Source organism: Sus scrofa, chromosome 1 (genome assembly GCF_054392235.1).
Source record: "Sus scrofa isolate SSC_HxYL_T2T_F1_AM1 chromosome 1, Sscrofa_HxYL_maternal_Yorkshire_Landrace_v2.0, whole genome shotgun sequence".
NCBI lineage: Eukaryota > Metazoa > Chordata > Mammalia > Artiodactyla > Suidae > Sus > Sus scrofa.
Window position 1 is genome coordinate 198,288,706 of NC_139383.1, and position 288,358 is coordinate 198,577,063.

Sequence of the window (288,358 nt, forward strand, 5' to 3'; positions counted from 1 at the left end):
TTTTTGTCTTTTTAGAGCCGTACTCACACCATACGGAAATTCCCAGGCTAGGGGTTGACTCTGAGCTACATTAGCCAGCCTACACCACAGCCACAGCCAAGTCGGATCCCAGTGCCTGAAATGTACACTGCAGTTTAGGGCAACAGGGGATCCCTAACCCACTGAGCGAGGCCAGGGATCAAACCCGCCTCCTCATGGATACTAGTCAGGTTCATTAGAGTAAGCCACAATGGGAACTCCACAATCAGGTTTTAACAATAGCGCAAGCTCCCAAAGAGAAGACAGTTATAGGAAGAAACATACAGTACTCAAGAAAACAATGACCTATGTATAACTTACACCTGCCTACTCTTCACGGGTGAAGGCCTGGCCTGCTTCTCAACCCCAATGGAAGTCACAGCAGAGATGATCACCTTGCTTTGCAAATGCTAGTAATATCGGTAAATTGCTAACTAACCAGCCAACCAAAAAAGATAAATCTAGGTCTTACCTGGCTTATGCCTTCTCTTGGGCTTAGTATAAAAATCCAAACTCGGGTATTTGGGAGGAAGTCTTACCTCCTTTCTCCCTGTCTGCTGAATAAGTCAAATATTAGAAAAGCACCTAGACTAGCATCATGGGTCTCAGTTGATTTTGCTCTGGAACCTTTGGCTCTCAAGTCCGGACCATCAAATTAATGTTTGTTTTTTTTTTCCACGTTAAATTATGCTTATCATTACTTCAACAAGCCTCCTTCCTTCTGCTATTGAGCTCAGGTTGGGAACTGTGGACAGCTGGGTTCTTCTAGGAGATAAAGCTAAGGAGGTTGGAGAGTATGGACTAGGGCCCAGGTGCTCGGTGGGCAGAAGTCTGAGCTAGAAATTGCCCACCATTGAGATATGACTGAAATTTACAGCTGGGGAAACTGAGGCCTAAGGAGGATCAGTTCCCTAGCTGGCCAGATTGCTGACATACTGGGATCTGCCCAATTAGGTGTCGTAAGCAGAGGCACTGGGGCAAGTTTGGGTTAGGGGTTCAGAATTTGGAGTGCGACCGATCTGGGTTCGAACAAATCTAGCCCTGTTACTCTGTTATCTGCAAGGCTCCCACACACCTCTCTGACCGTCGGTTTCCTACTCTACGCGCCAGCCTCAGTGCAAGGCGTCGACGCGCCGCTGCTCACGCCGGCAGCCAGGCGCCCGTGAAGCTCCGAGGACGCTATGGGCACCGCGCCCACGCCCCCTGCTGGCGGGTTGGGCTTCCCGCGCTCGTGGTTCCGCGCTCAACGCTCAGCTTGTGGGACTGCCCGCGGCCGGATGCCCGGCGTCCGCACTGTCCTCGGCCTTCTGGCAGCCCTGACAGCCTGTGGCGCCGTGGCCTTCTTTGGCTACTGCGTCTACTTCGACCGGAAGCGGCGTGGCGACCCCGCGTTCAAGCGCCGCCTGCGGGAAAGTGAGTGCGACGGCGGCGGGGCGCGGCGGGGCCGACCCGGCCCATGGGGCGAGGACGGGGCGCGGGGGGGGATGCCGCCGCCGAGGGCCCCGCGGGGCGCACGCCGGCGTCGGGACCACCGACCAGCACGTGCGGCGTTGTGTTTGCAGAAAGAAGAGCCCAGCAACAGAAGGCTGAGGGACGAGGCGCCCAGGTGAAGTGCTTTAGCGACGCCGAGGTGGCGTTACAGTGAGTAGCCTCCCGCCGGTGCGGGTCCTCGCTGGGCCCCAGGCCCCGTACCTCTTCCTGCGCAGCCATTTCTTAGCGCCTCTGCCTGCCCTCAGTCCGCTGCCTTTTGGCCTGGGTTGAGCTTCCGAAAGGAAGGGAAGGAAGGAAGAACCATTCTGGGGTCATAAAAAGGCAGCAGTACAGTAAACGTGGTAGAAAAAGGCGTTTCTTTTAGTTTATAACAAAGAAGAAAGAGGAGACTTTGCCCTCTCTGAGCAACACCTGACACTTGGGAACCCAGGCAAGAATTTGAGTCTTTGTTTTGTTTTGTTTTTTTGGCTTTGTATGGTTGGTGAGGCATATGGAAATTCTCAGGCTCGGGGTTGAATAGGCGCAGCAGGCGCTGACCTACGCCACAGCCATATCAACGCTGTATCCTTAACCCACTGAGAGAGGCCAGGGATCAAACCCACATTCTCATGGATACTAGTCGGGTTGGTTACTTCTGGGGCAGGTGGGAAACCCCGAGTGATCGGTTTTGAAGATAATCACAGCTAACTCTTTTCATCTCTTATACACGGTGTTCTTAGGTTCTTCTGTGACTTTTCATTCATTCTGTCAGTCCAGGCCCATTGGAGCGCCTGCTGTGTATAAGGCCTTGTTCTAGGTGGGACAGAGGTTAGCAGTGGGCGGAGACTAGCTCCCATCAACAGGAGGAGCATGGACGGGGCAGAAGTTCACAATCAGGGCAGGATTATCATATATTACCATGTTCTATTTACCTACTACCTACTAAGTAGGACGGGACCACGCTCTGTCCTCGCCCCATGGGTAGTAGCTGCTACCTGCTGCTTTAGTGCCTTAAAACAATATCTCTTTTGCTCCTGAATCTGCAGTTGCAGCAGGGCTGGGTGGGAATACCACCTTTCTGCTCCACTCAGCTTCGGCTAGGTTGGCCCCAGGGCGTGGTGCGGGGTCTTCGGAAAGCTCACTTCCTTACACTTGGGGCAGTTACTGCTGGCTGTTCCACTTAGCTGGGACTATTGGACAGAACACCTACACATGTCCTCTCCATGCGGCATGGTCTTGCTCACAGTATGGATCACGCAGGGCAAGCAAGTGTATATAATCAAGTGGTGTGTGTTTATGTGTATACACAGTTGACCCTTGAACAAAGTGGGTGGGGGTGGGGTTGGGGCAACAACCCTTCTCCCAGTCAGAAATCCGAATATAACTTTATAGTTGGCCGGCGCCTATCTGTGGCTCCAAATCTGAGGATTCAACCAACAGCAGATCATGCAGCACTGTAGTGTCTATTTATTTTTCTTTTTTGGCTGTCCATGGCATATGGAGTTCCCCGGCTAGGGATCAAATCCCACCCTCAGTTGCTGTATCCTTTAACCCGCTATGCCAGGGCAGGGCTTGAATCCCATTCTGACACAGTGGGAGCTCCAATAGTGCCTGTTTATTGAAAACAATCCCCTGTATAAGTGGACCTGGCCAGTTCAAACTCCTGTTACTCAAGGGTCAGTTGTAATATACATATGTTTCAGAGAGAGAGAGAGAACAGTGGGAGCATGCCAGGCGGTGCCACTTCTGCGGCATTGAGGCCCACTTAGTTCCTCAAGGGGAGAGGAAGTAGACTCCAGCTCTTTTTTTTTTTTTTTTTTTTTTTTTTTGTCTTTTTAGGGCTGCACCCACAGCATATGGAGGTTCCCAGGCTTAGGATCAAATCAGAGCTACAGCTGCGGGCCTACAGCTGCCAGCCTATGCCAGATTCGAGCCGAATCCATGACCTATACCACAGTTCATGGCATCGCCGGATCCTTAACCCACTGAGTGAGGCCAGGGCTTGAACCTGCAACCTCATGGTTCCTAGTCGGATTCGGTTCCGTTGTGCCATGACAGGAACTCTGACTCCAGCTCTTCATAGAGGTGTCTAGGTTCTGGAAGTGCATGTGGGGTTGGGACTATTACTGTGGCCGTCTTTGGAACATGCAGTTCTTTAAAGAAGGGTTTGGAAAAGAAGTGGTATTGAACTGAGTGTGGGAAGATGTAAATTTGGGTCCTGGTTTCAGGGGAGATAACATTCAGGATGAAGGGAAATGTAAGTTATATAAAGGTGCAAAAAGGGATCTGCCAGGCCTTTTCAGTAAATCATTATCACAATGGGGGATAGTAGGAAGGAAGGTTGGAGAGCTAAGTAGGGGTTGCTTAGGGAAGGCTTTAAAGGCCAAATTAAGGAATTCAGATTCAGTGGGGGAATTACTGAAGAGCTGGTCAGGAATCCTTTTTAAAAAGAAGGAAAGAAAAAACCTTTGTAGATTAGATCAGGCAGGCGTGTGCTAGATGGACTGGAGGAAAAGAAAGTCATTACAGCTGTGCAGGTGAGAAGTAATCAAAGTCCTTATTTGCAGTGATGGCACTGGCAACTGGTGATGAGAGATGTGAGATGAATTGTCCAGAGAGCATGATTAGATTAAAGGGTCATGGAGAACAGGAGTCAGAGATTTCTGGGGAGTCTCTTAGAAAAGATACAGTTTGACATGGTTAAGAAAGCAGGATAGGAGTTCCTGTCATGGTGCAGTAGAAATGAATCCGACTAGGAACCATGAGGTTGCGGGTTTGATCCCTGCCTTGCTCAGTGGGTTAATGATCTGGCATTGTCATGAGCTGTGGTGTGGGTCACAGACACGATTCGGATTTGGCATTGCTGTGGCTGTGGTGTAGGCTGGCAGCTGAAGCTCCAATTCGCTCCTAAGCCTGGAAACCTCCATATGCTGTGGGTTTGGCCCTAAAAAACAAAAAAAGAAAAGAAAAAAAAAAAAGAAAAGAAAAAAAAAAAATGAGAGTGGAGATGGGGCACTTTCTGTGGGGGCATAGTCCTTCTCCTTCACTGCCCTTGTCCGTGGTTGCTGTTACCTCATCTGTTTGCATGATTATTTGATAGATGCTTTCTGTTTATTAGCATCAGCTCCATGAGAGCAGACCTCATCTGTGTTTTTATTCTTCATTGTCTCTCCAAAGCCTAGAACAGTGTCTGGTACATGGTAGGTCCCCAGCACATATTTGTTGAATATTGTTGTTTATTGTAGGCAGAGAGAAACAGCTTGTGCAGAGGCACAGACCACAGAATTGCCATATTCAAAGCGTCATGGCCACAGAGATAGCTGAGTTGTGGTTTGGTGCCTTATTGTGGAGGGCTTTGAATGCCAAATCAAAATGGTTTGATATTTTTCTGTCAGTTATGGTGACTTTATTTCAGAAAATGAAGCTAATATATTTATTTTTTGGAGTATGGAGTGGAGGAGGGAAGTCAAAGATAGGAAAAACAGTGGCAGTCCAGATGGGAAATAATGAAGCTGTGAATTATTTCAATTGAGGAAGAGGCAGAAGCAGGAATTTTTCAAATTTCTTTTATATAATCCTCATAACAACTCTGTTCTTCTAGTTTTCTAGATGAATAAAGCAAAGGCGCTGAGAGATGTCTCACCCCATCTCTTATAGGATCTTTCTTCCTCCTCAATCCGTGTCCTTTTTGTTTCCCAAAGTTTGGTCTGTGGTCATTCTGCACTAGATTTACCTGGGGCATTTGTTAAAATATAGATTATTTGACCCAAGGACCAGCTATTATGATTTAGGAGCTCAGAGGTAGCCCACGGGTTTGGGGCAGTGATTCTCAGACTTGAGGATTTATAAAAGCATCTGAGGAGCTTCAGATTCCTCGACTGCAGCGGTTTGGGTAGCAAGGAGGTGCAGTGGATTAAAGGATCCGGCATTGCCTCAGCTTCAGCTTGGATTCAGTCCCTGGCCTGGGAACTTCCATATGCTGCAGGTGTGGCCATAAAAATTTTCTTTTGGCAGATTCCTGGGCTGTACTCATAGAGATTGATTTAGAAGGTCTGGGTGGAGCCCAAGAAAACTGCAGTTGTAATGGCTTCTTTGTGAAACACTGCTCTCAGATTCTGCATAATTCCTCTTCTCTCTGGAAACTCCTTCCTTTCTCCATAAGCGATCTCAGATGTGCTGCTGTAGACCCGGAGCCCCAGTTTTGCCTGCCTGCCTGCCAGAGTCTGCAGCCTAGATGCTCTGTTGGCACCTCAACTGTGTGTGTTCAGAAGTCAATTCATCATCATGTGAGCCCTTGCCACTGCTCCTCCACTGTTTCCTTGTGATGCTGCTGCTATTGCTAGCCTTCCTGCTTTGACTGTGACTCATCTGGCTTCAGTATCAACCTCATCTTCCACAATCAATCCCCAATTCTTATTTTTCTGTTCTCTATCTCATTTCCTATTCCCTTTCTATTTCCATTGCTCCTGTACTACTTCAGGCTTTTATTATCTTTCACCCAGGAAATTGAAATAATTTCCTGACTTGTCTCTCTGCCTCTCTTTTTATACTGTCAGAGTAAATTCCTTCTAAACCTCAGCTCTGTATATATAACTCATTGCAGTAGCTCCTTACTCTGCACATGAAAGACTAAGAAGCTTGGGTGCCTTATATATTGACAGCCTTATTTTCCTAAGGGTTAGAAATAATACATGGAAAGTTATCAATGTATAACTGGCCTTCGGTAATCAATAATTATTATTGTTACTCTATCCACTGTGTCATAATCCAGCTATACAGAATCACATGATATTTTCCCTGCCATTTTGCATTACTTGTCCTCTTCATCAGACTTTCACTGAGGTTCTCATCTCAAGTGCTTTTTTTTTTTTTTTTTGCTTTTTTTAGGGCCGCATCCATGGCATATAGAAGTTCCCAGGCTAGGGGTTGAATCAGAGCTACAGCTGCTGGCTTACACAACAGCTCATAGCAATGCCAAATCCTTAACCCACTGAGTGAGGCCAGGGATCGAACCTGCATCCTCATGGATCCTAGTCGGGTTCACTAACTGCTAAGCCACGAAGGGAACTGCCTTCAAGTGCTATCTTTTCTGAGCTTTCCTTGACCTCCCACATAGATGGAATGTCTCTGTACTTTGAGCCCTAGAAGACGTTGTATTTCATTGTTAATGTATTATTGATTTTGGAGTTCCCATCGTGGCTCAGTGGTTAACAAATCCAACTAGAAACCATGAGGTTGTGGGTTTGATCCCTGGCCTCGCTTAGTGGGTTAACGCAGGCTGGCGGATGTTGGATGTGCTGGTTTAATAAGGTATCATCCAGGAAGGCAATTAGATGTGCATGGTGATGTCATGGCCAGTGCCTGCTGTGTAATTTTTTGTTGTTGTCTGAAATTGTAACTCTGTTTTTTTTAATTTTGTTTTTTTTATAGTTGATTTACTATATTGTGCTAAAGTGACTTAGTTATACATATATGTACATTTTTAAAAACATTCTTTTCCATCATGGTCTATCTCAGGAGATTGGATTTAGTTCCCAGTGCTATACAACGGGATGTTGTTTATCCATTCTAAATGTAACTCCATTTTAAGAAATTATTAATATTATTATTTTCCTTTTTGGCTGCCCTGCAGCATATGGAGTTCCTGGGTCAGGGATCAGATCCAAGTCAAAATTGCAGCATAAGCCACAGCTGCAGCAACACCCGATGCTTAACCCACTGTACCAGGCCAGGGATCGAACCTGTGTCCCAGTGCTCCCAGTATGCCTCCAATCCTGTTGCGCCCCAGTGAGAACTCCAAGAAATTACGTTAAGTGTTATAAAGAACAATTGCATTTGACATACTTTTTTTTTTTGAGATTGGAGTCAAGAAAAATTTATTACAGAATCAGCCAAGCAAGGAGAATGGGCAACTTGAGCTGAGAAAGACCCCCAGGAGTTCCTGTTGTAGCACAATGGAAACAAATCCGACTAGTATCCATGAGGATGTGGGTTCAATCCCTGGCCTCACTCAGTGGGTTAAGGATCCGGTGTCACTGTGACCTGGGTGTAGGTCCCAGATTCAGCTTGGATCCCATGTTGCTGTGGCTGTGGTGTAGGCCTGTAGCTGTAGTTCCCATTCAGCCTCAGCCTGGGAACTTCCATATGCCCTGGGTGCAGCCCTAAAAAGCCATAAAAATCAAAAAACAAAAAACCCACCAAGCCCCAAATAAAACAACCAAAAAAAAAAAAAAAAAGGGAAAAATAAAGAGACCCCCCAAATGCCACGTCACACTTTGGATTTCAGGACTAGATTAAAAATGTGCTTTTTTTTTTTTTTTTTTTTCTTTTTCTTTTTCCGGGCTGCACCTGTGGGATATGGAAGTTCTGGGGCCAGGGGTCATATCGGAGCTACAGCTGAGGACTGTACCATACCTACAGCAACACTGGATCCAAGCCACATCTGGGACCTATGCAGCAGCCTGTGGCAATGCCAGACCCTTAGCCAGGGATGGAACTTGCATCCACAGAGTCACAGAGACAATGTTGGGTCCTTAACTTGCTGAGCCTCAGTGGGAACTCTTCAAAATGTGCTTTTAAAATAAAAGTTAAATACTTTTGGTCAGTAACCATATGCCTTATATTCATTACTTATTTAAATATTCTGTGACTCTTTTAGTTGTGGGATCCAGCAAAGAATGAAAAATTACAAGAACTTTTTCTGCAAGAGGTACAAATGGGAGAATTTTGGTTGTCCAGAGGTAAGAATGTAAACATTATTTTGTAAGCAGTTATTTATGGTAATTTGAGAAATATTTATGGGTTGGTATTTGTATGTCATATAACTAGCTGGATGTATTAAACAACTTGCTTCAGTTAAAGAGAATCTTTCCCAGCATTTTCACTTCATCACACTGTCCAGCTCCACTATGTTATAATGTTTGGGTTCATGTTGCAGTCTTGGCAGTGGGCAGATGGAAAAGCAAAGACAAATGCAAGAACACCTCATTTATTATCAGATAAAGTTCTAACTAAATGAGTTTCCCAAGTAAATGATGTATGATTCAAAACTTAAAAAAATTTAACTGCTTTATGAAAATTTTGCTGCCTTAATGTATTCTTAATAAAAGAATTACTTTTTTTGGGGGGGGGGCTACACTCATGGCATGTGGAAGTTCCCAGGCTAGGGATTAAACCTATGCTACATCAACAACCTGAGATGCTGCAGTGACAATGTCAAATCCTTAAAACACCGTACTGCAAGGGAAATCCAATAATTACTTGTTTTTGATGGTAAAATTATTATGAATGACCATTCTTAGATTGTAGCTAATATAGTGATACCTGTGAGGGCACCTTGCACTTAATGGCCATGAACTGTATTTTGAATTATAATTTATCCCCACCTAACTCCAGATAAATTTGAGGAAACTGTGGAGTTCCATGGTGGCTCAGAGGGTTAAGGATCCAATGTTGTTACTAGTATGGTTCAGGTTTGCTCCCTGGTCCTGGAACTTTTTCATGCTGTGGGTGTGGCCAGAAGAAAAAAAAAAAAAGACTTGAGGAAAATTCACATTATTTGTAGGTGAAATGATGGTAGATAATATAAAAATGGAACCTTTCAGCCTTAACATTTTTTGAGTGTAAATATGGAGTAGAAGATTATGGATTATAAATAAAAAGAAAAATAATTTATTACATTTTATTTTTAGGTGCTATCATATAAATAGTATAGTTAGAGGTGGATATGTTACAAATATTGAGATGATGAAAACAAAAACTGTAAACTTGAGTTCAAAAATCTTTATTTCTAAGACAATAACATTATTTTTGTGACCCCCCCCCCCAAATTAGCACTTTTAGGGTTATATACTTCACTGTATTTTACTTCTAATGCAGTTCTTATCTTGGCTGCTTATTCTTTAAATCCCCACCAAACCCCAGACCAATTAAATAAGAATCCCTGGGGTGGGACCTAGGCATCAGTATTCTTTAAACCTCTGTAGGTTGTTACAATACACTAGTTGAGAACCAGTGTTCTGATGGAATAGTTTTTCACCCGGTTTTCTCTAATCTCCACTCCCTTTTGCAACCACCCCTATTTTCACTACTTTGCTGCCAGGTAGCCCTCTCAATTGTTTGTGGCTATATAACCAGGAGGACCAAAGAGCCAAAAAATTTTATAGAAATTTCTGACAAGCTGATTTGATTTATTGGTTGGTTGACCCAATTAACCAAATTGATTATTGTGTTTGGGTCACATTAGTACCATCAGCTTAAAAGCAGGCACTATTATATATTTTTCTTTCTTTGAAAGGTTTTATACAAAGTGTTTTTTCCTATTTATGTTAAATATGTCAAAATCTCATCTATTATTGGATACACCTGAAGAGAGGCAGCACACTGTAGTCACAGGGTTTAGAAAATTAGGTTCTATTACTAATTCAGGCCTTTTTGCTGCACCTGGGAGCATGTAGAAATTCCTGGGCCAGGGATCAAACCTGTGCCACAGCAGGGGCAATGCCAGATCCTTAACCTGCTAAGCCACAGAATTAGGAACTCCTAATTCTAGCATTTTAATTACCTTTGAAACCTCAAATTATTTCACTGATCTTTGCCTCTGTTTCCTAAAATCAGGTAGTGAGACTAAGCGATACCATGTTTTAGCTTAAATAGAAAGTCCATTGTTAATTTCCACTCTTCATGTTATCATCCTAAACTCAAAACCACTTAGAAATCTAAGTTCATAAATCTCTTTTCTTCCCCTGGATATGTAATTCATGTTGCACTAAATCTTGATTCATTTCTTTGATAATACAGTCTATTTTTAAAATCTCATTAAACTAAAACACCAAGACGTTTCATAACCTTTTTAAAAAACTCAATCCCTCCCTCTTGCATACCCACATTGCAGAACATGAGCATTTCCAATGCAGAGTGCACTTTTAAATAGTAATTTGGGGGCATTCCTGTGGTGGCTCAGCAGTGAGAAACCCGACTAGTATCCATGAGGACATGGATCCAATCCCTGGCCTCCACCAGTGGGTTAAGAATCTGGCATTGCCAAGAGCTATGGTGTGGGTCAGACGCGGCTTGGATCCCTCGTTGCTGTGGCTGTGGTGTAGGCTGGCAGCTGCAGCTCCAACTTGATCCCTAGCCTGAGAACTTCCATATACCATGGGTTCGGCCCTAAAAAGACAAAAGAAAAAAGCAATTAGGGTCACAAAGTTGTTCTCATTGCAATTTGACCACAATGAATCTAATTGGCAGCTCAAAAATTTCCCCTTTATACTCTTTACTCTTTTTGAGACTTGTCTAGTCTAGTTTTAAAAGCTTGTGTAGTTTTAATGCTTGGTGCTTTCTTGGTAATTTGTAGAATGTACATTTTGAAGAACTTTAAAATTTTGTTGTAAACTTTATGTTTCAGGAGAACATCAAATGGGGGTTGAACACCTCAGCAATGCCCTTTTGGTGTGTGGCCAACCACAGGAACTTCTGAAAGTTTTCAAACACACACTTCCTCCCAAGGTATTTGAGATGCTGTTGCACAAAATTCCCCTTATTTGCCAGGTAAGCAAATACTTAATTATCTTTTGTGAAATGAACACAGTAAATAAACATGTTGGGCTTGATTACAAAAAAGAGCAAAGTATGTGTGTGAATGGCCCAAAGTTTCAAATGAGTAAAGTCTCTGAATTTTTGTTTGCTTTTCATAAGATTAAGCTTATTCTTTCATGTTCCTTTGACTGTAATTGTATATTTTGTTGGGTATTAGGCATGTCTCAACATTTCAACTTTAAAGATAGCATTGTTATCATTTATCTCTGTACTTTGAAAGATATCAAAACTATTGATTGCAATGTCAACAGAGGCTTATAAGTTAAATGGTATTATTAAATGATCTACTGGCTTAAAAATCAGATGTAACACAGAAAAATATAAATCATCAAAGTAGAATAACACTTCTACTTTCCAATAATGTGATAAAACATAGAAATCACTTTGGTAAATTTAAACACATAGGCCAGTTAGTATTCTCTTAAGTACAAGTTAGATTGGTAAATATAAGTGGACTGATACCTATTAATAAACTGGCTTGTGAGTATATTTCATTTGATACCAAACTGCTGGGTGTACTTACGCATCAACTAGAATTTCGTGCTGGGACAAGGGCTTGGATTTGTTTTAGAATTCACTTAGCTATAAGACACTACTTTGGTTTACTTTTTATTACATTGGTCACATGCAGTGGCTGAGAATATACCGTATATTATTGGTTTAACTTGGAATCATTCATGTTGGATTCTCAGCTTTTGAACAACACAGTCTCCACTAAAGCACAATAATCAGCTCTTAAACATTCGCAAGCTAGTCTCAGATGGGATGTTTCCTGAAGATACATGAAATTGTAGCTAGGACAAAAATGTGTAGTGCTCACCCTGACACAGGAAGGGAGCCAAGAAAAGGATTGTGCATTGAAATGATTAGCAAGTAACTATTTTATGTATTTACCAGCAATTTGAGGCAGATATGAATGAGCAGGAATGCTTGGAGGATGATCCTGATTGAAAATCACTTCGTGTCCACAGTCCAGTCATAATACCCATGGTACTATATAAACAGCTGTTCAGTGATATTTCCATTTATTTCACTTTTAGCAATAAAAATTTTTTTCTATCTCATACATGATTGAACACATATTTTGCTTTAAAATTAACAGTCACGTCAAAGAAACAATGGTTTATTTTTTCTAATCAAGTGACCAAGCTGCTGAATCTTAAGGCCTCAACAAGTGTTGTATCTCACTACTTTTACTGAACAATAAGACCTTCTATTTTGATTATTTCCGGTAAATAGCAATTATGTTTCTCCAGTGGTTTCCATTTGCTGTTTATGACAGATGGCTTAACATGGTAGATGCTGCTTTCAGGGGATTCTATCAGGTGAATCCTCATTTCCAGTGCAACAGCTTTTGTCACTTTTCATCAAAAGTCCATCCATCAGGACTTCTTTATCGTGGTTGACCAAGGAGTCCTGCTTTGGCAGCCAGGGCTTCATTTTGCTGAATATGATATTCCTGAAATCTCATGGATATTCGCTGAGTCATTTTTAAATATTTCTGTAAGCAATGTTCTGAACAGGTGTTCTAGGAATAAAAAGATCCAAGAGGCAACATAAAAATATTAATTTTAAAAATGCATGTATTCAAAAAGAATAACCAGTGGTTACTTTTCTTTGAATGTATCTGAGAATTAAATGGTGTTAATGAGTAGCATGTGATCATAGCTTTCAATTGTTAATAGATTTTTTGCAGTCATGTTTCAATATTAACTGAAATCCCACATGTTCATCTCTTATTCCAATTGTTAAAATGTAGGCCCAGTAGCAGGTTTGTGCCTTTTTAATAAGAAACTCCACTCTCAACACTCTAATTTCAACTTTTTACTTTTTTGTCTTTTTAGGGCCGCACCCATGGCATATGGAGGTTCCCAGGCTAGGGGTCAAATCGGAGCTATAGCTGCCAGCCTATGCCAGAGCCACAGCAATGCCAGATCCAAGCCACGTCTGTGACCTATACCACAGCTCACGGCAACACCGGATCCTTAACCCACTGAGCGAGGCCAGGGATCAAAAACCCATGTCCTCATGGATACTAGTCGGGTTTGTTAACCACTGAGCCATGATGGGAACTCCAACAAAACTTATTGATTATCAGTTATATGTTAAGTTCTTGGCATGAATGTTTATTAGTACCTTATACAGGAGGAAGTTTATGTCACTTTTAGCCAATATGTAAATGTTTTAAAGAAGATATTAAAAGTGAAAACTTATAGTGGGTTTTTTTTGGAGTCTACCCAATATGAGCCACCAGATTCAAGCTCTTTTTCCAGAATTAATCTGAGCTCTCAGGGTCAGATAGGAAAGTCATGTCAAGTTTCTCTAGCCTGGCCATCTTGACCAAAAGCTAATTATTAAGAATCTTTAAGGAATTCTCATTGTGGCTCAGTGGTAACAAACAAATAGTATCTATGAGGATGCTGGTTTGGTCCCTGACCTCGCTTATGTGGGTTAAAGATCCGGCATTGCCCTAAGTTGTGGTGTAGGTCATAGACATGGCTTGGGTCCCACATTGCTGTGGCGTAGGCTGTCAGCTGCAGCTCCAGTTCAGCCCCTGGCCTGGGAACTTCTATGTGCCTCGGGTGAGACTCTTTAAAAAAAAAAAAAAAACAAAACTTTGCTAACAGAACAATATATTCAGCAAGTCCTAGACATATTGTCTAAAAAAGTCTGCCATAGTTCAATGTAGCTCTCATATTAAATTTGGCATAATTAAACTCAATGTCATAATTAAACTCAATGAGTCCTTGGCTGCTTCATGTCCTCTGAGCAATGGAACATACAAAAGGTAGGCTAAGTTCCTATAATAATTAGAAACAAGCAAAATGCTTAGGAGGATCCAATTTATATTATTTATGATGAGCTTAGAGAATCTGAATAGGCAACACTCTTCATACCTCTTCAGGTTTTACTTCTCTTGTTGTGAAGTCTTTAACACAGTCCAAAAAGCAGGTTTCTGTAAGTTTATTGTAGGTTCCAAGAAATTCCTTAAACTACAAACAAATGAGAAGGTCCTTTAACATATGATTTTCAAAACAAAGATGTTTTAATTACTGATGTATTCAGGCAAAACATCCTATAATATTTGAACTCAAAAATTCTTTTGCAAGCTTGAATGGATATGTAGTATGATGTGCATAATATGGCCTACAAAGTATAGTCAGATTTTGTAGCTGAATGTCTGTTCTTTCCTGGATTATCTTTCAAATTACCTGAAAAATAAACATGTTTCATATCATTTATTATTCATTTGTAGAAATGAAATATAGTTATTTTGGGAGATCACTGATAAGTTGTATTCAGTAGTACCTTAAATTTTTTTCAAAATCGTTTTTCCCTTAATTATAATACCTTACCTGTTTTATCTGATCAGATTCTGGTATTTGTGTAGCCATATTCTTTTGGTACGTTTATAAGTCACCTGATTTAAAAGTAAAAAGTTTGTCAGTATGTATTCAAATGTTTTTAGCTGAAGAGTTAGGTAATCAAAACAAGAACAGATTATGAAAATAGAATTGAAACAAGTCTACCTGAAATTATTATTCTCATATTTTATAAATTTCTAACTGATAATGTAATTATATGCCACCATCCAATCTCCCAGCTCATTAATAAGAACATTATGGTTTAGAATTAGATTTTTTAGATAGACCCCAAAGCCCTGTCTATCTAAATCTCCAATTATAAGACAGTTTGCTCTGTTACCTTGCAAAGCCGCATGTTAAAGCCCCATTTATAGTAGGTTTTATGGGAAAGAGATCGCTGGTATCTTTCTAAAAGTACTTAAATAAACTATTTCACTGGTTGCTAGCAATGTAGACCTGTTCTACTAAAGATCATTTTACTATCTCTAGTAAATGAAAAGGCTTTAGTCATTAACAAACACCATCCATTTATAAATCAACAGTGCTAATGAGTCAGAGCTCTAAAACACTCTAAAAGGAAGTTACAGAAGTTTATGTTCTACAGTTCAAAATGGGTAATCACAGAGACTTCCCAAAAGCTTCTGAATATATGACATTTGCAATCTAACTTGGGGACAATAGAGAAATAAAGATAAGGGAGTCAAAAGGCCTTTCTGAATTACTGCAATTTCCACATATCCTAAATGGGGGACCCAGGCTCAGTTAATTCTGATATAAGAATGGATCACATTTTTTACTTATTCCATCCTGGTTAATTCTAAAATGAACATCTTTCTATAAAAGGTCTGCATAAAACAAACCTGTTTAAAATAGAAATTAAACATATAAAAGGAAGAATAAGCAAATGCTAATCATGTATACTGTAGACTAACAGAATTTCTATGCATTTTATTTAGCTTTCCTTGAGTTTCATAAGTGGATGTGTATATCATTTCTTATTAGCTCATCAATTATTATTTAAAGTGACTGGAAAAGCACAAAATTTTCATAAAGTTTATGTGGAGATTAAGTAGGAAATTCAAGTTTAGGGCAAAGTGTATGTATGCCGTTATCATAAAAAATTAATTCTTACTTTGATTAACAAATACAATCAATGGTAATTCTGTTCCAGCACTCTCAACCATGTATACACCCTTCCCTCTTCCTTCCCTCTTTTTTTTTTTTTTGGCTGCACCTGTGGCACATGGAAGTTCCTGGGCCAGGGATCAAATCCAAGGTGCAGCTGTGACCTGCGCCACAGCTGTGCAATACCAGATCCTTAACCTACTGTGCTGAGCCAGGGATCAAACCCATGTTGCCACAGAGACAACGTCAGATCCTTAACCTGATGTGCCACAGCAGGAATTCTCTCTCCCCCCCCTCTTTTGCCCTTACCCTGTATGTTCATGAATATTACTGTCATTTAAGAAATTTTTTTCCACATGCAAGGGACAGCACCAGTTCTTTTCTATTTGCTATCCTAGTCTCATGCCAAATGTGTAACTGTCCATACATCAGACAATCTTTGATTTAGTAGTAACAGGTTATAAACTGTCTTTTCTACTAAAACTTCTCTATCTGCTACAAACAATGCACTAGAGGTTTTAGATCAGGCCAACATTCAGGCAACTAGTGTTCCATAACAAACACCTAAATAACTACAAAGTTAACAAGAATGCTTCTTTTCTTTTCTTTAGGGCTGCACCTGCAGCATTTGGAGACTTCCAGGCTAGGAGTCTAAATGGAGCTACAGCTGCTGGCCATGGCCACAGTCACAGCCACAGCCACAGCAACACAGGATCCCAGCCACGTCTGCGACCTACATCACAGCTCATGGCAACACTGGATCCTTAACCCACTGAGCCAGGCCAGGGATTGAACCTGCAACCTCATGGTTCCTAGAGTTGGATTTGTTTCTGCTGCACCACAATGAGAACTCCCAACAGGAATGCTCTTTATTGCTATTTTATTTTTCAGCTTTATAAATTATATATATATATATTTTAACCAGATAAACCACCTGAAAAATACCAGGGAAGTTCCTGTTGTGGTTCAGCAGAAACGAATCCAACCAGCATCCATGGGGACGCAGGTTCGATCCCTGGCCTTGCTCAGTGGGTCAAGGACCCGGCGATGCTATGAGCTGTGGTGTGGATTGCAGATGCGGCTCGGATCTGGCATTTCTGTGGCTATGGTGTAGACTGGCGGCTACAGCTCCAATGCGACCCCTAGCCTGGGAACTTCCATATGCTGTACTTGCAGCCCTAAAAACCAAACCAAACCAAACCAAACCAAGCCAAACCAAACCAAACCAAACCAAGAATTAACTGAAGGTCACAAATTTTCAGGAATTGCTGTTGCCTATCATCACTGGTATGTTCCAGGTAAGGTATTTTGATTATAGTTACTCTTAGCTCACTTAAGTCATGAAACACTGATTCCCATACCCTTTTAACTACTGAACTGCATAGACGTGCAAACCGAATTATTGCATCGTTAGTATCAACTTCAGACATGTATAATTTGAGGTTATTAGCAGTTACTGTCCTGTTAGATATGGGTAGGTAGGGATAGATTTCATTCAGTAAACATTTATTTACTGTACCAAGTACTGTGCTAGTTATGATACCAGCCATACTTCTGAGGTAAGATATATTTTTGTGGCTGTTATAAAATACCACTAACTAGTCAAAAAAGTAGGATTCTCTAAGTACATCGTACAGAGAGGCTTAGGACTTGTGTTTCTGTGAAGATGGGGTAGATGTCCTTTTCCCTGTTCCTCTCATTAATTACAACTAAACCCCTGGACAATACACATAAGACAAACCTAAGACTAAAAAGTAGAGAGAAGAAAGTATACTAGCTAGGGCTCTTGAAACCTAAGAAACAACACAGTGGTGAATTCTCTTCCATTTTTGGTTCTCATATATCACAAGCTTGGAGCTGAAGAAGGTGGCAATCTGCAAATGCTCGGTGGGGGGCACTGAAAAAAAAAAAAGCCCCCCCCCCCCCCCCCCCGCTCTCTCTAGCTTATAGGAAAGGTGAAGCCTGTAAGACTTTTAGGCTGTAATTGCTGTACTCCAGGAAAATACAGAAAAAAACTGGCTCTAATCCCCATCCACATCAGCATAAGCCAGGTTGACTTTCATCCTCTCTTGACAGCAAGGAGACACTCTATCTCCCACTCCAGAGTAGTGTCAGAGAAGGGTGATTAGGGAGCAGAGACTTTAAATATTACTGGGCAATAATAAGAACCCCTCCTCAAGTATCAATGTAAATTACATGGGGGCCTGGACCTCCAGCTCAGTTATCAGCAAAGAAGAAATTTCTCCCTCCCCTCTGGGGTGATATCAAAGGAGGCCTAGTTGAGATGCAATACTTGCATACTGCCTCATGGTAATGAGGCCACATACCCTCCCTGTGGTGTCAGTGGAGGCCATGTGGGGAGCAGTAATGAGGCACTCCAGTCTTTTGGAGTGCCTTATTGGGAGATACCAATGAAGGCCTAGTAGAGAGCCCTAACCTCTACTCTCACCCAGTAGAAATGAACATCCTCCCAACACCCCCCCCCCCAATCAAGCAACAGACTGAGGAACCTGGGCTTCTAAGAATCTCATCTGGCAGCAATGAGGTGCCCCCCTCCTCTAATGGAGCAGTGTTAAAAGAAGCCAGCTAGGGAGTTCCTGTCGTGGCACAGTGGTTAATGAATCCGACTAGGAACCATGAGGTTGTGGGTTTGGTCCCTGCCCTTGCTCAGTGGGTTAATGATCCGGCGTTGCCGTGAGCTGTGGTGTAGGTTGCTGGCGCGGCTTGGATCCCGCGTTGCTGTGGCTCTGGCGTAGGCCAGTGGCTACAGCTCTGATTTGACCCCTAGCCTGGGAACCTCCATATGCCGAGGGAGCGGCCCAAGAAATAGCAAAGAAAAGACAAAAAAAAAAAAAAAAGAAGCCAGCTAGAAGAGAAAGTTTAAATAAGATCTGGAGTCTCATAACACAGGATGCAAAACATCTAGATTAAAAAACAAAAACAGGAGTTCCTGTTGTGGCGCAACAGAAATGAATCTGACTAGTATCTATGAGAATGTCAGTTCAACCTATGGCCTCACTCAGTGGGTCATGGATCTGGCATTGTCATGAGCTATGGTGTAGGTCACAGATGTGGCTTGGATCCCATGTTGCTGTGGCTGTGGTATAGGCTGGCAGCTGTAGCTTGGATTTGACCCCTAGCCTGGGAACCTCCATATGCTGCAGGTGCAGCCCTAAGAAGCAAAAAACAAAAACAAACTCATACTAAGAACTAAGATCTCATGAGTTCCCGTCGTGGCGCAGTGGTTAACGAATCCGACTAGGAACCATGAGGTTGCAGGTTCAGTCCCTGCCCTTGCTCAGTGGGTTAACGATCCGGCGTTGCCGTGAGCTGTGGTGTAGGTTGCAGACGCGGCTCGGATCCTGCGTTGCTGTGCCTCTGGCGTAGGCTGGTGGCTACAGCTCCGATTCAACCCCTAGCCTGGGAACCTCCATATGCCGCGGGAGTGGTCCAAGAAATAGCAACAACAACAACAAAAGACAAAAAGACAAAAAGACAAAAAAAAAAAAAAAAAAAAAAGACAAAAAAAAAAAAAAGAACTAAGATCTCAAACAAAAAAGTTGTTCAACACTGAGATGGCAGATTTAGAATTATCTGACAAAGATTTTAAAAAATTGTGATTATAAAAAAAACTTCAATGAGCAATTGTTTGAAACAAAATGAAAAAAATATATAAAGTCTTAGCAAAGAAATAGAAGATATCAAGAACTAAATGGAAATTTTAAGAAGTGAAAAATAGAAAAAATAAGCTCAATAAACAAAATCAACAGCAGAACAGAGGAAGCTGTGAACTGGAAATTAAAAAATATAATTATTCAATCTGAATAACAGAAAAAGAAAATAAAAAAAGGACAAGTACCAGGGGTCTGTATTACTATAACAAAAGATCTAACTTTAAAAAAAATTTTTTTTTTAAATTTTAGGGTTTCACCCATGGCATATGGAAGTTCCCAGGCCAGGGATTGAATCCAAGCCACAGCTGAGGCAATTCCAGATCCTTAAAGGAGCCACTGCAGACAGAATCTTAATCCATTGCACCACAGCAGGAACTCCATAACATTTGTTTTATTAGAGTCCTGGAAGAAGAGAAAGGACAGTGCTGTTAAAGTACTAGAAGAAATAATCGCTGAAAACTCCCCAAATTTGGCAAGAGAAAAGCTCACAGACTCAAGACTGAATTGAATTCCAAAGAGCATAAACACAAATCTGCATCAAGATATGGCATAGTCAACATCTAAAAGACAAAAAAATTTTGAAAGCTACAAAAGAAAAAGCAACACCTTATCTATAGGAGAAAAACAATTAGGACAGCAGATTTCTCATCAGTCAACTCAGAAACCACTATCTAGCAAAAAAATTCTTCAAGAATGAAGATGAAATGAAGACATTGTCAAGTGAAGAAAAACTAAGAGAATCTGTTGCCAGCAGAGCTAAAATAAAGGATTAAAGTTCTAAGCAGAATGAAAATGATAAAAGGGGACTTGGAACATCAAGAAGGAACAACAGAGTAATAAAAACTCTAAGTAGGTACAGTATACTTTCCTTTCAAGTTTCCTAAATTATGTTTGACAGTTGAAGAAAAAATTATAAAATTGTCTAATGTGGTTCTAAATGTATGTTATAAATGGGCAAGGTAAAGGGAGGCAAGGCTTCCACATTTCACTGAAACTGGTAATATGCTGACACCATTAGGCTGATAAGCTTTGTATATAACATGTAATACCTAGAGCAACCACCAAAAAAGATACATAAAGAGATACACTCAAAAACAGATTAATTAATCCAAATGGAATTCCAAGAAATATTCAAATAATCCTCAGGAAGGCAAGAAAAAAGAAACAAAACCTGAACAGAAGACAAAAAATAAAACAGAACATCTGGAGTTCCTGCTGTTGTGCAATGGGATTGGTAGTGTCTTGGGAGCAGTGGGACACAGGTTTGATCCCCCACCTGGCACAGTGGGTTAAGGATCTGGCATTGCTACAGCTTTGGTTTATACTGCAACTATGGCTTGGATCTGATCCCTGGCCCAAGGAACTCTGTATGTTGCAGAGTGCCAAAAAAAAAAAAAAGCACATCTAAGCCTTGATAAACAATTACATTATATATAATTGGTCTAAATAATCAATTAAAAGAAAGACTGGCAGAGTGAATTAAAGAAATAATGAAGTATATGTTGATAATTGTCTCTAAGAAACTACAAATACAATGATATAGACAGGTTGAAAACAAAAGGATGGAAAAAGATTTACCATGCAAATGTCAATCTAAATAGTAGACATATTAATATCAGACTAAGCAGGAGTTCCCATCGTGGCTCAGTAGTTAATGAATCTGACTAGGAACCATGAGGTTTCGGGTTCAATCCTTGACCTTGCTCAGTGGGTTAAGGATCCCGTTGCCATGAGCTGTGGTGTAGGTCGCAGATGTGGCTCGGATCCCACGTTGCTGTGGCTCTGGCATAGGCCAGTAGTTACAGCTCCGATTAGACCCCTAGCCTGGGAACCTCCATATGCCGTGGGAGTGGCCCCAGAAAAGGCAAAAAAAAAAAAAAAAAAAAAAGACTTCAGAGCAAAAGAATTATCAGAGACAGAAAAGGACATTAAGGGTCAACCCATCAAGATGACACAGTACATTTAAATAAGTGTGCATGAAAAACAGCTGAAAAATACGTAAAGAGAACTGGAAGGAGAAAAAGACAAATATAGTTAAGAGACTTAAACATCCCTCTCTAAACAATTGATAGAACCACTCAAAGAAAATTCACAGGATATAGAAAAACACCATCAACTAACAGGATAAAATCTATATTTATAGAACATTTCACCCAATACCACAGAATACACATTTTTTATCAAGTGCTCATGGAACACATACCAAGATAAACCATATCCTGGGTCATAAACTAGCCTTAATAAATTTAAAAAAACTGAAATCATACAGAGTCTGTTCTCAGATCACAGTGGAATGAAACTAGAAGTCAGTAACAGGTAAGAGGAAAATCAAAACATACTGAAAATAAACAATATACTTGTAGATAACCTATGAATCAAAGAGGAAATCTCAAGGAAATTTTTTTTTTTTTTTTTTTGTCTTTTAGGGCCTTACTGGCGGCATTTGGAGGTTCCCAGGCTAGGGGTCGAGTTGGAGCTGTAGCCACTGGCCTACACCAGAGCCAAAGCAATAAAGGATGTGAGCTGTGTCTGCGACCTACACCACAGCTCAAGGCAACTCCAGGTCCTTAACCGACTGAGTGAGGCCAGGGATCAAACCCGAGTCCTCATGGATGCCAGTCGGGTTTGTTAACCACTAAGCAACGACGGGAACTCCATGGGAAATTTTTAAAAAAATCACTGAACTGAATGAAACTAAAAATAGAGCATATTAAAATTTGTGTGACACAGCTAAAAACTGGTACCAAGAGGAAAATTTTATAGTATTAAATGCATACATTAAAAAGGAAATGTCTCAATCTATGTTTTTTTTTTTTTTTTTTTTTAACCTCAGGAACCTAGAAAAAGAGCAAAACAAACCCACCCAAAGCATGTAGAAGGAAATGATAACAAAGTCAACTAAAATAAACACAGAAAAGCAGCAGACCAAAAACAAACAAACAAAAAAAATCAATGAAACAAAGAGCTGGTTCTCTGAAAAGACTATAACAGACAAATCTCTGGCCTGATTAACATCGGAAAAAAGAAGTCACTAATTATCATCAAGAATAAAACGGGGGAAATCCCATCGTGGCTGAGTGGTTAATGAATCCTACTAGGAACCATGAGGTTGCAGGTTCGATCCCTGGCCTTGCTCAGTGGGTTAAGGATCAGTGTTGCCATGAACTGTGGTGTAGGTTGCAGACGTGGCTCGGATCCCGAGTTGCTGTGGCTCTGGCATAGGCTGGCAGCTACAGCTCCGATGAGACCCCCTAGCCTGGGAACCTCCATATGCTGTGGGTGTGGCCCTAGAAAAGACAAAAAAAAAAAAAAAAAGAAAGAAAGAAAAAAAAAAGAATAAAACAGGATATAGTACTGTAGACGCTGCAGTTAAAAGGTTAATGTTGTGGCTCAGTTGGTTAAGGATCTGGCATTGTCACAAGCTGTAGGCTAGGTCACAGATGTAGCTCAGATCCTGTGTTGCCATGGCTGTGGTGTAGGCCTGCAGCTGCAGCTCCAATTCAATCCCTAGCCTGGGAACTTCTATATGCTGCAGATATGGCCATTAAAAAAAAAAAAAGGAAAATAGAACTAAGAACAACCCTCTCTCTATCTCTCTCTCTCTCTATATATATAACATCATATAACAACTTACTCATGAGTTTCATGTTATAACAAGAAAACTACAGAAAAACATCTTCATGAAATAGACATAAAAATCCTTAACAAAATAATAGCAAATATAATTCAGCAATATATAAAAAGAACTATACACCTTGAAAAAGTACGGTTCATACTAGAGGTATAAGGCTAGATCAGCATTTGAAATCAATAAACATAATCCATCATATTAATAGCCTAAAAAATAAAAATCATTATACCAATTGATGCAGAAAAAGCACTTGACAAAATCATTCATGGTTAAAAAAAAAACACACACACAAAAAACTACTCTGAAAATTAGGGAGAGGAGAACTTCAACTTGGTAATAAACACCTACAAAAAACCCTACTCTATATAGCTGATGGTGAAAGACTGAGTACTTTCCCCTCTGTGAGTAAGGCCAGATGTCTGCTTTTACTGTTTTTACTTGACATACTGCTCGAAGTTCTACCCAGGGCATTAAGGCAAGAAAAGGAATTAAGACACATAGACATATGGGAAGGAAATAAAACTCTCCCTCTTTGCAGATGACACGATTATGAGGGTAGAAAATCCCAAAGAACCTACAAAGAAACCCAGAGAGAGAGATGGGAGCTCAGCAAGGTCACAGGATACAAAAGAAACATGCAAAAATCAAATGTATTTGTATACTTTCAGTGAACAAATGAATACTGAAATTTAAAAATCCAATACCATTTATAATCACTTAATAAAAAAGACTTAGGGTAAATCTAACAAAGCCTGTATATAGGACTTGTATACTGAACACTACAAAATGCTGATGAAAGAAATCAATGGCCTAAATAAATGGAGAGAGACAGTGTGCTCATGGACTGGAAGATTCAGCATAGTAATTTTACCAAAATTGATATATAGGTTTAATGCAATTCCTATTGAGTTCCCAAGTAAGATTTCTTATAGAAAAGATTATTTTAAAATTTAGATGGAAAACAAATGGACTTAATACAAATTGGAAAAAAGAGTAATAATGGGGAATCAGTCTACCTGATTTCAAGACTTATTACATAGCTGTAGTAATCAATATTGTATGGTATTGGTAGAAAAGCAGACACACAGATCAACAGAACAGGATTGAGACCTCAGAAATAAAGTCACATAAATATGCCCAACCGATTTTTGGTAAGAGTAAAAAGCAGTTAAATAAAGACAAGCTTTTTCAACAAATGGTGCTGAAATAACTGTACATCCACAGGATTTAACTTCAAAATAAGTCTTTCACTTTATATAGAAATTACCTCAAAATGGATCTGGGACTTAAATGTAGAACATAAAACTTCTGGAAGAATAGAAAATCTGTGGGCTTTAGGGCAAAGGGTTCTTAGACTTGGCATCAAAAGCAAACTCTGTATCTGACAAAGAACTAATACTCAGACAATATAGAGAAGTCTGCAGACTCTACCGTAAAAACAAATTACCCAACTAGAAAACGGGCAAAAGACATAAGACACTTCACCAAGAGGCTATACAGATAGCAGACATGCACATGAAAAGATGTTCAACATCATTAGCCATTAGGAAAACAAAACCACAATGATACGCCTTACACACGTATCAGAATGGCTAAATTAAAAAAATACAGTGACAATGCCAAAATGCTGGTGAAAATGAGGAAAAACTGGATCACTCAGATATTCCCAGTAGTAGCATATAGCCCCGATAAACAGTTTGACAGTATGTTAAAAATTAAATATACAACTACCATATGACCCAGCAATTACATTCCTGGGTATTTTTTTTTTTTTTTTTTTTTGTCATTTTTTTGCTATTTCTTGGGCCGCTCCTGCAGCATGTGGAGGTTCCCAGGCTAGGGGTCGAATCGGAGCTGTAGCCACTGGCCTACACCAGAGCCACAGCAACACAGGATCCGAGCTGCGTCTGCAACCTACACCACAGCTCATGGCAACGCCGGATCGTTAACCCACTGAGCAAGGGCAGGGACCGAACCTGCAACCTCATGGTTCCTAGTCGGATTCGTTAACCGCTGCGTCATGACGGGAACTCCCCTGGGTATTTTTTTCACTGAGAAATGAAAACTTATGTTCACACATAAAAACCTGTACACGAATATTAATAGAAACTTTATTCATAATGGTCAAAAACTGGAAGTAATCCAGAAGTTCTTGAACAGGTTAATGATTAAACAAACTGGTACACCCATACTATAGACTACTACTCAGCAATAAAAAGGAATGAGATACAGATGCATGCAACAACCTGGATGAAACTCTAGAGAATTATGCTGAGTGAAAAAAGCCAATCCCGATTCCATTTATATAACATTTTTTTGGTCTCTTTAGGGCTGTACCCGCAGCATATGGAGGTTCCCAGGCTAGGGGCTGAATTAGAGCTGTAGCTGCTGGCCTACGCCACAGCAATACCAGATCCAAGCCATATCTGCAACCTACACCACAGATCATGGCAATGCTGGATCCTTAACCTACTGAGTGAGGCCAGGGATTGAACCTGTGTCCTCATGGATGCTGGTAAGATTTGTTTCCCCTGAGCTACGATGGTAACTCCTATATAACATTCTTGAAATGACAAAATTACAGAAATGCAGAACTTATTACTGGCTGCCAAAGTCAAGGAAAGGGTGGGGGAGAAGGGAAGTAGGTGTTACTATAAAAAGGCAACATGAGACTTTGAAATGGATATGTTCTATATCTTGACTGTATCAATATCAGTATCCTGGCTATGATATTGTATTATGGTTTTGTAAGATGTTACCATTGTGGAAATCTAGGTAATGGCACAAGGGAACTCTTTTTTCTTACAACTGCATATAAAACTACAATAATCTCAAAAAGTTTGAGCTTGTCCAGCTTTTTAATCCCTGCCAAAGAATAAGATAGTGTGTAGTGTGGTAAATGTTAGCAAATGTTCAGAACTAGAGTTTTTTTGGCTTCTTACTCAGAAAACAGCCTGTAAAGATCTAAGAATGGTAAGATAACTTTGTGGAAATAGTTTTTAAATGAAACTTTTGTTTTGTGGGAACTCAAAAAAAATACCAGGGCAATAAAACAAGAATTAAAGGAACTTGGTTTATCAAGAGCCATCTAGATGTTGGGGTTCCTGTTGTGGCACAGTGGAAAGGAATCTTGACTAGTAACCATGAGGTTGTGGGTTCGATCCCTGACCTCACTCAGTGGGTTAAGGATCCGATGTTGCCATGAGCTGTGGTGTAGGTTGCAGATGTGGCTCGAATACAGCCAGCAGCTGCAGCTCCAATTTGACCCCTAGCCTGCGAACCTCCATGTGCCCTAAGTGCGGCCCCAAAAAGCAAAAAAGAAGAGGCATCTAGGTGAAGGTACAAAAGGTTAGCCAAAGACCCTGAGTCTTCTGAATTGCTAAGCTGTACTTGCTGTACAAGAGAACATGCAACAAACTGGATTTTTTACAAGTCTCACCAAAAAAGAAAGACCTAATTTCCTTTGGTACAAAACCTTAGAAATTTACATGTTTGATAGTTATAATGCCAAATTAGTTTCTTTTTCCTATTCCTATCCTGGTATTTCTTCAGGTTAAAATTCACATAAAGTAAGAATTCACAAATATGACTTTTTAAAGCAGAAGTCAGAGAGGCAGGAAGTATGAAATCTTTAAATGTTTAAGTTTCAGAGACTTGTAACACCGTGCTGACTCTAGGTCACTTCTCCCTTGGTATACAACTCAGAATGACCAAGGATAACTGTTAAGTCTTTGACAGGATATGGATGAAGAGCACCCCCAAATGTCTGAATGAATTTTCTTGGAACTCACTTTAAATACATAGTCCTTAACAACATATTTCCTCATGAAGTTTATCATAAGAGTAATATAATCTATTTCTTGAGAATTTGGAAAATAAAAAGAAGTAATTTTACTACTCAAAGTCCACTGTATTAACAGTATGATTTCCTTTTCTCTACAGTCATCATTCAGTTAGATTATTTTTTTCAAATATCTTCCCAGACCCCTAACTGAATTCAAGAGCTAGGAGTCAGCAGTTTTCTTAAGTCTGTCTATATCTCCAAAGCTCTTCTCATTAGCCACCAATATCAAGATCATGGTATACTTAATTGTAGGCAGTCATTCCTAGAAAATATTGAAGATGACTGGATAAGTGATTTTCAAATTTACTTGCTAGTTTGGGTCTTCTAAGTCTTCCAGCATTCTATTTTGCAGTTATTTAATCATTAGTTATGCTGACTAACAAACTACCGGATAGTAAGAACAGGAAGAAGCAATGTGACTGCCCTTTTATTTGATCCTAATTTCCACATATTACAAACAAATGTTTGTTATTACAGAGGCAAATATCCAATCGGGGGATACCTTCTGGTTATATTTCTGAAACCTGGAGAGGGAGGCATGAGATAGAGAGTTTTGGAATCTCTGTTTTGAGTCTTAAAAATGATTACAGCAATGCTAGGTAATTTTTGCATCAGACACAATCTTTCATAAAACCAGGGAACTTAAGAGTAAAGAGATAAACCAGCTGTAATGGAAAAAAATAAAAATCATCATAAAAAAAAGAGTAAGCAGAGATGTTAGTCATCAAACTCAAACCTTTTCTGATGCATGAGTTTCCTTTCTGTTCTGGAAAAGTAGTTGTCGAACCTTTGCTTCAGTGTTTTTTCCAGTGAGGCCCGATTTCTTACCTGAAAAATGTGGGGATTATAATATGACTGCTAAGACCCCTTAAAGTTTATTTGAGGAAATCTAAACCTCTGCTGGCCAAATCATGTTTTGAAAACCTCTTTTCAATAAGTGAAATTAGTTCCTTCAGTCTATTCTGAGGTTACAATTCTGTGGCATGTGTTGCTTATGTATTAAAAATACTTCATAACTTAATATCCTTATCTTTCTAGGTAATGTGCCTATGTTTTGGTGAACACTCAAGGACAAACAATTCTCAGAAATATCTGAGCATTAAAAAAATTTTAAACTAATCAGGATGTGATGGGGCGGGGGCGGGGGGGGGGTGTCAGAGAATACCCTCCATTTTTTAGAATCATACAGATTTGTACCAGATCTGGAGCCAAATTTCTAATTCTGTTCAGATTTAGTTTTCAAGAATTGATTCTTCTGATGTCTTTGGCCACCAAAATTGATTCTGATTTTAGCATGACTAGTACTGGTAATTGGTAATCTTGTGATTCAGGCAAGGGTCATGAATGGATGATAAATCTACTGGGTCATAGGTTGTTGGGGAACAGGATATATCCATTGTCTCAAAGCACTGAACACAGGTTATTTATTGCAAAAAGATCTCTTTACATTGGGAAGATCTGTCAGTCACCACCTTAACCGAAGTGGTACCACCTATGTGGTATTCTTGCCAAAAATGTTTGATGTGACTCTGATCATGAGGGAATAATTAGGAACATCCACATTGTGGGGCAATTTGTACAATAACTAGACTGGTCTTTTCTAAAAACTGAAGTCATAAAGAAAACAGTGGAGTTCCCTTCATGGCTCAGAAGCTAACGAACCTGACTAGCATCCATGAGGATGCAGGTTTGATCCCTGGCCTCGCTCAGTGGGTTAAGGACCGGCATTGCCATGAGCTGTGGTGTAGGTCACAGATTCGGCTCAAATCCCGTGTGTTGCTGTGGCTGTGGCGTAGACCGGCAGCTGTAGCTCTGATTTGACCCCTAGCCTGGGAACCTCCATATGCCTTGGGTGTGGCCCTAAAAAGCCAGAAAAAAAAAAAAAAAAAAAAACAACAACCCAGATAAAGGCTATTCTAGATTACAAGACTAAAAATTATGATAACATAGTTGTTGAAGTTTGATTGGATTATGAATCAAAACATTTTTGAGTTAAAATTAAAGACATTTTTGGGATAAGTGAAGAAATATGAATATGTTATCTACTTAGGTGTGATAAGTCACACTGTGGCTATGTAATAGTATATACTTAAGGAGATACATGCTGAAGAAATTAGTGTTGAAGGTGATGTCTGCAACTTGTAAATGGTTCAGCAAAAAAACCTCCAACTGTTTGTCTATTTATGTATATATAGAGACATGAGAGTGGGAAAGAGAAAGCAAACAAGTAAAAATGTTAACAAAAGAGAGATGAAACAATCTTGTGAACCATGTTTTTTGTTCTAGGGCTATTTGTTCTTTGTTAGGTCAGATGTCTAAACTGATCTGAACTAATTTGTCAGATTGATGTAGAACATCGCATGTCCCTTTACTTTTTAATTATTTATGTATTTGTTTTTGGCCACATGAGCGGCATGTGGAAATTCCTGGGCCAGGGATCAAACCTGTGCCACAGAAGTGACTCATGACACAGCAGTGCATGTCCTTTTACTTTAGGTTATTTGCAGCAGGTTTAGGAAATTGTGCATGATTTAACTGGCAACCCTAATTCATCTTACTATTAATCAGAGCAAAAAAAATTTTTGAAGGATTACCACATACTACCCTCTGGTTTAAAGAATGGCTTCAAGGACAAAGGATGGGACTATGGGCACTGGACTAGATCCTCAAGGCCTAAAGGATGAGCCTATGAGCACTGGACTAGATGGGGGCAAGACTACTTGGGTTTAAACCCCTGCTCTTATATTAAGAGGTTTTAAGATCCAGATCAACTCATTTATTCAAGTCATCTTAATGAGTTTCTACACCTATGAGCACACTTTAGAGAAGGGAAAGATAACTTTATTTCACACCCAAGTTTCATCTAGAGAATAAGGGAGATAAATCATCTCCAAAGTCTCTTACAACTGACACTATCATTTTCCTTTTAATACATGTAAATTATAAAACAAGCTGTGAACAAATAGGTACCACCTGAAAGCCTGATAATGAAGGAAATGTAACTGAAATTAATTACAGAAACTCATTAAGATTTAAAGGGTTCTCCAAGGCTGAGCCCTTAAGGTCCCTTTTAATTCTAAGACTACTTTTTTCAAAGTAGGCAGCTGAGATCTAAGAATAAAATTTGTTACTTAACTTTTCATCAGATTACATTTTTTGATTAGTCTTTTAAAAAGCCTTTAGTAATGCATAAAAGGAAACGTTTAAGTAATGCATCCTCAAAAATTAGCAGATGAGATGAGGTGTGTTGGCCCTGGTATTCTGTCTAGAGAGAATTTTTTTTTCGGCTCAAGGTCACGGCTTACAGACTAATTCACTATCCCAAGACAAGACCACCCGACTCCCCAAACTCGGGTTGAAGGTGGCTCAGGGCCTTGAATTCCGACCCTAGCCCCAGTGACGCTGGATTTGGAGGCAGGTCCCACACCCGCTCAGGAGATGCACTGCCAGGCTCAGCAGCACCCCCCCTCCCCCAAGGTCCCAAGTACACGCGGCGGCCTCCTTCAGAGACCCTGTCGCCTTTCCGGAGCATAGCCTGCCGCCCCCCCGCCTGGGAACCCGGGACTCTGTGGGCAGAGAAAAGAGACCATACTTGAGCACAGGCTCTCGCACACGACACCAGAACGAGGCTGGGGGGTTGCGCTGCCAGTCGAGTCTGGGGGCGGAGGGTCGGGGTCAGGGCGGGCGCCGCAGCCGCTGGATGAAAGAGAACACGTGGGAATGGCGATGTCAAATAACTCTTATACCTTTCGTCGCTGATTCGTTATAATGCCGGAAACGCTAGAGGGAAAAGCCGATATCATAAGTGAATTTTAAAATCTCCTGAGAATTGATTTTTTTGATTGCTTAGACAAATTCTCAATTTCTGACTTTCTCGCCAATATTAACACGAATCTGTCGAAGTTCTTTATAAAACTAATTTACTTAATCCCGCTCTCTAACGGTCTCCTGGAGCTACACTGTAAACTGTCCCTAATAAACGAGAGTGATATTACTTAGCTAGGTCCGGAGCTCTGCGGGTTTCGGATGACTCTTTCTCTTGGGTGTTATTCAGTGTTTAAGTCTTGTGGGGCGGTGTGCTGCTTTTAATAAAACAAAACAAATTCATACCCGCTTTAAGCCTTTTATGTTGGGAGTTTGTTTCCACCCGGAGAGGGACGGATGAGCACCGGAGCGCGTTTAGCCTTTTGGTTGGATGTTTTGGACGGTTTTTTTAAAGGCGCGCAGGCGTGTTGTGTCTCAAGGGCGGGTTTAAAGGGAGGTGGGTGTTGACCCGCGGGCAACTGCAGCTCTCGTCAGAATGGACCTGTGGCCCCGCAGTTGCTGAGCGTTCGGGAGACGCAGAGGGGTGAATTTAGGTGTCTGTTGGTTGCTTCTGGAGGGGTGTGTAAGACTCTTTTGCTGAAGAAAGCTATTAAGCTTCTTATGTGGGTTATTTTGGAAAAAATAGCATTTCAGTTTTACCTGCTTGACTCCCACTTATCACATTTTAACTCCGCCTACACGTCTCTCGGTTTGCACCTTTGGGAGTGGTCTGTGTTGTTCTTATTGCTTATGCGGCCATTCTCTTGTCATCCTCACTTAGATTCATTTGGCATGGTGCATTGATAGACTGAGTGCGATTAATGGGTAAATATGTTCTAGTCATCTCTAATCCAGGATTAAATACCAAATTGAAATTTCTAGCTTTGTAGATTGTCTGTTTAGACATTGTTTTGTTTAAAAGTTGATGATTGCATGTTTCAAAATCCCTTGAAATTCACATTTTTCATCCTATTCTCTCCCTCATTTCTTCTCCCCTACCCTTGACCCCCAAGCCCTGAAAGCAGTGAAAAGTTTGTTCTGAAGTTTTATGGACCCAGAAGAAAATCTGTTCGGAACTGTGAAACTAGTTTTGTAACAAGTAACATGAAAGGCTCTGAGTTTAGCCTGGAAAAGAAAAAAAAGGTGAAAATACCAGCGAGGAGACTTCGTGAGGTAGTTTCTTCAAGTCAAGGAGATAATTTGGCTTTGCTGAAAGATAAGTTGTCCTGTGTTCCTCCAGTATTATCTGCAAATAAATGTCTTCCTGTTAGAACAGGGAAGAGCTCGAATGGAACCTTACCTGGTATGTGATTCTAAATAGTTTTCAACTTTTGTATCTCTTTAGTCTTTATTTTCATTTCGTTGTTTTGTATTTCAAAATTCAGAGGGTTTTTAATGTTTAAATTCTTAAACATAAGATCGGTCTAGTTTGTACAGTGGTTTGAAAAGTGACCCCTTTCCCTGGGAAAATGACAGGCACAGACAGTCTACCTAGAATAATATTGAATAGACGGGATGAATAAAACATTTTGTATTTTTTCTCCACTTTTTTTTTGCACACTGTTCTTGTTCACATCTGTGGTGAACACACTTAGAGTGATGTGCTTACTTTTCACCAATAGGGCTTACTTTTTCCCTTCTGTTTGGATCATGATATCAAGTTTAGCAGAGCAGAAAAGCACAATTTCTGCTTTTTGATGGCTTCCATGTTCCAATTCACTTAACTTGTCTGGAGCTTGCTGAAGGTGAAGATATCTTTTGCTTTACTGGTAATCAAATCAATGTATGTGCAAAACCAAAAAATAAAAATGCAGCTTTTATAATGCTGCTTTTTGGAGGTACAGCATGACATAAGCCTGCCGTTAAATCAGACTTTTATATTATGTGCATGTTTTATTCCTGGCAAATGATTGTACCCATAGTTTGTCCAAATCCAATAGTGTAATGATCTATCTTATACCATTTTATACTTATCTCACTTGTCAGTTCTGCCCTATTTTCCAGAATATTGATGTAAAAACAAACCTTAAAGATATATTAATGTACATTTTAAGATTTTTGCATGAAAAATGGCTTCTAGTTTAAGTCTTGCATGAAGTTTATAGTTCTTGAATCATGCCTGTACAGCTTCTAACAGTAATATTCTGATTTAAAAATCACTAAAATTGATTCCTTTATTTTATTAGGTTCATCAGACTTAACTTCTGTCAGAAATTGTCAGCAGCCTCCATTAGAAAATTCCACTGTGTCAGAAAATGTAAGCAAAATAATTCCTTTTTTTTTTTTTTTTTTTTTTTTTTTTTTTGTCTTTTTGCCTTTTCTAGGGCCACTCTGGCGGCATATGGATGTTCCCAGGCTAGGGGTCTAATTGGAACTGTAGCCACCGGCCTACACCAGAGCTACAACAATGCAGGATCTGAGCTGTGTCTGCAACCTACACCACAGCTCACGGCAGCGCCGGATCCTTAACCCACTCAGCAAGGGCAGGGACCGAACCCGCAACCTCATGGTTCCTAGTCAGATTCGTCAACCACTGAGCCATGACGGGAACTCCCAGCAAAATTATGTTAAAATTTTAAGTATTGTCAAAAATTTTTTTAAAAACTTTGTTTCATTAGCCACAGGCCTTGTTTTTATTTTAATTTCACTTACCAAAGAAATGTTTTTACATACTGTTAGGTAAAGGTAAAGGAATTGTAACAAAATAATTTTTAAAAAGTCAGGTGTGAAAAATATATTATTTAGACTATTCTGAAGTCTTTTGTGTGTGTTGTGTTTTTGGTTTTTTTTTTTTTTTTTTTTTTTTGCTTTTTAGAGCTGCATCCATGGCATATGGAAGTTTTCAGGCTAGGGGTTGAATCGGAGCTGCAGCTGCCAGCCTACACCACAGCCATAGCAATGCTGGATCTGAGCCAAGTCTGCAGCCTACACCAAAGCTCATGGTAACGCCAGATCCTTAATCCGCTGAGTGAGGCTAGGGATTGAATTTGCATCCTTTTGGATGCTAGTTGGGTTCTTTACTACTGAGTCACAATGAGAATTCCTTTTTTTTTTTTTTTTTTTTTTTTGATGACCACATCCGTGGCTTATGGAAGTTCCTGGGCCAGGGATTGAATCCGAAACACAGTTGCAACTTACATGTCAGCTGTGGCAACACCAGATCCTTACTCTATTGGGCCAGGCTGGGGATTGAACCCAAGTCCTCATGGATACTATTTGGGTTCATTACTGCTGAGCCACGATGGGAACGCCTCTAGTCAGATTCTTAAGCCACTGCCCCACAATGGGAATTCCATGTGCTTTTTTTCTTCTCTTTTTTTTTTTTTTTTGAGGGGTCTTTAAGAATAATATGAAATTCTCATCTTAGATTTTTTTATTTATAATGCTGAAAATATTTGATTATAGGTAATGTTTTGGTCGTGCAATCTAATTATACTTTGACCCCTTATAATAATGTTGACCTAAATATTGTCAATTTAACAAGTAACCCAAAAATGATACTGAAACTACTTATAAACATTGTCAAAAACACACAATAAAAATGTATAATTGTGTGCTGTACTTGGTTCCTGAATAAAAGCCTAGTCTTTGGGTTGGTGTTTGTTTCTTTTTTGAGCAGGCTTTAATGATTAATGTATTTGAATTCCATTATCTAAATAAGTTTCCAGTTGTATGGATATGCTTTTATTGTATAATTGAAGATAAAAGGGTGATCTTTGGAAGATCATCAGGCAGGATTCCATTAGATTTATTATGGGCTTACAGCTTGTTTTGTGTAGAATTGCCTACTGTAAAATATACCTGCACAGCAAACCTAGTTCATTATTGTTTTACCCTGCACAAACTGAAATCTCTCTGCATTATGTTTTTATTTCATAAATGAGTGCTAAGATTATAGTGTGTATTAACTTGACCCTGCTTTTTTTTTTTTTTTTTTTTTTGTCTTTTTGCCATTTCTTGGGCCGCTCCTGCGGCATATGGAGGTTCCCAGGCTAGGGGTCGAATTGGAGCTGTAGCCACCGGCCTACGCCAGAGCCACAGCAACGCGGGATCCGAGCCGCGTCAGTGACCTACACCACAGCTCATGGCAACGCTGAATCGTTAACCCACTGAGCAAGGGCAGGGATTGAACCCCCAACCTCATGATTCTTAGTCGGGATTCGTTAACCACTGCGCCACGACGGGAACTCCGACCCTGCTATTTTAATGAGAAAATTGAAGGAGTTTGTGCCTGATATGCTCACATTTTTAAGCTTATTTGTATTTGCTCCTATTCATACCTATTTCTCTCTATTACTGGAAGATGAGATATACCTTGTCCTATTTGGGGCAGATCCTTACACATGTGCAGAAATAAAACAAAAGCTTTAAAAAACTTCATTGTAAAAAATACAAAAAGAAAAAGGAAAAACAAAATTCCACAACTAAAGTCAACTGTTAACATTTTGAGTTTTTTTTTTTTTTTCCTATGTGTATATGTATTTTATGAAGTAGGACCATACTGTTTTGTTTTGTTTTTCTTTTTCAGCCACACTTGAGGCATATGGAAGTTCCCTGGTCAGGGATGGAATTTGAGCCACAGCTGCAAAATGCTGGATCCTCAATCCACTGCCCCTGACTGGGGATCTAGTAGGTGCCTCCACAGAGACAAGACAGAACATTAACCCACTGTGCTGCAGCAGGGACTCTCATACTGTTTTATAACTAAGTAGTATTAAGGTTATCTTTGCATGTAATTGATTTTTTTTTTTCCCCTGGGAACTTTTAATAGGTTCACAGAATTTCAGTGTATGTTTGTGCCACAGTTTATTTGTTCATATTCCTATCATTTGACATAAACATTCTTTTCCCCCAATTTTTGATAATATATACAACCAGGTGATAAACATTCTGGCATATTTTCCAGGCCATTTCCTTAGATTAATTTCTAGGTGTAAAGTTATTAGATAAAAGATATACATACTTTTTTGCAATGTTTCTAAATTGCCTCCATAAAAACTGTATCAATAATATATTTTCTCTAGCAAGATCATGAGTAGAATATAGTGGAATTATTTTTCCCCATCTTTATTTACATGGAGCCGTTGAAGTTAAAAAACTACCATTTTGATAGGTGAAAAAAGCATCTCATTGTTTTATTTTGTATTATTAGTGAAGGGGAAGTTTTTTTCATGTACTGAGACCACATTATGGCTCAGTAACAAAGAATACTGTGATTAATTTGTGATGTTGTGCCATGCATTGGCCATACTTACGAACTTCATTCAACTCACAGTGAATCACACTTTCACATTTAACTATAGCCACTGAGATGTTACATGAGTTGCTCTGCTGAAAGTAGCAAGTCAGGATTTTTTTTTTTTCATTATAGCTGGTTTACAGTGTTTTGTCAATTTTGTACTGTACAGAAGGTGACCCAGTTACATATACATGTATACATTGTTTTTTCTCACATTATCATGCTCCATCATAAGTGACTAGATATATCTCAGATATATTCCCAGTGCTATACAACAGGATCTCATTGCTTATCCATTCCAAAGGCAATAGTTTGTATCTATTAACCCCAAATTCCCGATACATCCCACTTCCTCTCCCACCCCTTTGGCAACAACAAATCTGTTCTCTATGTCCATGATTTTCTTTTCTTTCTCTCTCTCTCTCTCTCTCTCTCTCTTTTTGGCTTTTTAAGCCTGCATCTGCAGCATATGGAGGTTGCCAGGCTAGGGGTCTAATCGGAGCTACAGCGGCTGGCCTATGTCACAGCCACAGCAATGTAGGATCTGAGCCATGTCTGTGACCAACAACCACAGCTCACAGAAATGCCGGATCCTTAACCCACTGACTGAGGCCAGGGATCGAACCTGAAACCTCTTGGTTTCTAGTCAATTTTGTTTTTGCTGAGCTGTGATGGGAACTCCTCCTGATTTTCTTTTTGGTGGAAAGGTTCATTTGTGCCGTATATTAGATTCCAGATATAAGTGATATTCTATCATATTTGTCTTTCTTTTCTGACTTCACTTAGTATGAGAGTCTCTAGTTCCATTCATGTTGCTGCAAATGGCATTATTTTGTTCTTTTTTATGGCTGAGTAGTATTCCATTGTGTATATATACCACATCTTCTTAATCCATTCATCTGTCAGTAGACATTTAGGTTGTTTCCATGTCTTGGCTATGATGAATAGTGTTGCAGGGAACATGTGGGTGCATATGTCTTTTTCAAGGAAAGTTTTGTCCAGATATATGCCCAAGAGTGGGATTGCTGGGTCATGTGGTAGTTCTATGTATAGTTTTCTAAGCTACCTCCATACTGTTTTCCATAGTGGTTGTACTTCAAGTCGGGATTTGAGTCTGAATTTCCAGACCATAGTTGCCTGCTCATTCATTTACCCATTCATTCACTCCTTTGACAGCTCATTACTCATTCATTAAATCTTTGAGTAGCTTCAAGATACCTAATTATTGTAGTGATGATGGGAATTAAGTATATAAAAGCACACAGTCCTGAACTCCCAGGATGCAGTCGTCACAAAGCTAGTAAACGGTACCTGGTAAATAATAAGTCATAAAGTTTATTAGCCTCTCATTTCTTCCTTTTATGTCCTAAAGCGTTTTTCTAAAGATGTTGCAGTGCAAGGGTTACCTTTGGATAAAACAGAAGAGAACAACAGACAAGGTAAAAGGGCAGATTTGATTTTTTTGTGTGTGATAAAATATATGTAACATAAAATTTACCATTTTTAAATGTACATTTCTGTGGAATTAGGTACATTCACATCGTGCAGCCACAGAACTCCATCTCCAGAACTTTTCGTCTTCTACAGCTGAAACACTGAACATCAAATACTGACTCTTTTTCCTTCTCTCACCATTCTACTTTCTATCTTTATAAATTTCAGTATGCCTCATTTATATGGAATCATACAATGTTTGTCCTTTTGTGATTGAGTCATTTCATTTAGCATATTGTCGTGGTTCATTTATTTTTTTAATTTTTGTGCTTTTCGTTGTTTTGTTTTGTTTTGTTTTGTTTGGTATTTTTAGGGCTGCCCACCTGGCATGTGGAGATTCCCAGGCTAGGGGTCAAGTCGGAGCTCTAGTCACTGGCCTATACCACAGCCACAGCAACGTGGGATCTGAGCTGTCTGACCTATACCACAGCTCATGGCAATGATGGATCCTTTAACCCACTGAGCAAGGTCAAGGATTGAAGCTGCATCCTCAAGGATGCTAGTCAGATTTGTTTCCACTGAGCCACAGTGGGAACTCCTGTTTTTTTTTTTTTTTTTCCTTTTTTTTCTTTTTTTTTAAGGACTGCACCTTTGGCATAGTTCCCAGGCTAGGGGTCAAATTGGAGCTATAGCTGCTGGCCTATGCTACAGCCACAGCAACATGGGATCCTTTAACCCACTGAGCGAGGCCAGGAATTGGACCTGCATCTTCATGGATCCTAGTTGGGTTCCTTAACTGCTGAGCCATGAAGGGAACTCCAGTTCATGGTTCATTTATCTTGTAACATGTCAGAATTTTCTTGTTAAGGATAGAATTTTGGTTTTTTTGACATTCACTGTTTTTTTTTTTTTTTAGGTATTTATTAAATAGCATTATAATTTTTTCTTGTTTTCATTTTAAATTAGTTTTTCCTTCCAAATTAAGCTACTAAATGACTCTCTAAAGTCCAGAAAATGGTTTGTATTGGTAGTTTTATTGCCAACCTATTTTGTAGGTTTGCTTTTATTTTTGTATTAAAGTATAGTTGATTTGTAATGTTCTGTCAAATTCTGCTGTATAGCAAAGTGACCCAGTCATACACATACACACACATACATATTATTTTTCTTGTATTATTTCCATCTTGTTCTATCACGAGTGATTGGATATAGTTCCCTGTGCTATATAGCAGGATGTAGGTTTGCTTTTAGATTTATAAATGATGAATTTAAGTTCTGAATAGTCTTTTGTAAGATAACAGATTAAAAATATGATTTTAAAATAGCTAATGACTTTTTTTTTTTTTTTTTTTTTGGTCTTTTTAGGGCTGCACCCATGGCATATGGAAGTTCCCAAGCTAGGAGCTGAATTGGAGCTGCAGCTACTGGCCTATGCCACAGCCACAGCAATACCAGATCTGAGCCACATTTGTGACCTATACCACAGCTCATGGCAATGCCGGATCCTTAACCCACTGAGCAAGGCCTCGTATTGAACTCTCATCCTCATAGATACCATGTGTGTTCTTAGCCTGCTGAGCCGCAAGGGGGAACTCCTTAATAACATTTTAAAAGTAGTTGGTTTTATTTTCATCTAAGTGGTTTTCTTTCTCTCTTTCTTTTCTTTTTTTTTTTTTTTTTGTCTGTCTTTTATCTTTTTAGGGCCGAACCCGCAGCATATGGAGGTTCCCAGACTAGGGGTCTAATTGGAGCTATAGCCGCCGGCCTACACCATAGTCACAGCAACACCAGACCCGAGCTGCGTCTGCAACCTTCATCACAGCTCATGGCAGCTCCAGATCCTTAACCCACTGAGCGAGGCCAGGGATCGAACCTGAAACCTCATGGATACTAGTTGGATTCGTTAGCCACTGAGCTATGATGGGAACTCCAAAGCGGTTTTCTCTTTAGAGTTGAACAAATGTCTAATTTGGCCCCAAGGTTTTTACACAATTTTTCTCCTATAGTTGAGGGTTATGACTATTATTGTTCAATCACTTAATTTGTTCCTTGCTATTTAAAATTGAGAAATCAATTGCTGAATTCCCAAACATTTTTTTTTTTTTGGTTAAGTTTTTTTTAAAAAAAATAGCTTATTAAAATTTAATATATTTTCAGTAACCTAAAGTATATTTTTGGTCTTGATTTTGCAGCAAATGACATCTTTATTTCTCAGTATACCATGGGACAGAAAGATGCTTTAAGAGCAGTTTTAAAGCAAAAGTCAGTTTCATTTACAGAAAATAGGTGAGCCATTTCTTGTGTTTCTATATGGTTTTCTAAAATCAACTTCATTTATGCTTTGGACCTAGGAAAAAGTTTCTTTTCAATGTGTGAGATATGTATTGTGTGATAATATGTATAAAACATCTTTCATGCTGCTGGGTACATATAAAATACTCCATAGCTGTTAACAATTGTTATAGAAGAGGTACTGTTCTAAGCACTTTATGTGCATTAACTCATTTAATTTTCTCAAAACACAATGAAATAGATTCTGTTTTTGTTCTAATTTTGCAGAATCCCCATTTCATAGATGAGGAAACTGAGGCACAGAGGGATTGATTTTTCCCAAAGTCATTTAGCAAGTATTCATTGGGCTGGGATCAGACAGTCTGTCTTCAGAGCTCTCTCTCTTAGTCACTTCTGTATACTACTGAAGGCAGTGGTCAGGTAGTTCCAAATTATCATATTTATTATTTTTTATCAAAGGACATTTAGACTTTTTCTGGTTAAGACTTGAAAAAGGGACAAGCTTAGCATCTGGATGGAGTGAAGGGAAACCATGGTTACTACTCTATTTAAATGTTCCCTCTTAACTTTATCTTAGATGTCAATGAAATATAAAACCAACCCCTTGACTGTAGCACCATGATAAGCATGAAACAATGCATCACTGAAGGCATTTTTTAAAAATTCATTAGTGGGGATGGAATGAGATATGTATTCTTAGGCTAAATGTGTTCCACTCCTGCACCAGAGCAGCCTGGGAGGCCCTTAGAAAATAGGAAAAATTTAAACATACTTTTGAACTATTTTATTCAAAAAAGAAATTTTATATTACTTTGTAAATAGAAAATCTATTTCTAATAATAAAATTAAAAGAAATATACAACTGTTAAAGTTTATTCCTTTTTTACCTGTAGTTATCCATGGTATACACATTATACTCTGGGAAACACTAACAAAATAAATACTACCTCTAAACCACAAGCATGTGATCTGAGCCATCCAGAGTTTTACACCTAGTTGTTTGGCCTAATTGTATTTTCCCTTTTACGTTTGTTCAGCCTCCAATTCCCAATATGTGGGTATAATGTTTAGGAGGGGAATTTGGATGGTAAGTTGTATTCTGGGGTTTGTAAATATATAAGAAAAGGCAAAAGTAGGGACCCGAGGGGGTGGTGTAGTTTCTCAAATTCTACTTGAACTAAAAATTGCAGATTACATCTGACTCATTTGGACAGTAAGTGGTTACCACTTCTCTCCGCTGACCCCCAGTAGAAGTGGCAACTTGAATTTACAATAGGCACTTTATTAACTTGCCTTCAAGTCAGAACTCTGAACTGAAACCTGTCAGACTTCTCAGAACTCTCATATCTGAGAAGCAGAAGATACTCATAAACAAGTGGACAGTGAGAGGTAACTGTGAATACTGCCCCTTTTATCTATTCATAGTTAATCTCTCCCCATTCCAGGATGAATGAATGGAATAAAAAAAAAATTACCAAGGGCCTCTGAGAAGGTCTTTGCAAATGTAGAGAATAATAATTGAGTCAGAACTATAAAAATGACTTTCATGTTGGGTTAAAAGACAGTCTAATTATGTCTCAAGAGTTATACTCCTTGTAGTCAGTGTCACTTGATCTGTTGTGTTTTTTTTTTTTTTTTTTTTTTTTTTTTGAGAATCGTAGATGGAATTTGGCCAAGTGATTCTGAAATTTACTTGGAAGGATACACAGTTGAGAATACATACACATACTGTTAAGAATAGATGCATGTAGAATGCACATAGTTGAGAATAACTGATTTTAGAAAAACAAGAACAGAATGATGGAGAACTTGCTCTGATACTATAATATGCCATAAAACTGTATTGAATGGTACTGGACTGGAGCCTTTAAAGAATTAAGAGTAGGTCTAGAGGGTCTAGAATAAGGGTAGAATATTCCTTACTTGTGGCTGGAGAGGTAAGCAATGGGCAAGGTTATAAACTACTTGAAAGAAGTTTAGATTTAAGAAGAAATGGCAAATCATTTAACAGTTTTAAAGTATGATATATATTTCTTAAAATGCTTACTTAGGTAGATAAAAATTGCATTGGAAGAGCACTGGATTGGAGGCCAAGAAACCAATTGGCTATAAATTTTTCAGGGATCTTTTTAAGAGATGAATTATATTGGTTCTGGGTACACTGGGGAGTGGTGGAATGAGTGTGGAAATCATGCTAGATTGGAGAGGAGCAGACAGATTTGGAAGATGTTTTGGAGATAGAATTGGCAGGAATTGATGATTAGGTGTGAGAGTGTGGAAGAAGCTAAGGGTGAATCCCCAATTCATTGGCTTTTATAAATGAATAATCATTGGCAGTATTCACTGAGAAGGGCATTCTTTGGGGAATAAATTTCATTTTGGACATAGGCAAGGGTTTGAAGTACCTAGGAGACATCTAGGTAAAAAAAAATCCAATAGGAAATCCAATATAAAGGTCAAATTCACAGGAGTTCCTGTAGTGGTGCAGCAGAATGAATCTGACTAGGATCCATGAGGATGCAGGTTCAATCCTTGGCCTTGCTCAGTGGGTTAAGGATCCAGCATTGCTGTAAGTTGTGGTGTAGGTCACAGATACAGCCTGGATCCCACGTTGCTGTGGTAGTAGTGTAGGCCTGCAGCTGTTGCTCCAGTTGGACCCCTACCCTGGGGACTTCCATATGACTTGGGTGCAGCCCTAAAAAGCAAAAAAAAAAAAAAAAAAAAAAAAAAAAGGTCAATTTCACAAAAGGGGTCTAAGCTAGAAATCCAGAGGTAGACGTCATCAGCATGTAGGTGGTAGTCTAAACTCTAGAAATGGTTGAAGTGACTCAGGTGAGAGTGAAAAGAAAGGTAGCATAGGGAAGGGCTCTGAGAAGAGCAGATATTTAAGAGATGTGCAGAGAAAGCAATGTGGTTTCTAAATGCTACTCAGAAAGTTTATCCAGAAATGTAGGCGAGTGTGGTGTTCACAAAGCCAAGGGGAATGAGCCTCTAAGTTTGTAGCTGCTCAGAGGTAATGAAAGATAAGGAGTAAAAGGGGTCCATTGAATTGGGCAAGAAGTATTGGTAGCCTTCAGTTTCAGCGCAGTTTCAGTGATTGAGATAGATGCCAGATTCAGAGGATTTAGGAATAAAGAAAAAAGTTCTAGAAAAAGTAATAATTTCTTCTGAGTGGGAGAGTTTTGTGCATTTTTCTTCTGGTTCTTTACACTTAGAAGTTCTTTACATTTGCTACATTGAGCATTTATGAATTTGATAATTTATTAAAGCCTGTAAAGAAGTTGGTGTCTAGACTTTGTAATGTTATTTTTCTTGTTGGTCAATTTAGTGTATCAGTGTGGTATGAGAGATCTTAAAGGACAAGTCACATTCAGACTACAGACAGGAATTCTAGAAGGTAGGGATTGTCTGAATTATATTTTCTTAGTATACCACTCAGTCAATTACATATATTGAGCAGCTACTATGAGCTCTTTCTGAGTTTCTATTTGAAAAAATAGTCCCCTGCCCTCACTCACCACCTCAAGTTGCCGAGAGCTTAGTTGAGAGGAGAATATGTACGTTTATGAAGGAATGTGTGATTTGAACTGAGAGGAAACACTCGATATATTATTAAACTGTTTTCTACAGACATTTAAACTGATTATCAAGCCTCAGTTGTGTGGTATAGCCAGTAAATGCAAAAGGGATTCATGAAGTGAGAGATGAAGAGGAAATGTTAAAAGAACCGGCTTATTAGAAAAGATAAGGCTTGTGTTGGATCTTAAGAAGAAGGATAGAGTAAGTTGGTTTTAGAAGATTGAGAGAATAGTGTGAGAAAAAGCATGGAGTCAGCTGTGGAAGTGGTGTGTGAACTGAGAGCAGTGTGACTCAGGAGAGAGGTGGTTTCCTGAGCGAACAGCAAGTACAGTATGTATGGGAGCCAGGGGAAGGGCTAGAGGATGGAGTGTGAGGAAGGCCAGACGGAAGAAATTAGCCTAGTCACTTGTCTCTATAAGGAACAATTTTAGATTTTTGAATGGTGGAAAAATGTGTGTGAGAAAAAATGTGAGAAGTTTTTAAGCAAGTAGAAACTGGAAGAGTGAAATAGTTGGCAAGAGATAATGAAGTTTTAGTCCTAGAGGGGGAGACGTATGAAGGGAGAAGTCTAGTCTGAGAGAGAAAGCTTGGTGTCCTGCGGAGATCTCAGGGAATGATCCTGACTCTGCTACTTACTAATTCTGTGGCTTTGATCAAGCAAATCCCATTGCCTCTGTGGACCTCACTTTCTTCATCTGCAAAATGAGGACATTAGGTAAGATGGTCAGTTGGCTTCCTCCTGCCTCTGTAATTCTATGACATCGTTCCTGTGATTGTGATGAAATAATTGACAAAACTGGTGACTGAGTTGGGTGTGAGAAGGTGAATGGAGGATAGAGAAGTTAAGATAACTTCAAAATGTGGAGAATAAGAGAAAAATGATGCTTTTAGTAGAAATGAGGCAACATCAAGGAGGAATAAGTTTAAGAGCGCTGTACCTTCTTTAAAAATCAAAAGGAAATTTAGCAACTGGAGGTAGAACTCATTCCTGCTGAGTTGACTTAGTCTTACCTAGTGACGCCTCAATTTTGTCAATGTTTCCTTTCATTGATTTCTTTCAGGGCAAATACAGAGCAAAATTGATCAGTCCTTTTTTCTCCAAGTATTTAGTTAAGTATGCTGTATTGCTCTCTCTTTGTTTGGTGAACCTGCAGCATGTAGAAGTTGGATCCCTGACCTGCTGTTCCATAAGGGAACTCCTGTATCTCATTTTTAATTCAAACTGCTCAGTAGCATTTTTGTGCCTATTTTGATAAAGTAGGTGACATTTATTAAATCTAAATGAGCTAGAATTTAATAAATTCTTTTCAGTAGTTTTAACATCCCTCTTGGGTTGTCTTCCTTCGGGAGTAAAACTAAATTTTTAGAGCCTTTTCTGCATGTTTTAGATGTTAGTACTTTTTTTTTTTTTTGCTTTTTAGGGCTGCACATGTGGCATATGAAAGTTCCTAGGCTAGGGGTTGGTTGAATCAGAGCTGCAACTGGTGGTCTACACCACAGCCACAGCAATGCCAGATCTGAGCCGCATCTGTGACCTACACCATAGTTCATGGCAACACCGGATCCTTAACCCACTGAGTCCAGGGATTGAACACCGGATCTTTAACCCACTAAGTGAGTCCAGGGATTGAACGTGCCTCTTCACGAATGCTAGTCAAGTTCGTTACCATGGAGCCACAGTGGGAACTTCCTAAATTTGTACTTCTTGACTATAAATCATAGAAATTATGCTCATGTCTTTTGCATGTGTGCTGAGTCATATTTTTTGAAGTATTGCTGTCTTCAGGGAATTATCTTTTTATTTTTTTAGTGTTTAGTGACCTGAGCCTTAATAGATTTTGTTAACCAAGTGACCGATAAGCTGCTGATAGTGAAAAACAGGGATTTAATTTTTTTAAAAATCAAGAAAACTCACCTGCAGCAGATTACCACTTGTAGTTATTTCTTTTAATGTTCAGTGTAGCTTAACTGAATAGATTTTTATTCCTTGTTTATTTACAGAGCTCAAAGCATGCCTGTTTTTAAGGAAGTAAAGGTACAGCTTTTAGAAGATGCCAGCACAGAAAAGGATGCTGTTACTCAGGAGAATAGAACTTCACCCAGTGGCATTGATTCAGCTACAACTGTGGCTGCAGCGACTGCTGCTGCCATTGCAACAGCAGCTCCACTGATAAAAGTATGTTTCTCCCCAGATAGTCTGATAACTACTTTGTAAAATGTAAAAATGTTTATTAGAAACCGATTCTGTAGTTGTTGTGTCCAGCCAGGAACATTTTCATTGCTCTCCATGGTTGTGTATTATTTCTCAGAAGTTATGAGAATTATGCCTCATCAATGTCTTAGTGCTAGAAAACCCAGGGCTTTCCCAGCTTTAGCACTGAAAATATCTTATCCTGGGAACTCCTCAGTCCTGGGCAACTTGGGACGACTGTCATCTTTATTTTAAAGCCAAAATGGATCATAGAGACCACCTATGCCAGACCCTTCAGTTTGCAAATGAGAAAATTGAGAAACAGGTTCGGGTCAACATAAGGTCTTAGAGCTAATAGGTTGAAGAGCCAGGACTGCCAATCTAGTTCAGCCTTAGATTAGTGAAGTCTTGAAAGGTACTTTGTTTTGCTCTTTTTAAGTTCCATATAAATATTTTCAGTTTCCATTAAGTGCTTAATTTCCAGTAAAGAAAAATTCTATGTGATCAATTTGTCATTTTTTTTATGAGTAAGAAGATCTATTCAAGGATAACTATCTTCTGCCTTTTATTTCTTTTTAATACAAAAAATAAAGGCATAAAATCATCAGAAATTTAAAGGGTAAAAGCTTTGGTTTGATCACTTCTCAATACTAGTCACTGTATATAACCTTTATAGTAATTGAGTGTATTTCTGTTATCTGGATATTTTTATTGTTTTAGGTGCAGAGTGATTTGGAAGCAAAGGTCAATTCTGTTACAGAGTTACTCAATAAATTACAGGAGACTGATAAACAGTTACAACGTGTTACAGAGCAGCAGACAAGCATTCAGAGTAAACAAGAGAAACTACACTGTCATGATCATGAAAAGCAAATGAGTGTGTTTATGGAACAGCACATTAGGCATCTCGAAAAATTACAGCAGCAACAAATAGATATTCAGGTATCTGTAATAAAGTCAGCACACATCCCACGACATTTTGTCTTGGATCTCTAACCTTAAATTCATTGATTATTGCAGTAGCTCATTAGATTGTAATAGTCTTAGTTCTCAAATAACAGTTTGCTTGTTCATTATTCTTCCCCTCTATGTGGAGAACTGCACATTCTAGTTCAAATGTCTAGTTCTGTGAAATTTCTCCTTATAATTGATTTTTCCTTCTTTTGTAGTATTTCTGTTAATACCATATTTTGTTTTCCCTTTTTTGGCTGCCCCTTGGCATATGGAGTTCCCCGGCCGGGGATCATCTCCGAGCAGTAGTTATAACCTAAGCCACAGCTGTGGCAACGCCAGATCCTTAACCCACTGTGCTGGGTCAGGGATGGAGCCTTTGTCCCAGGGCTCCCAGGGCTCCTAAGACTCCACTTATCCTGTTGCACCGCAGCAGGAACTCGCATACCATTTTTAAAGGACTTACATTGCATTGCACCTATTTGTTTACATTGGTGCTTCTTAGCTGGGGAATGTACATCAGAATCACTTGGAGAGCTTTATCAAAATACACATGCTTGTACCTCTCTGAGACATGCAATCTGAGACACGAGATTCTGAGACAGCAGGTCCGAGATGGGGCCTGGGATCCTTGAAAGCTCTCTAATGACTCTGATGCACATTCATGGATGAGAACAACCTCATATATGCATTTATGTCTACATTTACTTAATTCAAAAGAATGAGTATTTTTAGTGCTTTTTGCACATGAGGCCATGGGCTATTATAAAAAGAAGAGTTATCCCACAAGGAGCTAATAGTATGTATAGTTTCTTATTCATTTTGGAATTTCCAGGCCCTGGGATACTACCTAGCATGCAGGTACTCAGTAAACGGTTCTTTTTTTTTTTTTTGGAATGAGTGAATGACCAGCATTGTAAATGCATTGGTTTTAATTTACTTCTTTTCCCCTAATTGGCATGCAATTTAAAAACTTTTAAAAATTAAATTAAAATATAACATTTAGAAGAATATATAAAATAAGCTTATTATAACTCAATATAAGGTGATAAAGTGAACACTATAAAGTGGCCTGTAATTTTCAAGACTTCTTAATAGAGCTTGTCTTGAACTTTTCATGTGGTTCAGACATTATTTTTATTGGAATGATCATGGGCATATAAAATAATGTTTTGGTAAGGCTAAAATTGAGTGTGTAGCATGTTATCTGGAGAGAGGCTAGGAATGGGCCTATTAGAGTGCTGGTCCCCAGTCTACAGATAATTTTATTTCTCTGAAGCTTCATTTTTTAAATTATTTATTAAAAATAATTTTTTTTTGGTTGCACCCATGGCATGTGCATGTTCCCAGGCCAGGGATCAAACCTGCGCCATAGCAGCGATCTGAGCCACATCAGTGACAATGCTGGATCCTTAACTGCTAGGCCACCAGGGAACTCCTTGAGCCTTCATTATTTACCTAGAAAATATTTTATTTTTTTGCTGAGTATGAAATGAGATGACATATTTGAAAACACATAGATATTTTTTCAGATAGTCCTAACTGTCTATCTGCTATTCATTTATCCTTCAATAAATAAACCTGTTATTTAACTTTCTGCTTTTGGAATGATGGAATCTTTGCTAATTCAGACATCTTACTTAAAAAGCTTATAATTAGAGAGATGTGAAGATTCAGTGACATACTAGGTATTTTAGTAGTTCAGTTAATACCTGATGAAACAGTGTTCTTTGGGAGTTCCCATTGTGAGTCAACAGGTTAAGAACCCAACATGATATCTGTAAGGATTTGGGGTTGAACCCTGGCCTTGCTCAGTGGGTTAAGGATCCAGCCACAAGCTATGGCATAGGTTGCAGATGTGGCTCAGACCTGGCATTGCTGTGGCTATGGCATAGGCTGGCAACTGAAGCTCTAATTCGACCCCTAGCCTAGGAACTTCCATATACCATGGGTTCAGCCCTAAAAAGAAAAAAGGAAAAAAAAATTCTAAAAGGGGAGTTCCCTGGTAAGCTAGCTGGTTAAGGATCTGGCATTGTCTCTGCTATAGTTTGGGTTACTGCTGGGGCGCAGGTTTGATCCTTGGCCTGGGAACTTCCGAATGCTGCTGGTACAGCCAAAAACAGACAGACAAACAGAAAACAAAAACTCTCTTCTTTTTAAAAACCAGTCTTGGAGTTCCTGTCGTGGCGCAGTGGTTAGCGAATCCGACTAGGAACCATGAGGTTGCGGGTTTGGTCCCTGCCCTTGCTCAGTGGGTTAACGATCCGGTGTTGCCGTGAGCTGTGGTGTAGATTGCAGACACGGCTCGGATCCCGCGTTGCTGTGGCTCTGGCGTAGGCTGGTGGCTACAGCTCCAATTAGACCCCTAGCCTGGGAACCTCCATATGCCGCGGGAGCGGCCCAAGAAATAGCAAAACAAAACAAAACAAAAAAAAACACCAGTCTTATAAGATACACTTTTCACTTATTTTAATAAATAGTGCTAAAAAGTAGTCATTACAGTGTCCATCTAAATATAAATGAATATATTACTGCTGCTACTAAGCATGGCTACTATTTTATTTGGGTGCTTACTATCAGTGTTTTTTGAACTTTGATTAAAATGAAATCTTACCATCCAGGATGTAACAGATGAGATGTTTTGGCTTAAGTAGAAGTCTAGGGCTAGGTCCCTTCCTCCTGGTCCTTTCTTAGCTAGCTTCAGTGTCTCTTGAGCCATCTCTGAGGTTAAAAGGAAGAAATGAAGGTTTAGAATAAATTAATTGATCAAGGCCACACCACAGAGCCAAGCAGTCTTTGTGATACCGTGTCCTTCCCTCTGCATTGCTGCTGCAGTGGATAATTGCAAGTAAAGTATGTATTTTCATTGTTTATTGAATTTAATAGATTGTTTACAAGTCCCCTAATAAATTTCAGTGTATTTTGTCATCTAATACATTTGAGTTGATATTTGAAATTAACAAAGTAATTTTATGTTTCCTAGACTCATTTCATTAGTGCTGCACTCAAGACTAGTAGTTTTCAGCCTATTACTGGGCCTCCTTCTAGATCAGTAGAAGAGTATTCTGTAAAACCAGACCATGTGAATTTTGGTAGCTGTAATCTATCTTCAGATAACACCTTTGCTTCCAAACAAGGTAAAAAATGTAGTTCTCTATGAATAAAAAATGCCAGATATGAATGTTTTTTATAGTGTATAAGGTGAAAACTTATTTTACTAGGCTATAGAAGGCTAAGTCTTTGTTTTATAACACTAGGGTTTTTTTAGGTCAAAAAATTTCTAGGTAATTTTGAAACTTGTTCACTCAAGTTTTGGATTATGCCCTACTGAGTGGTTTTAATTAAGTTTCATAAATTGTCAGAAGCACTTTTATGTAAAGGTTTTACTTCTCTAGCATCAGAAATGCTTGTTATCAATTCGCTGATTCTCTGACAAACTGCATATTTACAGCTTTTCTCGATATCATCAGGAGAGAAATCACCTGAATACAATTATAAACATTTCTAAATATTTTCAAAGTAGTAGTAATGCAAATCTATTTTAATGGAATTTTAAAAATATTTTTATATAATAATAAAAGAATACATAGCTTATTTAAACCTTTAGAATTTAAACTGCCTCAATAAATTTGTCTCCAAATTATTGATATTTGAATGGTGAACTGATGAAAATCAAGAGCCCATATCCCTTTAATGATATACAGATTCACGTGGTAAAATATTCCCGATATTTGACTTGTTAGAATACAGTTTTTGTTTTTTGTTTTTTTTTGGTCTTATAGGGCTGCACCCATGGCGTATGGAGGTTCCCAGGCTAGAGGTCCAATTGGAGCTACAGCTGCAGCCTACGCCAGAGCCACAGTAATGTAGGATCTGAGCTGGGTCTGCAACCTACACCACAGCTCACGGCAATGCCAGGTCCTTAACCACTGAGCGAGGCCAGGGATCTAACCCCCAACCTCATGGTTCCTATTTGGATTAGTTTCCATTGTGCCACAATGGGAACTCCTGACTTGTTAGAATGTTGTTATGGGGAGTTCCTGTTGTGGTGCAGCAGAAATGAAACCGACTGGTACCCATGAGGATGTGGGTTCCAATCCCTGGCCTTGCTCAGTGGGTCAGGGATCTGGCGTTGCCATGAGCTGTGGTGTAGGTCATAGATGAAGCTTGGATCCTGTGTTGCTGTGGCTGTGGTGTAGGCGCAGCTGTAGCTCTGAATTGACCCCTGGCCTGGGAACTTCCATATGCTGCACCTTTGGCCTGAAAAAGCAAAAAAAATAAAAAAGAAGAAGAACATTGTCGTGTTCCAGATATATTAAAGATTCCTTATACTTGCAAGGTGCTTTGCCTTCCACAACAAATGATTGAGCCTTACAAAACTGCTAGGAAGTAATGTGAGTCAGTTTTTTAAGTTGTAAAGGGAGGAAGATGAAGCACAGAAAGGCTGTGACTGCCTGCTGAAGGTCACCTGGCTTGAGAGTGAGTGTCAGAGCTATAGCCAGAACTCAGGTTTCTGCGCTCACAGTTTAATGTATCTTGTACTAATGAAGTGAGATTTCTGTTTTCAATCTTTTATTAAATGATTCTGGGGAAACCAGTATGACCAGCCATGTGCTTTCAGTAGAAGTGCACACTTGGTTCATGCTCAATTCTGGAGAATTACTTGCTCCTAATTTTTTTCCGTTTTGCTTTGGTTTGGTTTTTGGGGATTTCTTTTTTTTTGCTTTTTAGGGCTGCACCTTCAACATGTGGAAGTTCTTAGGCTAGGGGTCGAATTGGAGCTGTAGCTGCTGGCCTACACCACAGCCACATCAATGCAGAATCTGAGCTGCCTCTGTGACCTGCACCACAGCTCACAACAGCACTGGATCCTTAACCCACTGAGCGAGGCCAGGGATCGAACTTGTATCCTCATGGATGCTAGTCGGGCTTGTTACCGCTGAGCTACAATGGGAACTTCCCCAATTTTTTTTCTTTTGACTTGAGTTTTAAAGGAAAGACTTTTTTTGGTTGTATACTGAACTTGTTTCCTTGTGTATTTTAGTGACAGTAACAGAAATAAAAGAAAAAAATGACTAAATTAAAAATTCAACAAATTAAATTTTATTTTTCTGTGCTTTTTCTTGAGCATATATCGTTTTTATGTACTCATCATTACAAATAGAATTTCATGTGCTTTTTACTAACATATCAGGTTTTTCCCTTGTTTTACATAATTTTCTTCATAATTTTTTTAGTGACTGAATAACTTCTTCACAATTTGCTTGACAATTATCTTTGGATACTCAGGCAGTTTTTAGGTTTTTTTTCTTTATAAATAATACTATTTTGAAAATCATTATATATTTGATGTTTTCTTTATTTCCTTCGGATAAATTCCCCAAGAGTAAGATGACTACATCAATGTATATAAATTTTTTTTTTTTTTTTTGTCTTTGCCATTTCTTGGGCCGCTTTTGCGGCATATGGAGGTTCCCAGGCTAGGGGTCTAATCGGAGCCGTAGCCACCAGCCTACGCCAGAGCCACAGCAACACCGGATCCGAGCCGCGTCTGCAACTTACACCACAGCTCACCACAACACCAGATACTTAACCCACTGAGCAAGACCAGGGACCGAATCCTCAACCTCAAGGTTCCAAGTCGGATTCGTTAACCACTTCGCCACGATGGGAACTCCTAAATTTTTTTTTTTAACGGCAGCACCCACAGCATATGGAAGTTCTTGGGCCAGGGATTGCATATGAGCTACAGGTGGGACTTACCCCACAGCTGTGGCAATGCCAGATCCTTTAATCCACTGCACTGGGCCAGGGATCCAACCCATGCCTCTCCAATGACCTAAGCCACTGCAGTTGGATTTTTAATCCACTGTGCCACAGCAGAAACGCCTCAATGTATATAAAATATTTCAGACTTGCTAATCTTAGTGCCATATGGTGTCATGAGTTTTCATTGACATGAGCAGTGTCTGGCTATGCCATTTTCACCACAGCTTAGATAGTACTGAATATTGTCATTTTTTTTTCTTATTAGCTATAAGTATAAAGTATTTATCATCTATTTCTTTTGATTTCTAGTGAGGATGAAATTATTTTCTATGTATTTGTCAATGATTTGTGTATCCTATATAATTTTGGTTTGATTTTAAAATACAAAGAAGAGTAATATTACAGTTAAAAAAATTTTAAAAAGTCAGTTAAACTTATTATTTTCTTTATTTCTGTTGAAGCACCTTCAAGAGAGGTTGAAGATATGAATTTTGATAAACAAAAATCTCCTTTGGAGACACCAACACCTCGTAGATTTGCTCCTGTACCTGTTTCAAAGGATGATAAAATATCAAAGAGGGAAAATCCTATGGAAGAAAAAGAAAATATGGAGATGTCACATCATACAGGTAATAAACCAGTTATAATTAGCACCCACTACTTTTATAGACCTAGCTCAAGTTAGGAACAGATTTCCACACTCATAGTTTATAATTCTCTAACTGAAGTGGGTTTCTTTTTTTTAATATTTTTCTTTAAATGATATTTACTGGGCAAATTAATCATCTTTAGATTCTTTGTAGAAGGAATTGGAGATAATCCTTTATAATCTATCTTCTACAGGCTCTCACTTAAACCTTTAATGAAAAAAATTTTGTTATTAAGAAGTAAAAAATAATGCTTTGTTGAGAGTAAGGCTGATAGTGTTACTTATGTTGTTTTTAGGTTTGAATTTTAGTAATAAAACTCAGAGCAATTTAACTTAAAAAAATTTTGTTTTGCTTTTTTTACGGCCACTTCTGCAGCATATAGTGGTTCCTGGGCTAGGGATCAAATTGGAGCTGCAGCTGCCGGCCTGTGCTAGCTACAGCAACGCCAGATCTGAGACTCATCTGTGACCTATGCTGCAGCTTGGGGCATCACCAGATCCTTAACCCACTGAGAGAGGCCAGGGATCAAACCCTCATCCTCATGGATACTAGTTGGAGTCCCACTAAGCCACAATGAAACTCTTAACCTTTATTATCATGTTCAGTTGGAAAAAGTGTTATTAACTTTTTTTTTGTTGTTGTCTTTCTGCCTTTTCTGGGGCCGCTCCCTCTGCATATGGAGGTTCCCAGGCTAGGGGTCTAATCGGAGCTGTAGCTGCCAGCCTTCACCACAGCCATAGCAACACGGGATCTGAGCCGCGTCTGCAACCTACACCACAGCTCACAGCAACGCTGGGTCCTTAACCCACTGAGAGAGGCAAGGGATTGAACCCGCAACCTCATGGTTCCAAGTCGGATTCATTAACCACTGAGCAACTATGGGAACTCCATTAACTTTTATAGAAGTGACAGGAAATAATTACTTGCTAAAGACCCTTAAAATATAGCCTTTCTAATAAAAGTAAGTACAAATGTTAAATATAAGCTTTTAATTTTTTTTTTTTTTTGTCTTTTCTAGGGCCACACCTGAGGCATATGGAGGTTCCCAGGCTAGTGGTCTAATGGGAGCTGTAGCTGCTGGCCTACGCCACAGCAATGCAGTATCTGAGCCACGTCTGTGGCCTACACCATAGCTCATGGCAGTGCCAGATCCTTAACCCACTGAGCAAGGCCAGGGATTGAACTCTCAACCTCATGGTTCCTAGTCGGATTCATTAACCACTGAGCCATGACGGGAACTCCTAAGCTTTTAATTTTGGAATAATTTAAATGCATTCAGGTTTTGTCTTGGACATATTTAAAGAGACTTGAGAAATTTAAAAGGTAATCTTTAATAAACAAGTCAACCTCACCAAAAAAAAAAAAAAAAGGTTATTATGTAGTCTCATTAAAGATGAGGCCAAAGGGAAGATTCAGCCAATAATTGTTGGGAAAAAATAGTAAATCTCTCTTTAACTATTTATAAAAATAGTTCCATTTACTGGGTTTTGTAATGATGTTACACTTCTAGGAGTTCCCGTCATGGCGCAGCCGAAATGAATCTGACTAGGATCCATGAGGTTGCAGGTTCCATCCCTGGCCTTGCTCAGTGGCTTAAGGATCCAGCGTTGCTGTGAGCTGTGGTGTAGAGTGCAGACGTGGCTCAGATCTGGCTGGCATTGCTATGGCTGTGGCATAGGCTGGCAGCTGTAGCTCCAATTAGACCCATAGCGTGAGAACTTCCATATGCCTTGGGTGTGACTCTAAAATAGCAAGACAAAACAAAACAAAAACAAATTCTTTTTTTCTCTGATGGAAAAAATTCAGGCCTAAACTTTTACAAGTATAGTTTTCATGAGTTATAAATACTTAGTTTTATTTGATGGATGTATTTATAATCTATATCGTAGAGTGAATCAAGTAGATCATCACTATAAGAAACTAATTTAGTACAAACATGAGATATTTAAGAGCGAAATGAATTAGTACTTGAAAAATGAGATTGTATTTCTTCTATTGTAGGAAATATAAGACTCTTGGAACAAATTTTGAACAACCCTGATTCTTTGACAAGAATAAGTGAATCTTCAGGTAAAACCCCACTAACTAGGTCCAAACTAGGATGGCAACCTGAGAGGAGAAACAGGTAAAAACAAGGACTGGCTTAAAAGCTAGATGGAAAGAGCTTTGTTTATATTTCTAAAATATCTTGAAGAATTCCAATAAATTTATAGCATTGCTTTAAAAAATTATCTTAGGTTTAGTTATTATTTTCTATTGCTAATATATATATTATATATCTTTCCTCTTTTCTATAATTATAAAATGAATATCTAGTTTTCTCAAAATGCAGATTATTAATTTCTCTTCATTTCTGAAGAAATGATACTTGGGATTTGCTTCAATAATAATCCATTGCAGGATAGGGGAACCCATGTTGGAGGTATAAATGAAATGATGATAGACATGGGTTAATGATGTTGTAGTTAAATAAGAGTATATGGGGGTCATTATACTATTCTTCTTTCTTTTGTGTTTATTTGAAACTTTATATTATAAAAGGTTTTTGTAAAAGTCAGATTAACCTAGGCCAATATAATTTTATTTTTCTTGAAGTCATGAAAACTACAATAATAAAAACTAAATAAGTTACATTTTGGGTAATGTAATAAGAAATGTACAATACTGCAAAATAATGCCATTTGCAGCAACATGGGTGGAACTAGAGACTCTCATATTAAGTGAAGTAAGTCAGAAAGAGAAACAAATACCATATGATTTCACTTGTATCTGGAATCTAATATATGGCACAAATGAACCTTTCTACAGAAAAGAAAATCATGGACCTGGAGAACAGGCTTATTGTTGCCAAGAGGGGGTGGGGGAAGTGGGATAGACTGGGAATTTGGGGTTAATAAATGCAAACTATTGCCTTTGGAATGGATAAGCAATGAGATCCTGCTGTATAGCACTGGGAACTATGTCTGGTCACTTGTGATGGAGCATGATAATGTGGGAGAAAAGAATGTATACATGTATGTGTGACTGGGTCACCATACTGTATAGTAGAAAATTGACAGAATACTGTAAACCAGCTATGATGGAAAAAATAAAAATCATTATAAAAAAAGAGAAATGTACAGTTTTGGTCTATTACATTTAATGTAATTACTGATACTACATGTTCTATATCTTCATTTGTTTTTCTTTATTCTACTATTCCTCCAGAATGCCTTTTTTTAGATCGAGTAGGAATTTTCTAGTGTAACATTTTAATTCCCTTGTTGCTTCTTTTACTATATTTTTGAGTTATTTTCTCAGTGATTGCCCTAGGTATTACAATTAACATCTTAATTTAAAACAATCAAGTTAGTGATTGACACTGGTTTGATTTCTATAGAATTCAAAAACTTTGCTCCAGTGTATGTTGATTCACTCCCCCTTTCTTTCTGCTATTGTTGTCATACAAATTACATCTTTATATGTTAAAAGCTCATCTGTACAACCTGATAATTATTGCTTTATGCTGTTGTCTTTTCAATCGGTAGAAGAAGAGTTATAAACAAAAATGTGTTTTAATACTGTCTTTTATATTTACCTATATAGTTAACCTTTACCAGTACTCTTTATTTCTTCCCGTGGATTTAGGTTAGAGTGTAGTATTCTTTTATTTGACTCTGAGGGACTCCTTTTAGTATTTACTTTAGGGTAGATCTTCTGGTGATGAGTTTTGTTTACCTGGGAACATCTTATTTTCTATTTTTGAAGGGTAGTTTTGCTGAATGTTGAATTTTTGGTTGATACTTTTTCTTTTAGTGCTTTGACTATATCATTTCACTGCTTTCTGGACTCCATGGTTTCTGATAAGAAGTGAGCTGTTAATCTAACTGAGGAAACTCGGTATATGATTGGTCATTTTTTTCTTGCTGCCTTCAGGCTTCTTACCTTTCAGCTTTTGACTGTTTGACTGTGATATATCTAAGTGTGGCTCTCTTTCAGTTTATCCTCTTTAGACTTTGTTGAGCTTCTTGGATGAGTTGATTGATATTCATTAAATTGGGGAAGTTTTTGACTGTTATTTCATTTTCTTTCTTTACATTTATTTATTTATTTATTTACTTACTTTTATAGGGCTGCACTCACAGCATGTGGAAGTTCCTGGGCCCGGGGTCAAATCAGAGTTGTAGCTGCCAGCCTACACCACAGCCACAGAAACACCAGAACCAATCTGTGTCTGCAACCTACACTGCAACTCATAGCAATGCCAGATCCCTTTTTTTTTTTTTTTTTTTTTTTGCCTTTTCTAGGGCCGCTTCCGTGGCATATGGAGATTCCCAGGCTAGGGGTCTAATCGGAGCCATAGCCACTGGCCTATGCCAGAACCACAGCTACTCAGGATCCAAGCTGCGTCTGCAACCTACACCACAGCTCACGGCAACGCCAGATCCTTAACCCACTGAGCAAGGCCAGGGATCGAACCTGCAACCTCATGGTTCCTAGCCGGATTCGTTAACCAACGTGCCACGACGGGAACTCCAATGCCAGATCCTTAAGCGCACTGAGTGAAGCCAGGGGTCAAACCCACATCCCTATGGATACTAGTCAGATTCATTACTGCTGAGCCACAGGAACTCCTGACTTACTTCCTTACACAGTTAAATAGTACACATGACCCTTATCTTCTCTACTGAGGCTATTTGTTTGTTGGTATGCTTGATGGTGTCCCACAGGTCTCTGAGGCTTTTCATTTTGTTTTAATTCTTTCCGTCTCTTTCTCAAACTGGATAATCTCAATGAATCTATCTTTAAATTTCTGATTCTGGGAGTTCCCATTGTGGCAACAGTGGAAACAACCTGACTAGTATCCATGAGGATGCGAATTTGATCCCTGGCCTTGCTCAGTGGGTCAAGGATCTGGTGTTGCTGTGAGCTGGTGTGGGTTGCAGACGCAGCTTCCATCCTATGTTGCTGTGGCTGTGGTGTAGGCTGGCAGCTGTAGCTCCAATTGGACCCCTAGCCTGGAAACTTCCATATGCTGTGGGCACAGTACTAAAAAAAAAAAATTGCTGATTCTTTCTTCTGCCAGTTTGAATATGCTGTTTAGCCCCTGTGGCGAATTTTACATTTCAGTTAATGTAGTTTTCAATTCCAGAATTTCTCTTTTTAAAAAATTAGTTTTAACTTTATTGATATTCTCTATTTGGTGAGACTTCATTCTTATACTTTAATTGTAATAGCTAATTTATGGGCTTTGTCTAGTAAGTCAGATACTTGGAGTGTCTCAAGGACAGTTTCTGTTGCCTATGCTTTTTCTGTGTCTAATCTGTACTTTCCTATTTCTTTGTGTGTCTCAGAACATTTTGTTGAAAATTAGACATTTTATTTTTAATTTCTTTTTTTTTTTTTACAGCTGCACCTGTAGCATATAGAAGTTCTCAGGCTAGGGGTTGAATCAGAGCTGCAGCTGCAGGTCTATGCAACAGCCGCAATAATGCGGGATCCAAGCCACGTCTGTGACCTATGCCATAGCTGCATACTTAACTCACTGAATGAGACCAGGGATTGAACCCACATCCTCATGGAGGCTACATCATGTCCTTAATCCACTGAGCCACAATGGGAACTCCTGGACACTTTATTTTATTTTTTTTCTTTTTTGGCTGCACCCACAGCATGTGGAACTTCCCAGGCCAGGGATCAAATCTGATTTGCAGCTGCAACCTGTGCCACAGCTTTGGCAACATGGGATCCTTAAGCCACTATGCTGGACTGGATATTGAATCTGCACTGCTGCAGAGACAATGCTGGACCCCTAACACGCTGCTGGACATTTTAAATGATATAATGTGCCAGTACTGGAAATCATATTCTTCCAACAGGGTTTGTTATTGATGTTTGTTGTTGTTCTTCTTGTAACTTTGTTTATAGTGATTTTCCTGGACTAATTCTGTAATTTGTATTTTTTATCATGTACAGCAAATCTAATTGGTTATCTAAGTCTGCTACTGATTGGGAAGAGATTTCTTTAACTGTTTCAAATGAATAAGACTCCCTCTCTTTGCCAAGAGACTGTGTGTGTGTGGGGGGGGGGGCACAGTTTCAGTGCTCTGCCAGTTTATAAACATCTCTTTTTTTTTTTTTTTTGCCATTTCTTGGGCCGCTTCCACGGCATATGGAGGTTCCCAGGCTAGGGGTCGAATCGGAGCTGTAGCTGCCAGCCTACACCAGAGCCACAGCAACGCAGGATCCGAGCCGAGTCTGCAATCTACACCACAGCTCACGGCAACGCCGGATCGTTAACCCACTGAGCAAGGGCAGGGATCGAACCCGCAACCTCATGGTTCCTAGTTGGATTCGTTAACCACTGCGCCACGACGGGAACTCCTATAAACCTTTCTTAACCTTAACTTACCATTTGCACAGAGCCCAAGGTCAGCTAGATGGGAGAGATTATATCCTTCTTAGGTTGGTCTTGTACATGAGCACAGCTTTATACATGCACATGACTTTCTAGATTCCCAGTAACATGTTGGAGCTTTTCAAAACTCCACCATGGACATCTCATTCCCGAGGTTTTCAGTTTATTGGCCATCCTCCTGTTTGCCTCAACTGATATGACCATCTCAGGCAGCAAAGATGTTAAATAATTGCCATTGTTTTTGAAAAATGATCTAGGTGTGGGGTTTCTCACTGAGCTAGCTCTGAGTCAGGCATAAAGAGAAACTTTGTCAATGGGACATTTTGAGGCTCTCTAAACTTGTTTTTCCTTTGTTAGTGGTCGTAAGGCTGTTTGTTGGTTTTCAAAGCTACCACAGAGTTGGGGAAAGAGCTCTGGAAATAGGACAAGTTTAAAATGCCCTAAAACTTGCTCTTCTTATCATTCATTTTCTTAATTCAGTGTTCCTTGGAGTGTGCAAGATTTTGTTTAATTTCCAGAGTTCTGAAAAAGCTGATTTGACCAGGTTTGCTAGTGTTCTCTTTGCTTTTATGCAGGAGTGGATTTTTAGAGGTTCTTACTCCTCTATTCTAGAAGTGCTTTGCATGTTAGCTTCTTCAAAGCAAAACTTTTCCTCTCTTTTCATACTTTTCCTAAACCAGTCTGGCCAGGGTAATTTTGCTTCTTGTAATTTTTGGTATTTCATATGTTTAATTACTTAACTGGTTAATTCCGCTGTACAATTTTAATAAGACATCATTCAGAATTCATATAACTCAGAATGTATCAAAGATTTACATAATCAAATATTTACTGAATTTATGACAATTTAGAAAATTTTATTTTTAAATCTTTTACAGCATTGATACTCTATCCACTCAAAGATTTCCTTCTTATGAAGAACTAGGAAGAGCTAAAGTGACCATGCAGAAGTCTGATGATATTCTTCATGATCTTGGCCAAAACAAGAAAGAAACAAATGGCATACTTCAGGTAAGGTGGGAGCAAGATGTTAAAGTTATTGATTAGTAAAGGTAAAAATTACAAAGAAATTAAAAAGTTATCAAGACAGAAAACAAAAGGAAGGATGAAGACAATGCACTGAAAAAGGCATGTCAGCCCAACCTGATGCCCTTACAAAACTTTTTCAAAAGCCCTTACCAAGTGATTTCTACCTGCTGCTATTTGGCTGAGACTGAATCACATGGCCACCTGTAGCTCTCCAGCTTCTACTGGAGAGGAAGGAAGGCTGAGGGAGAACTATGAATGGCCCTCATTTATCCAGTTCACATTGTCCACTCTGCTTACCTAGAGCCAACTTGCCCTCGTTATGTTTTAATATTCTTCACCAGATACAGCTTTTATTGGCCACTGAATTGCTGTGAACTTAATAGCCCTAGTTCACTAAACATTCATATTAGTTCTTCTAAATGGAAAGAAACTTTAATTGCCAAGAATTTTTTTTTGTTTTTTAGTGGCTGTACCTGCTACATATGGAAGTTCCTGGGCTAGGGGTCGAATTGGAGCTTCAGCTGAGGCCTACGCCATAAACCCCATCAACTTTGGATATGTGACCTATGATGCAGCTTGCATCAGTATTGGATCCTTAACCCACTGAGGGAGCCAAGGATTGACCCCACGTCCTCATGGAAATAATCTCTGGTCCTTAACCCCCTGAACCACAGTGGGAACTCTGTCAGGTGTTCTTTTAAATCTCTTCAGTTTGACATATTGATTCTTTAGATTGTATTGGCATAGTGTGTGCCCCAACTATAATAATAGCTCTTTTTTGGATTTAAATAATTAATATGAGTTTTACATGGTAATATTTTTACCCTTTTATATTTTAAGCCAAAAGAATCTCAGATTGTATCAAGACTTGCTGACTTACCACAGAATTCCATAAAGCTTCAAACAACCAGTACAAGATCTGTACTAAAAGATGCTGAGAAGATTTTGAGGGGGGTACAAAATAATAAAAAAGTACTTGAAGAAAACCTGGAAGCTATTATTCGAGCAAAGGATGGAGCTGCCATGTATTCCTTTATCAATGCCCTGTCTACCAACAGGTAGGACAGGGTGTTGACATCCCAGGGTTTTTTATGAAACTGGCAGGTTACAGGCTCTCAATTTTTTTCTTAACACTTTGTTTAATGTATTTTAACATCTAGAAAAATTCTTCATTGCTTTTAACAATGTAGACTCCAAAGCTAGAATTTGTATATACACACATTGCTATTATTTTCATAGATGTCAATTTTCCCTTTAATTTTTTTTCTCGTTTTGGTAAATATTTTCTATGATTAGCATGTCCTTTTCAAACATCCTTCAAACATTTAATGAAACTAATAACATTGGTTTTTCCTTTTCAGATGAAAGGATAATGTGCTACACAGTAGATTTAAAACCAAGCAAGAGATCTGTTATTAGGATATGTAATATTAATTTAATAAAATTATTTTTTCTCTTTTTAGAGAGATACCAGAAAAGATTCGGATCAGAAAGACAGTAGATGACTGGATTAAAACTATTTCTGCAGAAATTCAAGTAGGTATTGGAAAAAACCAATTAAGCCAATTCTCAGTAGTTAATATTGATTCCAGTTTATAAGTATAATATTTATCCTCAAAATTTATAAATCTACTTAATGATTTTTTTTTTTTTTTGGCTGTACCCATAGCATGCAGAAGTTCCTGGACCAGGGATTGAACCTCTGCCATACTGCAACCAGAGCCACAGTAGTAACATGCCAGATCCATAACTTGCTGAGCCTTGAGAGAATTCCTCACTCATGATTCTTAATTTCACTCTGTCATCCTTTACATTTACTTAAAAATAAGTTTCATATTACTTAACAAGTGCGTTGTCTCATAAATTATATTATGGCTCTTTTCTGGCAAATTGTGAACAATAACTAAAATACGAGTAAGTTGAATCAATTTCAGATGGAAAAACCACCACTTTCTCACCTCTACACAGTTCACGGTGTATCTTCAGACATTAGCTTTGCAAAAATCCAGGAGAGTTAATATTAGGGGATCAGTAATTTAAAGGAAACTTTTAAAATTCTGTGTATTAGAAGAAGCAAAGCTAAACAAAGTCACTCATTTTTATGGGGTGCAATGTGTTTTTTTCCTGACTGTAAGATAAGTGTATATGCTTACAGTGGTAGCAAGATGAAGTGTCAGTTCAGTTTCCACAGCAGTAAACACTAAAATATACTTCTAAACACTGTTGTTTTAAGAATATATATCTGTAATGTGGTTATAAAGAATTATGTGAGCTATTATATGAAACACTAGAAGAAAAGTTGAGCTAAGAATAAAAAGACTTGGAGTTCATAATCTGGTTCTACAGACAACTAGCAATGTATGTTACTTTGTAACTGTGGATTCCATGCAAAATATGTTTGTTTAAACCTTCAAGTAGGGGAGTTCCCATCATTGCGCGGCAGGAACAAATCAAACTAGAAACCATGAGGTTGCGGGTTTGATCCCTGGTCCCGCTCAGTGGGCTAAGGATCCAGCATTGCCGTGAGCTGTGGTGTAGATCACAGAGGCAGCTCGGATCCTGTGTTGCTGTGGCTGTGGCGTAGGCCAATAGCTGTAGCTCAGTTTAGACCCCTAGCCTGGGCACCTCCATATGCCACGCGTATGGCCCTAAAAAGCGGAAAAAGAAACAAAAAAAAAACAAACAAAAAAACCAACAAAAAACCTTCAGGTAGGGAGTTCCTGTCATGGCTCAGTGGTTAATGAGCCCGACTAGTATCCATGAGGACTCGGTTTTGATCCCTGGCCTCACTTGGTGGCTATACCATTGCTGTGGCTGTGGTATAGGCTGGCAGCTGTGGCTCTTATTCAACTCCTAGCCTGGGAACCTCCATATGCCGTAACCCTAAAAAGACAAAAGATAAAAAATAAATTAAATAAATAAATAACCCTTCAGGTACCTTTAATTTATACATATTTATCTCAGAGATTTATTACAAGATTGTTTACTTTTTGGAAACTATTTTTTTGAACAGTTACTATCTTCATATAGTTAAACATCAAAAAGTATAAAAAGGTTTATAATGAAAAAATTGCCCTTCTACCTCTGAACCCCATCTACTATTTCTCATTCTCTCTTCTCCATGAAACGTCATTGTTTTATTTATTTATTTATTTATTTTGTCTTTTTAGGGCCACACCCATGACACATGGAGGTTCCCAGGCTAGGGGTCGAGTCGGAGCTGCAGTTGCTGGCCTGCACCACAGCCACAGCATGTGGGATCCGAGCCACATCTGTGACCTACACCACAGCTCATGGCAACGCTGGGTCCTTAACTCACTGAACAAGGCCAGGGATCAAACTCACGTCCTCATGGATACTAGTTGGCTTCCTTAGCCACTGTGCTGGTTTGATGAGAACTCCAAAACGCCATTGTTTTAATTTTTTTCTTTATTTTACAAAGAATTTTTATTCATATGTAAACTAATATAATTTAGAAAGCATTTAAAACTGCTAAATTTTATGTCTGTAACAGCAGAAAATAATTCCTAGATCTTTTGATATGCAAGCATTGCTGCTTGGATAGATTTTAAGTAATTCTGATTTTGGTTGTGTTAAGGATGAACTGGCAAGAAAAGATTATCAACAAAAGAAATTTGATCAAAAGAATCAAAGGACCAAGAGAACTCAGAATATGAGCAAAGATATTAAAACAAACACACAAGGTAAAACTGTAAATAATTCTTTATTTCCGAGAAGACATTCTCAAAGGCCAAAAGAGGAGTGTTTTAGAAATCCACCTACAAGGAGCATGGCTGCTTCAAGCTTACCGAAAGAGAGAAAAGAAGTAAGATCTGAATTAGATTTTGTGACGTAAATGTTGTAATTGGTTGTTTTTTAAAGATATAAATAATGAAATGACTATGCAAATGTTTTAAAAATATGAATGACGATACAGATGTAAACCGTCTTTAAACTGTTGATATTCAGGGGTTTGGATATCCATTGTTGGAAATCACTGTACAAAATACACAGTTCCTTCTGAGATTTCACACTTATAGTATTTCAGTCAGGTATATGGAGTCATTTAGTCCAAAAATTAGGTTCTCTAGTTCATGGTATTCAAAATTGTATTTCATTTTTTTTTTCTTGATCTGTGGTATACGGAAATTCCCAGGCCAGGGATTGAGTCTGAGCCACAGCTGTGACTGACACCACAGCTGCATCAAGGCCAGATCCTTAACGCACTGCGCCACAGCAGGAACTCCTGTATTTCATCTGTGTGTGTGTATGTGGCTTGTTTGTTTTCCATTTTAACAAATACGTGTTTACTGCCTAGTGATTTCGAGGGAGGCCTGGTACTCTACGTTACAGAGAGAATTTTTTGGCTTCTCAAAGCTGTAACTTAATGCCTAGCGTAGATTGTTGAATAGATTAATAAAGCGTCTAATTCAGTGCTTAGCACTTAGTGGATGCTCAATAAATTCTGCCTTTCTGTGGCATTTAGATTATGATTGAAGCTGAGATCAGGAATGTAGAAAATTATTTAAGCACTTAGTTTATGTTATTTCATTGTACTTGAAAGTACTAAACACGTAAAACGTGTTTAAACCTTTTTGGTGCTGAAAATATGCTGAGTTGTAAGAACCTTCATGTTTCTTGGGTGGATGATTTTTTTGTATTTAATTTTGAAAACTAAAAAATATTCTTTTGAAAACTGTAAAACTTTAAAACCATAGTTTTTTGTATTTAATTTTGAAAACTATAAAACTTTAAAACTATAGTTTGAGAACTATCGGCAGAAGTTAAGAGCCATTTAAAATAGAGAACTTTCTCAACCTTAGCATTCTTTTTTTTTTTTTGGCCACGCCCACAGCATGTGGATATTCCTGGGCCAAGGATCGAACCTGCATCACAGCAGCAACCTAAACTGCTGCAGTGACAATGCCAGATCCTTAACCCCTGTGCCACAAGAGAACTCCTATGATCATTCTTAATGTTGTACTTATGCTGGCAAAAGGAGGCTTTAGAAAAATGAGATAAGTGTTTGGTGACTGTTTTGATGCTGAATTGAATAATTTTCTGTACTTAGGGACTTTTGAAAGCAACCACAGAGGTACAAGACAACGATTATACATTACAAATTTATGGAAAACCAGTTTATCAGGGTCACCGCAGCACTCTTAAAAAAGGACCATATCTCAGATTTAATTCTCCATCTCCTAAGTTCAGACCGCAGAGACCAAAAGTAATAGAACGAGTTAAAGGTAAGGAATCTCATTTTTTTTGGTGTGTGGTAAACTGCATTTTTTATGATAGTAGTTTAATATATAAAGTTTAATTTTAGTTTTTTTTTTTTAAGTGCTGCTATTTATTTATTTATTTATTTATTTATTTATTTTTGTCTTTTTTAGGGCCGCACCCATGGCATATGGAGATTCCCAGGCTAGGGGTTGAATCGGAGCTGTAGCCACTGGTTATGTCAGAGCCACAGCAACGCAGGATCTGAGCCGAATCTGTGACCTACACAGCTCATGGCAACACCGGATCCTTAACCTGCGAGGCCAGGGATTGAACCCACAACCTCTTGGTTCCTAGTCGAATTCGTTAACCACTGAGCCATGACAGAAACTCCTAATTTTAGTTTTTTATTTATTATTTATAAATACAGTTCAAGTTATATAATGCTTAAGAATGGAAAAACATTTCCTTCTAGGAGAGTAGGGAAAAGCAGACCAGATTCAAGATAGGAATAAGTGGGGAAAAATATAGTATTAGATGCTATATTCAGATAAAGCATGATAAAATTTATGAGATGATGCATTTTAAGCAGTTTAAATTATAATCTTGAGAAAGTAGACATTTCCTTGCAGACCTTGGTCCATCATGGTTATTTATAAACAGAAAGATAAACCATGTACTGTACGTTATCATAAAAGTGCTTATGGAAATTGGACCTGTGCCAGTTGCTTTAGTTTTCCTTTCCTAAAGTTAGGTGATCTTATGGGGTATTGGATTATCTAGAAATCATACTGATTTTTATTTTAGTAAGCTTATGGATGATATTTACCTAAAGTTTCCTCATTTCTTGGAGCTTGCTGTTAACTTACAATTGAGGTTTAGAAAGCCTTTGCAAAAGATAACTCAAAGTTTTAAAATGCTTTCAAATCCAAAAATCTCTTTATTAAGCAACCTTTTATTAAGCAAACCCTTTTTATTGGTAGAAGTGCTTGAGAACCTGTAGACATAGGCTCTTCCTTGGGCCTTGGAACCTGCTATTTCCTTTGCCCGGAGGGCTTTTCCCTCAGACACTTGCATGGCACACTCATTTTTTTTTTTTTTTTTTTTTTTTTTTGGTCTTTTTAGGGCCACACCCGTGGCATATGGAAGTTCCCAGGCTAGGGGTTGAATCAGAGATAATAGCTGCTGGCCTGCACTACAGCCACAGCAATACCGGATCTGAGCCTTGCCTGCGAACTACACCACAGTTCACAGCAATGTCAGATCCTTAACCCACTGATTGAGGTCTGGGATCAAACCTGCATCTTCATGGATACTAGTCAGGTTCTTAACTTGAACTCCTCACTCACTTCTTTTGATCTCTGCCCTCAGAGTTAGCTTCTCAGAAAGGTCTACCTTGACCACAACAATACCAGATCTGAGCCTTGTCTGCGAACTATACCACAGTTCACTGCAATGTCAGATCCTTAACCCACTGATTGAGGCCTGGGATCAAACCTGCATCTTCATGGATACTAGTCAGGTTCTTAATAGGAACTCCTCACTCACTTCTTTTGATCTCTGCCCTCAGAGTTAGCTTCTCAGAAAGGTCTACTTGACCATCCTGTCCAAAATATTACCACCTCGTCCTCCTTAACCCCTTGTTCTGCCTTATTGTTCTTCATAGCACTTTTCACTATTTGATGTTATGTTTTTATTTGTTTGATTTTTTTCCCCTTACTAGACTGTAAGCTGTGTGAGTATAGTTGGTTTATTGTATTATATTTCCCGCATCTGGAATGATGCCTAATGCATTTTTTTTCTTTGCTTTTTAGGGCCGCATCCACAGCTTATGGAAGTTCCCAGACTAGGGATCAAATCGGAGCTACAGCTGCTGGCCTACGATCCGAGACGTTTCTGCTACCTACACCATAGCTCATGGCAATGCTGGATCCTTAACCCACAGGGATTGAACCCGAAACCTCATGGTTCTTAGTTGGATTCATTTCTGCTGCACCACAATTCAAACACCTGCCTAAAACATTTTAAATGCTGATAAAGTGTATTTTAAATAGACATTTAAGAAAAATTCTTTCAGCTGAGTGAATGAATATTTGAGAACAGGATGAAAAAACATAAATGTGGTGCTAAAATTTTTCTTCCTGTCTAGATTTATAAAATTATATGTAAACTATATTTAAAAGTCTAGATTTATAAAATTACATATTAAAAGTGAGAATGTAGTAATATCAGTAATTTATTTAGAAGAGATTTTAGTTTCTTTTCCTTTACACTTTTACTTTTATTCACTTTTCTTAGATTCCATAGAAATTTATGTACTTCTCTAAGGAGATAGATAATCAGAAAAATTCTCAACTTTTTTTTCCTGCACTCACAGCAGGTGGAAGTTCCTGGGCTAGGGATTGAGCCCTCACTATAGCAGTGACCCCAGCTGCTACAGTGACAATGCCAGATCCTTAATCCACTCCACCACAAGGGAACTCCCAAAATATCCAGTTTTTAAAAAATTCAGGATTTAATGTCTATATTTACTTCACAAGAATTAAAAAAAATGCATGATGATAGTAACTTCTGTAAGACTTTTGGTAAGTATAGAATTTGATTGCTGTACATAATTTCAAAAGATAAAGGTTATTGGTTTTTCATAATAATGAGAAGATGAAAAAAAATTTAATTCCAAAAATGATCATTAACTTTTTTATAACTACAGGGAAAAAATGTAATGAGTTAAAGAATACATTCTGAGTATCTTTTTTTTTGTCTTTGTAGGGCTGCACCCACGGCATATGGAGGTTTCCAGGCTAGGAGTCAAATCAGAGGGGTAGCTGCTGGCCTATGTCACATCCACAGCAACGCCAGATCCGAGCCTCATAGTCAACCTACATCACAGCTCATGGCAATGCCAGATTCTTAACCCACTGAGCAAGGCCAGGGATTGAACCCAAGTCCTCGTGGATAGTAGTCTGGTTCGTTAACTGCTGAGCCATGGCAGGAACTCTTCTGAGTATCTTTTAAATCTTCAACATTTTTTTCTAAGTCATTTTATTTTTTTCTATCGTAGTAGTCGCGCAAGTTGTTACATCTTTTCAGAGGTTAAGAAACAATGGCCTGGGAGTTCCCTTCGTGGCTGGGTGGTTAACGAACCTAACTAGATCCATGAGGATGAGGGTTCCATCCCCAGCCTCGCTCAGCGGGTTAAGGATCCCGCTTTGCTGTGAGCTGTGGTGTAGGTTGCAGACGCAGCTTGGATCCCGAGTTGCTGTGGCTGTTGTGTAGGTCGGCAGCTGCAGCTCCAATTTGACCCCTAGCCTGGGAACTTCCATATGCCTCAGGGGCAGCCGCCCCCCGCCCCCAAAATAGCAGAAACCATGGACTGCAGGTCAGCTGCCTATTTTTGTAAAGGAAGCTATATTGTAAGATAGCTATGCTCATAAATTTATGTATTGTCTATGAGTGCTTTCATGCTACAGCAGCAGAGTTGAGATGTTGCCAGTGAGACCACATGGCCCATGAGGCTAAAATATTTACTATCTGGCCACTTAAAAAAAAGTTTGCCACCTCCTGGTTTACATGTTCTATTTTGGGGCCTTGTAACCTTATGTAGAATGAGATCATTCTGTAAAGAAGAGTTTCTATATTTCTAGATGACTGGATAGTAAATGTTCAAACAATATTTAAAAATATCTTCCATTGATGCTTATTATAGGCACTAAAGTAAAGTCAATAAGAACACAAACTGACTTTTATGCAACAAAACCTACAAAGGTGGATTCTAAACTGCAACATTCCATTACTACGCTGTCTCCTGGTGATCAGCAGTATTTGTTCAGCCCAAGCAGGGAAATGCCTACTTTTTCGGGTACATTGGAAGGTCATCTAATTCCTATGGCGATTCTTTTAGGTAAGACCCAACAGAATAATGGGTAAATTTTAAAATTCTGATCAGAACTTACAAAATGGGACTGATAAAATAGTCACCCACCATTTCCTTCCTGTGTTGCTTGTATTTGTGGCTAGGGCCTCAAAATGTGTCTTACTCTGTGTAGTAGCAGTCTCTGAAATGATGGGTTCCTGTTCCTGCTATAGTTTCACTTACAGGAAACATTCTCTTGGTATTTTACAATGTATTACCATAAATGAAATGAAATTAAAATAATGTTTAGATGTCATAGACATTGATAATAATGAAAGAATTCAAGGATTTTGATTGGTTTAATATCATTGTGTCTTAGGAAAAGTACTTTAGAGTACTTTTTATGTACTTTTGAACTAGGCTGTGATAAATGAAAATTGCAGAGTTGTGTGTTCTAAGTCAATAATTTGGTTATTTACTTTGGTTATATACTTATTTAAAGTCTCTCAGATCCATCATTGTAAAAATGGAACAAATTATTTTTGCTCTCACACTAGCTCTTCAAATCTAGTTGGCTGTTTTTTCTTTTAGTGTCTTTGCTATTCTTCCTTAATTTTGATGAATTATTTATGAACAATTTTCAACATAAAAGAATTTGTAATTTTTGATATTTTGGGTTAATGGCATGACTACTTGGAAGCTAATGTCTATTCAAACATACCTTCTACTAAAATAGTAGCTAATACTTACAAAGTCCTTACTGTATTCCAGGTACAGATATAAGTGCTTTATATATGTTAACTTATTCAATCCACCCTATAAAACACATGGTAATGTACCAGTTTTATATTTTTATTTATTTATTTATTTTTTATTTATTTGCTTTTTCTAGGGCCACTCCCACAGCACATGGAGGTTCCCAGGCTAGGGGTCTAATCCAAGCTGTAGCTGCTGGCCTACGCCAGGGCCACAGCAACGCAGGATCCGAGCCGTGTCTTTGACCTATACCATGGCTCATGGCAACACCGGATACTTAACCCACTGAGCGAGGCCAGGGATTGAACCCGCAACTTCATGGTTCCCAGTTGGATTCGCTAACCACTGAGCCACAATGGGAACTCCAGTTTTATAGATGAAGAAACTGATGCATAGAGGAGTTCAGTAATTTGTCAAAGCCCACATAGCTAGAATGGAGCCAAGATTCAAACCCAGGCACTATGGTGTTCGAGTCTGTGCTTTTAATGAGTGCAAAAATACTGTCCCTCTTTTTTTTCTTTGCTTTTTTAGGGCTGCACCGTTGGCATATGGAGGGTCCCAGGCTTGGGGTCGAATTGGAGCTACAGCTGCTGGCCTATGCCACAGTCACAGCAGCGTTAGATCTGAGCCGCATCTGCAACCTACACCATAGCTCATGGCAATGACGGATCCCTAACCCATTGAGTAAGGCCAGGGATCAAACTCCCGACCTCATGGTTCTAGTCAGATTCATTTCTGCTGCGCTCTGATGGGAACTCCAGTACTGTCTCTCTTTACTTTGAAATACAGGAAATAAGTGGACTTTTGAAGTGAAAGGTAACAAAATTTCAACAGCTATGATAATTACCAAATAGTTGGCCTACATGCCATTTATTGGTAGTTAAACACTAATATTTTGTAGTTGGCTTTATTTCTGTCCGTTGCTGCTCTATGAAGATTTGAGTACTTCATAGAATATATATTATAATGCAGTACACTTTAGTCTTGGCTTTAGTCTACACTAACAAACTATTATGACCTTTGGCAAATTAGGTTGTTTCTGAACTTCTGTTTCCTCAATTGTAGAATGTGAATAATAATACTTCATAGGCTTTTTTAAAATTTATTTTTATTTTTTGTTTTTTAAGGGCCTGTGACATATGAAAGTTCGACCCCAGGCTAGGGGTCGAATTACAGCTACAGCTACTGGCCTACACCACAGCCACGCGGGATCTGAGCAGTGTCTATGACCTACACCGAAGCTCACAGCAACGCCCAATCCTTAACCCACTTTGTGAGGCCAGGGATCAAACCTGTGTTCTCATGGGTGTTAGTTGGATTTGTTACCACTGAGCCACAGTGGGACCCCCTTCATAGGCTTATTTAAAGAAGCGTTTAGTACGTATGAGTGCTTCATAAATGTTAGTTGCTGATAAAAGGATGACATGATGAGTATGATGACGGTGGTTAGGTGATTACAGAGGGAAAGGTGATTACAGATGGTGCTTTCCTTTCATATGAGAATTTAGCCTTAAAAATCCAGGTTGTTGAGTATTAAATTTTTTTCTTTATTTCTGATGCCTGACTCCTTTTCTCCCTGCAATTTTTTTTAGGACAAACCCAAAGTAATAGTGATTCCATGCCACCTGCTGGAGTAATTATAAACAAGCCACACCCTATAACAGTGACTACTTCTATTCCACCATCACTTCGAAAAACAGAAACCAGAGTAAAGAAACCTAACATAGCAGTTGTAGAAATGAAGTCAGAAAAAAAGGATCCTCCTCAGCTTACTGTACAGGTATGCCAGTGTGCAGAAACAGAAAAATTAAAGGAAAAAAATCTCTCACTTAACTTTAAGCACTTAAAATCTATTATGGTCCTTCATGAAAAGTTTGCTTTCATGATGGGTCTTTTGTTCTTTAAAACTGTCATGTTAATGTGGTATCACTACCCTTGTTCTGCATGGTTTGATCTACCTTTCCAAAGGCAGTGACTGATAGCCAGGTGACTCAGTGGCGTTCCAAGAGGAGCAATTGAACAGTATGTTATAATTAACTTAAAAAAATGCAGTGTGTTTGCTGTAATTAATACTTTAACCTTTACACAAACATATATAAAAGAACTTGAATGAAAAGAGAACTTATATGTAAGCTTAAATATTCAGGTTGTCAGTTCTTCCTTGGTGTATAATTTAAATGAAATTATATTAAAAAATAAAAGCATTGATTTTTATTTTAACTTAAACTTTATGATCATTTTGATATTTGAAAGAAAAAAAGAAGTTCCCATTGAGGCACAGTGGAAATGAATCCGACTAATATCCATGAGGATGTGGGTTTAATCCCTGGCCTTGCTCAGTGGGTTAAGGATACGGCCATTGCCATGAGTTGTGGTGTAGGTCACAAATGTGCCTCAGATTCTTCATTGCTGTGTCCATGGTGTGGGCTGGTAGCTGCAGCTCTGATTCGACCCCTAACCTGGTGAGGCCCAAAACAAAAAGCAGGGGGAGGGGGAGGGAGTGGGATGGACTAGGAGTTTGGGGTTAGTAGATGCAAACTATTGCATTTGGAGTAAATAATGAGATCCTGCTGTACAGCACAGGGAACTATATCTAGTAGTCACTTGTGATGGAAAATGATGGAGGATAATGTGAGAAAAAGAATGCATATGTATGTGTGACTGGGTCACTTTGCTGTACAGCAGAAATTGACAGAATATAAATCAACTATAATGGAAAAGTTAAAAACCAAAAATAAATAAATAAATTAATTAAAAATTTAAAAAAATAGAGAAAAGGGGTTTAGAAAAGTTAAATTGTTTTGGTAGTGGTCCTATTTCATAAATAGCCTTGGTTATTTAAAGAATGTAATATGTGATGGATACTTCATTAGTCAGTGGGAAATGGGATTCTTATTTTTTTGCCTTTTTAGGGCCACAGTACTGGCATAGTTTCTAAGCTATGGGTCGAATAGGAGCTACAGCTGCTGGCCTACACCACAGCCACAGCAATATCAGATCCGAGCCGCCAACACTGGATCCTCAACCCACTGAGCAGGTTGGATTCCAGTTGGATTTGTTACAGCAGAGCCACAGCAGGAACTCCTGGAAATAGTATTCTTATAAATGAAGTAATCTATCTTATAATTGGTTAGTGTGGAAAATAGATCAGTTTTAGACTCTTAAGTTTTTCTGTGTAGAAAATGAGCTCCACATAGGGGATAGGCTAAAGTACAGCTACAGAGTATAAAAACATAGAAGAATTAGAAAATAATTGCATGTAATCCTTATCAGAATTGAAGCTAAGCCTGGATATGAGAGAAGAAAACTTAAATATGATAGAAAAATAGATTTGAATATATAGAATCTAAAACTTATACACAAAAAATTCCTAAATAAAAAGGAAAACATTACAGTGAGAAAGTATTATTGTTGTTTCTCATATGTAGAAAGATTTAATTTTTAAATATAAAACCCACCGTAAATAAATAAGAAAACATAAGGACAAGTCCAGAAATATTCGAAGAACATGAATAAGACTCTATAGAGGAGGAAATAGAGTTTACAAGTAAGCAAATTGAATACTTGAAATCTTGCTAGTTATCAAGATAATGCAAATTAAAGTAATAGTATACCTCCATTTAGAAACTTATTGCTAAAATGCTTCTACTATGTAATTTGGGTGAAGGTTGGGTAAAACTTATGATTATGCTTTTGATGATGGAAATAGAGCTCTTTTGGACTGCATTTTGGCAGAAATTATCAAGAATCTTAAATATTTATGCTTAAAGAAGTTCATCTAATATTTGGCTATCCAGCATAATGAAATAATTCAAAGTTCAGGGAAAAAGGCTCTACACATATGTGAAATGTTTGGGAGTGATATATATTTGTCTATATTTATCTAATAGTGAATATATTAGAGATATCCTAAATGTTTATCAATGGGAAATGATTAAATAATTAAGGCATGTATATTTCTTGAAATACTGTGCAGTCATTTAAAATATAAATATGAAGTCTATGTGGAAGCATAATGTGATGTTTTTGACCTAGTTACAATTATAATCAGGAATGAAATTATTTCAGATTTTAGCTACACATAGTGGATGGTAAAAAGATAAAAGCAATAGTGAAAGTGAAGTTATCTTAAGATAACAGGATTCTTGGAGTTCCCATTGTGGCTTAGCTGTTAATGAACCCAACTGTCATCCATGAGGACATGAGTTTGACCCCTGGCCTCATTCAGTGGGTTAAGTGCCATGAGCTGTAGTGTAGGTCAGAGATGTGGTTCGGATCTGGCGTTGCTGTTGCTGTGGCGTAAGCTGGTGGTTACAGCTCCAATTGTACCCCTAGTCTGGGAACCTCTATATGCCTAAAAAGACAAATAAAAAAAAAGGTAGTAGGATTCTTTGTGTTTCCCCTTTTTAAAAGTTATTTTAAAAATATTTTATTAATTTTTATTTTGTACTATTTATTTATTTATTTTTATTCTTTTCTTTTTAGGGCCACACCTGTGGCATATGGAAGTTCCTAGTGAGTTGAATCAGAGCTGCAGCTGCTGGCCTATGCCACAGCCACAGCAATGCCAGATCTGAGCTGCATCTGTGACCTACTCCGTGCTCATGGAAACTCTGGGTCCTTAACCCACTGAATGGGGCCAGGGATTGAATTTGCATCCTCATGGATACTAGTCAGGTTCTTAACCCGCTGAGCCACAACAGAAACTCCTGTATTTCCCCTTTAAATTTTCCTCATTTTGTAAAATATGTAGAATATGTAAAATTTAAATTTGTTATCCTTTGACTTCACAATAAGAAGTTAAATATTTTATCAGTATATAGATTCACAAATATTTGAGTCAAAATGATAAGCTGAAAGCTGGATGTTGTTTTCTGCTTAGGTACTACCCAGCGTAGATATTGACAGCATTTCAAATGGTAGTGTGGACATCGGTCTGTCTCCGTCTAGTCTCAAAGAAGCCTCTCCTCCTCTGAAAACCTGGATACAGGTATTGCTCAGAAATGTATCATATAGCTTTGAGCAGTGTCTGACTATAGATTTTAACTAATGTTTTCCATGAAAGTCTTCCATTATAATTATAAGCTATTACAGTAATTTAGGTTTTAAGGAGAAGATTGAAAACAAATCTGAAATTGCTTATGGATTTTAGAAAAAAGTGTTTTAGATCTTTACATATGTAAACATTCTAAAAGTGATAATCCTTAGTGTAACTTTTTGGTAACTTAAGTTCTAAGACTTACATGTGAAGAAAGAATTTCTGTCTCTTTGGAGAAGAATCTTTTAATTTAAATGGGAATTAAATTATAGTTTTCCTAAGTGTGCATTTTATAGTGATGATTGGAGTTCATGATTTGGGATGTTACTCTGTCACCATACTATTTTTTTTTTTTTTTTTTTTTTTTTTTTAGGGCCTCACTCACAGCATATGGAAGTTCCCAGGTAGGGGTCAAATTTGAGCTACAGCTGCCGGCCTACGCCGCAGCAGTGCAGGATCCAATCCACGTCTGCGACCTACACCACAGCTCATGGCAACACCTGATCCTTAACCCATTGAGGGAGGCTAGGGATCAAACTCACAACCTCCTGGTTCCCAGTCAGATTCGTTTCTGCTGTGCCATGATGGGAACTCCTGTCACCATACTATTGACGTGATGCAAAAATATGTTTATTCCTAGTATTTATTTGCTGCCTGTGACTGAATTACAAAATTATGTCTTTACTACACAGCAAAATAATACTGTTAACTTTTCCCCAGGTTTCATCTATTGTAAGCAAATTTGGTTATTGAGGCTACAGTTTTTTTTGTTTTTTTTTGTTTTTTTTTTGTTTTTTTTTTGTCTTTTTGCGTTTTTTAGAGCCACTTCCTGCAGCATATGGAGGTTCCCAGTCTAGGGGTCTAATCAGAGCTGTAGCCGCTGGCCTATGCCAGAGCCACAGCGACGCGGGATCTGAGCCGCGTCTGCGACCTACACCACAGCTCATGGCAATACCAGATCCTTAACCCACTGAGCAAGGCCAGGGACCGAACCCGCAACCTCATGGTTCCTAGTTGGATTCGTTAACTACTGTGCCATGATGGGAACTCTGAGGCTATAGTTTTAAGGAGAGGAAGAGCATCAATTTTTCACATTCAGAAATAGTAAAGTAGAATTGACGCTGAATGGCATTTGTGCCTAATTTTATTTTTTCATCAATACTTTTTTAACTAGAAGTTTATTAAAGCATATTTGATTAAAAATAGTAATTTTTTAGACTCTATCATTCTGCTTTCAAGAATTATCTATTGTGGTTTTTGGTGACTAGATTATATATAGTAAGTCATAGAGGCTAAATTTGTAGAATAATTATTTTGCTTATCACTAAATTGATTCTGTATCTGCCGTTTCTTGAGTTTGTATATGTGTAAACTTATATATATATATATATATAAGTTTATATATGTATAAGTTATATATATATATATATATATATATATATAAACACTTTTCTTTATCTGTACCATAGAGAAATCACAATCATATCAACTTGAACAGTTGTCTTAAGTAACATTTTTGGTAGAATTCTTGATAGAAAAACTGTTACTTAATTTTTTTTGTCTTTTTTAGGGCCCCACCATGGCATATGGAAATTCCCAGCCTAGGGGTCGAATCAGAGCCATAGCTGCTGGCCTACACCACACCCACAGCAACGCCAGATCCGAGCTGTGTCTGTGACCTATACCACAGCTCACAGCAACGCCAGACCCTTAACCCACTGAGTGAGGCCAGGGATTAAATCTCTGTCCTCATAGATCCTACTCAGATTCGTTTCCACTGAGCCATGACGGAAACTCCCTAATACTTAATTTCTTATAGCTATTGAAATAACTTAATGGCTTGGGGACTGGATTGAATTTCATTTACTAGTCAAATCAATTTCGAACAAGATATTAAAATAAAAAATGGGGGTATTTAATAATAAGCTTATGCTATGGGTGGTATTATGATAAATTATATATATGATAAAAAGATACTAACCAAAACAAAAACTTTCTGAAAATGCTTTCCTTAGACTCCAGAATTCATGAAGGCAGATGAAGAGGTAAAGTTCCCAGGAACTAACTTTGATGAAGTAATCGATATCATACAGGTAACAAAGCTTAGCAACCATGAGAATTTATTTTTCTACTAGTATTTTTCATGTGATTTGACCATTTTTTTAAAGACTTTATTTTTTTTGGAGGAGTTTAGGTTCACAGCAAAATAGAGAGGAAGGCGTAGAAACTTCCTGTATGTTTCCTATCCCAACACATACATAGGCTCCCTTATTATCAATCTACTCCAACAGTTCAAATTTGTTAAAGTTGATGTACCTACAGTGACACGTCATAATCAAAGTCCATAGATGTCCATAGGCTTCATTCTTGTTCTTATACATTCTGTGGGTTCGGAAAATTTATTCATCATTATACTATCATGCAGAGTATTTTCTCTGCCCTAAAATCGTGTGTTCTGATGATTCATCCTTCCCCCACCCACCCCAGTAGCATATGGAGGTTCCTAGGCTAGTGGTCGAATCGGATCCATAGCCTCTGCCTATACCGCAGCACAGCAACGCCAGATCTAAGCAACGTCTGCAACCTACACCACAGCTCACGGCAACCCTGGATCTTTAACCCACTGAGTGAGACCAGGAATCAAATCTGCGTCCTCATGGATACTAATCAGATTTGTTTCTGCTGAGCCATGATGGGAACTCCTTGGGTTGTTTTATTATTGAGTTTTAAGAGGTTTTTGTATATTTTGGACATCTTTTGTCAAATGTATCTTTTGCAAATATTTTCTCTCAAGCTGTGGCTTATATTCTAGTTCTCTTGACATTGCTTTATATAGAGCAGAAGTTTTTAGTTTGAATAAAGTCCAGCTTACCAGTTAGTTTTTTTATGGGTCATGCCTTTGGGCCCTGTGTGTGTGTGTGTGTGTGTGTGTTCCAACAAAACTTTATTTATAAAAACAAGCAGAGGTCTGGATTTGGTCTGTGGAGTATAGTTTGCTGACCCCCTGCTATAATTCACCGGACCCCTGCTTGGGCAGGTCTGAGCAGCCTTTAGGACTGGCCATCCTCCCTAAACTCTGGACCTGCAGTAGCCGTCCCAGATTCCCCAATAGCCTGGCTATCCATTATTGCAGAGAAGAGAGTTTGTATGAGGGGAGAGGAAGCAGATGTTTCCTGAACTTAGTCTCCACCCCCACCCTGGAATCACTTCACCTTTAATTTAATTAAACATGATCAGGTACCTCCCCAGAGAACACGTGTTCATGGCTCCATAAATTGCCCAGGTAGGCCACTTACTTACAGAGATGAACATGGAGTGATCTATCTACAGGGAGTCTTGTGAGTCTAGACAACAAGATGGAACCCTGGGGAGGGGCCACAGGGCTTAGGATCAGGCTGCAATGGGAAAAAATGGTTTCAAGTCTCAAAGCTGCTGTCACTTACTATTCAAATGTCCTTCTGTCCCTTTGGTCCTGTATCTAAAAAGTCATTGCCATAGCCAAAGACATCTATGTTTTCTCCTATGTTCTAGGAGTTTTATAGTTTTTCATTTTATATTTAGATCTGTGGTCCATTTTGAGTTAATTTTTTATGAAGGCTCTATGTCTAAATTATTTTTTTTGCCTGTGAATGTTGAGTGTAACACCATTTGTTGAAAAGACATATATTTGTTCTATTTTATCGTCTTGGTTCCTTTGCTATATTCATATGGATCTGTTTCTGGGTTCTTTATTCTGATCCATTGATTTATTTGTTTTCTACCAAAAGCACACTGTCTTGATTACTGCTGCTTTACAGTAAGTTTTGAAGTAGGATAGTATCAGTTCTCTAACTTTTTACTTCTTAAGTACTGTATTTAGCTATTTTGAGTCTTTTGCCTCTTCATATAAATTTCAAAATAAGTAATGTAACTTGAGATTTTTATTGGACTTGAACTCTATAGATCAATTTGGGAAGAACTGACATCTTGACATTATTGGGTCTTCCTCTCCATGAATGTGGACTATCTCTTCATTTATTTAGTTCTTTATTTCATTCACTAGAATTTTGTAGTTGTCTTCTTATAGATCATGTACATGTTTTGTTAGATTTATACCTAAGTATTTCATTTGGAGGGGAGTGCTAATGTAAATGGTATTGTGTTTCTAACTTTAGATTCTGTTTGTTCATTGTGGGTATATAGGAAAGTGATAGACTTTTGTATGTTTAACTTTGTGTCCTGCAACCTTACCATAATCGCTTATTAGTTCCAGAAGTCTTTTTGTTGATAGTTTTTCAGATTTTCTACATAGGCAATCATGTTATCTGCAAACAAAGACAGTTTTCTTCTCTGTTCCCAATCTGTGTACCTTTAATTTTCTTTTCTTGTCTAATTACATCAAGGATGTCCGGTACCTGTTGAAAAGGAATGGTAAGGGGACATCCTTGCCTTGTTCCTGATGGTTGAGTATCTTTTGACCATTATGTTATATTGTTTTAAGAAACCTCCTTTTACTTTTCAGTTCATTATATATTTATTTTAAAATTACAAGGTTGTTATTCTATACTACAGAATTACCTTCTGTATCACCTAGCTGCCTCCATGAATCTTAACAATTGTTAGCTGTTTCCCACCTGTGTCTCATTTCTCCTGCTTCCTACTTCCTTTTTCCTTTTTGTTTCCTTTGGTTTCCCTGTCTCCAATCTGTCCTTCATTCTGTCATTTTTCTTTTCATTTCTGGATTATTAGCAAGGTCACCAGTTAGTTTGTATTGAGAAAAAAAGTTGTGAGGGGTCTAAAATCCAAGAATCCAAGGGAAGAGCCCATATAGCAGGAACAGTTACAGAAATAAACAGGAACAGTTACAGAAATAGGAAGTAAAATGTAAAGGATGGGAGAAAAGATCATAGAACCTAAGACTACTTGAGTAATGATGTGTCAGAGACTTTAAAGAAGACATTTGTTCATGTTTATTAGACTTTCAGAACTAAGACCAGTTTTGTTAATTGTAAAATAAAACCCTGTTTTAAATATTAAGAGATATTCAGTATTTTAGTGTTAGTTTCTCACTGGTATGTCTTCTCAATGTGAGCTCCACATGAATGTTTTGAAGGCAGTTATTTATCTTTATATTCCTAGTGCCTAGGCAACTGTTTGTTCAGTATACAAGTGAAAGAGACATTGTAGAAATTGCAGAGAATTTGGAGTTCAAAGAGAAGTGTTTGTACCTTTCCTCTGCCATTTAACAGCTGTGGACTTCATTTTTCAATGGGGGAATATTATTGAGTTAACATTTTTAAAGAGCCGTAACTTTTTTTGGGATACATATTGGATTATTTATAGATAAAATGATATAATAGTTGTGGTTTATTTCAGAATGGTATGTAAAGGGAAAAGTGGATGGGAGAAGCATAGACACAAAGTTCATTAGGAGTTGATAATTGTTAAAGCTGGGGAACGGTTAAGTGGGATTCTTGAAATTTATGTATAACAGATAAAGTGCATGAGTACAATTTTGTTTACTTTTAAACATGTATGATATTTTTCATAATAAAAAAGTTTAAAATTTCCAGAATAATTCTTTTGATCGTGATGTGATGGTACAAATAAAATATAGGATGACCTAACTGCATATTTAAATGTAAAGTATATGTTCTCTAAGAGTAAGTAGTGGTTCTTGGAAATGTTAGTTTTACTATGATAAAAAATTTCTAGAGCGAAATGTTAAGACTGTTTTATGTAGGAATAGCCAAATTTTCTTGTTTGTTTTGGGACTTTAAAATTAATATGGGCTTTTAAGAGACAAAATAATTGTGTAATTAAGGTTTCTTCAATGTCATTTATGTGGCAAATGTGTACGTTATAAGTAATGTGGTACCACTTTACTGAGAAAATGCTATTGATTAATTTAGAAGTGTTGGTTAATTCACTTCCCTGCCTGTACATGGCATGCAGTAAGTATTGAAGAGATACATAAATATAATAGTTTTGTTTTTATTATTACCAGGAAGAGGAACAATGTGATGAAATTCCAGAATACTCTGAACCAATTCTGGAGTTTAACAGAAGTGTTAAAGTTGTTTCTACAAAATATAATGGCCCTCCATTTCCACCGGTTGCTTCTACTGTTCAGCCCACTGCTGATGTTCTGGATAAAGTAATTCAGAGAAAAGAAACATTGGAAAATAGCTTAATTCAGTGGTGAGTTTACAGTGGTGTTGGGTTGAGCAGCATTATATTAGCAAGTATGAACAGCACATATCAAGTTTTCGTTGAAAATCTTCCTTGTCTCCTTAATGTTTATTCAGTTTTTCCTTTGCAGTGGTCACTGCATGCTGTCTAATGTCATGCTGAGGGTCTTAACTAACTGTTGGAGTTAGTTGTTTCTATCCTTGAATATTTGCATATAGGCTGTCTGTTGTTGAGTTACAGAAGCCTTAAAAATGTACATGTTCTTTCATCCAAGTGGTTCACTTTCAAAATTTATCGTAAGGAAATAATCAGTTCTGCTGCCAGGCCCTAGGACACTTAGCACTTAGAGCACTTACTACAAACAAGGCACACTCTGCTGTTTGTTGCTTATTTAAATTTATGAACTCTATTTTTATACCTATTTGTACCTGTGAGAAACCTTGAGGAAGTTATGGAATAAGTTAAACTGAATTTTAATACAGTGGTCAAGAATGGGTTTAGAAGAATATTTAATGATGTGGAAAGATATTAATAACATACGGGTGCATAAATGAAGCAGGATACTAATGATGCAACCACAGTTTAGAGGAATTCACTCAAAAATAAATATGCATGGGGAAAACTAATATCAAATGTGCATGTTGAAAAATAATATCAAATTGTCAACTGTGTTTATTCCTGGATCTGAGATTGTGAGTGAACCTTATCTATTTTTTTAACTTTTGTGTATGCTCTGGCTTTTCTACAATGAATGTCTGTTACTTGTATCATAATAACTAAGAAGCCTGTTAGCTTCTCTAAAGAAATGTACAGAAGCAGTCTTCTATCATGTTTCCCTTCCTTTTCCTCTTCCCCTCCCCTTCCTAAAAATGACCTTGAAAATAAATGTTCTTTTCCTTTTTAGAGGAAAGCTACCTGTATTGCCTGTATTGCAGGCTGTATATTTATTTCCTTGAAGAGGAGGGAGTTCTTTTCCAGCTCGGATCTTGTAGGGTTTTATATGCACTTTCAGAGTAGGGAACCCAGAATTTTAGGCACGTAATATGCTAGGTAATCATTGACCTAAACCTTATCTTGAATTTAGGAGGTCTGTTAAAACTTTTCATTAAACTGATCTGAAATATTTAATTTGATATAATAAACTATCTCCCACATGGTGATTCTGTTTCATGTGCTTTATTTTGCTAGGAGATATATTTGAATTTTTTCTTCTCTCCAGATTCACCTTTCAGAATGACTGCTTTCACCTATAAATGTTTGTGTCCATGGATAATGTTATTTTTTAAGGGTGGTATTTCTAACCATTTATAAATTTCAACTAAATTTAGGGATCCTTAACTTTTTCCCCAGGGTAGAACAAGAAATAATGTCAAGAATGATTTCTAGGCTCCTTCCAGTCCAACAACAGGCCACAGCTAATGTCAGTGTATCAGTTAGTGAGGCCAGCGAGCCATCAACTTCTGACATTGGTAAGTGAAATGGAATCTTTTTGCTTTTCTTTTTCTTTCTTTCTTTCTTTTTTTTTTTTTCCTTTGGCCTTCCCTGTAGCATGTGGAAATTCCTGGGCCAGAGACTGAACCTGCACCACAGACGTGACCCTAGCTTCTTGCAGTGACAACACGGGTCCTTAACCCACTGTGCCAAAGGGAACACCTAGCTTTTCTTGTTATTAAAAGGCAACACCTTCAGGTTGTTGTGGATTCATATATTCTAGAGGTCACATAATCTTCAGTTGACAAAATGTAAAAGTCCTCTTTCTTTCAGTGTCATTTCCCAGTTCTCTGTAGTGGAATTTAGTTCTCCCTCACCCCCTTATCCACACTGCAACATTCAGATCATTCTACCAGCTTCTATCCCTCCCACCCCAAATCTCTCCATTATATCCTATAATACTTTGTGTGTGTAGGTGTGTGTATCTTTGTTATAGTAACTATCAAATTGTATTGTGATTGGTTTGCATATTTATTCTCACTCACTAGATTGTAAATTACTCGCAAGTAAAGATGTTTCTCCTTTAGAGCCTAGCCTTTGACTGACACCTAGTAAGAATTCTCACTGAATGGATAGACAAGCCTCTTTCTTTCTGTAGCTCACACCATTCTTTCTCCTTCTTTCTCCTCTTTCTCTTCTCTCCCTCCTCCCTTCTTCTTCCCCCTTTTTCTCCATTAGTTTTTTGAGGTATAATTTACTTACCATAAGATCCACCAGTTCTATATCTACAGTTTGACCAATTTTGTTAAACACAACTACACATTAGCCACACATTCATGATACAGAGAAACATTTCCTTCATCCCGAAAAGTTCCCTCATGCACTTTGCAGTCGATCTCTAATCCCTTCCGTGCCTGCTAGGCCCTTACAACCACTGATCTATCACTGAATTTTTGCCTTTTCTAGAATTTCACATATATGTTATCATGTAATATGTAGTCTTTTGTTTCTGGCTTCCTTTATTTAGCATAATGCTTTGACAATCATGTTGTTGCATATAGTAAGTAATACATTGTACAGAAATACCATAATTTGTTAATCCATTTACCAGTTCATGGGCATTTGTAGTCCTAGTTTTTGGCTATTATAGATAAAGCAGTTCTGGAGTTCCTGATGTGGTGCAGTGGAAATGAACCTGACTAGTATCCATGAGGATGGGGGTTCCATCTCTGGCCTCACTCAGTGGGTTAAGCATCAAGTATTGCCATGAGCTGTGGTGTAGGTCACAGGCTGGCTCAGATCCCATGTTGCTGTGGCTGTGGCCAGCATCTCCGGCTCCAATTGGACCCCTAGCCTAGGAACTTCCAAATGCCATGGGTGTGGCCCTAAAAAGCAAAATAAGTGAATAAATAAAGCAGTGCCATGAATATTCGCAAATAGATCTTTTACACAAATCTTTTTATTTCTCTTTGTCATATGGTAAGTAGATATTTAGCTTTATGAGACTGCTGGAAAAATAAAGAAATCCTCTGGTCCTAAATATAATAGCTTCATATAAATAAAATTGTAAAATACCTATAAAAAAAGAGACTGCTAAATGTTTCCAAAGTGGCTGTTCTGTTTTGCATTCCAGTCAGCAGTGAATAAGAGTTCCAGCTATTTACACATCCTCACTAGTGCTTGGTGTTGTCAGTGTTTTCAGTTATAGCTATTCTGTAAAGCATGTGGAGACATCTCATTGTGGTTTTTATTTGCATTTTCCTGGTGACTAATAATGTTATGCAATTTTTCATGTGTTTATTTGCCATTTGTATGTTTACTTTGGTCAAGTATCTTTTAAACTCTTGTTCAGTTTTTAATTGGGGTTTGTTGTCTTACTGTTACTGAGTTCTTTATTCTGGATACAAGTCCTTTATTGTATATGTTTTGCAGATATGTTATCCTGGTTTGTATCTTACCTTTTTGTTTTTTCAGCATTATCTTTTTAAGACCAAAGATTAACTTTGATGCAGTTTTATCAATTTTTCTTTTATAGCTTATGGTTTTTTGGGTATACTATTTAAGAACTCTTTGCCTGACTCCAGATCATTAAGATTTTCTTCTATGTTTTCTTCTACAAGACTCTGGTTTTAGACTATACATTTAGGTCTATGGAATGTTTTGAGGTAAATTTTATAAATGATGTGAAGTAAGGATCAAGTTTTGTTTTGTTTTTTGTTTTTAGTTTTTTTTGTTGTTGTTGTTCTGTGGCTATTCATTTGTGCTCGTATTATTTGTTGCAAAGATTTTCCTTTTTCCTACTGAACTGCCTTGACACCTTTGTTGAAAATCAATTGGCTATACATTTGTGGATCTGTTTCTGGATTTGCTATTGATCCCATTGTTCTACAAGTCTATCTTTACACCAATACCACATTTCTTTTTTTTTTTTTTAATTTTTTTATATTTAGGGCCATACCTGAGGCATATGGAGGTTCCCAGACTAGGGTTCTAATTGGAGCTACAGCTGCCGGCCTATGCCACAGCCACAGCAGCATAAGATCTGATCTGTGTCTGCGACCTACACCACAGCTCATGGCAATGCTGGATTCTTCACCCACTGGGCAAGGCCAGGGATCAAACCAGCAACCTCATGGTTCCTAGTCGGATTTGTTTCTGCTGCACCATGATGGGAGCTCCCAATACCACATTTCTTTTTTCTTTTTTTTCCTTTTTTTTGTCTTTTTGCCTTTTCTAGGGCTGCTCCCGCGGCATATTAAGGTTTCCAGGCTAGGGGTCTAATTGGAGCTGTAGCCACCGGCCTACGCCAGAGCCACAGCAATGCAGGGTCCGAGCCATGTCTGTGACCTATACCATAGCTCACGGCAACGCCGGATCCTTAACCCACTGAGCCACGATGAGAGCTCCAATACTACATTTCTTAATTACTATAATTTAAAAATAAATCTTAAAATTGGAATGTAAGTTCTCCATCTTTTTTTTTTTTAATATTCCTTATGTGTCATTCTTCTGTTTTCTCCCTTCTTTCCAGCCCAGAATAATCTTCTTCCTTCCTAAGCTACCTCTTAGCAACCTAAATCCTAGACAATAGAGTCTATATTTACTGCTTTTATTTTCTCATTGGTCACTTTCTCTTTAGTTCTTGTGAATTGGCTTTCTTCTTCCCTCTCCCTCATGAAGCTCCTCTCTCCTTTTTTATTTTTCAAATCCTTGTTCTCTTATATGGCTATAGTATGGAGAATTGACTGCCTCTAGTTCTTAAATGTTCTACTGGTTTTGGTGTCTTAGAATTCATTCTGTTGTTTGTCCATTTATCTTTTTAATTTCTTTTTTAAAAAAGATTTTTAGTTTTTCCATTGTAGTTGGTTCATAGTGTTCTGTTGTTTTTCTACCGTACATATATACATTCTTTTTCTCACATTATCCTCCATCATGCTCCATCATAAGTGACTAGATATAGTTCCCAGTGCTATACAGCAGGATCTCATTGCTTATCCATTCCAAAGGCAATAGTTTGCATCTGTTAACCCCAGATTCCCAGTCCCTCCCAGTCCCTCCCCTCCCCCTTAGCAACCTCAAGTCTGTTCTCCAAGTCCATGATTTTCTTTTCTGTGGAAAGGTTCATTTGTGCCATATATTAGATTCCAGATATAAGTGGTATCATGTATTTGTCTTTCTCTTTCTGACTTACTTCACTTAGTATGAAAGTCTCTAGGTCCATCTATGTTGCTGCAAATGCCATTATTTTGTTTTTTTTTTATGACTGAGTAGTATTCTATTGTGTATATATACATCTTCTTAATCCATTCATCTGTCAATGGACATTTAGGTTGTTTCATGTCTTGGCTGTTTTGAATAGTGTTGCCATGAACATACAGGTTTATGTGTCTTTTCCAAGGAAAGTTTTGTCCAGATACATGCCCAAGAGTGGGATTGCTGGATCATATGGTAGATCTAAATTGAGTTTTCTGAGGTACCTCCATACTGTTTTCCACAGGGGTTGTACCAATTTACATTCCCACCAATAGCGTAGGAGGGTACCCTTTTCTCCACACCTTCTCCAGCATTTGTTATTTGTTGACTTATTAATGATGCCCCTTCTGACTGGTGTGAGGTTGTATCTCATAGTAGTTTTGATTTGCATTTCTCTAATGATCAGTGATGTTGAGCATTTTTTCATGTGCTTTTTGGCCATCTGTATATCTTTGGGGAAATGTCTATTCAGGTTTTTGGCCATTTTTCAATTGGGTTGTTGGTTTTTTTGCTGTTGAGTTGTGTAAGTTGTTTGTATATTTTAGAGATTAAGCCCTTGTCAGTTGCATCATTTGAAACTATTTTCTCCCCTTCTACAAGTTTTTTTTTTTTTTTTTTTTTTTTAATGGTTTCCTTTGCTGTGCAAAGGCTCGCCAGTTTGATTAGGTCCCACTGGTTTATTTTTGCTTTAATATCTATTGCCTTGGGAGACTGACCTGAGAAAACATTTGTAAAGTTGATGTCAGAAAATGTTTTGCCTGTGTTCTCTTCTAAGAGTTTGATGGTGTCTTGTCTTACATTTAAGTCTTCAAGACATTTTGAGTTTATTTTTGTGCATGGTGTGAGGGTATGTTCCAGTTTCATTGATTTACATGCAACTGTCCAGTTTTCCCATCAATACTTGCCAAAAAGACTATCTTTTTCTCATTTTACATTCTTACCTCCTTTGTTGAAGATTGACCATAGGTGTCTGGGTTTATTTAATTTCTTTAAGACTTCATTTACTTATCTTTTTTTTGAAAAAAGATTAATTGAATAAAAATTCAATTTGAATAAAAATTTTCTCCAAGTTCCTGTGTTCTGCCCTATTTCTTTTCTGTTTTTTTTTTTTTTTTTTTTTTTTTTTTTTTAGTCTCTTCTTGGCATTAGTTATCCAGAGTGACCCATCTAGGCTTTACTTACAGTTTTACCTGTTGATGCAGTTTTACTTGATGTTCCACTGGCATACCAAACTTGACGGGTCCAAAATGCTCATTTTTCTAGCCAAACTTGCCCCTCCTTTGTTTCTGTTAATGTTATCACTATTTTCCAAGTTCCCAGTCTCCAAAGCCTTGGAGTTATTATTGCTTGTTCTTCTCTACTTTCTTTGGCCTTCCTCAGTGCACACCCAGCCACATCCTATGTCCTGGCTCCGTGAAATTTATTCTTGCATTTGACTAATTCTTCCTATTAAGTGTAATTCAAATGCCTCTTCCACTGCTACTATCCCAGGTTTTCTTTAATCATCTTATTTTTAAAGGAAGGAATAAAATTATGAACAAAGTTACTAGGGATTGTTTTGTTTTGTTTTGTTTTTTAAGATTAGTGCTGCTTTAATGATAAAATCATTTTGCTATTTTAGAAGACACTTTTTGGAAGAAGGCATCTAGGAATACAACCCAAAAGAAAATCAAAACCAGTTCATCTAGATAATTGCTCTGAGAATTTTCAAACTCTGTTGAAAAAGCCACAGGTAGAAAACATCAGCCAAAATGAAACAGAAGAAAAAGAATGGGGAGCTAAAAAGACCACCAAAGACCATGAAATGTGCCTTGGAGAAAGAAATAGTTGGACCTCTGTAGCTTTTGGTCAGAATTCTAGTTGTGGAGGTGGTATTCAGCAGTCCCAAGACAAGAGCAGTGTAGGAAAGTACTGTAGGAGTCACAGAAACAAACAGATGTCTCCAAAGATTTGTCTGGTTTATGATGAATGCTGTCCAAACTGCCAGATGCTTTTTCCCTCATTGCTAGGTCAGATACCTCCATGGCATGTTTTGGAGTGTCTGGACTCTCTGCCAGTATCTGTCAGCATGAAGCAGGGCTAGTAATAGTCCTCTTAGCAGTTCTTCACATTGGTCAGGTGGTGGTTTTAGCGAGACTCATTCAGGCTTTGTAGCCTCAAGAAAAGATGATCTAATATAGAAGATATTTAGATCCTGTTCTCTTCTCTTTAAAAGCATGTGTGTTTACTTTTGTTTTGCTTATGTCTGGGTAGAACTTTTGGGCTTTATAACAGAAATGTTCTGATTTTTAGTCATGCCTAAACAATGAATTATGGGAACTAAAAAGGAGACATATTGACATGTACTGTTGAATATAAATTTGGGATCGTGATGGTCTTTGCTTTGGTAGCTCCAAAGCAAATCGTTGTTACTTCTCTCTCAGCAGGTGATTCCAAGACACCTGTACCCACCTTCTAGGGAAATGTGAATGATGCCGCTATAGTTGTACTAGTTAAGGAATACTTTTGGGAGAGGTCACATCTCCATAAAGTTGTATAGATCACTGCTTTCATGTTTTCCACATGGAGCTTTAGAAGTTAGCCACTTTAAGCCTAATAAAGACTATTTAGGAAGTGTTACTGAATTTTATATATGTTCGTACAAGTAAAAAGTACAGCTCATTTGGAAAATTAACATACCTGTAGAGCTGCTGATATCAAGCCCCTAAACCACTATAAAAGTTTGAGGAGGACTAGCCTGTAAAGTTATAACTGATATATCTGAAAATAGAAGGAAAGAAGGTTTGTCTGCATATTTATGAAGAAGCTGCCATTTCTCTAAAATGCCCCCACAGCCCTTGTGTCTCTGTGTTTTACCAAGATCTGTCACATATTTTCCTGGTGCCCTACTTACGGAGGTGTGGATTGTTTTAATGAAATCATTTAATGTAGATGCAAATCCTTTCTAACACTCAGTTCTGTAGTGGTAGGAAAGAGGACGTATAAGTAAATTTTCATCCGGGTGTTTTTCTCCTTCCCTTTTTAGTTTGTTAAGAGAGGATGTTCATTATGTGAGTTAACCATCTTCTTCTCTTTCATAATATTAAAGTAGATTTTGTATTTTCATTTTATTCCTCCTCACATCATCTTATATACATTATTCACATCTCTAAAATTTTAAGAATTAAGGCTCAGAATACAGGTACGTTTCTTGCACACTTATTCTGAAGTTCTTTTATTTTTTAGTGGAAGGAACAAGCAGTGGTGCCCTCCAGCTTTTTGTTGATGCCGGGATTCCTGTGAATTCAGACATGATTAGGCATTTTGTGAATGAAGCTCTTGCTGAGACCATTGCTGTTATGCTGGGTGATGGAGAAGCAAAGAAGCAAGGTCCTGTTGTTACAAGTATTTCTGGGGATGTTTCAACAGCACACTTGCCGGTAGGTGTGATTCTCCTTTATGACTTGGAGTCCTGGGGAATTTTTGATAATTTTATTAAAGAACAGTAAAATAGACCAATTTTAAGTTGGATCATAGATCATAGTTTGTGGTGGAGATTGGTTTCTTGTAGCTATCATTTTAGTAACAATGCCTCCAGCATTTTATTTAAAAAACGTAAAAACCTATAGAAAATTTAAAGTATGATGCAATGAACATTTGTGTGTGCTTTACTTATACTTACCAATGGATAACATTTCGGCACATTTTCTTTATCTGTCTTTACATGTTATATATTGTATGTTCTTTAAAAATCATTTGAAAATTGCAGATATCATGGCACTTCTGAAAGCATCAGCAGAAAAAAAATATCATTAACAGGATCTCCTAAGAATAAGATTCTTTCTTACATAACCAATATGCAATCGTTACACTTCCTAATATTGACATGTTCCCTTTAACAGTGGTGTTAACAGCATATAACATGGAGTCCATATTCATTTTTTTTTCTTTTTTAGGGCTGCACCTGCGGCATATGGAAGTTCCCAGGCTAGGGGTCTAATTGGAGCTGTAGCTGCTGGCCTACGCCACAGCCACAGCAACTGCCAGATCTGAGCCACATCTGCAACCTACACCACAGCTCACCATAACACCGGATTCTTAACCCACTGAGCGAGGCCAGGGATCGAACCTGCAACCTCATGGTTCCTATTCAGTTCGTTTCTGCTGTGCCATGACGAGAACTCCTAGAATCCATACGTGAATTTCCCGTTGTTCAAAAAATATGCTTATAGCTTTTATTTTTATTGTTTTTCTTTTTTTGTTGCTCCTCGTCATATGGAGTTCCCTGGCCAGGGATCATTAGATCCAAGCCACAGTTGTGACCTGTGCCACAGGTTTGGCAACACTGGATCTTTTACCCCACTGTGCTGGGTGAGGGATCAAACCTGCATCCTGGCACTTCAGAGGTACTGCTGATCCTGTTGTGCCACAGTGGGAACCCCGGATTTTTTTTTTTTTTTTTCTTTTTAGGGCCACACCTGAGGCATGTGGAAGTTCCCAGGCTAGGGGTCGAATCCGAGCTGCATTTGCATCCTACACTGCAGCTTATGGCAGTGCTGGATCCTTTATCCTTATCTGCAGAATTGTCATGGCTTTTTTTTTAACCTTTTGCTCTTTGAAATATATTTTAGTTTAGTTTAGTCTCTTTAGGGCTGCACCCGCAGCACATGGAGATTCCCAGGCTAAGGGTTAAATCAGAGCTGTAGACACTGGCCTAAACCACAGCCACAGCAATACCAGATCTGAGCCACATCTGTGATCTATACCACAACTCACAGCAATGCCGGATCCTTAACCCCCTGAGCAAGGCCAGGGATGGAATCTGCGTCCTCATGGGTGCTACTCAGATTCGTTTCTGCTGAGCCATGATGGGAACGCCTAAGATATATTTTAAAGTTAGTTTTCAAGTTCTATAAAATATTTTGTTGGGGATTTTTTGGAAGTTAATTCCATCTTGATTGGCTTAATTTTGGGAGAATTGACATCTTTGAGATACAGTATCTTGTGAGCCATCACATAAGGTTTTGTAAAAGATTCAATTAGATAATATATGAAAGAGCTTAATCCAGTGCCTGGAACTTGGTAAATACTCAATAACTATTGTTTCATTATTACCCATTTAAGACTAGTAGAATACCTTTAATTTCTATCATGATGTTGAGTCAGAAGCCTTATATTTGAAAACAGCACTCTTATGCTATAGCTTTATGGAGTCAAGAAGGAAAAAACATATGGTGTATTTCTTTCATTTAAAAAAATAACCTGGGAGTTCCTGTTGTGGCTCAGGGGTTAATGAATCTGACTAGGAACCATGAGGTTGTGGGTTTGATCCCTGGCCTTGCTCAGTGAGTTGAGGATCTGGCGTTGTTGTGGCTGTGCAGTAGGCTGCAGCTACAGCTCTGATTTAACCCCTAGCCTGGGGACTTCCATATGCCATGGGTGTGGTTCTTTAAAAAAAAGAAAAAAATTTAAAAAACAAAGCTGACAATATGTTATTTATTAAGCAGTTCTGTAGAATTTCCGATATACTTAATGATTTTTAATTTGTATATCAATTTGCAACTCATACTACAATGTAAAGGCTAATCATCCTACTGTAAAAATGTTTTAGAGAAGAAAAAGTCAAATAGAAAAGTAGGCAAGAGACATGTCCAGAAAGTTCACACATGAAAAGGAAATACAGTTGGCCCACATACATACAAAATAAGGTGGTCAGTCTCACTGATAATAAAAAAAAAAAAAAAAAAAAATCACTGAAATTCCTTTTTTACAGCTCCAGTTGGTAAAGCCTTAAAAGCTTGATTAATGCCATTGTTCAGCAAACCTTTGAGAAATGAGAATTCTCATACCTTCTGATGTTAGTGTAAAATAATACAACCTTGTAGAGGGAAATTTGTATTCAAATTAAGAATGCAATTAGTGGACTTCCCATCGTGGCACAGCAGAAATGAATCCAACTAGGAACCATGAGGTTGTGGGTTTGATCCCTGGCCTTGCTCAGTGGATTAAGGATCTGGTGTTGCTGTGAGCTGTGGTGTAGTTCGCAGAAGTGGCTCGAATCTGGCGTTGTTGTGGCTGTAGTGTAGCTCCGATTCGACCCCTAGCCTGGGAACCTCCATATGCCTCGGTTTGGGCCCTAAACAGCAAACAAACAAAACAAAATAACTCAAAGTGAGCAGTCATAAGTTTTGAAAAAAATAAAGAATGCAATTAGCCCTTTAACCAAGCAGTTCCACTTCTGGGAATTTATGCCATAGATAACCTATACATATGTGAAATGACTTAAGTCTCAAAACTAAAAATAGAACTACCATATGACCCAGGAATTCCTATCCTTGGTATATATCAAAAAACCCCAAAAACACTAATTTGAAAAGATATATGCACTCCAGTGTTCATAGCATCTTTATTTATAATTGCAAAGATATGGAAGCAACCTAAGTGTCCATCAACAGATGAATGGATAAGGAAAATGTGTTGAGTGTATATTTCATTATCTATAATGGAATATTACCCAGCTATAAAAAAGGATGAAAATTTGCCATTTGCAGTGACATGGATGGACCTAAAGATTATCATAGTAAGTGAAGTAAGTCAGACAAAGTTAAATATCATATAATATTTATCATGTTTATCATATATCAATGATACCATATTTATCATGATATCATTTATATGTGGAATCTAAAAAGATAAAAATGAACTTATTTACAAAGCAGAAACAGAGTCACAGAAAACTCATGGTTGCCAAAGGGGAAAGGCAGGGGAAGGATAAATTAGGAGTTTGGAATTAGCAGATACAAACTACATATATAAAATAGACTTATAAATACTTATAAATATATATATATAGGTATGCTTATGTATAAGTATATATAAATATACATATATATGTAAAAGTATATATAGGTATGTGTATGTAAGTATATATATTTTTATATGTGAGTATAGTATAACTGAATCACTTTGCTATACATCTTAAACTATAGCAAAACATTGTAAACCAACTATATTTAAATAAAATAAAATAAAATCAACATAAAAAATTTTAAGTGGGAATATAGCCAGTATTTTGTAGTTACTGTAAACTAAGTATGACCTTTAAAAATTATATAAACATTAAAAAGTAGAATATTTTAGACATAATAAAAGAAATGATTTAGGATTATATTTGATAATTCTGTAAGGGAACTAGGTAGATAGGACATGGGTAGGATCATTATCATCCTTTTGAATTTGTAATCATTCGAGTTACCTATTTAGATTGACTTTATTCATTTATTTCTTCTCTAGTACCTTCTATCTCCACATTGTCTTCATTTCATTTCCCCTACTTTTTCTTATCCTTTCATTGCTTTTCATAAACTTTGTTCTTTTGATATCTGGTCAATTATAAAATGCTTTCTTTCTGTACATGGTCTACCCAGCTTGTATTTGGATTTGATCTTCAGCTGTGTCTGTTTAATCTTCCTCTCTAAATTAGATAAGGGAGGCTTAGATTTCTTAGGGGCCTAGTTCAGAGGCAGAGCTGTTTCAATTGCCTGAGGCTTTCTGCAGGCTGGTCTTTAGTCTAGTGGCCAGAAGTTTAAGATCCAGGGTCTAGAGTGCTCCATTTTCCCCATATTAATCCATTTGAATTTTATGCAACCCTGAATAACATCATTTTATTTTTTAAATTACCTTTATTTGGAGATTATAAGTGCCATTTATCTTGTTTTATTTATTTTAGGCAAGAGCATGTACCCCGTTGCCTACCCCACAGCCAACTCCTCCTTGCTCACCTTCACCACTTCCTAAAGAGTGTGTGTTGGTAAAGACTCCAGATTCTTCTCCCTGTGTTTCAGATCATGATGTAGCTTTACCCGTGAAAGAAATATTTGCTGAAGAAGGTAGAAACCTTATTTCTCTAACTCAGTTTTAATTTTAGCAACTTTTAAATACAATATCATGGCTTGTTTTATAAGATGCTTTGCAGATTAATATACACATACCTGTTGCTTACTAGTTTTTAGTAAATCATTTTTTCTTGAAAGCAAACTAAGCAATTGGTTGCCACTTTTATTTATTTATTTTTGTCTTTTTGCCATTTCTTGGGCCGCTCCCACAGCATATGGAGGTTCCCAGGCTAGGGGTCTAATCGGAGCTGTAGCTGCAGGCCTACGCCAGAGCCACAGCAATGCGGGATCCGAGCTGCGTCTGCGACCTACACCACAGCTCACGGCAACGCCGGATCGGTAACCCACTGAGCAAGGGCAGGGACTGAACCCACAACCTCATGGTTCCTAATCGGATTCGTTAACCACTGCACCACGACGGGAACTCCGGTTGCCACTTTTTTAAAGTATATAATCTAGTAGACATTTAGACTTTTTCAAGTTCATGGTGATGTTGAAAGTGATAAATCTTTTCAAGATTATTTTCTTGTACTTTACTAAGTTAATTTGGAAATGTTCCCATCAATGGCCATCATCATTATTATTAGTTATTATTGCCATTATTTGTATGCCAAAATGTTAAGGGATAAATAAAACAACATATCTTGCCTTCCTGTGGACTTCTTACTGACTGTTTTTTCTTTTAAAAAACACCTTTAGGAAATGATATGCCTGGCATCACACTCGTTAATACCCCAGCAGTTACCCCAGCGACTACCCCTCCTCCTGCAGCAGTTCTTACCCCAACTTTGTCAGAGACTTCCATTGATCAGTTGAAGATATCAAGCCCTGAGCTGCCCAAGCCATGGGGTGACAGAGACCTGCCACTGGAAGAAGAGAATCCCAGCTCTCTTCAAGAAGAGCTTCATCCGAGAGCTATGTAAATGATAATACATTCACTCTTAGTAACTGTACATTTCATCTTCTGTTGACTTAGGTGACCCATTGAAAACATCAGAAATGACAAACGAAGGTTCATAAACCACAAGCTATTCTATACTTTAGTTGGAATAAACTTCATAAATTTTAAATTAAAAAAAATTTTACCAAATTTATTTATACCTTTAGTTCTCTCTTTTTAAAACAAAACTTTTTGGGAAACATTAAGATAAAGATATCTCTAACATTGTTTTTGGGTTTGTTGTTTTTTTTTTTGACCGCACCTGCGGTGTGCAGAAGTTTCCAGGCCAGGGATTGAACCTGAACCACAGCCGTGACAATACTGAATCCTTAACTGCTAGGTCACCTTGGAATTCTCTATGATGTTTTTAATAAAATTAGAAGAATGATTTTTCCCCCACTGTGAATCTTCATTTACTGTGATCAGTTAACTTTTATGTGGTCAAAGATCCCCATGTAGATTTATTTTAGGGATGATAAAACTTTCAAGATGCTCTGTGATTAAAACATGAAGATAATTTTGGAAAAATGTCTTGGTTAATTATATGGGGCATATTATAGAAATATATAAATTTATATATCAGAATAGAAATATGTCTAAAGGAAATGTAGTACTTTGAATCTATTTTTATTTTTAATTTTTTTTTTTTGTCATTTTGCTATTTCTTTGGGCCACTCCCGCGGCATATGGAGGTTCCCAGGCTAGGGGTCGAATCGGAGCTGTAGCCCCCGGCCTACTCCAGAGCCACAGCAACGCGGGATCCGAGCCGCGTCTGCGACCTACACCACAGCTCATGGCAGCGCCGGATTGTTAACCCACTAAGCAAGGGCAGGGACTGAACCCGCAACCTCATGTTTGCTAGTCGTGTTCGTTAACCACTGCGCCACGACGGGAACTCCATGAATCTATTTTTATATAAAAATTAATATAGGCCTTCACTGACCTAATAAGTTCAAAATATGTCTTTTTCTTAGTGTAATGTCTGTGGCCAAGGATGAAGAACCTGAGAGCATGGGTGTCCCTGTTCAGCCTCCACCTCCAGAGCCAGTTCCCGTTATGGCGCTTCCCACTGGCACTAAGGCTCCTGCCCCCACACAGATGCCAAGTTTGGATTCATCAACAACGGAGAGCACCTTTAGCATCACTGTCACGGAAACTGAACCTATAGATAGACTCCTCTCTGAAGGAGAGATTTTATTGAACTGTGGTCAAAAAGTGGTTCCTAAGAGTAAGTTAACATGCCTCAATTGATTTTACTGGTTAGATTATCATAATTCCTACGTAATTCTCTTCTAACATGTTTTTACTTAAATTTTCAAGATTTAACATGGTATAATAGAAAGAAGATGAACTCTGTGCAAGTTAACTTTCCTAGGCCTTAACCTCAGAAAGTAAAATATCCCCTATAAATCTCTAGAAATAATGTTACTCTTAATAGTTTGGGGTATACCCTTCTAGTCTTTTTTTTCCCGTGCATATGTAGATACCTAAATATATTTGTATGTGTGTATATTTTTACCTTTAAAAATGGGGTCATACAATACATATGGTTTTGAAACTTGAATTTTTTAACCTTAAATATGTTGTAGACATTTTTCTGTATCAATACATACAGTCCTACCTCTTTTTTTCAGTACCTGGGTAGTCTGTAAAAACAGTGCCATAGTGATAGGCATTTAGGTTGTCTTCAGTATTTTCAAACTGTACATAACTCTCCGCTGACCATCCTTGCGTGTATGGGCGTGTGCACATGCACACATACATGTATATATCTTTGTGAGCTTATATAACTGATAACTTTCTTTTTTTTTTTTTTGCTTTTTAGGGCCACACTCATGGCACATGGAGGTTCCCAGGCTAGGGGTCGAATCAGAGCTACAGCTGCCAGCCTACACCACAGCTACAGCAATGCCAGATCCTTAACCTGCTGAGTGAGGCCAGGGCCAGGGATGGAACCTGTAACCTCATGGTTCCTAGTCAGATTCCTTTCTGCTCTGCCACGGCGGGAACTCCTAATTGATAACTTTCATAGAGTGCATGCCTAGAAGTGGAATTGTTGAGTCAGAGTATGCACTTTTAAAATAGCAATACATTGCAAACATGCTCTCCTAAAGATGACTCAATTTTAAATTTTAATCAGTTTTTAATTATATCTGTAGTATATAGGAGTACCTCTTTTTCAATTTCATGGTTATGGTTGGTGTTTATAGCTCTTTCTAATTTCTCACAAGCTGGTGAGTGAAACAAAAATCTCACCTTTGTTATAAAATGCACTTTAAAAACAACTGGTGAAATTGAATAGCATATGAAGATATGTGAGCTTTGCCAGTATTTTTATTGTATAAATTTGAAAGTCATGTTCTATGGCTTTATGGTCAGATTATTTGCTAAATTTATTTCTTCTTTTTTCTAAATTTTTGTATTTTAATTTCTAGTTTTAGGAGATGAAGGATTGTATATGACAAACCTAAATGATAGCTTATCCAGTACTCTGCAGGATGCTCTTGAAATGGTAAGAAATGATTGACTTCACATTGAATTCTGACATGAAGAATATCTTGATGAACTTCTTGCCACCAATTAGGGTTTTTTCTCAAATATTTGAATTAATAGTCATAAAATTTTCTCTTCTTTTTTTCTTTTTAGGGCCGAACCTGCGGCATATAGAAGTTCCCAGACTGGGGGTTGAATCAGAGCTACAGCTGCTGGCCTATGCCACAGCCACGCAACGCAGGATCCAAGCTGCGTCTACGACCTATACCATGGCTCACGGCAACGCCAGTCCTTAACCCACTGAGCGAGGCCAGGGATTGAACCCACAAACTTGTGGTTCCTAGTCGGATTAATTTCCGCTGAGCCGCGATGGGAACTCCCATAAATTTTTTTTTTTTTTTTGCGTCTCTCCATGCTTAAGTTTTATTTATTTATTTTTTATTTTCCCAGTACATTGTTTTTTTCTACTGTACAGCATGGTGACCCAGTTACATATACATGTATACATCTTTTTTCTCACATTATCATTCTCCATCATAAGTGACTAGACGTAGTTCCTAGTGCTACACAGCAGGATCTCATTGTTAATCCATTCCAAAGGCAATAGTTTGCATCTATTAACCCCAGATGTTTTCCCATACAATTTAATGAAATATCTGTGAAGGAATTTAAGGTTTCTTGCACATCTTATCACATTTGCACATTTTATTATCATAATTGTGGGAATTAATAGATAATTATTATTAACCTCTGTGGCTCTAGCAGTTGAAAAATGCAGTTGATATAATTAGGTAATGAAAATCTAATTCAAAATGTAATTGTAATGTATACATGTAAGGATAACCTGACCCCCTTGCTGTACAGTGGGAAAATTAAAAAAATTATATAAATAAATAAAAAAAAAAGAAAATCTAATTCAGTGAAAGTTGTTACCTGGATACGTTGGTTTTACAACGTTTTAGGCGGGACATTCACTGTTGAAACCAACTGTCTTATAATACATTTAAAAAATTTTCCCCAACCATAATTATAATTCTTATGCTAAAAAATAATTGAACTTAGTGGCTTTAAAAAATACTGAAGTAGGACCCAGGAGTCCTACTTATAGTAATAACTCTTCCTAGTTATTATCTAACTTTATGGAGAAAAAATTGATGTTTAAAAATATTACATATTTTAACATATATAATACATTATATATATATAAATATCATACAGAAATTATAATAGGAGTTTTCTTTTGAAAACTAAGGAATAGAAATCTTTATTTATTTATTTATTTATTTATTTATTTATTTTTCCTGCTTACAGCATGGAAATCTTCACTTTTTTTATATTTTCAAACAACCTAGGCAAGAAAAGGTGGCTCTACTCAACTTGGTCTGCAATTATCCATAGCCTTTGCTAAACACTGCTATTATTGTTGCTGTTAAAAAAAAAATCTTATTTGATAATTTTTGACATATGCGTATATCTGTAAAGTCATTACCACAACTAATGTAATGAACATATTCTGTATCCACTCCCAAAAGTTTCCTCAGGCCTTTTGTAATCCCTCCTTCTTGTCTCTTATTCCTCTCATCCCCCATACCTCTCCAGCAATCACTCATCTACTTTCTGTTACTGTAGATTAGTGCATTTTTTAGATTTATATGAATGGAATCATGTGGCATGTATTCCTTTTTTTTTTTGCCTAATTGCTTTAATTCAGTGTAATTACTTTGAGATTTGTCTGTGTTATAGTTTGTGTCATGGTTCCTTCCTTTTTTATTGCTGAGTAGTATTGTACTGTATGGATGTACCACTGTTTGTCCATTCACCTGTTGATGGACATTTGGGTTTATTCCAGTTTGGAGCTATTAGAAATAAAGCCGCTAGTTCCCGTCGTGGCTCAATGGTTAACAAATCTGACTAGGAACCCTGAGGTTGTGGGTTTGATCCCTGGCCCGGCTCAGTGGGTTAAGGATCCAGCATTGCTGTGAGCTGTGGTGTAGGTTGAGAACGCAGCTCGGATCTGGCATTGCTGTGGCTATGGTGTAGGCCAGCAGCTACAGCTCTGATTTGGACCCCTGGCCTGGGAACCTACATATGCCTCCAGTGTGGCCCTAGAAAAGACAAAAAAAGAAAAAGAAAAAAAAGAAATAAAGCTGCTGTAAGCATTTGTGTACAAGTCTTTGAATGGATATATGCTTTCATTTCTCTCTGGAAAATACTTAGGAGTTGAATAGATGGAAAATATGGTAGTTATATGTTAATCTTTGAGAAAAACTATCTAATTTGACCTGTCAAAATTGTAGACTTTTCCTAGCTATGTTTTATATTACTATAAATATTTTTAAGCTTTGCTCAGTTAAGTACTTAGAGACAGTTTTACCCTTTTGACTTGTTTTTAAGGTTTGTTAGGCAAGACTAGAACAGTACTATGGAGAGAAGACCCTTCTATGTACTCCATCCAGGGCCTCATTAATAAGGTTTTCCAGCCTGGTTAGTGGGCCAACCATTATCTAGGCTCTGTGTGAGCATCAGGCACTGTTTTACCCAGTCCCTTCTCAGGTGCTTGTTCCTCCAGCTTCCTGTAATCGTCTCAGATGCGTCTGCTGATCAGTACTCAGCTTAACACCTAAAGGGGTCTTCTTTATTTATTTATTTGTTTTGTCTTTTTGTCTTTTTAGGGCCACACACGTGGCATATGGAGGTTCCCAGGCTAGGGGTCTAATTGGAGCTGTAGCCACCAGCCTTCGCCAGAGCCACAGCAACGTGGGATCTGAGCCGCATCTGCGACCTACACCACAGCTCACAGCAACACCGGATGGACAACCCACTGTTCGAGGCCACGGATTGAACCTGCAACCTCATGGTTCCTAGTCAGACTTGTTAACCACTGAGCAACGACAGGAACTCCAAGGGGTCTTCTTTAGATCTCCAGAGTTTACTCCCTTTGCAGCTTTCACTTTTCTAGCTGTTTGTTTTAGGAACTCTAGCTATCTTTTCCTCCCTGGAGTTTCAGCTCCAGCTTCTCAGGTCAGGGGTCCACGGAGCCCTGCTTAGGCTTTCCCTCCTGTGTCACTGCCTGGAAACTCTCACAGGCAGCCGGTTGGAGCATAGGGTTCTCCTGATTTGTTTTCCGTCTCTCAGGAATCACTGTCTTTTGTTACCTGATGCTCCATACCTCAGAATGCAGTTTTTCACATGCTGTGTCCATTTTTTAGCTGTTTAAGGGGTTGGGCATATCTGGTCCTTATTACTCCATCCTGACTAGAAGTAGAAGTCTAGCTGCTTTTTTTTTTTTTTTTTGGTTTTTAGGGCTGTAGACGCAGCATATGGAAGTTCCCAGGCTAAGGGTCTAATCAGAGCTACAGCAGCTGGCCTATACTACAGCCACAGCAATGCGGTATCCGAGCCAGGTCTTCGACCTACACCACAGCTCATGGCAACGCTGCATCCTTAACCCACTGAACAAGGCTGGGGATCGAACCAGCAACATCATGGTTCCTAGTTGGATTCATTTCTGCTGCGCCACGATAGGAACTCCTCTAGATGCCTTTTTACCTTCCCACTTGTATCATTATATATGATCATGATGATGACAGAAAGATTAGTATATTTTTGAAACATGTCCTTCTTTCCCCTTACAACTGTAATGTAAGAAATTTCTTTAAAGCAGCCTATTCAAGTGATGTAAACTACAACAGTGTATTAAATTCACCAGTGGAATTTTCAAAAGATATGCGTCCTGGCCCACCCTCTGATATATTGATTCAGTAGGTCATGAGGATTTTTTATGTGTGTGTATAGGTTAGAAGCCTAGATCTGAATATTTTGAAATAGCTTCCAGGGCTTCTGATATGATTGATCCTTTGTTAAAAATATGTGGGAGTTCCCGCTGCGGTGCAGTGGAAACAAATCCGACTAGTATCCAAGAGGATTCGAGTTTGATCCCCAGCCTTGCTCACTGGGTCAGGGATCTGGCATTGCCATGAGCTGTGGTGTAGGTCGCAGACGCAGCTCAGATCCCATGTTGCTGTGGCTGTGGCGTAGGTTAGCAGCTGCAGCTCCAGCTCTACCCCTAGCCTGGAAACTTCCATATGCCATGGGTGCAGCCCTGAAAAGAAAAAAAAAATGTGACTACTCTTCATTTTACTTCGAACTGAATAATGTTAAATGACTTGTTTTTGCCATATAGCTATGTAGTGACATATTCACAACACTTTTTATACAGATACATGATACTTTTGCCTCTCATTTTAAGCTGTCAGCTTAAGCTAATAACTATAAATTTTGAGCTCTAATAAGAGCTGTATGAATCCTAAAGCTTGAGTTGCAAGGACCTGGGTATGTGTTGCAGACACTTGTCAAATCCGAAAGCTTTGAAGGCTAGGTATCAATTTATGCTATTAAAGACACAATGGTGTACAGATGCCAAGTGTGGAGGTTTGTATATTCAAGTAATAAAATTTGTTAAAGCAATTTGCTTTATTATGTGTAGAAAGATGAGCTAATTAATGAAGGAGAGTTTTGATAAGATTTTAATGGAGCGGTTACTTTTCTAACAGTAATTATTTGTGCCAAGTAATTGATTGAGTCTGTTATAAAGAGGGTAGAAACCACTTTTATAAAATAATATGGGGGAAGCATAAATGAGAAGTCTTTGTTACACTAACATTTGGCCTACTTAATATGTCATGGCATTTTTTTTTTTTTTTCTTTTTAGGGCCGAACCTGGAGCATATGGAAGTTCCCAGGCTAGGGGTCAAATTGGAGCTGTAGTTGCCGACCTGCACCGCAGCCACATCAATGCTAGATCTGAGCCACATCTGTGACCTACACCACAGCAATGCCAGATCCTTAACCCCTTGAGCGAGGCCAGTGATCAAACCTGTGTCTACATGGATACTAGTCTGGTTTGTTTCCACTGAGCCATGATGGGAACTCCTCATTATGGCATTTTTATCCATTGTTAGAACTTTATCATGGTGCCAAAGCACATTTATTTAGAGTAAACAGCTAAACTGAACCACGACTAAATGATAACATCTTTCTTTTTCTTCATTTGAAACTAAACTTTAATATTGGTATTTTTGCTAAGCCTCCCTCAGATATGCTACGAATTCATGATAAAGTCACATGCAGATGTGTAATCTTGAAAAATAGAATAACTTTTAAGTCGTGGACCAGTAGGCATTTCTCTATATATACCTGGGGAATGAAGACTTGTACTCCAGAGTTAATAAACTTTATTTTGTTACACATGAGATATTTAAGTAAAAATATTATTAATGGAATTTAAAATCATGTTAAGGAGTTTATGTCATGGCTCAGTGGTTAACGAATCCGACTAGGAACCATGAGGTCATGGGTTTGATCCCCGGCCTTGCTCAGTGAGTTAAGGATCCAGCATTGCCGTGAGCTGTGGTGTAGGTTGCAGACACGGCTTGGATCTGGCATTGCTTTGGCTGTGGCATAGGCTGGCAGCTACAGCTCCGATTAGACCCCTAGCCTGGGAACCTGCATATGCCACAGGTGTAGCCCAAGAAGAGGCAAAAAGACAAAAAATAAAATAAAAATTAAAAAAGTAAAATCATGTTAAGACTTGTATTTATAAGGACATCCACTTTTCTGGCTCTGCAGCCCACACTATCCTTCATTTTTGGACTGGTCTATTTTAAGTCACTAAGCTGGATCTTCTGGTGAGGGCTTTCAGTATCTGCTCCTTAGCAAGTACTGGAGGTCAGCACAAAGCAAAGTGACAATTAAAGGTCTTTAGGTGCCACCACATGTTTCTGCAGTTTTCATTTTTGTCTGTGGTCCAGGCTGCATCACTGCTACAGCGCTTTGCCCCCATTGCCACACTGTGGTGCCGCTTTGTACACTGTATAAACACAAAGCAAGAAATTGTGTGAGCGGAAAACTTGATGACACTAGAAAACATTTATGAATCATTGAAACTCAATTGCATGGAACAGTGGGTCCAATTTTCATAAGCTTTTATAATAAATTTCCAGGCAAAATATAACCAAATTATTTTATACTGTTGTTTATATTGAGGCAAACACAAAGGATTTTTAGTATAGTCGAATGGAAAAGAGAACTAAATGAAAATAAAGTGTTCATCTTCTTTCTGTAAAGTGCTAATATGACCATTTTCATGATGACTGTTAAGTTTTTTGTTTTTGTTTTTTTTTGTCTTTTTAGGACCGCACCCTCGGCATACGGAGATTCCTGGGCTAGGGGTCTAATCAGAGCTGTAGCCACTGGCCTACACCACAGCCACAGCAACTCGGGATCCAAGCCACGTCTACGGCCTACAGCACAGCTCACAGTAACGCCGGATCCTTAACCCACTGAGCAAGGCCAGGGGTTGAACCCGAAACCTCATGGTTCCTAGTCGGATTTGGATTTGTTAACCACTGAGCCATGACAGGAACGCCGATGACTGTTAAGTTTTATTCATCATAAATTATGAGGAATGTAATCATTTGATAGATTAATTTTTTCTTTATTATAGTAATTACCTTTATTTTTTTTTAGGAAGATGATCCTCCCAGTGAAGGACAAGTGACTAGGATGTCCTATAGAAAAATTCACGCAGATGCAATTCTTTCTCTTCGTGCTAAACAAAACCAGGAATCATTAGTTCAACAGCAAGCTGCCTGTCATTCAGAGGTACTTTTTAATCTTAGAATTTTTCTGTTATACCTAAATACAGGAAAAAGATAGCAAAAGTATTCCTACTTTTTTTTTTTTTAAAGCATGCTACTACTTCACCTTATTCAGGAATCAGCCTTATGGTAACTGTAACCTGGAAACACAGAGTTATGAGTTTACAGCTAAAAGGAATTTAGGCCATGTGTTCTGATCTTCTTATTCTACAGATAGAAAGAACTGAAGCCCTTTTAAATGGTTTGTGAAGGTCATCCATTCATCTTTTTTTTTTTCTTTCTGCAACCATTAACTGAGTGTCTACTGTATGCCAGACACAACCTCAGAAAAGATACAAATATGAATTAGGGAGGATCCCTGCCTTTAAGCAGTTACAGTCATGTAGGAAGAAAAAAGCTTAAACAATTGCTCTACCATGCAGTAACTGATCAGACAGCTGTATTTATGTGTATATGAGCACGGAGGAAGGAAAACTCCACTTGAAGTTGGATGACATTTGTATAGGATATGATATTGATGTGGGTCTTTAAAAATCCAATAGAATTTTTTTAGGCAGCAGTGAAGGAGAAAGACATTTCAGAAGCAGAGATAGCACATGTTAAGGGGTAAGAGCCAAGAATGATTAGGGCTGTTTAGAAAGTGTGCAAAGTCTCAGTGTGGCTAGAGCTTTAGGTAAAGAGATAAGTCTGAAAAAGTAGATTGAACCAAATGATCATAAAGAACTCTAGGCCATGGTAGGGTTTGGGCACTGTGAAGCCCCTTAGGAAGAAGTTTTTTTGAGAGGTTTTGTATTCCTGTCCTGGCATGAGGAGGCAGGGAGACAGAAAAGGAATGAGTGCCCATGGGTTCCTAGTCAGATGTCACCTGTAGCTTTTCACCCCAGTTAGGCCTTCATGCCCCTGGTGGTGCTTGGGGTACTAGTGTCTGCAGCCCAGATTGTTGCCAAAATCTTTATGGTTAAGGGGCAAGCAGTGATGATCTCAAGTTAATAAGGGAAAGGGAATGACAGCAGCATTTTGCTCCAGTCATTCTCACTAAACCTGTTCCCGCCCCCTTCCCTTCAGGATGCAGTCTCTTTCTTCCCACACACACCAGGGTAAGTTATCAGTCAGTCTTTCCCAGGGTTTTTTCACAATTTTATTTCGTTCTTAGAAGCCATGATTTCGTCTCACTTCTGTAGTTACTCCAGCATTGATTTAGGGATAGGAAGCTGGTGGCCTTTGTTAGTGTGTCACCTTGGCTAGACCTGAAGCCCAGAAGTTGGAAGTTTATCCTTTCCAGGTCTTTTTCTAAGCATCTAAGCATTTGCATGTATTTGTGTGTGTGTGTGTGTGAGTGTGTGTATTTGTGTGTGCTCATGTATGGATAATTTTTGAGGTATATGTATGTGTTATTCTGCAGTGTGATTTTTTAAATTTATATATAAATCCTAAAGGTATACCATATCCTTTTTTAATCTTATCAAGTACTCTACCCTAGTTTATTCTGTCGAGTGATTTTTAAATTGGTTTCAATTCTTCTCTATTTACACTATAATAATAAAATCCTTTTTTGCATTATGAGGAATTGCCTCTCTATGTAGGATAATGAGAAGTGGAATTACTCAAAAGGCACAAGCATTTATAATTTAAATAGTTACTAATAAATTGCTCTCCAAGTATATGAGACTCCTTTCCAATACCATGCATATTTTTAATCCCAAATTTTTGCCAGTCTGATTAAACAGTGACATTTAGCATGTTATCATATGTTTACAGAATTATTAAATGTTTGCGATAAGAACTACTTATAATGACACATCTGTAAGTTAAAATATTGCTTTGGTAAGAAAATAGTAGCCATCCTTTGTGCTTAAAACTCTGCCCAGAAGGAGCTTTGGATCAATAAGAGTTGTCTGATGGCAAAACTGCAATTGGTACCTTTATGTGGGTGGACTAGGTGTACTACTATAGGTTATAGGCTTAGAACTGACATGAGTCTGAGCTTTGAGTATAATAGGAAAATGATAAATACTTAGAAGTATGAGAGCATTTTGTGAATAGGGAAGCTAAATTTTCAGGAGGGTCATTGAGTATTAAGATGTTCAATAGTTCAGCAGTTACAAGAACCCCAGAAAATTGGTTCATAATGGAGAAGGAACTGCATATTACACAACATTGTACATGGTAGTGGCAGAGTAATAGAGGCCCTGTTAAATAGTTCTAATTAATTTTTAAGGAACCTGAAGCTGCCATCGTTCTAAACATTGCCCGAGAGACTCCAAGGGTTTTATATTCATTGCAGAACAGTCAAAGGATGTTGAGCAATTGATATTCTTAAAGAAAAGTCAGATTAGGGAATAAGAGGAGATACAAATCTATAGAGGATAATTAGGGCAAATTATAGAAAATCTTGAGTGCTGAGCTAAGAAGTTTTATTTTGTAGTCAATAGAGTCATCAAAGATGTTTCAGCAGTCATTTCTTCAATATTCAAGTAAAAAAACACTCTTGGTTGAATTAAACTCCTTTTAACTAAAAAACTTGAGAGCTTTCATATATTGGAATTTTTGTTCAGTTCTTGATTAGTAAACTCATTAATTAGAATATCTTCAAGTCACAAAATGTGCTAGTGATTAGGGCCTACAATTTTTTATGCAGAAAAAAATAGAACTCGTCAGTTTTTAAGTTTTTGTGTCATACATTTGGTAAAGAAACATATTTGTACTTTTTGTACATTGTTTTTTCCTTTTATGGCCACATCTGCGGCATATGGAAGTTCCTGGGCTAGGGGTCAAATTGGAGCTGTAGCTGAGGCTTACGCTATAGCTTGTGGCAGCGCCGGGTCCATAAGCCACTGAGCGAGGCCAGGGATTGAACCCTCATCCTCATGGATACTGTGTTGGGTTCTTAACCCGCTGAGTCACAATGAGAACTCCAGCATTTTCAATAAGTTATTTATTATAAAATTCACACTAATACTTTTAGCCAGTTTGCATTCATGAAGAACAAGGAGTGAATTTTCTATTCTTCTGATTTTAAGTTGTTTGAACAGTGTATAATGTGTGACAGCATGTGGTGTTTTAAATAATAAAATTTTTCTGATGTGTATTATTGCTGTCTAATTTGGAGGTTGAAAAAAAACAGATAATGGGTATTTAACTTCATGAGAAATAAGGAGTTAAAAACAGAGCTTATTGGCGTTCCGTTGTGCCGCACTGGTTAACGAACCCAACTAGTATCTGCAAGGACGTGGGTTCAATCCCTGGCCTTTCTCAGTGGTTTAAGGATCCGGTATTGCCTTGAGCTGTGGTGTAGGTCGCAGGTGTGGCTCGGATCTGGCATTGCCGTGGCTGTGGTGTAGGCCAGCAACTACAGCTCTGACTTCACCCCTGGCCTGGGAACCTTATGCTGTGGGCGCTGCCCGGAAAAGACAAAATAAATAAAAACAAAGCTGATCACTTAGACATATTTTTTCTTTGTTTGTTTGTTTTGCTTTTTAGGGCCGCACCCACGGCATATGGAGGTTCCCAGGCCAGGGGTTGAATCGATTGAGAGCTACAGTTGCTGGCCTATACCACAGCCATAGCAATGCGTGTGCATCTGTGACCTACACCACAGCTCAGGGCAACGCCGGATCCTTAACCCACTGAGCCACAGCAGGAACTCCCCACTTAGACATCTTAAACTCACTGTCCTGTAGTATGTATGTGGCGTAATAAGCACTTTCTGAAATCCCTTTCAAGCAATCGAGTGGTCTGCATCACAATATATTTGACAAATATTTCTTGCTCTGACTCATTTTAATGTAATATTTGTGACAATGGTTTCTACTTCTTGCAGAACTTAGAAAACAGTGTTGATGAACTTAGTGGAGGACAAAGGCCCAGTCTGACAGCAGAGAACATCTTACTGGGACATTCTGCCTATACGCAGGAGCCTGTGGCTAACACAGAGTCTTCAGATCAAAAATGTGCTCCTAAGCCATTATCTCAACAGTGTGACACAGTTACAGGTATACACCAAAATACTGCTTCTTGATGTCAGAATATTCACTTTGAATCCCATCACACTTTCTTTGTACTGTTTCCACACTGAATTCTTTATTGTTTTGTGTTGTTATACTCTTACGGTAGTGTTCCTAATCTGAATTAAGAAAAGCATAACTAGGAGTTCCCATTGTGGTGCAGAGGAAATGAATCTGACTAGTAACCATGAGGATGCAGGTTTGATCTCTGCCGTGAGCTGTGGTGTAGGTTGCAGATGTGGCTCGGATCCCGAATTGCTGTGGTTATGGCGTAGGCTGGTGGCTATAGCCCCGATTTGACCCTTAGCCTGGGAACTTCCATATGACTTGGGTGTGGCCCTAAAAAGCAAAAAAAAAAAAAAAAAAAAAAAAAAAAAGTGTAACTATTTTCAGGTAGGGACTTGCCTAATTTCCTTATTAAAAGGAGTGTAATACCTTTTTCAATGATTTATATAGCAGTATTTCCCCAAATGTGATGTAATAGTGTTGGCACATGAATCACTGGGTGGTGCATGAGATAATTTTGGTAATGTGCGTTATGTCTACTTAGAAATTTTTAAGAGTGATGTATTTGTTTTAATATATGATAGAAAAATATAACTAGCACATCAAAACTATGATATAATAGATCTTATGTAGAACAAGTTTAAATAAGGCAACATTGTAGAAGTTCACCCTGTACGAATTTCTGACTCAGTGTCCATGCACTCTGGACTACTTTGAAACTTTATTAAGTAAACTTTCTCCTGTAACACTTTGGCAATAAGAGTAGAATAGAGAACATCAATTTTATCTTATGTAGTTGATTCTTAGTATATGCAGTATACATGTCCTGTAGAGTCAGCAGAAACACTAAATTAGCAAATGCTGAACCCCTTCTTCTAGGGGAAATAATAGGGTTAGGTTACTATGAGCCTCCGATGTTGTATACATTTTTTTTAAATTTATTTTTATTTTTTAAGTTTTTTTTATTATAGTTGATTTACAATGTTCTGTCAGTTTCTGCTGTACAGCAGAGTGACCCAGTCTATCTGTATGTACACACACACACATATATACATTCTTTTCCTCAACTATTATCCTCTATCATGTTCCATACTGTTAAATACATTTTTGACAGGTGATCAGTACATAGCCTTATTTTATGTATGTTTCTACTTAAATACACTTATTTAATATATATTAGTGATTCATTAATATTGAACTCACAGCCAATAGCACTGTAACTCATTCCTGCAGGAAGCTTATCTAATACATGTATTTTTTCTGTAAGGCCCATCACAGCCTTCTTGCACTTAGGGTTACTAGAAAGACGTTTGGGGGCCATTTTAAACAGTAAAACCACCAACAAAATATACAAAAATGTGAAAAATATGTCACTAAATAGACAGCAAAAAAGAACATTTGTTCACAGTATAAGAACTGATAAGAAAGCAGAGTAGCACTGTGTTCAGCCTCACTTGCTGAAGTGTGTGTAGCGTGATTCGGGTTTTCATTGCTCTGCACATGTCTACAAGTGACTGAACGTGCTGGGAGTATTTTGAGGTTAAAAATAAATTTCCTCAAGGAGGTGAATTTGCAAAAAAAGAATCTTCAAATTAAGGAAAATCAACAATATTCTCATTTATTTATTTTCCCCCTCATGCTTATGACTGCATTCTCTTAAATGAAAGAACTTCTGGAGATATGCAGATTTCCCAGAAACCAGAAAAGGGGATGCCTGAATTTTAGAAAAGCATTGGTGTAGAGTATTCAGTGCTAGTTTTTTTTCCCCCCATGGCTGCGTCTGCGGCAAATGGAAGTTCCTGGGCTGAGGACTGAATCCAAACTGTAGCTGTGACCTGAGCTGCTGCAGTAGGATTCTTTTTTTTGGGTCTTTTTGCTATTTCTTTGGGCCGCTCTTGCAGCATATGGAGGTTCCCAGGCTAGGGGTCGAATTGGAGCTGTAGCCACTGGCCTACGCCAGAGCCACAGCAACGCAGGATCTGAGCCGCGTCTGCAACCTACACCACAGCTCACGGCAGCGCCGGATCGTTAACCCACTGAGCAAGGACAGGGACCGAACCCGCAACCTCATGGTTCCTAGTCGGATTTGTTAACCACTGCGCCATGACGGGAACTCCTGCAGTAGGATTCTTAACCCACTGTGCCACATCCTCATGTCAGTTTTATATTGAGCAAACACCTTGTATCATTCAGAACTGAGAGAAATTCAAGACTGAGTTTTCTATAGCAATAAATGTAAAGTAATATTTGAATTTGTTCTCATTTTATGTGCATAAGAGTATTAAATTTTTTACATTCTTTTAAATTATGATTCAAAGTGGCATAAAATGTGACTTTTGTTTCTTTGTCAACTGTGCAGACTGCAATTACATAGAATTGACACTAGATGGCTCTTGCAGATCACTTGAGAGCTGCTTGGTACTTGGGAACAAGGAGGTACTTACTTGTTAGAAGTGAAATCCGTGAGGATACATCCTGTTCAGCTCCCCCTTATACCCTGGTAGCACCTAGCAGATTACCTATGGGTATAGTGCATTTTTAGTTGTAGGTAAATTGTAGATATTTATTTTGTTCAATTAGAAAAAACAATAAGTAATGTGGCATAAGATTGAGTATATAGATGAGTCAGTATAAGAGAATGTCTAGGAGTTTGAGCTTTTGGAGTTTCAGGAATCACTTCCAGCTCTGTATATTTGGGCAAATAATTTAATCTTTTTGAGCCCAAGTTAATTCATCTATGAAGTGGGGATGATATTTGTGTATTAGTTATCTTTTGCTCTGTAGCAAATTACCTCCCAATTTTTAAAATTATTATTATTTTAATAGGTTTACCGCAAAATTTAACAGCTGAAGATAGCAAACATTTATTGTCTCACATAGTTTTGCAAAGTCGTGAATCTAGGAGTGGCGTATCTGCATGGTTCTCAGGATCTCTTGAGGGTGTAGTCAAGCTGTTGGTGAGGCTTTGGTCATCTGAAAGCTTTAACTAGGGTTGGAGGAGCTGCTTTCCAGGCTCACTCACATGGTTGATGGCAAGATGCCTCAGTTCCTTACTACATGAACCTTCCTATACAGCTGCTCATGACACGAAAGCTGACTATTCCCAGAGTGGATGACCTGAGAGAAAGTGAGCAACCAAGATGGAAACCACAGTGTCTTTCATAACCTAATTTTAGATGTGACATGTCATTTCTTCTGCCACATTCTGTTGATAACACAGACCTATCCTGGAATAATATAATAGGGGATTACAGAAAGGTGCGACTGCCAGGACTCATGTATTAGGGGTCATTGTAGAGGTTTGTTACCACAAAAACATCTACTTCATAAGGTTATTAGGGATAACAATCCATGTAAAGTAGTTAGTAGGTGACAATGCATGTAAAATAGTTAGCACTTAGCTTGATACATGACGACTGTTACTCTTTTTAGTAATGCTTGGCGTATGTAAAAATATCTTTTCAAATGTATTTAATAGAACCAGAGACTATGCACAGTTGCCTAAAAGGACGGTGCTAGAGTGAACTAGCTTGTTCCTCTTGTTTTAAATATCCTGTTACGTTATGGTTACTGTCGAAGAATGAAATCCATGTATCATTACTTTTGCTATTGGCTAATCTCAGGCCTTTCCTGTTGATTTTTAATAACTTCGTTTACAAAGGCTCCCATCTTATTATGTTGCCTGTCTGTATCCCTGCTCACTTGCAGAAAGTGTCCTACTTGGCAACCTATAGCCCCCTACCACTGTTTCTAATTCTGAGGCTCTCAAGTTGGATTGAGTAACAAAAAGATGCTAAATAGGCTTTGAAGAATTGTCTTGAGAATCCTAAAATGTAAACTGGAATTTTGAACAAACTGTGAGGACCCTGGGACTTAACTACCAATTAGAACTCTTCATTTTCTTAGCAAACTTACATTGAATACCTCATGTGTACCTGCTGCCATATTAGTACTGTATCAGAGTCCTGAGATAAGAGATGGTAGACATCTGCCCTCAAGGGAGTTTACAGATTTGTGTAGGAGAAATAAGATAACAATTATAATATTGTGTGATTAGTGCAACAGCGCAGACTGCTGTAGGAGCACGGAGGAAAAATAGCCCACACATGACGGCTCAGAGAAGGTTTCCCACACGAGCCAATGTGAAACTGAATCTCAGAGGAATTAGCCAAATGATGAAGTGTGATATGCATGTTCCATTTTGTTCATTTACCTATTCAGAAAAGATTTTTTTGAGTGCTTATTTCTGCTCTAAGTTCATTCTAGGTAAAAGGAATATAAAACCTGGTAAGGCCCTATCCATAATGAGTTTTTTTCTCTAGTAGAGGTAGTAAATGACAAGGCAAAAACATGTGGTAAATTATTACAGTTATTGTGAGGAAGTCCATGTAGGGTGGGAGTACAGGTCAAGTGTATCTGGGGAGGGCAGTCAAGAAAGACTTCATATGTGGGGAGCTTACTTGAAATGAATTCTCAATGATGAATAGATGATGGTGGAGTTCCTGTCGTGGCTCAGTGTCTAACAAATCTGACTAGGAACCATGAGGTTGTGGGTTCAATCCCTGGCCTCACTCAGTGGGTTAAGGAGCCAGCATTGCCATGAGCTGTGGTGTAGGGTCACAGATGCAGCTCAGATCCCAAGTTGCTGTGGCTCTGGCATAGGCTGGTGGCTACAGCTCTGAATAGACCGCTAGCCTAGGACCCTCTAAATGCTGCGGGTGTGGCCCTAGAAAAGGCAAAAAGACAAAAAAAAAAAAAAAAAGAAAGACAAAAAAAGATGATGACCCTGTAGTAAGTGTAGGAGAAACCTTCCAGGCAGAATATGCAGTGAGACAAGGGGATGGCCAGACAGTGATACTTAAGCAGGGACATGTAAGTACTTTATCAGTGAATTAGATCTTGGGATGCAATGAGATTGGGAGAGTAAGCAGAAACCATGTGAATATGGATGATAATACCAAGCTGTTTTTGGATTTACTGGAAGACAGCAGAGGTCCATTTGTGTGCAAAATAGAAAAGAATTCCAATCTTATTTTGTATTTATTCCCTTGGAAAATTCAGTCTCGAGTTTCTCTAAATTCTGAATGTTTTGTGATATTCACAGATTCCCTTAAGGATTACATATAAATTGGAGTTCCTGTTGTGGCTCAGTGGTTAACGAACCCTACTAGTGTCCATGAGGATGCAGGTTTGATCCCTGGCCTTGCTCAGTGGGTTAAGGATCTGGTGTTGCCATGAGCTGTGGTGTAGGTTGCAGATGTGGATCAGATCTTGCGTTGCTGTGGCTGTGGTGTAGGCCAGCAACTGTAGTTCCTATTCAACCCCTAGCCTGGGAACCTCCATATGCCGAGGGTGCAGCCCTAAAAAAAAGAAAAAAAATTTTTGCATAAATGAGCCATATGATCATGTTTACTTTTTATTTGGCAAGCTCATGTGAGGTGCACTGTGATGGACAGATTGAAAGGATTAAGACTGGGAGCAAGGAGCCTCCAGCTTTTATATAGTTATTAAAGCAAACCTGGTGAGACATTATTCACTAGTGAGAATATATAAAAAGGGAGATTTGAGAGACATTTAAGGAGAATGGGCAAGACTTAGTTTCAATATAAGAGGTGCAAAAGAAGAGAAGGTCTAAGAAATCTCCAGGTTTCTGGCTAGAATGATTAGATGGACGGTATTTGCATTCACTGAGAGAGAGAGGGAATGTGGAGGAAAGACAGAATTAGGAGGAAATAAGAATGAGTGGGGTTTTATCCATGTGGAATTTGAGGTACCTTTGGGTTTCATCCAAATGGAATAATTTATTGGACTTTAAAGAACCAAAGCTGCTGCTGGCACCGGCCATTCATGGGGACTTAATCTTCTCTGAAAGTCTACTATGATTGCTTTTTCATAGCAATAAGATTCTAGAAAAGTAAAATTAGGGATTTCATATTTCAAGCATTAAATTTGACTTGAATGGAATAATACTTTAAGCATCCCTCTTAAACAGAGGGCTCACTAATGTACATTATACTCAATGAATGTACCTTTTAGAAGTTACACAGCAAATTGAAATGTTGTTTGATTGCTGTCATGGAATCTTCTCCTGACCCCTTAGCATTAGGTTAGATGCCGTCAGATACACTCTCTCTGTGTATTCCTGTACTGTCTCCTGCCTGATGTTGCCCTGATCATACTGGTTTGTAATCTCACTTGAGAGTGGAGACTGTATCTTGTTCACTGTCATATCCCTGTCATCCAGCAGAGTATGTAGCATGGTTGGTAAATACACGTTAAATGATAGGGTGTAGTATGAGCTGAAACCTATTAGGCACTTTTAATGGTTTGGGGAGCTGTTTGATTATATACTTCCTTTGTTTCTACGTTTAATTTTTTTTCTTCTTTTATCACAATCACCTTGTGTCTTTTAAATTTTTTTCTTTTACGTAAAAATAAAATGTGATTGTATTATGAATTACTTTAAATTATGGGTTCTTTTTTGGGGATGCTCTCCATCTACCCCTCCTCCTCACATTTTCTCCTATCCCATTTTATGCCTTACCTCAGGTAACTTATGTTAAGATTCTGATATGTAACCTTCTTGGTTTTTTCACTTATGCATATAATTATATGCATGCATACATACAGTAACATAATTGGTACACATGATGTGTGTGTATTTGTTGTGATTTTGCAAGTTGGGATCATATCCATGCACACTTGCCTGTGGTTTTTTTTTTTTTTTTTTTTTCATCTGGTAAACCCTGTGGAAATTACTCCAGGTCAAATAGTATTCCTTAAATTCATTCTTTATATTGACTGTATAAGACCTTTTAATGTGGATTACCAATAATTTATCAGTTGTTGCTCTATTGATGGGTATTTACTTTATTTTCATTCCCCCCCCCATTGTAAACAGTGCTAGAGCAGAAATGTCTGACTACTTGTAAGCTTGTTGGATATTTGAATTTGCTCTTCTGTGAGTTACCTACGGAAGTTACTTTGTAAGAGCTCGTTCTGCATTTTATTTTACTTTATTTTATTTTTTGCTTTTTTTTTTTTTTTTTTTTTTTTTTTTTTAGGGCTGCACCTACAGCATATGGAGATTCCCAGGCTAGGGGTCGAATTGGAGCTGTAGCTCCAATTTAGTACAAATTTATACTAAATATGAACTCGTAAAAAGAATTCAGGAGACTACAGGTACAAACTTGTGCTGGAGAAACCTAACCATGCGATGAAAACACAGGAGTTATTTATAAAAGATGTAAATAACTATATAAAAATTTTTAAAAATTATATGGAAAGAATATAAATAATGCCAATGTACGAAGTACAAATTTGGAAAAAGAAATTTGCAATACAGATGACAGAAAATATCTAAAATACAGAAAGAGGAGTTCCCGTTGTGGCTCAGCAGAAATGAATCTGACTAGGAACTGTGAGGTTGTGGGTTTGATCCCTGGCCTCTCTCAGTGGGTTAAGGATCTGGTGTTGCCATGAGCTGTGGTATAAGTCGCTGCTGTGGTGTAAGTCGCAGACGCGGCTTGGATCTGGTGTTGCTGTGGTTCTGACGTAGGCTGGCAGCAGCAGCTCCAATTAGACCCCTAGCCTGGGAACCTCCGTATGCCGAGGGTGTGGCCCTGGAAAAAGACAATAAATAAATAAATAAATTTTCATTGAGGTAGGAATTTTTTTTCCGTATTTTTTATTCTAAATATAACCTACACCACAGCTCATGGCAACGCTGGATCCTTAACCCACTGAGCGAGTCCAGTGGTTCCTAGTCAGATTCATTTCCACTGCACCATAATGGGAACTCTAGAATTCTATACCTTTCTTAATAATTTTATTTTTTTATTTTTATTTTTTTTGTCTTTTTGCCATTTTTGTCTTAATAATTTTATTGTTCTGGTCACTATAATAAAAGATTATTTTTCCATTTCTAGGTGCATATTGCATAATATAGAGAAAAGACAATGATTTTTATATATTTTTCTGCTATCTAATCTTATAACCAAGTTCTCTTATTCTAGTAAAATTCTTTTCCCTCACTCTAGTGACTCTTGGGTTTTCTATAATCAGCCAGAAAAGTTTTTAATCTCTTCCCTTTCAACATTATATATGTGAATTCTTTTATCTTAATTCATTTGCCAGTCTTAAGAAAATGTTGGAAAAATGACATAGGAATAGCCATATCAGAGTATAAAGAGGCTAATGTAAGGCTTGGAACAATAGTTGCTCTATGGATATTATTACTATTATTTAAATTAATCTTATATTATGCTAGATAATTAAATGAGGGTGAAACGTAATAATTTTGAGGAATTGTTTTGTACAGATCAAATACTGCAAAGATAAAACTTAAAGTCAACGTATGTATTCTGTATTACGCAAAATCTACCTAAAACATAGATTAACATAAAAAAATCAGAGGGTGATTATTTGCTATATCTAAGAAATTGTCAACAGATTACCTATAATTGGAAAACATCTGTGGGGTCTTTAGAATATCATTTCATTTAAAACAATTTTGTTTATGTATAATGCTTCAGGTCTATTTCTTTTGATTAAAACGAAGTAGACTATACTGTGCTGTATTTACAAGGGGACCATTAATTAGGAAAAACAGAATTTTCTTAGAAATAATTTAGCAAAAACGTGAAAAAAGGAACATTGACTAGGTGTTGAAAGATGAGTATTTTAACTCCTTTGCTTACCCGGTACTCTAATTTTTGGACAGTTAACTTCCCTGAGCCTTAGCTTTGTCAGGGAAAGACAGTTTTTAATAAAGCTGTCTGATCATCCTACCTTACAGAATGATTGTGAGATTCAGATTAATGAGCTAAATTATGTACAAGTGCCTGGAGTACAAAGCACAATATAAATGTGCAGTGATATTATTATTAAATATTTATCTCTGCTTATTGTCTTCTTTTTATTGATTTAATTGAAATGTCATTTGAATGAGGAAAAGTGGCGCTTGATCGTTCGAAGAAAAATGTCTACAGAATGTGCTAAACAATACCAACATTCTCTAATCAGGAGATTTCCCCTTGCTTTAAGATTACCTTATAAACAGAAAGTATTCTCTTGACTTTTATTGATTGAAAAGGTAAACTGGAATATTAGGAGTTGGTGTGTAGGCGTGGGTGTTGGGTGTGAACTGTAGGAACAACTCGTTGATTGCAACCTTAGGAGTAGTCCACAGATTTATTTGAACAAAAGTACTTTTTACAGTCTCTTTGAGCTTTTGGTTTTAATTGCAATGAAGCCTTGGTGACAGTGTTTTCTGTTTAAGTACTTCTAATTCTGCAGGTGAGAAATATTAATTTTAGTCAATTTTTCTTTTTCTAAGAAATTATTTTAACTTTTTGTTACATATTTGATAACAGGTGGTGTTTATGAAGATTCTTGTGCTAGTCATGGTCCAATGAGTTTGGAAGAATTGGAGTTACAGCCACATCCTCATGTTGCTCTTCCCAAAACGCTACTGACAGCACAAGAAAATGATGTTAAATTATCAGTAGCAGCTACAGATTTTCCTCAGGTACCCAGTTAATAGCACTTGTCCTTTACCTAAATCAGAATGGTAACAGTATTGCCTTAGCATAGTTCACTGTCAAGATCACAGTCTTTAGAGTCAGCCTCAAATCATGCCTCCTTTTTTTGCTAGTCAAGTCTGGCTGTAAATCTTTTTTTTTTTTTTTTTTGTCTTTTCTAGGGCCAAACCCACGGCATATGGAGGTTCCCAGGCTAGGGGTCTAATTGGAGCTTTAGTCGCTGGCTTGCACCACAGCCACAGCAATGTGGGATCCGAGCTGCATCTGTGACCTACACCACAGCTCACAGCAACACCAGATCCTTAACCCACTGAGCGAGGCCAGGGATCAAACTTGCAACCTCACGGTTCCTAGTTGGATTTGTTTCTGCTGTGCCATGATGGGAACTCCTTTTTTTTTTTAATCATAAGATATTTTATCCTGAGTTAAGCCAATGGCCTGTGCAAGCTTGTGTACTGAAAAAATAGGTTAATTACTCACCAAGATGTTAAAAAAAAATGCTCATGTTATTAATTACAGTTTTTTATCTGTGTAATAGCAGTACATTTCTCACTGTGGCTTACTTCATTCAATAAATAGTCATGGTATAGTATGGTGTAGCACTGCATAGTGTTGAGGATGAAAGCCAAAAAAAATATAAAATGAAGACTGTTTATGGAACACACCATTAGGTAGGGTTCAGTATTGATAACCTGTGACCAAGGAAAGATCAGGGAAAAACCAGTAATGAATAAATATCTGTTCATAACTTCTGTAATAAAAGAAAAATTGTTTGTGACCTTGGGATAGGGAAAAATGATACTACTAGCACAATCCATGAAAGAAAAAATTAATAAACTGGTCTTATCAAAAATAACTTCTACTCTTCAAGACACTATTAAAAGGAAGAAAAGACAAGTTGTAGATTGGGAGAAGATAATGGCAAATCACTTATCTGTTAAAAGGCTTATATCCAGAATATATAAGGAACTCGCAGAATTCAGTATTAAGAAAACAACCCGATTAAAAATGGATAAAATCTTTGGACAGATGCCTTACCCAAGGAAGATATACTAATGGTAAATAAGCATGTGAAAAGGTTTTCAGCATCAGTATCATTAGGAAAATGCCAATTAAAACCACAAGGCAATACTACATACCCATTAAAACATCTAAAATTAAAAAGACTTAGTTTTGGCAAGGGTACGGAGCACTTAAAGTCTCATATCCTGCTGGTTGGAAATGTAAGATGATTTCAGCCACTTTGGAAAGCAGTCTGGCAGTTTCTTAAAAAAGTATGTACCTACCATTTGACCCAGACATTTCACTCCTAGTTATTTATTTACCCAAGAAAAACTAAAACATATGTCTATGCAAAGACTTGCACATGAATGTTCATAGCAGCTTTATTTGTTGTAGCCCCAAACTGGAAACAACATAAATGTCTGTCAGTTGTTGGATGTACAACTTGAGGCATGTCTATAAAATGGAATACTCCTTAGCAGTCAAAAGCCATGGACTACTGATACATATAATAAAATGGATGATTCTCACAAAAGTTATGTGGAGGGAAAAAAGCCAGACCTCCCTCCCCCCCTCCCCTAAAAAGAGTGCATACTTCATGATTTCACTTATATAAAATTCTAGAAAATGCAAACTGTAATTATAGGAGGGATTAAGAAAAGGTTATGAGAAAACCTTTGAGATTGTCTTGATTTTGATGATTGCTTCATGAACATATATGTATGTCAAAACTTAGCAAATAATACACTTTAAATATATGTACATTGTTGTCTGTCAATTATATATCATTTAAGATACTTAAAGAGTAAAAGAGGTGTTCCCATAGTGGCTCAGTGAAAATGAACCCAGATGGTATCATACATAAGGATGCGTGTTCGATCCCCAGTCCTCTCAGTGGGTTAAGGCTCTGGCATGCCATGAGCTGAGGTATGGGTCCCAGGTGCAGCTCGGAGCTGGTGCGTTGCTGTGGCTGTGGTGTAGGCCAGCAGCTGCGGTGCTGATTCAACCCCTAGCCTGGGAACTTCCATATGTTGCACCTGTGACCCTAAAATAAATAAGAAAGATTACTCTCCTTTAATATTGGCCTGTTTTAAAGCAAAACTGCAAAGTGTTACCAGAAGAACAGCTTCAGAAAAAATTCCTTTGTTGGGAGTTCCCATTGTGGCTCAGCAGTAAGAAACCTGACTAATATCCATGAGGACACAGGTTTGATCTCTGGCTTCTATCAGTGGGTTAAGGATCTGGCACTGCTGTGAACTGTGGTTAGGTTGCAGACACGGCTGAGATCCCGAGTTTCTGTGGCTGTGGTGTAGGCCTGCAGCTGTAGCTCCGATTCGACCCCTAGCCTGGGAACTTCCATGTACTGCGGGTGCAGCCCTAAAAAGACCAAAGGGGGAAAAAAAATTCCTTTGTTAACAAGGAAATATGGTTAATAATAGCAATAGCACAAACTGTTTATAGTGCTTACTCTGCCAGATGCTGTTCTAAGTTTATTACATATTTAACTCATTTACTCCTTAAAACAACTTAATTGAAGTAGCTACTGTTTCCATTTTATGAATGAGGAAATTGAGGTATTGGGGGGTTATGTAACCTACCCCAGGTCAAAGCTAGATAATGTCTTAGCCAGATTTGAATACAGGCAGTTTAGCTTCATAACATAAAACAGCTCTTAATCCCTGTCATTAAGCAAGGGAACCTATAGAAAGGTTCTAAGTTGAAGCAGCCCAAGATGGTCATAATACCTATCTTAGAAATAAACACCGAATAATATTTCCTTCAGGGCAGAAACCTATGTGACTAATGGCTATAAACTTAGAAGACCAGAGTTAAGGCTAGTTGTTACTATTGCAGTCTAAAGCTGCTTATTGTTATCTGTAGATAAATAGGGACCTGCCGGAACTGGTTACACCTGAGTCTATGTGGAGTGGGTTTCAGATTCTTCCCTGAGTATCTGTTGATAAGAGTTCAGAGGTACCATTTTAAGTTCCTTTTAAAGCAAATATGATAACTGTTATCAGAGACTCATTCATAATTAGACTCACAAAACAGGAAAGGGAAGAAAGACAATGGCTAAAGTCCTCATAATTTGTAATGTATGATTGTGAAGGAATTTGTGACTACTGTGAATTTCAAATATGGTTAAAGTATGGGTGAGGAAGAGATGATGGGGCTTGTGGTAGAGTATACATTTCTTGAATGGCAAAGGAGGATAACAATACCTACTCAACACTTGTGAGAATTAAATGATGTTACTATATATAAAAGCTCTTTGAAAATTGCAGTACATTATGCAAATTTTCATTTTATGCAAAAATGGTTATATGAGAGTGCTTACTGCCTAAAATTAAGTTTTTATCCTGTCTAAATCCATCATGTGTATATCTGGAATAGTTGATTTATAAGTAGCTCTGAATTCTCTAGTAAAAATGGAAATGATTTGATTATTTGAAATCTGTATATATTACTCAAATCTTTCAAAAAAAATTTTATTTGCAGTATTTTTTCTTTAGTAATATATACTCCTTTGCCCATTTGGTAATTAGGGGGTATGCATAATATTCAAATTTTATGTACTAAAACAATTTAATTGCTCAAATCTTTATAAAGTAACTAAAAATAATATTATGACTTCATTTCTTAAATTCTTTAGTACCAACAAAAGGAAGATCAAGATGTTAAGCAAGTTGAACACAAGCCTGTTCAAAGTCGTTTAATACATGTAAGAAGTAAATCTGACATTTCACTTCAGCCACAACAAAGTAAGATTTGTTTTCTTGCAATATTGTAATAGTTTGATATTTGTAATATTGAATAAATATATAATGGGAATTTTTACTTTTTTAAAGACTTGTTTTTATGTAAAGTATAATCAGTTTGATACTTGTGATATTGAACAAATATGTAATACTTATATTTTATAAGGCAAGACGTTTTCTTATAAAATGTAATAGTTTGATACTTGTCCTAATATTGAACAAATATATTCTTTACTTCTCTTAAGTCTTATTCTTGTCTCTAAGTTGTTTTCCCTCATTTAATCCATTCAGATAAAGAATCTGGCATGATATTTGAGTATTTATTTGTTATTTTTACCAATAAACACTATATCTAATGAATTTTAAAAACTCTCAGGTAGTATTTTTCTCTCAGTCTTACATTTTGGTTCTTGTATAATTGAATGTCAGTGTATTTTTATCTATATAGAAGTCTGAATCTGTATCATAGCTGTCTATTTTAAATTATAATATGATAAAGGCAGTAGTTATGGCTGTTAAGGTGCTTTGTATAGACTGTTTCTGTTGTGTGGTGACTTGATCAATAAGTACAACCCCAAACCCAAAGGATTCTCATGTTAAATGTTATTAAATGAGTGAACTTTACTGATTATCAAAATCGTGTGGTTGAACAGTAATGCTACAGTCAGCATCACAGCATTTTGGTGTTGTCTTTGTGTTTCTGCAAGGCTGTTAGCCATGTGCTTCTTTTGCTTTCTTGCTTCTTAGTTATTTAAATTTATATAACCTAAATTCTGAAATTTGACAGTAGAAATGAATATATCTTCTGTTTAAAAACTTTCTATCTACAGTCCAGGTAGAAGTATTATGACTATTTTGAGTAATGAAATGTTTTTCTTTGCTTTTATAATTGTGTTTTTTATCTCCTGTATTGAATGCCAATATAATTGCATGTGTAACTAAGCATTTGGCAGTTTGAGGATCTGAATGAGGAAGTGCTTAAGACTATGCTATATGAGATTTAGGTTTTTACTTTTCTTCTTGTTTTCTGTTCCTCTCTTGCCCTCCTGACCTTTTTTTTTTTTTTTTAACCTAATGAATTGGTACAATAGGGTTAATACTGTATTTTGGAATCCTATGGAAAGTTGCCTGTAAAGCTTTTCTCATTATATTTAAAAATTATTCATGACAGTGTATAGATAAGAGCAAATGAATCTTCCTATGATAATATAGGACTGAGTTGATGTCCTTCTACTAAGTACAGTTACCATTCATAGTCACTGTCAATGACTGTATATTTAATGTAATTTTTTAAAATTATAATTTCTTAAAATTATAAATGAATTTTGTTTTCTTGGAGAATGCTACTATATATGATGAAATGAGACATTGTTTTCAGTTTCACCTCATGAATGTCTGACCACAAGACGGCAATAATTAAATTTTTGTTGACTAACAATATCATGAAATAAAATCCAATTAACAGTTAATGTCAATAAAAATAATAAAAATGAAATCAACATGTTAGCTAGTAAGAGGAAATTTTACTTAGAATTTGGAACAATTGTATTTAATATGTGGAAAATTTTAATTTTTTTTATTTTAAATGATTTTTATTTCTTCCATTATAACTGCTTTAGTGTTTTGTCAGTTTTCTATTATACAACAAGGTGACCCAGTCACACATACAAATACCATTCTTTTTCTCACATTATCCTCCATCATGCTCCATCTTAATTGACTAGATAATAGTTCCCAATGCTATACAGCAGGATCTCATTGCTTATCCATTCCAAAGGCAACAGTTTGCATCTGTTAACCCCAAATTTCCAGTCCAGCCCACTCCCTCCCCGCCCCGCCTTGGCAACCACAAGTCCATTCTCTAAGTCTATGATTTTCTTTTCTATGGAAAGGTTCATTTGGGTCGTATTTTAGATAATATGTGGAAAATTTTTTTGTCTTTTGTCTTTTTTGTTGTTGTTTTGTTGTTGTTGTTTTTGTTGCTATTTCTTGGGCTGCTCCCGCGGCATATGGAGGTTCCCAGGCTAGGGGTTGAATCGGAGCTGTAGCCACCGGCCTATGCCAGAGCCACAGCAACGCGGGATCCGAGCCGCGTCAGTGACCTACACCACAGCTCACGGCAACGCCGGATCCTTAACCCATTGAGCAAGGCCAGGGACCGAACCCGCAACCTCATGGTTCCTAGTCGGATTCGTTAACCACCGCGCCACGACGGGAACTCCATATGTGGAAAATTTTACATCTAATATAGAAGTTAGGGGAGCAGACCTATGTCAGTTTGACCAAGACAAATAGAATATTTTAAATAGAAGCCAAATGTTTCACTCTATAATTGATACATATCTCTATACTGAGTATTTTTTGAATGAATATGATTGCCTTGGCACATACAGTCAGTTATAATTTTTTTCCCATAAATTTTGTAGGTTTTATTTTTTTCTCTGTTGAAACTCTGCTACATTGACAAATGTTTCAGAGAATAGTAGAGTTAGAGTGCCAAAATAATCCTCTAGGACTTTCAGGACCTTAAAGAAATTCAGTCCTATCTCTTATAGGCAAAGGCCATGAAGATAATGAAGGAAATTCACCTTATCTCAAGGGAATCAATAGTACATCTTTCTGACAGATAAGAATGTTTGAACCTCAAATTATGCCTGTTTCGGGAAAAAGTATGGTGTATTTCACTTTGAAATGCAATGTGTATATGTGTATATGAAGTGTATATGTGTATATGAAGAAAAGTCAAGCAGTTGACTTGCAGTGTATATAAAGAAATCAAGCAATTGACTAGCAGTGGCAGAGGTTTCAGTGACATCCATTAAAAGTTGTCTGAAAATACGGTAGGTCATATATTCTAGCACTATGCTTTTGGGAAATCTGTAGTCCTTGTCTCCCTGCCTCTCCCCTTGATTATTACTTTCAGATTTTGATATGAAATAATTGATTGTTCTGACAGTTGTTATCCTTGGAGTCTAAGAGTAAAACTCTTTCTTTTGGTATTGAATTCATTGCATATATTTTTGACCACATGATACCACTTATCTATGTCAAGATTAATGTCTAATAGTTTTATAGTGAAAGCAACTTTCAAGTGTTTTAATGAGTCATTTTAATTTTTTCCCTTTTACTGTGTAAGATAACTTTCTTCAATATATAAATGAGACTAATTTTAAATCCATTTATTTATTATGAACTGAGGAACAATTAAATTCTATAAAGTGATGTATTAAAATAGTTCACTTTAAAAAATATTTTTCTTCTTTCATTTCTCTCTTAAAATTTTAAGGCCCTACACTGTAAACCAGCTATGGTGGAAAAAAAATAAAAATCATTATATTAAAAAAAATTTTTAAGACCCTTATAATAAGGAATAACTAGAAAGTCAAACGTGCTCTATTATAATTAATGGGAAAAAGTTAGAATATATGTTTTATGGTTAAATGCTAGGACAGATTAGTTGTCAAAGTTGTTTGAAAATCACAGCACTTTTCAGTTTTCTTATTTGTGGATGACATGTTGCTTGGGAAGTATTTATCAAAGTGCTAAAAGTAATTAATGTAAATGCAATAATTTATCAAAAGCAAGTTATGTTTTTGTAGGAAATCACAGATGGATTTTTTTTTTTTACATTGTGTCTTGAGTTTAATTCCTAACCATCTTAGTACCTTTTTTACCTTACGTACAGTGAGTGATTATGACTTATATAAATATGCGAAAATTAGGAAATTCAAAACTTATGTGTATGTAGAAACTATTTCTAACCATATGTGCAAGTGAAATCATTTTTATTCTTTAATAAAGTGGTGATTTTTGCCTTTGTATTTGAAATATAGCTTAACTAGAGTAGCTCTCAGAATTGATTTTTAGCAGTTTAAAAGTCAGAGTTGAGGAGTTCTCTGATGGCTCAGCAGGTTAAAGATCTGATATTATTGCTTTGGCTTTGGTTACTGCTGTGGTACAGGTTCTGTCCCTGGCCCAGAAACTTCTGCAGGTCATGAGTATGGCCAAAAAAAATCACAGTTAAAAGTTTATTGATTTTTTTTTTTTTCCTCAAAAAGTATGACATTGATTTAAAAACCATTTGTGTGGATCTCTGATATGGAGAGGATGGGGCACAGACTAATAAATCTGCCCTCAACCTATGAATGCAAATGTGTGACAAGTAGAATCCAAATAAATGTGTCTTTCACAAATCAATGCTATTATTGATTAATAAAATAGAAATTCACTTTAAAATGTTGCTGAATTTGGGTGTTCTGTTTCCACCTAGGAGGAATGGAGAGTGTCACTTCTCCTAACTATAATAAAATGTCAGATAAACTACAAAATCATAATATATCTTGAACCCATCAGAAGACTTATGATGCAGAGCAACTAAGTAGCCTAAAGTCCACAGAAAGACAGATTCTTCTAAAGAACTGTCTCACTGTGCCAGAGCACAGTCACAGGAAGGGGCATTAGGCACCATACAAGCAGATAGGATGTATTTGACTAAACTTTTTTTTTTCTGGCTATGCCTGTAACATATGGAAGTTCCAGGCCAGGGATTGAAACCATACCACAGCCTCAACCCGTGCCACAGCAGTGACAATGCCAGATCCTTAATCTGCTGAGCCACTAGGGAATTCCACTGACTAAACTTTTTAAAAATGAATTGCTAAAGGTCAAACATAGTAGCTACTGATACAAGCTACTGATATACTCCCACTTGGAGTCTTTTTTCCACAGACCTCTATAAAAAGAAAGATCAGGAGATAAGGCAGGATCCTGGAGATACACTTCTTCGCTGGTATAGGCCTGGAAGAAGAGAGTGACTGCCACTGCTGGAAAGACTGGAAAATTTTCCTAGCATTACTCTGATACGAAAACCAGGCAAAGACATTATTGAAAAATAAGATTGTAAACCAGCATCCCTCATGATCATAGACACAAAATTCCTCTACAAAATATTAGCAAATTGGATCCAACACTATATAAATCATGACCAAGTAAGCTTTTCCCAGGAAGGCAAGGATGGTTCAACATTAAAAAAAATCAATGTAGAGTCATCATGTGAACAGACTAAAGGAAAAAAAAAAGTGATCATTTCAATAGTTGCAGAAAAACTTTTTTTTTTTTTTTTTTGTCTTTTGTCTTTTGTTGTTGTTGCTATTTCTTGGGCTGCTCCCGCGGCATATGGAGGTTTCCAGGCTAGGGGTTGAATCGGAGCTGTAGCCACCGGCCTACGCCAGAGCTACAGCAACGCGGGATCCGAGCCGCGTCTGCAACCTACACCACAGCTCACGGCAATGCCGGATCGTTAACCCACTGAGCAAGGGCAGGGACCGAACCCGCAACCTTATGGTTCCTAGTCGTATTCGTTAACCACTGCGCCACGACGGGAACTCCCAGAAAAGCTTTTGACAGTATTCAATATCTTTTCATGATTAAAATCTCAGAAAACCAAGAATTAAGTGAATCTTTCTCAGTTTTATAAAGGACATTTACAAGAAACCTATGGCCAACATCATACTTGATGGTGAAAGACTTAATGCTTTCCCAGTAAAATTGAAAACAAGGCAGTGAGGTCTGCTTTCACTACTTTTATTCAAAATCATTCTGGCAATCCTAACTAAAACAATAGAAGGCATACAGATTAGGAAGGAAGAAATAAGGAAACATTTCTATTTGCTGATGCATGATTGTCTATAGAAAATGCCACAAGGCCTAACAAAAAACCTACTAGAATTAATATTTGATTTTATTTACAGGCTATAGTGTCAGTGCACAAAAATCAGTGATATTTCTCTGTACTAGCAATGAAAAATTGGAAATTATAATGAAAAACTGTAATTTATCATAGCAACAGAAACAGGAAACACTTAGGCATAAATCCAGTAAAAATATTTGCAATATTTGTGTGCCAAAAAACTACGAAAACACCTGATGAGAGAAATCAAGGAAGACTTAAATGAACAGATATAATATGTCCATGGATTAGAACACTCAAAATTAAGATGTCTGTTCTTGCCAACTTGGTCTATAGATTCAATGCAATCTCAATCAAAATTCTAACAAAATTTTTGGTAGAAATTAACAGCTGAATCTGAAACTCATAAGGAAATACGAGGGTCTTGAATAGCCAAAGTAACTTTTAAAAAGAAAAACAAGGATGAAAAATTTATACTGTCTGACTCCAAAACATAAAGCTCCAGCAATCACTATAGTTATTGTATTGGGATAAAGATTAACAAATGGAATGGAATAGAGAGTCCAAAAAGTAGTCCATGTGTTTATGATAAATTGATTTTTCACAAATAGCAAAGAATCTAATGGAGAAAGAATAATTATTTTAACAGTGATGGGGCAAGTGGTCATCTATATGCAAAAAATGAACCTTGACCCATATCTCACAAACACATACAAAAATGAGCTCAAAGTGGATCCTCAATATAAATATAAAGCCTAAAACTACAAAAATTCTAGAAGAAAATATAGGGGGAAATCTTTATGACCTTTGGGGGAAGATTTAAAAAATATTACAGATAAATAATAGTTCATGAAAGAATACATTGATTAATTAGACTTCATCAAAGTAAAAACTTCTTCAAAAGATGCTGGTAAGAATTGGGAGAAAATATTTGCAAATCCACCTTTTGATAAAGAAATATATTCTTATATCCAGAATATATTTTCAAAATCATAAAACTCAGTATTAGGGAGGAGTTCCCATTGTGGTGCAGTGGAAACAAATCCAAATAGTATCCATGAGTATGTGGGTTCAATCTGTGGCCTCACTCAGTGGGTTAATGATTCGGTGTTGCCATGAGCTGTGGTGTAGGTCATAGATGGGGCTCAGATCCTGCGTTGCTGTGGCTATGACATAGACTGGCAACTGGAACTCTGATTTGACCTCTGGCCTGGGAACTTTTTGTATGCTGCAGATATGGCCCTAAAAAGCAAAAATAAATAAATAAATAAATAAAATTTAAAAATAAAACTCAGTATTTGGAGAATCAACAACTCAATTTTTGGAAAAGGTAACATGGAGTTCCCATTATAGTACAGTGGAAACAAATCTGACTAGTATCTCTGAGGATTCGGGTTCCATCCCTGGCCTTGCTCAGTGGGTTAAGGATCCAGCTTTGCCATGAACTGTGGTGTAGGTTGAAGTCTTGGCTCGAATCTGGCATTGCTGTGGCTGAGGTGTAGGCTGGCAGCTGCAGCGCTGATTCATCCCCCAGCATGGGAACTTCCATAGGTGCAGCCCTAAAAAGCAAAAAATAAAAATAAAAATGAATAAATAAGGGTAACAGATTTGAACAGATACTTCTCCAAAGAAGGTTATATATGTGTGTGTTCATACACACACACATACATATATAATGCATTTTTTGTATTAAACTATATATATATACATATATAATCAAATAAACACATGGAAAAATGTTGAATATCATTAGTTACTGGGGAAATGCAGTTTAAAAACTAGATACCACTAAATGCCCATTAGTTGGGGTGAAATCAAAGAAACCGATAATATCATGCATTGATGAGAATGTAGAGCAACTCATATTCTCATTCATTGTTGGTGGGAATATAAAATGCTACAGCCACCTTGGAAAACAGATCGGCAATTTCTTAGAAAATTAAATATAACTTTACCTACAGCCTAGCAGTCCATTTCCTCTTGAGAGAACTGAAAACTTGTGTTCACACAAAACATTCCGATATTTTTTAGCAGTTTCAATCACGATTACCAAGAACTGAAATCAACCAAGATGTCCTTCAACAGATTGATGGGTAAACAAGTTACGATTGCATCCATGCAGTAGAATACTACTCAGCAATTAAAAGGAATGGAATACTCACATACACAACACCATGAATGAATTTCAACTGCATTATGTAAAGTGAAAGAACCCAAATTCGGGATTCCCCTCATGGCTCAGTGGTTAGCGAATCTGACTAGTCCATGATTTTCTTTTCTGAGGAGATGTTCATTTGTGCTGGATATTAGATTCCAGTTATAAGTGATATCATAAGGTATTTGTCTTTGTCTTTCTGGCTCATTTCACTCAGGATGAGATTCTGTAGTTCCATCCATGTTGCTGCAAATGGCATTATGTCATTCTTTTTTATGGCTGAGTAGTATTCCATTGTGTATATATACCACCTCTTCCGAATCCAATCATCTGTCGATGGACATTTGGGTTGTTTCCATGTCCTGGCTATTGTGAATAGTGCTGCAATGAACATGCGGGTGCACGTGTCTCTTTTAAGTAGAGTTTTGTCCGGATAGATGCCCAAGAGTGGGATTGTGGGGTCATATGGAAGTTCTATGTATAGATTTCTAAGGTATCTCCAAACTGTTCTCCATAGTGGCTGTACCAGTTTACATTCCCACCAACAGTGCAGGAGGGTTCCCTTTTCTCCACAGCCCCTCCAGCACTTGTTATTTGTGGATTTATTAATGATGGCCATTCTGACTGGTATGAGGTGGTATCTCATGGTAGTTTTGATTTGCATTTCTCTTATAATCAGCGATGTTGAGCATTGTTTCATGTGTTTGCTGGCCATCTGTATATCTTCTTTGGAGAAATGTCTATTCATGTCTTTTGCCCATTTTTTCCATTGATTGATTGGTTTTTTTGCTGTTGGGTTGTATAAGTTGTTTATATATTCTAGAGATTAAGCCCTTGTTGGTTGCATCATTTGAAACTATTTTCTCCCATTCTGTAAGTTGTCTTTTTGTTTTTTTTTTTGGTTTCCTTTGCTGTGCAAAAGCTTTTCAGTTTGATGAGGTCCCATGGGTTTATTTTTGCTCTAGTTTCTATTGCTTTGGGAGACTGCCCTGAGAAAATATTCATGATGTTGATGTCAGAGAGTGTTTTGCCTATGTTTTCTTCTAGGAGTTTGATGGTGTCCTGTCGTATATTGAAGTCTTTCAGCCATTTTGAGTTTATTTTTGTGCATGGTGTGAGGGTGTGTTCTAGTTTCCTTGCTTTGCATGCAGCTGTCCAGGTTTCCCAGCAATGCTTGCTGAATAGACTTTCCTTTTCCCATTTTATGTTCTTGCCTCCCTTGTCAAAGATTAATTGACCACATGTGTCAGGGTTTATTTCCGGATTCTCTATTCTGTTCCATTGGTCTGTCTGTCTGTTTTGGTACCAGTACCACACTGTTTTGATGACTGTGGCTTTGTAGTATTTCTTGAAGTCTGGGAGAGTTATGCCTCCTGCTTGGTTTTTGTTTCTCAGGATTGCTTTGGCGATTCTGGGTCTTTTGTGGTTCCATATAAATTTTTGGATTGTTTGTTCTAGTTCTGTGAACAATGTCATGGGTAATTTGATAGGGATTGCATTGAATCTGTAGATTGCTTTGGGTAGGATGGCCATTTTTACAATATTGATTTTCCCAATCCAGGAACATGGAATATCTTTCCATTTCTTTACATCTTCTCTGATTTCTTTGATTAAAGTTTTATAGTTCTCGGCATATAGGTCTTTTACCTCCTTGGTCAGGTGTATTCCGAGGTATTTGATTTTGTGAGGTACAATTTTAAAAGGTATCGTATTTTTGTATTCCTTTTCTAATGTTTCATTGCTGGTATACAGAAATGCAACTGACTTCTGAATGTTAATCTTATATCCTGCTACTTTGCTGAATTTATTAATCAGTTCAAGGAGATTTGGGGTTGAGTCCTTAGGGTTTTCTAGGTATAGTATCATGTCATCTGCATACAGTGACAGTTTGATCTCTTCTCTTCCTATATGGATGCCTTTTATTTCTTTTGTTTGTCTAATTGCTGTGGCTAAGACTTCCAAAACGATGTTGAAGGGCAGTGGTGAGAGTGGGCATCCCTGTCTTGTTCCAGATTTGAGTGAGAAGGCTTTCAGTTTTTCCCCATTGAGTATTATATTTGCTGTGGGTTTATCATAAATGGCTTTGATTTTATTCAGGAATGTTCCCTCTATACCCACTTTGGCAGGGGACTTGATCATGAATGGATGTTGAACTTTGTCAAATGCTTTTTCTGCGTCTATTGAGATGATCATATGATTTTTGACTTTTTTTTTGTTAATGTGTTGTATGATGCTGATTGATTTGCGTATGTTGAACCATCCTTGTGAACCTGGGATGAACCCAACCTGGTCATGGTGTATAATTTTTTTGGTATGTTGTTGGATTCGGTTGGCTAAGATTTTATTGAGAATTTTTGCATCTATATTCATCAATGATATTGGGCGATAGTTTTCTTTTTTGGTGGTATCTCTGCCTGGTTTTGGAATGAGGGTGATGGTGGCATCATAGAATGTCTTTGGGAGTATTCCTTCTTCTTCAACATTTTGAAAGAGTTTCAGGAGGATGGGCACCAATTCCTCTTTATATGTTTGATAGAATTCACCTGTGAAGCCATCTGGTCCTGGACTTTAATTTGTAGGGAGTGATTTTATGACCTCTTCAATTTCATTTCTAGTGATTGGTCTCTTCAGTTGGTCTGTTTCTACTTGATTCAGTTTTGGCAGGCTGTAAGATTCTAGAAAATTGTCCATTTCTTCCAGATTGTCAAACTTGTTGCCGTATAGTTGTTCATAGTATTCTCTTATGGTTTTTTGTATTTCTGCTGTATCCATTGTGATTTCTCCTTTTTCATTTATAATTTTGGTTATTTGGATTCTTTCTCTCCTCTTTTTAGTGAGTCTGGCCAGGGGTTTGTCAATTTTGTTTACCTTTTCAAAGAACCAGCTCTTGGTTTTATTAATTTTCTCTATTGTTTTTTGAGTCTCTATTTTATTGATTTCTTCTTTGATCTTTATAATTTCCTTCCTTCTGCTGACTTTAGGACTTTTTTGTTCTTCTTTTTCTAATTTGTTTAGGTGGAGGGTTAAGTTGTCCATTTGGGATCTTTCTTCTTTTTTGAGAAAGGCCTGGATTGCTATAAATTTCCCTCTGAGCACTGCTTTCGCAGCATCCCATAGATTTTGAGAGGTTGTGTCTTCATTATCATTTGTTTCAAGGTAGTTTTTAATTTCCTTCTTGATTTCCTCATTGACCCATTGGTTTTTTAGTAGCATGTTGTTTAGTCTCCATGGAGTAGGTTTTTTCTCTTTGCTTTTCCCATGGTTGATTTCTAATTTCATGGCATTGTGGTCAGAGAAGATACTTGAGATAATTTCTATGCTCCTAAATTTATTGAGATACGCTTTGTGTCCCAATTTGTGGTCGATTCTTGAGAATGTTCCATGAGCATTTGAGAAGAATGTGTATTCTGCTTTTTTTGGATGTAGTGTCCTGAAGATATCAATTCAGTCTAACTTTTCTATTGTTTCCTTTAGGATCTCTGTTGCTTTATTGGTTTTCTGTCTAGAGGATCTGTCCATTGATGTGAGGGGGGTATTAAGGTCTCCTACTATGATTGTATTCTCATCAATATCTCCCTTTATGTCTGTTATTATTTGTTGTATGTATCTGGGTGCTCCTATGTTTGGGGCATATATGTTGACAATAGTAACATCTTCTCCTTGGATGGATCCCTTAATCATTAAATAGTGTCCTTCTTTGTCTTTCCTTATGTCTTTTGTTTTAAAGTCTATTTTGTCTGATATGAGTGTTGTGACTCCTGCTTTTCTCTCTTGCTTATTGGCGTGAAATATTTTTCCCCACCCTTTCACTTTCAATCTATATGTATCTTTTGTCCTAAGGTGAGTTTCTTGTAGGCAGCGTATTGAAGGATTTTGCCTTTTTATCCACTCAGCCACTCTGTGTCTTTTGATTGAGGCATTCAGCTCATTGACATTTAAGGTGATAATTGATAGATGATTATTTATTGCCATTTGAACCTCATGTTCCAGTTGATTCTATGGTTCTCCATTCTTCCTTTCTTTTTTTTTTTTTTTTTTTGGTTGGATGGTCTCCTGTTATTATCTGCTTGAGTGTATTTTTTTTTTCATTTTTTGCAAATGTAATATTTGGTTTTGGCTTCTGGTTGCCCTGTTTTTTAAATATGCTAACCCCTTTCCATAATTGTCTGTTTTAGCCTGATGGTCCTGTAAGTTCAAACACTTCATTACTATATTAAAATTAAGAAGAGAAACTTACAAACAAACAAAAAGGGTTATTTACTTCCTAACATCCCTTGCCCACATTTTATGGTTTTGATGACTCTTTTTTATTTTTTTCTTTTTAATTTTATTTTGTTTGAAGCATGTTCATGATTAAATCTGTATGCTGGCTTATTTGAGTGACTGCTCTCTGATTGCAGTTTCCTCAGTCCTAGTTCTTTCTCTTCTTTTTTTTTTTTTTCTTTTCTTTTTTCTTCCCTTTCCTTCCTTTCTTTTTGGTTTAGAGAAGCCCTTTCAATATTTCCTTTAACCTGGGTTTTGTGTTGCTGTATTCTTTAAGTTTTTGTTTGTTGGAAAAAATTTTTATTTCCCCTTCTATTTTAAATGATATTCTTGCTGGATAGAGTATTCTAGGTTACATATTTTTTCCTTTTAGCACTTTAAATATCTCTTGCCATTCCCTCCTGGCCTGTAATGTTTCTGTAGAGAAATCAGCTGATATTCTTATGGGGGTTCCCTTGTAGGTAACATTCTGTTTTTCTCTTGCTGCCTTTAGGATCCTCTCTTTATCACTAACTTTTGCCATTTTTATTATGATGTGTCTTGGTGTGGGTCTGTTTGGGTTCAGTTTGTTTGGGGCCCTCTGTGCTTCTTGTATCTTGAACCCAGTATCCTTTAGATTTGGGAAGTTTCCATCGATAATTTCTTCAAATATATTTTCCATCCCCTTATCTTTTTCTACTCCTTCTGGAATTCCTATTATGCATAGATTGGCCTGCTTTATATTATCCCATAGGTCTCATATTGCTTTCCAGTTTTTTGATTCGGTTTTCTGTCTGTTGACTGGATTGAGTGATTTCCATTATTCTATCTTCCATATCACTGATTCCTTCTTCTGCATTATTCATTCTGGTTTTTACTGCCCCTCGTTCTGTTTGCATCTCTGCAAATGAATGTGCTAGTTTTTCTTGCCTCCTCCTTATATTTTCTAGTTCCTTTCTGAGGGTATCTGCATTACTATTCATATCTTCTCTTAATTCCTTCAGTATTTTCACTATTTCTCTTTTGAACTCCAGGTCTGTCTGACTGCAGAGATCTGTTTCATTGTTGACTGTTTTAGGTGAGTTCTCCTGTTGGTTTGACTGGGGGTGGTTTCTCAGCTTCTTCATCTTGCTTGTTGTTTTCTTTCTCCTGAGGGAGTTGTACTCTCCGTGATCAGACAGTGTTTGCCTTGTCACTGCCGTGGAATATTTCCTGAGGGCTGGCGTTGTTGGTCAATCTTTTTTGAGGCAGTGTGGCTTTTCTGGAGTGTTGATGGGGCTAACAGTGTTTCTTTGACGCAAAGGAGGACTTCCTGAGGGCAGACAGGACTGGGAGGTCCACCCCACGATGGTAGCAGATTTCACTTGGTCATGCAGAGCTTGCTCTGGTGTTTTTAGGCTGTGGGGTTCTTGCAGGGGGTTGGCGGTGTTGGGCAGCTGCTCCTCAGGGTTCAGCACCCCCTGGGGGCTGGAGCAGCTATCTGGGTCACTGAGAACCTAAGAGGCTCTTCCCTAGGGCAGCCCAACTCAGAAGGACAGCCTGAGAATGTAGTCGGATCTTTTCACAGTCTGGCTGAGCTTGTTGCAGTTTTTCTGGGCTGCAGGGGCTCTTCCAGGGGGCTGGTGGTGCTGAGCAGCTATTCTGCGGGAGTGGGGCACCCCCTGGGGGCTTGGGCGGGTAGCAGGGCCACTGGAAACCCAAGAGGCTCCTCCCCAGGGCAGCCCGACTCAGAAAGACCATCTGATCTCTTTTCCTGACTCAGCCAGGCTTGTTGCAGCTTTTCTGGGCTGCAGGGGGTCCTGCCTGGAGCTGGCAGTCCTATGCAGCTGGTCCACTAGGTCTCAGCACCCCCTGGGGGCTTGGGCGGGTAGTAGGGCCGTTGGAGACCCAAGAGGCTCCTCCCCGGGGCAGCCCGACTCAGAAAAACCGTCGGAGAATTAGGCCGATCTATTCACGGCCTGGCTAGGCTTGTTCTAGCTTTTCTGGGCTGCAGGCCTTTTCTCTGCGGAAGTGTAGCCCCTCCAAAGGGCAAGCAGGCCTGTGCAGGGACAGCCCCTGCGGTGGTAGGCTTCAGGCAATTGTTGAGGCCAGCCCTCCTGGATGGCAGGCAGCCCCAGGTCCGTGAGAGCGTAGGGGGTGGCGGGGGTCGGGGGAGGGAATGCACTGGGAAGCACAGCTTTCTGCTAGCTAGCGGGCCTGTAAGCTTGCTGTGGCATGGGGGGTATTCTATGGGGACCCACCCCTTCTTCTCTCCCCTCCCCAGCAGGGGCGCAGACCAGGCTCTTCTCCCAGGTTCCCTCTGATGCAGCTTTCCACTTCCCCACCCCTAGAGTATTGTTCCCTTCCTCTGCGACAGCTTTGTTTTCTAGTCTCCCAGGCAGTCTCTGCCCCATCAAATGGTTTCTAGACCTCCCAAGCAGTTTCTGCTCCGCCCCGCCCCCCCAGCCCGGGGACTAACCTCCTGGACCGAGGTCTCGGCGCCCAGCCCCCACCCAGGCATCCCCCGGCCCTTTCCCGGGGACTAACCTCTGGAGCCGAGGTCTCGGTGCCCAGCCCCCACCCAGGCGTCTCAATTTTTGGTGACTGTGCCCATAGTTCAGATGGTCCATTGGGTTCTTGATCGGCTTTTCCGTACTCCAACTTACTGCTACACTCTTCTCTGCATCTGGAGATTTCTCCGGTTTGTTTGATCTTTCCCCCGGTAGGTGACTTTCCAGGGTGCGGGAACCCTTTCTCCTCCACAGTTTCCTTTCGGGAGTGCCCGTCCCGCTCGGATTCACCTTCTCTCACTCTCCTCTTTTCTCCCGTTCTGCCCAGTAATGTCACGAACTTCTTGCCGTTATTGGAGTTTAGGTTCCTCTGCCAGCGATTGGTTGCTGTTCTGTGCGAGTCATTTATTCTGTAGATGTGCTTTTTTTGTTGTGTTTGTGGGAGAGGGCAAGCGTGTCCTCCTACTCCTCTGCCATCTTGTCCTCTCTCCCCAGTTACTGATATTTTTGAATGTTTACATGATGTAAACAGCCATGGTAAAATAAGCCAAAGTCATTTTTACTTGCTTTTCTAAAAGACTATGTCGTTTCCTTAAGAGTTTGTGATTTCTTTTTTAGTATTAATTTTTTTCATTCTTTGAGGACATATAAGGCAAGGTGAAGGGACTGCCAAGAATATGCCTAAGGGTAGAGAAAATTAAATGAGGTTACATGTTAGTGGGAAGTTTTTTTTGTTTTGTTTTGTTTTGTCTTTTTAGGGCCACATCTGTGGCATGTGGAGGTTCCCAGGCTAGGGGTCAAATCGGAGCTGAAGCTGCCAGCCTACACCACAGCCTAGCCAAATCTTTGACCTACGCCACAGCTCATGGCAATGCCAGATCCTTAACCCACTGAGCAATGCCAGGGATTGAACCTACATCTGCATGGTTACTAGTCAGATTCCTTTCTGCTGAGCCATGACAGGAACTCCCCCATTCATTCTTTTTTAAAAATGAGATATAATTCATATATCACAAAACTTTCCCTTTTGTATTATACAATTCAGTGTTTTCTTTTTTTTAATATTTTCAAAAAGCCATGGAAATTGCAGAAAATTTTCTTTACCCCAAAAAGAAGCCTATTAATATTTACTCTCAATTTTCCCCTCTGCCCAACCCAGTTCCTGAGAACTACTGGTCTACATTCTATCACCATGGATTTACCTACTCTGCACATTTCATGTAGGAATCATACAGTATGCGCTTTTTGTCTGGCTTCTTTCACTTAACATGTTTTCAGGGTTCATTCATGTTGTAGTAAAAGTCATTACTTCATTTCTCTTTGTGGTTCAATAATGTTCCATTGTACATCCATTTTTAGGTCAGTTGTTTTAGCATCCTTTTTGTATAAAGGACTATAGAAGGTGCTTTGGAGCCAGAGAAAGGAGTAAAACAAACATCTGCTCTCAATGGATAAGAAGAAAGGGGTAGTTTGAGAAGAATAATTTCTTTAAAACACTGTGTCTTAGAAATAATTTGTTAGAATACGATTAAATACAAGAAGACAAACATCTTTATGTAATCATACTGTCAAATTGTCACTTTTTTCTTACAGTGCCGAAAAATAAACATGTGGCAGCAAGTGTGTTAGGTCAACTTGCTGATTGTGTATATACATTTCTTACCTTTTACATGAGGATGTTTGTATGGAGGTGGGGGCTTAAGCCACATGAGAAAAGACACTCTTCTGGCACGCTAATAGGTTTTTAACATAGATGATTATTTCCACTATTTATTCCTACAAGAAAGGATTTACACCTTTGATTTAAAAAAAAGTAAAAATACAGGCATTCCTGCTGTAGCACAGTGGGTTAGGGAGGTCACAGTTGCAGCTAGAATTTGATCCCTGGCCCAGGAACTTCCATATGCCTCAAGTGCAGCCTAAATAGATACATAAACTCTAGGAGATAAATATGCATAATTAAAGCTATTCCTTAAATGAGCAAAATGCTTAGAGGATTGATATGGAAAATCTTTAAAAAGACACAAAATTATTCAGGGATTTCTATAACATTTTACTTGGTGATAAAAGTAATATCCTTTTCTATGTAGGAGTATTTTAGTTGTGGTAATCATTTAATTTCCTTACTGTTAGAGAATAAATTATACACTGTATATGGAGTGCTTAGATTTTTCTTGTCTTTGATATTAAACCTATCTCACCAAAGGTGTATTCTAGGATTCTTTTGAAGATTTGCCAGTATTCCAGAATCTCTGCAATCCTTTCATCATTCTTTTTTTTTTTTTTTTTTTTTTTTTTTGGTCTTTTTGCTATTTCTTTCGGCCGCTTCTGCGGCATATGGAGGTTCCCAGACTAGGGGTCTAATCGGAGCTGTAGCCACCGGCCTACGCCAGAGCCACAGCAACGCGTGACCCGAGCCGCGTCTGCAACCTACACCACAGCTCACGGCAACGCCGGATCGTTAACCCACTGAGCAAGGGCAGGGACCGAACCCGCAACCTCATGGTTCCTAGTCGGATTCGTTAACCACTGCGCCACGACGGGAACTCCCTTTCATCATTCTTAGCCAGATTTCCTGACCCTGACTTTAAAGTTTTTATAATTTTTACAAAAAGTTTTTTTATAGAAATTAATTTATGCAAAATATAATTTAAACTGTTCATTAAACATAGTAGCATTTTTATTCAATAGCCATGAGACAAAGTTTAACCTTCCAAAATAATCACAGAGGCTAAGTGTAGATTTGATAATATCTTTGTATTTTAATAGCAATGAAATACTAAACTAGGAGTAAGAAGATCAGAATTATGACCTTTGGGTCTGTTGAACTGGAGATGATCCCTCTGCTCCAAAAACCAAAGGTCATAATTCAGATTAGTGGTAGCATCTGATCTTCTTACTCCTAGTGTAGTAATATTTCTATTATACTTAACTGCCTTCCTCCAAATAAAACTAACTGCAGATGCTTTTCTTCCAATAAATGTAATAATCATTTAAATTTTTTAGTGAATTTCATTTTATATAGCTAAAATACAAATTAGATAGATTATTTCACCCAGGATAACAGTGGATTATTCTACTAACCTAGCTCTCCTGTAAGTAAAAGAAAAGCTTGATTATTTCAATTTAGAATGAATTAGAACAGAGATGTTATACAGACTTAGGATACTTGTAGGATGCACTGGATTGTTTGTTAGTCTCTAATACAGTGTCTCTCAAACTTTGACTTCTCTTGTATTTCTAATTTAAAATGCAGATCCCCCCAGAGTTCCCTGGTGGCTCAGCAGATTAGGATCCAGCATTGTCACTGCTGTGGCTCTGGTCACTACTGTGGTGCAGGTTCAATCCCTGGCCTGGGTACTTCCACATGCTGCAGACATGACAAAAAAAAAAACAAAACAAAATTCAGATCCCCAACTTTACCCTGAAACTCTGTTTGCCTGAGATGGGCCTGGGAATCTGAATGTTAAGCTAGCATCCCCAGTCATTCTGATGGAGCAGGAGGAGGTCTACCCTTTGTGAAACATTGGTTAATGTCCATTCCGATGCTTATGCTGGTATCTCTTCTCCTTTAGAATTAGACACACTACAGCACAGAACTTGTACTGTGGAGTCAGACTGCTGGGTTCAAATCCTAACTCCACTCACTATTCACTTGCTGGTGACCTTGGGCAAGATACTTAACCTTTCTGTGCTTTTCTCCTCTGTAATGTAGTACCTGTTCCATAAGATTGGTGTTCTAGTTAAAGACACATAATACACTTAGAATAGGCCTTGGATCATACTGAGAGCTATGAAAATATTAGCTCTTATTATCATGACTGTCTCTGGAACACCTCTCCTTTTTGAATACTCATGTTGTGATCAGCTCTTCTTTAACAGATAGGCATTGAATCTGTGTTGGTTCTGAGCTTTAAGGATATTGTGAGAAAAATGCTAGAGATGGTACATGCTCTGTATGGTGTTAGGTGATAAATTGACTTTGAACACAAAGTTTAAGGTAATTTATTAAACAGCTTGGATTCTTTTACAAAATTTTTTATTGATTTGCGTGTTAGACAACTAAAAATTGTGATACTTATTAGCCAGGGTTATTTCCTATCTATAAGCCTATCTATTGACAAGTGGGTATTTTAGTAAATTGCATTGTGTTAGCAATTCTCTGGTTTTTAAATCCAGGAGATAAACTGATAACTCTGTAGCTCAATAATCATGTATGACCTGTGGCATCCTGATTAAAGGTAAGGGTTAAAATTAGAAGCGGTATTGGGTATGCATAAAGGTATTAAAAATGATTAAATTTCTTAGGAGAAAAAACCCTGTAACTCCAATGGCAAAAGGCAACACAATCTCATTGTCATTTTGAGTAACCTTCCTCATATGCCTTTGGTAAACATATTTTTTCTCCTTCTGATTCTTCTTACATATTTTATTATGTAGAAAAGTTAGCACTTTAAGTTTCTTACCCGTAATAATTTTGCTTTTTATCACTAATATCGCTTATTATTGATGTTGTATAGGATAATATTTTACTTACGTAAAATGCCCCTCAATTTTGGCCTTTGGGCTCAGCCTTTTCCCCACTCACACCCTAAACAAAGGTCTAACATCATTTAGGTAGGCTTAATCTATTAGCTTTATTTAAAAATCATCAAAAAATTATAAATGGGAAAAATCTCTCAGGATTGTTCTTTGCAACAGGAAAAACAAATAACATTGGTGAAGTGAAAGCCATATTTTAAACCATGTAATTCATATATAAACATGTAATTCAGGCCTAAAGGTAGACATATTCTACCAAAACAGACTTGTGGTGATTTAGAAATAAAGTGGAAATGAGAGTCATAGACACTGTTGAGAGATGGGAGATACAAATTAAAGCTCAGGTGCTTAGGACTGTGAAGTGCTCTAGGCGTTTTATTGATTTTGAACAGGGTTTATTATGTCTCTTTAAAGAGAAGATACACTAAGAGGATTGTCTTTTTAAAATTTTTATTTTTTTATTTTTTTACTCAAAGAATTTTATTATATTTATAATTGTACAACAGTCGTCAAAACCCAATTTTATAGCTTTTCCATCCCAAACCCCCAGCCCATCCCCACCCCCAACCTGTCTCCTTTAGAAACCATACGTTTTTGAAAGTCTGTGTGAGTCATTATCTGTTCTGCAAAGAAGTTCATTCTATCCCCCTCACTTATATGTGGACTCTTAAAAAAAAAAAAAATGGATTGTCTTAGAGTTCTCGTTGCTGGCAGTATCTGATCTAGGGAGAACTCAAGTTACTGTCTCTCCTCCTTGCGTTTCCTACATGGGGTCCTCTCCTTTAAGGAGCAGAAAAGATGAAGAACTGGACTTAGATAATGTTCAGAAGTGGTAGGGTGTTAATTAGCTGGAACTACTTTTCCTCAGATGGCTTTCTGTTGTCTTTCAGCTTCTTTAGATTTTCTTTTCTCCTTGGAAACCTTAATTTTTGGAAGAACCTATGTTCTGGGAAATAATGAGCAGCTGTGCTCCTCGGTGTATGCATGGATATAGTTGTCTCACTCATTATACAGCTTAATACTTCTTTTCTCTTCCTTTCCTTAACTGGGCTGATTTGGGTAATGGGATAGGAAGCAGATATTGTGGGGTAGTTAGTACGTCAGTCATGGATTCTTTCTCCCACCTGTACTGGGACCTCCATTTACTCAGTCCTATTTCTCTTATCTGGCCATTCTTGGAGCCCCATGTCTTGCCTGACCCATATGGTTAACCCATTAAGTACTGTGTTATCAATGTCCAGACTTCCCTTTCTCTTTGATCTGTGCTAATCTCCATTCTGGATTCCTCCTACCCCAGGGGTGTCTGATTTTTGTTCCCTGGTCATAAAATCCTGGTGGATGATGATGTAATTTGTGCAATTATAACCTGTTAGCAAACTGTGCTATGGGGCTTGGAAGTGGACTTTGGCTGTTCCCCAGTAATTCTTTTATTAATTTCATATTGATTTTAGTTCCCAAATAGCACCTACTCCAGCCCTTCTTGCAAAACCCTTAACCTCAGTTTTATCCCCTCAATTCTCTTTTAATATATGCTTTTGCTTTTCTAAATTTTACTTTTTCAAATGTGAACATTTATAGCTACTCTAGCCCCAGCTTCTTATGGCTCTACATTAATCCTTCATTCTTTTTTCCTCTTGGGTTGAAGAAAGAGCTGTGTTTTTTACCTCTCTAAGGGTTATTTTCCCACTTGCACCCTTGATCCCATCTCTTTCTACAGTTGACAGAGGGAGAGAGAAACCTGAGGGAGGAAAAGAGTAAGTGAAGAGTAAGGAAGGGAGGGTATAGAAAGAAGGGAAAAGGTGGGGGTAAATGAGAGGGGAAAGGGAAAGGGGAGAGGGGGCGAGAGCATGGGGGCCGGGGAGTGGGTATGGAATAAGCGGGATCACTTACTCTCGTGCACAGCATGAGGGTTGGGCTTGATGAGTCCTCAGGTCACTTGTAGCCACATGCATATAATAATTTTATTTCTTCTCAATCCTCATCCTGTTACGTGTACCAGTATCTCCTGAGTTTCCCCAACCCACGCCTTTCTCAGTGTCTTCACTTAGAACTGCCCTCTGCCTGCCTTCTTACACAACCTTTTTCATTCATCTCTGTACCACTTCAGTCTGGCACAGCATCTTAAATGGTAGGTTTCCAGTAAATGTTTACTGAATCAAATGTATTAGGTGGTCCTGTTCTCCCATCAAGTGTAGGGGCTTTATTGACAGTTTTCTTTCTTTTTCTTTTTTCCTCTCTTCTCCCTTCCTTCCTTTCTTTCTCTCTTTCTCTCTCTCTCTCTCTCTCTCTTTCTTTCTTTCTCTCTTGCCACACCTGCAGCATATGGAAGTTGCCATGCTAGGGGTCAGAGCTGTAGCTGCTGGCCTACACCACAGCCACAGCAACACCAGATCCCAGCTGCATCTGCAGCCTATCCTGCAGTTTATAGCAATGCTGGTTCCTTAACCCACTGAGTGAGGCCAGGGCTTGAACCTGAATCCTCATAGAACACTATCGGGTCTTTAACCCAGTGAGCTATGATGGGAACTCTTCTTTTTCTATTCATTCATTTATTCTTGAGTAGTTGGTGTCTGCCAGGCACTGTTGAAAAACTTGGGGTTACTGTAGTAAACAGGTGAAATCTTGGTTTCACAGAGTTACATCCTTGTCCATATGGTAGGAAAAAACAAGTTAATTTACAGCAATTTCAGATTATGTTAAGTGCCGTGAAAAACAGAGAGGGTTTACATTGGGAATTCCCATTGTGGCTCAGTGGTTAATGAACCCAACTAGTATCTTTGGGAACTAGGGTTCAATCCCTGGCCTCGCTCAGTGGGTTAAGGATCCGGCCTTGCCATGAGCTGTGGTGTAGGTCACAGGTGCGACTTGGATCTCGAGTTGCTGTGGCTGTGGTGTAGGCTGGCAGCTGCAGCTCTGATTTGACCGCTAGACTGGGAACCTCCATATGCTGCAAGTGTGGCCCTAAAAAGACAAAAGACAAAAAAAAAAAAAAAAAAAAAAAAGAGGATTTACAGAAGAATGTCAAGTGTCAGCAGGCAAATGTGGAGTGTTGGGAAGTCAGCATTTTGTGACCATCCTAGCAAAGATTAGATCGGGCACAAATTGTCAGCAAATGCTACATGTAGAGGGAAATTTTAATGAGGAATGGGATATTTGCATGGTCTTGAAGTGTCTCTTCACAGATTGGTTTGTTTAGTTGAAAGGGAAAACAGAAGGCAGTGCCCTGATTGGGCAATCAAAATTAGTATGACCACAGAGGAGCAGACGAATACTGTATGCCTCCAGATGGGTTATCTGAGCACATAACTTGAATGTAGTCATGGCAAAATAGCACACCAACATAGAGCCTGGGGGAAGAGTTAATTGTGAATCCAGGTGAATGAAATATAGGTGTGTTTTATACTATCCTTGTAACTTTTCTCCAAGTTCGAAATTCTTTCCAAATAAAAAGCAAAACATTTTAAGGAGGTATTGCTTTACTTATTTATTTATTTTGTCTTTTTAGGGCCGCACCCCACAGCACAGGGAGGTTCCCAGGCTAGGGGTTGAAACCGAGCTATAGCCACTGGCCTACACCACAGCCACAGCCACACCAGTTCCGAGCCATGTCTGCGACCTACACCACCACTCACAGCAATGCTGGATCCTTGACTCACCAAGTAAGGCCAGGGATCAAACCCTCGTCCTCATAGATACTAGTCAGATTCATTTCTGCTGAGCCAAGAAGGGAACTCCTGCTTTACTTATTTTAAAAATAATGTCTATATCAATGTGCATCTCTGCTAGTGTCAATGAAAGGAGCATAAAGCAGGGTGATGAATAGTGAAGGAAGCAAGGTAAGTGGTTTTCGCCTTCAGATTATTTGGTTAGGGAAGCCCTCTCTGAAGGAGTGGCATTTCCACAGAGAATGAAGGGAAGGGGAAATCTTGCAAACAAGATTCCATATAGAAAAGTAGGGGAAGAGTATTCTATCTAGAAAAAGCAGGAAGAATGAAGGTTTTAAGGTGGGAATTGAACTTGTCATGCCCGAGGAACAGCATGGAAGGGCAGTGTGGCAGGAGGGGAGTGTGCAAGGGAGCTGTGGTAGGAAATGAGATGTGAGGTAGGCAGCAGTTCTTGGAAAGCCCTGCAGGCTCTTGAAGGGAATTTGGATTTCCTTCTGAGTGTGATGAGAATCTGGTGGAGTGTTTGAGCTGGGGGATGGCAAACTCCAATCTGCATTTTTTAAAAGCTTCCCCTGGCTTCTTGGTGGAGAACAGACCATAGGGAGATGAAACTGGAAGCGGGAGACCAGTTGGAAGACTTGCAGTCTTCCAGGTCAGAGGCGGCAGTGGCTTGGGCCCTGGTGGAAGTATCACAGTGGTCAGGCTCAGGCTAGGGATTGATGGTATATATCTAATAGAGTTGAGGAATAAGTTTATTTCAAAAAATCACTTATTAGGGTGGATTAAATGTGGAGCGTAATTGAAAGCAGAGCCAAGGATTTCTGGTCTGAAAGTTATTGGATGAATAATAGTGCTATTAAGATTAAGAAGACAGAGGGGAAAAAAATCAGTCATTGAGAATGACAAAGTTTGAGAAGTCTAATAGATCTCTAAGTGAAGAAATCAAGTAGATAGTTTGTTATTAAAGCTCAGGGAAGAGGTTGCGACTGGAGAAATAAATGTGAGTATTGACAGTATAGCTGATATTTAAAGTTGTGGGTATGAAGGATATCACCTAAGGATTGAGTACAGAAAGGGTAGGGAAGCATCTCAGCATTACAGTCTTAGACACCTTCGGGATTTAAAGACAAAGAAAGAGAGAGCCAGCAAAAGGAATATTGGATCCAACAGATGGTCATTTCATGATATCAGCAGACACCCTTATTTGCTGTACATTTTATGGATGGAAAGCACTAATTATTCTTTCTGAGTTAACATTTGCCTGTCCATAACTTCCCACTCATTGGTTCCAGTTCCGTCCTGTTGGGTGTTAGAAACAAGTCTTTCAATGGAACAATCTTTTGAATGTTTGATGAGAGCAATCGTAACCCAAGGTCTGCATGCTATCTTACTGTTCCTTATATATTATTTCCAAGCTCTACAAGTTTGATCATACTCTAGTCAATATATCTTGCATAGAGTTACACAAGGATAGAACATGATCTAGAACCTAAACACTGCTAAGTGCGGTAGATCTGTCTTTTCCTTCAAATCTACAATGAAACCAACATTTGTCAAATGCTTTAGAGCTGACAAAAAACTCACGTATTGTAGCTTTCATTCTCACAGCATACTTGTATATAAGGATGTTTTTTATTATTGTTGTCGTTTTTATTTTACAAATAAGAAAACTGAGGCTCAGAGAGGTTAAGTAACCTCACTACTCTTTAACTCAGTGTTCACAGAAGTTATTAAAAACTGTAGCTTGGAGTTCCCGTCGTGGCGCAGTGGTGAACGAATCCGACTAGGAACCATGAGGTTGCAGGTTTGGTCCCTGGCCTTGCTCAGTGGGTTAAGGATCCAGCGTTGCTGTGAGCTGTGGTGTAGGTTGCAGACGAGGCTTGGATCCCACGTTGCTGTGGCTCTGGCATAGGCTGGCGGCTGCAGCTCCGAATAGACCCCTAGCCTGGGAAACTCCACATGCCGTAGGAGCAGCCCAAGAAATGGCAAAAAGACAGAAAACAAAAAAACAAAAAAAAAAACCTGTAGCTTAATGCTGTGGTTTTCAGGGCTCTAATAAAACAAACCAAGATATTTTTTCAGCAGCTTGTTATCAAGCTAAGTTTTCTACCTTCTGCAGTTGTGTAGTTGATTTTTTTGAGCTTAATATTCTTCAGCTTTAATATTATCCTGAGAAATTTCTGAACTGGTCTTCCCATATTCATTTTTGCTCCCTTATTGTTTATTATCCACCCAGAGCAAGCGTGATGTTTAAAAAGATTAATCAAATCTTGACTCCTTCTCAAAAAAATGACTCTGCTCAAAACCCTCCAAATACTTCTTTCCTCACCAGAATAAAGCCCAGACTCCTCCTTATGACCTAAAAGGTTTTGCATGATCTGGCCTTTTTCTTATTCTTTGAAATCATTTCAAAATCTATTTATTTGATAAAAACTGGTTAAATGCAGTTACTTGTTTTTATTCTTATGGAATTTGTGCTAGCCCTCTAGGTTGATCTCATAATTTATATGAGTACCCCATAAAAGTAGAAATGGGTAATATCTGAAAAAACATGTATCAATATACCTTAAAATAGAAATGACGCCAACTCCCTTTTTTTCATGAATTAACCCAGCGTCTGATAAATACATTTATTAATAAATCCAAGACAAACTACCTTTGTTAAATCATTTTATGAGAGTTGATTTCATGTGTTGAGAAAAACTTTTAACAGAATTGATATATTGCTGAATGATACATTTATTATTATTATTTTTTTTTTTTTTTTTTTCATTTTTGGCTGCCCCGCTGCATATAGGGCTCCTGGGCCAGGGATCAATTCAGAGCTGCAGTCGTGCCCTAAGCCACAGCTTCGGCAATGCCAGATCCCTAACCCACTGTGCCACACTGGGCGAACCTGTGTCCCAGTGCTCCCAAGATACTGCTGATCCCGTTGCACCACAACAGGAATTCCAATGCATTTATTCTTAATTCTTCTTATGTCAGACACATTGTATTTCCTTTCCTACTTATTATATGATAATTTTGCCTTTAACATAAGCACAAACTGATTTCTTGAATTTTATGTTTAAATTTAGTCAAAACAATCAGTTATCTAGCTCTATTGCCACTAATATAGACTTTAAAAAAAGAATGTGTGAGTGCACATTCAGCAGAGTGCAGGGGGAAAAAGCTGGCAATGCTGATGACAGCATCAACCTACATACCACACTGTTGCTCCACTTCTATTTCTCTGGTTTACTTCGGAATTACCTTGCAAGGGGTGAAAGGTCTAATACAACAGAAAGATGGCTTTAAGTCTTTTGCCTTAGTTTTTAGGGTGGGAAGAGTCAATGAAAATAACCTTGACAAGGCACCAAATGCAAATTGGGAAAACCGAGTTATGTCTCAAGTACTGCAGAGGTTTCACAATTCCATAGATACTTGTCTTTTAAGAAACTGAATTTTTTAAATTGTAAAAGTATAAAACAATGTAGGCTTATTTAATTGTAAAATATGTTTATGTGCATGCAAAAATGCTGTTATTTTCAGTTTTTCCTTGATGGGTTCCTTATTCATCATCTAAGAGCCGTGATTACAAATATAAGGCTTTCTTGGATGTGTTTTTAAATTAGTAGTAAATGCAGAGGCCCAAGTTGTACTGGGATTTCCAATGGAAAAAATGTAATACCTTCATATTATTTTAAGCTGGAATGCTATCACTATGTTTTAAAAATCTATGCCTACAAAGTCTTTAAGTGAAAAGTTACTGCCAAAAGTTATCTTAAAATCTAATTGTTAATCTTTGTTACACTTGACAACTCAAGGTGAACAAGTACTTTTTATTGTGATGAGACTCACACAGTAAGGTTACAGAGAACACTGGCACTTTTTTCCTGTGAATATAATTGCAAAAATACTGTCGTATTTAATAAAGTCATAAAAAATCATTTAGGTAGAAATGTAGTTCTGAGAGCCTGTGATAATTGCCTTTGTATTATTCTTCCTATATTAAAACATATCAGACTTAGGAAGTCATGGAAATATTATGTTGGATATTTTCTAATTATTGTGTCAGTATGATCAATCATTTTCTAAATTTACCCATTTCTTGAAATAGCTTAGCCTGTGTTCATAGCACTTTACAGGAAGCAGCGCAAAATTAGTTTCTATGTCCTCATACGTTTTTCTTGGTGTCACAAAAGTATGTATCGTATAAATGAAATATTTGTCTTTGGCAAAGAGGCCTGTACACCAAACTGTAATTAATGAATACAAGAATTAGAAAGCAAAACTTTGTTTAGTCTGAGGAAAAACAATTCTTTAAACTGTAACCACATGGCTGTTTCTTGTTTGCATCAACCCTGGGTGACTGTTATTGTCTTCTGCGAATTCTCTGGGGCAGGGGCCTGACTTTGTTGAATGAGCCAATTGTTTTCCTTTGTGTTACCCATCTAGTAAGTTCCCATCTGGTTTGTATCAGACTGTTTTCACAGCCAACAACTGCTGCCTTCTCTATATCCTGACACTTCAGGGCCCCACGCTATCAAAGCACTGCTGCGATGGCCTTGCTGGCAGGCCTGTACAGCTGTGCCTCGCAGCTTGGAACTATTACCCACCATAATAATGGTAACGTAGAACTTGGACTGGCCCTCGTTCCCATTGGTGTCGTGTGTACAGTGAGCAGAAAGCCCTCCTCGCCTCCCTGCCCCCTCGCCCCCAAACTTACTAGTCAACCCAGAATCTTTAAAGCTCTAATTTTAGGATGTGGAATGGTGTTGTTCTTATTTTTGAGTGGCTTCCTGTATTTGAAAGCTCATTTTTCATTCTTTCACTTTTTTTCCTCCAAAGTTAACAGGTCTGGCCTTGGGGGAAGTGAACTGGTCACTCTGTCACATTTAATTTTTGTTTCCAAATTTAGTTATGAATGACTAGATACGGCAAAAAACACTGTAGAGGCTATGCAAATAATACAGTGTATTTTTAGTATTAGTCACAGGCTGTAATTTGAGAGAGGTTTTCATATTAGGAAGGATTTCCATCTTAGAAAATGGATTTTCTGTGATTAAATTATAGAAACACTTAGATTCAAACTGTTATGTAATTGTTAGGGACCTATTTTGCCTTCACCTTTGTTAGCTATCAAATGTCATTGGTAAGAATGTGATAGTACTGGCCTATAACAATCTGTGGCTTGTAATTTAAGTTATAGGAGTTACTGTAGTTGAGTTTAAATGTAGTTATGATGTCATTGTTTTATATACATAAACTGAAACAGCAGACTTTTTTTTGCAACCAAAAAAAGAAGTTTGGTGGCTTTTATAGAATGAATTAATATTTTAGAAATGCTTTCAGGATTAGTTGAAATAAGATTTAGTTTGTGTGCTCAGTTAAACTGAGTGGTAATTGTTAGGAATATCAGGTATTCAAAGTAGTAGGTCAGGCTAGATCTGTGAGAGTCAAAACTAGAGCAACAACAACAGCAACAAAAACTCACCTTTTGCTTCAGAATAATTTCAGCTCACAGGTATTTCAAGATTTTAAGCAAAGAAACAGGAGGGAATGTGTCTTTGTAGTCAGCCTTTGTATGGCCTACTGCTGCTGTTAACTTGATGTGAAAGGCTACCTAGTTAGTTATTTGGCAATTTCATTCACTGGAAAACAGTTTAAAACTTTATAGAAGGGAATCGTCTTCTAATTGATGAAGCTAACCTACTGGGTTTTTTTTTCCCAACTTTAACTTTTATGGAAATATACATATAGAAAATACACATATCTAAACATACAGCTGAAAAAATTTTTAAAAACTGAGCGCACTTGTAAAACCCATACCCAGCAGAGCATTGCCAGCACCCCCAAGCCCCCTCACGTTCCCTTTCAGTCACAACTAACACTGCTGAAAGGATAACTACTCTTATTTTCAGCAGTGTAGATCACTTCTCTTGTTTCTGTACTTTAAATAAATGAAATCATATGGAATGTATGGCTTCTTTCACAAGGCAAATCTATTGTAATTTTCAAGATTCCTTTAGTTTTCAAACCGTTATGGCATGCTTTTTAAAGAATTATCTGAGAGGAATTTGTTTTAGTAGCTGTGAGTGTCACAGGCTGTTCAACCAACAGGAAGTGCCTTGTAGATAAACTTGTCTACTAAAACATCTAGTCTCTCAGTTCTCAACCAGATTTTAATGCTGGAATGTCCCTCTAGACATTCCTGTCCCTAAAAGGCAGGAACTCTCTTTGTCATTATACTACATAGCAGTACATTTAAGCACTTAAATGGTTTTTAATGAGCCTTAATAATTAAGTATATATTATTCACATAAGTTATGGTCTACATTCAGGATAGGTGGGTCCTCTATTTTCTAATTACCAATTAGCTTCCTGGCAGTTGAATGTAAGCTTTCATGCTGCCAAGATACCCTTTCCAGAAAATGCTAGTTTTGGCAAGAGTTGTATACCTATTAGATTTATGAAGCCATTGAGCAACTTGCTTTAAAAGTGCTAACTTCTTTTTATATATCTTTACCTTAATAAAATTCCTAATATTTCCTTTCCTTTTCCTTCAGTAAACTTAAATTATTATAAAAGCTCCATCTATTCTGAATGTTGTTAATTTTAGATTTTTTTCTTAGATTTTGTTTCAAATTCTGGGTATCACTTATTTTAAAACTCTTGTGGGTTAAAAAATTCATGTTTTGGAGGCCTTCATATTTATGTCCTTGTTTTGCAGTTAACAGCCTGTAGTACTATACAGTTTCTTTTTTGTTTGTTTGTTTGTTTTCTGTCTTTTTGCCTTTTTTCTAGGGCCACTTCACAGCATATGGAGGTTCCCAGACTAGGGGTCTAATCAGAGCTGTAGCCGCCAGCCAATGCCAAGAGCCACAGCGATGTGAGATCTGAGCCATGTCTGCGACCTACACCACAGCTCACGGCAACACCGGATCCTTAACCCACTGAGTGAGGCCAGGGATCGAACCCACACCTCATGGTTCCCAGTCGGATTCGTTAACCACTGAGCCATGACGGGAACTCCCTATACAGTTTCTTAAATACGTAATTTGTTTAAAATAATAATATAATGATTTACAGATTTAAGTATTGCTGTACTAGTGATTCTTACTAAAGGTGATAATATAGAGAAGATACATTTTTAAATTTTTTAAAATATAAGAGTAAAACATTATAAAATTCCAGTTCTTATCCTTTTAAATACCACTTTGGAATACAACATGGCTTACTTTAAAATTGGTACCAGATTGGGAGTTCCCATCATGGCACAGCGGAACCATGGGGTTCCGACTAGGAACCATGAGGTTGTGGGTTCGATCCCTGGCCTTGCTCAGTGGGTTAAGGATCTGGTGTTGCCGTGAGCTGTGGTGTAGTTTTTGGCTTGGATCTGGTGTTGCTGTGGCTGTGGTGTAGGTCAGCAGCAACAGCTCTGATTGGATCCCTACCCTGGGAACTTCTATGTGCCATGAGTGTGTCCCTAAAAGGACAAAAGTCAAAAAAAAAAAAAAAAATGGTACCAGATAGCTACAAGATTTTGAATGACCATTTAAAATAAAAAGTTAGGGAGTTCCTTTTTGGCTTAGTGGGTTAAGAACCGAAGTTGTTTCTGTGAGGATGTGCATTCAATCCTTGGCCTAACTCAGTGGGTTAAGGATCCGGCATTGCCACAAGCTCAAGTGTAGGCCAGAGATGTGGCTTGGATCTGGAGTTGCTCTGTCTGTGGTCTAGGTCACAGATGCAGCTCTGATTCCACTCCTAGCCTGGGAATGTTCATATGCTGCAGGTGCAGCTATAAAAGATTAAAAAAAAAAAAAGAAGTTAAAGTGTTGAAGTAATGTGAGTGTTTGGAAGAAGCACAGGTACAAGCGGTACAGTCCCAGTACTTTGGTGTGCCCTCATTGAAAGCTTTGTCAGTAGTATCCCTGCTTTCCAGTCTTGGATTCTGTTTCCAAATCTGAGATAACTTGTTTTTATTTTGTGGTACCTTAAAACATTTAAATATAGGTTAGCAATTTTGTGGTACCTTAAAACATTTAAATATAGGTTAGCAATTTTGCCTTTTGTGGAAAAGGTAAAAGGATAAATTCATAGATATGCCTCAATTTTTAGTTAGTATTATCTACTCAGAATTTCCATGGGAATGTTAATAAAAGTTTATAGATAAAATACTTAGATATTTTCTCTTCTCATTCTTTGACTTAAATACCAGTGAGTATTCTGTTTCTTTAGTTTTGAACAGTAGATTGAGAGAGTGCAAGAATTACTTGATAAGTAATTTTCAAATCATGTTGGCCACAGTATGTTGTGTTTGCTATCTTAATCCTCACCTGCAGAGCACAGTATTCACACTTCTAGTAGACCCTGTCACCAGCAAGTGAGAATTACGAGGTAGCTACTTGTTACAGGAAAAAATGACAATGTCTGATGTTGACATGGTAGTGCTTTTTCTTTAACTGTTAGGAGAAATTATTGTAGAAATTAAGATTCTTTCCCAGTTTTGGTAGAGAAGAGCTTTGTTTATATTTATTTTTATTTTATTTTATTTTTGTCTTTTGTCTTTTTAGGGCCGCACTCGAGGCATATGGAGGTACCCAGGCTAGGGGTCGAATAGGAGCTACAGCTGCCAGCTTATCCCACGGCCACAGCAACGCCAGATCCGAGTCACATCTGTGACCTACACCACAGCTCACGGCAACGCCGGATCCTTAACCCACTGAGCGAGGCCAGGGATCAAACCTGCAACCTCATGGTTCCTAGTTGGACTCCTTTCCACTGCGCTATGATGGGAACTCCTGTTTATGTTTAAATAAACAGCAACAATAATATGTATTAGCCATCATCTCTATGTACTTCTTATATGTGATGCACTCTGCTAACATCCTTAATCAGTCCAATTGGGTAGATAATAATAGTGTCATTTCACATTTGAGGCACCTGAGGCCTAGAGAGAGGTTATGTATTTTGTCCAGTGTTACACAGCTGATAAATGATAGAGCTGGGAGTCAAACCAAGTCTACTTTTGAAAGCAAAGGCTATGCATTTAAACACACTGTATATTTCCTTCCTTGAGCATTTTTTAAAAAGTAGAACAGATAATTTTTGATTATTTTAACACTGTATATTTCCTTCCTTGAGCATTTTTTAAAAAGTAGAACAGATAATTTTTGATTATTTTAACAAGTCTCAGTATCTGAAGATACACCCTACTAGGAGAGTGAAAAAGATAAGTGGTGGGGAAAGAACTGTTTACCAAGAGTTTTAGTCCCTACACTAATTTTTAACATTGATTTCTTTGTCAATTAACCTTTCTGAGTTGTGATTTTCTTATATATGATGACAGTTTTCCCTTTTTCTTAAACAGAAAGCCTCCCTGTCAAAATATATTTTGAAAGGTTTGCCTCTCGAGAACAATTCTTTTTTTTTTTCTTTTGGTCTTTTTGTCTTTTTAGGGCCACACCTGCGGCATACGGAAGTTCCCAGGGCAGGGGTCCAATCAGAGCTGTAGCTGCTGGCCTTTGCCACAGCCACAGCAGTGCTGGATCAGAGCCTCATGTCTGTGACCTACACCACAGCTCATGGCAATGCCAGATCCTTAACCCACTGAGCGAAGCCAGAGATCGAACCCGCGTCCTCCTGGATGCTAGTTGGGTTTGCTAACTGCTGAGCCACTATGGGAATTCCTTCAGAACAATTCTTTTGTCAATTGGGAAAAGTTAGAAAATAATCATAGGCAAACCAGTAATAAAACTACCATTTATTGAGTGCCTCCATAGGCACTACTCTAAAGTTATTGACATATATCATTCCTATTAACAATTGTGAGAAACCTATGTGGTAGAAGAGGAAATTGAAGCACAGAGTGGTGATACTTCAAGAGTGGTGGCGTTTCTCCCAGGTGGCAAGGCGAGGTGGCACTGTCATTTGCATTCAGGTAGCTTAGCTTTCAGCCATGAGCTTATAACTGCCTCTCTAATAACAGTCTGGTTGTTATTTACTACTTCCCCTCCCCATTTTTTTCTTATATACTATTATTTACATTAAAAAGTGGGTGTTTTTTCTAGAAAAAGATCTATACAATATCACAGAGTATTATATCCATTCTACGTAAAGTTTTCAGAAAGGGTGGGTATTTCTTGAACAACTTTATACAAAGAACCGAAGTGGGCATCTTAGGGAAAATGAAGGAAGGCAATGGTGGGATCTATATCTTTTCTCATCCTTTGAAAAAATCTGGCATTACAGAATTTTTCTTTTCTTTTTTTTTTTCTCTTTTTCTTTTTCTTTTTTTTTTTTTGTCTTTTCTAGGGCCATACCCACGGCATATGGAGGTTCCCAGGCTAGGGGTTGAATCAGAGCTGTAGCTCCCAGTCTACGCCAGAGCAACAGCAACGCCAGATCTGAGCCGCATCTTCGACCTACACCACAGCTCATGGCAACACCGGATCCTTAACCCACTGAGTGAGGGCAGGGATCGAACCTGCAACCTCATGGTTCCTAGTCAGATTCGTTAACCACTGAGCCACGACAGGAACTCCCAGAATTTTTCTTCAGCCTGTGAAGTGGCTTATTTGAAGACATACCTTTAAAAATTAGCGTATTTTATATGTTATTTAATTTAGGTAATTTTACTAATGTAACTTTTTGTTGGTTGTAAAGAGATGACTAATGCATGCTTTGTTTTGGAGTAATGAAATAGTTCTTTTTTGAGTTAAAATTCAATTTTTAATAAGGCAAAAATAAGCTGTTTTGCAGAGTTTCAGGAAAATGTTTTTATTTAGCAAATAATCTGAATATTAGAGAAAACATTCTCCGTTTTTTTATTGCAAAGAAAACGGAGTGAAGAAAATGGAATGTAGGCTGGCGGCTACAGCTCACGTTCAGTGGGTTAAGGATCCAGCATTGCCATGAGTTGTGGTGTAGGTTGCCGACGAGGATCAGATCTGGCATTGCTGTGGCTCTGGTGTAGGCCAGCGGCTATAGCTCCAATTCGACCCCTGGCCTGGGAACCTCCATATGCCATGATTGCAGCCCCCAAAAGACAAAAAAGTAAAAATAAAATTCACATTTAGTTATTATGAATGTAGAAGAGTGTTTCGTTGTAGCAACCACTCCCTTTGGGGGATACATCCCCTTTGGAGTGTGGGCCTGTCAGAATAGCTTTGAAAAAGCCCAGGGGTGAAGGGGGAAGTCTAAAGACTTTCCCTTCTTCTACCCCTGTGGAAAATCTCTGGTTTAAAAATGGTGTCACAGTTCCTTTCTCCAGAGCATCCAGGTACACCTATATAGCACCTGCTTAAAGAGAATTTTATTTTATTTTTTTATTATTATTTTTTAAATTTTATTATTTTTATTATTTTTTTAAGTGGTTTTATTCCAAAAGTACACTTTTTTTTTTTTTTTTTTTTTTGTCTTTTTGTCTTTTTGCCATTTCTTGGGCTGCTTCCTCGGCATATGGAGGTTCCCAGGCTAGGGGTCTAATCGGAGTAGTAGCTACCAGCCTATGACAGAGCCACAGCAACGCGGGATCCGAGCCGCATCTGTGACCTACACCACAGCTCACAGCAACGCCGGATCGGTAACCCACTGAGCAAGGGCAGGGATCAAACCCGCAATCTCATGGTTCCTAGTTGGATTCGTTAACCTCTGCGCCACGACGGTAACTCCTAAAGAGAATTTTAAAATAAGACAATAGAAAATAAGAAGAGGAAAAGAAAATTACAAAGAAATAGAAGAATTCAAATCACAAGTGGAAAGAAGCATTAGCAGACAGAAGTGGTATAAAAGTAAAAGGCAGAAAGCTCAATTAGCCGTTAGTCTTTAAAATCCCTTATATTTTTGGTGCATTAGTTGGAAGATTAATTAAACCTAAGGTAGATTTTCTTTTTCTTAGCTTCCACCCAGTTTTGTTTAGTCTGAAAGGGGAGGCTACTGGTTATTTCTTACTGTAACACAATAGATAAGTTTGTTTTTTTTTTGGTTTTTTTTGGTTTTTTTTTTGTCTTTTTGCCATTTTCTTGGGCCGCTCTCGCGGCATATGGAGGTTCCCAGGCTAGGGGCTGAATCGGAGCTATAGCCACCAGCCTACACCAGAGCCACAGCAACATGGGATCCGAGCCGCATCTGCAACCTACACCACAGCTCACGGCAACGCCGGATCATTAACCCACTGAGCAAGGCCAGGGATCGAACCCGCAACCTCATGGTTCCTAGTCGGGTTCGTTAACCACTGCGCCTCGACGGGAACTCCCAATAGATAAGTTTGGATTTGGGCTTCTGGGCAACCACTTCAGAGAAGACTGCCACTTAATTTACTTGCTACAAACAAATCCTTCATTGGAGGGGGCCTCTCAGGTGGTACTGATAGCTTTGTTTCCACATTTGTGCTGAGGTACAATATAGAATCTGAAAGATGCCTAGCTGTAATTTCTCTCCCTTCTAATGTTCAGAAACTTAAAGGCAGAGGGGAAAGGGGACATAGATAGGATCTAATAGTAACATCATAGTAAGTACTTTCAATGCATATAAAAAATTTTTAATAAACACTATTGAAGTCAAATGTTCAATCTGGGTCAATTTGCAGATTATCAGTACATAAGTAACTTGTATTTGCCTACAGACGTACCCTTACAAAATTATATTTTCTTCTAAAACTGATTTTTAAGCTTTAACTTTCTCTTCCTTGATCTACATTGCATTTAAGTTTTTTATTGAGGTATAGTTGATGTACAGTATTACACAAGTTATAGGTGTACAGTACAGTGATTCACAATTTTTAGAGGTTATACTGCATTTATAGTCATTATAAAATATTAGCTGTACTCCTTATGTTGTACAGTATTTCCCTGTAGCTTACTTTATACATAATAGTTTGTCCCTCAACAAATGAATGGATAAAAACAATGTGGAATACTAGTCAGCCATAACAGAGAATGGAATTTTGCCATTTACAACAACAAGAATGGACTTAGAGGGTATTATGGTTAGTGAAATACATCAGGCAAAGAAAGACAAGTATTGTATATCACTTACATGAGGAATCTCAAAGATACAACAAACTAGTGAATATAATGCAAAAGAAACAGACTCAGATAACAGAGAACACTAGTGGTTTGCCAGTGGAGAGGGACAGGGAGAGGGTTAAGAGGTACAAATGGGTAGGGGATTACGAGGTGCAAACTATTATGCACTTAATTTTTTGATGTTTAAATTTATGTTTCCTACAGCATTAACTATGATAGTTTGATGTGAATGTTTATCACCAGTGAGAGTATATCGCTCAGTTTAATGAACTGTGTAATGCTTAACATCTTGTTCACTTAGTTATCTTCTTTTAAATCCACTTGGAATTTTATTGAAATAAAGGATACTTGAGAGATGATTTTAGAGAAAATCAGAAAATACTGATTATACCATACTGTAAATGATTTTTTCTGAATCAGTCTGTCCAAGATTTGTTTGAAACAACAATTATTGGCAGTTACTGACTGAATTTCAGAGTACAGGATAACAGCATGATATCAACAGGGGCATATGTCTTAGGCACCCAGGATATCTTGTTGGCCTGAGAACTATGTGTACCACAGGTTCTCTCTAGAGTTATTTACTTTTTCTCGGTTTCATAACCCTCTAGCCAGATTTTGTGTTTTTCAGCCATCCTATTTCATTTGAATATTAAAATTTGGCTTTGGTGACAGTGCAGTGCTCTCTGCTCCCTGCAGCTTTATGGGTTTTCATAGATTGTGCTGGGGCAGCATGCCCAGTACTGGCCTAGGGAAAAGGGAAATTCTAAACCTCTTTTCATAGTGATTAAATCCTTAAGTAAGAGAATCTGTGAAAACTTTTAACCTTGGAAGAAATGGCCCATGAGATTTTTTTATTTAATACAAATTGCAGATATTCTCAGGATTCTTGGCCTCCGCCTTTCCCTAATCATTGACGCATAGAGATAATAATCTATTAGGTTACTATAATCTAATATTAGATCTATTTATTCTACTGACAGTAATTAAAATTCAGCTGTTTACTTTATATTAAGGCTACTAGATCAGATGTCTTACCTGGTTTTATGGAAGTAACTGTAACAGTGCATTTGGTTTATGTGTTTTTTTAAGTGAGAGTGAATCGTAATTATTTGTAGGCTTAACTGATTTTATGAAAAACAATTTTTAACTGTAGCTTCACCAGGTGATATGGATCAGACGCAAATTGAGCCCACTCTGTACCTGGCATCTGTATTTACGGGTAAGATTTTTACTTTAAAAGTTTCATATTTTTTTCATTTCCTTCTTTCTTCTTTTATCTCATAGTAATTAACACAGTAGTGATAGCAATTCCAATTTTGTATTCTTCTAAAATATATACAAACTCATTCCAGGTATAGCACTCCCTTCATGCACTAAACTCAACTCTCCAAAAGTTAGGAAACAGAAAAAAAAAAATCCATCATTTCCTTTTGCAAAGTTTATAAAATGTTGAATTAAAAGGCTGCAGGTGTGGTATTCAGAGCACTGAGGCTAATACTTGGATAATTCCATCTGGGGGAGGTTATTTGTTGGGACAGGACACTGTTTAAACTTTGAAGTCGGTTTTAAACAAAGTGAAGCAGCTGGAACCTGGCATCAGAAGAAACAAATCTTTCACATTAATTATTGGTTTTTGGAGAAAAAAAAGATTTGGAGTTGTTTTTACAGGTGCCGATACATTTATTCTTCCTATAGGAACTGCTGTATTTTTTTCCTTAAATTATAAATTTTAAGATAAGCATTTGTCAGCTCACTCAAAAAATAGAAGTAATAGCAAACTTGAAAAATGTAATAGGATTTACATGTCTCAAACATATTTTGGAATGAGACTATAGTAACATTTTAAAATCACTCCTAAACATGAAAGGAAAGAGATGTTTAATAGTAATTCTGTACAGCAGAGGCAAATAAAATTTGTACGTACTGTATACTTGACATCAAGTGACCGGGCTCCTCATTCTTCAGGACTTGTAGTATTTGCCCTCAATTACTGAATCTGTGATATTGCAAAATCTGCAGTGCTGTGTTAAGTACATGAGGAGAATTGAATACAGCAAGATAGTTTAGCAGCTGCTTAAACAAGGAGTTAAAGCGGGAGTAGATGAGCCCAGGGTGGACAGGAAAAATGCTTCAAGAACTCAGTAAAACACAGCTGAAATACTGTAACATTTTCATAGACAGCTGGGAAGCAACTGCCTTGCTGGAACTCCGGGCTGATTTTAAAGGCGAGTCTGGTCAGCATGAATCTAAGCAAGCTGTTAGCCATGAGGAACCACAGACTCTCTGGGTAGAAACAGTTTTGTTCAGCAGTCATTTCAAGGTGCAGTATGTACCTACCATCATGTTACAGCTTGGTGGAGTGCAGAAATAAAAAAGACGAAATCTCTGTCCTTATGGGGCACATTTAACAGGAGCCACAGACCCATAAGCAAATAACAATAATACAAGATGATAAGGTCACAGATACTTAGATGGGTACCTACTATACTAATCACTCAGAAGACAAGGACAAAGTCACAGTCCATGCTCTTAAGAAATATACTGTCCAGTGGGTCAGAAAGAAAAAGACAAATACCATATGATATCACTTATATCTGGAATCTAATGTAGAGCACAAATGAACCTTTCCACAGAAAAGAAAATCATGGACTTGGAGAACAGACTTGTGATTGCCAAGGGGGAGGGAGTGGGATGGACTGGGAATTTGGGGTTAATAGATGCAAACTGTTGCCTTTGGAATGGGTGAGCAATGAGATGCTGCTGTATAGCACTGGGAACTATATCTAGTCACTTATGATGGAGCATGATGGAGGATAATGTGAGAAAAAGAATGTATAATGTATATGTGACTGGGTCACCTTGCTGTACCCAGTAAAAAATTGACAGAACACTGTAAACCAACTATAATGGAAAAAAAAATCATTAAAATTAAAAAAAATTAAAAAGATCAAGAAAAAAGAAATATATTGTCCAGTGGAAGTGACAGAGACATAATTATGGTGCAGTTTGGTAAGTGCTACAACAGAGTTGTCTTCAGAGAATAAGACATCCACAGTAACAGGAGAGGAACCCTGTATTTCACCACTACTGCTGGAAAAAACAGCTCAGAGAATGTGATTCACTTGCATGAGTTCTTAAATACATTGGGGCCGCAGAACACTTTAAGACGCTAATAGTTATGATTACCTTCCCCTCTTCTGGTCTGTGCTTATATGAACATAGCTTGCATGCAGTTTCAGGGTATTCACAGATCCCTGGTCCCCCATCCATGGACTCTGGGTTAAGATCCTTCATGTACTTGGATTAGAGATTATTACATTTGTTTCCTTTTAAAATTTTATTTTTAAATATGCAGTTTATAAGAAACAAATCTTGATCTGCATGTATAAAAACCCCAATCCAGGCAATTTGTTGTACTGTCTAGTCATTATCTCATAGAAGAAAACCATAAATTTATCTGTGTCTTGTACCATGTGCAGTTACTGAATCTGAATGAGGAGTCTGAGGTGATGCACTCTAGGAAGTTACTCAGGAAATTTTCCTTTCTTTGCTGTTTCACAGTTGTTTTAGGAAAGAATGCTTTCTTTGGATTCCTTTCAGTTTGCAAGTAACAGAGTAACAATAATGGGTTACCACATGTTTGAAAAACCTGCCTATGAAATGGATTATCTAAACCTAAAATATTTTAGAAAGCTATGTACATGTATTCAAAGTTTATATACACACACACATATACACAATATACAAGCAAATTCTTAAATGGACCTGAAAAATCTTGTATTATTACTTGCATTACTTAGAATAAATTAGTTTTAGATTTTCTGTTCTTTTTAGGCTTATAATCAAAGAACAGAAAACATAAAATTTTTCGGAATTTTTAATATTTTAAAAGCAAAAAATTTAAATTGCGAACATCTAGAAAATATGTTAAAATATGTCTCAGGAAGCTTCAAAAACATGGTCTCGCTCAGTGGCATCTCCAGCTCAAATGCATGCCAGGTTAAATGACGTACTGCCTACCCACGGAATCGAGGAGTAGTCTCCCTTTTTTAAAAACAAACCTGAAAACAGCTGTTGAAACAGTTACATCATAGCGTAATGACAGACTGGAAATTTAAAAAGTCAAACTTTGAAAGCGTCAAAATATATTTAATGTAGGTAGAAAATTTGTTTGCTTTAATGATGATTTATTAAGATATTATGTCTTTTCTTTTAAAAAATTAAACTCTGAGGATCATAACTGGATATGAATGTTACTCTTTTTGCCTGTTAACAGTAACCAAAGTGATGAACTTTTTAAAAATGTCTCCAGTCTAAAAAAAGTTCTCTTTTTATTTTTTATTTTATTTTTTTAACTTTTAAAAAAAATTATTATTTTATTTTTTCTAACCTAACCCTATTTAAGTTTTTCACTTAAGCGGTTGCATTTTTTGCAATTATGGATTTTCTATTTTATTATTTTTAAATTCCATGTTTTTTTTAAATTAATAAATTACTCAATGAATTTTATTACATTTATAGTTGTATAATGATCATCATGACCCAATTTTATAGCATGTCCATCCCAAACCCTCAACCCACCCCGCAACCCCCCAAACTGTCTCCTTTGGAAAGCGTAAGTTTTTCAAAGTCTATGAGTCAGTATCTGTTCTGCAAAGAAGTTCACTGTGTCCTTTTTTTAGAGTCCAAATATAAGTGATAGCATATGATGTTGGTGTCTCACTGTTTGACTAACTTCACTTAGCATGATAATTTCTAGGTCCATCCATGTTGCTAAAAATGCTGTTACTTCTTTCCCTTAAATGGCTGAGTAATATTCCATTGTGTATATGTACCACATCTTCTTGATCCACTCCTCTGTCAATGGACGTTTAGGTTGTTTCCATGTCTTGGCTATTGCAAATAGTGCTGCAATGAACATTGGAGTACACATATCTTTTCGAGTCATGGTTTCCCCTGGATACATGCCCCCCAGGAGTGGGATTGCTTGATCAAATGGTAGTTCTATTTTTAGTGTTCTGAGGAATCTCCATACTGTTTTCCATGGTGGTTGCACCTATTTACATTCCCACCAAAAGTGCAATAGGGTTCCCTTTTCTTCACAGCCATTCTGGCTGGTGTAAGGTGGTACCTCATAGTGGTTCTGATTTGCATTTCTGTAATAATGAATGATGTTGAACATCTTTTCATGTGTTTTTTGGCCATCTGTATGTCTTCTTTGGAGAATTGTCTGTTTAGATCTTCTGCCCATTTTTTGATGGGGTTGTTTGTTTTTTTGTTACTGAGCTACTGAAGACAACTCTGTTGTAGCACTTACCAAACTGCACCATAATTATGTCTCTGTCACTTCCACTGAACAATATATTTCTTTTTTCTTTCTCTTTTTAAGATTTTTAAATTTTTAATGATTTTTATTTTTTTCCATTATGGTTGGTTTACAGTGTTCTTGTCAGTTGCTTCATTCGCTAATATTTTCTCCCATTCTGTGGGTTGTCTTTTTGTTTTGTTTAGGGTTTCCTCTGCTGTGCAGAAACTTTTAAGTTTAATTAAGTCCCATTTGTGTATTTTTGTTCTTATTGTCATTAGTCTAGGAGGTGGATCCATGAGAAGATGTTGGTTTAGTCGTGGAAGATTGTACTTTTCTAAAAATTTGTCCATTTCTTCTAGGTTGTCTGTTTTATTGGCATATAGTTGCATATAGTAGTCTCTTATGAGCCTTTGTATTTCTGTAATATCTGCAGTTACTTCTCCTTTTTTATTTCTAATTTTATTGATTTGAGTCCTCTCTCTCTCTCTCTTTTTTTTTTTTTTTGATAAGTCTGGCTAAGGGTTTATTAATTTTGTTGATCTTTTCAAAGGACCAGCTTTTCGTTTCATTGATCTTTTCCATGGTTTTCTTCATTTCTGTTTCGTTGATTCTGCTCTGATCGTTATGATTTCTTTCCTTCTGCTAACTTTAGGTCTTGTCTGTTTTTCTCTCTCTAGCTGCTTTAGATGTAAAGTTAGCTTGTTTATTTGAGCTTTTTCTTGTTTCCTGAGGTGGGCTTGTATTGCTATAAACTTTCCTTTTAGAACTGCTTTTGCTGCATCCCATAGATTTTGAAGTGCCGTATCTTTGTTGTCATTTGCTTCTAGATATTTTTTAATTTCCTCTTTGATTTCTTCAGTGATCCACTGGTTGTTTAGTAGCCTAGGAAGTTCCATATGCCATGGGTGCAGCCCTGAAAAGGACAAAAAAAAAAAAAAAAAAAAAGTAGCAGAATTATTGGAAGCCTTCTAGAAATGTGGGGTTTTTTTTCCTTAGTGCATCTCAGTGGCACATTCCTGTTCCTCTCAAGTTGACTACCTTTTGCAGCCCACTCTGAGGTTCATTGCCTCTTAGGATAATTTCTTTCCAGTTACATAAAAGCAAGTGCTGATCTGTTTTAAGTGCTTTCTCTGTGCCAGTACTATATTAAAACACTTTATATGCATTATTGCATTTGATCCTCACAAAATATTCTAAAGTAGGTAGTCTTGTCTTTATTTTGTAGATGAGGAAATGAGGGCCATTACCACTCATTCTTCCTCTTATCCCTTACCTATTTTTCTTTGTAGTACTCATCACCACCTGACAGAGTATGTTCATTTCCTTACTTGTTACTCATTTGCCCTTTATACCCAGCTGGGATGTGATGTCATTGAGACTAGAGCATTTGTTTTCTTCACTACTGAAATCTTCAGAATCAAGAACAGCTCCTGGCACATCATAGGTGCTCAGTTAATCTTTGTTGAGTGAACAAATGGATGAGCCCACCTCTGCCCTATTCCAATATCCATGCTCTTATTCCTCCCCTTTCTCCTTTTTGTTCCTTCCCACACGAAAGCTTCACACTGGCAGGCTGGATGGGACCTTTCCCAGGTGACTGTACCATAGACCTCATTTGGACCCCAGACTTGACTGATCAAAAAGGGATTTGTGCTGGAAGCTTCATCACTACTCTTCTCCGTAGCTGCCTCTCCTATTACATACCACTGCTAACATGAATTTCTCTGAACCACCTTTAAAAGCGATCATTGTTTATGTGGGTAATTAAAGTATTTGTTATCAGGCAAAAAAAGCAGTGAGTTAAGAGGTGGTCTCAGCTCTACCAGTTATGAAATAGATGAATTGCGCTAGACTCTTTTTTGAAAACTGTCTCTTACCTGGTGTGACTCTTCACTCCTGGATCTCTTCCTACTCATCAAACATTTCCCTTTTGTGTTCTTTGTCCTTCCCTTATTTTTGTCACCATTTCTCTTGTCAGCCTGTATTCTCTCCCTAGGTGATCCCTGTTCTGATTGCTTTGATTATTGTATCTGTATAGATGACTGCTAATTCTATATCTCTAAAACTGCCTCACCGTCTTTGACATCTTTGACCCAAGTTGCCTGCTAGAAAAGTTCATTCACACATCTTGCAGGCCTTTGAATCATCAAGTATATAACTGATCTCAGTACCTCTCCACCTCTCTGTACCCACTGTAGCCTTAAGCTTGTTTGTATTCTTGTCTCTGGCTACTCAGTCAATTAAACCTGTCACTTTAGAGCCATACTCATTTCTTTATAAATACTGTTTCCCTCCAAAATATCTTGAATCTATTTCTACTGCCATAGATCATCATTTCTTGCATGGACAGGTTCCTAGATCCCTTTCCTCTCTTCTTATTTTCCATACTACTAATGGTATTCTCTTTTCTAAAGTACATTTTTTCATGTTACTCCTTTGTTCGGAATCTTTTGTGACTTGTCATTGTGTATGGAACTTGATATTGACCTACCTTTATGGGGCTCTCTGTCATTATTCCTCTTATCCAGTCAATACTTTGTTATCGGAATACTGAGTTTCCTTAACATGATAACTTTATCTTGACTTTGTTTTGCTGCTTTCTTTTCCTTCATGACCTTCCACATCTTCTAAGTCTTAGCTCAACTGCTGCTTCCATTTAATTTAAACCAAGTATTTGTCTACATGTTTATCTCCACTACTAGGTTTTACATTTCTTGAAGATGAAGACTGTTTCTTTTTCACCTGTGTATCTTCTTGACACTATCTTAGCTCCGTACATACAATGGGCTTATATATAGATGTTTAGTCAGTTAGCATATGCTTTTGGAAAAGCCCACTCTAACATCTCTGTGCCACAGTTACTTGGTCTGTCTCCCAGAATTGCTGTTAGGATGGGATAAAATGATGGGGGAAAGAATCTTGCAAAATTTTAATTGCTGTGTAAATACAAGACAGTAACTATAAGAAATAACGTAACTGTACAATAACTGAATTTAATATGTTCCTTGAGACTTGGAAAATTCTTCAAGGCCCAAAAATGAATAAGATAGTTACAGCTCTTGTTACATCACTGAACAATTTAATCATTAATTTAATGCATAGGAAAGGTACATATAAAACAGTTTTGTGAAATTAGATAACAGAGAAGAGACTCTGATATCAAGTGTAGTTTCTGATAGGTGTGTGAGTAGCTCAAGGAATGGATTTTTTTTTTTAGTAGAGGGAAGGTAACAATTTTATAGATTAAAAATTTATTTTTATCTCAAGTTTTAGTTATAACTTGTGTTAGTTTTTACTTTATTGATGAGGTAAGCTCTGATCTTGGATACTTCTCTTGGCTATTTTGCGTACTCTATCATGGCTTTGTAAAATGTCAGACTATTTATTTTTAATTTTTTTTCTTTTTTCTTTTTTTTATTACTCAATGAATTTATTACACTTGTAGTTGTACAATGATCATCACAATCCAGTTTTATAGGATTTCCACCCCATAACCCCAGCACATCCCCCTACCCCCCAAACTGTATCCTTTGGAGACCATAAGTTTTTCAAAGTCTATGAGTCAGTATCTGTTCTGCAAAGAAGTTCATTCTGTCCTCTTTTCAGATTCCACATGTCAGTAAAAGCATTTGATATTGGTGTCTCATTGTATGGCTGACTTCACTTAGCGTGGTAATTTCTAGGTCCATCCATGTTGCTAAAAATGCTGGTATTTCATTCCTTTTAATGGCTGAGTAATATTCCATTGTGTACGTGTGCCATTTCTTCTTGATCCACTCCTCTGTTGATGGACATTTAGGTTGTTTCCATGTCTTGGCTATTGCAAATAGTGCTGCAGTGAACATTGGAGTACACATATCTTTTCGAGTCATGGTTTCCCCTGGATAGATGCCCCCAGGAGTGGGATTGCTTGATCAAATGGTAGTTCTATTTTTAGTGTTCTGAGGAATCTCCATACTGTTTTCCATGGTGGTTGCACCTATTTACATTCCCACCAAAAGTGCAATAGGGTTCCCTTTTCTTCACAGCCATTCTGGCTGGTGTAAGGTGGTACCTCATAGTGGTTCTGATTTGCATTTCTGTAATAATGAATGATGTTGAACATCTTTTCATGTGTTTTTTGGCCATCTGTATGTCTTCTTTGGAGAATTGTCTGTTTAGATCTTCTGCCCATTTTTTGATGGGGTTGTTTGTTTTTTTGGTATGGAGCTGCAGAAGGTGTTTATAAATTTTGGAGATTAGTCCCTTGTCAGTCGATTCATTTGCAAAGATTTTCTCCCATTTTGTGGGTTGTCTTTTTGTGTTGTTTAGGGTTTCCTTTGCTGTACAGAAACTTTTAAGTTTAATTAGTTCCCATTTGTTATTTTTGTTTTTACTGTCATTACTCTAAGAGATGGATCAAAATATCAGACTATTTAAATAATGCTTATGTCCTATTAAGATTTTTTAAAGCAGTTCTTATTGTTTCTTAATTTTGGGTTTTTTTTTATTATTATTCATACCCTGACAGAGCTAAATCTCAAGAATTTTTTTTTTCTATTTAAAATATTTATTCTCTTTAAATTGACCTAAGAATTGCTTTCTTCTTAAAGGATTATGGTGTGGTATTATAGTAGGTGATACTGCTGTAATGATACCAAATCTTCTTTCCCTTTCCTCTTCTATTAAAAAAAAATTTGATGCAAGTAACAAAAAGGAATGGTATATTAAAATAGTCTTTGTTAGACTTCCTAATATGAAAGGAGTTTGTCTTTTACAAGTATTTTGATCATCTTGGACATTGTGATTGTGTCATCATTGAAATCTCTAGAACTAGCTATTTTTTTTTGTGGTCCCTAGAAAAATTTGATGGAAAATTTCACTTTATTATGGTGGAAAATATTTTAAAAGTATAAAGGAGTTTTAGGAAAGTTACTATGACTCTTGACTCAGAGATGTCTTTAGGATTATTTAGGATAATTTGCTTTTAAGCTGCTTATTATTATGCATATAGAGTAAATCCATGAAATTTGAAATAAGGATTTTTGTGGCCTTAAACAATACCATGTTGTCATTCTTTATAGTCTTAGGCGTGTACCTTTAAAACTTAGAAGAGTGAATTAGGTTTGAGCAGATATATACATATATAGTCAACTCTAGTTTTTTAAAAACATGTTAATGAATTCTTCACCTCAAGACTGCCTGCCCTACTCAGTCTTACCTAGCATTTATCATCTGTACCACAGCTTTGGGCACTTGCATGCTGTCTTAGTCTGTTCAGACTACTATAACAAAATACTGTAGACTGAATGGCTTTTAAACAAAAGAAGTTCATCTCTCACAACTATGGAAGCTGGGTATCCAAGGCCAAGGCACCACCTTTTGGTTCCTGTGTCCTCACATGGTAGAAGGGGCTAGCAAGCTCTCTGGGGCCTCTTTCATAAAGGCCCAAATCTCCTCCATGAGGGCTCTACCCTCGGACCTAAGCACCTCCCAAAGGCCACACCTCTTACTATTGTCACGCTAGGCATTAGGATTTCACCACACAAATTTGGGGGGACACAAACATTCAGATCATAGCATACACTTTTTAAATGTTGTCTCTCATTGTCCAGGGTAGGAGTGGAAAGGAGGGCGTATTTTATCTTTGTGACAAGTTCTGAGCACCTTGAGAACTGAAATGATCTCAAATGCAATCCTTTTTCATCCCCTGTATGATTTAGGAAAGTTTAAGGCCCATAAGTACTCATATCCACTTATTTAGCTGAATGAGTCTCTCCTTTTTACAGGTGGGAAAGCAGTACCGCTCTTCACTCCTCAGATGTCACCTCCCAGGATGTCTCTGACTGTCCCCTCAGTGAACCTGGAGGACGGCGCTCAGTCTCTGAGCATCAACACCATCCAGGGGGACACAGAGTCCTCAGGAGCAGATACCTTCTGAATGGGAAATGAGAGCCAGGACCATGTTTGTGCTGCTGGTTTTGAGGTCATTTTTCTGTGGCATAAATCCTTCTCTCTGACTATTTTGGTCTTTCAACATATTCAGAAAAACAATTTTTAATTTTTTATTAAAATGAAAAATGTAATTTGGATATTTAGGTAACATTTTAAAATAAAATAATTTAATGAAAATCATCATGAGTCTGTGAGTTATTTCATAGAATCCTGAGGTAGCATGGATTAGTGGAAAGGGCATGACTTTTGACATCTAAAAATTTATTCTACAGATATAATTATCTGTACCTAGTTATGAAACTAAGTTATTAAAGGTTATTCATTCCAAATTTTTTATAAGAGCAAATAATTGTGAGCCATCTAATTTAAGGAACTGATTTTAAACCTGATGGTGGAAGTTCCCTTCATGGCTCAGTGGTAACAAGCTCAGCTAATATCCATGAGGACGCGGGTTTGATCCCTGGCCTTGCTCAGTGGGTTAAGGCTCTGGCTTTGCTGTGAGCTATGGTGTAGGTCACAGACATGGCTTGGATCCCATGTTGCTATGGCCGTGTTGTAGGCTGGCAGCTGCAGCTCCAATTTGACCCCTAGCCTGGGAACTTCCATAAGCTACAGGTGCAGCCCTAAAAAGACCAAAAAAAAAAAAAAAAAAGATGGTATAGCAGAATATTAAGTGGCACAGAAAAGAACGTTAAAAGGTTTATGTGTCAATATGAAATTATTTCTGAGGCATATGGGTTTTTTCATTGATTTTTTTAAAAATTGAAGTATAGTTGATTTATAGTATTATGTTCGTTTCAGGTGTACACTATAGTGCTTCAGTATTTTTGCAAATATATTCCATTATAGGTTATTATAAGTTATTGGGTATAATTCTCTGTGCTATACAGTAAATCTTTGTTGCTTATTTATTTTACATATAGTAATCTGATCTGTTATTCTCAAACCTCTAATTTGTTCCTCCTCCCTTCCCTCTTCCCTTTGGTTACCTCAAGTTTGTTTTTTATGTCTGTGAGTCTGTTTCTGTTTTATATATGTGTATCTCCATTTGTATTATTTTTTAGATTCCACATATAAGTGGTGTCATATTTTTCTCTGTCTGACTTATTTCATTAGGCATAATACTCTCTAAGTCTGTCCATGTTTCTGCAAATGGAAATGTTTAATTTATTTTTATGGCTGTGTAATATTCTAATGTGTGTGTGTGTGTGTGTGTGTGTGTGTGTACACACCACATCTCTGACTTCATAATTTAACATCATATTTTTAAAATGAAAAAAGCCATGCTTAAAAGGGTATGTGAATTATACCACCATTGTTTAAAATGAGGTGGGGAAGGATCCAGATATATGACTTGTACACACATAGGCTTCCAAACCTGTATTTGCTTATGTATGCATTAAATATCTTTGAAAGGATAAACAAGAAGCTGCTAACTTGGTTTCGAAGGAGAGAGATCAAGTGGCTAGGCAACAGAGAGACTGAGTCATAGGAGTCAAAGATGCCTGTATTTACTGTGGATTTGAACTACAGTTGTGACAGGAAAAAATTGAGTGAGCTTCATTTTTTATATACCTTATAAACCTTTATACTTTATGTATAAACCTCTGAAATGTGACTAGGTTAACTTTCAAAAAATAAATATATATAATGAAAATAAAAGTATGGCTTTATAATCAGACATACATGGGTTCTAGCTCCAGTCTCTTCTCCTACTTGGTCAGTGATGGGTGAACAAACCTCTCCATCATAGCTGTCTGAGTAAATACCTGGTTTTCAGGATAATGGGGTTTATGAGTTATGTTGAGGGTAGCACCCAGCATGGTGCCTGGCATTAGATAGGTACTCAATAAATGGGGGTGTCGTTTTCTTGAGGATTCAAGGATCTTATGCTAGATGGTAAGCACAGGAGAAATAAGGCAGCCTGGCATCAGCAAAAACATTTCTCTCCCTAAAAAATCTTTTCTGCGACAACTGAAGTTCAAACACACAGTAATTATAGTCATCCTTGACGTTTTTCAACATTTTTCTAGGTGGTGGGTCTCAGCCCTGGCTGCACGTTAGAACCTCTGGGAGCTTTATTTAAAAATGCCTGGGTTCCGTATCTGGGTGGGACTCAGGCATTGGTATGAAACAAGAAAAAAGACCTTCCCAGATGATTTTAATGTGCACTCAAGATTGAGAATTACCAAAGAGCAATTTAGGAGTAGGACACGTTGCCTGGAGAACTTAGAATCTGAGGATTTTTTTCTCAATGAAGATAGAAGCTACAAAGATCTGTGGAAACTCAGAAATGTGTCCACATGTGTTTCCTCTTAGGTCACAGCTCCTCAAGCTTCTCTCAGATATTTGGTTATTGAAATGCTTTATATTTCACTTTTTTTTTTTTAAGGGCTGCACCCACAGCATATGGAGGTTCCCAGACTAGGGGTTCAATCAGAGCTATAGCTGCTGGCCTTCACCACAGCCATAGCAACATGACATCTGAGCCATGTCTTCGACCCTCACCACAGCTCGTGGCAATGCTGGATCCTTAACCCTCTTTGTGAGGCCAGGGATCGAACCTGCGTCCTCATGGATGCTAGTCAGATTCATTTCCATTGAACCATGATGGGAACTCCTCACTCTTTTAGAACCTATTTTCCTTTGCAATGGCCTTTTAGACATGTCCACTTGTAATTGTTCCCATTAAACAAACAGAAGAAAAATGCTATTCTATGGATCGTAATTTTTTTCATTTTATTTTTGTTACTTTATTATTTTTATTTGTTTCTATTAAAGTATAGTTTATTTACAATGCTGAGCCAATTTCTGTTATACAGCAAAGTGATCCAATCATACATATACATATATACATATATATACATACACACACACATACTTTTTCTGATATTCCGTAATGTTCTGGTTGGGGGTTGGTTTGTTTGTTTTGTCTTTTTAGGGCCGCACCCACATCATATGGAAGTTCTCAGGCTAGGGGTTGAATTGGAGCTCAGCTGCTGGCGTACGCCACAGCCACAGCAACACTGGATCCTTGACCCACTAAGTAGAGCCAGGGATCAAACCTATGTCCTCATGGATACTGCTCGTTTGATACTACTGAGCCACAATGGGAACTCCTCTTCCATCATGTTCTGTCCCAAGAAGTTGGATATAGTAATTTGTTTTTGATGTTCATTTATAATTCTCTGATATGTGAAAGCTGCGGAAATGTTTCTCAGTGCTGCTTCATTTTAAAACTTTACACCCCACGCCCAATTTTTGGTCTTCAAGTCTCTTTCTGTTTGGGAAAGGTGTTTCTTAATTTTAGCAAATGCATTTTTTTTTTTTTTTTGTCTTTTTGCTATTTCTTTGGGCCGCTCCCGCGGCATATGGAGGTTCCTAGGCTAGGGGTCGAATCCGAGCTGTAGCCCCCAGCCTACGCCAGAGCCATAGCAACGCAGGATCCGAGCCGCATCTGCAACCTACACCACAGCTCAGGGCTACGCTGGATGCTTAACCCACTGAGTAAGGCCAAGGATCAAACCCGCAACCTCATGGTTTCTAGTCGGATTCGTTAACCATTGAGCCACGATGGGAACTCCTCTTCAGTTTCTTAATTGATGTATCACATTGATTGATTTGTGGATATTGGAAAAATCCTTCCATCCCTGAGATAAATCCCACTTGATCCTTTTAATGTATTGTTGGATTTAGTTTGCTAGTATTTTTTGAGGATTTTTACATCTATGTTCATCAGTGATATTGGCCTGTACTTTTCTTTTTTGTGTGATTTCTTTATCTAACTTTGGTGTCAGGGTGATTGGCCTCATGGAATGAGTTCAAAAGAATTCCTTCCTCTACAATTTTTTTCATAGTTTCAGAAGGACAGATGTTAACTCTTCTGTAAATGTTTGGTAGAATTTATCTGTGAAGCCATTTGGTCCTGAATTTTTGTTGGGAGTTTTAAATTACTGATTCAATTTGAGTACTGGTAATTAGTCTATTCATATTTTCTGTTTCTTCCTGGTTCAGTCTTAGGAGGAATTTGTCCATTTCTTCTAGGTTGTCTGTTTTATTAGGGTATAGCTACTTATCTTAGTCTTTTATGATCCTTTGTATTTTTGTGGTGTCAATCTGACTTCTCTCTCATTTCTGATTTTATTGACTTGGGCCCTCTCCCTTTTTTCTTGATGAGTCTGTCTAAAGGTTTATCAATTTTGTTGATCTTTTCAAAGAAACAGCTTCTTCTAGTTTCATTGATCTTCTCTACTGTTTTCTTCATCTCCATTTCATTTATTTCTTCTCTGATCTTTATGGTTTCTTTATTTCTAACTTTAGGTTTTGTTTGTTCTTTTTTTCTAGTTGCTTTAGATGGAAGAGTAGGTTGTTTATTTGAGATTTTCCTTATTTTCTGAGGTGAGATTGTAATGCTATAAACTTCCCTCTTGGAACAGCTTTTTAGGAAAAGCTATTTTTGTTTAGAGGTGTTGGTAGTTTTATCACTCTAACCTTAGAAAACTTGACTTTTCTAGTTTAGGGTAGAACTATAACCCTTAATTTATTCTACTCCTTGTGTACTTGAGTTTCTTTTTAAAAAACAGTTTGATATTCATTCATCAGTATTTTGTTTGTTTACAGTATTATTTCTGGCTAGGTTTCCTCCTATATATATTCTTCTGCCAATGATCTCAAATATTTTTGGAATAAAATTATGTTCATAAAAGTAAATCACATGGCATTTTTGATGTTACAAGCTTTAAAAATTTATATTTAATTTTATATTTTCCAATTTCTATATTGATCTGTTTATAAGACATGCCGCTAATAAGTAGAGTCTATCAGGATATCAAGATCAAAGCTGCTGGGAGTTCCTGTTGTGGTGGCGTGGAAATGAATCTGACTAGTATCCATGAGGATGCGGGTTTGATTCCTGGCCTTGCTCAGTGGGTTAAGGATCTGGTGTTGCTGTGAGCTGTGACGTAGGTCACAGATGTGGTTCGGATCTGGCATTGCTGCAGCTGTGGTGTAGCTGGCAGCTATGCTCCCATTTGACCCCTAGCCTGGGACCTTACAAATGCCGAGGGTGCAGCCCCCCTCCCCCCAAAAAAAGATCAAGGCTGTTACTATAGTTAGGCTTACATGCCAGGGTAACAGGTATTTAAAATGTTAATTTGGCTTAAATCCTAAAATAAATTTGCTTTTTTTGCATATGAATAGCATCTTGAATAAATGTTTTTTGTTTTCAGGAGATGATTACGTCAGTAGTGTACTTCTTATCACTTACATATTTCCGGTATCTTAAATTTTTCTTTTAAAATGCTAAATATATTTAAATCAGTTTTATAGTTTTTCTATTAAAAACATAGCTTTTCTGAAAGCAAGTAAAATAACATTTCTTTTTTTTTTGCTTTTTTAGGGCCACAACTGTAGCATTGGACGTTCCCAGGCCTGCAACCTACACCACAGCTCATGGCAACTCTGGATCCTTAATCCACCGAGTGAGGCCAGGAATCAAACTTGCATCCTCATGAATATTAGTCGGGTTCATAACCCACTGAGCCACAACAGGAACTCTTAAAATAGCATTTCTTAGTGCATGGTGGATTATTGCCCCCAATCCAAGAATAATTCTGTATGCAAAACATCTTTTTAAAAAATCTCTTTAAAAATGTTATTTCCTGAAACTATCATTTCCTTATAGGGAGTAACTTGAACAGTTATGATAGTAGGATCCTTAGAATTTCTGTGATGTTACTAAAGGAAATCTATTGAAATATTCTTTTCTAGTATACATCATATATATATAAACAGATACATATATATATATATATAAACAGATACATACATACATATATATATATATATATATATATCTAAGAAAACTTAATTATAAGGGGTGTTGGGTATACAGTGTGGTATGGGTACTTTGGGGCCAGACTAGGCAGCCATCTCAGGGTTCATCATTTTCTCCCTTTGGTCATCTGCGCCTCCTGGACAATGAAAGTTACCCAGGGAATTCTGTCTCTTCCTAGCATAGAATCAGGTGTGGTCAGCTAACATCAGTTGCATAGTAGTTTTTATTTGTATTTGTATTTTTTTGTCTTTTTTTTTAGGGCCACACCTGCAGCATGTGGAAGTTCCCATGCTAGGGGTTGAATGGGAGCTGTAGCTGCTGGCCTACACCACAGCCACAGCAATGCTAGATCTGAACTGCATCTTCGACCTATAGCACGGCTCATAGCAACCCCAGATCCTTAACCCACTGAGTGAGGCCAAGGATTGAACCCACGTCCTCATGGATGCTAGTCAGGTTTGTTACCACTGAGCCACTACGGGAACTACCACACAGTAGTTTTCAAAACTCTCTTAAAGATGCATTGAAGAAAACTCACTATTGCAGTGAGAAATACCCTCAGTTATGTTGGGAACATTTTAGGAAGCCAGTATTTTATTTGACATAGCTCATGCCAGGAGGATAGGGTCCAAGTCTCAGATCATCAAATGTTTGAGAGTAATCAACTTGTGTCTGTATTTTTTTAAAGGTATTGTTTCTTCTTGTACCAAAGTGTTTACCTAGAAACAATAGGAAGTATTAGTTGGATGCACATGTCCCGTGATAAGGTCGATAAATATTCTAAAGCTCTGTGATGTCCACTAATGACTAAGAAAGCAAACAAATCAAAGCTCTTTTGTTAGATCTTTATAGTGCAAATGGTCTCATTTATAGTTTCAGCCATAGTAAGGGGTAAGTTACTGATACATCTCTTAAATTCAGGTACCCCTAACCTAACTACAGATCCTCAAGCAAATCAATAGACTACTCCGACTTCTCCTGGGAGGTCACATCTGTGAGACCTTTAAAGAGGCCCAGATGGTGAGCTTGAACAGGATTTAAAATCTTGAAGGGAGAGGTAAGGAGTCCCAGGGTTAGCTCTTGGTATGCCTAGAGGTCATAGATAAAGAACAAGTCTGGTGCTGCACAATTAATATGATCTACATGTAAAGAGTTGAAAGTGTATGCCTTTTCCCCTGAATTATTATGACAAACAGTGATAACTCTTTCAGTCGATGTTTTGTATCCTGCTTTTCCTGAACAAAGATTTTTTTTTCTACTTTTTGCAAGGTGTTACATTAGGGGTAAATATTAAGTGAGGAGGTATTTCTCCCCTCAGGATAGTTTAATGGGATTTCTTGGTAAGCTTGGTAAATATTTTTATTTCCTTTGTTTGTTATTTCTTAATAGTTTCATGAGTTATGAAAATATCGTAGATACCTAGGATTATTTTAAAAGGTGTTTGGATTTTTTTTTTCTGATTGGCTGCATGCAATTCTATGTAATTTATAACAACTAGCCCAAGTATCTGGGTTGGGAGATAATTGTTGTATGTTCTGAAAGGTAGAGGAGTGGGAGTTCCCATTGTGGCTCAGCGGTAATGAATCTGACTAATATCCATGAGGACATGGATCCCTGGCCTCGCTCATTGGGTTAAGGATCTGGCATTGCTGTGAGCTTTGGTGTAGGTCGCAGGTGCAGCTCAGATTCAGTTTTGCTGTGGCTGTGGTATAGGCCAGCAGCTGTAGCTTCGATTTGGCCCCTTGCTTGGGAATCTCCATGTGCCAAAGGTGCAGTCCTAAAAAGACCAAAAAAAAAAGGGGGGGGGGAATATAGAGGAGATGTTCAGATCATATTCTTGACAGGCAGGTTGCTAGTGTTAAACAGAGATATTGCAATGATTTGAGTGACCCCTGGAGTTTGAAATGGGTAACAGGTCCAGCAAGAGGTCAGGTTGGTACATGAGGCCATATTCTGACTCATTCTTAGAAACCAAGTGAGAAAATATGTTTTGTTTCAGAAAAGGAAGGGGGAAAATGAAGAAAAGTCAGGTCACAGAAAACACAGAGAAGGAAAGCAATAGCCCACAGTGATGTATTAACAGTCTTAGGAGAAAGGCAGTCAGTTTGATTGGTATAACAAAAAGTTTTGGTTTTGTTTCATTGTTTTGAGGGGAATTTGCAATTCTGAAATTGTCTACTTGACCTGAAGGTCTTCAATAACCTATTTGTACCTTGAAGCCATCTGTTTCTGGAGGCTTCTTTGGTCAACTTGCAGTCCCTTGTAGGAATAAAAGTCCTTTGGTGTGAGTAGGAAGTTCATTTTCATTATGACAGTGTTACACCCTGGGTAGACTCTTAGAGCTGTTGTCAGGAGGACCTGAAATGTCTCTTTTCTGTAATTTTAAGCATTTTTGCATCTGTGTCACTTAGCATTTTCTGCAAAACAAACCACCACAAAACTAGGTGGCTTAAAACAACCATTTATTCATGGTTCTGTAGATGCTCAGTTTGGCTGGATCAGCAGGGATAGCTCTGCTCCTCATGGTGTTGTCTGGACTTAAGCAGGCATTTCCAGTCATTTCATATTTGATGGCCACAATCACATGTCTGCTGGTTGCTGGCTGATGGCAGGGCAACAGAGGTAACTGGGTCATGGGTCTCATCATCTAGCAGGCTAGCCCAAGCTCATTCACATGATATTCCCTGAGGGTTCCTAAGAGTATCAAGAGAGGACAGGCTCCAAAGTGCAAGCTTTCAAGCCTCTGCTTGTGTCGTGTTATTAATGCCTCATTGGTAAAAGCAACTCGTGCCCAAGTCCAGACTCAAAGAACAGAGAAATAGACTCCATCTCTTTATGGCAAGATCTGCAGTCACATGCAAAGAAGCATGTGCATGATGGGAAGCACTTGTGGCCATTTTTGCAATTTTCTTTTCTTTTCTTTTTTTTTTTTGGTTTTTAGGGCGGCACTTGTGGTATATGGAAGTTCCCAGGCTAGGGGTCAAATCGGAGCTACAGCTGCCATCCTATGCCATAGCCACAGCAAAGCAAGATCCTAGCCGCATCTGCAACCTACATCACAGCTCATGACAATGCCAGATTCACTGAGGGAGGCCAGGGATTGAACCCGCATCCTCAGGGATCCTAGTCGGGTTCGTTAACTGCTGAGCCATGAAGGGAACTCCCGTTTTTGCAGTTTAACATGCATTGATATCTTTTCTAGCAAACCTGGTCACTGAGCTAGAAGTCTATAAAGATGTGGATTACATTTCCTTTGCTAAGATGGCTTGTGCATGTTGGGCATAGGACAGTATACTAGATTAACGTCTCACAGGGTTTAGCTAAATCTGCGTGCAGCAAAATAGAATGATTGGTGGAATTATTCCCAATCACATAGGACATCCTGAAATGATGAGGAAAAAATTGTACCAGCTCTGAGGGGGTCATAGTGTGGCCATTAACAATGGTAACAAAACAGTCGACTAAGGCCGATTAAGGGTTTTCGATGGTTTAGAACTGGAGTCAGTAAAATTTCTTGGTAAAGTGCTAGTTAGTAAATTTTAGATAGGCTTTGAAGGCCAAATGTCATCTCTGTCACATATTCCATTCTCTTCCTCTTTTTTTTAAAAAGCAAACTTTAAAAATATGTAAGAAACATTTTTTTTTTTTTAACTTGTGAACTGTATGAAAACAGTCCATAGGCCAGATTTGTCCCATGGGCTGTAGGTTGCCAACCCCTGATGGGGAGAGTTTTAGCTCAGTGTCTCATTTACTCTTTTTTCCTTTCCTGCATCAAGAGTATGGTTTTTGTATTAGGAGAGAAACCCTGCAGGGTTCCTATGTGACCGTTACAGTGAAATAAATTCTGGGATTGCTGGGTGAGAAAGTAGAAATTCCCCAGGCTGGGAATCCAGAGTCTAGCAACTGTAACATCTGCAGCTTCTCATCAAGGAATGGGTTTTTTCCATCCTGAAAACTTATAGGCTATTGATGATCTATATTTATAGCCTAAAGACCTGGAGAGCTGTATAACATCCATTAGTATGGGTGTATAACTTCCATTAGTAAGGAGTGGGATGGACTGGGAATCTGGGGTTAATAGATGCAAACTGTCACATTAGGGATGGATAAGTAATGAGATCCTGCTGTATAGCACTGGAAACTATATCTAGTCACTTGTGATGGAGCATAATGGGGGATAATGTGAGAAAAAGAATGTGTGTGTGTGTGTGTGTGTGTGACAGTCACTTTGCTGTACAGTAGAAAATTGACAGAACACTGTAAACCAACTATAATGGAAAAAATAAAAATCATTAAAAAAAAAGAAAATCCATTAGTAAATGTTCAAAAGGCCTTGAGAAGGAATTTCTGTATTTTGTCTTGCTCCTTTCAGGTTTACCTGGGTTATATTAGCATACGGAAGACATAATTCTACCACTATCTAGCCAATTTTGAAAAAAAATTCCCATTATTTATCTACTGTAGAACTTCAGTTGATTTGTTCTTGATGCAGAAAATCATTGGGGAAATCCAATTAGCATCCATTGGATGGCTCCTGAGCAACTATCAGGAGATTCTGTGAACCCATCTTTAGGGAGAAAGTGTCCCTTAATTGCCAATATTGGTTTTCAGAAGGTTGGATTGATTGTTTTGAGCCAGTTGTAGCTGGTCTAAATTAAGCCAGTCTCCCTTCCAAGTTTGGCCGGAATAGATGTCATTTTGGTGGAACTTATAGTTGGAATAATAAAAACTGCATTTTTAGCATGTGCGTTAGCCAGGGCATTCATTGGTTTCTGGGAAATGTATTGTCTATGATTGTCTATATTAACTGCCAGGTATTTTTCAATATTGAGTAGCTTTTAGTGAATCACTAATATCTTTACCATTTTGATCAGGGTATCTTAAGAACTCAAAAATCCCCTTTCCATAGCATCCCAAAGATATGAACTATTCCAAATTCATTTCTACTATCTGTTAAGTGTTTATCATTTCTTTCTTTGCCGGAGTGCAAGTTAGAGTGATTGGTTCATTCAGTTGGGCAGATTGAATGTTATGCAATGGGACGGCTTTGGTAGCTGCCTGTTAGGTGGTGACAGTATGTCCTGCTTGGGAAATGCCTTTATCATTTTTAAGATAAGAACCATCTACAAATAGAATTAAATTAGGATTGACTGAAATTTGACCTTGGCATTCTTGTGTGTATAATTTCACTTTTTACTAAAGTATATAATTTATACAGAAAAGTGCTAATCATGGAAAGCTTGATGAATTTTTACGCATGTATGCATAACTGTGTAACTACCTCCAGCAGGAAATAGAACATTTCTGAGCACCTCAGAAGGTTCTTTTGTTCCCCTTTCCCAGTAAAAACACACTTCTCCTCTTCCAGAGGTAACCACCATCCTGGCTTCTACCACCATCAGTTAGTTTTGCTTGTTCTTGAATTTCATATGAGTAGAATCATAAGTGGATAGTCATTTTCTTTTGGCTGCTTTTGTACAGAATAATGTCTGTAAGGTTCATAGATGAGCAGTACAGCACATGACAGAGAGAAGCTGAGTGTTGCTTGGAAGTCTCAGGGATTGCACAGCACTTCCACGGGAGTTTCTACTTTGGCATTCCATGTGTTTTGGTAAGCTCTTATAAGGTCAATCCTGAAAATCCTCTCAGTTTTTGAGTGTGGGAGCTTGAAATCAATGGAGTAGTCTTTATTTTGGAGGAAGACAGAGTGTCTGCCTATAGACAGATCATGACCCAAATTAAGTAGTTTCAAATGTTATGGTTATTTTGTAATCATGTTGTTACAAGTTTTCAATTATGAAGACCAAAAGTATGCAAGGTTGTAACTTTTCTCCCAATGCTTTATGTCCTTTCTCTGTCGATCTTATCAAGAGATATTTGAAGCCTTCCTATGAACGACTCAGATCAGGAGAGTATAGCAATAAATTACCTGCTGTATTTGAGTGGATTCTCATGGGAAAATGGAATAATTAAGGTAATTTACTGACATTGATAAAAATATGAGTGTGACTCCCTAAGTCCTCAAGTTCCATGATTTTTGCACATGAAGCCAGCAAGTACCAACTTTCCTTAACTACTGGTTACTAAAGAAGGCTGCACATCTATCCACTGCCATAAAATACTTGTGGAAGGAATGGAGGACAAGATAGTATCTGGGTAGGAATATAATGAATCTAAGAATCAAAATCCTTTTGATTTCTCTGAAGTCTTAAATCAGTAGTGTTTCCCATTAGGTTTATTAATTAGCAGTGTGAGCATGGCAAGGATTGGTTTGAATAGAATTAGCCTTTGGTCCTAGACAGTGACATTGCATATGAGATCTTTCAAGTTTGAGTTGAGTCTTGGGCAATTTTGTCAAAAGTTTATATAAGAATTGATTTGAATCTTAATAGGGTCAGCATTCATAAGCAAAGCTCTTAGACTTTGGATATTGTTCTTATTCCTAAGCTATGGACCTTCTAGGATTTCAGCGGAATGTTCAAACTGTTTACCAGGCCCCTCTCAGTTGGAGGGACTCTATCTTTCCAGGATCAGACAACTGTTGACATCTCTACTCAGCCCTTTCAGACTTCCAGCTGTTGCTTTCCACTGACTCGTTGGATTTTCACCTAGCACATGCGTAGTACAGGAGTCAGCTAGGATTTGAGTATGTATGAAAATTTTACCCCCTCCCAGCTATGGCTCCCTTCTTTATGGACTTTCCCTACCTAACATCTAGCCTTTTTGTTTTGGGGTTGGGTTTTTCATTTGTTTGTTTGTTTGTCTTTTTAGGGCCGCACTCGCAGCATATGGAGGTTCCCAGGCTAGAGGTCAAATAGGACCTATAGCTGCCAGCCTACGCCAGAGCCTCAGCAACGCCAGATCCGAGCTGCATCTGCAACCTACACCACAGCTCATGGCAACACTGGATCCTTAACCCACTGAGCAAGGCCAGGGATCAAGCCCATATCCTCATGGATACTATTACTGTTCACTAACCACAGAACCACGATAGGAACTCCAGCATCCAGTCTTTCTGAGTGCCATGAGTACTGATCCTGACTTCTGAGGCCTACAAGAGTGCCCCTCTGCCTGAGTGTATCCTCTGTGCCCATAGGCATTAGGAAGTACCTTGGATAAATGTGGGCCTCAACAAGTGTGTTTTCCTCCTTCCAAGGTATGCATATTCTCTTGTTTCTGCCTGCTTTTGGTTCTTCCCCAGTGCCTTCAAATGGCTGGTTTTTATATTTTGTCCAGAGTTTGTAATTGCTCCTGGCAAGAGGATTAGTCTGTTATAAACACTTTACCATAACTAGAAGCTAGAATCAGAATGGCAGTAAAATAGTGAGTGAGGGGTGGCCAGATCTTCATTTTTTAACCTTCTCCTTCCTTCTCTCTCTCTCTTCTCCCCTCCCTGTTCCACCACTCACCCTCACCTAGAAAGGCCCTGGACCTCAGTAAGAAGAAAGGGACAGGATGGGCTGTTGGCATCAAGAGATGGCTCAATATTTGGAGGAAAAAGGTGATTTCCTTCTGTGTGTAAGTCTCCTCTTATCAATGATATCCTAAAAACACTAGAGAAGTTCCAAATCTGGCAGTGGACAGTTTAAAAACTAAGATGCACAGACCCCACTCCACACCCACCAAATCAACAATGGGTGGAAGGGCCCACATGATTCTGATAGTTAGTTGGGATTGAGGACCATTGCCAGAACAGGCAGGCCTCAGATGCTTCCTGAATGAACCAATGAATGAGTGCATATGCACACCTGGCATGGGCAGGTGAGCTCCTTCCCAGAGGTTAAAGGTACCCTTCTTCCACAGGCTGGGTCTCTGGTATACTGGGTTGTAGTGGGCTTGTCCAAGTGCTGTGGAAAGTACTAGCCAGAGTGTGTTTTGACAGTGATATATGATGCCTTGCTTCATGGGAAATAGTTCAGGAACTGCCAGGAAGTCTGAAATCCATTGAGAATGTGTTAAACATGAGGTGTCCTGTTAGGTTTCTCAATCTCTCAACAGTCTTGAAATTTGTTTGTCCTTGTTCCAGTTTATATGCTCCTGAAAAAGGCCTTTTATTGTCCTGCATCTGTCACTTAAAGATATCCTTAACTCAGGAAACAAACCTCACTTATCTTCAGAAGTGTTTTACTTGGATCAAAAAGCGGCTGAATACAATGCTTTATGATGCCTGAAAAATAACACCCAGAGGTACGGTTCTAAAACGACTTTGAAATCCTCCCCTTTTAATAAAAATCTTCCTCCTTTGGGAGGATAATTTTTTGAGAGGTAATAATCTGGTTACTGGTATCAACCTGAGACCCTTTTCCTATTAACTGTTGTAAACAAAGCTCTTGCTTATAAAGATGAACATATATTAAATTTCAGGAACTTTAAATTTCCTGATAAGAAAAGGGACAATTTACAATGAATTGATAGCATCATTCTGCGACCATGTTGGAGTACTTGGGTTTAGGACAGGGAGACCGTCCACAAAAGGGCTAACTTGGGGATGAAAAGATGAAGTTTCCATTCTCCATGGGCTAAAGATGGTATAAGTTTTTCCCTAATAGATTTCTACAAGGTATGTTTTATATCTTCACTTTCACTGCACATTTATTGCCTCAACACTAATCAATGATGAGAAAGTGTGTGTGTTGTGATTTTTCTCTTCTAAAGCACAATTGATAAACCATCATTTCCTTTTTAGTTCATTCTCTTTTTTTCCTCACTGCATATTCACATCTAGATTTTTCTCTTTGGGAATGTAACTTCCTGTGAAGCAGTGATGATGATTTTAAAGGAAAAAAATGAATATTACACCCAACATAATGACATAGTCTTTTAATATATAAAAATGTTTGATACTTATAAATGATAATCATGCACAACAATTTGGAACACTGTAAAATCTTGGATTATATAAGCAGAGCTTGAATTGGTGCCTCTTCACCAACAGAACAATTAGGTAAAAGACAGTATCTCTTTAGAAACATTGTCAACGCATTTCCTTTTTTATGTTAGAGTTTTCTAAAGTTTTTGCTCAGCATTATTGATTTATTTGATTTAATCACACACATGGAAGGATTAAAATATGTTTGGAGCAACTAAGGAATTTGAAATGTGTACTTTACATTCAAATTGCATCGATCCTTTTCACATCTACATGGACATAAAGTTTCATGAAAGGGCCTCTAAGTTCCTTGCTTATGTGGGCTTCTTCCTTAATCTCCCCCCCCTTCTCCTTTCTCCTTTAGAATGCTAAATATCCTCCTCCTATGGAGACTAAATTAGACGCATCTTGAATTCATTTCTTAGAACATAAGAAATCTTTCTCTTCCCCCTAAACTGTCAGTACCATTTATATTTTAAATGAAAGGCAACCCTTTTCCTGAAGGAGGAACTCCAACTTTCTTTGGGGATTATCTAAACAATGTCACGTGTCTTCTTTTCTCTGCTCCATCTTCACATGAGAAAGCATAAATCATGGAACCCAACAAATAAACACAATTGACATGTTATTTCTCTTTCTATAGAGACATCAGTTCTTTAATCTCCTATTTCTTGTGAGCAGGCCTACTTTGGAGGACTGAAATCCTAATGTATACACAGTGGTATTCTGTGTGTAGGAAAGGAAACTCTAATGGAACTGTATGCTAGCGAAATTTAATGTAACATGACTACATGAATACCTCTTGCTGTTTTGCTTCTCTCATCCCGTTTGGCTATAAAAACCAGAAAGCATTCCTGCTGAAAGGAAAAGAACAGCTAGCTAAGAGGAAAATCTAACCGTGAAGGGCTGGCAGTGCTCAGTGCCAAGAACCTGAGACGTTCTTTAAAGCGTGATGTTTCATTGTTAAGGTTTTATAAGAAGTTAGCTTTAACCTATTAAGAAAAGAGTGATTTAGAAATAGGGGGAAAGGAACAATTTGCCTATATTCTTTCTTCTCTAGTATAAACAAGGTATGAGACTAATCTTTTCTTGGCATAACATGAAGCTCTGAACTAACAAAAGAGGTGCAATTAAAGCTCACCTGGCCTCAGAGGTCTTCTTTCCATAAAGGTTAAACTCTAATGATCAGCACTCAGTGGCCAAGATTGGCTCAGGATGCTGGCGGCAGGTTCAATTGATGCAGAGCAGTTCTCTCAAAATAAAAGTCATTAAATCAACTGGAGGAAGCCTAGGAGAGGATCAGTGGGGGGATCCTCCTTATGTGTTTATTTTAGGGGTGAGCCCCTTGGACAGGGGTCTGGTAGGGTGAATGTTTGGTTTGTGAACCTCTCAAGCAGTCCAGGGGTATCCTCTAGAGTCTGCTTCAGAAAGGCCGACCACGTGAGTCTTGTTCCCAAAGAAAATGAGTTTTGTGCTGTGATTTCATCTTGTTTCCTTCAGTCTGAGTGATTCCCAGCTTTCAACCAACAGAGCACAGATAGCAGAGCAAGGCATTCTGGGACTTAGGTTTGGCACTGATGGCATCCAGGAAGACCAAGTTGCTGCCTGTGGAATAACTGCATCTGCTGTAAGGAGCAGGTAAAATGAACTTTTCCCCGGTCCAGGGCTTGCTTATAGGTGTAAGTGTGCCTCCATTCTAAAGTGAGACACTGGAGGGCCTGCAAAGTAGGTGGTGATAACCTGACCCCAACACTCTCCTCACAGGTAGAAAAGGCCAGGTTTTAGAATTTCTAGGGAGAGACTGGTTGAGGGTGGTAGTGAGTTTGATGGAGCCCAGTACAAGAAGCTGCAAGAAGACCACTTGGAGAGCTTGTTGTGTCCTGGGAGTTGGAGGAACCAATGGGACTGTTGTCTTAGGAACATAAAGATGAGACACCATGGCTATCACCCTCATGTAGCAGGGGAGAGAGCATGAGGGCAATTGTGATGTATTGGGAACTAGCTCCACTTCCCACCAAGGAGGAAGGGGAAAGTGCAGGGATATGGGAGTAGTTTTTTTTATTGGACCAGAAGTCGGCAGTGTGGGAGAGAGCCCTGCTGGAGACACTGTACATCTGTCTTCCCAGAGGGGCAACCTAGAGGGATGACGTGACCCCCACCAGGGTTGGATCATGAAATTCCCTGGGGCTCAGGGAAGAAATAAAAACAACCAGCCAGAGGGAAATGCATCACACACCTGAAGAGAATTATAGTCTAATGTTCTTACTAGGATCCCTGAAGAACTCAGAAATGCACCACAGGGAAGGTGGTCAGCTTGAACCGTTCACCTAAGTCAGGGAGCATCACCTTAAAATAGCAATTCAGCCAGAGGAGCTCCACCCACGTGATATAGGTGTCAGTCAGGTGAGATCTTTCATGCCTCTTTCCACCTACCTTCCCCCACTCCACATCCTTTCAGAAGCCTAGTGATGGGGAGAGCAGAAGTGGGAGGAGCAGACAAAGAAATGGAGAGGAATTCTCCACCACAGCACTTCCTGCTGTGGAGCCCTCATGGGTTAGAGAGGAGGTTAGACTTTAAATATAGAATTCCCACAATAACACTGGGCATTTCAATATTTGTGATTTTTTTTGCCATTGTCAGTGATCAGAGGACTTTTTGTTGATGAGGAATGAGTGGATAGCTATGAGGCCTGCCTGTAACCCTCAGGGTTTTGCTTAACAGAATTGATAAAAACATATTCATTAATCATGCTATTATGCTATTGCTTATCATCTCAGAGTGAGTAGGTAAGCTGTGGGCCCACTCAAGGTGTCATCGTGGGATCTAAGAACAATGAACTTCAGACAGTGGACTTGAATGGGGCTTGAACTGGAACAGAGTTGTTTTCTGGTTGACCAGCCCATGAGTCATTTCTTCTCAATCAATGTGCCAGGCAGAATTGAGAAATTACTTTGTAAAAGAAGATGTTTCGCATCCTTCTTTCTCACCCTGACATAGATATTTTCTGCTCCTGAAGTGCATTTGGTTAAATAAACATAAGTGATTTCTGGAGTAGCTAAAAACATCACTAGAGAATTTCATGTCCATGACAATGAAGGGAAATATGGAACCTCCTAAGGGTTCCCACACTGTATGTTAAATGTTACTTTGTCCAGGTTGCAAACATATTTCATAGTGATCATCCTCCCAGTGAGTAGGAATCTGGAAATCAAAATTAATAGGAAAGTTCCCATTGTGGCTCAGTGGTAATGAACCTAACTAGTATCCATGAGGATGCAGGTTTGATCTCTGGTCCCACTCAGTAGGTTAAGGATGCCATGAGCTGTGGTATAGGTCGTAGACACAGCTCAAATCCCAGATTACTGTGGCTGTGGCGTAGGCTGACAACTACAGCTCCGGATTTAACCCCTAGCCTGGGAACTTCCATATGTCTCGGGTGTGGCCCTAAAAAAAGGACAATTTTTACGTACTAGAAGAAACATTATGTGTAGAGCTATTGATGGCAAGCCCATGGCCACTTTAATAAAGTCTCACTTGAAACATCCACCAGCACCTGATGAGATCACTTATAGTTTTTTTTAATGATGTGTTAAGTTCTAAAATATCCAGTTAGTAACCTGTTTCTGAAGGAGGGCTTTTAGAGCACGACAAGGTAATCTCTTCAGAATAGTGACACTCTGCTGGTGAGCGGACCCAGCTGAGGTCAGGTGGAACATCTGCTCTTGAAGAATATAAACTGGTGAGATAAATTGTAAATAAAGATAAGGCTGTTCATGTGGGAGGAGGAAAGAGACTGACAGAACTCTGCTAAACTCTTGAAAAGCATCATTTCCCAGTGCGGCCTAGGGAGTCTTTTGAAGGAAATGGTGATTAGTACAAAGACTGCAGGGTGTCTGAGAATTAATGTTTTATTTGTGTTTTTATTTGATTAATGCCTGCTCATCCACTTAGCTTCATGAGAGCAGGAACTCCTTGTCTTGCAGATTTAAAAAAAAAAATTTTATGGCCGCACCCACGGCATATGGAAGTTGCTGGCCCAGGGATTGAATCCGAGCTGCAGCTATGACCTGTGCAGCTGTGCAAGGCGGGATCCTTTAACCATGGAGCGGGGGCCAGGGAGCAAACCTGCACCTATGCAGCAACCTGACCCTCTGCAGGCAGAGTCTCAACCCACTATGCCTTGTCTCTTGGATTTATAATGCTTCTCAGGCCTATAATCATTTGGCCTCTTCTTTCTTTTTCTTTCATTTTCAAAGATATTTCCCTGGAAAGGATGTTGTCTACTGTCTCTCTCATCAACTCTCCCTACTTAGCCACACACACTCCCTACCTTGGCACGTCTCTGTCAGGGCATAGGAGGTGAGGGGTGGGGTTCCTACACTCAGACCTGCGACAGCATGGACAGAGTCAGGAGATACTGGCCCTTTGGAGCAAATCCAGAGGCTGTAACTGAGCTCCAGTGAATATCCCTTTTATTTTGGCTGGTCAGTTTTTCTGGTAAGAGCATACTTCCTTTTTTATGATTTTTATTGTTTCTATTATAGCTGGTTTACAGTGTTCTGTCAATTTTCTAGTGTACAAAAAGGTGACCCAGTTACACGTACATACATACATTCTTTTTTCTCACGTTATCATGCTCCATCCTAAGTGACTAGATATAGTTCCCAGTGCTATACAGCAGGATCTCACTGCTTATCCATTCTAAAGGCAATAGTTTGCATCTATTAACCCCAAATTTCTAGTCCAGCCCGCTCCCTCCCTGCCCTGCCTTGGCAACCACAAGTCTGTTCTCCATGTCCATGATTTTCTTTTCTGTGGAAAGGTTCATCTGGCTGTATATTAGATTCCAGATCTAAGTGATATCATATGGTATTTGTCTTTCACTTTCTGACTTACTTCACTCAGTATGAGAGTCTTTAGCTCCATCCATGTTGCTGCAAATGGCATTATTTTGTTCTTTTTTATGGCTGAGTAGTATTCCGTTGTGTATATGTATCACGTTTTGGTCAGAGCATACTTCCAATTGCAGAGAATTGACAGTCTTCTTACATTATACCAGGACCACTTGGCACAGTGAGAAAATAAAATGCAGAAAAGTGCCAGGGTTTATCCTTTATCCCGGGACCCCTCCTTGTCAGCACTGACAACTCTGCCAGGCTAATCTCCATTTCAAGAAGGGTAAACAGACTTGAGGTGGGGGGGTGTGAGAGAGAGAGAGAAAGAGAAGCAGGGTTTAGTCAAAAAGGAGAGCATCTTCACAAAGAAGAAACAGAGCAGCATGTACCCTTGACTCTATTCTTCATCCACTATTCATGGGTCCTCATCCTAAACTTCCTTCATCAGAGTTTGCTTTTTAGCATCTTTGTTTTTATAAACTATCCCTCCAACAAGTGACATTTAATTATTTTTAAAAAGTAAATGACTTCTGGTTTTATATTTTGGCTCTTGTTGTTGACCACAGAAGTAGGAATCCAGGGCTGTCCTTCCTCCTCAGAATATGTAACTAGGAGAGTGGCCTTTCTTCCTTCAGAGGGACTCATGGTGAAGAAATCTTTTAACAGTTGTCCATTTTAAAAGGCACCTTAAAGATTCAAGTAACTTGTATACACACACACACACACACACACACACACACACACACACACACACATTAATTTTACTAATGGGAAGGCAGATTTAAAGCAAAAGCAGTGAGATCTTTTCATTCCTTCCAGAATGTGGTCCTAGGTGAATACATTAAGTGTAGAGCTTGGGATTTACCTAATGGTTTTCAGAAGCCAGTTCCATAGCTTTGATTAATGCTGCCTCATAATACCAATGATATGTACCCCAGTAAATCATTGGAACATTTTCCCTTGGTAATATATTAAAGCCACACATTACAGGCTACTGTGGCTCAGGTGATATATTGCTTGAGGAGAAAACACACCCAACTGCCTAAAGGCCCTGTTGTACACACTTGGGTAGAATTAAGCCTGGCTACTTGTTCACAGAATCTGTTTGCAGCATTGAGTGGGTTCAGAGAACTTTGGGGTTTTTTCCCCCTAACATTAAAAACATGTTGCTCACATTTGCATGGGTCCTTTGTTCCAAAGGACCCAAACTCTCTTTAAGTGCAAATGCATGTGAAAAATGTTGAACAAGTTGAAAGTACGGATTTTGGTGGGTTGGAATTCTAGCTCTTTCATTTGATGGTCTACAAGTTCTTGGGGAAATCATTTAGATGTTGTGTAAAATAGGGAGTGTGTGTGTGTACTCTCTACCTTTCAGGGTCACACTGAGGATGAGTTGAGGTCCTGAATATAAGTGGGTAGCTCAATGGTTGGCACCTAGTCGGCAAGTGGTAGCTAGTTTGGAATATTCTAGCAGGGACCTCCCCACCAACATTTCTATACTCTACTTGGACTCTTCCCACAGCAATTGCTTTATTTGGAGCTGCTTTGAATGACTAGGTTTATGTGGGTGTCAAGGTTAATGACCCAGGTAATGGCCTTCCATTTGGAAACTGAGTGGCAGAGTAGCAGGGCAGTGCTAAGTATCCTGTCCAGCAGGCTCTGTGGTCCCTTGGCCATCCTCCTCGCTAGGCAGTAATAACAGCTTAGCTACACCTAGAACACCCGGTACCACAGTGTAGACAGGAGCTCAGGTAGAGAAGAAGTCCTGACTATCCTAGCTCTTGTCCTGAGTTTTGGCTCTTGGCGGTGAAAGAGAAAAATGAAACTGGAAAGATAGTTTTTTTTTTTTTCCACAAAATTCATATGAAATAATTTGATTTCAAGCATCCCAGATAATCTCTTCTAAGCTTTGGTTCCAGGAGTTCCTGTTGTGGCTCAGTGGTTAACAAACCTGACTCGTATCCATGAGGATGCAGGTTCAATCCCTGGCTTTGCTCTGTAGATCAAGGATCCAGCATTGCCGTGAGCTGTGGCGTAGGCCAGCAGCTACAGTTCCAATTCGACCCCTAACCTGGGAACCTCCATATGCTGTGGGCAAAAAGACAAAATAAATAAATAAATATATAAATAAGTTAAAAACCCCCACAAACTTTCTTCCCAATTGAGCTGTACTAGTCTGATCTTGCCATCAGCAAAACCCTTTTAAAAAGTGCCCTGCTTGGGTTGTTATATTAATGTACCTGTGCGTCCTGGGAACAGCTTATGGGGAAAGTCATAGCTATTACACATGTAACATAATAATAACACAGATAAGGAATTTTTCTATAATTTCACCAGCCCAACACATCTCCTGTTTTCATTTTTCTAGAATCCTCTCCAAGCTTTACCCTATGCATACATAATTTTATGTACTTACATTATTGCATAGCTATAATCTTTAATTTAGATTATTAGATAAGTGATCTATGATATGTATATATGTGCTGTAAAAATTCAAAACTATATAAATTCTATGGCGCTAACAGTGACGGTCTTTATTACTTCAACTAGTTTTTTTTCATTATAATTTTGTTTTTTTCTTTAAAAAATAACATCATCTCCAAGTATTGTCTGCGACATCCTTTTATTTACTTAACATATCTTAGAATTATCCTAGACCAACTGTTGTAGCCTCCCTTTTTGCATTTAACATTTTTATAAACTTTTCTTCATGTTGCCAAGTACTTTTAGAATTATCACTCTGAACAATGAATGTGAGTAGAATCAAGACCCACGTGGCTTACTTATGGGACATGAAACACTATAGCCACAAAATGTGCTCATCCCAGGTAGCTTGCTTGTTTGACATTGAGTTGGTTGGCGAATCATAGAATGGTTCGGTGGAAAGACAGTGAGCCTGTACGCATTTTACAGATGAGGCAGCTGAAGCCCTTCCCCTCTTCTTCCTGCATGGAAGACAGGAAGTAGAGCTTCTTACAAATCTGAGGATCAGGATCATTTGCTAAGAAAGGGGCTGGGTCCCTGATAACTTCCTTGAGCAGCTCTGTCAGCTCTGGGTTACCTATATATGGACTTTGTTTTCCATGAGAGAAACATCCATCTACTTGGTATAGTCACTATAGCAGGGGTCTCCCTCACATGCAGCCGAACACATTCCTGACCTATACAGCTATGTTCACGCACTGACTTATCCACTTACCAAACATTGATTTCTGGTCATGTGCCCACAAGATACAGATTATACACCTAATAATGATAGCGTTTTTGGAACACTTACTATGGACAGTGCTTGGGCCATGGCCTTCACACTTAACTGCAAAAAACCGCATGCCATTTATTCTTTAGGGAATAGGGACCCTACAGATTTTTTTGAGAAGCCAAACAAATAACCCTGTGAAGTACAAATTCCCATTTTCAGATGGGATTTGGAGAGATCAAGTGACTTCAGTGCAATTAATTCTGTTTGACAAACATCCCCTGGGCCCTGGACTCTGGAGACTTTCTCAGAGGCTTGAGGCTACACAGCCAGATGAGACAAGGCCTGGCTGTAGTGAGCACTGCAAAGGAGGCAAGACTTTTCTGGAATTAAAGCAGTTGTAGAAGTTGTGCTTTCTCTGCCTGGCTTCAATTACTGACTTTCTGTCAGCAGAATATTCCAGATGGGTTGGTTTCTATAAAGTCCCTAGGGGGAATCCCAGGGTTTAGGTTCTAGGGGGAGGGAAAGGAGGAAATTGGCAGAAGAGATGGTTTGAAAGGACCATTTTTCAGTCTCCCCCAATCAGGTACCAAATAATGAACTGTCACAGAATACTTTCTATTTGTTAATTGTGCAGTTCTCCCAAGCACAGAGAAGAGAGTGAGAGAAAGGCAACCTTTGCCACGTGATTGGAGTCAGATTTGTTTACCAGATCAAAGCCTGTGGGTAATGGAAACTTCAGGGGAGGAGAGGGCAGGAGTGTGGAGCCTTGCCCACAGCGTCTGCTTAGCTGAATGCATCATTCTGTAGGCTCCGCTCCGGAGCTTGAACTGCACCACGTGGAAATGCCAACTCTCTTCAAACGCATCACAAGAGGGTTCTGGGCCACTTGGAACTGCCCAGGGGTGCTGGATGCTAAGAATGTTTATAGAGTGAAGCTCCTGGATTATGTTCCTCTTCTGTGCTGTAGGCATCTCTCATTTCTTAAGGGAAAAGTAACAAGTTCTCGGTTTTCCTAAAAGTTGTGTGTAGCTAATTTGGAAACTGTTAACATTTCCTGATGCTAAAAAGTTTTAAAATAAACCTAAATTCCTTTTTTCTGGTTCTGCAGTTTGGAAGTCCAAGAACAGGGTGCCAACATGGTGGGGAGAGCCTTCTCCCGGCAGCAGAGGGAAGGTCAGCTTTCTGAAGGACTCACTATATATCCCATGTCTTCTGGGGAGATATGGGACCCACACCATTATGGACTGTGTTTCTGTGTCCCCTCAAGATTCATATGTTGACCCCTAATCCCCAGGGGGGTTGTATTAGGAAATGCTGGGGTTTTGGGGCATTGATTAGGGTTTGATCAGAGTCAGGCCCTTGGGATGGGACCAGAGACCTTATAAAAAGAGGAGACCAGGAATCTCTGACTCAACCGTACCCTGTCATGGTTTTACTGGGAGTCTTTTTTTTTTTTTTTTTTGCTTTTGCTTTTTAGGGCTACATCTTCAGCATATGGAAGTTCCTATGCTAGGGGTCAAATTGGAGCTGTAGCCACTGGCCTACACCACAGCCACAGCAAAGCGGGATCCAAGCCATGTCTGTGACCTACACCACAGCTCATGGCAACACCAGATCCTTAACCCACTGAGCGAGGCTAGGGATCGAAACTGCATCGTCATGGATGCTAGTCAGATTCATTTCTGCCGAGCCTCAATGGGAACTCCAGGTGTCATTTATAATTCAAGACATTAATTATAAACATAGAAGAAAACGGAAGGAAGGATGCACCACAGATTGATAACCCCATGACCTCCAAGGAAGGAAGCCTGATGGGAAGATTTTACTTCAAATATATTGTTTAAATTTTGCTTTATATTGAGTCTGTACTAATGTGTTACCTCTATAATTAAAAACCTCTCTTTCTAAAAGAGAAAAGATTCTTTACATAAGACATTTTAAAAGTGGTTCTTGCATTTAGTTATTTCAAACTATGAGGATTCTCATTAATCCTCTAAAAGAACAACTCAGCATAATGCCAACTCTTGAAAAGTAATGTTTTTAAATGACAAGATAGTTTGGGATTAGAATTCCCTTATAAAGTGGAGGTTGTTTGCACTGGGAACGGACAGATAATACTTTGCAAACAGTGGTTGAATGATTTGTGATTGCTAAGTGCCTAGAGGATGAGCAGCCCCCAATGCCTGCCTGGTACTGTTAATATATCTTTCATCTTTCGCCTACTCCGCAAATGTTAACAGTTCACTCTCAAGAATGATATGAATAAATTCTTACTGCTGTTGTAACCTGAGGTGTAGGGAGAGGTCAAGGGGATTTTTCTTCACTATAATTTTTGTGGAATGGTCAGGGAGACAAGACTTTGGTTTAATCTCCAGCAGATGATCTTTATGTTTTATGTCCAGGGTCTCTGCCTGTGGGCCATGCTTGAGGCAGGGCATCTTTGGTGAGGCTAGGTGACCCTGTGCCCAGGGTCCTGCCTACTTGGGCCCAGCAGAGGTAATGTGTTTTTAAAAACTCTTTCCTTTTCAACTTGAGAATTTTACTTTCTATCAATTCTCTCTGTTTCCCCTGAAACCCTGAGAGAGGCACTGTGTCGACTGTGTTATTACTAGATAGAGTAACTTATGGCAAATTGTGGTGAATTGTATCTGCACTGGGAGGACTAAGCCCCTGAGGGGAAGACAGAGCCTTGCACTGACCTGAGGGAAGTGACTCGAATTTGGACAAGTCCCTGGAATGCACTGGGCACTATGCCTTTGGAGTTGTTAGAGGAGATGTTGGCTCCTGGCTACAGGAGGCTCCAGACTAGGGGGCAGGGGGATCCCACATGTACCTCATGTGGTCTCATTTCCCTTGCACTAGAACCCTGGGAAAGCAGAAGAGCCCAAGACAGCTGCTGCCCTGCTGGCAAGATTTCCCGTCTTATATCCTGAAACCAAGTGTGGTTGGCGATGGTCTTGTGAGTCAAGGTAGGTTTTGCAGATCTACTCTGCAGCCGTTTTCTGAGGTGCCTCTCAGGGAGTCATTAGGCATCCAGGCCTGGCCTCTTCTACTTCCTGTAAAATCTGCTGACCCTTCTTGGACTATTGGAAACCTTCTGAATCTCTCCTTGAAATTTCTTGGTGTTTCTATTTTCCTTTCTACTCTTAACAGTATTTCTTTGACAAGTAGGGTCCTTTAATAAGAATGAAAGAGCCATTGCTTTTGAGCATCTTTGCCTTCCACCCTGCAAAATTTGCTAAGACAAGGAAATATGAAAGGCTACCTATTAGGAAGGATGGACAGGGGACAGAAAAGAAAACTCTAATTAATATGTGAAAAAGTCATGCTGCCACACTTGTTAGTATTAGCATTCAACACTCTTTATATTATATAGAGCTTGGTTATTTGCAAAGGGTTTTCACAACCAGTCTGTCATTTCAGCCTGACAATAATAGAAGGGAAGCAAGCGGTGGCAAGCCCTGGGGAGGGAGAGGGAAACCTTGCTTTGTAACAGTTGCCCATTTCCATGGTGTAAATGTTCTCACCACAGCCAATTCCAAACTACCATTGACTTAAAAAGCCTGGATTACTGGATATTTAACAATCAGCTCGGGACAGTTGATGCAGTCTGGCTCCAGCACACCACTGGTGGCAGGAGATGTGTAATCATCCTAACTTAAAGGTGAGCAAAGCAAAGCTCAGAAATTTTATCCAAGGTCACAGAGCTAGTAAGAAGCAAAGCTGGGAACTTGAGTCTGATATTCTGAGCATTTTTCTTGCTGAATCAAGTCCTTCCTTCATGGTACTGGAATAGTAAAAGAACAAATCTATTTCACACCAATAAGAAATACCTAAAAAACCCTCAGATGTCTGCTTTCCTCCCTCTCCCTTGAAGGAAGAAATCCTCTCCATGTGCAGAATCCTTTCCCTCCCCACTCATATGGAGCCACATTCCATCAGTTAATTCCTCTGTCTTACATGTTAAAAAAAAAAAAATTGGGGGTAGTTCCCATTGTGGCTCAGCAGTAACAAACCCGACTAGTATCCAGGAGGATGTGGGTTCAATCCCTGGCCTCGCTCAGTGGGTTAAGGATCCGGCATTGTTGTGAGCTGTGGTGTAGGTCACAGACGTAGCTCAGATCTGGTGTTGTTGTGGCTGTGGTATAGGCTGGGAGCTGCAGCTCCAATTTGACCCCTAGCCTAGGAACTTCCATGTGCCACACGTGCGACCCTAAAAAAAGACTAAAAAAATAAACAAATATTTTTCTCCATGCCCATGGAAAGTTCCTGGACCAGGGATTGAACCCATGCCAGAGCAGTGACAACACCGGATCCTAAAGCAATAGACTATCAGGGAACACCTCTGTCTTACATCTCTATCATCCCTCTTCCCGCCCTCTTTCACCCTCACCTATCACTTTTTTTGTTATTTCTCTAATACAAGACTAATTCCCTGTTTGACTTGCTCACCATCTACTTCTGATGACCATGCTTCTTGACAAAGTCAGACTTTTATTTCAGCACTTCCACTCCTGCTTTAGGTCACTGTCATTTGATTTGGTCATTTGTCACTCAAAGTCCCAAATCTCCCCTCTCCAAGGTTATCTGTGCCCTTCTTTATTTATTTCTGTTTTGTTTTTGTTTTTGATATCCTTCTTGAAATTCATTTCTCACTTGGTTTTCCTGCTCAGTTGGGCTCCACAGGTTCTCATCACATCTTTGTGAGTGATTCTCCTGTTAGAAAAGGGAGCCTCATGAGCATCTGGACAGAACCTGGGGCTAATGCCTGATTATTCAGTCCCTGACTCTCGCACCCTCTCTTCCACTTCACTCTGCTGTTTACATCACCCCTGTCACTTGGCAGAGCTACCTGGCTGCCTTTGGAACATTCATTTCAATTGATCTGCCCCATGACTCTGTGTAGATGCAGTACTCAATGGACATGTACCCAGATGTTATAGGAAAGGAAGTTACCAGGAATAGCCTCTGTTTCTAGGAAAAGTCCAAAACAGGTAGACCTGATGGGCCTGGCACCTTGGCCCACCTCTCCTGAGTCTCATGGTCCCTGACTTTACTGTTCCTATACATTTCTCTTGAATCTTTAGATTTCCACCATTTGGCCTGTTGGAAAGAACATACATAGACTTTGAGGTCAGAAGGCTCTGGGCTTGAATTCTGCTCTGTTACTTACTAGCATCATGGCTTTTGGTGTGCCCTGTAACCCTTCTAAGTCTGTGCTGTCCCCTGAAAAACCTGATACCCTATTTGCAAGGAGACTGTGGGACTGTGAGATAATGCATGAAAAGAGTCCAGCATGGCTGTCACTCAACTAATGACAGGTGTAGTCATTATCATTGGCCTTCTTCTTCTTTTTTTTTTTTTTTTTGTATCCAAAATGTGTTTATTGGGATCATTTCCCATTCATCTTGATTCAGGGTGCTTTTAGTGCTGCTTCCATCTGAAGGAGCATCCTTCTGTAAGCCTTGCTTTTCCTCCTGTAGGCTGGCAGAGGACAGTAGAGCAGTCAACACACAAAACTACTGTTTGTGCATGGCTAAAGACGGTGGTGATTTTATAGCATTCTGGGCATTTCACATCCATGAAATAGGAATTGGGGCTCTGCACCAGGCGCTTCTTCTTGTGTTTCCTCTTCTCCTCTTCTGGAGAGGGATGAAGGAGATCCTTTGCGAGAGGCATGTTCTTGAAGGGACATCATCACCGCCGGAAAGGCTATCATTGGCCTTCTATCCTTCTACCCAGCTTTGTGTTTGGTGTCTCCCCACAAGACTGCAGTTTTCAATCCCAACCACTCACATTCCAGCCAGTTTGGATAACACCCCTCCTGGGACGATCCACAGTGCTCCGATCTGGAGCACCTGCCCCACAGATGGCATTCCTCTCCGGACCCTGGCCTTTGGCTCTTTGACCTCTACTTTACTGCCAAATTGAAAACATAGAGGAAAGAAGTATTTACTCTGTTTTAGCCCAGCTAGCTTTGCCAGTCTCCCAGGTCCTCCTTTGCCTGGCGTAGGACATAATAGGGCTACGTTTGGGTTTGGAATCTCTACATAATTTAAGGTAGACTGGAATGATTTCTTTTTAGGTGAGAGCTAATGTGTGTATAGGTCTATATTTGTCCAAGGTGGTTCACTATTTCCTTGATTGTTTGTCTTTTTGAGGTCTGTGAAAAGTGATCACTTCATGGTTTGGTAAGAAATACCTGTCTCTTTTGAGTTCCAAACCAGTGAGTTTTTGGAAGTCAGTTATGTTTAGCTCAAAGAGTATTTTTTGTGTGTATTTTTTGTTGTTGTTGTTTAAAAACACATTTCCCAATGCTGAGTACTGAAAAAACTGTGATTTCTGTTTGGGGGATGAATCAACAAGTATAGGATTTCTGCCCTTAATATGATTCCATCTGAATATTTGTTTGTTTTTTCATTTTGTTATACTTGTGTCCTTCTCAGGACCAGAACTGTGAAAATGCTTAAATCTGATCATTATCATGTATTTCTGAAAGGACTGAAGAGTTTAAAAGTCTTTTAATTACTATTTCAAGAAAAAGGTGTCCGTGAAGTTCCCTGGTGGCTCCACAGGTTAAGGATCCAACATTGTCACTGCACAGGTTGAATCACTGCTGTGGCATGGGTTCAATCCCTAGCCCAGAAACTTCCACATACTGTGGGCTTGGCCAAAAAAGAATAAGGTAAACTCAAATTCAAACACTTTAAAATCTTTAAAATATAACATGATTAGCATAACTTTTTAGATTATTTTTTTGTGCATGTACTAATGCATATATGTGTGAAAATGTCTGTCTGTGTGTGTGTAAATTTGCTTGTGTGTATGTTCACATAATGCTCTGCAACTTGCTTTTCTCACTTGCAGTGGACTGTTGCTTCTTTCTGTGTTGGTAAATAAAAATTTGGCTTCTTTGTTTTTTAATCATCTGCATAATAATGCCATTAAACAGAGGTGCAATTTTAAGTCAACTCATTCATTCTCATTCTTTACAGAACTTCTAGTTCTTACAAGATTTAACTGAATAGTACCTAATTATTTAAGTAGACAGCTTTCTATGCCTGATAATTTGTGAATAAATAATTCATTAGTAACTAGGGGCTACTGCAAACCTAGACGTCCTAGGAAAGCAGGGGCTTATTGCAGTAGGAGGATCTGTATACCTAAGGAGAGACAGCATGACATCGAGGAGAAAGCACTGCACTAGAAGCCAAAGATCTTGGGTTCTAGTTCTGATTTTTTTTTTTTCTGTTGAATAAGACACCAGTATCACTGGGTTTCACCACATCATTAAGGTGATGATATTAATATCTATCTGCCTAACTCAAAAGGTTCTTGTGAGGGTGCCCTGAGATAAAATATACACAAGCACTTAGAGAACTATCCATTTTGCTAATAAGTGTTATTTGATGATTTCAATGAGTTTGAGCAATTGAGAATAAGTTGATACTTACTGTAGAGAGCTCTAATTATACAGGGTCTGGGAAACTTGATGAACACAAATTCTGTGCTGTATCATCTATGGAGAGATGATGTCTAATTCTCTTCACCTTGGATTTTGAACTATAGAATGCAGCAGAAGTAGTGTTCTTGGACTTCCAAGGACAGATCCTAAGAAGCCTAGTAGATTGTGCCTTGGTCTCCTAGAACATTTTCTCTAGGTGAATCCAATCACAGCATAAAAGAAGGACCAAGTGCTCTGAAGTTGCTATGCAATGAGGAAACCCAGGCTAGCCACCATGGAGAGGGCATGGAGAGAAATGCCTGTCCAGTATCAGCTGTTCCAGCCTTCCCAGCTTGGGTACCAAACATGGGAATGAAGAAGACATTTTGGCATCAGCAGACATTAGCAGACACGATGCAATGAGCCATCCTGGATACTGTAATCTATATACAGGCAAAGAACCTATACTCAGTATACACAGAGTTCTTATACCTCAATGAAAGTAAGACAGAGGGCCAAATTTCTCTCTACCAGCCCTCTTGAGACTAGGGTGCAGACATGTGGTCCCTTAGCAATCAGATGTACCTTCTCAAGTCTTTAAATCCTTAGCTGGTGATGTAAACATACAGAACCATTTAGAGTTTGTTCTTGCCAAGGGCATCCAGAGCCTAGAGGCTGGTTATTGAAGCTGCAGGGCCAGCAGAGTTGTCCTCACCGTCTTTTTCAGTGGTGACGTAGCTCTGGCTTTGGGCCCTGCTGGCTAGGCTTGAGTTCTGGCCATTTGCCCAGACTGATTCTCCAGCCTTCCAGATTATCCTGTGAGTCACCTGATATCTTTCTGATAAGTTCCTTTTCTGAGGTCAGTTTCTGTAGTGTGAAATCAAGGACTCTTGCTAATTCAACAGAATGACCTTCTTGATATGTCAGTGAGGGAAGATCAGATGTGCAACTTCCTTCCCAACTCAACAATCTGTCTTTTTATAGGAACTTCCTTAATATTTTTTTGTGGTATCTAAAAGGCTGGAATGCAAAAATCTCTGGAGGAGTCAGCCTGTCTATAGAAATTTCCTCCATTTAGTATCCTTGAGTTTTTCTCACCCTGGAAAAGAAAAAGAGAAGTCATCCTGATATTTTTGGTGTTCAAGTATAAAGTATGTTTTGTCTCAGAATGTAAAAAAGAAAAAAAAATAATAATACAACAAACCTTGTTTTTGTGAAATCCATCTAGCTAGAAGAATGTCTGGCTTTAGTAATTTTTTCCCATGTTCCCAGAATAATATGCAACAATTGAATATCAGTTAAGAGGAGCTTATAACTCTGATTGGGTTAAAAAAAAAAAAGTCAATGAGAGAGAAGCTCCCTGCTTTTTTTTTTCCTCAGAGAAGAGGAGTGAGTGACAATTTAGGAGATGGGGCCACAGCAGGGGTGGAGAAAAGATGGAGACACTAAAAAAATAAGTACTCTGGGAGTTCCTGTCGTGGCGCAGTGGTTAATGAATCTGACTAGGAACCATGAGGTTGCGGGTTCGGTCCCTGCCCTTGCTCAGTGGGTTAACGATCCGGCGTTGCCGTGAGCTGTGGTGTAGGTCGCAGATGTGGCTTGGACCCCGCGTTGCTGTGGCTCTGGCGTAGGACGGAGACTACAACTCCGATTGGACCCCTAGCCTGGGAACCTCCATATGCTGCGGGAGCGGCCCAAGAAATAGCAAAAAGACAAAAAATAAATAAATAAATAAATAAAAACTCTCATTAAAAAAAAAAAAAATGTGTAGAGGGTCCAAACTACCAAACCAGAGGCATCCTCCCTCCCATTTAAAAAAAAAAAAAAATAATAAGTACTCTGGACACAGTCATGGGCTGCCTCTGTCACCATCACATTCATCCTCTTCAGAGGGTACCAAGACCCAGCTCTCATATTCCAAACCACCGAGAAATGGGTGAGTGGCAGGTGGCCAACTCAGTGAGTTATGGTCCAGGAGCCCCAACTCCATCACATCCTCCTGGAAAGAGGGAGGCCGAGGCCGCAGGGTGGGAAATAGCGAACAGGCACTGACTACTGCTCCCTTTGCGTACAACACCCAAAGTTGCCTCCTTAGTTTCTCTCTAATAAAGAGCATCATGTAATACTTAATATATAGTGGAAGACCTGGGAACATATACATAAGTGACGAAGCACAGTGACTTCAATCCCAATGGAGACTCTCAATCCCACTTCCCAAATTAAGGACGAGAATGGTATCGGTATTAAGAGTAAATGTACCCTTTCCTTTCTTTTTAAAATCCCTAGTATGGAGTAATTAATTCAGTCAAAATACCTATGTAGACTTGGATGAATGGAAATAGACTGTAAAGGAGTTCCCGTCGTGGCGCAGTGGTTAACGAATCCGACTAGGAACCATGAGGTTTCGGGTTCGGTCCCTGCCCTTGCTCAGTGGGTTAACGATCTGGCGTTGCCATGAGCTGTGGTGAGCTGTGGTGTAGGTTGCAGACGCGGCTCGGATCTTGCGTTGCTGTGGCTCTGGCGTAGGCCAGTGGCTACAGCTCCGATTCGACCCCTAGCCTGGGAACCTCCATATGCCGCGGAGTGGCCCAAGAAATAGCAAAAAGACAAAAAAAAAAAAGAAAAAAAAAGAAATAGACTGTAAAGACACCATAAACCACCATCCCTGACAGGTAGCTATCCAGTCTTTTTTTTTTTTTTTTTTTTTTTGGTCTTTTGTCCTTTTAGGGCCATGCCTGCAGCATATGGAGGTTCCCAGGCTTGGGGTCCAATTGGAGGTGTCGCTGCCAGCCTACACCACAACAACGTGGGATCCAAACCACGTCTGTGACTTACACCACAGCTCATGGCAACGCCAGATCCTTAACCCACTGAGCAAGGCCAGGGACCAAACCCACAACCTTATGGTTCCTAGTCGGACTCATTCCCACTGTGCCACAATGGGAACTCCTCCTGTCCGGTTTTTAATTACACACTTCCTATGACCAGATATTCACTGCTCATTATGCAAGTTGCGCTGTGAATAAACAGCCTCCACCCTTAGAGGAGTCTTCCTTATGTCAAACTGAAATCTGCATCCTGTGACTTCCATTCCATTAATCTTAGCATTGTGGTTGAGTGCGAATTCCAGAATCGAATCCATCTAAGTTCATTCTTTTGGTCCTTTTTTTTTTTTTTTTTTTAGGCCACACCCACGGCATATGGAGTTTCCCAGGCTAGGGGTCTAATCAGAGTTGTTGCTGCCGGCCTACACTCCAGCCACAGCAATGCCAGATCTGAGCCACGTCTGTGACTTACACCACAGCTCACAGCAATGCCAGATCCTTAACCTGCTGAGAGAGGCCAGGGATTGAACCTACAACCGCATGATTCCTAGTTGGATTCATTTCCGCTGCACCAAGACAGGAGCTCCAGAATCATCTAAGTTCAAATCTCAGCTCTGTCACTTGCCAATTGTATGACCTTGGCAAGTCACTTAGCTTCTTTGTACCTTAGTCTCATCTTCTGTAGAATGGGATAAGTGCTGGTCTGGGATTGAGGGCTGGTGAGGTTTGGTGTGAATTATTTCAGTTTTGGTGTATTGTGTAATCCACTAGGAATTACGGTATGTTGTTGTTTACAGACACTGGAATTACAATGGCTTTTAAAAGATAGATATCTAGTTTTCTTCCAGATAAAAGGGGAGTAGGCAGTCCAGAGCTGATCTCTTTCGGCCCTGCCACTTTTAGTGCCTGGTTTCATGGTGCAGGATGGCCAGTGAGTTCAAACTATCCTCAGAATTGTAGACGGAAAACTGAAAAAGGGGAGAGAGGCTGCATGCCAAGAACCCTTCTTCCTTTTAAGAAACTTTCCTATAAAATCACGGGGCCATCCTTGTCTATAAGGCTGACTGGGAAATGTATTCTTTTAGCTGGAATATGACCATCCTAAATAAGATTAGGATTCTGACACCAAGAAAGAAGAGAAGCATAGCTATTGGTCAGGCAACTCACAGTTCCCGCTGTATGAGTGAACCAGGCAGTAAGCAGTGCGCAGTGTGTAGATAGCATCGTATCAAGGTTCTCCAGGGAAACAGAACCAATAGGATTCATTGTAAGGGATCAGCCCATGTGATTGTGGAAGCTGGCAAGTCTGGAAGCTGCCAGAAGCCGGCAGGCTGGAAACCCAGGGAAGAGTGGATATTGCAAGAGCGGATGAAGTCCCAAGGCAGCCTGGAGGCAAATCCTTCTTCCTTGGGGGAACCCCAGTCTTTTATCCTAAGGCCTTCAACTCATTGGCCACCCACATTCCACAGAGTAGTCTGCTTCACTCAAAGTCTACTGGTTTAAATGTTAATCACATTAAAAAACAAAACAAAACAAAAAACCTTCACAGCAACCTCTAGACTGGTGCTTGACTGACTGCTGGGCGTTGGACCCAGCCAGGTTGACACATGGGATCAACCATGAACACATGGTCACAGATACAAACAGATTTGGCTGCTCTGTGCCTCTCTTTCTAATGGATTTAAGTGGATGTGAAGTTCACTGGATTCGGCAGCCCTAGAGGAATTTGCCGTGTCAGAAGAGGCCGGAGCCTGACCTTGCTGCCTTTTGCAGCTTTTCAGGCTGGCAGGAGGGTAGGGATGGGGGTGGGGGTTGGGTGGAGAGGATGCTTTAACACTCTGGGGTCACCCTGTTACAATGGAATGCAACTTTTGTGTTGGTCACAAAATGTAGTTATTTCCATTTGTTATTTCCTACTGAGTCCTAAGGCCTGTACTCACTTTCAGTGCTACTGGCCTAGGTGAAGCCACTAAGAGTCACATGTGGTTCCTGTCAGCTCTTCCCCTAGAACTCTCCCAGCACCGTGCTCAGTACTCAGCACAGGCCAGGGCTCATTCTCATTCCTGGTGAATATTTGATTGTCACTCTCATGTCTTCTCCTATTTCTTTTCCTACACATACCTGGTTTCAGTCTTAGCACTTTGTAATCTTGAATGAACATTGCCCCTTTTTTTTTTTTTTTTTTTTTTGCAAAGGCAGGGGGAGAATTGGGGGGTTGGGAAATGGGACTTATTAGTGCACTTTTCATTGTAACAGATGTTGGTATGCAAAGTAGCTAAATGCTGACTTCGAGCAGTGAAGTTTTACCTTGAAGTTGAATACTAAAAGCAGTTTGCTTCTATGCACAAGTAACTCTTGATAGAGGAAAGGAGACCTATGTTCACAGGGGCCTTTCTTCTCTGGGTATGCAGCTTCTTCCCACTTCTGCTTCAATGACGTCTGGTACAGCGACAGCTAATTTTGCAGGTAACACAACCAGAGAAAAGCCAGGGCAGAGGAAAGGAGGGTAAAGGGTGGATTTGGCCTTTATTATTTGCTGATACTCTGTAGTAGCTAAATGGTAGCTTTACCAAGCTTTTCCCCAGATCCTCCAGGTATGAAGTGCAGGTAGAGTTGATAGGGTGGAGGTGGAAAGCGATCAGTATGATGTACTTGCAGGTATGTCTGGTGACTTCTTCTTGCGTTCTTACTTACACCAGGTAAGTGTGTCTTTATTAATGGAGGGGGAGAATGGCAAAGGGTGGGATGGGGAGGCATACATTTTAGAACTTCAAAAAGAAATATATATATATAAACTTCCCTTGGTTTCCATAGCCCAGCTGCAGAAGACCACCCAATTAGTTAAAAGGAAAAGAGGTTTGAGATCATAGCTGGTTACTTCATGTATACTGAAATAGAGGGAATGGCTACAGTTGCTTTGCCAGGGGTGTCCAACCCTGCATTAGACTAAAAAAAGGCATCTTATAGCCTCAGACAACTTAAAAAGATATCACAAGGGAACTGCCTTCTTTGCACATCTTTGAGGAACATCTGGCTCTGGCATGAGCCCTAGTAACTTTGACAGTTAGTTGGTGGCCCACAAATTAAAAAAGAGGCAAAGCCTCAAGTTGTCAGGCTTGCCTATAGAATTTCCTGGTGGCATAACCACCAAGCCCAAGGGCAAAAAGCAGCTGGAGAGTTTGTGCAGCTGCCAGCATCACCCACGCTGAGCTCACTTCCTGACCATGGGCTTAAAAGAGACAGGCCCTTGGAGACTCAGGTGCTAGCCTCAGGAAGCAGTACATCTGCACTCTGCACCAGAGGGCCCTTCACCCTGAGCATGGTGAGGGGCATCTGGGAGGCTTAATCCCTCGATTTCTGCTCTATTTCCTTTGTGGCACTGGGTCGTTGAAGAGATGTGCCCTGTGGCAGGTTGCATTTTACGAAGATAGCTGCAACAGCATCTCTCAACCCATGTGCTCATCTGCAAGGCTCCCATCAAGAGTCTTATTTCCCTGCCTTTGAATGTAAGCTGGCCATAGTGATGTGCCTGCAGCCAATCATGTGTCGTGGAGGTAATACCTCCAAGGTGACGTCTGAGGTTAGGCCTGGAGGGCCATGCAGCTTCCCCCTGGCTGTCTCAGAAGCCTGGCTTTCTGCATGCCCCTCCTGAGATGCTCTGTCTCTGAGCTGGCTGCCATGATATGGGACACCCAAGTCACATGAAAAGGCCACACACGTGTGTTCCTGTTGACAGTTCCAGTGGAGGCTGGCCTTGGAGTCACTTTAACCTAGGCCCCAGACATGGGAGTAATGAAGGCTCCAGATGATTCCAGCTCCCAAACGGGTTTTGTAGCTGAGACCTCAGACATCATGAAGCAGAGGCAGGTCATCCCCGCTCTGCCCCATCCAGACTCCTAACCCACAGGATCCACGACCACAGGTGGTTTGTTACACAGCAATAGATAACCAAAGAATGTTCATGAGAGACACATTGCGAGGAGTCTGAACACTGTTAGTCAGCACGTTCCATTCTCTCTGCTCCCCCATCCCCCGCAGGTATGCCCAGCACCGTATTACACGATGTGCGCTTTGTGCAGGGCTATCGCTTGACTCTCCTTTGTAGGCACTGGAAAATCCTGCCCATTCCTTGGCGACAGTGCAGTCCTGCCCCACAGCACACAGCCCGGCAGGCCAACTGCAGGCTACTCAACTCCTGCCCCAGCCTGGACAGATTCATGTGCAGTCTACAAACTGCACGAGTGTAACACAGCGGCTGTGGAGAAGTATAAAAGTAAGTCTCTCCTCAAGGAATGCATGTTCTAACTTATGTTAAATATGTGTAGTTTACCATAGGAAAGAGCCAAATGCTATATCCTGTGCTAACACTGCTTTCTGAAAGGGTTTTGTAAAAATAAGAAAAAAACGGAGTTGTAGAAAAGGCATTGGCCTTTTAAGTAGGAATTCTGGGCAGAAGAGCTGGGCTCCCGTCCTCTTCTGCTGTTGCCTATCACAGCCTTGTTTGGTGCCTGGGAGCAGATTCCCGGGTTCTTTTGACTTCAGGGTCTTTGACCTGGAGAGTGAAGACATTGCTGTAATTTGTGATTCTCAAATGTTGCCACTGAAATATCCCTATGGCAGAGTGGGGTCGGAGGGTTTAGTTGGACTTAGCTGCCAAACACTGGACTTAAAAACTATATGCACATTTTATTTGTTCATATGGCTCAGTTTTCAAGAAAAAAAAAAATGGCCTTAGTAGAAAAGTCTTCCCCAACCACCATATTTAAAATAACACGCAGCTCCTTCACCACAACCATTCTCTCTCTGTGGTGGATTAAAGATGACCACAAGCTCTTTGATACTTCTCCTGTGGAGAGGCAGGGTCTCTGTCCACTTACACACAGACATGTTCTGTGGTTGCTTTGAGCAACACAATATGGCAGATGAGGTGCTGGCACAGTTTCCAGGCTCCGGCCTTAAGAGATTGGCAGTTTCCACTTCCTGCCTCTTAGCACAGAGTCTCTGGGAGTCTTGGATTTGCTTCCTTGAGGCTGCCACAGTGAAGTGGCGATGTGTGGTCACTCCAGTCACTGGTTTCAGCTGAGCCCAGCTCTCTGGTCATCCCCACCGAGGGCCCAGACACATGAGCAAGGCCATCTTGGACCCTCAAGACCTGTCCATCTGCCCGTTGATGTCACTAATTAAAGGACTGCCACACTGAACCCTGCCAGAATGTCTGGCCCACAGAATTGTGAGATATAAAAAACAGTTCTTATTCCAAACCACTGAGACTTGAGGAGGTTTCTTACACAGCAAAAGGTAACTGGAACACCCACCCTCAGCCATCTTTATTTTCTCTCTTTAAAAATTCAGTGAATTTTACTATATTTATAGCTGTACAACCACCATCACAACCTAATTTTAGAACACTTCCATTCAAGACCCCCAGCCTATTCCACCCCACTCCAGCCAGTCTCCTCTGGTAACCATACGTTTTTCAAAGAGCAGCTTCCTTTATTTTCTTTATTGCCAGTGGTGTCCTGGGTCTGGCTCATACTGGCTGATTGTTAAATTTTCAGGAATTCTGTGAACCAGTTAGTAAACAAAGCCATCATTAAAAATTAAATAATCCAGGAGCTCCCACTGTGGCACAAGGGGATCAGGCGGCACCTCTGCAGCACCAGAGCTCAGGTTGGATCCCAAGCCTGGCATGGTGCTTTAAAGGATCTGGCATTCGAGAACTATAAAACATTAATAAAGGAAGTTAAAGAAGATGTGAAGAAATGGAAAGATATTCCATGCCCCTGGGTTGGAAAAATTAATGCTGTAAAAATGGCTATACTACCCAAAGCAATCTGCAGATTCAATGCAATTCCTATCAAATTACCCATGACATTTTTCACAGAACTAGAACAAACAATCCAAACATTTATATGGGACCACAAAAGACCAAGAATTGCCAGAGCAACTCTGAGGAACAAAAGCCAAGCAGGAGGCCTAACTCTCTCAGACTTAAGACAATATTACAAAACCACAGTCATCAAGACAGTGTGGTACTGGTACCAAAACAGACATACAGACCAATGGAACAGAATAGAGAACCCAGAAATAAACCCAGACACCTATGGTCAATTAATCTTTGACAAAGGAGGCAAGAACATAAAATGGGAAAAAGACAGTCTTTTCAGCAAGCATTGCTGGGAAACCTGGACAGCTGCATGCAAATCAATGAAACTAGAACACACCCTCACACCATGCACAAAAATAAACTCAAAATGGCTGAAAGACTTAACTGTAAGACAAGACACCATCACAGTCCTGGAAGAGAACATAGGCAAAACATTCTCTGACATCAACCTTATGAATATTTTCTCAGGTCAGTCTCCCAAGGCAACAGAAATAAGAGCAAAAATAAACCAATGGGACCTAATTGAACTGACAAGCTTTGGCACAGCAAAGGAAACCAAAAAGAAAAAAACAAGACAACTTATGGAATGGGAGAAAATACTTTCAAAGGATGCAGCTGACAAGGGCTTAATCTCTAGAATATACAAACAACTTATACAACTCAACAGCAAAAAAGCCAACAACCCAACTGAAAAATGGGCAAAAGGCCTGAATAAACATTTTTCCAAGGAAGATGTACAGATGGCCAACAAGCACATGAAAAAATGCTCAACATCCCTGATTATTAGAGAAACACAAATCAAAACTACCGTGAGGTACCACCTCACACCAGTCAGAATGGCCATCATTAATAAGTCCACAAATAACAAATGCTGGAGGGGGTGTGTAGAGAAGGGAACCCTCCTGCACTGCTGGTGGGAATGTAAACTGGTACAGCCACTATGGAGAACAGTTTGGCGATACCTTAGAAATCTATACATAGAACTTCCATATGACCCAGCCATCCCACTCTTGGGCATATATCCGGACAAAACTCTCCTTAAAAAAGACACAGTCACCCTCATGTTCATTGCAGCTCCATTCACAATAGCCAAGACATGGAAACAACCCAAATGTCCATCGACAGATGATTGGATTAAGAAGATGTAGTATATATACACAATGGAATACTCCTCAGCCATAAAAAAAGAACGAAATAGTGCCACTTGTAGCAACATGGATGGAACTCGAGACTCTCATACTAAGTAAAGTAAGTCAAAAAGAGAAAGACAAGTACCATATGATATCACTTATATCTGGATCTAATATATGGCACAAATGAACCTTTCCACAGAAAAGAAAATCATGGACTTGGGAGAATAGACTTGTGGTTGCCAAGGGGAGGAAGATGGAGGGGAGTGGTTGGGGAGCTTGGGGTTAATAGATAGAAACTATTGCCTTTGGAATGGATTAGCAATGAGATTCTGCTGTGTAGCACTGGGAACTATGTCTAGTCACTTATTGATGGAGCATGATAATGTGAGAAAATAGAATGTGTACATGTATGTGTAACTGGGTCACCATGCTGTACAGTAGAAAAAAAAATGTATTGGGGAAATAACTATTAAAAAATAATAATAACAAAAAAATTTTAAACAGAAAAAAAGAAAACATTAAAAAAAATTAATAAAGGACTGGCATTGCTGCAACTACATACGGCATGGGTTGCAATTGCAGCTTGGATTTAATCCCTGACCTGGGAACTCCACAGGCTGTGGGGCAGCCAAAAAATAAAAATAAATAAATAAATAAACTTGCAATAAAATTAATTATATTAAAAACAAAAGTAATAAATCCTCAAAACATATAACTTCCTAGTTCTTTTACTATAGTTTACTGTCATGTGTGCTCTTGAGGTTGTTTATGCCTCTTGCATCTGTATGGTGGAGCCTCTGTGCAATAGTGCACATGTGCACATCTCTACCCAACTCCATGGTCAGTGATTTCATTTTGGGAGCTGGAAATTGACGTGGTGAGGGTGTTTCCACCCTGGAAATCTGTGGAATGCCTTCCAAAGAGGTGGTTGTTAAACATTTACCAGCACACCATTACCAGTGTTCACTGCACTTAAAAACCGGCTGATACTTGACGTACTTACAGAGTATTTTCCTCATTGTTTTTCCCCCTCAGTGGAATGTAAGCTTCCAGAGAAAAGGAGCGTTGTTTTTTGTGTTCAGTGTTGTCTCCCCAGAACCTGGGAGAGTATAAACCCAAAGGAGGCACTCAATAAATACTTCCACAAAAAGGCATTCAGCTTCGTAACGTATGTGTAGTAAAATTCATGTGTTGTTTGCCGCATCCTCTTCTCTGGAGACCACACAGAGGCTGTGTGACTCTGCCGTGCTGGCCATAGACAGGTTCAGGTTGGACCAGCAGGCATCCCTAAACTACACATTTATAGTTTAGGTGAGTTAAATGTGAAGGAACCCAAGATGGTAGCAGGTGTCGGAGGAGGGAGTAAGGGCACAGGTCAGCAACTGGGGTGACTGGTAATTGACAGCTTGTGACCTTGCAAGCTATTGATGCCCATTTCCTGTTCAGCATGAGGGTGAATTAGCAGAGAAAGCCCTTTTTCCATGGGGATGAAGCCATTTCTCAGAGAGACACAGTGATGAGTGTTGGCCCCTCTGGGGTCTCATGTATTCTTGCCCTTGGGGTCTCCCTATATCCTTATAAAACATTTCTGTGGTGTGAATTCACTAACTTATTGATTTCTTTCTTTCTTTTTTCTTTTTTTTTTCCTTTTAGGGCCACACCCATGGCATATGGATGTTCCAGGGCTAGGGGTCGAATCAGAGCTACAGCTGCTAGCCTACACCAGGCCACAGCAACACAGGATCCAACCCTCATCTGCAATCTACACCACAGCTCATGGCAATACCGGATCCTTAACCCACTGAGCAAGACCAGGGATTGAACCCACATCCTCATGGTTCATTACTGCTGAGCCACAATGGGAACTCCTTAAATTCATTTCTGTTGCTTGCAACGCAAAATGTCCTAAAGCACAACTTCCATGTTTGTTTTAATACAGTCTTTTAAATTACTTATCGTCAGAAAAGAAAAAAAAAAAAAAAGCAATGACTCTCTATGGGCATCTTCAGTAATTTTGGAAAAATGAGTCACATTTAGTCTACGCAGTCTGAAAACACATACATGGGATGTGGCTCCCAGCAGTTTGTCTCTTTAGAGTCATGACATATTGAAAATTAGGTTGAAATGTGATAGTGGGTTGAAATAGCAAGGGTTTTCTTTTTCATCAGTTTACAGTCTGTATTAGGTCCAGACACTAAGTCAGACATTAGGCCCAGTGTGGAAAAGACACTAAGAACTTAGGTGTGCAGGTCCACTTTGGAGGGAGTTTCACTACACTATTTCTTGTTTTATGGTCATTTGTGGGGGAAAAGGAAAGGCCAGTTGGAGTCAGTCTCTTTTACTGTGTCAAAGAAATCCTGGTCACGGAAATTTTTCATGAACAAAGAAAGACAATCTATGATGCTATTCTTTATCGTATCACTTCCCCTGAAATTTGTATTGCAGATAAATGAACTAAAGGTCTTCTATTGCTTGTAGTCTCCACTGTCAATACTTTGTGCTTTTCAGTTTTATTTTCTGAGCAACAGCCTTCTTCTGTGGAGGGAACATGCTTCCAATCTGACCTACCCCTTGGCCATGGAGGGTGGGCAGCCTCACGACATCTGCTAAGTGAGCCCGTTTTGGGAGGCACTTTCCTGATGAGGTTGAACATTGAATTCATTCACCCAACCTGGGTCTTTCCTCTTTGTTTTGATGTTCTTTTTTTTTTTTTTTCTTTCATGAAGAAACAAGACAATTCAATACTGAATTTGTATTCTGATGGCACTTTTTCTTGGTTATGCCAGCCTATTTTTTAGAAAGGAGAGTCTTCAACATGACTTCCTATTTCATCACCATTTTGTTTAAACCGACTGGTGTCCAAGCTATTATGTTGTTGTTGCCTATTTGCTTGATTATTTAAATTTGTATTTCATACCCCACTGATGTCTGAGAAGAAAGGGGAGCACCCTGTGTTGAGCACTGCAGGTGAGTTCAGGGGCAGTGCCTCTTCACCCAGGCCACCAGCCCAGACCTTTTTTCTTTCTCCTTTAACTTAAAAACAGATTTTGCCACATCAAGGGGAGTGTATTTTTCTTCCCTGGGAGCTGCATGTTCCAGAGTCATTCTGAAACCCACCTTGAAGGAAGCTTTGAGCTATTGCTCACCTACTTTATCTGCTTTTCCTGGGGCTGTTCTGAGCCAAGATTCTTCCCTTTTTATTTGTCAACAACTCTACTGCTTTTCCTTTGAAATCTGTGCAATTGTTTTAAAGTATTTCAAAATAACTTTTTAAACACACGAGCACGTGGCGAAGACGACATAGCAAATACCTGTGCCTCACCACCTCAAACAAATACTTACATTTTGCCAGAATCGCTTTAGGTCCTTTTCCTTAAACTCAATATTACAAAAGCCCTTTTTGTAGCCTCTTCTTTCCAGTTCCTCTCCCTTCCTCATGACTGGTTTTAAAATGTCACTGCCAGAGTGACGGCTTCATGTGCTATTCCTCAGGGCTTTCTCATCCAAGAGGCACTGGGATTGAGGCCCATTTACATCTTCACAGTGATAAAACCCATATTTGAAATGAGCATCCAAGTACATATCCTGTGCTCTGTCAAGTGACAGCTGCGTTTGTGCTTTGTAGAGTGACTGACTGTGGTGGGGACGATACTGTACTCTTGTTCCTAGAGCACTCGAGGGCCCTCAGGAGTCTCCTGTCTGAACCTTCTGTGGCTTCTTGCAGTTTTGAATTTCTCTTCTATTCTCTAGTTTCGTCAGTTTTCCATTTATGCTTCAAACTGACCCCAACCTATGTGCCCAGCAGAAAATTATTACCCTTTTAATAAGGTTGATAAAGAAGGGCACTTAGGGGAGTTCCCGTCGTGGCACAGTGGAAACGAATCAGACCAGTATCCGTGAGGATTTGGGTTCCATTCCTAGCCTTGCTCAGTGGGTCAGGGATCTGGCGTTGCAGTGAGCTATGGTGTAGGATGCAGACACGGCTTGGATCTCACATTGCTGTGGCTGTTGTGTAAGCTGGCAGCTGTAGCTCTGATTCCAACCCTAGTCTGGCAATTTTCATATGCTGCAAGTGCAGCCCTAAAAAAGAAAAAAAAATAAATAAATAAAATAAAATAAATGAAATAAAAAGAAAAAAAGAATGGCACTTTGAGTTACAAAGCCAAGAATGTCTGGGTCCTCTGTGCTACAGGAAAGAGGTGAACCAGCAAGGGGGAAACAGCCAAAGGCGAAATCCTTTGATTCCCTTGAAAGTGTGATCCTCTGAGTGCACAAATAGGTTGTCACATTTCAGCTTCAGGTCTGAGCTGCCCGAGACAGCCTGTGTGCTTGCTTTCCTAAAGGTGACTCCCACTGAAAACAAATGAAGAATCTGGAGAAAAAATTGCCCACAACCTGCCACTGGGAATAATCCATCTCCCAATTGCCATCTTCCAACTCTCTGATTCTGAAGCTACAAACTATGAAAAGTGTGTGGGAAGCAGGCAAGTCAATTTAAAGGGCACATGTCTGAGCCATCTAGTATTAGCAAAGGAACTCCATTTCTCTAGGAAAGAAAGTGGTGGAGTTCCCATGGTGGGAACAAATCTGACAAGGAACCATGAGGTTGCGGGAGTTCCGTCCCTGGCCTTGCTCAGTGGGTTAAGGATCTGACATTGCCGTGAGCTGTGGTGTAGGTCGCAGGCAGGGCTCGGATCCTGCGTCGCTGTGGCAGTGGCGTAGGCAGGCAGCTGTAGCTCTAATCGGACCCCTAGCCTGGAAACCTCCATATCCATGGGTGCAGCTCTAAAAGAGCAATAAATAAATAAATAAATAAATAAATAAATAGTTGCAATTCTCACTTAAATTTTTTTTTAAATGAAAAAAAAAAAAAAAAGAAAAGAAAAAAGCAAGTGGTACTGACGCCAGCACATAGCAGGTGGCCTTCAAGGGCAGACCCTTCCAGGATCCCCTTCACTTGTCATTGGGCTGATTCCAGTCCTTTTCAGCTTTGCTGTGGGGCCCAAGTCAGAGGACATCATAACAATAATAGCACAATTTGTAGAATGCTTAGCATGTGCCTGGCACTGCCCCAGACGGGTTTATGTGCTTTCTTTCGTTTAATCCTCATAACAACTCTGTTGGGCAGGTACTCTTGTCCCTGAGGTCACATGGGAGTGAGTTGGGAAGAGAGGCAGTGTGACCTGGAGCCTGGGACCCTGTGGGGGAATTGCTGTGTTCCTTTCCACCCGGCTCTTGCCCGATTACCATAAAACAACCTCGACAGCCAGACACTTCTAATAGTTAACTGTCTAGCAAAAGGCTGCATTGTCTTTGGTGCCTTAAACACAGACCTTTTAATTGGAATTGCTTCCTAAATCAGCTACATATATCTTCTCTCCTCCCACACAAAAGAATCCATTGTGTTGGTCTTGGACGAACTGGATGCTCCTTTGATATACTTTGCATGTAAATGTAAGGAACAAGACTCATTTGATTTCATTATATCCTTTATTGATGTGCCTGCAGGATTTTATTGTAGGTTTTTGTGACTCGAATTTCTAACAAAGGAGGGAGTGGGGCTTCCGGGCTGGCAGCTCAGCTGCAGAGAGGATTTACCACTTTGGGCTCTAAAAGGATGCTCACTGGTGGCTGTTGTCATTACTAAGCTTTTAACAGGGCTGGATGTTTCAGGAGCTGCTGCTGTTCCATGACTGTAAAAGTGTTATCAAGCATGAGATGAATGCTTCTTGCCATTGTGCAGGGGGTGGGGAATTTACCGAGTCTGCCCGAAAAGAGAGGCAGGATGACATGGTATCACAGGGAAAAGTGCTCATGTGCCAGGACTGACAGAGCTGGTACCTAATCCTTACAACCGGTTGATGACAGGCTCCTGGGACTATAGAATGGGGTTAATTATTCCCAGCATTCTTCATTATAATTCTAAATGGGATAATGATAAGAAGTAATACCTAGGCATTGAACTGTAAATGCCTGAGGCATTCTCCTGCTGGAGAAACTAGCACTTTTTCCTATGGTGTGTTAATTCTTTTCAGCACTACCTTTTTTTTCTTTCCCTCTCCCAGGTTTAGTCAGTCTTTTAAATAATTGGAGCCTCTGCAACTCTGTCATGCCAAATAGAAACAATTAACAAGAACCAAGAGCTGATGAAGCACCAGGTACTTTATGTGTTACTTTATCTTCACGGTAACCTATGAAGTTGGGGTTTTAATAGTTCCATTTTATAAGTAAGAAATGGCACAGAGTGGTTAAGCGCTTCCGCTAGTGACATGGCTAGTATGCCGAGGTTTCAGGACTTAGGTCTATGGGGTCAGACTGCAAAAAGTAGGACACTGTCTCCTAAGATCTTGAGCTTTCTGCCCTTAACACCTGGATTGGAGGTCTGTCCATAGCTCATCTAGAGGCCTCTGGGGCCTATCGCCTTCCAGATGGACATCACATTTAAATGATCCCATTAGCCTTCTCTTTGTCAGTTCCAGATCAATCTGTGTTCATTCTGCTCTCTCTCCAGAAGGCCCACCTGGGACCACCCCCACATCAGCCAAGGTTTTGTCAGCTGAAGAAAACAAAAACACCCTGTGTGGGAGCTCTGAGTTCAGTTTTATTTGGGGCTCACTGTGGACAGGAGACAACCTCTCAGATAGCTCAGAGGAACTGCTCCAAAGAGGTAGGGGGTAAGGTCAGTATATATATGATTTTGGTGAGGGGAGATTATATGCAGTCTCACTCACATCTTAGAAGTAGAAGGTTGCTCCTACTCAAGAGGAACAGATGTCTCTGTTAATGATATTAGTGCTGTTTTAGGAATGAGAAGATACAAGAAATTGGGTTCATAAAATTTTCTTCTGAAAAATACGTAACTGTCTATCTGAAGCCCTCTTCCACTGGTTTTTCTGAAAGCACAGAGTGCCTCATTCCTGATCTCCACCCTGAACTTTCAAGGTGTGTTTAAGGCCAGTTACTAGACTGCAGAGGCTAGTGACTTCATTCTTGTAGAACCAGATGGAGAGCGACATTCTTTAGTTTGCAGTTTCTATCAGCACTCCATTTCAGGAAAATAAATTGAATGTAGCTTTTTAAAAACTCAGTTCTTCATTATAAAATCTTGGCATACCAAAGTATGTATCATTAGAACAGAAGTCTTAGGTTGCCTAATTATATACACCACTAAGACCTAAATTTGCTTTACTTTGACTTACTGTGGAGTTCCTTCAAATACTGAGCTCCTGGATGCATTTAAAGTGAGATTCAATTGATGACAACATTGCTTCACAACTTTTTAAGAATGAAGGCATAAAGAAGGCAGCATACTTTAATTAAATTCTTTCATATATATTCATACATTTCCTTTAACCTAGAAACTCCAATGCTAAACATGACTAAAGGTTTTTCAAGGCTCCCACACATCAGTGGAGCCCAGTTCTCTTCCCATTCTCTTTCATTCCGTTTCTAAGTTGTGAATCAGAATGATAGAAAAATCAGTCATCATGTAATAGTTTTCAGTGATTCCAGAACTCATACACAGCTTTCTTTAACTTTTTGAAAAAATAGCTTCAGGTTTTCTAGCTGATTGGAGAGTTGGCTGGGAGCATAGTAGTGTCTAAATATTAATATCTTTCTAAGACATACCCATAGACCTAGAGTTACTGGCTAATTCCCACCTACACTTTGGAGGATAAGCAGTAACCTTGAGATTATGTTTCTGTTTCTTTTTTCTTTCTCTTTACTTTTTTTTTCTTTTTTTGCTGTGCAAAAGAAGTCTGACTTAAATAGCAAAACAGCTATTATTATGAATGTGTTTCAGATAATATTCAAGTGAGTGGTAGCTTTTATTTCAGATCTAAAAAGCAATCTGTTACTGCCTTTCCCACTTATGCTTCCCTGTCAAGTAGGCAGTACCAAACTGGGGCTCTTAGCAGCTGATCATTTCCAGTTAGCTTTAATTATCATCTAGTTCATGACTTCCTTGGTAGGCTGGCTTCCTATTTGGCCCTCACCCTAGTTTTCTACCCCTGTCTAATATGTTTTCTGTTACTGTATAGCAAATAACCAGAAACTGAGTGTGTTAAACTAGCATACATTTAGGATCTCACAGGCACCTCCTAGCTGGCTTCTCTGCTCAGTCTCACAAAGCCAAAATTAAGATGTCTTCTGGGACTAAGGTCTCACCTGAGCCTTGGGGTCCTCTTCCAAATTCATGCAGTTGTTGGCAGGATTCATTTTCATGCAGCTGTAAAATGCATGCCAGCCTGCTTCTTCAAAGCCAGCATCCTGAACTCTAGACTCTCTTCTAAAGGTCTTACCTAGTTTGGTCAGGCCCACTCAGGGTCATCTCCTTTTGATTGACGTCAACTGATTATAGACCTTCCTTAATCACCTCTGAAAAATCACCTCATCTTTGCCATATAACATAACAAATGTGGGAGTGAGGTCCCATTGCCTTTGCTCTATTCCTTTGGTTAGAAGCTAATTACAGGTCCCACTGATACTCAAGGGTGTGGGTCACTTCGGGGTCTCTTAAATTTTCCTACCACATTCTCCGTCTGGATCAGAACAGAAATGAGTACCTACTAGCCATTCTGTCATGCATTCAGGACAGTGCAATGTAAATTCATGCTCACGAAAAATATCTTATGTCGTCTGTTTACATCGCTGAATCACATCCCAAAATCAAATATCACTGTTTTGAGATTTTAGGGTTTTCCCCTATTGGGCAACTATGGCATTAACATGGCTTTAGAGCCAGTGGAGGTGAAAGGTGTGTGTGGTCATTTTGAATGTTGAATTGTTCCTTTTCAGGGGATATCAGGGAGCAAAGAAAGCTGAGTCTATTGATAGAACTTGTCTTCAACCTCAAATGGAAACTCAAAGGCGCTTCAGGATAAGATCAGTAAGGGTCGAAGGTCCAAAGGATGTATCAGCCTCTCCTGTGTTTGGAATAAAGTGAGTTCTTCCTGTACCCTAGGGCCCTCAAAGGGAAAATGAATCCAGTCATGACATCCACAGTAAGGGTGGGCCATAGCTCTACCATTAGTGTTAAAAAATGTTTCTCCAGGAGTTCCCTGGTGGATCAGCAGGTGAAGGATCCAGCATTGTCACTGCTGTGGCTTGGGTTGTTGCTGTGGCAAGGTTTCTGTCCCTGGCCCAGTAACTTCCACGTGCTGTGAGTACAGCTAAAAACAATGTTTCTCCATAAACACTTTAAAGTAGTATAATTTTCATTGCCTGTACCCTTCTACTTTTGCATTACCAGTTTCTTTTCATTGTAGGTCTGGCCCTGGAAATCCTGGTAAAATTACAAGTAGACTAAAAAGTGTCATTCACAGCACAAGTAACAAGTTGTAAGTAAGATTTTGTCCAATCTAAGAGTCAAAAAATTGTAGATTTTGAGATGTACTCCTTGGAAGAGAGAATTAGAGGAGCACCCAAAACCCATGTGTGTGCACATGTATGTATGTATATTGACCCTTTTCACACTTCCTCATTGCTTTGCACATATAACCCTAAAATGATGATAATACCAGCCATTCATTGGTGCATGGTGCTCCAGCCATGTTGTGTGCAATATTGCTTATCTTTCTGCCTATCTATCTATCTGATATTATTAATGTAATACAGACAATGTTAGTCTTGCCCTACCTTTGAAATTAACATAAAGTTGGTTTGAATGTCTTAATTTTCTGTAGAAATCCAATTTTCTCATCAAGATTGGGATAGATTCTTGTGGTCATTGCTAGATCGGATTTCAGGTTTCTGCTGAATTCGCACTCTCATTGGTATCTAGCCTTCGGAGCTTTTCTCTTATCTGTTCCACAGACCCACTGACCCCCAAAGAGAACAGAACTGGCTACATAATTTGTAGGGCTCAGTGCAAGAGGAAAATAACGAGCCCCTTGGTCAGAAATAATTAAGAATTTCTAGGTGGTGACAGGAGAACCTTAAACCAGGCACATGGCCTAAGCATGGGAGTGTGACTGCACAGGTCATGTGTCCGCAGAGGTAGTCCTGACCTAGCATTTCCCAAAATACCAGTTCTTACAAGGCAATAAGATGGACTATACATTTATTAAAGAGCCTAGGGTAAAAGTAGAAGCATGTTTTGTCTGGGGATCAACAGCAGCTCACAGCAGAGAACTTCAGATTAAATAGTTCCCTCAAAGTTCTTTTCCATATCTACTAAAATTTAGTTTATTGATAATTTCCTCTTTTTTTTCCCCTTAATATCTTTCTAAACCATGGCCCACATCCAGCGTTTGAGTGTCGGTGCTCATCAAAGCATTTTACTGGGCAAAAACTTGACCTACTCCTAAGAGAAAACTATCTCCTTCCCTAGGGATGGAAGTAGGAATCTCTGTATTTTAAATAACAACTTATTCTCCCTGCTGCAAATTATTCTCTTTTTTTTTGCAAGGTATTATTATGATCATTCTCATTTTACAGGTGAGGAGTTCTGGTGCTCAAGGGAACATAGCTGGCGTATCTAGATTCAACATTTACCTCCTTTGGGGGTTGAATTGGAGCTGTACCACTGACCTACCATAACCACAGCAAAGCCAGATCTGGGCCGCATTTCTGACCTACACCGCAGCTCATGGCAACGCCGGGTCCTTAACCCACTGAGTGAGGCCAAGGATCGAACCTGCGTCCTCATGGATGGTAGTCAGTTTTGTTTCTGCTGAGCCACGACAGGAACTCCAACATTTGCCTTCTTTCCACTATGCTTGCTTCTCTCCAAATCTGGAAAGGCTTATGAGAAACGACACGTTAGCCCCAGAACGCGCCGATACTCTCTCTGTGGGGATGCAGCATGCTGTAAGTCTTTCAGTGTCTCCACTAGAACCCAACAGTTCATACTGTTGGAGTTAGACTCTCATGAGAAGCAAGATCAGCCAGTGGGATATCCTGAAAGGTTGGGCTGTGTCTGTCTTCCTTTCTTGGGCAATGCGGGATTGAAGGACTGGTTAAGACACATTTCTTCAACTTTCTATAGACCTGGAGACCATCATCGTTATCCTTGTGCTCTATGTACAGTGAAAAACATAACTATCCTCCTCGGACTGTCACAGCCACTCTTGGTACTTAATTTCCCTCTTTCTCTACAAGAGAGGAGGAATTGTGCAATACTTGGAGGATATCCTTGGTGACATTTTGTCTGTTGTTGGTGTGGCCCAAGGACTGTGGTCAATCCATTACTGAATCTTAGGATAACCTAAGCTAACTGACCCATCAAACTCTCTGTGTATTCAATCTGGGTATGCGTGAATGTGCTGCTGTCCACTTTTTGGACTAAAAGTGTGAAATATGCCTCCTTATAAATAGAGTGATTATATAATTTCAATTTTCAGCATCGAAATCTGGACAGTTTTAAGAGTGAAAATGTACTAAAATATTAATTATATAATTTTTTAAAACATACATTTATTAACCAACAATTTAGTTTTATTAGAATCGGAGTTCCCGTGGTGGCGCAGTGGTTAACGAATCCAACTAGGAACCATGAGGTTGCGGATTCGGTCCCTGCCCTTGCTCAGTGGGTTAACGATCCGGTGTTGCCGTGAGCTGTGGTGTAGGTTGCAGACGCGGCTCGGATCCCGCGTTGCTGTGGCTCTGGCGTAGGCCGGTGGCTACAGCTCCGATTTAACCCCTAGCCTGGGAACCTCCATATGCCGCGGGAGCGGCCCAAGAAATAGCAAAAAGACAAAAAAAAAAAAAAAAAAAAGAAAGAAAGAATGATGGGTCTATAAAATCTATTTAAACACTTTTCAAAAATACAATTATTTCTAAAGAATAAAAATAATATATCAGGTGTTCTTGTTGTGACTCACTGGAAACCAATCTGACTAGTATCCATGAGGATGCAGTTTGATCCCTGGCCTCGCTCAGTGGGTTAAGGATCTGGCATTGCCATGAGCTGTGGCACAGGTCACAGACAGGGCTTGGATCTGGCATTGCTGTGGCTGTGGTGTAGGCCTGCAGCTCCAGCTACAGCTCTGATTCGAGCCTTAGCCTGGGAACCTCCATATGCTGCAGGTGCAGCCCTAAAAAAAAAAAAAAAAGGAAAGAAAAGAAAATCAGTGTACATGAAAAAAATTTTAAGTTATTTACATCTATTATCTGAACTTAAAACACATCATCTGAATAATCAGTCTTAGTATATATTAATGTGCTTTAATCAGTTTCATAGTATTCTGTCTATTAATCAAACCATTGGTATTATTCTGATGGATTTTTATTCAATATGGCCTTATTAAGTTAAATATTGACATATCAATGCTCACAATCATCTTAAAGATTACATCTGAAGGTTAATAAATTTTAAAATTGTTAACACCTTTAATTGGGTCTTGTCTGAGAAAATACTTTCTACAGATGCTGAGATACTTGTTAAGCTCAGAACAAATTCTGCTAAGTAAAATATATTTTCGATTTAAATTTTTAATTTGAATTTTCAAATTGAATACTTCAGCCCAAACATTTTCACGAGGACTGTCTTTCTGTCTCTATTTAGAGTAACTATTTCAATGGATAATTTTACAAGCAAAAACTCACTGAAGTTTGCTCTGTATATGAATGTTCTGAATGTTTTGCTAAATTAAGATGCCCCCAAACTGTAGCCTTTCTGAAATCCCTTTCCATCCTTAAATAAAATATAAAAGTATCCAGTTAAAAACAGGAATTCTGTTCCTATCAAAAGGTGTATCTTCCTATAAGATGAGATATTCCCAAGTACAATGACAGCATTTCACATCACATCTGAAGATACTAAACTCTCCTTTCTGGGTTGTTCACTTTGATCTCTTGCTTGTGTAGGGATACACTGCAATAATATCTTTCTATTCATAAACTTTATTTTTATTTATTTTTATTTTTTTCTTTTTTTTAGGGTGGCACCTGCAGCATATGGAGGTTCCCAGGCTAGGGGTCTAATCAGAACTATAGCTGCAGGCCTATGCCAGAGCCACAGCAACTTGGGATCTGAGCCACATCTGCGACCTACACCACAGCTCATGGCAACACAGGATCCTTAACCCACTGAGCAAGGCCAGGGTTTGAACCTGCATCCTCATGGATGCAATTCAGATTTGTTTCCACTGAGCCACAACAGGAACTCCTTCTTTTTTTTTTTCTTATTTGGCAGCCCCGGTGGCATATGGACTCCACTGTGCTGGGCCAGGGATTGAACCAGAGTCCCAGTGCTCCAGAGGTGCCACCAATCCCATTGCACCACAAGGGGCACTTTGAGAATGCTATCTTTACCATGTTGTTCTGCTTCACAAAAACTTGAATTATTATCACCAAATTTTTTTTACTTTATCAAAATTTTAAATGGAATTTTCAGTTTGCATTTACAATATCAGGCAAGGGGGAATCAACATCTAAAAGCTTTTTACTTTGAGTCCACTATTTGGATGAAAGACATAGACCCAGTGTTGCAATTAAAATCTTTTTCTATTTGAAGTAAACTAATATAAAGCTGGTAGCATTTAACTGTGATTCTGTTAGTGGAGATAAGACATAACATCTCTTGTTTTGTTTTTTCTCTGTACGTGATAAAACAGAATTGAAAATATATTGATAGAATTCCCGTGGTGGCTCAGTGGTTAACGAACACGACTTGTATCCATGAGGACTTGGGTTCGATTCCTGCCCTTGCTCAGTGCGTTAAGGATCTGGTGTTGCGTGAGCTGTGCTGTAGGCTGCAGACAAGGCTCGGATCTGGTGTTGCTGTGGCTGTGATGTAGGCCAGTAGCTGCAGCTCCAATTTGACTCCTAGCCTGGGAACCTTCATATGCTGTGGGTTCAGCCCTAAAAAGACAGAAGACAAAAAAAAAAAAAAAATGTTGAAATGTGTTTAGAAGAATAGTCATTTGATTTAAAGGATCTAAACACATGGTTCACAGTGTAAGTGAGTGTAAATGTATATTCTGAAGCTTTAGTGGCTAACATTTTGCCCAGTACTTTCTTCTTAAAATAATGAGCTTTTTTTTTTTTTTTTTGGCTGCACCCACAACATGCCTAAGTTCTTAGATCACAGATAGAACCTTCGCCACAGCTATAACCAGAGCTACAACTGTGACAATGCCGGGTCCTTGACTGCTAGGCCAAAAGGGAACTCCTTAAAATAACAACTGAGCATTGATATTGATGCTTCCTTAGCAGACATAGTCTTCTGGCTCTCAAGCAGTCAGTGATACCACTTTGACCCCCATGGAGAATGATAAGTATTAACAAACGTTTTGTCTAAGGAACATGTTCTTCATCAACTTTCTTGGCCATTTAGTACTTAATTTTCCACTAAATATACTCTTTCATGTCTGTTAAATTTGTTGCTGTCAAAAGGATTTATTGCAGTATAAACAGGTTCTCGATAAAATAAATAGTTGTAGATTTACAATAAATGGCCAAACTACCATGTAAGAACTTAATCTCTAGACTCTCTCACATCTGTTACAGTAGCGTTTCCCTGTGCCTTATGTTTTTCATTGACCATCTCGCTGGCTCTGACGGAGCTCTCTTACATCTACTCTAGCTTTTTAAAACAATTTTTTTATTTTGGCCAGGTCCACGGCATGCTGAAGTTCCCAGGCCAGGGATCAAACCCATGCCACAGCTGTGACAACATGGAATCCTTAACTGCTAGGCTACCAGGGAACTCATATTCCAATTTAATTTAATGCAACAATTGCTAATTATACTTTGTTCAAAAATGAAAAATCCAGGAAAAAATGCTAAAGCACAGGAGATAACGGACCCCCAAGCAAAATGAGACACAGAGACATCCCACTGAGAAGAATGTAAGCTCTGCTTGCATATTCTATCCTAGGCTCCACCCATAAACCATGGGCACTCTTCACATCTTCAATTAGTGTTCTTATGATGTAACACCTGAGGAATTTTTTTTTTTTTTTGTCTTTTGTCTTTTTTGTTGTTGTTGTTGCTATTTCTTGGGCCGCTCCCGCGGCATATGGAGGTTCCCAGGCTAGGGGTTAAATCGGAGCTGTAGCCACCGGCCTACGCCAGAGCCACAGCAACGCGGGATCCGAGCCGCGTCTGCAACCTACACCACAGCTCACGGCAACACCGGATCGTTAACCCACTGAGCAAGGGCAGGGACCGAACCCGAAACCTCATGGTTCCTAGTCGGATTCGTTAACCACTGCGCCACGACGGGAACTCCACACCTGAGGAATTAATTCTCCATGTCAGGCTGAGCTCTTTTATTATTTTTTTAGGTTAAAAAAAAAAAAACAAAAAAACTGAAGTAGGGATTTCCATTGTGGCTCAGCAGTAACAAACTTGGCTACTATCAATGAGGACGCCAGTTCAATCCCTAGCCTTGCTTAGTGGGTTAAAGATCCAGAGTTGCTGTGAGCTGTTGTGTAGGTTGCAGATGTGGCTTGGATCTGACATTGCTGTGGCTATGGTATAGGCTGGCAGGTGCAGCTCTGATTCAACCCCTAGCCTGGGAACTTCCTTATGCTGTAGGTGCGGCCCTAAAAAAAAAAAAAAAAAAAAAAAGAAAAAAAATGTCATACTTAGAACAGCTAAAATAAAAATAATGACATTACCAAATGCTGGTGAGAATATGGAGCAACTGGATTTCTAATACAGCCGTCTGAAAAATAGTTTGGCATTTTCTTATCAAACTAAAAATGCATTTACCATAAAGCCCAGCAATTATACTTGGGTATTTATCCCAGAAAAATAAAAACTTAATGGTACATGGATATGTATGCAGATCTTTCTAGAAGCTTTATTTCTAATAGCTAAAAATCAGAAACAACCTCACTGTCCTTCAGGTGTTAAACAAGCTGTGATACATCCTACCATGGACTCATACTCACAATAGAAAGGAATGAACCACTGATCCATGCAAGAACTTGAATGGATCTCAAGAGCATTATGCCGAGTTTAGAAAGCCAATCTCAAAAGGTCACATTCTGGATAATCCTATTTCTGTAGTATTCTAAAAGCACAAAATTATAGCTATGTAGAACACATTGATGGTGGCCCTGGGGTTAAAAACAGCAGTGAGTGCAACTTTAAACAAGAAGTGTGAGGGAGTTCCTTGATGATGACAAAACAGTTGTGTATCTTATGTATTGTGGTAGTGATTATATGAATCTACACAGGTGATAAAATTACATAGAACGACACACACACACATGCACACATGCGCACACGAGTGCAATTTCCAGGTTTCAATATCACACACCAACATTTTGAGTTCTTTGGTAAATTGTTTATTTCTGTTTCATTACACTATAGTTATGTAAAATGATGACGGGGGCGGGGGGGACTGGGTGAAGGGTACTATTTTTGCACCTTTCTGTGCTTGTTTATCTATCTATTTCTTTTTGGCTGCCCCTGCAGTATGTATAAGCCCCTGAGTCAGGGATTGAGCCCGAACCACAGCAGTGACAATGCTGAATCCCTAGCCATTAGGCTACCTGGGAATTTTGCAAATTTATTTTCAAATAAAAAATTAAATGAAGAAACAAAAATATATTTGCCCCTTTTATGTTGTATCTGGTGTTATATCTGGTAAAGAAAGGAAAAGTAATGATCAAGGGATATCACATTTCAGGTATCTTTTTCTTCTTTCTTGTCTGTATTTCCCCTTTGTTTTGTGGTGAGAGTGTACTATTCACATACGAAAGACAGGAGATAAAATAAAGCTTGGACCGCTAATGTCAAGGTGGATTGAGGTGAGGGAAGAAGCACCAGAGCGTGGCCACTAAAAAGACATTAGCGACTGTATTTTTCTGTGCTGTTCGTAATGCGTGCATAATGTATGACCCCCCACACACACTGCTCCCCCTCCCCCGCCCATAGGTGCGTGATGATAGTCTACTGAATGAAAGAATGAATGTTCAAAATGTGCTAGACAGAATTCAGAGCAGATGGAAAGAGAGGTTCAGAGAGAGAGAGAGGCTGGAAAGCCAATAGGTAGCAGCAAGTAGAGTGGCTTCCTCTTAAACCAGGGCATAGAAATGGAATCTGTTTTTTAAAAAAAGGACTGATAATCTCTAAATGTGGAAGAAACCTAGACCAAAACTGTTTAGACCAGGCTTAAATGCCAAACAAAGTCTCACTGACTTCGGAGAATAAACCATTTGGACCATTAACACTTCTTGGGACCTGAAAAGCCAAGCTGGTGTCAGGTTGGATGGTAGCTTTGTATTACAAAGAGCTGAGTGCCTATAAGACATACTGGAGCCCTGCCAAGCAAAGGCAGCATTCCTTAGAGGAAAGACCTACATCCTAGACTCCAGGAAAATTCCTCGTCTCTCAGAGTCCAACTGTGTAAGCTTCAAAAATGACTTGAGGGTTTACTTGGAGTAAGTCAGTACCTCAATCCCAGGCTGAGGTTAGCTTGTGATAGGGGAAGAATGGAAATGGATCCTTGGCTGGGCCTCACCCACATGAGATTGTTAAACAAGGCATAGCCTTAGCCCACGGGCACTCCTGCTTGCCACACCACCAGTGATCATTTGCACCTTGCCTCAGCGCCTTTGTGGATGCAGGTGAGAGGCTCATCCTGTGTTCCATCTGTGGCGTGGGCTCTTCATTATTCACATGTGTCAACCACACAGGCACATCTCAATGCTGTCTTCCCTCTTGTAGTAATTGTCATCGTGTAAACAATCTAATCTGCGTGCTAATACATGTCATTTCACTGAGCTGACAGTAATGAATCTTGAGTGTGCCGTGCTTCTTTCCCAGGTGGGGGGCGGCAGCGATGAGCATCAGCATCTGCGGCCACACAGAGTCCATGGTGTTTTTAAGGTCTTCGGAGGAGCACTTCCACTTTCAGGTTAGTAACCCCTTTCCTTTGTGAATTTTAAGTGAAAACTGTAATAAAACATACAGTCTGTTGTAATGGAGAAGCAGCAGACTGTAATTCAACGAAGAATTGCGGATTTTTTTTAATTAAAAAAAAATCTTTTTTTGACTGCACCTGTGACATGTGGAAGTTCCTAGGCCAAGGATCAAACTCCAGCCACAGCAGTAACCTAAGCCGTAGCAGTGACAATTTTGAATACCGTAACTGCTAGGCTACCAGGGAACTCTGAATTACAGATTTTTAGAATAATATTTGGAACACTTTTTACAGTTGAGTGCTTATTTCTGGGAGCGAGACTTGATGAGCTTACCTAGTTTTACCAAATAAGCCACCCAGTTTTACTCTGAGTCTGTGGTCAGTTGTCTTTCATTGTCAGCCTCCTAGTGGAGACATATACTTAGATGCTTGAATCTTCTGGTTCCAACCCTTGTATTTTACAGTTCAGAGAAACAGAGGCCACAGATAGGAGGGTCAGAGCTGGTCTCAGAACTTGCCCCATCCTTCCCATTGCAATGACATTTCTCCCAGGCCATGCTCTTTATTGATGTGCCACCTTTAGAGGCTGCAGGACCCCAGAGGACCAGGGGCCAATTATTAGGCATGAGGCCAAGGGAACAGTTAGAAGTGATACTACTTTGTGGCTTATAAAGCTGCAAGAAATGATGGCAGCAAAATGTATTCATTCAATCCATTCAGCGATTAAAAATCAAGTACTTTCAATGTTCCAGGAGTTTAGGATATGGAAATGAACAAAGTAGCAAAAGTCCTCATCCTAGCTTGTTTGGGGAAAAAAAATCTGAAAAGGAATGGGCATATGAATGTGTATAACTGACTTATTTGCTGTATGCATGAGATTAACACAACTATATTCCAATAAAATTAAAAAAGAAGGAAGGAAGAAAAGAAAAGAAAGAAGGAAGGAAGGAAGAAAGAAAGAAAAAAGAAAGAAAGGAAGAAAGAAAGAAAAAAGGAAGGAAGGAAGGAAGAAAGGAAGGAAGGAAGGAAGGAAGGAAGGAATTTGCTCAAGGTCATGCAGCAAGTAAATAAGCAGCCCACGATTCAGACTTGGCTACTTGGCCCTGAATCCCTGCTCTGAACCCCTATACTTCACTGGCTGATTCATGACTGAGGTTAGAGTCATAGTTTCCTTTTTTTATTCCTGTAAGCAGCAGAAGCCTACCTCTTTTTTTTTTTTTTTTTTTTTTTTTCCCAAAAACGAACTTCCATAGTTCCCATTGTGACTCAGTGGAAATGAACCTGACTAGTATCCATGAGGACAAGGGTTCGATCCCTGGCCCCGCTCAATGGCATAAAGATCCAGCATTGCCATGAGCTGTGGTTGCAAGACATAGCTTGGATCCCACATTTCTGTTGCTGTGGTGTAGGCTGGCAGCTGTAGCTCCAATTCGACCCCTAGCCTGGGAACTTCCCTATGCTGCAGGTGCAGCCCTAATAAGCAAAAAATAAAAATAAAAAATGAAATTCCATGTGGAATCCCCAAAAATAAACTAATAAAAGTGGCCTGTTCCGGATGATGAGATGGGAAGGGCGGGAAGATTTCTGTCACAGCATGTAAGGAACAGGATTAATATATGCCTGCTTCCTAAAGAGCCCCCAGTCCATTACGCCTGGCACCCTGTAAAAGGCTTTAGAAAGAGCTGGAGTGGAAGTATGGAAAATGGGAGAACAGACGTGTCTAGGTGAGTTCTGGAAGGTTAGAGACATTGTAGTATTAGTACCAGCAGAATAACTCGGGATTTTTCAGTCTGTAACCTCACAGTGTGTGTTTTGGGGACATGTCCCCATCCTTTCAGAGTAACTGATGCTGTGGTGCTTTTCTGTGACTGATGGGAGACAGTCTTATGGGAGGGAAAGGGGGAGCTTGAAGGCATATTGAAAACCTGGGGATGCTTTTCTTTCTCTCATGATTCCTTCTTTTGCCTCCTGCTTTGGCCCTGCACAAGGGAGCTGCAGCCACTGCCAGAAAGAGGCCTCCCATCTCTGATGGTGTGCGTCCCTTTGCACATCCACTGAGGTCAGGTTTTACAGACTCTAATGACTGCTATGGCAGTAGCCAGGAAACTTCCTTCTAGTGGCACCATTATTTCATCATCTCTTAAAAGACTAGAACAAATATTACTCCTAGTCTTCCCCCCCCGCCCCCCTGCCCCAAAGTTGCCAGATTCAGAGGGCAGTGTCTGGGGTATTTTGTTTGAGAAAGTCCTGGAATGGAGCAGTTTACAAAGTCATCTTGCTAACCACTCCCCCTGCCCCCCTTTTTTTGCAACCACTCCCATCTCAGCCCTCAGTAATCTGGCTGGAGGTTTGGCGATCACCTGCCCAGGCCAGTCTGGAGGTGGGTTTCCTGGGCTACCCCTCCAGATTCCTTTTCACTGGTCTCTGCTTTGAATTGTTAATTTCCTCTCTGAAGGCACTTTCTGACTTTGTTAGCAGGTCTGTCACTGTCTGGCTGCTTGCAAAGGGCGACTGGTGCCAATTAAGTGCCAGCATTGTTCGAGGCATAGGAGACACAAAGGGGAAAAGATCCTTTTTCTAACCTAAAGGTGCCCATAGTTTAGTGGGGAGACAGCCAGGCAATGGGAACAGGAAGCAGTCTGCCTCATCTGCTTGGGGGAAGCGGGGGCGGTTTCCAAGGGGGTCAACCTAAAGCTGAGACTTGGGAGGAAGGAAAGGCCTTCAGGGATCTGTGCATCAAGTTGGAAGAGAACCATCACCAAGGGCTTTGCAGCACATGTCACATGCCTTGTTTAAGGCGTTTGTCTTTGTTACTGAAAGAGAGGCCCTGGCTTCCTCCTCCTGCTTCTCCATCATCAGGGCAATCAAAAGTCTTAGTTTAAAACTTGATCATTGCTTTCTTTGTATTCTTGCCAGAACCCCCTTGAGAATCTGTGCTTTTAAAAAATTTCACTTTCCCCTCTTCCCCACCCCATCTCACCTCCAGGAACAAGTATAGTGACTTTGCCAATTAGCCCTAAATAATGGGAGCTGAGTTGAACAATGAAAGAATAAAATGGGATAAATGATGTAAAAATAAAAGTTGGAAAGTAGCTGGCCAGATTCTGGAGAGCCTTCAAGATCAGCCTAAAGAGTGTGGGCTTTACTTGGTAGCAGAAGCAAGAATCTGATGCAGTAAAGACAGGTCAGAACTCGAGATAAGTTTTAGGCCATTGTCAGGATGCTGTGAAGAATTAGTTGAAAGCAGCCAAATAAAATGAGAACTGCAAGAATATTTTATTTTTTATGAGCCATTGTAAGACATACTTTATTTGCCACCAGAAAAGAAAAAAAAATGTCAATTTAACTAAGGCATCTTTTGATTTTACATAATTTTTTTATAAAAATTAAAAAAATTTATTATAGTTGATTTACACTGTTCTGTCAATTTGCAAAAATAATCTTGAGGAGAACAGATCCAGAAAAACCTATATTAATGCACTGTTTTCCACATGTGTGGATATTAAGAGCACCACTCAGTCTGAGTTTCGAGGATTCATTGAAATAATGCAAGAAAAGTACTTAGAACAGTGCCTGGTGCAGAGCACTTAATAAATATTACTCTTCATTATTATTATAAAAGAATGATTTTCTTTTTTGCATTGAGATAAGGTCAACTGATGTACAAATACTAATTGTTAATATATGCATTGATGATTTGTTGCCCGGTAACTATGATTTTTGAAGTGACAAACTCATTTCAGTGTTTGCCTTTTAATTAGAATGGGTATTTCAGCATTTTAAAATTCAGTTTTGAAGGTACCCCCCACTGAGCTGCAGCATCTCAGGCCCAGCAGGGGTATACTATGATTTTTTTAAAAAAGCCAGCTAACAATTAATGTCATAATTTTATATTTATCCTGCTAATTACAGCAAAGACAAACCCCAGTTTGTCCACGGCTGTGCAAACAAACAAAGAAGCCTCAGCACCAAGAGGCAAGTTACTTGCAAATTTGCATATTAATTACTGTTTACCGCCTTTGCCCCTGTGGCTGATTACTTCTAACAAAGAGCAGATGTATACAGTGGCTTGGATTGTCTGAGACAACCTGAAACGCAGCCCGCCACTCTGCGCAGGCTAGGAGAAGTCCACTGAGCTTCCTAGTGGTGATGTGACCAGAAGTGAACAGTCCACATTGTGGCTCCAGGGATCTTTATGCAAAGAGACATTAAGATTTCTGAGATGCATTTTAATAAAGAAAGAGAGGCAACAAACATGGTCCTACAGATTCTCGCTCAAATAAGGTCCATCTTTGCTTTAATGTACTTTGGAGAAGTATTATTGATGTGTGCTACACAGTGTAAAAGGTAAGATCTATTATTTTCTGTGCTTTGAAAGATTACCTGTATATGAAACTCTGATCAAAGCACCCTGGAACCAAAGATTTCCTAAGGCTCATGAATATCCTTTTTTCCTTCAATTTTGGAGCCAATTGCCAGGGGGACAGGGTGCTCTGAGTGGAGACAGAGTCCAGTCCTGTTTTCTCCCTGTGGTGTTGAATGAATTGGGACACCCTTATGTCTAACTTGGGCAGGGAAGTCTAGTGTGTGTTGGAGAATTTTAATTTGGTTGTAATTGGAGACAAAACCCACATTAGTTGATTTAAAGACCCTGAGCCTGAAAGACATTCTTTGTGCTCACAATTCAGAAAAAGCAAAAGCAGCCTCCTCTTGAGATGAAGTCCTGTCCAAAAAAACCCTTGATGGAGGCAAGAGAAAAGTCAATGGAAAAATTTTAATCCTGACATAAGCATAATACATTATGCATGATAATCTTCAGAATTTGAAATCCACTTAAAGGCAATCATCTGAAAAAGCAGGGGCTGGTTTACAAGGTAGACTTCAGCTTCCTGTAGTTGTTAGTGAAAAATGTTCCAAGTGTAAGAACAGAGCAACTCCCCTCTGTTTTTAATCTCTAAAAGAAGCAAATACTTGTAATGTCTCAACAGCCACTCCTTAGGAAAGTCACAGTAGTATGACAGTAATAATAACAACAATGATAGCTAACAGTTATGGAGTGCTTACTCTGTTCCAGGCACTTAATTTGCATGATCTCACTTGATCCTCTCAATGAGGAGAGTTATATTTTTTTATCCCCATGAAAACAGCTGAAGAGACTGAAGCTCGGAGAGATTAAGAAACGTGCCCAAGATCATAGAAGTAGAACGTGGCAGAGTTGGGATTTGAACCCAGAAAGATTGACTCTACAGGTGACCATGCTAGGCCCCTTTATTTTATACGTTAGAAAACTAGTTTATTTTCCTAATGCCCCAAGTTTTGTTGTAAAGTGGGAATTCTATCCCAGCTTTCTGAGCTCCAAAACTCATTGTCTTTATATTCCTTCATGCTACCTTCCTTATTTAAACTAAGCATTAGATTTAAAATATCCTAGAGTTCCTGCTGTGGCTCAGTGGTAATGAACCCAACTAGTATCCATGAGGATGCAGGTTCGATCCCTGGCCTTGCCTGTTGGATTGAGGATCCAGCATTGCCGTGAGCTGTGGTGTAGTTCACATATGTGGCTTGGATCTGGCGTTGCTGTGGCTGTAGCTGTGGCTGTGGCTGGCAGCTGCGGCTCCAATTTGATCCCTACCCTGGGAACTTTTATATGCTGTGAGTGCGGCCATAAAAAGCAAAAAAAAAAAGATTTAAAATATTGTAATATCTTAGAGCAGAGGTCAGTTGATTTAACTCTGGCCTGTGGGCTAAATCTGTCCCCTACCTGATTTTGTAAATAAAGTTTTATTGGAACATAGCCATGCCCACTTGTCTAAATGTTTTCTATGGCTCTTTTTGTGTTGAGTCGTTGTGACAGTCAGTGCAAGGTCCACAGCCTGAACTGTTTCCTGTCTGGCTGTTCACAGAAAGAGTTTGTTGACTGATGACATACAGGAGACATTTCTTTTCTTTTTCCTAACTAACCTGTGGCCCAAGACTTCAGCAGCAGCATCTTTAAGCCAGAGAGTAGGTGTAGTGATGACTTGCCCAGCTAACTGTGCTTATTTTATTTTATTCTTGCTTTTTGTCTTTTTAGGGCAGCACCCATGGCATATGGAGGTTCCCAGGCTAGGGGTCGAATCGGAGCTGTTGCTGCCGGCCTACGCCATAGCCACAGCAATGCCAGATCCGAGCTGCATCTGCGACCTACACAACAGCTCATGGCAATGCCAGGTCCTTAACCCACTGAGCAAGGCGAGGGATCGAACCCTCAACCTTGTGGCTCCCAGTCAGATTCATTTCCGCTGCGCCATGATGGGAAGCGTGCTTTAAATAACTGTGCTTATTTAAAATCTGAGAGATGGTCTGGGGCCAGGAGAAGGGGCCAAGTGAGTGCCAGGACAGAGGTGGCAGGCAGCTTCTTACCGGCTTTTGGTGCTTTCTCTCTACCTGTCCCAGGAGCCCAAGAAAAACTAGTCCCAGCTCTGTCCCCAGCACTTGGAACACTGCCACAGATATAGTGGGCACAGCGTGGATAACTGCTGAATTAATTGTCAGAAACAAAGCTTGCAGTTAGACCAAGGATTCTGTCTCTAGTCTCAGGATGGAGTTCCAGCTCCTTAACCTGGCAGTTAAGATCTTCGCCCCTGCTCCTTTCCTCCCACCAGAACTCATTTACCTTTGCAGTACTTTCTGGTTTTTTAAAGACTTAATTCCTGACCATTTGCCCACTTGGGAAGGTCAGGTTTACCAGGTGGGCCAAATCACAGCTGGGCCAAGTCAGTCCTCCAAAGAGGACTGAGGGGATCAAAACGATGCTTGTGATGTGCAAAAGAACCTGTAGGGGGGAGAGACTAGAGGCTAAGGGATCAATTAGGAATCTATTTGAGGTGATAATTGTGTAGCCAAGGGCAATGAGAATAGAGAGGAAGGGACAAATTGGAGAGAGATTTGAAAGGAAGCATCTTCAGGAATTTGATGACTTAGTGATCTGAGGGATGAAGGAGAGAGAAGCATAACAGAATGAGAATTTTAGTGTCAGGACTAGTAGTTTGTGTCGTCATTGACAAAAATAGATACTCTGGGGAGAGAAGCAGGGTAGAGGGGATGAGACAAAGTGTATCTGGAGTTAAGTTTGGGATTATCCTTCTGATACCTTCATGGCCTGTGTGGAAGAGGACACGTGCCCTTAATGTCACTCTCAAGGTGATGCCCAGAGATTTTGACCTAATAAGAATGGACAATCTGACTGGTTCATTCGTTCCCTCAGCAAGTGTTTATTTGGGCAGCACAGTGTGCCAGGCACAATTCTAGGCCTTTGGGATATATCAGGGCCTGGATGAACAAAATGAAGATCCGTGCTTTTACGGGACATGCATTCCAGCAAGAGAGACAGGCAATAAATAATGAACTTAATAAATAAGTAATGTATATAATGTAATGATGTGTTAAGCGCTATGGAAAAAAAGACAAGGTAAGGCAGGACAAGATGGACTGGAGGCTCAGGGGCAGTGAGGGCTTTTGCAGTTTTGAAGGTGTTCCCAGGCAATACCTAGACCTTTTTTTTTTTTTTTTTTCTGTCACTGGTATTTGTTATTCATCTCCTGACCAAAGCGACAAAAGGAAAAATGGTAGGGCATTGGCTACTGTGTGATATTTTAATAAAGATTCTTTGTTTGCCACATCTGGAGGCAATTTCAAAAAAGGGAAACAGCTCATGGTTCCCATTTCCTGAATGAGTAGCGCTGCGATGAAATTCAGATGAGTCGAGGCTGATAATTTTCAGCAATTTAAATGTCGTTGCCTTTCCTAGAAGGAAGAGCTTTGTTTATAAATAGCTGGGCCAATAGAAAATGTAGCCTCATTATTCACATTCTTCTGATAGGCTCCCAGTCCAGACACACAGGGCAGAAAGGATATACAGAGGCTGGGAACATAAGCACCTAGCTTTGGGGTTTTGTTCTTTGTGATGAGATGGGGAAAAGGTGAAGGGCTAATTTATTTCTATTTTTAATTTATTTTATTGAAAACATTTAAAAAATCAATTTGTAGTTGATTTACAGTGTTGTGTCAATTTCTGCTGTACAGCACAGTGACCCGGTCATACATAATATATACATTCCTTTTCTCATACTCTCTTCCATCATGTTCTATCCCAAGAGATTGGATAGAGTTCCCTGTGCTGTACAGTAAAGGACTTCTTTCTCAGGAGACAGATTGGACAGATGACACACTTTTTGTAAAGACCAAGAATCTGAGCAATTACCTAGTGATGCAGAGGAAGGCAGCCATCTCTGCACGCTTCCCTTCTTGGATTATTAATGATCAAAGCTCTGCTTGGGTCACATGCTAAGCAGCTTTCAGTTTTCTGTGTTTCTTCAACGGGATATGATGGGGCAAAGATCCTCTTTAATTTCCACTGCCTTCCATTGCCAAGATGCTTACTGAGGGTCCTTAGAGGAGAGGAGATTATTATTATTGTTATTATTTTGTCTTTTTAGGGCCGCAGCAGCAGCAGCATATGGAAGTTCCCAGGCTAGGAGTTGAATTAGAACTGTAGTCGCTGGCCTACACCACAGCCACAGCAACGAGGGCTCCAAGCCGCATCTGTAAACTACACCACAGCTCAAGGCAACGCTGTATCCTTAACCCACTAAGTGAGACCAGGGATCGAACCTGTGTCCTCATGAATGCTAGTCAGATTCGTTTCCAGTGAGCCATGACAGGAACTCCGAGAAGGGATATTTAAAAAGAAAGGAGGGAGAAGAGAGAGATGACTCTTTGGTTGGGACAGTGTCAGAAGGCACAGTTGATACAGATTAAGAGAGTGGTATGCATTGTGATTCTGAAATGGCCCCAGCTCTATTGAAAATGGAGAAACTCAATTCTTTGGTGTGGAAATGAGCTAAAGAGGGGAAGGAAAAGGTGAACTTGGAAGCTCTGGGTTTTTTTTCTGTGCTGCTTGTTCTAAGCCAGTGAAATCCCCTGGGTGCAGGGTGCAGCGTGATGCTTGAAGGGACGGACAGCCATTGTCCAGCAGACCCAGGAGTCCCACCCCTTGTGTGGACCTAAGTGGCTGCAGCCAGAGGAGTTGGCAAGGTAAGATCTTGGCCTCTTGGAAAAATCCTGGGAAGAGCTCAGCATCAGTCCGAGCATATCTGGGTCTTCCAGATACAGGTTCAGGAGGACAGACAGAAGGGCTTGAAGGGGAACAGTGGGGAAAAGTTTTAATGTAAAACTTTCTGCGCTCAGAGAAGGGGGCTTACATGCATCCATCTTTGGAAAGGAACCGTTCTCAGTTAGAAGAGGATCTATCTTCAGTGAGAATGCATTGGTTTAATATTACCTTTGCAATTCCTACCCCTTGCACCTACCCAATTCAACAAACATTTATTAAACTCCTAGTAGGTGCTGAGGGCTCTGTGAGGTGCTACAAACTATCATGAAGGAGGAAACTGGAATTAATGACAAAATGAAAGGAAACCAGTTTTTGGTTTTTGGTTTTTTTTTTTGTTTTGTTTTGTTTTTGTTTTTGTCTTTTGCCTTTTTAGGATCGCACCTGCGGCATAGGGAGGTTCCCAGGCTAGGGGTCCAATCAGACCTGTAGCCGCTGGCCTATGCCACAGCCACAGAACCACAAGATCCGAGCTGTGTCTGCAACCTACACCAAGGCTCAATGCAATGCCAGATCCTTTACCTTTCTCATGGCTTCCATCACTGGAAGCCATGAGAAAGCATGGATCCCACGTTAGTGATACCCTTATCTGTCATTCTCATCCTTATTTATGAACATACAAACACACACAGATGTGCTCAGGTAGAAATGCCTTTTGGTAGAAACACCCAGGGCTCTTTACACAGTGCCAGGGGCCTGGCTGGGCTACCCTGAAGTGTCCTCTCATTGATGAAATGCTGATTGAGTTGCTTTGTGCTCCATACAGGACCAGTGGGTCATTTTCTGTTTCTTGTCAGCTTCAAACAGGCTGGGCTGTCTGAGTTTGTTTTAACTCTACTGACCCCAAATGCCTTTTTCTAGAAATGGAATGGTTTCTCATTTTCCTGTTTCCTCATACTGTCCTAAAAGGCACAAACTTAACAAAAGATGTTTCTGAAAATGGAGCAGACTGGAAACATACCCAATCATACCCAACTTTGTTTCTAAATATCTGTTTATAGAATTTTCCAAAATCCTTCCTGTTCCAGACAGGGAATTCCATCTCAATCTACCATGAAAGGCTGTCAAGTTAAAGGAGCATTTGGTATCTGTTTTGTATCTGGCTTTGTTCTGAGGGAGTTAGAGGAAGTAGGATTTGTCCCTGCCCTTGAGGAGTTTAAAGTCAAATGGAATAAGAGGCAACACTAATTAAGCCAAGAATTTACTTCTGAGTTTTCTTGGCTTCAGTATTTCTATGTATAATGGCCAAAAGGGTCCATTAGTTTTAATCTGTGTAACATAATAGATTTAGTTCAGGAAAAAATTCTCTCTAACCCAAATAAAGGAACCCAGTCTAGACACTGGGGATACTTTAACTGATTTTCAATCTAATTTCGCTTACCTAGTTCATTTCCTAATAATACTTTGTTCCAGACTCCATGACTGAATGTTAAGCCTTAACCCAGTCCTGCCACCTTCCCTGGAGAGGTAAGGCTGCATCAGGCATGAAGCCAGCTCTCAAGGAGCTCGCTGCCAAGCTCAGTAGGTGAGACAGAACACGAGGGGAAAAGTCATTGGTGCACAAGAACAATCAGACCACGGGACTAGTAACTGGGGCCTTGTCCTGAGAGGCTGGGGGAATCATTTCACTGCTTTTCTTCATGGTGACTTCACCTCCCCCCATCATGATGTACTGTGAGGATGGTGCGAAATGCTTTGTGCTGTTTGAATGGAAGATGTATTATGAAAAGTCTGTAAAAAGTTTTTGGATAAGTTTCAAAAAAGTAATTGGTAACGATGATAATGATATATAGCACTTATTGAGTGCTTATTATATGCCTAACACTAAACTAATGATGCAAATACAACTCTAATCTGTACTTTTTTTGGCTGTGCCCATGGCATGTGGAATTTCCCAAACCAGAGATCCAACCTGAGCCACAATGTGACAATGCTTAATCTTTAACTGTTAGGCCATCAGGGAACTCCTGTAGCTCCACTGGTCCCCAACTTATCAAAGTATTAAGTTCTAAATGGTCCCTGTTCATAATCTGTTTCCAACTGTTAACCTGGGTGATGGTTTCTTGGGAATTCATTATACTATTCTTTCTACTTTTGTGTTTTGAAATTGTCCATAATAAGAGGCCTCGCAAAAAAAGGAAAGGTGAAGAAAGAAGGACGTCAACTGTTTTTCAGTATTTATTTATTCTGAGCCAGATCCTTCAAATACTATCTATGAATTAACAGTAATCCCATTTTACAATAAATCAACTGAGGCTCAGAGAGATTAAAGGACTTTCTTAATGGAGTTGAACCCTGGCCAATGCTTATGCTCTTTCCAACAGGCTACCTTGCTCTACTGGTCCATATGGTTTTATCTTGGCTGCCCCAACTGCCAGTGGGTGGAATCACTGTGCTACTCTTCAAAAGTCTCTCAGACCTTCTTATATTTCAAAACCTGATAAAGTGTTCTGAAAACAATATGATATATATGTTAGGAAAAAATTCAAAGCAATATATGAGAACCGGTAAAGCAGTGGTTAATGATCATTTTTATCTGATTGGACTGTCCTTAAATGTCCATTCTCTGTGTGGGTGTGCACATGCTTGTACACCATTTGGGACTTTGTGGTAACCAACATTTATTTCCAGACATCTCACAACCTCTCTATAAATTTAGATATAAGACCCATTTTACAGATGAGAAAGACAAGGCTGAGAGAGGTCCAAGGTGGCAACAGTGGTGGATGGTGGGCATTAACCAGCCATGGAATGTGGAGTGTGGGGTTCAGATCCAGCCTGGTCTGCCCCTCAGTGGATATCCTCTCACCATAACAGTGAGTCCTATTGGAATCAGGTTCTTTCTTCTTTGGAAACAGCATCTATTCAAGGCTAGAGAGGGTCAACCAAATTGCTCCATGGGGCCTGGGAGGGGGCAAAGAGTTGGGTGTAACAAAATGGCAGCATTTCCTTATCATTAGGCCAAACTCCCTCCACTGTTTGAATTTAGTCTGCAAGGACAAACTGAACAGAAGCGAATTGTCCCATCTGTTGTCAAAAGTGTCCTCCCTGACTTCAAAGAATCCCGCCCTGAGGGCGAGTCCCCGGGGTGCAGAGGGAGATGGAAGTGGAGCCCCTGGGCCTCCTGTCGGCCGCCTGTCTCTGGGCTGGAGCCACTGCCTGTCATTCCCGCTGACATCTCTTTGAATCCGAGGCTCTTCACAGCCCCAGCCTTCCCTCAGCCCAATGCTCCCAAGGCCCGATTTCTGTTTGAAGTGGATGTGCTACTCTTCACACGCTGTGGAGGGTGTAGGTGCATCGGGATTAGAGGAAGTGGCTCCCTGTGGGGCGAGGCCACGTAAGCCCCGCGGCAGTGAGCGCTTTCAGCCACTCTCCGGGTGATAATGGCATTCTGGATTTTTCCACAGGGGTCCCTAGGCCCCCAAGGGATCTTAATTAAATTGATGTTGTGGGTCTTTTAGGCAAACACCGGCCCAGAACTTAGGGTGCGGGCTTGTTTTGAGTTCTGGTTTCCCCCTGGCCTCAGAGAGGTGAGGTTCATAGGAAGAAAGAACGTGAAAGAACTAGACCTACTGTCTAAATCCCTAAAGCAAAAGCCTCTGCTCTCACCTGATTAACCCGGAGCTCTCCTGCTGAACATCACTGGTCCTTTCCCTTTGCTGGTGTAGAAATGACCAGGAAACCACACTGGGAATTGCCTGCAGCTCCATGGATTGCAGGGATGCTTTCTCTTCCTCCTTTCTGAGAGCATTCTGAGGAAAAGGTAATAAAGAGATCTGTAAGGAAATTGGTTATCTTAAGAATTAATCACCCATGCTAGTTACTACCTTTCAGGGAATGATAGTTAGATGAGAGTTTTGAGTTATTTTGCTATAGAGCAAGTATCTCTCTATAGACATTTCAAATGTAGCTCTAAGGAGAGTAAATATTTTTTTGAAAAACATAATAAAAAATTAAATGTAAGATCTCTTTCCCTGTAAAAAACTTGGGTTTTATAAAGGCTGGTGATTTGGGTGATTGTGATTTCATTTGAGTATTCCTTTTTGGATAGGATCATAGAATATATTTGCTTTGAAAATATTATATTGAAAAAAGGAAAAATGAAGTGCCATTTTAAATATAATATTAATAATTATATTTACTTGTTAAGATGGTACAATTGGGAGTTCCAGTCGTGGCTCATCAGAAATGAATCTGGGAGTTCCCGTCGTGGCACAGTGGTTAACGAATCCGACTAGGAACCATGAGGTTGCGGGTTTGGTCCCTGCCCTTGCTCAGTGGGTTAACGATCCGGCGTTGTGGTGTAGGTTGCAGATGCGGCTCGGATCCCGCGTTGCTGTGTCTCTGGCATAGGCCGGTGGCTACAGCTCCGATTCGACCCCTAGCCTGGGAACCTCCATATGCCGTGGGAGCGGCCCAAAGAAATAGCAAAAAAAGACCGAAAAAAAAAAAAAAAAGAAATGAATCTGACTGGCATTCCTGAGGACGCAGGTACTATCCCTGGCCTTGCTCAGTGTGTTAAGGATCCCAGCCAGCAACTATAGCTCCAATTCGACCTCTCACCTGGGAACTTCGATATGCGGGTGCGGCCCTAAAGAGACAAAAACAAAACAAAACAAAAAAAAAGAATAGGGCCTACTTTAAATTGGAGTTCCTGCCATGGCATAGCAGAAACGAATCTGACTAGGAACTGAGAGGTTGCAGGTTTGATCTGTGGCCTTGCTTAGTGGGTTAAGGATCCGGCGTTGCATTAGCTGTGGTGTAGGTCACAGACTCGGCTTGGATCCTTGCTGTGGCTGTGGTGTAGGCCAGCAGCTGTAGCTCCTATTGGACCCCTAGCCTGGGAACCTCCATAAGCTGTGGGTGTGGCCCTAAAAAGAAAGAAAAAAAAAAGACACAATTGGATAGAATTAAAAGAAATATTAGCTTCCAAGGATATTTTATATTGATGCCTTTCTCTCTATTCTTAAAATATGAAATTATTTGCACATACTCCTGCAAATTGTGGCAGTTGTTTCATAATTTGGAGATACATATGTATATATCACACATAGATGTGTGTAGTTATTTAGTCAGTGCCAGTTTACCTCCTAGACCTTAGCTCCATGAAGGCAGGGACCAGGCATGTATGAGGTACTCAAATATCTGTTGGATAATCACTCAAAGAGTTACAATAAAATGATGACGATATATGTTTTTCTCCTATAAGAATGCCTGCTTAAGTTTTTTTTTTCTCTTAATAGAGACTCGGGTTATAAATTTGGATTTTGTTATTTTAAGAAATCACTGGGGTTCTCTTGTGTCGCAGTGGGTCAAGGATCCAGTGTTGTCATTGCAGCAGCTTGGGTTGCTGTTGTGGGCAAGGGTTCAACCCCTGGCTGGGAATGTCCACATGCGTGGGCCTGGCCAAAAAAAAAAGAAAAGAAAAGAAAAGAAAAGAAATCACGAATACTTATCTACAAAGAAATATGACTTAAAATGTTCTTTGGATTGTTAGATCAGATGTGTAATAGTATGCCGGTTCAGGAGTATGAGACCTTCAAATAATTGGCGACTGGTCCAATAAACCAGAGTAAAGGCAAAAATCCACTGAATATAATTATTTAAAGAGGGCACTTGTCGTTGAAACACTTTTACATTTTGCCTGGGGGTGAAATCACCCTAACCATTTGAGAGTACCAGGGCAAGCAGTTCTAGAGGTCTTGCACAGTTGCTATGCTGCACCTTCCATCTGTAAAGGTGACCAGATGAAACGGTAGAGCTAAGGGGCTGCAGTCCAAGGCTGGTGGAGACATCAGTGATGAAGACCGTGGCAAATGCAGGTCACTGCCAAGCAGATGCCAGTGTTGGGAACTCACGGTGCTCTGAGAAGCCTGAAGTTCTTCCTGAAGAACTCACTCCCCAGCTTCACGGAACTCCCTGGCACTTGCTCCTTCTGCAGAAACCTGGTGACGGGAGCTTCTTTAACAATACTGAAAAAGAGCTCAAAGACAACCTTTTCTTCCAGGAATACGGATGCCTCTGGTTGTGCACGAGCCAGTGAGGGTAGAAGAAGCTGCTTCACAGCCTTGCAGACAAGACCAGCATTGTCAAGAGTTCGCTGTTTCAGCTGCCATTCCCCGGTTCCCCTCTGCCCTCAAAGGATTTTTAAAGTGGTCAGAGCCATGTTGCTGCCCAGTTTTGCTACCAACTTTCTTTTCTCTTGATCTTTTGTTTCAATGTCTGCTTTCTTTCCCCTATGTGCTCACTGAAGCCTGATTGTGGGGTCAAGCTATAATTAGTTTATATATGAAGTTTAATTCACTCTGGCTCTTCTGGCATTAGACTCAAATGGGCTTTGATGTCTGGCTGGAGCTTTGATCCCAGTCCCTCGAGTGGTGGTCATCACCCCAACTCAAAGGATTGCCCTTTATTTTTTTCCCTCCTTTTCGGAGACAGCTTTTCCCAATTACATCATTTGTGTTTGTTTGGCCATAAAAGCTGCAAGGCATCATTTTGTTGCTTTGCTCTATAGCAAAACGTGCAATTGATGCTCCTCACTTTGCTTGGCTGCAAAAGAATGCTCCCTGCTGGATAAGGCATTTGTACAATGATGCTCAGACTTTGCGGGGGTGCTGTTGGGAGTTGTTCTGCCCAAGGGCAAAGCGTTGGACTGTGTGATCTGAAGGACCCTTCCTGGCTCTGTCCAGGAAATATCTTAAAGCATCGGCTACACAACTGTGATCTATTCAGTCAAGACTCCTTTTTCATGCTGGCAACTTTAACTTACTCTTCATATCCTCCAGGCAGCAGATCCACCCTGTCTTTCATGTCATACTTTCTGAGTGTTGATTAGCAGCTTTTTTGAGAGGACAGAGGCCTCCAGGGAAAGCAAGAGAACTAACAAAGGCTGAACAAAACTAGAAAGATGGTAACAAAGTAGCATTGGTGGAGGAAGACTCCCCAACACTTCCTTTAAAAAGAAAGGGAAAGAAGAATCAAAACAGTAGAGGGAAATGCGAGCCAGCTGTAGACAGGCGGGAGCAGCCAATGGTGGGTGATTACCTTCAACTGCCTCCCAAATACCTGCAACCAAAACAAAGAATCAAAGAAAGAAAGCAAGCTGGGCCAAAACTGGAAAGGAGAAGATTTGGCTGTTGGGTTAAGAAGAGAATAGGGGCAACCCAACCAGGCCCATTTAATCTGACGACATTAGGAGTTTTCCTGGGAGAACAATTACAGCATTGAGCTCCTTGCTTCTAACTTCACTTGACAGCCTGAGTTTGTTTTAATTGGGGTGTGAATGAACAGCATTATTTATTAATGTGTAAGGGATCCTTGGGAAAGCATAACCTTTTTTCCTAGTTGTGACCATTTTATTGGTGGAACCATTTGAAAACATTAGTTCTAATATTTAAGTTTGCTGGGGACACTTTTTTGTGGAGGTGTACAAACTGTTATGGCAAATGGTTTGCTTTGGACTAATGAGCCAGCTCAAAGTGGCATTTGGTGGTGAGGGAATTGGAGGAGGGGGGAGGTTTGGAGACACAGCGACTTGTCTGTCTACTTTGACAAGATTTATTAGTAGTGGTTAGAAACATGTTTCAGCTTTTTTTTCCCCCCTCAACTACATAAATATAGTTGTCAGTGTGTGACATAACACAGGCCACAATAATAGACTCCACCCAGCCAGAAGGCATCTAATTCAGAACTAGAAAGCAAGAGGCTTGCCTAGAAATGAATAACATGAGACAATGACAGAGGACATGGGTGAGTGGAATTTGGCAGACAGAAGTCCTACTAAAATTAGAATTTAATTCCTCTATTACCAAGTATGGTGTTTGGCCTACAGTAGGCATAAAGCATAGGTGAGCTGAATAGAATTAATTTTGTTTGCTGATGAGCACCTAAGCATAATTCCATTTTTAGATCTAATATACAGTCTGGTTAATAATGAATCTTGGTTGTAGCTATAGTCCCTTTCATGTCTGAGAGGGGCAGCCATGGGGACATCAGTGGAGGGTGGCAAGAGAACTGTTTTCTTTTTGGGGGGTTTTTGGTAAATGTCAACTTGACTCTATTTGTCACAGAGACTAAATGGGTACTATAAAGTTAGTTAGAAAGTCTGTTCATGAAAAAGCAATTTATAACTAATGTACAGTTTCTTGAATGCTTGCAAAGCCATGGTCCTGAGTACAGTAATACCAAGAGGATATTAAAACAATCTCTGCATTCAGGATCCTTGGGAAAGCATAAACTTTAATAATGTAATTGGAGGGAAGAGATACATATAAACACCTACATAGATGTGTATGTACATACCCAGATAAATAACCATACAAGTAGCATTTGGTAAGAATCAAAGAGTCATGCAATTAACTGGAGTTCAGAGGAGGGAAGTGAACTGATCTTGGAAGGAAGGAGGCTGGAGGACCACACAGAGGGGAGAAATGGAGAATCCCTTCTGCCCCTAGCTTGCTGTGTGGCAGTTCGTGGACCAGGGAACCAGCCACAGAGCCACAATAGTAACCTGAGCCAGAGCAGTGATGACTCGGAGTCCTGAATTGTTAGGCCACCAGGGAACTCCAGAAATAGAGAATTCTTGACAGGGGTAAACAGCTGGGTAAAGGTGTAAAAGTCTAAGGTAATGATATAGGATTATCATTTACCTAAGTTTCAGCAAATTGTGACTTGCTGGCTTCAACTTCTGAGGCTCCTGGCCCTATTGCTTTTTTAAAAATAGATATGGTACTTTTCCATAGATAAGCCAGCTAGTGGCATTTCCAGGTCCCCATCCTATTGAAATTCCCTGTGACGAGTGTGCCAAGTAAACATGACCATAATACCACTGCTGCTCCAGGGGAAAAGTTTGTCTCCCTGGAGGAAAAAAAAAGTTACAACTCTTATAGCCCTTACTATGTATGTGCCTGCCACGCTGTTAACGCACCCCCATGCATATTACATACTGAATTTATAATTCTTACAACAGACATGTTCTGTTAGCAGCTCCATTCTACCATTGGGGAAACGGAGGTGAAGTTACTTGCACAGCCTGTCTTGGCTGGAAAGGGCATTCAAATGCAAGCAGTCTGGTTTCAGTCAGAGCTTTTGTGCTTGCAGACTAAATAACAACAATAAAAAAACTCAAAAACCGAGGCGCGCACGCGCGCGCACACACTAGACCCCAAGCCTGTAAAAGAATTGATGCAACCGCTTGCAATACAGCGACATCCTACTGCCTAATTTTTAATGCTTTCCGTAAAAAAAGATGAAAACAACAGCAACAAAACTGAGGGCTAAACGGTTTTAGGACAACGGTGTACTGTGCCTTGTAGTTCCTGCCTTTTACAGCGTGGAGTCAAAAAACCAAACCCAAGATACGGTCTTGGAATACTTTGGCAGGACCTTGCTGGGTAAGGTGAAAGAAACCTAAGTCGGCCGGAGTGGATAGGGACAGTGGACGTGTGGGAAAGGGTTAATACTGTGCTGCAACTCGGTCGAGTTTCAGAAAGTTCTCCGGGGAGCCCAACTACCGCGTCCCTCGGCGGACCCTGCCTGCGAGGCCGACTGTAATAGGATGCTGGGGATCGAGGCGCTCGCCCGTGGCTTTGTGAGACGGAAAAGAACCAATAAGGAGCGAGGCAAAAACTGGGTGCCGTAAACCCGAAAAGGGGGCGAGGAGGCCCGCGGGAAGAGCGAGGGGGGAGGAGAGAGGGAGGAGCGGGGAGGGCCGCGCGAGGAGGAGGCCGGCGCAGAGCGCGAGCGGCGCCCCAGACACAAGAGGGGGAAGCCGAAGGGGGAGCGGGCCTCGCCGCCGAGGGGCCGGCGCGGGGAGGCGGGCGCCGGGCGGGGGTTCGCTGTGCCGCCGCTCGTGACGTAGCGCCGGGCAGGGCGTTATCAGTTGCGGGGCCGCGGCGAGGGACGCTCGGCGACAGCGGACGACGCCGCCCGGGCCCGGACGGCTGCAGCCCGCGGCCACGCGCGGGTCCCGAGCGCTCCGTGTCTCCGCCCCCATCGCCGCCGCCACCGCGCCCCACCGCCGGGAGGCATGAGCCCAGGGTCGCAGCCTTAGCGCCCGCTCCTCCTCCCGGGCGGCCCGGCTGCGGGGACGGGTGCGCGCTGCAGGGTTGGGGGCCATGAAGCCGAGTCTGGCAGGGACCGCGAGGGAGCTGGAGCCGCCGGCGCCGGCCCGGGGCGAGCAGCGCGCGGCGGAGTCCGAGGGGCGCTGGCGGGAGAAGGGAGAGGCGGACACGGAGCGGCAGCGCACCCGCGAGCGGCAGGAGGCCACGCTGGCCGGGCTGGCGGAACTGGAGTACCTGCGCCAGCGCCAGGAACTGCTGGTCCGGGGCGCCCTGCGCGGCGCCGGGGTCTCGGGGGCCGCTGCAGTCCGCTCCGGGGAGCTGCCGGGGGAGGCGGCGCAGCGCAGCCGCCTGGAGGAGAAGTTCTTGGAGGAGAACATCTTGCTGCTGCGGAAGCAATTGGTAGGTCTTGGCCGGAGGTGGGGGCGCGGCTGTCCTTGATGAGGGGCCGGGTTTCGGGCAGGTGGCCCGCGGCGGGCGCTTGGGTGCGGCGGGCTGGAGACATCCTCCGGCTTCCGGGGATCCCCTCCCGGTGCCTCCCTGACCCTGGGTTCCTGAGGGTGCCCGCGGCGTGTGGGTTGCCGACGCCCACGGGTCCCCGGCGTGTGCCCGCTTTGTGTCAGGTGAGGGCCTGGCGACCCCGCGCGGAGGGCTGGGCGGGGGTGGCCGCCCTCCCCCACCTCCCTCTTTTGCCTTCGGGATTCTTGGTGTTGCCTGTTCCTAACCTCCCCTCTCTATAGTTAGACAAATGCGTGCGCTCTTCCCGAAGGTTTGCAAACCCTCGTTTGAAATAGCATTTCTTTGAAGGGCTTCTCGGCTTCAGGTCCTTCCGCCAGGAGGGGACAAAAGCCGAGGAGGGGGCGTGTGGCATGGTTGCCTGTCCCGTGCCGAATTTTACGGTTACACGGAAGTGGCCCCGGGGACCCTGCCGCTCCTAGGGTTGTCCCCGGCCGGCCAGCTTTTGCCTGGGCTGCTGCCTCATTTCAGATAGAAGCCCTTTGTATGAGCGGCTAAGACACATGCAAATGATGGAAATTTGGCTGGAGAAAGTGTCCCCTCCCCTCATATTTTATCCGTACTCTTCGCTGAGACTTGAATTGGAGGTGAGAGAAGTGAAAATCTGCTTCCAGGGAGCATTTCTCTTTACTGGATTTGCGTCAGTGTCTCAGACATTCCCCGCAGTCTTCATTAATCGGGAAGAAAAAGAACTTTGGCGCTTCATGTATTGATGAACAGCTTTTGACCCCGCCTCAGAGTAATGGCGGCAGCTTTGTTTCGGTGACCTCAAAAATGTAGTTTTGCAAACAGAAAAAAAAAAAAAAATCCTTATCTGACCATGTGATCCTATCTGAAACTAGACACATGCTAGATAATGTCCCTCCTGCAATTACGAACAGAGTGATGCTGTGCAGTTGTCAAGTGCCTTCTTGTTTTACCTCTTTTCAGATGATTTTCTCTTTTTTTGAGCATTGACGTGATTTGACTTGTTTAGTTCCTTTTTACCCCTGAAGAAACTCATTCTAACAAATAAACATGTGTGTCCCCAAGCTTTTTAAGTCAAAGGACAGACAAGAGGAGTAGATGTGCATCTGTTTAGTCAGGATGGATGTACATGGTGGTTTGTGGAATACCTCTTGTTTTGGCATTTGTCTGTGGTTTTTGGTAGCAGACCAGAGTTGCGTATAACTCTGATTTGAGCCAATTCTTGCTGGTTATGCCTGGTCATTGACATTGTGTGCATTGTCTTGTACAATAGCACCTCCTGCTCTTCTTGAATCTCACGATTTTAAGTGGCGCATTCCTGTTGTCCCCTGGAGGGGAGCAAGGCTGCATGTCAGGAGAATTCCCGGCCAGTCAGTGTTTGTGGTACTATTTTCATTTGTAGACTTGGCATTTGTGATTTGAACCAGATGCCTTTTGAGGTTTTTTTTTTTTTTTTTTTTTTTTTTTTTTTTTTTTTTTTTTTTTTCCCTCTCCCAGCCATAGGAAGCACTAGGTGGCGGTGTGACACTCCAATCTGTCACCTTTGGAAACCCGAGTTGAGTTCAAATCTTGATGGAGCTTCCCTTGAGGGTTTTGGATTCTGCCAGCTCACATTATACTTGGCACTGGCTATTAGTATTAGTTTCTCACTTTCAAAGGCCCTAAGACTGATTAAACCCCACAAAGCAATTCATAGAAAACAAAACTCTGCAGGACATTTGGCCAGAAAATCTCACCTAAGTAAGATTATAGTGCATTGGAGGAAATCTGTTACACTCTACCTTCAAGTCGAAGAGTCTACTGTGAAGTACTGTTGTGTGAAAAAAATTGGCTGTACACAGAGGATTTTTAAAAACCTCAGTTTTTTTTTTATCCCTACCTATAAAAAGTTAATGTGTGTGTATATATGTGTGTGTGTGTGTGTGTGTGTGTGTGTGTATGTTAGTTGAAACTAAAAGCAAGCCTTGTTTTCATGAAGAAACTTTATATCACCAGAAAATGTGAGAAAGTGGAATTAGATATAGGACATATTTTTAAAGTTTTTTTATTTCAAGTCATCCAGGAGAATTTTGGTTTTAGAAGATTTAGTGACTGCCTCAGATGGTAATTGGAATACTTAGAGTGGGCTTTCTGGTTCTTTGTCACCAAAATGTGTTTATTTTTCCTTTCTCTGTCTCTTCCTAATCAGAATTGTTTGAGGAGAAGAGATGCTGGTTTGTTGAACCAGTTGCAAGAACTCGACAAGCAGATAAGTGACCTGAGACTGGATGTGGAAAAGACCTCTGAAGAGCACCTGGAGACAGACAGCCGACCTAGCTCAGGTGAGTGTGGGAGCACAAGGGAGAATTCTGCAGTCCTGAGTGCTACCTTGGCCCCCCCCATGCTTAGCATCCCCAGGTCTGCAAAGGACAATGACATTTGTTTCCAGTGCAGAGAGAATTAACAAGACAAAACAAAAAACAGTCTGCCATTCAGTGGCATGAGGGGAAAACAAAATCAGACAGCCAAATTTTTAATAATGAGATTGATCTGACTCAATGCCCTGAGTTTAAAAATAAAAGCTTCTATTCAAATTTCTGGAAGAGCGTTCTTCCTTTGAAACTTGAGAAAGTCAGAACTAGGCTAGAAAATTAGTCACACTTCAACTTCCTGAGACCACTTCAAAAGTTTTTTTTGTTTTTTGTTTTCCTTTTAAACCATTTGGCTCCTTAAATAAATTTGTTTTTCTCTTCAAGTTACTCTTTCTGAAATGTTCATGAAAAAGTTGAAGCCTTGACAGATCTAAGTCTCTTTCCTTGCACATCTTTAAAGGTGGGGTCAAGGAGGAAGGTCAGTTTGAGAGTGAGAGTAACTTTGAAATGTACCCATAGTCATGGGCTCTTTGCCTTTTTCTAAGGATTGCTAGAAATGAAGCCATAAAATCAGGACACTAAACCTAGTGAACCAAAATTGGCACCCCCTCCATACTCTCCCTTTCCTACTTTCCCTACATGATCACCCGTTTTCCTTTTAACACGAATGTGTATTATTGCTTGACATGATCTTAATCCCAAATGATATTTTTATTTGTAGGGTTTTATGAACTGAGTGATGGGGCTTCAGGGTCCCTTTCCAATTCCTCAAACTCGGTCTTCAGTGAATGTTTATCCAGTTGTCACTCCAGCACCTGCTTTTGCAGCCCCTTGGAGGCAGCCTTGACTATATCAGATGGTTGCCCCAAATCTGCAGGTAAGACTTTGTAGAATTGAAAGACATTCTTAATTGGAATGGGTCCTTAAAGGTCAACTTCACCTCCTTCTACTGATAAAAAACAAGAGCTCAGAGAATTTCACCAGCTTCTTGCATTTAGTGCCATAGTTGCATCTGGAATCAAGCTCACCACTAGTTCAGTCCTCTTTGGGTGTCACCTGGCTTTATATACTGATAGTAGTAAACAGCTCAGCATTAGAAATTGTGTCCCAGAGTTCCTGTCGTGGCTCAGTGGTTAATGAATCTGACTAGGAACCATGAGGTTGTGGGTTCGACCCCTGGTCTTGCTCAGTGGGTTAAGGATCCAGCGTTGCCATGAGCTGTGGTGTAGGTCTCAGACGCAGCTGGGATCCTGTGTTGCTGTGGCTGTGGCATAGGCTGGCGGCTACAGCTCCGATTAGACCCCTAGCCTGGGAACCTCCATATGCCGTGGGTGGGGCCCTAGAAAAGACAAAAAAAAAAAAAAAAAAGAAAGAAAGAAATTGTGTCCCAATGTTATAGGTCTTGAGTGCTGTTTCTGAACCTTTGCCATTAACTTGTTTGCATTTTCTTTTGAAAATCACTTTGGATCTGTTTTCTTCTTTCTTTAATCATTTAAAGCTAAAGCTTAGATTAAATTAAAATATTTTTCAGTTTGGCCAAGAGCTGCTTGGCACTTCTGGTAGTGGGGGCCCCACCGTGTTCTCCAGAATGCCTTGCATGATGGCAACTCTCTCTTCTTTTAGCAGGTGGATGGGGTAAGATCCCATTAGGCCATATTCCCCAATTGGGGCTTTGTTTGCAACGACCTCTAGACAGAATCATGCTCTTGTTGGTCCTGCGAGAGTTTCTGCATCCCTATTCTGTGTCACACACTGCTGTATGCTCTGCGCACAACTCTCTGCTTTGAATCCTCCCAACAGTTCTGCAGAGTGCAGGTGTTGTTAGCTCCATTTTATGTATCAGAAAACAAGGTCTTTGGAGGTTAGGTTAGGTAAGTTGTTTAAGGCTATGTAGCCAGTGAGGGGCAGAGGCAAGTTTCAAGCTCAGGATGCCAAGTTCTTGTTTTCCATCACCAAGGGAATTCACAAATTGTTGTGTTCATCCTCTCATCAGAGAAGGAATTTAGTTTCATACGTCCTTTGTCAGTGGCTCCTCATTTGCTGAATGGCAGAGTTGTTATTCCTTACTTCTGCTTTAGTGTGACTCTGCAGAAGAGCAGAGAAAATATGGGTCTTAAAGAAGCTATAGGTCCTAGCACAAGTATGTGTATGTGTTTTATATGTTGTTTGTTCACTCTGGTATAGGGCTGAATTTCTGAGGTCCAGGCAGTGCAAACATAACATCAGACAACTGAGGTGGCTAGTTGGCTGGTGTCTTTGTATTTGTACAGTGTGTGTTGGTAGCAGTAGTCATTTGGGGAAGCACAAATCTGTTATCTAAAGTGTCTAGGCCCAGAGTTCATTGGTAATTACTCCCTTTCACTCTGCAGATCTGGTTTCAGAGGGAAATTTTATAAACTCATTAAAGGTACTTTGGTATAGGTTTTCCTTAAAGACAGAACCCTGCTGTCCCAAATGCCACATCTTCACATAATTGAGACAGCTGGGCTGGCCCTTGGGGCCTGGGATGTCTGTCTTGTTCCTTAACACTATGGAGGGAAAAGGGATGCAAAGTGACATGTAGGTAAATGTGGCTTTAAGTCAGGCCAGATAGGTCTTAGGGTGGTGGAGGAGGGGTGGGTAAGGATACCAGCTAGAGAGCTTTCTTCTGCTTATAACAAAGCTGTTTATTGGAAGTGGAGGTGGGATTGGAGGCATGGCACTTTTATAATAATCTTTTGTTTACAAATGAATCACATAATTTCTGGGTCTAGACTGGATTTTCCCCCCAAGACTTCTAATTATCATTGAAATTCATGGAGCTTTCCTTTAAATTAAACAATTAACATAGAATCTAGCATGCAGTGGGTTTTTGGTATTTGAGTGAATAAACATAATTATAATGGAAGACAAATTAGTGATAAAAACATTGATTTTCCCTAACTAAAGATCGTTCAAGGGATTTGATATTTGTAATATTCACCAAGATAAGAAATCAAAAGCATGTGATGAAACAAGAAAGCTTGATTTCATTGTATTTTGGTAGGAACATTTTTGAGATGTGGGAAATTTATTCGTGAATACTACTACTCAATCTTTTAAAACCTCATTAAGAGTTCCTTAAAAAAAAGGGAGGGCGTGTGTGTGGCGAGTTCCCTGGTGGCTTATCAGATTACAGAGCAGGGTCACTACTGTGGCATGCATGGGTTTGATTCCTGGCTCAGGAATTTTTGTATGCTATGACGTGCCAAAAAAAGGTGTAACTTTTGAAAATATATGGTGATTGTTATTTAGATTTAATTAGTTTCTGTTGAAATTTGATCAATTTCCCTGTCCAATTAACAGTTAAATTTGAACACATGTCATCAAGAACTAGGTCTAAAAAAAATACAAAATGAGGAGAAAGCCCATTGAAAGTATAGTTTATCTGAAATATTTTAAAGGGAAACCAGAACACAGAAGGGAGAGTGACCTAGAGTAAGAATGACTCGAAAAATGTTTATTTTTCCAGTTATAAATGCAATATGTATTTACTGAAAATTTAGAAAACAGAAAATAAAGAGGAAAGTAAACATAATTTGCTTTCCAACCACACTGATATGCTACTATTAGCATCTTGGCATGCTTCACTTCAGACTTTTTTTTTTTTAAATATATCTAGTCTTTTTTTTGTTTGTTTTTTGTTTTTTGTCTTTTTGCTGTTTCTTGGGCCACTCCCGAGGCATATGGAGGTTCCCAGGCTAGGGGTCTAATCAGAGCTGTAGCCGCCAGCCTACGCCAGAGCCACAGCAACGCGGGATCCGAGCCGCGTCTGCAACCTACACCACAGCTCATGGCAACGCCGGATCGTTAACCCACTGAGCAAGGGCAGGGACTGAACCCGCAACCTCATGGTTCCTAGTCGGATTCTTTAACCACTGCACCACCACGGGAACTCCTAATATATCTAGTCTTAATAAAACTATAGTCAATATCCTGGTATTGTGATTTTCACTCCACTTTAAAATGTTTTCCCCATTTTATTCAATAGTTTGAAAGCATTTTAATGGCTGGATATTTTCCTTCAGAGTTCTATCATATCTTGTTAAAAATTCCTTTGTTAGTTATTTTTTCCCTCCCCCCAATAGTATGTATGCACTGTATGTGAAATAGTGGAGTATCTTGTGGCATATTTTTTGATTCTTTAGCATTCTCTCTCAACCCATGAGTTTATCTTCGTGGAAATTGGCCTGAGTCAAGCTGGTGCTGACCGATTCATTTCTTCAGAGTGTACCTTTAAATGTTTTTCAGATCTCATAGGATGGTTGGAGTATAAAGAAAGCCATTCTGAAGGCCAGACCTCAGGGCCAGTTTGCTGTTCCCCCTCCACATCACAATCTAATGCCCTTGGTGTCATTGCAGATGTGAATCCCAAGTACCAATGCGATCTGGTGTCTAAAAATGGGAATGACGTGTACCGCTACCCCAGCCCGCTTCACGCCGTGGCGGTGCAGAGTCCGATGTTTCTGCTTTGCTTGACCGGAAACCCCCTGAGGGAAGAGGAGAGGCTTGCTAACCATGCCAGTGACATGTGTGTCGGATCCGAGCTGGACGCCGTCAAGACAGACACTTCCTTGCCATCTCCAAGCAGTTTGTGGTCTGCTCCCTATCCTTCATCCAGTAAGAAAATGGATGGTTACATTCTGAGCCTGGTCCAGAAAAAAACACACCCTGTAAGGACCAACAAACCGAGAACCAGTGTGAACGCTGACCCCACCAAGGGGCTTCTGAGGAATGGGAGTGTTTGTGTCAGAGTGACTGGGGGCATCTCACAGGGCAACAGTGGGAACCTTAAGAATTCTAAACAGATGCCTTTGCCCTCTGGCGGGATCCCTTCTTTGGACAATGGGACATTCTCCCCACTGAAGCAGTGGGCCAAAGACCCAAAGCCAGAACTACTGGAAAGCAAGAGGTTGCCCCTGCCTGAGGGCTGCTCCCCAGGCGCTGCCAGTGAACTTCAAGGTAAGCATCTGCCCAAAACCGCCAAGCCAGTCTCCCAGGAACACGCTAGGTGTCCCCCCGCGGGGACAGGGGAGTCCCCTAAGGAAAGCAGTCAGATCCCAGCTGCCTCTCCCAAAGAGAGTCCCGGGAAGGTCCCCGCCCCGCTGCAAGAGAACAGAGGGGGCCAGCCGCTGAAAAAGGTGCCTCAGAAAAACAGCCTGCAGGCTGTCTCTCCGGCGGCGCCCGCTTCCGCCGCTCCGGCCCAGCTGCCCCCAGTTTTCCCGGCCGCTGAGGAGCGGCCGGCCCTGGATTTCAGAAGCGAGGGCTCTTCTTCCCAGAGCCTGGAGGAAGGGCCTCCGGGGAAGGCGCCGCCCGCCCTGGCGCAGCCGCCCGGCGTCAGGCCGCCCCGGGGAGCGCGGTCCGCGGCCGCCCCAAGGGGCTCCGCCCAGAAGCCCCGCGCCCCGGGCGGGCACGGGCCAGAGAGCTCGCTGCCCGCCGTGCGGGAGAAGGCGCGGGCGGCCGGCAGGAGGTGTCGGCTCCCGGACGACACGGATACGAACAAGAAACTGCGGAGAGCGCCAGCCAAGGGGCGGCGAAGCGGGGGCGGCCAGCCAGACGCTGGGCTCCCGGGCCGGCAGCTGGGGGCGGGCCACCGGGCGGGGAGCCGCGCGCATGGCCACGGCCACGGGCGGGAGGCGGTGGTGGCCAAGCCCAAACACAAGCGAACTGACTCGCGGCGGTGGAGGTCGGCCGCCGAGGTGTCCTACGAGGAGGCGCTGCGGCGGGCGCGGCGGGGCCGGCGGGAGCCCGCCGCCCTGTTCGCGGCGGGGCCGCCCTTCGCCAGCCCCTATGCCTACGTGGCCAGCGACTCGGAGTACTCGGCCGAGTGCGAGTCCCTGTTCCACTCGACCGTGCTGGACACCAGCGAGGACGAGCGCAGCAACTACACCACCAACTGCTTCGGCGACAGCGAGTCCAGCGTGAGCGAGGGCGACTTCGTGGGCGACAGCAGCAGCACCAGCGACTCGGAGGAGAGCGGGGGCCTGATTTGGTCCCAGTTCGTCCAGACGCTCCCTCTGCAGCCGGTCCCGGCCCCGGACCTCCGCGGTCACCCCACCAAAACCTTTGTCAAGATCAAGGCTTCGCACAACCTCAAGAAGAAGATCCTTCGCTTTCGGTCTGGCTCTCTGAAACTGATGACGACCGTTTGAGTAGCACCGTTGGTGTAGAAAGCGGGAGTTTTTCTCCTTCCCAAGAAAGCTGTGGCGTCTTCCTTGTTGTGTGTAATAATTTCATAGAATGCTTTCTTTTGTTAAGTTAAAACCGAGGTGAATTATGTCTCATCTTCATCGTGTATGGACACTAGTGCCTTTAATGGAAGGTAAAGAATGTTTTGCTGGTTAGAAGTGAATATCGAGTTTCTGATGGTGGTGATAGTGAATTTTGTGGTACCGATGGCTTTTATTTGAAATTTTCTAAGCATTTTGAAGGCACAGGTTGTAATGTTCAAGTGTTAATGGGATGAGACCGTTTGGTCTGAAGGTCAGGTGAATGGAATTTTCCGACATACACTTGCTCCTTTGGTTCTTTGGGGTGGCGTCTCCATGAGGGTTTATCTTGTTGGGGCTAACACATACAGTTTTGTGAGGTAGGTACAGGGGGCAGTCATGGGTTTTCTATAACTTTTTATATACTCTGCTTTTCTCAGATGTATCCCCATTCTATTTTCTTCTCAGAACTGTTTGGTTTACTGGACTCAGAACTTGAAGACCAGACCCTAAATCCAGAGAGGTGACCTGGATAGGTAGGCTGGTAATACCTTAAAATGATTCACTAAAACCTTTGCCGCACTTGGTGCCTAGGCCCTGGTTACAGTAACCCCCCAGGGCCATTTACCCAACATGGATGCCTTTCTTCCCCTCCCTGATTTGCAGCAGATCCAACCATTTCTTCCTTGGAGACTTGCCTTTGGGATAACATTTTGGTCATTGGATACAGAGACACTCAGTCCTAACAAAATAACCTTTGGGTGTGACCCCCAAGCTCAGAATTGCTCACTGAGCACTGTGCCACCTAAGCATTAGCCCAAACATATTAGTGCAATCCAGTCCAGATTGGACCACTGACCCTCTCTGGAAGGGCTTTTTTTTAAAAAAAAATTTTTTTTGGTAAACAGTATTGTGTAAAGTTGCTTTTTTATACCAATATATGCATGTTTGGTGCATGAGTAGTATTTGTTTTGATATTCCTGTTGATGTTAAATGACTGTATGATATAAACAGTATGTGTTTTTATATATCTTTGTGTAAATTTAATATAACACATTATATGCTGTAATAAACAATTTGTTTTACTGCTGTTAAGTTTGTTATTTGGGTATAAAACCAGGGGTTTACACCTGTAAACCTTGTGCTGATTATTGTGGGGTTTATATTAGGCTATTCTAGCATTAGATTATTACTTGCAATCATTAAGGCAGATTTTAGGCGTATTGGAATGGATGTTGAGTAAGCAAATGAGGAAAAGCAAACTTCTGATTCTTTAAAATTTAGGGTAAATTTGATAGGTCTCTACTAAGGAAAATATTTCTCAGACTTCCCCTCTTTCCCCTCGCTTCTAGGTATTAACAATTCTCAATATGGAACAGTTGAAAGAATAGTACAGTAAACACCTGTATAGCTACCACCTAGATCCAAGTTAATATTTTGCCATGCTTCCTTTAACTCTTTTTATGTATATATTAGAGTAAGTCACATTGCTGGTTTTGTGGATGGAAGACAGATTTTGGCCGTCCTCCCTCTCCCCACCATGCTGCCGCATTATTTTAAAGTAAATTTCAGGCAACATGCTATTTTATCTCTGGAAACTTAAGCATGTATTTCCCAAGAACAAGGAGATTTTCCCATATAACCACAACATCATGATCACACTTAGGGAAAATTGACAATCATTCTTTTTCTATCTTTAGGGCCGAAACTGTGGCATATGGAAGTTCCCAGGCTAGGGGTCTGCAGAATTGGAGCTGCAGCTGCCAGCCTACGCCACAGCCACAGCAACACCAGATCCGAGCCACATCTGCAACCTACACCACAGCTCGTGACAATGCCAGATCCTTAACCCACTGAGTGAGGCCTGAAATTGAACCAGCATCCAGTTCGTTACTGCTGAGCCACAACCAGAACTCCACTATCATCAAATATTTAACCTCTATTTGGATTTTCCAGTGTGTTTCAATAATTTTTTAATAGCTTCCCCACTCCCCCCAACCAGGATTCAGTCAGTGTTACACATTGCATTTGGTCATAGATCCCTAAGATTTTTTGTCTAGGATAGCCTCTCTGTGTATATATTTTAATGACACTGGGTTTTTAAAGTCTGCAATGGTCTTGTAGAAGGGCCCACAATCTGGATTTGGTTGTTACTTTATGTTGTGTCCTCCAGTATCTTCTAGTCACTCTATTTCCTATAAACTGAAGGCTTAATTGGCTTCGAGTTGGACATTCTTGGCACGATTTCACTAGTGATCTCTCATACTTTTATTGTTTCACATCAAGAAACAGAATATCAGGTTGCCCATCTATTGGGGAAATTAAGAGTGGTCCCTTGTTCAAGTTGATGAAGAGTTTTCTGCGCTATAAAAGGTTTTTTTTCCCCTTCTCTTTGCAAATGGTTAGTATTTGTGAGTGATTCTTGGTAGTGTGTGGATGTCCTACTCTTCCTAACCTCTCTCCTAATGGCTTTAGTTTACATTACTGATCCTTTCCTGAATCAGTTATTGCCTTGGAATGTAATATGGTGGTTTTCTAAATATCTTCCCTTCTACTTTTATCAGCTGGCCTTCCATAAAAAAGAGCTTTCCTTGTCTTCTTCCCTTTCTTTTTTAAAAATATCATGATGGGCCCAAAAATCTTTATTCATTTGATACTTTACAATCACTTGGCAATTATTGTTCTTTTTGATGCTCGACATGTCCCAAACTTGGCCAGTGGGAGACCATAGAATCAGCTCAGTCTCATAATTCACATATTTATTATGAAATGTGCTCAATTAAAATAATTTCTTCAGGGAGTTCCCATGGTGGCTTAGTGGTTAATTAACTGGAGTAGGGACCATGAGTTTGTGGGTTTGATCCCCAGGCTCGCTCAGTGGGTTAAGAATCCCACGTTGCCATGAACTGTGGTGTAGGTTGCAGTCATAGCTTGGATCTGGCATTGCTGTGGCTGTGGTGTACAGCTCTGATTCGACCCCTAGCCTGGGAACCTCCATATGCTGTGGGTGCAGCCCTAAAAAGCAAAAAAAAAAAAAAAAAAAAAAAAAAAAAAAGATTTTTTTTTCAGCCACTCTCTCGCCTCTTGAGATGGACCACATTCTGTTTATGGAATGTGTATCTTCTCGCCTGCTCTTGCCTTCTGAAAAGTCCACACTCTATCTCTCAATATATCTACTTCTTACCTATCAAAAAAAAAAAAAAAATCCAAGCAGATTTTTTCAGATGCTAAGTTTCAATGCAACAAAATCCCTTGACTATCCATTTTTTGATTCTGTCTTGGAAATGATCTCTTTTCCTATATTTTAGTACCTCTTTAAGAAAGCTTTTAACTTTGGAACATAACGAATTATTTCTCCATGGCTTATAAAGATAAGACTTTTTTTTTCAACGAGATATCTTTTTTAGCAAGATGTCTCAGATAATTCTTCAAAATGTTGCAGAGTTGCTAGTCTTTTGGTATTCATATGTTTGTATATGTAGCCAGTCATTCTTCTTTGACTAGAATTTCTTTGGTTACCTGATTAAATCTAAGCCAAGCACAAACAAGGAGATGATCTCACCATCTTTCTAATTCTGTGATCCAATCTCTTTGGGGGCAAGTTATGTAGTTTATTGTGTAAGGCAACTGTGACCTGCAGTTGGTTCTTGAATCACGGCCAAGTTGTTCTCAATAAGCATTATTCTCAGAAGGGGACGCTGTCTGAAAACCAGCTTCTGAATAATTACATTTTAGGTGACAGGATGCCAAAGGAAGAGAAGCGTGAAAAACAGGATTTTCAAAGAACGTTGGTTTTGTCCTCCTCTGTCTGTTGCTTGACTTCGCTGTAACTAGCAGTTGTACTGCACTGGGAGAATTGGGTTTAGTCCATTATTTTCAATGATAAAATACCTGTTATTGTTGTTTCAAACAAAAGAGCTCTTTAAAATACTTTCCTTTATTTAAATGAATTAAAATGCTCATTGTCAGAAAAAAAGAAAGCAGGTACATACACAGGGGTTTACACTCCTCTCAATCCTCCTCGAGTCCTACTCTTCAATAGTTTTGGTGTATATATTTCCACACTCTGTTGTATGCACAAGCAAATATATAACCTTTATATTTTTTCTTTCCAAATCAAGTCTCAGTCTATATGTATCATTCTGTAACATGTTGTCTTCATTTCATGAACATGATATTCTCTATTCTTTTTAATGAGATTCCACATATTTCCTCACTGAGGAAAAAGGCACCAGATTTTCTGGGGCTACTTGTTTGCCCTACTTAGAAAAATTCTAATATTTAGCAACAAAGGTGTAGTTTCCTGAGTGCTATACATTTGCACACATGTTGTCTTTCTAGTTTTCTCATGTATTGTGTTCTTTTGTATTGTGAGGCCACCTCACTGGGGTATTTTCAGAGGGATCCTGCGAGGCTTAAGGGTTTTGCCACACTGAGGAGCTTTGTGTTTTTTTCTTTCAGATGCCTCAGGGACATTTCCAGGCTGGACTGCTTTTAAGTTAATTTCTCTCTTTCAGGGTTACCTGACCAAAGAGATAGTTTAAATTCAAATCCTAAACTCATTTGAGGGTAGACTGGTTCTCAGAGGAGACCTATCCCAAGCAGAAGAGCTTCCTTATTTTCATCCTGGGCCAGGAAGTGGATTTTTTCCCGCTGGACCAACCCTTCACTGAGGGGATGGCCCTTCAGTACCTGTAGGAATATGGGGGAGTCTCAGCCCCAAATCCTACCCTGAGAGAGCATCCTTGTCCTTGTGTGCCTTGCTTTAGGGACCAGAAACTTCTCTCTCTGCTCTGCAAAGGTAGATCAAGCTTGGGTGCCTTTATAGTGAGGTCAGCATACACGTATGAGGATGATTGTTACTAGTTTAGCCATCATTTCTAAGTGTTTTACAGGGAAACGATTAGTTTATTTAGTCCAACGAAGGGCTGGACTAGAAACCATAATCACCCATTGCCTTTGTTGATAAGTTGGTTTCTCCTTCCCCCCTCTTATTTTTTTGGGTACCATATTATTGAGGTACAACTTAAGTGTAATAAAATGCACATATTTGAACTTGACAGTTTGATCAGTTTTGACATATACCTGTGTAATCACCACAATCAGTATAGCAGACATTTCCATCCTCAGAAACTTTCTTGAGATCTCTGTACACCGTCTCTCTCTCCATTCCTTTCCCCAGACAACCACTGTTCTGCTTTCTGTCACTATGGAGTACTTTGTATTTTCTAGAATTCTTATATAAATGGAATTAAACAGTGTCCACTCATTTTTGCCTAAATTTTTCATCGACATAATGATTTTTAGAATTACCATGTTGCTTCATGTCTCAGTAGTTCATTCCTTTTTTCTGCTGAGTTATATTCTTCTCTATAGATAAATAGTGATTTGTTTATCCCATTTACTTTTTTTTTTTTTTTTTTTTTTTTGTCTTTTTAGGGCTGCACCCTCGGCATATGTAAGTTCCCAGGCTAGGGGTTGAATTGGAGGTAGCCGTTGGCCTACACCACAGACACAGCAACACAGAGTTTGAGCCGCATCTGTGAACTACACCACAGCTCATGGCAGCGCCAGATCCTTAACCCACTGAGTGAGGCCAGGGATCGAACCTGCATCCTCATGGATGCTAGTCAGATTGTTTTTGCTAAGCCACAATGGGAACTCCCCCATTTACCTGTTGATGGACATTTGAGTTATTTCCAGTTTGGGGCTATTACAAATAAAGTTGTGAGGAACATTCATGCACAGGTCTTTGTGTGGACAATTGCCTTTGTGTCCCTTGGGTAGAAACTCAAGAGTGAAATGTGTTGGCATTATGGTACGTATATGTTTAGCAGTTTTAGAAATTGCAAAAATAAGTTCCAACTGAGTTGTATTAGTTTGCCTTTTTATAAGTAACATATGAGAGTTTCTGTTGTTCCATATCCTTACCGTCATTTGGCCTGTTCAATCTTTTTAATTTTAGCCAATGTAGTGGTTCTGTAGTCGTGTCTCATTGTGGTTTTAATTTGAATTTCCTTGATGACTAATAACATCTTTTCATGTGCTTTTTGGCTATCTGTCCATCTTTGGTGAAGTATCTGTTCTCATAGTTTATCCATTTAAAGAATTGATTTATTGGGCTTCTTGGTGTAGGAGGTTTTTTTTTTTTAATTTCATGTTAAAGTCTTCTGATATATTGTGAATATTTTCTACTAGTCTGTGGCTTGCCTTTTCACTTTTGTAATGGTGCCTTAGAAGAACAAACATTTTTAATTTTGATAAAGTCTAGTTTTCTGTTTCTTCTCTTATGGTTTGTGATTTTGGTCTCCCATCTAAGAAAGCTTTGCCTAATCGAAGGTTGCAAAGATATTCTGCTATGATTTATTATAGAAGTTTTATGGCTTTAGGTTTACATGTCGATCAGTGGCCTATTTTGAGTTACTTTTTGGGTGTGATGTGAAGTAAGGACAGATGTTCAATCTTTTCAGATATTAAGTTTGCCTAGCACTATTCATTGAAATGACTTTCACTTTTGAATTGGCACCTTTACAGAAAAAAAAAGGAAATACCTATTTCTAGATTCTGTTCTGTTTCATTTATCTATATGCCTATTTTTTTATCACTACAAAACTGTATTTTTTTTTGGCTGCACCCATAGCATGCAGGAGTTTGTGGGCCAAGGATCAAACCTGTGCCACAGCAGCAACCTAAGCCACAGCAGTGACAATGCCAGATCCTTCACCTGCTATGCCACCAGGGAACTCCCAATACCAAACTGTCTTGATTTTTGTAGATTTACAGTAATTATTGGAATCAGGTAGGGCAAGTCCTTCAACTTTGCATTCTTATTTTCTTTCTTCCTTATTCGTTTTTAAAAAATCTATTTTTTAGAATATAATTGATTTGCAGTGTTGTCAATTTCTGCTGTACAGCATAGTGACCCAGTCATACGTATATATACACATTCTTTTTCTCATACTATCTTCCATCATGTTCTATCCCAAGAGACTGGATATGCTTTCTTGTGCTGTCCAGTGGTACCTCATTGCTTATCTACTCCAAATGTAATAGTGTGCACCTGCCAACTCCAAACTCCCATTCCATCCCACTCCCTTCCCCCTCACCTTTGGCAACCACAAGTCTATTCTCTATATCTGTGAGTATGTTTCAGTTCTGTGGATAGGTTCATTTGTGCCATGTTTTAGATTGCACATATAAGTGATATCATATGGTATTTGTCTTTCTCTTTCTGACTTTCTTCATATGGTGATCTCTAGTTGTATCCATGTTTCTGTAAATGGCATTATTTCATTCTTTTTATGGTTGAGCAGTATTCCATTTTGTATATGTACCACATATTCTTAAACCATTCATCTGTCAATGGACATTCAGATTTTTTTTTTTTTTTTTTTGTCTTTTGTCTTTTTAGGGCTGCACCCTTGGCATATGGAGGTTCCCAGGCTAGGGGTCTAATGGAAACTGTTGCTGCTGGCCTACACCAGAGCCACAGCAATGCCAGATCCGAGCCGCATCTGTAACCTACACCGCAGCTCACGGCAACAATGGATCCTTAATCCACTGAGCAAGGCCAGGGATCGAACTCACAACCTCATGGCTCCTAGTTGGATTCGTTTCCTCTGTGCCACGATGGGAGCTCCCATTCAGATTGTTTCCATGTCTTGGCTGTTGTGAATAGTGCAGCAATGAACATACGGGTGCATGTATCTTTTTGAAGGAAAGTTTTGTCTTTGATTCAAGATCAAGCTCCTTTGATTATTCTTTTTTTTTTTTTTTGTCTTTTTGCCTTCTCTAGGGCCGCACCCGTGGCATATGGAGGTTCCCAGGCTAGGGGTCCAATCGGAGCTATAGCTGCTGGCCCACACCACAGCCACAGCGACATGGGATCCGAGCCTCGTCTGCAACCTACACCACAGCTCACAGCAACACCGGATCCTTAACTCACTGAGCAAGGGCAGGGATCAAACCCGCAACCTCATGGTTCCTAGTTGGATTCGTTAACCACTGTGCCACGATGGGAACTCCAAGCTCCTTTGATTATTCTTGATCCTTTGCATTATTATTTAAATTTTAGAATCAGCTTATTAGTTTCTACAAAACAAAACCCTGCTGAAATTTTTATTGGTATCACATGGAGTGTAGTTCACTATAGAGATATTACCATCTTAAAAGTAATGAGTCTTTCAATATGTGAGTATGCTAGATCTTTCCATTTATTTAGGTCTTCTTTAATTTCTTCAGCAATGTTTTGTGGTTTTTAGTATAGAGGTCTTGGTCATCTTTTGTTAGATTTATTCTATGTATTTTATGATTTTTGGTGATACTGTGAATAGATGTTTTGAAAATTTTGTTTTCTAATTGTTTGCTGGTTGTATATAAGAGTACAGTTGATTCTGTACATTAACCTTGAACCCTGCTAAATTCATATATGTTTTAGTAATTACTTTGTAGAATTCCAGTGCTAGACTTGTTGAAACTGACCTGAAGATATAGAAACCTTGTTCATTTTTTTCCCAATATTTTCTCCTTGTTCTTCAGTTTAGATAATTTCTATTGATCCATCTTTGTTTTCTTTTGTTATCTATATTATACTGTTAAGCCCATCAAATGAGATTTTTTTTTTAAATTTCAGATAGTCTTTTTCAGTTTTAAAATTTCTATTTGGTTTTGTTTGTTTGTTTGTTGTTTGAAGTTTCTGTTTCTCTACTGAGAATTTCTATTCATTTATTTTGTTCTTTTTTTTTTTTTTTTTAATTTTCCATTATGTTCTAACCCAGGAGATTGAATGCAGTCCCTGTACTGTATAGCAGGACCCCATCACCCATCCATTCTTAACGCAGCAGGCTGCATCTACCAACCCAAACTCCCCAGCACCCCCTCCGCAAACACAAGTCTGTCCTCCATGTCCAGGATCTGTTTCTATTTTGTAGATAGATAATTTATGCCATATTTTAGATTCCACATATAAGTGATATCATATGGTATTTGTCTTTCTCTTTCTGACTTACTTCACTTACTATGAGAATCTCTAGCTCCATCTATGTTGCTGCAAATGGCATTATTTTGTTCTTTTTAATGGCTGAATAGTATTCCATTGTACCACATCTTAATCCATCCGTCTGTCATTCATTTCAAATGTTGTCTCTCTCATGGAGCATAGCTGTAGTAGCTACTTTAAAGTCTTTGATCGTTTCAACATTTAAGTCATCTTGACATTGGCCTCTGTTGGTTATTTTTCCTTGAGAATGGGTCACATTTTCCTATTTCTTTGGTTGTCAAGTAATTTCAGATAGTATCCTAAATGTGTCAGGGTAACACTGCGTTATTTCTGAGTGCTTCCATCTTCCTCAGGAGAATGTTGATGTTTTTGCTTTAGCAGGCAATCAACCAGTTTAGGCCCTGACTCTAAGTTCTTCTCACCTTTGTGGGCAGTGGTTTAAATCTCAGTTCAGTTATATAAGCCTTTGCTCTGTTTGCTTTGGGTCTGTCTTGCACATGTGTAGTTCAGGGGTTAGTGTGACACTAGGTAGGTGGTTCATATCTCATATAACTTCTCAAAGCCTTTGCTATGTTGTTTTGAGTCTGTACCTTGCATGCTTGGCTCAGATGTTAGATTGAGTGAAGGGTTCATCTGCAGAATTAGGGGACCCCTTTCTTTAGTTTTTTCCCCTCTGAGAGTTCTTCTACTCACTCTACCCCACAGGGTGATCACTTCCTGGTACCTCTGGTTAGAAAGACATGTTTTCTATTGAAATTTTAGCTGCCTGTAGCACAGGCTACTCTGAAACTAGAGCCTATTCTTAGGATAATGCTGCATGAGAAAAGAAAAAAATGGAAAATACACCCCTTCCCCCCATTCCATCTGCTTTTGTTTACTTTCACAGTTCTTTGGTAGTTTATTTCTCCTCATGTTTTTGTTAGAGTTTTTAGCTGTAATTATAGGAGGCATCGGCTGCTATGGCAGAGCCAGAATCTACTGACCCACTTATTTTTTTAATATGGAGAGAATTCAAAGATTCTATGGACAGAATTAAAAGATGCAGCAGAGTCTCCAAGGAGAGCAGATGATATGCTTCCCCCAAATTCCCACCCCACTCCGAAAAACACACAAAGCTTTCTATATTTTAGTTTTTAAATCTCCTGAAACAGTAAGTCATTAAAAGCTAGGAAATCCTTTACCAGTGGGTGTACTTAGAATGAGTACAGCAGATTTTATTTACCTTTTTCTAGATGCAGGCCTTTAATTTGAAGCATGGGGGGAGTTATATAAGTATTTATTTCTACATGATTCTTTCTTTTGGGGGTAGGAAAAAAATAACGTCTAGGGATATGTATATTGCTTGAAAGGTAGTATAAAAGTGCCTCTCATTTCTCTGGGAGTCATTTTGTTTAGTTTCAGACCTGTACTTTTAATTATTTATCTGATCATATCTCTGACTACAGTCTAAATACAGAATATAATTATACTTTTGAAAAATGGGTATTTATTCCTTGGCCCACAGTGGTTTTTTGGAGCTGCTACAATCGATCTGTTAAACATAAGGGGAAGCAGCATGAAGCCCAGAGCTTATTCAGAGAATTATTTTAATTTAATTATTGTTGCCCAGGTAAATACCAGCTGCTTTGGAATCATTACAGCTGAAGGGGTCAGTGAATAATTTACCTTTAACTGTAACAGAGGAATATTTCAAGGTTACCAAGATAGGAAAAGTGTCTTAAACATCGCAAATTCATCTAGCTGTTATATTTTAAAGGGAATGCTATGTACAGATACCAGACTATAGAGTTGTAGCCTGGAGAATTTTGTTGGGAGATTGAGATTAATGATGGGCAACATCAAAATGATCAGAGTAGAAACTCGTTTTCAGTAAACAAACCTAGAGTCTATTTATTTATCCAAATCTTATGCAAAATTTGTTAAAGCCTTGAACTGGCAAACTTGGGCAGGAAATATTGCAAAGGCAACTTTTCCCGGTAAGATTGTCCTTTTAAATTTATATTCTTAAGAGGATGCTTCCCACATTTCTGGCTTTCTCTGGGTTCTGGCATTTTATTCTGAATATTAGCCAGAACCAGGAATTGCACAGGTCTATTTTTAAAACTGAAGGGACCTTTTAAAAATTGAAAACACTCCTTTATTACTACAAACATAGTGTATGTGTATTATAGACAGTTAAAAATAAAAATAATAAGCAAAAAATAAGAATATAAAAGTGCCATTCTTATGTCCAGAGATTTTTCTTGCCAACCCTTCATTGTATATCCTTTCAGACCCCTTTCTAATTATGCTTATATGTATTTTTGTTCCTAGCATGAAGTTATACCTTATTTGCAGTTTTTCTACTTGATTTTTAAAATCAAGGATCTCTACCTTTCTATGTACAACAAATGCATTTTCATCTTAGCTAATAAATAATACCCAGTTCACATTCATATTTCCCGAACTGTCCAGAGGAACTTAAAAAAATTTTTTTAATTAAATTCAAAGTCAATCCTTGATTACTAAGGATATTATTCTAAATATTTGCCTGAATCTGTCAGCTTCAGAGAATTCCTGGGTGGTCTTTGGCAGGCCTGATAGTTGGTATTGACAATCATGTGGTTAATCTGTCATATAGATTAATTGATACTGATCCCAGCCCTGGTGCTCTGGTGAATTAAGAGACTAAAATGATTCCCATTCTGTTAAGAAGTTCCTAATAAACATGAGAAAACATATAGGGTGAGAAATATAACAGTACTTGTATTTGTAGCATTTCACTTTCTTTTCTCCTACTTCATGTGATGCGCGAGTATGGGTTATCATGGGAGCAAGTTAGAACCTTTAGAAAGGACCCAGGTAGTTGCTGCCCATTAGTATGTGTTCCATAAATGAATTTTTTTTTGAGTTTTGTCCCTTAAATGGTATCCCATGGCAGGAAAGAGTTACAGTTATTCCCAAAGAGCCAAAAGTAGTCCAAGGGAGGAACATTCTTTCTCTGGACTCTCATCAGTTGATGTTTAGAGGAAAGGATTTAGGAGGCTGAAAATATGGCTCGTTGCCTAAGACACACATATTTTATTCTTAAGAAACAAATTTCTGGAAGAGAAGCACTATAACCTTTAGAGAAATGTGCCTAATTTTCTTTTTATCCTCACATCCAGGTTTTTAAATATAAAAGTTTAAAACATACACATTAAAGAAAATTAAATAGAGAAAAAAGGCAAATTATCATTGCTTTACCTTCCTGTGCAATGACTAGCAATTTTGATATGTTTCCTTGAGGTATCGTTCCTATGCATATGCCATGGTTGATAGTAACTATGTATTAAATATTGCTATCATATACATACTTCTATATAAGTACATATGCGTATGTAAGTATATGTAAATTTTCATACACATATAATATGTACTTTTTATTTTGTATATGCATATAAATATTTAAGTATACATTATATGTACTGTATGTACATAAACATATGTACTTAGCAATAGTCAAGCATTTTCCACTGACAACCGCATTCTTTCTGATCAGTATTTGGTAATGGTTACATAATACCTTATTGCAGTATTCAATAATTTAGCCTTTCCTCTCAAGGTGGAAATATATTTTGTTCCTATTCAGGATCCAGCGTCTCCTGGCCCACCCACCTACCTTGCTTGAGACACTCTGTGGAGGGTTCTTCCTTTCCTTCCCCACCCGCTCTCAGGGCATCGCTCCAGGATCCACATTCTAGAATGTTCCCTCAAGGAGCCTGATCCCAGGGGTCAAGCTTCATTTTGGCTCTCTTGCTCTGCTCTCCACTGATGGACTTGACATTTTGAACTCTTCTTTCTTGTAAGTCTGCCTTGCCAGGAAGTTGGACTTAAGTTCTGTGTTCTTCGCTGCCTTTTCCCAACCCTGTCTGCATCTTCCCAGCTAGTCTTGGGTTTATAGCCTTCGGCCTGGGCCAGAGAGCTTGGCTTCAGCTCACCATTGGATAGGAATCAGGGTGGCAGGGAAAGGTCACTGAATCTCCGGTTTGTGCCTTTATAAATGATGCTGGGATGAGCATTTTTGTTTTTTCATAAAATTTCCCCTCATACTTAGGATTATTTTCTTAGGATAGAATCCCAGAAATGGAATTACTGAATTTAAGATTATGACTATTTTTAAAGCTCTTAATATTTATCATCAACTGAATATAGCTAATATTTATTAACCATTTCTGAGCCATTATCTCACTTAATTCTCAGCCAGTTTTATCCATATCTCCATGATGGAGGCATAGAGGGGTATATGCAACATGACAGTGTCTTATTTTGAGCTGTCATCGTGGCACCATCATTGTTTACTATAATTTAAAAGGCAGTAATAGGCTTTGTTAATGTGTTTACCTAATTTTGTTTTCCTTTTCATTCCTAAATCTGTATCATATGGAAGTTCTAGGCCAGGGGTTGAACTGGAGCTGCAGCTGAGGCCTACACCACAGCCATAGCCACACTGGATCCTTAACCCTCTGAACAGGGCCAGGGATTGAACCCATATCCTCATGGAGACCACATCAGGTTCTTAACACTCTGAGCCACAACAGGAACTCTTACCTTGTTTTTTTGAGGGTGGTGGTGGTTACAGTAACAGGAAAGTTTCACTAAGTAATTTTTTTTCTTTTAAAAAACAGCTATGGGTTTTGTGGTATTTTGAGTATTATTTGTACAAAGATCCTCAAACATGAACACAAGATCCATTTTAAACTAAAAGATAGGAGTTCCCTTGTGGCACAATGGGTTAAGAATCCTGTGTTGTCACTGCAGTGGCTCAGGTCAACTGTCAACTGCTGTGACATGGGTTCCATCCCTGGCCCAGAAACTTCCACATGCTGTGGGTGCAGCCAGGAAAAAAAAAAAAAAAAAAAAGGCATAAACTAAAAGATAAACAGAAAGGCTCTTTGGTGACTTGTTTATCAAATATTTTAGCACCTACTAGATGCCTAGTTGTGTGGGCATATTGAGCTAGAATGTAGGCTTCATGAGGAAAAGGAGAGGGATTCTGCCTGCTTTGTTCACTGCTGTATTTTCAGGGCCAGGGTGTTTGGTGTTTGGCACAGGGTGTTTAGTACTCAAGAAATGTTTGTAGAATGAATGAAAACACAGTTACCATTTTAATGTTAGGATTTGGTTCATCAGTGAGTGACAGAAACTCCAAAATAACACTGGCTTAAACCAGATGGAAGTTTATAAAAACTAATTTTTATAAAATAAATCTAGAGAAAAGCAATCCAGGCTGTTTGGAAAGGTTCATAATATCATCCGGGCCCAGTTAACCCATGACTTATTGCTCTGTGTTCCTTGGCATGTGAGCTTTACTTCAGGGTCCCCAGCTGCTGCTTAAGCACCAGCAATCACATCACCATTTCCAAGAAAAGGCAGAAAAGAAGCACATGCTGCCTCTCTTTCAAGGCACTTCCTATAAATTGCAGAGGGCCCTTTTATTTCTGTTGCATTGGCCAGAACTTAGTCCCATTGTCAATTCCAGGGCTAGGAGGCTAGGAAATGAGGGCTTTGTCTTGGGCATGTGCCCCAGGTAAAACCAGGAGTTCTGTTACTCCAGAAGAGGGAAGGAATGTATTTTGGGGACAAATAGCAAGTTCTCTTGGTAGTGAGCTTAAATCTTCTTAGGAGGTGAAACTATACACACATTAAATTTTATTTTTTTGCCCTTTTAGGGCTGCACCCTAAAAGGACAAAAAAGGCATATGAAAAGTTCTCAGGCTAGGGGTCGAATTGGAGCTGTGGCTGCCTGTGTACACCACAGCCACAGCAACACCAGATCTGAGCCATGTGTGCCACCTACTCTATAGCTCACAGCAACACTGGATCCTTAACCCACTGAATGAGGCCAGGGATCGAACCTGCATCCTCATGGATTTCTAGTTGGGTGTGTTACAGCTGAGCCACGATGAGACCTCCTACACACATTAAATTTTACATAAGTGCGTAAAGCTTTTATATTGTTGAAACAAACAAGTTGTATAGATGATATGAAGCACAGAGAAACCTACTGAAAGAACAGAGTTAAGAACGGCTTCAGAGCTGAGAGGTGAGGCTGGGTACACAGAGATTGGGAGGGAGAATTGGAAGCTAATCCAAGGGCAGCAGATGTTTTCTATTAGGCAGAGGTGGTAAAAATACAAAAATAAAATCACGATGGTGATGCATAACATTCTATCTACTTTTGATCATCAAGATAAGGTCATAGTAATACAGTTTCAGAATTAATCTATTTTATTTAAGGCGTATATTTACTTCCTTTAAACAAATCTGTAAAGCCATGTTACTTGCACTTCCCCCTTGAAAACTCCTGTGGTTCTTCTGGGTTTAATCAGTGGTTCTCCAAGGCCTCAATTTTCTTTATAAGACTCTTCTGTTTCTTTACAGGGCACAGAGCACTCAAGGAATCCTTGTGGCCAAAGGAGATTTCTCCCAGAGTCAGGGCACTGTAGCACCCAGCACACCCCCTCCGCCTTTCAACAACTGCTGGCTATCCTAAATCCCTAACATTAAACAAGGAACAGAAACAAAAAATTTCCCCACGTATTTACAGGCTGAATTTCTTTCTCTTAACTTATGATTATTACTATTTTTTAAAAATCACACATATAGTACACTTTCACCAAAGAATTAGAAAACAGGGGTGAGCAAAAAGAAAAAAAGTTAATCTGTAACTCCAGTCTCCAGAGTTGGCTATAATTCATTTTTTAAAAATTGAAGTATAGTGGATTTACAATACTGTGGTAGTTTGAGGTGTTCAACAAAGTGATTCATTTATATGTATATATACATTTTTTTTCAGATTCTGTTCCATTATAGGTTATTACAAGATGTTGAATCTAGTTCTCTGTGCTACACAGTAGGTCCTTGTTGTTTATGTTTGATATATACTAGCGTGTGTGGTTTCTCCTAGTTTATCCCTCTCCACTCTTTCCCCCTTTGGTAACCACAAGTTTGTTTTCTACGTCTGTGAGTCTGTTTCTGTTTTGTAAATGAATTCATTTATATTATGTTTTAGATTCCACTGATAAGTGGTATCTCAATATTTGTCTTTCTCTGCACAGTTCACATTTTGCTGTTAATCCCTAATAGACATTTTAACGCCTTAAAAATATATTCACATAAACATTTTTTTAAAATTGTTGAGTTGATGTTTAGAATCTGCATTTTCAATTTAATTAATCTGGGGCGCACTGTTTTCGCTCAGTAGATGTAACTGCCTCATCATTTCAAATGGCTGCCTGCTGTTTTAGTGGGAAGACCTGGAAGGACCAATGGGCAGTGATACGAAATGCCTGTGTGCCATTCTTCTTTTCGTCCGTGGGTGCAGCCCTAAAAAAGGACAAAAAGACAAAAAAAAAAAAAAAATTCAATTTAGGAGACCTGCACACTCCCAGGAGCTGAGCAGGCACAGAAGGCTTGAGAGAAGGTCATCAGGAAAGGTGAGTTGCGCAGTTGCCCGAGGCCAAGAGACGGAATCTGATACCTGGACAACTGGTTGTTGCTGGAGGAGGCTGTCTGGAGAGGTGGCTGTCAGTGGGGATCAGTATCACTTAGAGCCTGGGGCTCCCCCAGGAAGTGTCCTGGAGTCCAGGTGAGGGCCTCTTTGGAGGCAGGTGGTTCTAGAAAAGCCACCTCAGGCCAGCTGGTGCCAGATGAGGACCTTCTCTTTAATTTGTGTGAGAGAGAAGGAGCTTTGTCAGCATGGGTGTAGTTTTGGAACTGTTTTAGCTGCTCCCTCATTCCTGTTACCTCACCCCTCATTCTGCACTTGCTCACATTCTGCTCCCCCTATCTGATGGCCACTGAGAGCGATTACTTCATGAGCTAGGTATGCGCGGTGCTGAAGGCTTCCCACTCAGGAGTCTGGAAATAAAACTCAGATTAGGTAACTGCTGGGGCAGGATAATCGAGTACATTTTTTAACGGTGACATAATGACTTTCCTCAGTTATTTCCTATTGTTCGAAAGGGCTCATTATCTCTCTGTGAAGCCACATCTGATATAGAGGCTGAAGTGAATTGCTGCAATACTGGTCCTTACCTCTGAATGGTAAGAGCCCACCTGCCTCTATCTAATGGGCTTTGCACCATCAGGACACTGAATGGATGCTGGGCGCTTGCAGGCTGCTCTGATGTTGTACATTAAGTGTACATTTCTTATAATATGAGAACCACATCTGATATAGATTCTGCTCCACAAGAATAAGCTTGTTCTTTCTTGAGGATAAATGACTTCAGGGATCGTTGGCTTTTAAGCGTTATACATTTTTATGACATTATGAAAGGAATGGGGGCAACGGCAAGCCACTTAGTATTAGATTTCCATTTTCTGGATAATGGATTAGGTGTAATGTTCCAGCAAATATGAGTCGAATACAGAGATAAGACTAGATATAGAATAGGACACAAATATGTACAACAGAATTGCCCGAGAAAGTCAAGTTAGCTCTCCTCTGATATGACCAATTACTAAAGTACAAGGTAAATAAAGGCTCAGGAGCAGTGTTAATAATTGATAAGAAGTTAAAAATAAAATCAAAGTTCTTAGAGGACCCTAAAATGAGGATTTGGAAAAGGTAAAAGCAGCCTGAATAACAGAGACTCAGGATAGATATAAAATAGGAAACTGGGGAAGTAAATGGAAATAAAAACAGAAGAAGGGATCAGTAAACAGCTGTGAACCTGAGAAAGAAAGAGGAAAGGAAAGAGAAAGGGAAGAAAGGAAGGAAGGGAAGAAGGAAAGAAAGGAAAAAGTAAGAAAGGAAGGAATGGAAATAATTGCAGATATGATCTCTATGTGGAAATAAAAATACTTCATCATGCTAAAGAAGGGTTTTTCAGCTAGGAGAGCAGGGGTTTGAAAAGAATTCACCTATTAAGTAGGATTCTGCCTATTGAGAGATCATTTTTACCCTTTTTGATGGGGGAAAATGACAAGATAGTGAAGAAATGTGTCATGTGGCTAGGGGACAGTCCTTTTCAGGCACATTGCCTGGAAGTTCTTCTTGTTAATAGTCAGGGAGTTAAAATAAGTAGCTTTTTAAGGAGAAACCAAGGTCAGAGATAAGAGGAATCTTGTGATTTGGCAGTCCAGGCAATTGGCATTGGGTGACATGTCCGTGGAGCTGGTGTTCAGAGAAACAAAATACCTTGAGAAACAGATGGGAAAACACAGCCAGAGAGCCATAAAACACTTTGCTAAACGTCTCACATTGCTAAGTTGGCGTAGCAAACTCCCCCATCATTCAGGCCTTGCTAAGGAGTTCACTGGCTCTGGAGCAAGTCACAGACTGATTGGTGGGAGTCAAGTGAGTAGGACGCTTCAGCACCATACACTGAGATGTAGTCACTTTATCTCTGTCTTGGCCTGTTTCCACATCTGTGAAATGATGGCAATAGAATAGATGCTTGTGACCCTAATGAGGGCTGGGAGGGGGCAAGGGCTGTGCAGTTGGGAATGGTGAGTCGGGTCTTATCATCGAAGATAGTAATGAGTTGATCATCTAGCCAGAGCTAATCAAGAGTACCAAGTCTGCAGGAGTCCCGAGACTTTTAAGTGCTGATGGGTAAAATGTGGAAAAAGGGATTTCTAGGTCACAGACTCCAGACAGGGTTAAATGGCCAACCTTTGGCATTTTGCTGTTAAGGTTTTCTTTCTGCCTTGCTCTGTACTAAGCCTTGTCAGTCTTAAAGCAGCTCTGTTTGGGAGCAGCTGTTAAGCACAGATATTGTATTTGTGAGAAAAAGTTTGTAAGGATCAAGAAAACAAGGGAGCCAACCTAAGCAAAAAAAGGGAAGTGGTCATAAGCAGACAGGGGTGCTTAGAACCTTGGTAACAGACTCCAAGCAAAGACTGGAAGGTAGTTGGGACTTTCCATCTCTAGCCTTTGTTCCTCTCTGTGTCTCTGCTCGGTCTGTCAGGCATAATCTTATTCTAATCAGCACTGTCAGTGCACAGCTGGATTGTAGTGTCCAGGCTGGACTGTACATCCTGAGGGGGCCATGAAGACTGTTCAAAGAAGAGCCGTAGGAATGATTAAAGAGCTAAAACAGTTGGAGTTCTGTTGTGGCTCAGCTATAATGAACCCAACCAGTATCCATGAGGATGCAGGTTTAGTCCCTGGCCTTGCTCAGTGGGTTAAGTATCTGGCGTTGCAGAGAGCTGTGGTGTAGGTCACAGGCAGGGCTCGGATCCTGTGTGGCTGTGGTGTAGGCCAGCAGCTGTAGCTCGAATTCGACCCCTAGCCTGGAAACCTCTATATGCAGCAGGTGCAGCTCTGAAAAGACAGAAAAAAAAAAAAAAAAAAAAAAGCTAAAAAAAATTTAGGCCTGAGAAAAGATGCTAAAGTTCTGAGGATCTGCTATTGGGCACCTACAGTTGTAAGGATATGATGGATTATTAGCGGAAGAATATGGTGACTGATGTTCTTTGTCTTCAGGAAGGATAAAATAGGAGAGGATAGCCTCCAATCACAGTGAAAGGGATTCAGGCTGGATGAAAGATAGGGGGTGATGGCAGAGGAGATTGGAGGCATCCTGATGACTTTTGGGGGAAAGCTGGGACCTCCTCTGCAGCTGCTTTGACAAATGGATGATTCTTGTCTCTCTGGAGTGATGTTTGCTCCGTCTTCAGCAGGGTGATGACCTGGAAGGGCTGCAAAGCCCTTCTTCATTGGGGGCGGGGCAATATTTGATTGGGTCAGAGAAGCTCTGTGTTTTTGTTTTTGTTTTTTTGTTAATTAATGTCTGAAGGGATTTCTTATGCACTTTGGTATTTTCTCAGTCTTACAATCATTATGCTATTAAATAATTGGAGTTCCGGTCGTGGCACAGTGGTTAACGAATCCGGCTAGGAACCGTGAGGTTGTGGGTTTGGTCCCTGCCCTTGCTCAGTGGGTTGACGATCCGGTGTTGCCGTGAGCTGTGGTGCAGGATGCAGACGTGGCTCAGATCATGTGTTGCTGTGGCTCTTGTGTAGGCTGGTGGCTACGGCTCCGATTAGACCCCTAGCCTGGGAATCTCCATATGCCGCGGGAGTGGCCCAAGAAATAGCAAAAAAAGACAAAAAAAAAAAAAAATCTTCTACCTTGTGTTCATGAGTCTTAAGTTTTAGGTCTCGCTTATAAAATGCATTTAAGTTAGATTTGCAGGTTTGGGGCATATTTGTTGCTGGTGATTTAGAAAATGATTAAATAATAGGAAGTCTAAACTTCTTTTTGCCTTCAAAGCATCCAGTGGCTATTTAAAGATGTGAGCCTGCAATGCTTATTTATTTTGTTTTCACTCACATGATTTTGATTTTGCAAATAAAAATAATTAATATGTGCCCTTCAGTTGCAAAAGAAAAATAATTTATTTTTTTCTGCTTAACTGCTTTAAACTCAACCGTTACCTCAGTCAGGTGCACGTGACTCAAATTTTGAAAGCTGCTCAGCTCACAGTGTGAGAGCGAAGGGATCAGGAATATTTTGTAATGAAATCCTTCAAACTAGTTCTAAATGTTGGCTGTTTTACATGCTAAATGAAAACCTTCAGATGATGGCAGAAAGTCGGTTGAAACTTTCATCTAGGATTTATCAGGAAAATGGCTTCAGATGTTTCCCAACTAAATGCACAGAAAAGTTATGGGGGTGGGGAGGTGATGTCATTATGGGTTGTTTATGTGCCTGGAAAATCATTAGAATAAAACTCTCCCTCATGTGTCATTCCTTTCCCTGGTGTATTCACCCCTCAGTTGCAAGCCCTTCTCTGGGTGGGTGGTATCTGGCCAGCTGGAAGTGGTTTCAGTGGTGAACAGGACTCTTCCCTAATGAAATGAAGCTGTCACAAAAAATAAGACCTCGGAAGAACAATAAACTGTGTATCTGATAATTACACACAGAATTTGTATGCATCACACATTTCGACGCTAATAGAGTGTTTTGCTTCCAGCTGGATGTCAGTTTCAGTCACACCCTATAATGTCTTCTCCCATATACTACCAACTCCCCAATATTATAGTCCCTAGTGATAGAAATTTCCTATCGATCTCAAGGTATCATAGCCCAAATGTTATATTTAGCGTGGGTTGGTTTTATTTCTGTTAGGTTTGGGTGAAATTACAAAGAACTGGGCTCAGAGGTGTGCTAGCCTTTTACAGCTCCCGCCACTCAGGGTATCTTTGAAGATGCTGCCTGAGCCCCAGCTGCTGAGAGGGTCAGAGGACAGCAGGCAGGGGAGGCCAACGGGTAGCCTGGGAGCTGCAAAGGGCTTGTGGGTGTGGTGGGAACCCAGGGTGTGGAGAGGTAGCTTCTCTTTGAGGTGGGGCAGGGCAGGCAGTGAGAGCAGGAGAGAAAGCCGAGGGCATGGTGAGGCCAGCAGAGTGGAATTCAGACCTTTTTTTTTTTGATGAACCACAGATAGGAGTGTTGAAAGCCTGGCTGATGCAGGAACAATGTCCACCCAAAGGCCTTTACCTTAATTTTCTTTGAAGTCCTTTTTGAAATGGCCCTCTCATTAGACAGGGTGTTTTATCCTAATTTCAGATGATCCACAAGCCCTAGGCTTGAAACTATTAGGTTTCTCTATTGCTCTTTCTTTTTTTTTTCTTTCTTGCCTTTTTTTTTTTTTTTTTTTTTTATGCTAACATTCTTTATCCCAGGAAGATGTTATTTCAGGAAATAGCCCAAGGTGAAGACTGCTTGCCCGTCCTCCAGTATTTATCTAACCCTGCAGTCCCTGGGTGCCAGGCCAGCCTGGGGGTTTCCTAGATACGCCTGCCCCCCACCCCAGTCATGCTTAGGCTCTGCTGTCAGTTAAGTGAGCATCCCAAAGCTAAGGGTCAGGGTCTTTTTAAAGCAACACCGGGTTCTAGGTAAAGGAAAGGGAATGACTTATGGATCTTCAGGCGACTGACGCGCATACACACAGCGAGGGCGAGGCAGACAGGTTCACTCAGGCCAAGCAGGGAGCCCTCTGACTGTAAAACTGGAGACCTCTCTAAAAACAGCTCATCTACTTTGTAGCCCTTTTTACAACAAATAGAAAGAGATAGCACTTCTCCTGCAGAGAGTAGGCAGGCCCCAAGTCCTCCCCACTGAGCAGTGCTGGGTTCTCTCTGCCTTTCCTCTGCTCTGGGACTTAGACTGCAATAGAAGTGGGGGTGGGTGAGTGGAAGATGCTTGGTAACATCCTGGAGTAGATATACTGAACTTGAATCTCTCCCTGACCTCTGTTTTTAAATCTGCTAAAGACGGGTGACTGAGTTTTGAGAGCGACAACAGTGGCGGGGAGAGTGAACAAAGATGTGGGGGGGGGGATGGGGTCACGCAGCTTCAGGCAAGTGAAGGATCTGTTCCTAAAGATCAGGGCAGTGGACTTAGTTGGGGCCACATGTGGCGAGGGAGGAATCAGCCAGACGAGAGCCAAGCAACATGAACTTCTCAGGATTGCAAGGATGGAGCCCCACTGCCTGACCAGGTAGGTTCTTAGCACCGCGTGCCTCTGGCTCCTAGTGGTGCCCAGCACGTGTTCCCAATGTGGAGCTGGGGGAAGGGTTTGCCAGAAGAGGGTCCTGGAAAGTCCTCACCCCAGGCTCTGGGATCAGCGGAAGACAGCCTTGTGACCCTGCAGAGTGACAGCTGAAAATCACCAGGGAGCCTTCTGTTTGGGAGTCATGACCTTTCCTGTCCCATCTCCAGGTTCTGGCAGGCAGTTGGAGAGCAGGTTTGTGTGACAGGCTCACCTTTCAGCGCACCTCCATCACACCACTTAGATGGCAGGAGGGAAAAGAGCCGGCTTCCCTGCTTCCTAAACACCCTCTTCTCCCCATCAGGACTAGGTCACAGAGGTCACCTGTCATGTGGAAACATCCTGACGATAAGTGGAGGCCTCTTCCTAATCCCTTGAGTGTGGCATTTGCACGGGTTATTAAAATAGGGATGTTTATCTCACCTGGGCCCTCTTGTCTACAGCCCCTCTTCCAACACTCTCCGCTAAAATACCCCCCACGGTTAGAATCCCGCCTTCATGGTGGGGAACTCCTGATTTTTAATTATACAGGAAACCACTTTCTCTGCTCCCTCCCTTTAAAAATGATAAATGACTTAAGGACAGGCAGACATAACCGTGTCTTTTCAGCATTGTTTAGGAGGTTTGGAGGTAGAAATATGATGTATTGGATTTGAATTCGCTTAGCTCTGACTAAGATAAATGGTCACTAAAATCGTGTGGTTGCGTATTTTCACAATCAAGCCCATTTCACTTTTGAAACTAGCTATTCTCTATGGGCTTTCTGTCAGCAATAGGGAAGGAATGGGATAATAATGATCAGATTAGAGGAATACCATTAAAAGCATTGAGACACTTGACGCGCTTGGCTGAAATATTGGTTAGGCTGGTATTCTTGCTTCCTGGAGCAGTAAGTGTGAGAAAACAGTGGATCTCTGTGGCCCCCATTGAGCCAAAATTCACACATAGCTGTCACAGCAAGCGTCCCGATGTTCCACACATAATTTAAAGTTACCTCTGTTCACGTCACTAAAATAACTACACTTCTAAGTCATCTTCATGATACCCACATAAAACAATGGACTTGCTCTGGCAAAATTTTCCCAAAGATAATATATTTGTAATGACTTACATGTATAGGTGACCTCTGAAATGACACCCAAGAAATTGGGAACTTTGGCTGCCTCTGTGAAGGGGAACTGGATGATTGGGAGAGTGGGCTATTATTTAATCATTTTAAAATTTCCCATTAAAATATTACCTCTTAAAATAAGAACATTTCTTTCAACTATTTTCCTTTATTGAAAAGTGGATACCATGCTCGCTAGTTTGCTTTTTCTGTTACTAGGCATGATCCACCCATAGTCTACTTTCAGCTGCCCCGGCTTGAGTAGAAGACAGATAGAGATGTAGGCACACACATGAAAGGAGTCACAGAAAGCAAAATCTATCAGAACAGTTGTCCCACCACATCTCCCTGGAAGATCTATGATTGTACTTGGTGAGAGACTGCTAATTGATGTTAAACATGAATTTAAGATCAACCACCTTTTACCAATCATCTTATCAATGTGCTGTTTCTAGTAGGACATTCAGAAATGTTGATAAGGAATTCCTGTCCTGGTGCAGCAGAAACAAATCCGACTAGGAACCATGAGGTCGAGGGTTCGATTCCTGGCCTCGCTCACTGGCTTGGGGATCCAGTGTTGTCGTGAGCTGTGGTGTAGGTCACAGTCGCAGCTCGGATCTGGAGTGGCTTTGGCTGTGGTGTAGGCTGGCAGCTGTAGCTCCGATTAGACCCCTGGCCTGGAACCTCCATATGCTGTGAGTGCGGCCCTAAAAAAGGACAAAAAGACCAAAAAAAAAAAAAAAAAAGAAGAAAAGAAAAGAAATGTTGATAGAAGTCGTCACCCATAATTTAAATACTCAGAAATCATTGTTGGTAACCTTCCCAAAGATATCTGTATAGGCCCTTTTCTCTGTTTATCTATTTCTATATGTGGCTGTGTCTCGAGTAGGGGGAAATGTGTGATGAGGCCAACTAAATTCCCTCTAAGGGTCAGGCAGAGAACATAAACGTGTGAAATTAGAGAATGACGAGGATTATGCTAAACTGGAAATTTTACCTCTAGCTTAAAGATACTCAAAGTTTTAATAACATGCTGCCCAGTGTAACATCAGTAGATGGGATTGAGTTTGTGGACCACTTGTTTGTTTCATAGGAGGTAACCTAGGATATTCTTTTCTTCTGTATCCTTTCAGAGATATTCTCTCTGTGTGTATGTATGTGTGTGGGTGCATTTTCTTGTGCATAAACAGAAATTCATTCCCCCCCCCCTTTTTTTTTTGTTAAGCAAGTGATAGCATCAATTGCAATTTTAACTATAGACCCAGTTGAACTGACTGTTGTCCTGCCTGCATTATCACTTATTATCTCGATACCTTCTAGGTACTGCTTGAACTTCTTCCAGGAGTGTAGGGGTTCTTCCCTACTACAGTATATTTGCATTTCTTTTTTAGTGAAAAATCTGTTCACTTTAAGCCTAATGTAATGCCTTCCCCTCTTCTTTTCACTGTAAACCTTATTTGTATCGTTTCTTTTATTTTCTTTCCCCTGCCTTATTGATATTTTCCTCACCTATCGGTTATGATTATCTTCAGATTCTATTTGTATGTTTTTATGCATGCTGTAAGAATCATAAAAAGGTTAAATAGGGCTAAGCCTGAGCTTGACCCTTGGGTCATTGTATTAGACTCAGTCACCTTCCCTAAATTGAATACTATGTCATCCATCATTGTATATTCTAAAAGCTCCTGCCAACAGCTTTTAGCTGTAAGGAGCTGCTCTCAGTATCTACCATCTGTTACCAACCTCCATCTAATCATATAAAAAAGTTAATGAAGAATCTTGTTCCACTAATAAGATTATTAGGCATGATTCTGTTGACAGTGCACACATTGGCAGCTTTTCTTGAGAGCTTTTTAAAAAATTGTTTGGCTGCAGATAATCTGTATAAAGCAGAGCTTTCTTCCAAAGTGCTTAGAGTGAACAAAGTGATTAGAACTGAGTTCTAATCTTGATTTGATTGATGTACAATTTTGGTGGGCATTTAACTGCTGAGCCTTGAGTTCCTTGTTGATAAAAAGATTTAGTAAAATCCATTCCAGTTATGTCACAGGGTAATTGGAATAAAGCTACAAAACAAATGCAAAGGCAGCCTTTTTAAATGCTGTACGCATCGATCCTTTTCCACTCCAGGGCAGCTCCACAGTCAGTGGAGAAAATAGGGTAGGAGAGGATTTGCACTTTGGCTATTTTATAATGGCAATTTCCCCTTGTACCTCCTTACTTTCCTCAGTCTCTCTGTTCAGATACTCCCTGTTCAGCAGATGACTTAGACTTTTCAGAGGCTCTAGGTGAAAGGTTTCCTCAGTGTCTTCTCTGACTCCCAAATCCTCACTTTCAGTCTTCCTTTTGTGATCGCAGAGGGTGGTAGGTTCAGCTCTCATGCTGGCATCTCCCCTAACCCTCCACCTCTGCCTGTGACCTGCACCGCACCACCCCCAACTTTGCTATACTTTTGCAAAATTTTTCTCCTTCTCTATTGGCAAAATTTTCTCCTCCTCTCCCTCAAGTGTGTTCATGTTTCTCTTTCTAAAATCCTTCCTCCTCCTTGCAGCTATTCCCTCCAGGCTCACTCATCCCCTCCTCCTCCTTATCTCACCACCTCAAACCTGTGCTTCTCCATGCCCTTCCTACGTACTTGGCCTCAGCGTCCTGCACTCCTGGCCCTCCGTGCTATTCTTCAGCCTCTGATGCCTCGAAGGTCACGTTCTAATAACCAAACTTGCTGGTTTTAACTCAGTGCTCATCTTTCTTGGACTTACTCCATCACTTAACACTATTGGTAATAAAGTTGATTACATTCCCAATAAAGACAGGTTTCTCTTTTTTCTGCTCCTTAAATTTAGTTGTACTTCAAGATTCTGTTTCCAAACCTTGGCAGACTTATCAAGTCACACATCTTCTGTGGATAATCCCCTGACACTAGGTCTTATCTTAATTGCAGTCCCAAATTCCAGACCTGTATTTCCAGTGAGTCATGATGAAGCCATTCAAACTCAACCTTTCAAAGTCAAACTCATCATCTCCTCAAGGCTAGTCCGTACACTTGATTTCCCTGTTTCCGTTCAGATGGTTTTTCCTATTTATTGACAATTGCTTCTAAAGCTGCAAAGTGAACTGGACCCCAGACCTCTAGGCTGGGAGGAATTAGGAGAAAAGCAAATCAGGAGGAAAATTAGAATAGTAGTAGTCAGAGTGAAATGAACAAGAACCACAAGAGAACACTAGGCAAGGGAACTGGAAATTAACAGCATGCATTTTGCTTAGAATAGCATCAGAAGACCAGAATTTCTCAATGTGCTAGTGTTTATATTTCTAGTTTTCTATCAAGGCTCCTGACCAGCAGATGCAAAGCCTAGCCCACACCACAGTAACTCATTGTTTTAAAACTGCTCTGTGATTAAAAATATCCCCTGGGCTGTCTAATTCCTTATACTCACACTTTAAATTTACACATCCTTCATTTTTCTTTTACTATGAAGTATTTTAAACATACAGAATTCATTACCATTAATCACTTTGCTATTTTCGTGTATTTGCTGCAGTCATTTGTAAGACATTTTATCTTCAAATACTTTTAGACTTAAAAAATAAAAGTTTGCATATACCCTTCATCTAGCTTCCTCAAATGTTAACACTTTACATAACCATGGTACAATGATTGAAACCAGGAAATCGATGTTGGTGGAATACTCTTAACTACCCTACAGACCTTATTTACATGTCACCAATTTTCCCCACGAGTGTCCTATATCGCCTCTCAGTCTCCTTTAATCTTCTGTGATTGGACACTTTTGGAAAATACTGGCCAGTTTTCTTGTGGAATGTCTCTCAATTTAGATTTGTCTGGTGTTTTCTTATGTTTCAATTTATTTTATGCATTTTTAGAAAGAACATCACAAAAGTGACTTTGTGCCCTTTTTAGTGCATCACACCAGGAGTTCTTAATGTTGATGATATGTTCACTTTGATCCCTTGGCTGAGGAGATGCTTTCCAGGTTTCTCCACTGAGAAGTTACTCTTTCCCCCTTTGTAATTAGGAAATATTAATAAGTATCTTATGCAGAAATACATTGAGACTATGCAACTATCCTGTTTTTCATCATATCTTTATTATCCAGTGGGGACACTTGCCTGCAACAATGATTACCTTGGTGTTTGCCAAATGGTGATTGTTTTCCTATTTCCATCATGCCTTCTCTCCCATTTATTTATTTAGTTAATATTTTAAGCTATATTTTATTATATCAGTGTAGACTCAGGGAATGTGCTTTATTTTGTAAGCTATAATTTATTACTATCACTATTTTGTTGCTCAGTATATCCTGGATTTGGCCTTTGTAGATCCTTCAAGATATCACCTACATTCTTTCCAGATGCTCCACCTTTTCTGGTATTCCCTTACTTCCTGGTACCACAGATGCTCCAGACTTACCTTATCATTTCTCTATTCCACTCTAGATTTTTCTTTTTTCTTCTTTTAAATAATAATAAAAAAAAATAGCGTCATTTCCCTGTTGCCTATGAACACTTAATCACATTTTCCTGTTTCCCTCATCAGATGTTTTCACTCTTCTGATGTCAGACGTATCAGCCCCATACAGGTTCCCATTCATGACTTGATATTTTGACTACATGTATATGTGTCCAAAAATCATGTAGTTTTTGGGCATATTTTATAACACTAGATTAATGAAATAATATTATGAATATATGTAAGTAGACATTTACATATTTCATATTGGTACATGCGGCTTGAAAACGCATTCATTTTAGCTTTTGTGTAGTATCCCATCGTAGGCTTATGTTTATTTATTTTTTCATACTTGATAGACATTTGAGTATACCCAGTTTTTGCTATTATGAACATGTTCTTGTAAGCTACTACTAGAACAATTACATTAGAGTTTCACTGGATTATATACTTCAAAGTATAATTACCAGATCTTAGTGTATGCATGTCTTCAATTTCATTAGCTCCTATCTCTGGAAGTTTGTTTTTATTTATACTACTACCAGCCATGAGTGTCCCTATGTCTACATATCTTCACCAAACCTTGGTATTGTCAGTCGTCTAAGTTTTTGCCTAAGTGATAGAAGCGAATGGTCTTTGTTGTTTTTATCTGCATTTCCCTGATTATTAGTAAGGATGAGCTTTTTTTTTTTTTTTTCTTTTTTTTTTCTTTTTGTCTTTTTTCTAGGGCCACACTCACAGCATATGGAGGTTCTCAGGCTAGGGGTCTAATCGGAGCTGTAGCCACCAGCCTACCCCACGGCCACAGCAACTCGGGATCCGAGCCGTGTCTGTGACCTACACCACAGGTCACAGCAAGGCTGGATCCTTAACCCACTGAGCGAGGCCAGGGATTGAACTCACAACCTCATAGTTCCTAGTAGGGTTTCTTAACCACTGAGCCACTACCGGAACTCTAGGCTGAGCATCTTTTAATGCTATGGACCATTTCTCTCCTATAAACTGTTTGTAATCTTTTGCCCATTATTTTTTTGGATTGTTGTTCACTTCTTAATTTGCAGTTTTTTATAAGTTCCGCCTCCTGACACTTTGCTGGTTATCTGTGATGCAAGTATCTTCTCTCAGTTGATGGCTTGTTTTCTCACCTCACTCAAAGTATCTTTTCATCTTTCTAATTTCAATTCAGTCTTCCAAGTGGGTTTCCTAATTGAACATATGAATGAAGTGGCACTCTGGCGTGCTACTCATACATCAGTTTCTTTCAATGAAATCTGTTCACCAGGACTTTGAAACAACTGGTTGAGTTTAAGATGAATTTTTGGACTCAAGGATCAGAAACCCACTCAGAGATTTTTTTTTTTTAAAAGAAAGAAACAAAGATATCAAAAAGCAACTTTGATCGTTTCACAAGTGAGGTGTAGCCTTCATCTGATTCTTTGTAATAGAATCTGAGGCTGAGAAGGGGGTTTTTTGATATCTGTAATATCCGATTTAAAATTCACTGAATTTTAGAAATAAAGAGAACTAGGGAATCACAGGGACCATCTGGTTCAACCCTCTCATTTTACAGGAAGTAGAGGCTCAGAGAGATGAAATAAAATATTTAGGGTTGAGATCTAGTTTCTTCTCCCCCCGAAAGATTCTGATTTTTGAAAGGATGGATTTAGCCCTTCATTCTCTCAAGGGAATGAGACACTCACAATTCGACTTGGGCACATATAATATTCTGTAAATTTTCCTCTTCTTTTGAGGTACAACTGCCTCCCACCCCCTGCCATTTATTATCACTCTTGGAATTGAATATAAATCCTGGTCAAATACTCTGGGCACATAGCAATTCGTATTTCACTGAACCCAATGAGTATTATAAATCTGTCTGCAGAATGCATGGGGGACCTCCTTTTCCCCTTTGTTTTCTTTCTTCTTTCTTCTTCCTCTTCTTTCTTTTTTTTTTTCTTTTATTAAGATCCATTTCCCTTCTCTAGGGAGAGAACACAATAATAGTCTTTCTTGAATTTAGGAAACTTTGGTTAGAAATAAATCTCTCCAAAAGGTTAACTGAGATTCCCTGGAGCCCCGATATTTTTTTTTATATGTAGGGGCTGCATCTAAATGGCCTTAAAAGTTTATTTTGGTTAAATCTGCTTTTTTTTTTCCCCTAAATAAAGTGCTAGATGAAGGGTTATGTTCCTAGTTAGAGTCCTCTTCAGTGCTAAACATCTATGAATCTAGGATAAGATACATCAAAAGGGCTTTGAGAAAAAGCAGAGCAAGCAACTAAATGTAGAAATCCTTTGGGACCACCAGTTAATGACGATCAATCTTAACAGCCCAGTGTTGTTGAATCACCTCTGGATTTCCCTAAGCTACATTTTGTAGTAATTGTCAGGTTTCTCTGGGTCCTTCCTTTAACTAACAGTTCTCCACAACAATTTAGCAGGCTAGAAACCAGATGGTCAGCTTCTGGAGGACATGTCGCTTTTGTTTATTAGCGTTACCTAATGAGGACAATGATGATGATGGTGGTGATAAAAATAAACTATTTATGCTCACTACAGGCCAGACAATGTTTCTGATATTTCATATGTATTAATAACTCATTGAAGCCTCCCAAGCCTAGGAAGTGAGTCAATATCATCAAGTACATTTTTATAGATGGAGGCATGGAGAGGTTATGTAATTTATCCAGAGTCATACTGTTTATCAGTCAGAATCCAAACAGAGCACAGATGACACATAAAAATAGTTAACCTGGGAGGGTTTAGTTATAGAATGGGCTGATTACAAATGGGCGTAGGGGAGGCATTGACGGAATGAACTAGGAATAATAGGCAAATTGTTACTACCTTGGGTCTGCATGGATGAGGGGAGTGAACAGTTAACAAAACTCTGGGGGAGAGAGGGGCAGGAGGCCACCTGCACCTGACGAGGAGCAGTGATCTCTGGGGTAGAGGCGTGGGAGCCTCGAAGAGAAGGAGCCAAAGGGATAAACACCCTAGTCCCCTTCCCATCCTTCTATGCTCTCAGGAGTCTTTAGTGGTAGACAGAGGCAGACTTCATCAGAAGTTCAAGTTTACTGTTGATGTCTCATCCTTCCAGCCCAGCATCGGGGCACAGACGCAGGGTCCATCTGGTACAGACTACACAGTAAGTAGCAGAGTGAGGACCTGAACCCAGGCGGTCTAACTCCAGGTCCACATTTCTAACCACTGTGCTGTATAGTGCCTTCTGGACTGAGGCGGCGCTGCAGAGCACAGTGAATAGCACGTGACTGGATTGTATAAGAGAATTCATCTAAGAGGCAGTGACTGGTTCAGTAAATCCCTGGACAGGTTCACATACCACTGATATTTGTTAATGTTTGTCCTGATGGCCAACAGTAGAATTTTTGAATGAACAGTAAAGATTTCATTATTTACTTATTTCTATGTGCCTAACTTAATTTAGCAAGGATTCAAAGCTGTTGGACTCATCTTTCTCTTCGTCATTAATCATGTATGGTTTTTGCTTTTTAGTCTGAGCAAAAATCTACTGATTTCACTCCAATTACATGCATACTTTCTTATAGTTGTATTCTGATTACTTCAGAATAGTTGGATTATAGTTGATCTGTAAATTGAAAGTTACTAAGGGTTAGGCTCCTCCCTTTTAGTTTTCAGTTTTGGGGAAGATCACATAAATTGAGCTGAACGCAGAATCAACTTTTATAAGCCATTACCAACTACTTCAATAATCACTCATCACTGGGATAAAATATTTTGATATTCTTGTTGTTTTAAACTTAGTTTCTTTTTACATAGTAGACAAATCCCAGGGTACTGTGTGATAGTTCTAGAGCTGAAAGGCTGGCATAAGGAGAAGTAATTGAGGCAAGGAAAGGAGGCTGAGTTCCATGCTGATAAAGTGGCCTAAGGGCAGATTTCACATCAGAGCCTTCATCAAGGAGGTCATCCAAAGGGAATGCATAGTCTTAAGGACAGAAGGAAAAAAAAAAAATAGAGTAGGAGGAGAACACAAAATGATGTTTTAAAAGGATGTGTTATGTCTTGGATTTTTGTTTTTAAACTTTGGAGGTTGAAAAATTTCCAGTGGGAATAAGAATTCTGATTCCAATACAGCTGTACAAGTTGCCATTCATTCTGAAGCTTCAGAAGCAAAGGACAAAGTGAGAAAGGCAGTCACAAGACTCTCTAGCGTAAGTTGTGCATTACTGTCAGCATTTGCTCAGCTGCTCCGGAGGGAAAAAGCCCTGGGATTCAGAGGGCAGATCGTTCTCTTTAGATAAAGGAATTCAGTGCACAGGAAAAGAATAGCTAAGGTGCTTGTAGTTGAAGATCTTGCCTCTCAATTATGAAAAGATTACAAGGCATAGATGGGAAGTGTGCTCCACTCTCCTTTTTGGAGGTGGGAGCTACATTATATTGCCAAAGAATGTGAAGAACAATTTCAGGATTAGGGACCGCAAAGCCCTGGTGAGGATGGCTCAGGGTCTGAGTGGCATGAGTTCAGTGACCTGTCGCCAATGATGGTGGTACCCTGGAGAGTTGCTCTGTTCAGTGGGTGGCACGCAGTCAGTGAGGTGTGGCCAGGGGAGAGCCGCTCTGCACTTCGTGGTGGGCTGCTCTAGCCGCAGCTCTGTTCCTACCTATCGCCTTCCTTCTGGAAGAGAAAGTAACGTTGCTTCAGCTTCAGGCAAGGTTATTCTTTAACAGAAGCATTCACGTGGCCTCCTTGACCTGTGTGCCTGAATGAATAGGTGTCCTGATCTGAGGACAGAGACGGAGGAGTTGCCAGAGCCCCACCTCAGAGTTCATGTTGTGGCTCAGTGGTAACAAGCTGAATTAGTATCCATGAGGACGTGGGATTGATCCCTGGCCCTGCTCAGTGGGTTAAGGATCTGGTGTTGCCCTGAGCTATGGTGTAGGTCGAAGGTGTGGCTCAGATCCTGCATTGCTGTGGCTGTGGTGTAGGCCTGCAGCTATAACTCCAATCAGACCTCTAACCTGGGAACTGTCATATGCCGCACCTACAGCTCTAAAAAGAAAAACAACAGCTAGCTCACTAGGATGTGGCTGTCTCTATGCATTCAAAAAACTTTTCACTCCAAATGTAACACCTGGGGCTCAGTCTTTGAGGAGGAAGAGCTCACCATATCTTGGAAGAACCACCATGAGGAATTCTCTTTGGGACTCGTGGTTGGCAGTGAGAACTCAGGTCTCAGCAGTGGCACCTTGCTTCCAAGCCCATATTTTGGATAGCTTTCCTGGCTCAGGTAGCTCTCCCCATCTCTCTGCCCTCTATCTTCTTGGTTGACCACGGCCTGAGTTTGCGTTTCCTCATGCATGTGAGAATTGACCTAGGAAGCCTCCCCCACCTGAATCACTTTGGCTCCTGGTAGATGATGTAGCAGAGTAAGAAAATAAAAGAGCCTGAATCCAAATTGTACTGGCTGATTTGGTAGGAAGCCTCTCTATT

General features: G+C 39.7%; 3 protein-coding genes, 3 long non-coding RNA genes and 1 pseudogene across 34 annotated transcripts; 4 read left to right on the top strand and 3 right to left on the bottom strand.

Moving 5' to 3' along the window:
* Nucleotides 1–1,251: 1,251 nt before the first annotated feature.
* KIAA0586 lies at nt 1,252–168,774 on the top strand. Of its 25 annotated transcripts, XM_084982227.1 has the most exons (33): nt 1,252–1,431; nt 1,581–1,624; nt 8,147–8,228; nt 32,715–32,785; nt 37,140–37,206; nt 39,394–39,487; nt 45,074–45,248; nt 45,984–46,205; nt 49,198–49,351; nt 52,445–52,612; nt 54,635–54,758; nt 59,909–60,041; nt 60,900–61,117; nt 61,523–61,595; nt 63,658–63,885; nt 65,131–65,305; nt 68,986–69,180; nt 71,481–71,668; nt 74,771–74,878; nt 76,942–77,019; nt 80,913–81,106; nt 82,448–82,566; nt 89,507–89,700; nt 93,990–94,149; nt 94,855–95,074; nt 96,070–96,323; nt 97,531–97,607; nt 104,117–104,251; nt 108,068–108,239; nt 117,632–117,786; nt 121,455–121,563; nt 158,509–158,574; nt 168,432–168,774. In XM_084982227.1, the coding sequence occupies exons 1-33, from the start codon at nt 1,296–1,298 to the stop codon at nt 168,581–168,583; spliced, it is 4,740 nt and encodes a 1,579-aa protein (XP_084838353.1). In that variant the 5' UTR covers nt 1,252–1,295; the 3' UTR covers nt 168,584–168,774. The 25 variants fall into 25 exon arrangements, 17 of the variants coding, with proteins under 17 accessions (XP_084838353.1, XP_003121878.3, XP_084838263.1 ...); XM_084982137.1 differs by lacking the exons at nt 1,252–1,431; nt 1,581–1,624; nt 8,147–8,228 and adding exons at nt 10,897–11,037; nt 31,542–31,831; XM_084982121.1 differs by lacking the exons at nt 1,252–1,431; nt 1,581–1,624; nt 8,147–8,228 and adding exons at nt 31,002–31,107; nt 31,542–31,831.
* TIMM9 (translocase of inner mitochondrial membrane 9) lies at nt 9,256–30,433 on the bottom strand. Of its 2 annotated transcripts, XM_021102666.2 has the most exons (5): nt 30,317–30,433; nt 27,461–27,552; nt 14,442–14,506; nt 13,983–14,078; nt 9,256–12,613 (listed from the first exon to the last, which is right to left on the bottom strand). In XM_021102666.2, the coding sequence occupies exons 3-5, from the start codon at nt 14,478–14,480 to the stop codon at nt 12,479–12,481; spliced, it is 270 nt and encodes an 89-aa protein (XP_020958325.1). In that variant the 5' UTR covers nt 14,481–14,506; nt 27,461–27,552; nt 30,317–30,433; the 3' UTR covers nt 9,256–12,478. The 2 variants fall into 2 exon arrangements, with proteins under 2 accessions (XP_020958325.1, XP_020958330.1); XM_021102671.2 differs by lacking the exon at nt 27,461–27,552.
* On the top strand, nt 24,642–28,623 carry LOC146406946 (uncharacterized). The gene is made up of 2 exons (XR_014819859.1): nt 24,642–24,722; nt 26,214–28,623. It is a non-coding gene; the product is annotated as an uncharacterized LOC146406946 (long non-coding RNA).
* LOC146406947 (uncharacterized) lies at nt 136,419–140,964 on the top strand. The gene is made up of 2 exons (XR_014819853.1): nt 136,419–137,825; nt 138,479–140,964. It is a non-coding gene; the product is annotated as an uncharacterized LOC146406947 (long non-coding RNA).
* Nucleotides 168,775–196,750: 27,976 nt separating the features above from the next.
* On the bottom strand, nt 196,751–197,111 carry LOC110262272 (small ribosomal subunit protein eS27 pseudogene; annotated as a pseudogene).
* Nucleotides 197,112–224,914: 27,803 nt separating this feature from the next.
* On the bottom strand, nt 224,915–241,605 carry LOC146406948 (uncharacterized). Its single transcript, XR_014819885.1, has 3 exons — nt 241,520–241,605; nt 239,271–239,413; nt 224,915–226,542 (listed from the first exon to the last, which is right to left on the bottom strand). It is a non-coding gene; the product is annotated as an uncharacterized LOC146406948 (long non-coding RNA).
* A 3,209-nt stretch (nt 241,606–244,814) lies between these two features.
* Nucleotides 244,815–255,870, top strand: DACT1 (dishevelled binding antagonist of beta catenin 1). 4 transcript variants are annotated; one of them, XM_084982261.1, is made up of 4 exons: nt 244,815–245,053; nt 248,391–248,523; nt 249,275–249,430; nt 252,934–255,870. In XM_084982261.1, exon 4 carries the CDS (start codon nt 253,032–253,034, stop codon nt 254,721–254,723), a length of 1,692 nt encoding a protein of 563 aa, XP_084838387.1. In that variant the 5' UTR covers nt 244,815–245,053; nt 248,391–248,523; nt 249,275–249,430; nt 252,934–253,031; the 3' UTR covers nt 254,724–255,870. The 4 variants fall into 4 exon arrangements, with proteins under 4 accessions (XP_084838387.1, XP_084838390.1, XP_020958338.1 ...); XM_084982264.1 differs by lacking the exon at nt 244,815–245,053 and adding an exon at nt 245,394–246,121 and having other exon boundaries at nt 249,275–249,674; nt 252,434–255,870; XM_021102679.2 differs by lacking the exon at nt 244,815–245,053 and adding an exon at nt 245,394–246,121.
* Nucleotides 255,871–288,358: the final 32,488 nt, after the last annotated feature.

Bases quoted from the DNA above. Each gene is read 5' to 3' on its own strand.
- KIAA0586 (XM_084982227.1), top strand. From the start codon at position 1,296: ATGCCCGGCGTCCGCACTGTCCTCGGCCTTCTGGCAGCCCTGACAGCC. The intron at 52,613-54,634 runs GTAATAAACCAG...CTTCTATTGTAG, and splicing joins GGAGATGTCACATCATACAG to GAAATATAAGACTCTTGGAA. The intron at 82,567-89,506 runs GTAAGTGAAATG...TTTATTTTTTAG, and splicing joins GCCATCAACTTCTGACATTG to TGGAAGGAACAAGCAGTGGT.
- TIMM9 (XM_021102671.2), bottom strand. From the start codon at position 14,480: ATGGCTACACAAATACCAGAATCTGATCAGATAAAACAG. The intron at 14,079-14,441 runs GTAAGGTATTAT...ATTTGTTTGTAG, and splicing joins AATCTGATCAGATAAAACAG to TTTAAGGAATTTCTTGGAAC. The intron at 12,614-13,982 runs GTATGAAGAGTG...TTTTATTCCTAG, and splicing joins GAGAAGTAAAACCTGAAGAG to AACACCTGTTCAGAACATTG.
- DACT1 (XM_084982255.1), top strand. From the start codon at position 245,777: ATGAAGCCGAGTCTGGCAGGGACCGCGAGGGAGCTGGAGCCGCCGGCG. The intron at 246,122-248,390 runs GTAGGTCTTGGC...CTTCCTAATCAG, and splicing joins TGCTGCTGCGGAAGCAATTG to AATTGTTTGAGGAGAAGAGA. The intron at 249,431-252,822 runs GTAAGACTTTGT...AATGTTTTTCAG, and splicing joins TGGTTGCCCCAAATCTGCAG to ATCTCATAGGATGGTTGGAG.